The 288,358-nt window shown below is 47.5% G+C and overlaps 1 protein-coding gene across 1 annotated transcript; it reads right to left on the bottom strand.

Moving 5' to 3' along the window:
* Positions 1-108,362: 108,362 nt before the first annotated feature.
* Positions 108,363-244,880, bottom strand: SORL1 (sortilin related receptor 1). Its single transcript, XM_088481813.1, has 48 exons — positions 244,695-244,880; positions 224,443-224,559; positions 207,604-207,729; positions 207,193-207,354; positions 205,517-205,584; positions 204,061-204,241; positions 201,765-201,866; positions 199,086-199,252; positions 193,192-193,381; positions 192,910-193,024; positions 190,624-190,697; positions 189,860-189,948; positions 189,564-189,742; positions 189,227-189,413; positions 188,198-188,326; positions 187,625-187,710; positions 186,888-187,060; positions 186,411-186,542; positions 186,213-186,304; positions 184,416-184,662; positions 184,192-184,330; positions 183,231-183,404; positions 180,120-180,233; positions 177,659-177,781; positions 175,980-176,099; positions 174,778-174,903; positions 174,518-174,625; positions 172,353-172,484; positions 157,500-157,631; positions 156,239-156,373; positions 154,110-154,259; positions 149,778-149,924; positions 149,408-149,536; positions 143,866-143,992; positions 141,711-141,880; positions 141,358-141,470; positions 140,043-140,147; positions 139,865-139,937; positions 137,428-137,510; positions 136,944-137,040; positions 136,543-136,727; positions 129,166-129,285; positions 120,390-120,554; positions 120,081-120,255; positions 118,081-118,187; positions 116,159-116,351; positions 114,237-114,449; positions 108,363-114,000 (listed from the first exon to the last, which is right to left on the bottom strand). The coding sequence occupies exons 1-48, from the start codon at positions 244,878-244,880 to the stop codon at positions 113,930-113,932; spliced, it is 6,528 nt and encodes a 2,175-aa protein (XP_088337939.1). The 3' UTR covers positions 108,363-113,929.
* Positions 244,881-288,358: the final 43,478 nt, after the last annotated feature.

Here is a 288,358-nt window from a genome sequence, read left to right as displayed (position 1 = left end):
GACCAGTTACTATAACATTATATAGCTCTCTTACTATGACATTATACTGCCCTCTTACAGTAACATTATACAGCCCTCTTACTATAACATTATACTGCCCTCTTACTATAACATTATACAGCCCTCATACAGTAACATTATACAGCCCTCTTATTATAAGATTATACAGCTCACTCACTATAACATTACACTGCCCTCACACAGTAACATTATACTGCCCCCTTACTGTAACATTATACAGCCCTCTTACTATAACATTATACAGCCCCCTTACTGTAACATTATTCAGCCCTCTTACTATAACATTATACAGTCCTCTTACTATAACATAATACAGCCCTCTTATTATAACATTATACAGCCCTCTTATTATAACATTATACAGCCCTCATACAGTAACATTATACAGCCCTCTTACAGTAACATTATACAGCCCTCTTACTATAACATTATACAGCCCTCTTACTATAACATTATACAGCCCTCTTACAGTAACATTATACAGCCCTCTTACAGTAACATTATACAGCCCTCTTACTGTAACATTATACAGCCCTCTTACTGTATCATTATACAGCCCTCTTACTGTAACATTATACAGCCCTCTTACTATAACATTATACAGCCCTCTTACTGTAACATTATTCAGCCCTCTTACAGTAACATTATCGAGCCCTCTTACTATAACATTATACAGCCCTCTTACTATAATATTATACAGCCCTCTTACTATAATATTATACAGCCATCTTACAGTAACATTATACAGCCCTCTTACTGTAACATTATACAGCCCTCTTACTGTAACATTATACAGCCCTCTTACTGTAATATTATACAGCCCTCTTACAGTAACATTATACAGCCCTCTTACTATAACATTATACAGCCCTCTTACTATGACATTATACAGCCCTCTTACAGTAACATTATACAGCCCTCTTACTATAACATTATACTGCCCTCTTACTATAACATTATACAGCCCTCATACAGTAACATTATACAGCCCTCTTATTATAACATTATACAGCTCACTCACTATAACATTACACTGCCCTCACACAGTAACATTATACTGCCCCCTTACTGTAACATTATACAGCCCTCTTACTATAACATTATACAGCCCCCTTACTGTAACATTATTCAGCCCTCTTACTATAACATTATACAGTCCTCTTACTATAACATAATACAGCCCTCTTATTATAACATTATACAGCCCTCTTATTATAACATTATACAGCCCTCATACAGTAACATTATACAGCCCTCATACAGTAACATTATACAGCCCTCTTACTATAACATTATACAGCCCTCTTACTATAACATTATACAGCCCTCTTACAGTAACATTATACAGCCATCTTACAGTAACATTATACAGCCCTCTTACTGTAACATTATACAGCCCTCTTACTATAACATTATACAGCCCTCTTACTGTAACATTATTCAGCCCTCTTACAGTAACATTATCGAGCCCTCTTACTATAACATTATACAGCCCTCTTACTATAATATTATACAGCCCTCTTACTATAATATTATACAGCCATCTTACAGTAACATTATACAGCCATCTTACTGTAACATTATACAGCCCTCTTACTGTAACATTATACAGCCCTCTTACTATAATATTATACAGCCCTCTTACAGTAACATTATACAGCCCTCTTACTATAACATTATACAGCCCTCTTACTATGACATTATACAGCCCTCTTACAGTAACATTATACAGCCCTCTTACTATAACATTATACAGCCCTCTTATTATAACATTATACAGCCCTCTTACTACAACATTATACAGCTCTCTTACTATATCATTATACAGCCCTCTTACTATATCATTATACAGCCCTCTTACAGTAACATTATACAGCCCTCTTACTATAACATTATACAGCCCTCTTATTATAACATTATACAGCCCTCTTACTACAACATTATACAGCTCTCTTACTATATCATTATACAGCCCTCTTACTATATCATTATACAGCCCTCTTACAGTAACATTATACAGGCCTCATAAAGTAACATTATACAACCCTCTTAAAGTAACATTATACTGCCCTCTTACTATAACATTATACACCCCTCCTACTATAACATTATACAGCCGTCTTACCGTATCATTATACAGCCCTCTTACTATAACATTATACAGCCCTCATACTATAACATTATACAGCCCTCTTACTATAACATTATACAGCCCTCTTACAGTAACTTTATACAGCCCTCTTACTATAAGATTATACAGCCCTCTTACAGTAACTTTATACAGCCCTCTTACTATAACATTATACAGCCTTCCTACTACAAAATTATACAGCCCTCTTACTATATCATTATACAGCCCTCTTACTATATCATTATACAGCCCTCTTACAGTAACATTATACAGCCCTCATAAAGTAACATTATACAGCCCTCTTAAAGTAAAATTATACTGCCCTCTTACTATAACATTATACACTTCTCCTACTATAACATTATACAGCCGTCTTACAGTAACATTATACAGCCCTCTTACTATAACATTATACAGCCCTCTTACAGTAACATTATACAGCCCTCTTACAGTAACATTATACAGCCCTCTTACTGTAACATTATATAGGGCTCTATTTATTAACATTATTTTTACTAAAATAAAGTGAAAAAGGGTGTTTTCACACCCTTTTCACATTATTTTAGTTTCACCTGTAGTTACTATAGGGCAATTGGAGTAGAATTAGTAAAATTCTTCTCCAACCCCTAAGTATCACTTATTTTTAGTAAAGCAGATCGCATTTCCCATAATTGTAATCGGAAATGTGATCCGACCATAGTTACTAAAAATAAATTGCAAAAAAATACCGGGGGAAGCCCTGTGATAATAACGCCACCTGGATCCGGTACCAGTAATCAGCTATGTGGTCTAAATAGACTGCAAGCTGATTGCTGTAAAAAAAAGAAAAAAAAAAATGAAACATTTTTTTTTTACTTACCTGAATCCAGGGTCCGGTGATCGGGCCTCCGGTGATGGCTCCTCTCCGGTCAGCTGGTCTCCCACACTGCACTGCTGCCCGGTCATCAGGTGATCAGGTCCCAGTGCATTATGGGAGATCACCTGATCGGGAAGCCCGGAGAAGATCACCGGAGGTCAGGAGGATGCAGGTAAGTGTAATGAAGGGAGGGGGGGTCGAGGGGGGGAGGGGGGGTCGCAGGGGTCCGCGATCACGGGGGGCGGGGCTTATCATTGGGGCGGGGCTTAGCGCAGTGGGGGGGCAGCAGCGACGGTGGGTCGGCGCATGTGCGGGCTCTTAGTCGCGGTATTTTTTCAGAAAATACCGCGACTAGAGTGCGGATGGGATCCGCAGGGACAGAGCTTTATCGCAAGCTCTGTCCCTGCAAGGGATTTATAGTAAATCCCTGTGATATTGCCTGAATTCGCAATGCGAATTCACTCGGTAATATCACACTACAATCTGCATTCAATATGCGGATTGTAGTAAATAGAGCCCATAGTCCTCTTACTATAACATTATACAGCCCTCATACTATAACATTATACAGCCCTCTTTCTATAACATTATACAGCTCTCTTACAGTAACATTATACAGCCCTCTTACAGTAACATTATACAGACCTCTTACAGTAACATTGTACAGCCCTATTACCATAACATTATACAGCCCTCTTACTATAACATTATACAGCCCTCTTTCTATAACATTATACAGCCCTCTTACTATAACATTATACAGCCCTATTACCATAACATTATACAGCCCTCTTACTATAACATTATACAGCCCTCTTACTATAACATTATACAGCCCTATTACCATAACATTATACAGCCCTCTTACTATAAAATTATACAGCCCTCTTACTATAACATTATACAGCCCTCATACTATAACATTATACAGCCCTCTTTCTATAACATTATACAGCCCTCTTACAGTAACTTTATACAGCCCTCTTACAGTAACATTATACAGCCCTCTTTCTATAACATTATACAGCCCTCTTACTATAACATTATACAGCCCTCCTACTATAACATTATATAGCCCTCTTACAGTAACATTATACAGCCCTATTACCATAACATTGTACAGCCCTCTTACTATAAAATTATACAGCCCTCTTACTATAACATTATACAGCCCTCATACTATAACATTATACAGCCCTCTTTCTATAACATTATACAGCCCTCTTACAGTAACATTATACAGCCCTCTTTCTATAACATTATACAGCCCTCTTACTATAACATTATACAGCCCTCCTACTATAACATTATACAGCCCTCTTACAGTAACATTATACAGCCCTATTACCGTAACATTGTACAGCCCTCTTACTATAACATTATACAGCCCTCTTACTATAACATTATACAGCCCTCTTTCTATAACATTATACAGCCCTCTTACTATAACATTATACAGCTCTATTACCATAACATTATACAGCCCACTTACTATAACATTATACAGCCCTATTACTATATCATTATACAGCCCTCTTACTATAACATTATACAGCCCTATTACTATAACATTATACAGCCCTATTACTATAACATTATACAGCCCTCTTACTATAACATTATACAGCCCTATTACTATAACATTATACAGCCCTATTACCATAACATTATACAGCCCTCTTACTATAACATTATACAGCTCACTTACTCTAACATTATACAGCCCTATTACCATAACATTGTACAGCCCTCTTACTATAACATTATACAGCCCTATTACCATAACATTATACAGCCCACTTACTATAACATTATACAGCCCACTTACAATAACAATACATGCGTATATATAATATATATCGTAACAATGTCCAGCACTCTCTATAAATAACTGACATCAGCCCCGGTGCTCATCCTATGGTAATATAAGTAATGTATATGCAGAAAACAGCGGATGTCACTCAGGTGTTAAATCAACAATGTCCCAACACTTTTTTTCAAAAAGGGTTTGCGCCCTGAAATGTTGAACTCACCGCTAGTGTTGGGACATTGTTGATTTAACACCTGAGTGACATCCGCTGTTTTCTGTCTATATGTGTATATATATATATATATATATATATATATATATATATAATGCTCTGCTCCCAAACCTCCCAATTCATTTACTATTGCAGGTGAGTGATTAACATCTTTTCAGTGTAAACTCTGTGATAGCAGCTAGCAGGCTTCCATAAGTGTGACAGATAGTGTAGGACCTGCAGAGAAGTGGGGACCTGTGATTTGGGCTGCAGGCTTAGATGCATTCATCAATCCATGAACCAAAACCCCATTATTTATTTATATATTATTGTGAGTGATATAACAATGGTGAGAGCTGAGTTTTCTGGTTTCATTTATTTAAGCAATGTGGTCACAAGCCACTTGCACCCCAGGCCTGGGAATGGCGAGTGCAGGTTAGCACCCCAAATCTGGGAGTGGGGAATGCAGTGTATTTCTGACTTATATACAGTGTGTATATATATATATATATATATATATATATATAATGCTCTTCTCCCAAACCTCCCAATTCATTTACTATTGCAGGTGAGTGATTAAGCTCATATGAAAGGCAAAAAATAATTTATTTTTTTTAAAGTTTGAAACTGTTATTCCAGGTGGGGGGAGGGGGCGTCTGATATCCCCAATCTGTTAAAATTCCCTTAATAACTATATATTTATTCACTTTCAATAAACATCTAAGTTGTATGCGCGAAACACCTCCAAGGCCGGATAAATGCAACAAGGGGACTCTAATGCAGGCCATACGCGGTGCGATAAAGCAGCCATCCTGTATGGGCATGATGTCGCACCGAGTGCGCACCTGTGATATCGTACATCGCACCCCCTGATCTTACTGCAGGATCAGTCGATCAGGGAATGCGATGTGCGATCCCATGCAGCACTTTGCGATTGGGGGAGAGGGGAGCCGGCATATCGGGCGGTCGGCCAACCAATCGCACCGTGTGTGGGGACCGCCCGATATGTCGGCCGTCGAATCCCCCGTCGCGTATGGCTGGCTCAAGGCTGTGACATAATAATTAATTAAAGCAACATGAATTTATCAGACGTTTCCCTTTTAACTGCATTAATAATGCCCATGAGAGGGGCACACGCTCCCTGCTCGCTGCTGTTCCTGGTGCAGCTGCTGGACAGGGATTGTCTGGGTTTATTTTGTAGCTGCTGGTTTCATTTTTGGGAAGGAAAAATGTGCGGCACACTGCTCTGCTGTCTGGTCACCATGGAAACCCGTGGCCTATTATTCCACCTTCTCATTCATCAAGACAGGATCCCTCTTGACAGAGCAAACCGCCTCCGCTCTGCAGCGCTGTAATAAAAAAAAAAAAAAGAGCTTTCTCCGATTTATCCAGGGGCGTTAAAAACTCACTAATGATTTTTTTTTTCTCTCAACAAAATTTATTTCATATGACGACGATCACAGATGCTACTGAAATACGGGAGACTTTTATCTTTCGGAAAGTGGTGGTGTAACCTCACAGAGAAATAAAAATATCAGATGTTCCGTAGCATGTGTGTAATTATAAGTCACCTAAATAATATAAGGTGCATAGCTAGACTGCGCGAGACAGCCCGGGATGTGCGAGTGTGTAATAATAGGACGTAGATATATAGGTACAGGTCACAGTAACACCCATACTGATATACAACACTATATTCTGATAAAGGCAGGCAGTATGTGAGAATAAAATGCCAGTGTATCTATTGTTACACTTATGCACAAATTGGTGTTGTATGTACATGAATAGGGATGTAGTTGGCATCGCGGCGTAGTCGGCATCCCAGCGGATGCCGATGGTCTGAATACCGGCGCCGATGGTCTCAATACCGGCACCAGTATCCTGACAGCCGGCATCCCGAAGGTAAGTATTGGGGTGTTAGGGACGAGGTTAGGTAGCGGGGTTAGGCCCCGGGGAGGGAGTGTTAGGGTTAGGGTGAGGAACCAGGAGGGAGTGTTAGGATTAGGGTGCGGGGAGGGGGAGGGACAGGTTAGGTTTAGGCACTAGGGGGGAGGTTAGGGTTAGGCACTAGTGGGGGAGGTTAGGGTTAGGCACTAGGGAGGAGGTTAGGTTTAGACACTAGAGGGGAGGTTAGGTTTAGGCACTAGGGGGAGGTTAGATTTAGGCACTAGGGAGGAGGTTAGGTTTAGGCACTAGGGGGAGGTTAGGTTTAGGCACTAGGGAGGAGGTTAGGTTTAGGCACTAGGGGGAGGTTAGGTTTAGGCACTAGGGGGAGGTTAGGTTTAGGCACTAAGGAGGAGGTTAGGTTTAGGCACTAGGGGGAGGTTAGGTTTAGGCACTAGGGGGAGGTTAGGTTTAGGCATTATGGAGGAGGTTAGGTTTAGGCTCTAGAGGGAGGTTAGGTTTAGGCACTAGGGAGGAGGTTAGGTTTAGGCACTAGGGAGGAGGTTAGATTTAGGCACTAGGGGGAGGTTAGGGTTAGGCACTAGGGGGAGGTTAGGGTTAGGCACTAGGGGGAGGTTAGGGTTAGGCACTAGGAAGGAGGTTACGTTTAGGCACTAGGGGGGAGGTTAGGTTTAGGCACTTGGGGGAGGTTAGGTTTAGGCACTAGGGGGAGGTTAGGTTTAGGCACTAGGGGGGAGGTTAGGTTTAGCCACTAGGGGGAGGTTAGGTTTAGGCACTAGGGAGGAGGTTAGGTTTGGGCACTGGGGGGGGAGGTTAGGTTTAGGCACTAGGGAGGAGGTTAGGTTTAGGCACTAGTGGGAAGGTTAGGTTTAGGCACTAGTGAGGAGGTTAGGTTAAGGCACTAGGGGGGAGGTTAGGTTTAGGCACTAGTGGTGGAGGATAGGCTTAGGCACTAGGGGGGAGGTTAGGTTTAGGCACTAGGGGGAGGTTAGGTTTAGGCACTAGGGAGGAGGTTAGGTTTAGGCACTAGGGGCGGAGGATAGGCTTAGGCACTAGGGGGGAGGTTAGGTTTAGGCACTAGGGGGGAGGTTAGGTTTAGGCACTAGGGAGGAGGTTAGGCACTAGGGAGGTTAGGCACTAGGGAGGAGGTTAGGTTTAGGCACTAGGGAGGAGGTTAGGTTTAGGCACTAGTGGGGAGGTTAGGTTTAGGCACTAGGGGTGGAGGATAGGCTTAGGCACTAGGGGGGAGGTTAGGTTTAGGCACTAGGGGGGAGGTTAGGTTTAGGTACCAGGGAGGGAGTGTTAGGGTGCATGGGGGGGAGGTTAGAGTTAGGCACTAGGGAGGAGGTTAGGTTTAGGCACTAGGGGGAGGTTAGGTTTAGCCACTAGGGAGGAGGTTAGGTTTAGGCACTAGGGGGAGGTTAGGTTTAGGCACTAGGGGGAGGTTAGGGTTAGGCACTAGGGAGGAGGTTAGGTTTAGGCACTAGGGGGGAGGTTAGGTTTAGGCACTAGGGGGAGGTTAGGTTTAGGCACTAGGGGGAGGTTAGGTTTAGGCACTAGGGGGAGGTTAGGTTTAGGCACTAAGGGGAGGTTAGGTTTAGGCACTAAGGGGAAGGTTAGGTTTAGGCACTAGAGGTGAGGTTAGGTTTAGGCACTAGGGGTGAGGTTAGGTTTAGGCACTAGGGGTGGAGGATAGGCTTAGGCACTAGGGGGGAGGTTAGGTTTAGGCACTAGGGGGAGGTTAGGTTTAGACACTAGGGAGGAGGTTAGATTTAGGCACTAGGGGTGGAGGATAGGCTTAGGCACTAGGGGGGGAGTTAAGTTTAGGCACTAGGGGGGAGGTTAGGTTTAGGCACTAGGGAGGAGGTTAGGCACTAGGGAGGTTAGGCACTAGGGAGGAGGTTAGGTTTAGGCACTATGGGGGAGGTTAGGTTTAGGCACTAGGGAGGAGGTTAGGTTTAGGCACTAGGGAGAAGGTTAGGTTTAGGCACTAGGGGTGGAGGATAGGCTTAGGCACTAGGGGTGAGTTAGGTTTAGGCACTAGGGCGGAGGTTAGGTTTAGGCACTAGGGAGGAGGTTAGGCACTAGGGAGGTTAGGCACTAGGGAGGAGGTTAGGTTTAGGCACTAGGGGGGAGGTTAGGTTTAGGCACTAGGTAGGAGGTTAGTTTTAGGCACTAGGGGGGAGGTTAGGTTTAGGCACTAGTGGTGGAGGATAGGCTTAGGCACTAGGGGGGAGGTTAGGTTTAGGCACTAGGGGGAGGTTAGGTTTAGGCACTAGGGAGGAGGTTAGGTTTAGGCACTAGGGGTGAGGTTTAGGCACTAGGGAGGAGGTTAGGTTTAGGCACTAGGGGTGGAGGATAGTCTTAAGCACTAGGGGGGAGTTAAGTTTAGGCACTAGGGGGGAGGTTAGGTTTAGGCACTAGGGAAGGAGGTTAGGCACTAGGGAGGTTAGGCACTAGGGAGGAGGTTAGGTTTAGGCACTATGGGGGAGGTTAGGTTTAGGCACTAGGGAGGAGGTTAGGTTTAGGCACTAGGGAGAAGGTTAGGTTTAGGCACTAGGGGGGAGGTTAGGTTTAGGCACTAGGGGTGGAGGATAGGCTTAGGCACTAGGGGTGGAGGATTGGCTTAGGCACTAGGGGGTGAGTTAGGTTTAGGCACTAGGGGGGAGGTTAGGTTTAGGCACTAGGGAGGAGGTTAGGCACTAGGGAGGTTAGGCACTATGGAGGAGGTTAGGTTTAGGCACTAGGGGGGAGGTTAGGTTTAGGCACTAGGGGGGAGGTTAGGTTTAGGTACCAGGGAGGGAGTGTTAGGGTGCATGGGGGGGAGGTTAGAGTTAGGCACTAGGGGGAGGTTAGGATTTTTGTGCGGGGAGGGAGAGGTTAGGGTTAGGCACTAGGGGGGAGGTTAGGTTTAGGCACTAGGGGGAGTGTTATGATTAGGGTACGGGGAGGGGGAGGTTAGGGTTAGGTATCGGGGTGGGAGGGTTAGGATTATTGTGCGGGGAGGGGGAGGTTAGGGTTAGCAACTAGGGAGGAGGTTAGGTTTAGGCACTAGGGGGAGGTTAGATTTAGGCACTAGGGAGGAGGTTAGGTTTAGGCACTAGGGGTGAGGTTTAGGCACTATGGGAAGGTTAGGTTTAGGCACTAGGGGGAGGTTAGGTTAAGGCACTAGGGAGGAGGTTAGGTTAAGGCACTAGGGAGGAGGTTAGGTTTAGGCACTGGGGGGGAGGTTAGGTTTAAGCACTATGGAGGAGATTAGGGTTAGGCACTAGGGGGAGGTTAGGTTTTGGCACTAGGGAGGAGGTTAGGTTTAGGCACTAGGGGGGAGGTTAGGTTTAGCCACTAGGGAGGAGGTTAGGTTTAGGTACTAGGGGGAGGTTAGGTTTAGGCACTAGGGGGAGGTTAGGGTTAGGCACTAGGGAGGAGGTTAGGTTTAGGCACTAGGGGGGAGGTTAGGTTTAGGCACTAGGGGGAGGTTAGGTTTAGGCACTAGGGGGAGGTTAGGTTTAGGCACTAGGGGGAGGTTAGGTTTAGGCACTAGGGGGAGGTTAGGTTTAGGCACTAAGGGGAAGGTTAGGTTTAGGCACTAGGGAGGAGGTTAGGTTTAGGCACTAGAGGTGAGGTTAGGTTTAGGCACTAGGGGTGGAGGATAGGTTTAGGCACTAGGGAGGAGGTTAGGTTTAGGCACTAGGGGTGAGGTTTAGGCACTAGGGAGGAGGTTAGGTTTAGGCACTAGGGGTGGATGATAGGCTTAGGCACTAGAGGGGAGGTTAGGTTTAGGCACTAGGGAGGAGGTTAGGCACTAGGGAGGTTAGGCACTAGGGAGGAGGTTAGATTTAGGCACTATGGGGGAGGTTAGGTTTAGGCACTAGGGAGGAGGTTAGGTTTAGGCACTAGGGAAAAGGTTAGGTTTAGGCACTAGGGGGGAGGTTAGGTTTAGGCACTTGGGGTGGAGGATAGGCTTAGGCACTAGGGGTGGAGGATAGGCTTAGGCACTAGGGGGTGAGTTAGGTTTAGGCACTAGGGGGGAGGTTAGGTTTAGGCACTAGGGAGGAGGTTAGGCACTATGGAGGTTAGGCACTAGGGAGGAGGTTAGGTTTAGGCACTAGGGGGGAGGTTAGGTTTAGGCACTAGGTAGGAGGTTAGTTTTAGGCACTAGGGGGGAGGTTAGGTTTAGGCACTAGTGGTGGAGGATAGGCTTAGGCACTAGGGGGGAGGTTAGGTTTAGGCACTAGGGGGAGGTTAGGTTTAGGCACTAGGGAGGAGGTTAGGTTTAGGCACTAGAGGTGAGGTTTAGGCACTAGGGAGGAGGTTAGGTTTAGGCACTAGGGGGGAGTGTTAGGGTTAGAGTTAGGCACTACGGGGAGGTTAGGATTATTGTGCGGGGAGGGAGAGGTTAGGGTTAGGCACTAGGGGGGAGGTTAGGTTTAGGCACTAGGGGGGAGTGTTATGATTAGGGTGCGGGGAGGGGGAGGTTAGGGTTAGGTATCGGGGTGGGAGGGTTAGGATTAGGGTGCGGGGAGGGGGAGGGTTAGGTTTAGGCACTAGGGGTGAGGTTAGGTTTAGGCACTAGGGGTGAGGTTAGGTTTAGGCACTAGGGGGAGGTTAGGATTAGATACCAGGGAGGGAGTGTTAGAATCAGCAGTGATGTCAGTGGGGAGCTTCCTGCTCGATCAGAGCAGGAAGCTCCCTGGGAAGCTCCGTCTTCCGGCTCCCCCCACAGCTGGTGATGATGGGAGAGACGTCATGACGCTGACGTCTCTCCCATCTGTGCAACAGAAGAGCCGGGCTTGCGTCAGGGGCGGGGATTCAGGTATGTTTTTTTGCATTGGGGAGATTACTAATGAGGGCACTGTATAGGGGTGGACTACTACTGGGGGCAATGCATAGGGGGGAACTACTACTGAGGGCAATGCATAGGGGGGACAACTACTGGGTTCACTGTATAGGGGGGACCACTACTCTGAGCATTATATAAGGGGCACTGCATAGGGAAGACCAATACTGGGGGTACTGCATAAGGGGCACTGCATAGGGAGGACTACTACAGGGGGCACTGCATAGGGAGGACTACTACAGAGGGCACTGCATAGGGAGGACTACTACAGGGGGCACTGAATAAGGAGCACTGCATAGTGGGGACCATTACTGGGGACATTGCATAAGGGGCACTTCTACAGTGGGCATTGCAAGAGGGGCATTAAGGTGAATAGAAAGAAAAAAAAAATCCTAGGGTGACGAGAAACGGTGGTACGGTATATAGGGGCCCCCAAAAGTTTGTTGCCCAGGGGCCTCCACAGACCTTAATCCGGCCCTGAGCGTCTGTTTACACTTTCAAAATCCACACTCGTTTCTGGGACCCTGGAAGTGCCCGTGTAAAAGCAATCTGCTTTGCGGGTTCACAGTTCCACCTGGAAATATTTTTTGGTGGAAAGAGTGAAAGGAGACTACAAAGCCCAGCTCACCAGCGCTACATGATCAGAACTTTGCTCATATGAACACCTAAAATGCTTTTCAGCTCACCTTCATTTCTGTCTTCTATGGGCCATGGGTGCGGGGAAGAGAAGGCGTCTCCCTGCAGAAGGGTGCCTAACCCTAACCCTCCCTCTCCCTAGCCTAACCCTAACCCTCCCAGGGGGTGCCAAACCCTAAGTCCCCCCGGGTGCGCTAAACCTAACCCTCCCCCCTGCGGCTGTCCGCTCGCTGCGCCCTACATCCCTTCGATCGGGATGCCGGGTGCCTGTCTCCCGGCGTCGGGAAAATGACAGGCGTCTAGATATAGACGCCTGTCATTTAACCCACGCCGGGATAAAGCAGTCAGGTAGCCGGCTGTCGGGATCATGTCAGCCGGTTTCCCGATTGCATCCCGCACTATGGCCCAATAATGAAAGCCCTAGCAACCAATGACAGATAAAACCAAAGCCACGCAGCTTAAACTTTACAACTTAAAATAAACACAGACTGAGATGTGGCATTAAAAACTGGTCAGTTTTTTTTATTTAAAATAACCATAATACACCGTATATGGTGGTCGATCGAAAGAAACAGCAACTAATAGAGGTCAATGTCTACCTATACGTGAACAACCCACTTGCAGGACCAATTGGTCATTCAAAGCCAAGTACATACTGCAGCTCAAACAAATCCCCAATACCATCAAAAGTCCAGTTAGGCAAGACCGCTGATTCCAGTAGGGAAATTAGCCTACAGGTATATTATAGGGCAGTGACCTATTAAGCAGCTCACTTGCCCCTTTGCTTCTGGTCTTTCTTGCCTCCACCCCAAAGAAAAAAGTATATATCAAACTAGACCCCGCCTTTAAACCCACCCCTCAGTCTAAATATTGGCTGAAAACCATAAAACCTTAACCCTTGAACAACCTGCATTGTATGTGTTCTATCTGTCCCTAGTCTGGGGGTGTAAGGTCCGTCCTGCACACTTGGGTGCCCTCTGTCGTCAAAACCCGGGTGGAGTTTCTGCGAGTTGTTACGCCACAAATAAACCTTACAATACTGCTCATGTAGCGTTACGCAAACATTACAATTGAGAATTTCAAACACGTCTTTTATCTAGGGGTATGGTTGGAGCACAGAGGTCTACGTATAAGGTGTAATGCATTGCAGATGGATAAATTCAGGGGCTGGGTGGGGGAGCCATTTGTGTTGTTAGACAAATAAGAAATTAGACTTATTATTCTGGTGGAGTTTCCGAGCTCTGCAGACTGCGATTGCATGGTGGGGTTCTGCAGGTACACGTTCCTTGTCTAATGGTACGGCAGGGACGGTGTCGTACGACTGCACAGACTATCAGAATTTCTGCGGAATTCTGATTGGCTTTTAATATTCCATGCAGCTTTACCTCCTGATTTCATGCTGAAACATTAACAAGAGCTGACACTAGAGATTAGAAGCAGACAGCTGGAATGCCAGCTCTTTGTTACAGGATGGACCTCAGCCAACACTGATCAACTGCTGCCAACAGAGACCTGGGAAAGTCTTTGGAATAAAGGGGGGTGAATAAGGTAGTTTACTGAGAAGCCTATGAAAGAAGATAATTACTGGGTTCTTTCATCCTTCACATCCAAAATCTAATTAACCTTGAGTCATTAAGAGGATATGAGATTTAAAGGCAAATTGTTGCTTAAGCAAAATTTGTACAGAATTTGCCATTTTACTGTACTTTTAGTGTTAAAACCAAAGCACTTGCTGTCTTCCTTAGCAAGAACCATGAGCTCTCTCCTGGTGATACACCGGGGGGTATTGGAGACCTGCAGGAAAATATTTGCATGCATAATACATTTTCTGTCCAAATCAGGGTTATTATGTTTGCAGACCTCCTAAAATAACTCTCATTATTTAATATTGGAATAACTGGATGTATTAGGTCACTCCTTGCCTAAGCCACGCCCAGATCCCTCCATATCTTACCCATTGTCCTACATGGACACACCTCTTTTTCATGTAGACCTCTGAAATACTTCTCAACTTCCCCTATTGGAATAATGGGGTATTACATCTCTCCTCTCCCAAGCCACGAACAGATCCAGCCATGCCTCACCCATTGTCCTACATGGACACATCTCTTTTTTAAGTAGACGTCTGAAATACCTCACAACTTTCCCTATCGGAATAATGGGGTATTACATCTCTCCCCTCACAAGCCATGCCCAGATCCAGCCATGCCTCACCCATTGTCCTACATGGACACACCTCTTTTTCAAGTAGACGTCTGAAATACCTCACAACTTTCCCTATTGGAATAATGGGGTATTACATCTCTCCCCTCACAAGCCACGCCCATATCCAGCCATGCCTCACCCATTGTCCTACATGGACACACCTCTTTTTCAAGTAGACGTCTGAAATACCTCACAACTTTCCCTATTGGAATAATGGGGTATTACATCTCTCCCCTCCCAAGCCACGCCCAGATCCAGCCATGCCTCGGCCATGGACATGCCTCTATTCCCATAGGTCACCAGACTGTCCCATGGAAGTTGGGATTGTTTGGATTTATCCCATCAATTCAACAGGGTGGGCAATAAGTGGTCCTCCAGCTGTTGTTGAGCTACAAATTCCAGCATACCTTGCAACAGTTTTTCATGGCCAAATAGCAAAACTATGGCAAGGCATGCTGGGATGTGTAGTTCTACAACAGCAGGGGGGATTATTATTGGCCACCCATAATCTAAACCCACTGGGGCAGCCATTTTATGGACTGAACCAATAATGATAAGATTGCTGCCTATTTACTGTCTGGTAACTGGATACACCGCTGACTTGAGAACCATGAGGTCCGGCATGAGCATTTATGACTGGTCATATCAGATACGACCATGTCAGGTAAAGCCCAGTCTGGTATGGTCGTATCTGATACGACTGTGCCAGGCAAGTGGTTACGGTATACTGTTTCCAGCTTTGGATTTTTTTTTACCTGGTCGGATATAATTATCTTTTCAGTTTTTATGGGTTTTTTTCTGTAGTTTTGTTATGTCATTACCACAGCATTTTAAGAAAACATGTGCCAGGGAATTTTTTCATGGAAAACCAGGACAAAAATCTGGTAGAGACAAGGAAATCCGAGCATTTGAAAGTGGAAACATTGTCTAGCAGTGACAGTCAGTAACAAGCCTGGGGATTGTTATGAAGTAGGGAGTCTATGGGGGTATATTTACTAAAGTGCGAATTTTTAGAAGTGTATTGTTGCCCATCGAAGATTCTAGCTATTGTCTTCTAGAAGATGCTAGTTAAATGTTAAGTAGAATCTGATTGGTTGCTATGGGCAACATCTTAACTTCTAAAAACTCTCACTTTAGTAAATTACACCTAATAGTATTAGTCAGTAACATGTCCGGGGATTGTGATGAAGAGGGTGACTGGTCAGTAACATGTCCGGGGATTGTGATGAAGAGGGTGACTAGTCAATAACATGTCTGGGGATTGTGATGAAGAGGGTGACTGGTCAGTAACATGTCCGGGGATTGTGATGAAGAGGGTGACTAGTCAATAACATGTCCGGGTATTGTGATGAAGAGGGTGACTAGTCAGTAACAAGTCTGGGGATTGTGATGAAGAGGGTGACTAGTCAGTAACAAGTCTGGGGATTGTGATGAAGAGGGTGACTAGTCAATAACATGTCCGGGGATTGTGATGAAGAGGGTGACTAGTCAATAACATGTCCGGGTATTGTGATGAAGAGGGTGACTAGTCAGTAACAAGTCTGGGGATTGTGATGAAGAGGGTGACTAGTCAATAACATGTCTGGGGCCTGTGATAAAGAGGGTGACTAGTCAATAACATGTCCGGGTATTGTGATGAAGAGGGTGACTAGTCAGTAACAAGTCTGGGGATTGTGATGAAGAGGGTGACTAGTCAGTAACAAGTCTGGGGATTGTGATGAAGAGGGTGACTAGTCAATAACATGTCCGGGGATTGTGATGAAGAGGGTGACTAGTCAATAACATGTCTGGGGATTGTGATGAAGAGGGTGACTAGTCAATAACATGTCCGGGTATTGTTATGAAGAGGGTGACTAGTCAATAACATGTCCGGGGATTGTGATGAAGGGGGTGACTAGTCAATAACATGTCCGGGGATTGTGATGAAGGGGGTGACTAGTCAATAACATGTCCGGGTATTGTGATGAAGAGGGTGACTAGTCAATAACATGTCCGGGGATTGTGATGAAGGGGGTGACTAGTCAGTAACATGTCTGGGGATTGTGATGAAGAGGGTGACTAGTCAATAACATGTCCGGGGATTGTGATGAAGAGGGTGACTAGTCAGTAACATGTCCGGGGATTGTGATGAAGAGGGTGACTGGTCAGTAATATGTCCGGGTATTGTGATGAAGAGGGTGACTGGTCAATAACCTGTCTGGGGATTGTGATGAAGAGGGTGACTAGTCAATAACATGTCCGGGTATTGTGATGAAGAGGGTGACTAGTCAATAACATGTCCGGGAATTGTGATGAAGAGGGTGACTAGTCAATAACATGTCCGGGTATTGTGATGAAGAGGGTGACTAGTCAATAACATGTCCGGGTATTGTGATGAAGAGGGTGACTAGTCAATAACATGTCCGGGGATTGTGATGAAGAGGGTGACTAGTCAATAACATGTCCGGGGATTGTGATGAAGGGGGTGACTAGTCAGTAACATGTCTGGGGATTGTGATGAAGAGGGTGACTAGTCAATAACATGTCCGGGGATTGTGATGAAGAGGGTGACTAGTCAGTAACATGTCCGGGGATTGTGATGAAGAGGGTGACTAGTCAGTAACAAGTCTGGGGATTGTGATGAAGAGGGTGACTAGTCAGTAACAAGTCTGGGGATTGTGATGAAGAGGTTGACTAGTCAATAACATGTCCGGGTATTGTGATGAAGAGGGTGACTAGTCAATAACATGTCTGGGGATTGTGATGAAGAGGGTGACTAGTCAATAACATGTCTGGGGATTGTGATGAAGAGGGTGACTAGTCAATAACATGTCTGGGGATTGTGATGAAGAGGGTGACTAGTCAGTAACATGTCCGGGGATTATGATAAAGAGGGTGACTAGTCAATAACATGTCCGGGGATTGTGATGAAGAGGGTGACTGCTCAGTAACATGTCCGGGGATTGTGATGAAGAGGGTGACTAGTCAATAACATGTCCAGGGATTGTGATGAAGAGGGTGACTAGTCAATAACATGTCCGGGGATTGTGATGAAGAGGGTGACTAGTCAATAACATGTCCGGGGATTGTGATGAAGAGGGTGACTAGTCAATAACATGTCCGGGGATTGTGAGGAAGAGGGTGACTAGTCAGAAACATGTCCGGGGATTGTGATGAAGAGGGTGACTAGTCAGTAACATGTCCGGGTATTGTGATGAAGAGGGTGACTGGTCAGTAACATGTCCGGGGATTGTGATGAAGAGGGTGACTAGTCAATAACATGTCTGGCGATTGTGATGAAGAGGGTGACTGGTCAATAACATGTCCGGGTATTGTGATGAAGAGGGTGACTAGTCAATAACATGTCCGGGTATTGTGATGAAGAGGGTGACTAGTCAATAACATGTCCGGGGATTGTGATGAAGAGGGTGACTAGTCAATAACATGTCTGGGGATTGTGATGAAGAGGGTGACTGGTCAGTAACATGTCCGGGTATTGTGATGAAGAGGGTGACTAGTCAATAACATGTCTGGGGATTGTGATGAAGAGGGTGACTGGTCAATAACATGTCTGGGGATTGTGATGAAGAGGGTGACTGGTCAGTAACATGTCCGGGTATTGTGATGAAGAGGGTGACTAGTCAATAACATGTCTGGGGATTGTGTTGAAGAGGGTGACTAGTCAATAACATGTCTGGGGATTGTGATGAAGAGGGTCACTGGTCAGTAACATGACCGGGGATTGTGATGAAGAGGGTGACTAGTCAGTAACATGTCCAGGGATTGTGATGAAGAGGGTGACTAGTCAGTAACAAGTCTGGGGATTGTGATGAAGAGGGTGACTAGTCAATAACATGTCCGGGTATTGTGATGAAGAGGGTGACTAGTCAATAACATGTCCGGGGATTGTGATGAAGAGGGTGACTAGTCAATAACATGTTCGGGGATTGTGATGAAGAGGGTGACTGGTCAATAACCTGTCTGGGGATTGTGATGAAGAGGGTGACTAGTCAATAACATGTCCGGGTATTGTGATGAAGAGGGTGACTAGTCAATAACATGTCTGGGGATTGTGATGAAGAGGGTGACTGGTCAATAACATGTCTGGGGATTGTGATGAAGAGGGTGACTAGTCAGTAACATGTCCGGGTATTGTGATGAAGAGGGTGACTAGTCAGTAACAAGTCTGGGGATTGTGATGAAGAGGGTGACTAGTCAATAACATGTCCGGGTATTGTGATGAAGAGGGTGACTAGTCAATAACATGTCTGGGGATTGTGATGAAGATGGTGACTAGTCAGTTAGAAGTCTGGGGATTGTGATGAAAAGGGTGACTAGTCAGTAACAAGTCTGGGGATTGTGATGAAGAGGGTGACTAGTCAATAACATGTCCGGGTATTGTGATGAAGAGGGTGACTAGTCAATAACATGTCTGTGGATTGTGATGAAGAGGGTGACTAGTCAGTAACATTTCCAGGGATTGTGATGAAGAGGGTGACTAGTCATTAACATGTCTGGGGATTGTGATGAAGAGGGTGACTAGTCAATAACATATCTGGGGATTGTGATGAAGAGGGTGACTGGTCAGTAACATGTCCAGGGATTGTGATGAAGAGGGTGACTAGTCAGTAACATGTCCGGGGATTGAGATGAAGTAGGTGACTAGTCAGTAACAAGTCTGGGGATTGTGATGAAGAGGGTGACTAGTCAATAACATGTCTGGGAATTGTGATGAAGAGGGTGACTGGTCAGTAACATGTCCGGGGATTGTGATGAAGAGGGTGACTAGTCAGTAACATGTCCGGGGATTGTGATGAAGAGGGTGACTAGTCAGTAACATGTCCGGGGATTGTGATGAAGAGGGTGACTAGTCAACAACATGTCTGGGGATTGTGATGAAGAGGGAGACTAGTCAGTAACATGTCTGGGGATTGTGATGAAAAGGGTGACTGGTCAGTAACATGTCCGGGTATTGTGATGAAGAGGGTGACTAGTCAGTAACAAGTCTGTGGATTGTGATGAAGAGGGTGACTAGTCAATAACATGTCTGGGGATTGTGATAAAGAGGGTGACTTGTCAATAACATGTCTGGGAATTGTGATGATGAGGGTGACTAGTCAATAACATGTCTGGGGATTATGATAAAGAGGGTGACTAGTCAATAACATGTCCGGGTATTGTGATGAAGAGGGTGACTAGTCAGTAACATGTCCGGGGATTGTGATGAAGTAGGGAGTCTAGTAGTTCTAGTCAGTAACAACAACAAGGTTTGTAATGAAGTAGGGAGGTTGGGTTTGGTATATTTGTTAGACATTCATAATGTCGGCAATCATTATTTCGACATGAGAATGTCAACATGATAATAATGTTGATATTGACAATGTTAACATTCAGCATGTAGATTCTGATGTGAATGGTGACATATTTGCTGCATACCGGGAGGCTCATAGTACTAGTCAGTAACAAAACCAGGGTTTGTGATGAAGTAGGGTAGCTAGTAGAACTAATCAGTAACAAGACCATGATATGTGATAATGTAGGGTGGCTAGTAGTACTAGTCATTAACATGATCATGGTTTGTGATGATGTAGGGTAGCTAGTAGAACTAGTCATTAACAAGACCAGGGTTTGTGATGATGTAGGATGGCTAGTAGTACTAGTCATTAACATGATCATGGTTTGTGATGAAGTAGGGTAGCTAGTAGAACTAGTTATTAACAAGAGCATGGTATGTGATGATGTAGGATGGCTGGCTAGTAGTAGTAGTCATTAACATGATCATGGTTTGTGATGATGTAGGGTAGCTAGTAGAACTAGTCATTAACAAGGCCAGGGTTTGTGATGATTTAGGGAGGCTAGTAGTACTAGTCAGTAACAAGACATTCTGCGCTGGAGAGTGTATTTAACACATTATTTTATTAGTATAAACACATGCTAGCCTATACATATATTAAAAAGAATACAAAATAATACAAAATAAAAATAGGAATGCAGTTGGATAAAAACAAATGGCTTATTCAAAAGCTTGAAAAGTTCAAAGAAAGTGGAAACGGCCAATGTATGTATGTGTATGTATGTATGTGTATGTATGTGTATGTGTATGTGTGTATGTGTATGTATGTATGTGTATGTGTGTATGTGTATGTGTATGTATGTGTACGTATGTATGTATGTGTATGTATGTGTATGTGTGTATGTGTATGTATGTGTATGTATGTATGTGTATGTGTATGTATGTGTACGTATGTATGTATGTGTATGTGTATGTATGTATGTGTATGTATGTGTATGTGTATGTGTGTATGTGTATGTATGTGTATGTATGTATGTGTATGTGTGTATGTGTATGTGTATGTATGTGTACGTATGTATGTATGTGTATATGTGTATGTATGTGTATGTATGTATGTGTATGTGTATGTATGTGTACGTATGTATGTATGTGTATGTGTATGTATGTATGTGTATGTGTATGTGTATTTTTTGATCTCACTCGTGATTTGTAATGTTTCTTGAGTGCACATATGATAAACACTGGTCAATTTATAATCACTGCAATATTACCTCTGGTGAATGAGCTGATGAATGTAAGTCCCCCAGATCACAGGAACCGATAGTCCCGATACCGTTTCCAGCGTCTCAATCGGATTGAGGGGCGACCTGTCTCTGTGTTTGGCTTGGTGAGGAGAAGTGCTGGAGCAATGCACTTCGGTCACTCTTGTGACCTTTTTCAAGGTTTGTGGTGAGGGTTTATGGATTTCAAGTCTCTGAGTGTCGCCTGTTATTGTGGACTATTTGAAATAGGGGTATCTACCCCATAAGGAGGGCACCAGAGGCAGGTGGGCTGCATTCCCTATGCTAACAGTGCTGAAGGAGCACATGTTTTTTGTGTATATATATATATATATATATATAAATATTTATATATATATATATATCAATATGTAGTAGAAAACCGGCACTCAAATTGTGGCAGAGCGGCATGCACAGGTGCACTCCCAGAGAAAGACTCCAGTTATCGTAGGTATGAAAACGGGATGCACTCCGGGACTCAGCAACGAATAATAGACAACCAGTCAAATGGTCAAGGGTCAACGTTTCAGAGCCCTTAGCTCTTTTATCAAGACTTAATACAAAAATGACAAAACATACAACTATATATACATACCTGTGACACACACCATAGTGCTCATCCAGCGCCGTCCCATCGGAGTCCCGATGACATCATAGGCGTGCGCAACGCCGGCGGTCGGTGACTCACAAGGGGGCGTGGCAATAGTGAACCATCACCAGGAACAGACAACATGTGATGTAAACAAAACAAAACCTGAGGAAGAATACAGCATATGATAAACCTAAACTGATATAGAACAGAATATATGCATGAAAGGCCACTAATATCTGGCAACACATATTAACTAATAGAAAATACTGTAATGATCGCTGTATGTAAATATTACTGATGAAGCTGGAAAAATACCAAAACAGCGGCCACACTAGATATCAAAAAAACACTGCAAAGTATACAAAGTCCTAAATATATCTGAAGCTTAATGGGCCAAAAACTGTAAACCATAAATCATGCCCAAACTATAAGATATAATTAAATGGAGTAAAGGACATACTAAATAGCATTCACAAAAAACAAGACAAAGATAACATCTCATTAAGGCCCCACGGGTGGACCGTTTGCAGAGTATAAATCCAATACGCTTCTTTTTGCAAGAGAATGCGATCCCTGTCTCCACCTCTATGATTGGGAGGAACCCAATCAATCATTTTGTATCTTATCGTAGATAGACTGTGGTGGTTATCCCTAAAATGTTTAGCCACAGGATGATCCGAATTTTTTCCTTCAATGGCAGCCCTGATGTTCGATCGGTGTAACGCCATTCTTTCTGAAACGTTGACCCTTGACCATTTGACTGGTTGTCTATTATTCGTTGCTGAGTCCCGGAGTGCATCCCGTTTTCATACCTACGATATATATATATATATATATATATATATATATATATATAGTAAATGTGTGTGTATGTAAACCCCCCTGTAAAAATCCTGCATTTGCCTCTGTATAGTGACCTTACCTCCTGTAATTTGCAGTGTGTTCTTCTCCCCCTAAGACATAAATGATAAACAGACTTCAGTCCTTTTCAATCCCAACACTGGAGAAAAGTTGGTCTGGTGTATGGCCAGCAGTCTCCTCTGGGGCTTGGCAGGTCTGACCGGGAGTTCTCCTTGTTACATTCCATTATATTTGTTTCACCTTTCCTCCTCATCGCTCTTCTTACTCCTTTCACTTTTTATATCCGGCTGTACCGTAGCATCCATACATCATTATGATCTATGCTCTCTACTTGCTAATTGCCGGACACATTTACTGTCAATCCTCTTATTGCTTATATTTCACTATGTGTCCTATGTCAGCAACAATAACTTGTAATTGTTTGTATGTTGTTTGATTTTTTTCTTTCTTGTGAAAACTTTTAATAACAGTTACTTGATTTAAAAAACAAAAAGACCTAGGTTATGATGATAATATAATGACCACGGTTTGTGATGAAGTAAGGTAGCTAGTAGAACTAGTCACTAACAAGACCAGGGTTTGTAATGAAGTACAGTAGGGAGTTTAATAGTATTAGTCAGTAACAGGACCCAGGCTTCTGATAATGTAGGGAAACTAGTAGTATTAGTCAGTAACAAGACCAGGGTTTATGATGATGTAGGGAGGCTAGAACTAGTGAGTAACAAAACCAGGGCTTGTAATGAAGTAGGGAGGCTAGTACTAGTGAGTAACAAGACCAGGGTTTGTAATGAAGAAGGGAGGCTAGTACTAGTGAGTAACAAGACCAGGGTTTGTAATGAAGTAGGGAGGCTAGTACTAGTGAGTAACAAGACCAGGGTTTGTAATGAAGTAGGGAGGCTAGTACTAGTGAGTAACAAGACCAGGGTGTGTAATGAAGTAGGGAGGCTAGTACTAGTGAGTAACAAGACCAGGGTTTGTAATGAAGTAGGGAGGCTAGTACTAGTGAGTAACAAGACCAGGGTTTGTAATGCAGTAGGGAGGCTATTACTAGTGAGTAACAAGACCAGGGCTTGTAATGAAGTAGGGAGGCTAGTACTAGTGAGTAACAAGACCAGGGTTTGTAATGAAGTAGGGAGGCTAGTACTAGTGAGTAACAAGACCAGGGTTTGTAATGAAGTAGGGAGGCTAGTACTAGTGAGTAACAAGACCAGGGTTTGTAATGAAGTAGGGAGGCTAGTACTATTGAGTAACAAGACCAGGGATTGTAATGAAGTAGGTAGGCTAGTACTATTGAGTAACAAGACCAGGGATTCTAATGAAGTAGGTAGGCTAGTACTAGTAAGTAACAAGACCAGGGTTTGCAATGAAGTAGGGAGGCTACTACTATTGAGTAACAAGACCAGGGTTTGTAATGAAGTAGGGAGGCTAGTACTAGTGAGTAACAAGACCAGGGTTTATGATGATGTAGGGAGACTAGAACTAGTGAGTAACAAAACCAGGGCTTGTAATGAAGTAGGGAGGCTAGTACTAGTGAGTAACAAGACCAGGGTTTGTAATGAAGAAGGGAGGCTAGTACTAGTGAGTAACAAGACCAGGGTTTGTAATGAAGTAGGGAGGCTAGTACTAGTGAGTAACAAGACCAGGGTTTGTAATGAAGTAGGGAGGCTAGTACTAGTGAGTAACAAGACCAGGGTTTGTAATGAAGTAGGGAGGCTAGTACTAGTGAGTAACAAGACCAGGGTATGTAATGCAGTAGGGAGGCTAGTACTAGTGAGTAACAAGACCAGGGTTTGTAATGAAGAAGGGAGGCTAGTACTAGTGAGTAACAAGACCAGGGTTTGTAATGAAGTAGGGAGGCTAGTACTAGTGAGTAACAAGACCAGGGTTTGTAATGAAGTAGGGAGGCTAGTACTAGTGAGTAACAAGACCAGGGTTTGTAATGCAGTAGGGAGGCTAGTACTAGTGAGTTACAAGACCATGGTTTGTAATGAAGTAGGGAGGCTAGTACTAGTGAGTAACAAGACCAGGGTTTGTAATGAAGTAGGGAGGCTAGTACTAGTGAGTAACAAGACCAGGGATTGTAATGACGTATGTAGGCTCGTACTAGTACGTAACACGACCAGGGTTTGTAATGAAGTAGGGAGGCTAGTGCTAGTGGGTACCAATACCAGGGTTTGTAATGAAGTTGGGAGACTAGTACTATTTTGTAACAAAACCAGTTTTTGTAATGAAGTAGGGAGGCTGGTACTAATTAGTAACAAGACCAGGGTTTGTAATGAATTAGGGTGGCTAGTTCTAGTGAGTAACAAGACCAGGGTTTGTAATGAAGTAGGGAGGCTAGTACTAGTGAGTAACTGGACCAGGGTTTGTAATGAAGTAGGGAGGCTAGTACTAGTGAGTAACAAGACCAGGGTTTGTAATGAAGTAGGGAGGCTAGAACTAGTGAGTAACAAGACCAGGGTTTGTAATGAAGTAGGGAGGCTAGTGCTAGTTTGTAACAAGACCAGTGTTTGTATTGAAGTAGGGAGGCTAGTACTAGTGAGTAACAAGACCAGGGTTTGTAATGAAGTAGGGAGGCTAGTACTAGTGAGTAACAAGACCAGGGTTTGTAATGAAGTAGGGAGGCTAGTACTAGTGAGAAACAAGACCAGGGTTTGTCATGAAGTAGGGAGGCTAATACTAGTGAGTAACAAGACCAGGATTTCTAATGAAGTAGGGAGGCTAGTACTATTGAGTATCAAGACCAGGGATTGTAATGAAGTAGGGAGGCTAGTACTTCTGAGTATCAAGACCAGGGTTTGTAATGAATTAGGGAGGCTAGTACTAGTGAGTAACAAGACCAGGGTTTGTAATGAAGTAGGGAGGCTAGTACTAGTGAGTAACAAGACCAGGGTTTGTAATGAAGCAGTGAGGCTAGTACTAGCGAGTAACAGGACCAGGGTTTGTAGTGAAGTAGGGAGGCTAGTACTAATGAGTAACAAGACCAGGGTTTGTAATGAAGTAGGGAGGCTAGTACTAGTGAGAAACAAGACCAGGGTTTGTCATGAAGTAGGGAGGCTAATACTAGTGAGTAACAAGACCAGGATTTCTAATGAAGTAGGGCGGCTAGTACTATTGAGCATCAAGACCAGGGTTTGTAATGAAGTAGGGAGGCTAGTACTACTGAGTATCAAGACCAGGGTTTGTAATGAAGTAGGGAGGCTAGTACTAGTGAGTAACAAGACCAGGGTTTGTAATGAAGTAGGGAGGCTAGTACTAGTGAGTAACAAGATCAGGATTTGTAATGAAGTAGGGAGGCTAGTACTAGTGAGTAACAAGACCAGGGTTTGTAATGAAGTAGGGAGGCTAGTACTAGTGAGTAACAAGACCAGGATTTGTAATGAAGTAGGGAGGCTAGTACTAGTGAGTAACAAGACCAGGGTTTGTAATGAAGTAGGGAGGCTAGTATTAGTGAGTAACAAGACCAGGGTTTGTAATGAAGTAGGGAGGCTAGTACTAGTGAGTATCAAGACCAGGGTTTGTAATGAAGTAGTGAGGCTAGTACTAGTGAGTAACAGGACCAGGGTTTGTAATGAAGTAGGGAGGCTAGTACTAGTGAGTAACAAGACCAGGGTTTGTAATGAAGTAGGGAGGCTAGTACTAGTGAGAAAAAAGACCAGGGTTTGTCATGAAGTAGGGAGGCTAATGCTAGTGAGTAACAAGACCAGGATTTCTAATGAAGTAGGGAGGCTAGTACTACTGAGTATCAAGATCAGGGTTTGTAATGAAGTAGGGAGGCAAGTACTAGTGAGTAACAAGACCAGGGTTTGTAATGAAGTAGGGAGGCTAGTACTAGTGAGTAACAAGACCAGGGTTTGTAATGAAGTAGGGAGGCTAGTACTAGTGAGTAACAAGACCAGGGTTTGTAATGAAGTAGGGAGGCAAGTACTAGTGAGTAACAAGACCAGGGTTTGTAATGAAGTAGGGAGGCTAGTACTAGTGAGTAACAAGACCAGGGTTTGTAATGAAGTAGGGAGGCTAGTACTAGTGAGTAACAAGACCAGGGTTTGTAATGAAGTAAAGAGGCTAGTACTAGTGAGTCACAAGATCAGGATTTGTAATGAAGTAGGGAGGCTAGTACTAGTGAGTAACAAGACCAGGGTTTGTAATGAAGTAAGGAGGCTAGTACTAGTGAGTAACAAGACAAGGGTTTGTAATGAAGAAGGGAGGCTAGTACTAGTGAGTAACAAGACCAGGGATTGTAATGAAGTAGGGAGGCTAGTACTATTGAGTAACAAGACCAGGGATTGTATGAAGTAGGTAGGCTAGTACTATTGAGTAACAAGACCAGGGATTCTAATGAAGTAGGTAGGCTAGTACTAGTAAGTAGCAAGACCAGGGTTTGTAATGAAGTAGGGTGGCTACTACTTGTGAGAAAGAAACCAGGGCTTGTAATGAAGTAGGGAGGCTAGTACTAGTGAGTGACAAGACCAGGGTTTGTAATGAAGTAGGGAGGCTAGTACAAGTGAGTAACAAGACCAGGGTTTGTAACGAAGTAGGAAGGCAAGTACTAGTGAGTAACAAGACCAGGGTTTGTAATGAAGTAGGGAGGCTAGTACTAGTGAGTAACAAGACCAGGATTTGTAATGAAGTAGGGAGGCTAGTACTATTGAGTAACAAGACCAGGGATTGTAATGACATAAGTAGGCTCGTACTAGTAAGTAACATGACCAGGGTTTGTAATGAAGTAGGGAGTCTAGTGCTAGTGGGTAACAATACCAGGGTTTGTAATGAAGTAGGGAGACTAGTACTATTTAGTAACAAAACCAGTTTTTGTAATGAAGTAGGGAGGCTGGTCCTAATTAGTAACAAGACCAGGGTTTGTAATGAAGTAGGGTGGCTAGTACTAGTGAGTAACAAGACCAGGGTTTGTAATGAAGTAGGGAGGCTAGTACTAGTGAGTAACTGGACCAGGGTTTGTAGTGAAGTAGGGAGGCTAGTACTAGTGAGTAACAAGATCAGGGTTTGTAATGAAGTAGGGAGGCTAGTTCTAGTGAGAAACTGGACCAGGGTTTGTAATGAAGTAGGGAGGCTAGTACTAGTGAGTAACAAGACCAGGGTTTGTAATGAAGTAGGGAGGCTAGTACTAGTGAGTAACAAGACCAGGGTTTGTAATGAAGTAGGGTGGCTAGTACTAGTGAGTAACAAGACCAGGGTTTGAAATGAAGTAGGGAGGCTAGTACTAGCGAGAAACAAGACCAGGGTTTGGCATGAAGTAGGGAGGCTAATACTAGTGAGTAACAAGACCAGGATTTGTAATGAAGTAGGGAGGCTATTACTATTGCGTATCAAGACCAGGGTTTGTAATGAAGTAGGGAGGCTAGTACTACTGAGTATCAAGACCAGGGTTTGTAATGAAGTAGGGAGGCTAGTACTAGTGAGTAACAAGACCAGGGTTTGTAATGAAGTAGGGAGGCTAGTACTAGTGAGTAACAAGACCAGGGTTTGTAATGAAGTAGGGAGGCTAGTACTAGTGAGTAACAAGACCAGGGTTTGCAATGAAGTAGGGAGGCTAGTACTAGTGAGAAACAAGACCAGGGTTTTTCATGAAGTAGGGAGGCTAATACTAGTGAGTAACAGGACCAGGGTTTGTAATGAAGTAGGGAAGCTAGTACTAATGAGTAATAAGACCATGGTTTGTAATGAAGTAGGGAGTCTAGTACTAGTGAATAACAAGACCATTGTTTGTAATGAAGTAGGGAGGCTAGTACTAGTGAGTAACAAGACCAGGGTTTGTAATGACGTAGGGAGGCTAGTAATAGTGAGTAAAAAGACCAGGGTTTGTAATGAAGTAGGGAGGCTAGTACTAGTGAATAACAAGACCAGGGTTTGTAATGAAGTAGGGAGGCTAGTACTATTGAGTAACAAGACCAGGGTTTGTAATGAAGTAGGGAGGCTTTTACTAGTGAGTAACAAGACCAGGGTTTGTAATGAAGTAGTGAGGCTAGTACTAGTGAGTAACAAGACCAGGGTTTGTAATGAAGTAGGGAGGCTAGTACTAGTGAGTAACAAGACCAGGGTTTGTAATGAAGTAGGGAGGCTAGTACTAGTGAGTAACAAGACCAGGGTTTGCAATGAAGTAGGGAGGCTAGTACTAGTGAGTAACAAGACCAGGGTTTTTCATGAAGTAGGGAGGCTAATACTATTGAGTAACAAGACCAGGATTTGTAATGAAGTAGTGAGGCTAGTACTACTGAGTTTCAAGACCAGGGTTTGTAATGATGTAGGGAGGCTAGTTTTAGTGAGTAACAAGACCAGGGTTTGTAATGAAGTAGGGAGGCTAGTACTAGTGAGTATCAAGACCAGGGTTTGTAATGACGTAGTGAGGCTAGTACTAGTGAGTAACAGGACCAGGGTTTGTAATGAAGTAGGGAAGCTAGTACTAATGAGTAATAAGACCATGGTTTGTAATGAAGTAGGGAGTCTAGTACTAGTGAATAACAAGACCAGGGTTTGCAATGAAGTAGGGAGGCTAGTACTAGTGAGTAGCAAGACCAGGGTTTGTAATGAAGTAGGGAGGCTAGTACTAGTGAGTAACAAGATCAGGGTTTGTAATGAAGTAGGGAGGCTAGTAATAGTGAGTAAAAAGACCAGGGATTGTAATGAAGAAGGGAGGCTAGTACTAGTGAGTAATAAGACCAGGGTTTGTAATGAAGTAGGGAGGCTAGTACTAGTGAGTAATAAGACCAGGGTTTGTAATGAAGTAGGGAGACTAGTACTATTGAGTAACAAGACCAGGGTTTGTAATGAAGTAGGGAGGGTAGTACTAGTGAGTAACAAGACCAGGGTTTGTAATGAAGTAGGGAGGCTAGTACTAGTGGGTAACAAGACCAGGGTTTGTAATGAAGTAGGGAGACTAGTACTAATGAGTAACAAAACCAGTCTTTGTAATGAAGTAGAGAGGCTAGTACTAATTAGTAACAAGACCAGGGTTTGTAATGAAGTAGGGAGGCTAGTACTATTGAGTAAGAAGACCAGGGTTTGTAATGAAGTAGGCAGGCTAGTACTATTGAGTAACAAGACCAGGGTTTGTAATGAAGTAGGGAGGCTAGTACTATTGAGTAACAAGACCAGGGTTTGTAATGAAGTAGGGAGGCTAGTACTATTGAGTAACAAGACCAGGGTTTGTAATGAAGTAGGGAGGCTAGTACTAGTGAGTAACAAGACCAGGGTTTGTAATGAAGTAGGGAGGCTAGTACTATTGAGTAACAAGACAAGGGTTTGTAGTGAAGTAAGGAGGCTAGTACTATTGAGTAACAAGACAAGGGTTTGTAGTGAAGTAGGGAGGCTAGTACTATTGAGTAACAAGACAAGGGTTTGTAGTGAAGTAGGGAGGCTAGTACTATTGAGTAACAAGACCAGGGTTTGTAATGAAGTAGGGAGGCTAGTACTAGTGAGTATCAAGACCAGGGTTTGTAATGAAGTAGGGAGGCTAGTACTAGTGAGTAACAAGACCAGGGTTTGTAATGAAGTAGGGAGGCTAGTACTAGTGAGTAACAAGACCAGGGTTTGTAATGAAGTAGGGAGGCTAGTACTAGTGAGTAACAAGACCAGGGTTTGTAATGAAGTAGGTAATAGTCACTTAGTAGCTGCAGTAAGGAGCTGAAGTTGTGGAATCTGGGTCTGAGTTGGGAAGCAATCCTTGATATTCATACACACAGGAAGGAAGGTTTATGGAGGCCGAATTGCTAATCAGGAACAGGTGCCTGCTAGTTTAATAATATGCAGCCTTCAGCAAAGTCTATGCAAAGCTAAACAATGACAGCAGCTCCTGGTGAAGGAAAGGGGGGTGGAGACCTGAAACGTAGAGACCAGTGCTCAGCACCAGAAGAGACCGCTGTTGTCGGCAGTAAGTGACTCCGCAGATGGAGTTACTGCAGACAGAGGGTCTGATACACAGGTGGAGGCTTCTGCATTCTCTCTTGTGTCTGTTGCTGGAGTCACTGCTATGATAATATGCAAATGCCAGTATCAGCCTTCCCCTGGTGTACTACCCTGTGTCTTATTGCACAAGCCCTGATATGCCCACATTCTACATCTCATCCTCTGTAATACCGCCGGTGATTCTCGCCATCGGCACTTGCACCAGCCCTGGCAAGTGCAGCTTTTCCGTCTCACTATGGCCTCAGCGGCTGCAGCTGTGCGTCTGAGAACGCAGCCGTTATCACTGAGACACCCATAACACGCCCATGAGACTGACTCATTTTGCGTTCACTTCTAGCCACCTCCCAGTTACAGCCCAGGGACACCCATCACTTTGCCGCCCCCATTTCTGATACTGTCTGTCCCGTTCTCAGCAGAATCTTTGTGGGTACACTCTGTGTAACGCCTGGGCCGTAGCGGTTCTCAGAATTTTCTGCTTGATACACAGTTGCAAATTATCGCTCAACTACATCAACATCGGCATGAGATGCCCATCGCATGGGTCTATGAATCAGGCCCAATATGTGTATGCTTTGCCAACAGGGGCGTATTTATAATGGGTGCAGGGTGTGCGGGGCTCACGGGCCCCTGGGTCCAGGGGGGCCCGCACCGCACACCCTGCACCCATAAAACTTACCTCTCCGGGGTCCGATGTCGGCTCCGGTGTCTATGCCTGAAAAATGGCCGCCGCAGCCATTTTCCCGCTGTTTGCGCATGCACAGTACAGGGAAAATAGCCACCGTGGCCATGTTCCCGGTGACCTGTGCATGCTCTATAGGCTCTGGGCACACTATATACATATACAAATTCTGTTGTGCAGGCACTACCTATCTGATCGTATAGTTACCGTGGTGCGCACTCAATGGGGTGGAGTGCAGCTCCGCCCACACCATGCCCCCTTCTCTGAAAGCACTGATCTCACAATGTTTTAGGTTCAGCCTCAGTCCCCTAAGGCCCCGCCCATGCCGGCCCTTCTTCCGGCTATTAGGGTATGTGCTGACACATGTATGCGGTCAGCACATACCTCCGGAGGACCACCCCGTAGTTTGCCCGGTGCCTGTCTGTGTCTGCTGGCCCCTGCTCATTCTAGCTGCACTGCCGCAGCCTGACACTGGCAGCCGGGAGCTAGGCACATGAACCTCCCGGCTGTCACTAGTATATGCATGCAGCAGCGGCCCTAGTGCTGCACGATTGTACCGTCCCGGGGGGCAGATGGCACCCTGCCCCCCATCCCAGCCCGCCACTGTCTGCTGTTATGGATTGCCGTCTCTCTTTTCCCTTCAAAGTATTGCTCTAAATTATCGTTCTGGTTAATGTTTATGGGGCTGATTAGTAGATTATTTGGCGGTATAATAGGCAGTATACAATAATCTATTGATTATTGTATACTGCCCACTATACTACCATCTAATATACTGATTATTGTATACTGCCCTCTATAATACCATCTAATATACTGATTATTGTATACTGCCCTATATAATACCATCTAATATACTGATTATTGTATACTGCCCTCTATAGCACCATCTAATATACTGATTATTGTATACTACCCTCTATACTATCAACTAATATACTGATTATTGTATACTACCCTCTATACTACCATCTAATATACTAATTATTGTATACTGCCCACTATACTACCAACTAATATACTGATTATTGTATACTGCCCTATATACTACCATCTAACACACTGATTATTGTATACTGCCCTCTATAGTACCATCTAATATACTGATTATTGTATACTGCCCACTATACTACCATCTAATATACTGATTATTGTATACTGCCCTCTATACTACCAAGTAATATACTGATTATTGTATACTGCCCTCTATACTACCAAGTAATATACTGATTATTGTATACTGGGCCTGATTAAGACTCGGTCGCTCTGACAGAGCGCTCGCTCTGAATCAGGGCCGGGGTTTTTTTTGTTTTTTTTAGAACGGCCTCCTGGCCGATTGCATAGCTGTGGGTGACCACCCACAGCTACAGCGAGCGGCCATGATGATTTCGGCTCTAACAGAGGCGGAATCTCTCCACTGACATCACTCGTGATGTCAGTGGGGCTGCCCCTAAACGACAGGCATTCTCATGGGAGCGCCTCCGTTTGGGCAGCCACTCCCCCGGCCCGCCCATCAAAGGGGGCGAGCTGTCACTCAACATCGACAGCTCGCCCCCATTGTTGCAAGTCTCAGAGCGACGGATTGCCCGTCGCTAGCCGGGTCTCGCGCATGCGCACGACAGAGCCGGCTCTGTTGTACGCATGCGCTGTGGGCCACCATCGACCTGGTTGCGAGCGATCAGCGCTTGCGACCGGGTCTGAATCAGGCCCACTATACTACCAACTAATATACTGATTATTGTATACTGCCCTCTATACTACCAACTAATATACTGATTATTGTATACTGCCCTCTATACTACCAACTAATATACTGATTATTGTATACTACCCTCTATACTATCAACTACTATACTGATTATTATATACCACCCTCTATACTACCATCTAATATACTGATTATAGTATACTGCCCACTATACTACCATCTAATATACTATTTATTTTATACTGCCCACTATAGTATCATCTAATATACTGATTATTGTATACTGCCCACTATACTACCAACTAATATACTGATTATTGTATACTGCCCTCTATACTACCATCTAATATACTGATTAATGTATACTGCCCTCTATACTACCAACTAATATACTGATTAATGTATACTGCCCTCTATACTACAAACTAATATACTGATTAATGTATACTGCCCTCTATACTACCAACTAATATACTGATTATTGTATACTGCGCTCTATACTACCAACTAATATACTGATTAATGTATACTGCCCTCTATACTACCAACTAATATACTGATTAATGTATACTGCCCACTATACTACCAACTAATATATTGATTACTGTATACTGCCCACTATACTATCAACTAATATACTGATTAATGTATACTGCCCTCTATACTACAAACTAATATACTGATTAATGTATACTGCCCTCTATACTACCAACTAATATACTGATTATTGTATACTGCGCTCTATACTACCAACTAATATACTGATTAATGTATACTGCCCTCTATACTACAAACTAATATACTGATTAATGTATACTGCCCTCTATACTACCAACTAATATACTGATTATTGTATACTGCGCTCTATACTACCAACTAATATACTGATTAATGTATACTGCCCTCTATACTACCAACTAATATACTGATTAATGTATACTGCACTCTATACTACCATCTAATATACTGATTATTGTATACTGCCCTCTATACTACCAACTAATATACTGATTATTGTATACTGCCCTCTATACTACCAACTAATATACAGATTATTGTTTACTGCCCTCTATACTACCAACTAATATACTGATTATTGTATAATGCCCACTATACTACCAACTAATATACTGATTATTGTATACTGCCCACTATACTACCAACTAATATACTGATTAATGTATACTGCCCTCTATACTACAAACTAATATACTGATTATTGTATACTGCCCTCTATACTACCAACTAATATACTGATTATTGTATACTGCCCTCTATACTACCAACTAATATACTGATTAATGTATACTGCCCTCTATACTACCAACTAATATACTGATTAATGTATACTGCCCTCTATACTACCAACTAATATACTGATTATTGTATACTGCGCTCTATACTATCAACTAATATACTGATTATTGTATACTGCCCTCTATACTACCAACTAATATACTGATTATTGTATACTGCCCTCTATACTACCAACTAATATACTGATTATTGTATACTGCCCTCTATACTACCAACTAATATACTGATTATTGTATACTGCCCTCTATACTACCAACTAATATACTGATTATTGTATACTGCCCTCTATACTACCAACTAATATACTGATTATTGTATACTGCCCTCTATACAACCAACTAATATACTGATTATTGTATACTGCCCACTATACTACCATCTAATATACTGATCATTTTATACTGCCCTCTATAGTATCATCTAATATACTGATTAATGTATACTACCCTCTATACTACCAGCTAATATACTGATTATTGTATACTGCCCACTATACTACCATCTAATATACTGATTATTGTATACTGCCCACTATACTACCAGCTAATATATTGATTATTGTATACTGCCCTCTATATTACCATCTAATATACTAATTATTGTATACCGCACTCTATATACCATCTAATAGACTGATTATTTCATACTACGACCTAATATACTGATTATTGTATACTGCCAACTATACTACCATCTAATATACTGATTATTGTATACTGCCCACTACACTACCAACTAAAATAATGATTATTGTATACTACCCTCTATACTATCAACTAATATACTGATTATTGTATACTACCCTCTATACTACCATCTAATATACTAATTATTGTATACTGCCCACTATACTACCAACTAATATACTGATTATTGTATACTGCCCTATATACTACCATCTAACACACTGATTATTGTATACTGCCCTCTATAGTACCATCTAATACACTGATTATTGTATACTACCCTCTATACTACCAACTAAAATAATGATTATTGTATACTGCCCACTATACTACCATCTAATATACTGATTATTGTATACTGCCTACTATACTACCCACAGGGCCGTAGCTAGGGTAGTGCGGCCAGTGCCATCGCACAGGGCACCACAGGTCAGGGGGCGCTGTTTGGGCCTGTCAAATTTCTGTTTATTATCATTCTTGCGCGTAGCTTCCTCTTATTTCATCCCCAGCATCTCCTGGCCTCTCCTATCTCTTCCCTGGCCCTTCCCCATGAGGCCATGGCCCTTTTTTGGGTGCATTATGTCCCTTTTAAAATTGAGGGAGGTGCAAATGCTCTTTCTGGCACAGGGCACCAAAAAGTCTAGTTACGGCTCTGCCAACTAATATACTGATTATTGTATACTGCCCTCTATACTACCAAGTAATACCCCTTTTACACCTGAGCTAAAACCCGGGTTTTTGAAGGGTTAACCCGTGCAGCTCCCTGGTGTAAAAGTGCAGAGGGTTGGATCGCCGGGTCGAGTGACCCGGCAATCCAACCCAGGTAACCAGCAGGGTTTAACACGGGCGTACCCCGTGAAACCCTACTATGGGAACAGCGCACTCCGGGTCACGAAGACCTGGAGTGCGCTGCTAGCCGGCCGATTGGTCCGGCTTCAGTGGCGCTTGGAGATGACGTCATCTCCAAGCGTCCACTTTCACTCCGCAAAAGCCGGGTCTATGCAGACCCGACTGCGGTGTGAGCGGCGCTGACTCGGGAATATCCCGAGTCAGCGTCGGCAAAATTCCGGGTCTGATCCGGATAGGAACTTTGTTCCAACTCCGGGTCAGACCCGGAATTTAGGTGGAAAAGGGGTATGATATACTGATTATTGTATGCTGCCTTCTATACTACCAACAAATATACTGATTATTGAATACTGCCCACTGTATTACCAAGTAATATACTAATTATTGCATGCTACCAACAAATATATTAATGATTTTATACTACCAACTATAATGTCAAGTATTTGATGTATACTACCAACTAATATACTAATTATTATATACCACAAACTAATATACTAATTATTTTATGCTAGCAACTAATATATTAATAACTAGCTGATGTCCCCATTTTTACCCGGGTACACCATAGATATTTATTGTTAACATGTCCATCTCACCATTCCAATAACACATTAATCCATTACCTCTATAGTAATGCATCCCCTCCTTCAATGTTATAGTAAGACATCACTCTCCCTCACCTGTGTACTAACACATTCTGGCCCTCATTCAGAGCCGTACCCTCTGAGCAGAGCGCACGCTCTGAATGAGGGCCGGCCTCCATGAAAATAGAGCGTCCTTCTGGACGCTCGTATAGCTGTGGGTCACCACCCACAGGCTATACGAGCGTGCATTTTGATGGCCGCGATGGTCGAGACCATCGCGACCATCCAAATTGCGAGCCGGAGCCTGCGGTTGAGGTTTTCAACCGCAAGCTCCGGAGTGATTTTGGCTCTATCAGAGCCAAAATCACTCCCACTGACATCACTAGTGATGTCAGTGGGCCGGCTTCTGACGGGAGGCGTTCCCGTGGGAACGCCCCCGTCAGGGAGGCACGCCCCCGGCACGCCTACCAAAGGGGGCGTGCTGTCAATCAACATTGACAGCACGCCCCCTTTGATCGGACACAACGAGCGAAGGACTTTCCTTCGCTCGTCGCGTCTGGCGCATGCGCACGACGGAGCTCCCTCCGTCGTGCGCATGCTCAGTGCACACCATCGACCCACTTGCGAGCGGACAGCCGCTCGCGAGTGGGTCTGAATCTGGCCCTCTATTCCCTCACTTCTGTAGTAACACATTTCCCTCCTTTAATATACTGATTATTGTATACTACAAACTAATATACTAATTATTGTATACTAATTATTGTTTACTACAAACTAATATACTAATTATTGTATGCTACAAAATAATATAATAATGATTGTATGCTATCAACTACATTTCAAATAATTGCTATATAATATCAACTATTATACTAATTGTTGCATACTACCAATTATATAATCAACTGATTTCTGTAAAGTGCCAACTAATATACTAATTGTTCTAAGATAAGACTTCTAAGATAGTAATTAGTAATTATTGTATACTACAAACTAATATACTATTTGCTGTATTATTCCATCTATACTACTAATTTTATACTACTACTAGGTAATTATTGTATGCTTCAAACTAATATACTAATTGCTGTATTGTGATAATCTATGCTACTAATTGCTGAATACTACTAAGATAGTAATTATTGTATACTTCAAACTCATATACTAATTGCTGTATTATAATTATCTATACTACTACTAATTGCTGTATTCTACTAATACCCCTTTTCCACCAAAATTCCAAGTCTGACCCGGAGTTGGAACAGAGTTCCTATGCGGATCAGACCCGGAATTTAGCCGGCGCCGACTCAGGATATTCCCGAGTCGGCGCCGCTCACACCGGGTCTGCATAGACCCGGCTTTACCGGCGTAAAAGTGGACGCTTGGAGATGACGTCATCTCCAAGCGCCACTGAAACCCGTGTTAAGCCCTGCTAGTTACCTGGGTTGGATTCCTGGGTCACTCGACCCGGCGATCCAACTCTCTCCCCTTTTACACCAGGGAGCTGCCCGGGTTAACCCTGCAATAACCCGGGTTTTAGCTCCGGTGTAAAAGGGGTATTAGATTGTAATTATTGTACACCAGAAACTAACATAGTAATTGATGTAATATACCATCTATACTACTAAGATTAGTGTTCATTGTAACATCCTCTTTCTTGCCGGGGTGTAGATCTCTGCACTGGTGTTTCTAATACCACTTTTACACCTAAATTCAGGGTTCCAATCCGGATCAGACCCGGAATTTAGCCGGCGCCGACCCAGGATATTCCCGAGTCGAAGCAGTTCACACCGGAGTCGGGTCTGCAGAGATCCGTTTTTTTCGGCGTTGAAGTGGACGCTTGGAGATGACATTATCTCCAAGCGCCACTGAAGCCGGACCAATTGGCCAGCATGCGGCGCGCTCCAGGTCATCGTGACCCGGAGTGCGCTGTTCTCCCATATTGAACCCTGCTAGTTACCTGGGTTGGATTGCCGGGTCACGAAGACCTGGAGTGCGCTGCTAGCTGACCCATTGGTCCGGCTTCAGTGGCGCTTGGAGATGACGTCATCTCCAAGCGACCACTTTCACTCCGCAAAAGCCGGGTCTGTGCAGACCCGACTGCGGTGTGAGCGGCGCTGACTCGGGAATATCCCGAGTCGGCGCCGGCAAAATTCCGGGTCTGATCCGGATAGGAACTTTGTTCCAACTCCGGGTCAGACCCGGAATTTAGGTGGAAAAGGGGTATAATATACTAATTGTTGTATTATACCATCTATACTACTAATTGCTTTATACTACTCAATGAGTAAGTACAATCTAATATACTAATTGCTGTATTATACCATCTATACTACTAATTGCTTTATACTACTCAATGAGTAAGTACAATCTAATATACTAATTGCTGTATTATACCATCTATACTACTAATTGCTTTATACTACTCAATTAGTAAGTACAATCTAATATACTAATTGCTGTATTATACCATCTATACTACTAATTGCCTTATACTACTCAATTAGTAAGTACAAACTAATATACTAATTGCTGTATTACAGGGCCGTAGCTAGGGTAATGCGGCCGGTGCCATGGCACAGGGCACCACAGGTCAGGGGGTGCTGTTTGGGCCTGTCAAATTTCTGTTTATTATCATTCTTGCTTGCAGCTTCCTCTTATTTTATCCCCAGCATCTCCTGGCCTCTCCTATCTATTCCCTGGCCCTTCCCCATGAGGCCATGGCCCTTTTTTGGGTGCATTATGTCCCTGTTAAAAATGAGGGGGGGCACCAATGCTCTTTCTGGCACAGGGCACCAAAAAGTCTAGTTACGGCTCTGCTGTATTATACCATCTATACTACTAATTGCTTTATACTACTCAATTAGTAAGTACAAACTAATATACTAATTGCTGTATTATACCATCTATACTACTAATTGCTTTATACTACTCAATTAGTAAGTACAAACTAATATACTAATTGCTGTATTATACCATCTATACTACTAATTGCCTTATGCTACTCAATTAGTAAGTACAAACTAATATACTAATTGCTGTATTATACCATCTATACTACTAATTGTTATATTCGACCAACTGTACTACCAACTAATTACTGTATACTACAAAGATACTGTACTATATATTATATATTACAAATGAATATACTAATTGCTGAATATTAAAGAATTGGTGATGCGATCATGCCCCCCTATGCATGGTCGCAGCACTAGGTTGGTGCGTCGCCAGGTCTTTACTAGTGGCCACGTACCCCATTACCCAGGCCTGGCTGATGTCTCGGATGCCCTGTATAGTATTTGCTTATTAGCATGTTTTCAGTCCATATATTTGTTTGGTGCATAGTTGAGCGTAGCTGGTGGGATTGCCCATCCCCTCCCAACAAGATTGGGGTCCTATATCACTGCTCCCCATGCGGTTCAGCAGAACTTGCCGGGGGTTATGGGCAGGCGTGTGGGGGCATTAGATTTTTAATTTTCTGGCAACAAAAATGTTTTGGTTTCTTTGTTCGGGAATAAGTAATATAATTTCTAGAACTCTTTTTTTTTTGTATTTTTTTTATTGTGATATGTAAAGTAACATTGGATAGAAAGAGAATTACTTGTAGCCTCTTAATCGGCTAATCCTGTCTCCAGACAAGATGGTTCTTTTAAATCAACTTCCATTTTATCAGCCCAGTGGAGCAGAGATCCGGACTCCTTTCTATTCAACAAAAGATTCTTTTCATGAGAGACTGGTCGGACTAACATGACACCACAAAAGGGACCAAGGAATTCAAAACAGCAGCTCCCTGGATTAAACCTATAATAATCACATGGCGTTTTTGTTGGCGATTGATAGAATGATGTTTTCTTGTTTGAAGTTTTCAGATTCAACACATTGTTACTTTTCAGGCGTGGGTTTTATTCCCCACCTCCGTGGGGAGATCTCCATGAGGTCGCAGCAGCGCCAGTCGGGCAGAGATTCAGGAATGTGTGGGTTTCTTTTTTTCCTTTAGTTAAAGGTATAATAAATACTAATATAACAACATAACTGGGCTGGACTGGGAAACCCAGAAAGCAGATGATACATTATCGGAGATGAGATCGGAGGACTGGATAACTGAAATAACATTTGAATCTGATTCGCTGAAGCTCTGAGCTTGTAGTAAGGAAATATTTTGCAAAGATTTTATTTTTTATATTCTTACACAATGGAGCCCTATGATCAAGTTCATAGGAGTAAGGGCGTGATGCTACTGTAAGAATGCCCCACGCCTACTGAGAGTGCTGATTTCCAGGCACATTAGTGTGTCTAGCTTGCCCTTGCATGGAGACAACCTCCGTTAAGCTCAGGTCTTTTCATTGGATGCAGTTTATGGCACAGCAGAGCTGTTGTTGTAACTAAGGAGTATGAAAATCAATAGGTCTGTCCGCATTGGATCTTTGGTCATGTCTCTACTTTTGGTGGGCAATTTCCCATTCCCATTAAAAATGGGGCTGATACAGGGCGAGTACCAGTTTGCGTGAGTGCACTCAGGACATGCTCGGAAAGTGACCACAGACATACGCACAAATGCCAAACTCTTGGTGGTGCCTAACCCTAACCTCCCCCCAGGGGTGCCTAACCCCCCCTTCCCGCACCCTAAACCTATCCCTCCTCAGGGGGTGCCTAACCCTAACCCCCCCTCCCTGCAGCCTAACCCTAACCCTTCCCAGGTGAGTGCCTAAACCTAGCCCCCCCATACCCGGGCTAAGTGTGATACTTACCCGCATTCTTACATTCGGGATGCCAGCGGTCGGGATGCCGGACATCGGTATCGTGATATCTTCAACAAGGCTGCGTTTGCATTATGCCGGGTGTCGGGATTCCGACGTCGGTATATTGATGTCCCGTCCGCCTTCATCTTGAACGTATCCCTGCTTGCTGTCCATGTCTCTCTTTTCCTGTGTCCTCTGCCCCAACGTCTTTCATGGGACAACTTAATGCAGGGCAGAGGTTACCCCTGGGCATCTCGCTGAGTAACTGCCCATGCTGCCTCACAACTCAGAAAATATATTTGACTAATCTTTACAATTGAAACTAAAAGATTCGTATTAAATCAACTCATAGGATCATGCTCTGGCCATACAGCTTTGTGACGTCTTGCTTTTGTGACTTTGTACCTGTCTGCCAATGGAGGAGCGGCCGAGATGTGGACGTTAATCTCAGATGAAGACCTACAGGATTCCTAAGACTGTTCTATATAACATAGGTTTGATGGCCCCCATAGCAAAATGTTGAGGAAAGCCCGACTATCATGTTCCACCCTCCTGATGCCCACACTTTATCATTTTGAACATGCAATGCGCAGTTAGGTCATTCCAAGGTATTTGCCAGCCCCTGAGCAGGCTAAGAAAAAAAAAGAGTGAGGGTCTCGGAAGAGGGGACTGGGATTGCAAGGACTTCCTCCGGACCCCATAGCGGTCACATCGCTAACAACTGCCAACCTATACATTTTACTTATTCTTGTAATCCCAAACATCAGGTGAAGCTAGAGCTACACCATATTCTGAGGCGTGCGTTCGCTGAGGGGACGGCTATTCCAGCTGTACCTCTTGCACTTGGCCTGGAGTAGGTGTAAATCGCCAGTGAGAATGATATCGGCTGCACTTGCATATGGATAAAATGGGGGTGGAGCAATGCGTATGCATTAAGTTGTGTATTAGCATGCCGTTTGCAATACATTTGCATCCTGAGTGCGGCTGGATTTGGACCTTCTTGCGATTCTGCGTCAGGCCATTTATGTGTTCTCCCAATACAATATTTACACTGATTCTAATCATACTGCTAAGATGTCTCTGTCTTCCCCCATCTTACTGGAGTCATGGACTTTTCTAATGGTGCATTTTTATCATATAGGTTTTACCCAGTGGCATAGCAAGGAGGGTAACATGCCCTCCCCCAGGATAAGTCTTGGACAGCTTTGTGTATACTCAATGATTCAATTTTGGGCACTTTCCAAGTCGGACGCATCTGCGGATACTTTTCCGTTCGGCCGCCGCAGGCTGCTTGCTAGCCTTCTGACTTCATGTGAACGGCCACACCGCCCGCTGTTTTTCTGTCCGCAGCCATGCGCAGTCTGTGATTGCTTTCTACAGCGCATGCACGGCTTACTGATACACACGAGATCTGTCTGCATTCGGACTTGCGTCCCACAATACCGCTGGAAGCAGTTGGGCAAATCATTACTTCCATACGGCACGTACGTTTTGGCGAGGCCGCTAGTTTGTGTTCTTTTTGTTTATACGTCCTAACCATAGGGGAAAGTTCGTCCCATCCTATAATTGTTTTAATGCGTGGATCTTGTGAGAGCGCCACGATGACGTTTAGGTGGCGCTGTATGTTCTGTGCCAGTTTGGCTGCCAGTCACTGAGATGAAACTGAATATGGACTGCTGGTCGCACAGCAGAATCTGGCATGGCTCCCTCTCATGGTCACGGTGGGTGCCTGTAGTCGGACATTTAATTTCTGCCGCTTAGCAGAAATTACAAGTGGTGTACAAGTGGGATGCCTTTGTTGTTTGGCGTTAACCAATTGTTTGTCCGAAAGTAGGAAAGTCTTTTAAATAATTACTAATTTACTTTTCGCACAGGCTGTTAACTTAATTAAGAACCCTCTTACACCAGGTGTACAGACCACGATTGCTTTATAATGCTAACGTTCGTGCTCCGCTGAATATTTAATTTGAATTTCAGAGCCTAATCGTGAGTCATTCTGCGAACATTTGGTCTTAAAGTACCACTATCCCCAAATCCAGGGGTTTTACTGATCAGATCGCACATTACACAAAAAGAAAATAGATTGGAAAAGTATTAGCCTGTTACAATGAAAGCGTCTTATTCAGTGTATTTCTGAAGATTAGCTTTTTACTTTACACATCTTTCGTTTTATTTTGGGTATGGGGTTGGGTATGGGGTGCCTTCGCTTGGGATTCCATCGGTCAGAATCCCGACAGGGTTAGGATACAGACACCCGTTGGTCGGTATCCTAACCCTTCCCCCCTAGTGCCTAAACCTAACCTCCCCCTCCCCGCACCCTAAACCTAGCCTCTCCCCCTAGTGCCTAACCCTAACCACTAACCCTAACCCCACTACTTACCTCCAGGAAGCCTACGGTCGGGATTATGAACCGCATCCCTGAGTATAATATAGAAATACACCCATGTTTTTATGTAATTCCTGCTTTTATTTTTTTCCGCTAAACACTTTTATTTTACTGTATAGCGCCATTTGGTACTTCCTTGGTCACAGTTCACTGACAGTAGCTGCCTTTGCAGAAAATCTATATGTTCTTACCGTATATGCTTATTTATTTGCCTTTTCCTTTACTGCGCCTGCTGCCTAGTCCCATCTTTACTTTTCTTTTCTGCTAAGATCAACCCCATGAACTCTCGGGACAGTGTTGTTCATGTATTGTATACGCTCTTATGCCTTGTGGTCAGTCACACGTATCCTCATTCTGTACCTGCAGGGGGGCGAATCTTGCTGGAAGTAATTTGTCCTGTTTATAAACCTGATATAAAAATGATCTTAAAATCCTGGCAAACTCCACACATTGGAGTCGCAAAAAATAAATATTGTAGATAAGATAAAAAGCCACAAGTCCATTAAGTTAAATAATAATAATAATAATAATTTAATTTATTAACATTTATTTATTGCCAGCATACTCAGCAGTGCTTTACAATTAGAGATGCAGAGACCAATAAAACAAGACTGGGTACTGACAGCTGGAAAAAGCAGTAATAGGTCGCCGCATGTGAGCTTATAATCTGCTGGGCGCTAGGAGTTTGATACATGAAGTTAAGTGCAACTTGCTGCATATTGGTGACGTCACAGTGCAATTAAATAACGTACTTTGTGGGACTACATGACCCAGCCTGGGGCCAGAGGTTTTTTAAATACAAAAAAGAGAATCAAGTTCGACAGGTAAATAAATTCTAATTGATTTGATGCAGAAGAAAAGAAAAACCCCAAATTTAGCATCACAGGGGGAAATTTATTCCTTCTAGATGCAGTTAGATCAATTATAGCCCTATAATGTCCACTTCTTATTATAGATATATACAACATTTCTTGTGAAGCATTTTTTCATTCGCTGCTAAGACCCCTTTAGCTTGTTTTGCTGTAGTCTCGCTTGTGACTTTATACTAATACTAGCAAAAGCCCTTCCCCTTGGTAAACAAGCGCGCACCTGAGTGTGCAAGGACTGAGACTGCAACTTTAAACATCACAGACCCGTTTGGTGCATCTGTAGACGCAGCCACTGGTCACACCTTCAAAACTTGCACCAGCCCCATAGGTGCCGACTATATTTCAGAGTATGGCCTCCATTGTGATTTAGCGCCTAAGTTCGCAACCACTTTGTCTCATTACTGTAATCAGAGCTCGGCTGGATGAAATCTCCTTTCCGCACGGCTCCCTTAAAGTCCCTTCAAATAACTTACCCAGGAGAAAATTCGGGCTCACATTTACTAGTTACAGTTTTGTCCCCTCTTTACTGATTTTGCCAATCTCATAGAGCTGGCATCATATTTTTTGGATGGCCCTCTTCTGTCCAACATATAGAGGCAGCACAGTAGAGGCCGCTAGCATTCCTGAGGTGCCGAACCCTCCTCTCTCAGTGTTCTAGAGAAAACTGAAGTTGGTGGAGTTTTGTTACATACATATTCAGGTTGATCTGGTGCCAGTCTGCAATCCTCATGAGGAATGTGGAGTTCACCTACAAAATAATTCTCCAGGAAGTCTTGTCTGCTGAATAAAAGTTTAACTACTCTAATTTTTACCTAATTAAAATAATTTTGATGATTACCAAATGACACTTGAACCAGGATTTTTGACTGAAAGCCTCTGTCAAAACTCAGAAACACACTGTTACTGCCATTTAACAGAGCTTGGCAATCTCTGCAACCATCGAAACAATCCATGCAGACTCTACGGTTTGTAAGGTTACTAATGTTGCTAAGGAGAATCAGTCCTTGAGAATCTGTCTAATTTGTTGCATGGGAAGCTAGAATATGTTTCTGGGTTTTAAGCAGGCAATTTGAGGCAGAATTTTTTAATCCAAGTAGGTTGTAGTAAGCAACTAAGAATGAATTTAATCAGGGAGATTGTTCTTATGTTAAATTAATGATTCTGGAGTTTTGTGTAACTTCTTTGTTCTATTTACTTTCCTATAATTCTTTGTTAATTTAAAGTGTGGAAAAAGGGAATAAATGTAAAAAAATATGTATTTCTCAGCCCGTCACCTGCGCACACATACAAGGCTTACCTTAATACCGCATTTTTAATATTAAATTAACATCCCATTTAATGGGATGGATGGCTCAGGATGTGGCTGTTGTATAATAAGACATCAATGCATATCGTACAATGTGATAAGGTTTCGCAGTGAATAGAGATACAAACAAGGAAACTATTGAGACACACAAAAAGGCTTATTTAATTAAAGGCGATCTCCTGAAATTACAGACTTTCTCTTTTCTCCTTTTTAAAGAATGGAGAGTGAATACTACGCTCCTTGTTTCCTGCTGGGGTGCTGCCAGCGTCGGCTGTCCAATTTTCTCTTAATTAAAGAATTCAGCATACAATTTTCTCAAAGGTTATTTTACTACAGCCACTTATAAAAAAAAAAAAATTGTCAGATTGTATTTAATAGATACAACTGGTTTGTTTTGCAAGCTAAAATAAGACATTTCCCTACAATCACGGACATCAAATATTTCCGTTATGATAGGGTTAAAACATCTCCCTTAAGTCACACATCCTTATTTTATTTTTATAGACGGTTCAAAACAGGTTACACTTTTATGACTGTCTAAAGTGCATAAAACTGGCAATGTCTGCTGTATGGGGTCTCCAGTTAAAGCAGAGAAACGGGAGGCCCACCCACCATGAACAGAGGTCGACCTCTTTCTCAACATGCTTTTCTGGTTGAACTCTCATCAGGTGCTTTTTAACGAGAGGAAAGCGGTTTCTAGAATCATTCCAGCAAGAGGCGAGCTTGGACGTTTTAACCAAAAATTGTAGCTAAATACTTTTGTGCCTTTGACATTTATTTTGGGAGCTCAAAAAATTTAAAGAGGAAAAATAAAATAAAAAAGTTTCCAGCATGACCCATTTCACCCAGCACAAACGTGGTGTTCTGGATTTTCACAATAATGTTTCCAAGTTTTAACCTTGGCTGAATGAATTGTACATGAAGAAAAAAATATTTTACTGTTAATTTTTGGAATCATTCCAGCTAAGTGCAATAATACATTTAAGGATTGGGGAATTCCAAGTTGCATGTGTCTTTAGACATATGTTAATTATAAGTCTTTACTGGATTGACAAGAAGCAGTTTTGATCTTACTCACAATAGTGGATGTAGTATTTTCTTCTGATTCAGAAAATGTTTTGGATGATTTTCAAAATTTCCGCGTACACATGGATAAGTGTATGCATGTAGCCTACGTGTTTACATGTAATTTTACAGAGAAAAGTTCTGAAGTAGAGATGAGCAGTTGGGTTTGTCAAGGGGTTAAGGCATTAGGCCAAGTAATACTTCTTTTTTTCAGCTAATTACATCATGTTTCTTTTAAACCAACATGAAAAAAAACAGTTATTTAAAAGTTGTTTCAGGTGTTTACATTTTTTTAATCATGTAACTTATATATATATATATATATATTTATTTTTTTTTATTATTTTTTTTTCAATTAGTAATTTTGGAAATTTTTCTGAAATATTCATCAGAATTCCACGTTTTTCTTTCTCATTGTGACCTTCATAAATTTATCTAACGGTTTTGGATGCTGAAAATTTGTGGAAGCTGCAAAACGAGTCTGTGCGTCTCAGTGACTAGCAATGGCTAACTAAGGATAACTTCACAAGGCTGGTAGATTAGAAAAGCACAGGCTGAAAATATGATTTTATTGTCTTCAATTTAGGAACAAAAGCATGCAAAGTCCTAGCAAGAGGAGATAGCAGCATAAAAAGCAACAGCATAAAAATAAAATGTAGTTAAAAAAATGGAAGGAAAAATAAATAAATCAGACTGTGGAAATATGAAAAAACAACAATACAAATATGACTAAATAATTCAAAATGTGTCTCTTAAACATGATATTAGAAAACAATCAGATGAAAAATAATAATAAATATATTATTGTATCAGGGTAATGTGTGTGTGTATATATAATATATATATATATATATGTATGGGAGCAAATGACAGTCGATCATATGGTTTTAAACACTGGAAAAAAGGACAAAAAAAATTGTTCAAATTGGTTACATTTGTGTGTTTTAACCAATTTGTCTGAACGACCATTTTTGGCTATTTTCCAGTGTTTGTGCGCAAATGGTCGACTGTCATTGGCTCTCATACATTACCAGGTTTTCATTCCAACCAGCCAGAAATTTGTATAGTGGGTGCCCAGCTTAACCTTGACCAGTAACTGAAGAAATAAAATGTGTTGAGCATAAAATGACTCCATAGATGGCACTCGGATAAACTCCCTGGACCACACAAACCCATAATGAGCTATACTAATTGTAGCTACAAATACCTTTGCGTGTAAACGGACAACCAATCCCCAAATTATCAGCTACCAGGACCCAACTGGCATAAAATAACTAATTCTAATTCCTCGGCACAACTGGTCCCTCGTGTAACCGTGCTGACACTGTTTTGCCAATTTATATCCTACAATATATTTCTCTATAGCACAATGGCCCTGATTCAGAGCCGCTCGTAAGCGGCCGCTCGTTCGTTCTGACCGATGTTCGCACATCTGCGCATGCGTACGGATTTTAATACGCATGCGCGAACCAGTCAGTGCGGCCGAAAATCGTTTGTTCGCTATATAGCGAATGCCTGCTATTTTGAGTGACAGAAGGAGGCGTATGTGGGTGGTAACAGGGGAAGGTGCTTGAAAACGGGGGTGTGGAATTCGAACGCAGGCGTGCTTAAAAGTCAAAACGGGCGTTTTAAGGGAGTGCATAATTAATATAGCAGCGTCATTGACCACGTCACTTGTTTTTTTTTTACTCAGAACTGCTCGCAAAATAGCGGTTGAAAAAACCAGCCACAAGAATAGCGAGCAGTTCATACGTTGTTCGATGTACTCGATTAATCTAATAAATAGCGGACAAGACGTATGCTGCGAGCGGCAAGGGGGCGTATTTTTCAAAATTACAACCACAAGTTTTGCTCGCTCGTTCAGACTTAGAGGCGTGAACAGACCGTAATTAGCGAACGGTTCATTTGAATAGCCACCCCTTGTTTTAGAACGAACGACCGCAAATAGCGAGCGGCTCTGAATGAGGGCCAATGTCAGGATATACACAAGATCTGGTTGGATGAGATACAAGAATTTTTGGGTAACGGGAAAATGTATACCATGGGTTGGAGGTTAGCAATGAGGAACATACAGTATGTCAACCATATTTAAACTGTAATGAAACTGGTTCACTGTAGTCCTATTTGGTTTCAGATGAGACTATATTTATTTAATGACTGTGATATATTTATTCCAATATCTGAACACTGCTCTGTCACAGAATAAGTATTGTCCTGGGCCAGCTGGTGTGTAACAGAACCAGAAGGGTTGGGAAGCACTGGAATATTTTTTTTTTAGCTGAAGACATCAGGATACACAGGATTTCTTACTCTATGTCTCGTAATACAGTGCTCACCGGAGTTATTTCATATGTATACATTGTTAGCACATCAGACAGATGTAGCGAGCGCTAATATAACACCCTCTGCCATCACTGTAATGTGTTGTGGTGCATCATAAAAACCATTACCCAATTCTGAGCTCTCGCAGAGCATTTAAGTTTGAATTATTTAACATGCAGTACTCCTAGTCTACACCAGATGTCATACTGAAGCAATTGATGTGTGCATGCATTTAGGAATGGGATAACTACGTAAAAAAATAAACATTAAATAGTCAGCGTAGCACCACTGTACAGTCTATAACCATTGTAGAGGCTATTTTGGTAGATGTTTTCCCCCCTGAAGAATAAAAGATGATGAAGTCTTTACAATGAAATGCGTGGGTGACCTCCCATGGTGCATCAGACATCACTATTTTGTGAATCATTTACTTATCGGAACCCTGCCTGGGAATTCAGCCTTAATGTTATTATTATTATCAGTTATTTATATAGTGCATACATATTCCGCAGCGCTTTACAGAGAATATTTGGCCATTCACATAGGTCCCTGCCCCAGTGGAGCTTACACTCTATATTTCCTATCACATGCGCACACACATACACACTAGGGTTAATTTGTGTTTGGAGTCAATTAACCTATCAGTATATTTTTGGAGTGTGGGAGGAAATCGGAGTACCGGGAGGAAACCAACGCAAGCACAGGGTTTCCTCCCGGTACTCCGGGAATATACAAACTCCACACAGTGGGAATCGAACACACGACCTCAGTGCTGTGAGGCAGTAATGCTAACCATTACACCATCTGTGTTGCCCAATGTGGAAATAGTGGACTCTTGAGATTGTTCCAGGAGAACTAGGAAATTTGGGATAAGCTTGTCGTAGTTTTATCATTGTGAGTGTTTTTTGTTTTTTTTATTGTATATTGTTGCGTTGGTTAAAGATTTTACATTATGTTGCACCTGATTGGCCAGTTCTGTTGATGGGGTCTTTCAGAGCATTTGGATGAAATTTCCTTGGCTAATATAGGAGCCATTTCGTGCTTTGTACAGGCAGATAAGCCTATACAACCTTATAGTGAAGAATGCACACATTGATGTTATTATCATATTATATTATGACAAATCTTCTTTTTCTTCTTTTGTGTTTAGACGTCTATATAGGTCCGTGGCTGGGCTGGTATGTAGGAGCTGCTATCTGGACTCAGGGCCTGATTCAGAGCCGGACACTCTGACCAGAGCGCTCGCTCTGAATCAAGGCCCTCCTATCTAAAAATGGAGCGGCCTCTTGGACGCTCGCATAGCTGTGGGTTACCACCCACAGCTTATGCGAGCGTCCATGATGATGGACGCGATGGTCAAGATCATCGCGACCATCAGGCTTGCGACGAGACCCTGCGGTAGGGTCTCGTGGCCGCAAGCCCTGGAGTGATTTTGGCTCTATCAGAGCCAAAATGAATCCCACTGACATCACTAGTGATGTCAGTGGGGCCGGACCCAGACGGTAGGCAGTCCCATGGGAACACCTCCGTCTGGCAGCCACGCCCCCGGCACGCCCACCAAAGGGGGCGTGCTGTCAGTCACCATCGACAGCACGCCCCCTTTGGTGCGAGACCCGGAGCGACAGCTTGGCTGTCGCTATGCGGGTCTCGCGCATGCGCACGACGGAGCTCCCTCCGTCGTGCGCATGCGGGCACCTTCGACCCGCTTGCGAGCGTCCTACGCTCGCGAGCGGGTCTGAATTAGGCCCTCAGTCACCTGGAATTTTATTTGAATATCTTCTGTTTATTGTCCATATTTTTTATTTTACATGCTGGATGAGGGTTTACAAGTGGTTATTTATATGTGCATATATATGTGTGTGTTTTTATAGATAAATATATATGAACAATGTACTTAAAACTTCTTTTGTTTGATCAGGCCTAGGCACTCTGTTGCTTTTTTATTTTTGTGGAGCTACAAGTCCCAGCAAGCCTTGTTTTCAGGTATGTTGTACCTGGCAAATTGTAATATTCCAAAACATTGGCTTCTAGAGGCTGCAGCCGATTCAGTCCCTAGAAGTCGGGTTTTGCGCACATTCACGGTATTTCCTTACATTTCCTTCTAGATTGCTTTCACGTGGGCATTGGACCGACCCGACTGCCGAGAGCCTTAATAAGAGTTACAGCAGGCCAGCCCCTCTCTATTTAAAAGGTAGGAGCCACCACTGGTAGCAGACATTAAAAATTTTGACAACCATTGGGCTTGTGGTGGCTGGTATCTGGAGTTGAGCCCATTCTGGTGGGGGGCATATACAGAATCTCAGGGGAGGGGTATTTCACTTATAAGAAGAAAAATAAAATAGGAGCAAAGCTGTAATGGAATGACGATGGTTTCACCCTTACTTTGTGAGAGTGCCACATTATATCTCTGCCTACCATACAGTACATGCGATGTAATAGCAAGCATGCTATATTGGCTATATCTGTGGAACACAAGATGCCTTGCCTAGCATTTTGTTACATATGACATAATGCAATAATAAATGAGTAGAAGGGCTCTGTACTGCCACCTTGTGGCTGAAGAGTTTCTACAGTTATCTTTCATCTATTTGGCCTGAGCATCATTTTGGACATATCGAGGGAGAGATTTACTAAGATCTAAAACTACATTCAGTGTGTTACAGTTTACCTAGTGTTGGAGGCGTCAGGCTCTGCAATTTAGGTGTCAGCCGAAAACCTTATTGGGTCCCAGCACCAAGGGAGAACTGGTATCACTGGGATTACTGATACCCCAGGGCGGTGTGTACTAGGGTCAGACTGTAATAATATTGGACACTATAAATAAATCATTCAGCAAGTGGCACTATCAATTCATTTTATTACATACCGGAGGTGCCATCAATAAATAATTCATATCCCAGAGGCCCTATATATTATTTATTTAGCAAGCAGTCTGTATTGTATACTGGAGCAATGCTGATTATTTTGTTAACAAGGGGGCACTATGATTTGGGTTTAACACAGGGCTCCCTGCAGATGTGCATAAGCAGGAATAATACATATAGAAATATTAAAGTCACAAAACAATTACATTTATATAAAAAGATTCAACATTTAAGAACACCTGGTTTTTTTTTTGCAAGCATTTGGATAGTAGTAGTTACATTTTCCCTTTTCTTAATTACTCTGATTTGATATAGAAGAGCCTTCAGGTAATAATTGTGTGTGTTTGCGGACCCTCATTCAGCATTTCAGGTTGTTATCAGCTGTTCAAGCTTTTATTTTGCGCTAAACAAAAAAAAGACAAAAAGAGAACAAAAACAGATAAATCTGGCATAATGTGCCAAATTAACAGTGGGGTGAAATGGACTAAGGGCCTCATTCAGAGGCGGTCGGAGGATGCAAGCGGTCGCTCAGAAACTGGGCGGCCACTTGTATCCTGACCGCCCGCCTCTCTTGCGGTCGTTAGGCTGTGGGTTAACACCCACAGCTCTAACGACCGCTCGGGTGTTGGTCGCGATGGTCAGAGACCATCGCAACCATCGGGGCTTACGACGAGACCCTAGGGTAGGGTCTCACTTGTCGTAAGCCCCGGAGAGCTTCTGGCTCTGTCAGAGCCGGAAGCTCTCCACTGACATCACTAGTGATGTCAGTGGGGCCTCCCCCAAACGGCAGGCGTTCCCATGGCCTCCATTTGGGCTGCCACCCCCCCGGCTCGCCTTCCAAACGGGGCGAGCTGTCAATCAACATCAACAGCTCGCCCCCTTTGGAACGAGACCCGCTACGACCGGCGCTGTCAGTCGTAGCGGGTCTCACGCATGCGCACGAGGGAGCCGGCTCCCTCGTGCGCATGCGCACTGGCAAAACATCGAGGCGGCCATGCGGTCGTAGACCGTACGGCCGCCTCTGAATAAGGTCCTAAATCCCCAGGCCTCCACATAGAAATAAGCCCACCATCACGACAGCATAATGATGGTGACCTGCCGGCCATGATTCAGTAGTATTGTATTGAATTTCAATTTACCCCACAAAGATATGCCATATTGGCCACACCCACACATCATTGGCCACACCCACACATCACTGGACACACCCCCTTCACATCTCACAATAGGCCCTTGAACATTTTCAGCGCCAGTCCCATGTGGTCCTTAATCCGGTCCTCCTGGCATACATCTTATATGTAACTTAAACATTGTAAACTCTTGAAACCATGTCTACAAAAGAAACGCTTTCTCTCATTTTGTTTAAGACTTTATTTCTAAAGCGTAACAGTGATAAACAAAGCAGGCAAGACTGCAATACACATTAATTCTGTAGGACCCTGTATTAACAAATATATAGGGTACAGAAGATAAGAATTACATGTTAAAGAAACCGGAGTCAGTAAGAACAGTATTGATCCATCTTGGTGTATTGGAAAAGCGAGTGACGGTCCGCATGAGGAAGGATTGGTGGGAGTTCGGGCAGGGGGAAGAAATAGGGGGGTATTATAAGGTCGAGGATCCAAACATTTTGTCATAAATGCACAAATTAATGAAAATTGAGGGGGAAGGGGGAAAAACGGTGCATGAGGGTCCTCTGTATATTGGGTGAACGAGGGTGGGGGGGGGGGAAAATAGATGTATGATGTGTGGGGATCCCATGTGTTGAAAAGATGGTAGTAATGTGTTATAGAGGATGCAGGACATATACTCCTTTATAGACGTCCCAAATCCTGGGGGGAGGGAAGAGCTGCTTGCAATGATGGAGCGAGAAGCTTCCTCCAAACGGCAGCACATTCGGCAGCTTGGACTGACGACCAGAAGCCTCTGGGATCCCAACTGACAGACGGAAGAACTTTTGGGTCACAATGGGATTGGCGACACCGGCCAGGGGGAATGGGTATGAAATACCGCCGGCCGCATGGCCTGCGGTTCGATTCCCGTCAGCGGCAGCCCGATAGGAGCAGAGTGCGACGCAGCGGAAGCCCGACAGCGCTGGAAATCCCTAACCCTAACCCTCCTTAGGGGTGCCTAACCCTAACTTCCCCCCAAGTGCCTAACCCTAATCCTCCCTTCCCCGTACCTAACCCTAAATCCCCCCCGGGGGTGCCTAACCCTAACCCTCCCTCCCCCTAGCCTAACCCTAACCCTCCCGGGGGGTGCCTAGTCCTCCCCGGGAGCCCTAAACCTAACCCTCCCCCCCCCCGCGGCTGTCCGCTCGCGGCGCCCGGCATCACTACGATCGTGATGCCGGGCGCCGGTCTCCCGGCGTTGGGGAAATGCAGGCGTCTACATCTAGACGCCCGGCATTTCACCCTTGCCGGGATAAGACAGTCGGGAAGCCGATTGCTTCCCGGCCAGGGAGGTGATGAAATGCCTAATCTTTGTCCAAAAAGGGTGGACCTGAGGGCAATGCCACCATATGAGGCGGAAAGAGCCGTCTGATCCACTCCTGACGCCTCTCCGGCAGTCGTTGGATAAGTTTGGATTCTTTTTAGGGTTTTGCAAGTTTACGTACCAGACTCTAAGTTTTATGTTTGCATCTCAGCATCACAAATCTATAGATATTCAGAGAAGTTGCCTGATCTTCTATGCAGGCTTTCCGCCAATTGCAAACCCTGCCAACACCTTCAAAATGTACGCCTCCTGTGCATTACTTAAGCGAGCTGCGTTGTCCAATGCAGCATCGGATAATCTGCGTACCATCAGCCTGCTGCGGTGACCCATGGGGTCCCGCAACCAGCCACCACAGTTTAGAGGAAATGGCCAGGAAATCTCCGTCAGCCGACGGAGATCCTGGCTTATTCCCCCCCCCCCGCAACGGCGATGACACGCCTCAGCATCGCCGCCCCCAAACGGCAGCAGACTGTCAATCACTGGCAGTCTGCTGCCAGTCTCCATGCGGGCTCGCAGACCCGTTCAGCACCAGCTGGTGCACTGCTGAATTAGGCCCCGAGTGTCCTCCAGTCCTGTCGTAGCTCCTGCACAAGCTAAGGTTGCATTTATGATGAGCTGTACAGTTTTTGTAAGATAACAGTATTTGCTCTAAGGCAGGGGGGAGGAACCTTTTTTCAGCCGAGGGCTATTTTGATATACTGTATATATAACATTATTCGCGGGCCAGGTGCAGGCCACGCCCCCTCCACGTGACATCACACGGGGGCAGCTCCACAATTGCTGGTGATTACAGTGAGGCCTGGAGCATCCTGAGGATGCTCCGGGGATGTGTAAAGGCAGCTGTGTGACCGTATGTATGAAGCGTCCTAAGGACGCACCAGGCGGTGGTGTAGCATAGATTCTGGCTGCAGGGGGCCATTCTAGGCACCCTGCTAGCCAGATGAGGCTAGCAGGAAAAAGCTGAAAAGGTCAGACCAAATGATACTGCAGGCCTTATACAGCCCCCGGGCAGGAGGTTCCCCATCCCTGCTCTAAGGGCTGAAGCACACTAGGTAAACACGAAAGCATAAAACCGTAGTATGTTAGTTGCAGTCCCGTTGGAAGCCTCTACCACATGGCGGATGCAGCCAGCCAGAACTTCTGTTTCCTATGGTAGATGTACAGTTTCTTGTTGCATATTTACGGCGGTATATTTTTGTTTTACTAAGTGGAACTGAAGCCTAAATCTGTGCATTCGGCTTATGCACATGCCCATCTGCAGTCACTGGCCTGGCAACGTGGTGGGTTAACTCTTATTGCCCTGGTCCAGGATCACCGGGCAGCCAAGTGTCTGTTACCTCTGCGATATTTATTTGGTTAGTGGCAGGGAATTGGTATGAAATACCGTCGGCCACATGGCCAGCAGTTCGATTCCCGTCAGCGGCAGCCCGACAGAAGCAGAGTGCGACGCAGCGGAAGCCCGACAGCGTTGGAAATCCCGATCGTGGATAGGTATGTATCCACTAACCTAACCTAACCCCCCTAACCCTCCTTAGGGGTGCCTAACCCTAACTTCCCCCCCAAGTGCCTAATCCTAATCCCCCCTCTAAGTGCCTAACCCTAACCACCCCCTTCCCCGCTGCCTAAACCTAAATCCCCCCTGGGGGTGCCTAACCCTAACCCTCCCTCCCCCTAGCCTAACCCTAACCCTCCCGGGGGGGTGCCTAACCCTAAGTCCCCCCCGGGAGCCCTAAACCTAACCCTCCCCCCCCCGCGGCTGTCCGCTCGTGGCGCCCGGCATCACTACGATCGTGATGTCGGGCGCCGGTCTCCCGGCGTCGGGGAAATGCGGGCGTCTATATCTAGACGCCCGGCATTTCACCCATGCCGGGGATAAGACAGTCGGGAAGCCGGCTGCCGGTATTTAGGCAGTCGGCTTCCTGATTGCCTCCCAGTGGCAGTGATCATAGATTTTTATTGATGCCATTGGGATTGTGCCCCATTATCTGCACCTGTGTGCAGTCTCCCACTGACGTACTGCTGGGGCCCTTTTTGTGATTTGGTCATTAGATTAAACCAAATGGATCTGTAACACCCGTCCCACCCCGTGTGTGGCCGGGGTAAGCACAGATCCAGGTTTCTTCTGTCTTTGAGTTTTATTTCAGAAGCTTAAAGTGGCACCTTTGCAGTAAAACTACAAGCAGGCGATGCGACGACCGCTTTTTCGCGCTCTCTAAAGGTGCGTACACACTGGGCGATAAAGTGGACGACTGAACGATAAACGATATCGTTATCATTCACTATATCGGCCATTTTTTACACCAAAACGATGAACGATAACGATGATGCGCGTTCCCGTGGGTCGTTCGTCATCGTCGTTCATCGGGTAAACGATATCGTCAGGTTGCTGCATGTCCCATGGGGATGGGGGAGAGAGCCGGGCGCTGAATGATATCGTTAATAATATATCGTTCAGCGAGTGAATTACATTGCGCACTCCCTGCCGGGGACACACTAGACGATATCGCTCAGGGAGAATATAGTCTAGTGTGTACACTCCTTTACACTACACTGATTTTCGTCTTGGAGAATTGCTGGTAAATGAACCCTGCACACTGCATGGCCAGGAAGAGGAAACTCACACCAGATGCGATGTTCTGCAGTGAGGTTACTCAGCCAGCCAGCCTCCATCCTCTCATGCTTACAGTCTTATACATTGCTCTCATTTTGTTTAGTTTTTTTTTTTTTTAAAGCATCCACTGAATTTATCAGAGCGCTGAGGATTCCCCTGAGAACCTAGTGAGGAGATACTTGGGGAATAGGTGATTGCAGAGAGTGACAGCAACTGGTGCTGAACTGCCTGCTACATGTTGTCCTCACAGTCTCTCTCTCCTCTGTAAGGGAACCTCCTGCAGGCCTCTCAGTACGGCTTTAGTGTCCGACATTTTATTATTAACAGTTTTTTATATAGCGCAGCATATTCCGTTGCGCTTTACAAATGGAAATAACATTAATAGAACCAAACTGGGTAGTAACAGACAAAAGGTAAGAGGGCCCTGCTCGCAAGCTTACAATCTATAGGGAAATAGGTATTGATACACAAGGCTGGGCGCTACATATTACAAATTAGTCCAGCCAGATTGCAGAGGTTATTGGTGAGCTGTATGACCCAGTCACACAGGAAAGTTGGCCTAGGGTCAGGAGGATGTGAAATTGAAGAAAGAGAAAATATGTGAGGTTATGTGTAGACTGTAAGAAGGGATGTAATTAGATAGGGAATTTATGAAGGTTATGTGGGCTGTTCTGGAAGCTTGTCTGAAGAGGTGAGTTTTCAGGGGACGCTCGAAGGTTTGGAGACTAGTGGAAAGTCTTATTGTGCGTGGGAGGGCATTTCATAGAGTGGGTGCAGCCCGAAAAAAGTCCTGTAACAGTGAATGGAAAAAAGTAAGGCGCGGGGATGAGAGACGCAGATCTTCTGCAGAGCGGAGATGTCGGGTTGGAAGATATTTTGAGATAAGTGAAGAGATGTATGTTGGTGTGGTTTGGTTAATAGCCTTATGTGTGAGTGTAAGCATTTTATGTTGAATAGGGTAGAAGACTGGTAAACAATGGAGGGACTGACAGAGTGGATCAGCAGACAATGAACGTTTGGCGAGGGAGATCAGCCTCGCAGCTGCATTCATAATGGATTTTAGTGGCGAGAGCCTGTTCTTGGGAAGACCAGTAAGGAGACTATTGCAATAGTCAATGCGGGAAATAATGAGTGCATGGATTAGAGGGCCTGATTCAGAGCCGGACGCTATTTGCGCTCGCTCGTTCAGAAAAAGGGGCCGGCTATTTAAATTGAGCGCTCGCTCTTTGCGGTCTGTTGACGCCTCTATGTCTGACCGAGCGAACGAAACATGCGCTCGCTATTTTCTAAAGACGCCCCCTGGCTGCTCGCATACTACGTCATCTCCGCTATTTATTTGATTAATCGAGTACATCGAAAGGCATCTGAACTGCTCGCAGTGCTGGTGATAGGTTTATCCTACCGCAATCATGCGAACAGTTCAGGATAAGAAACAACCAAGTGACGTGGTCGATGACGCTGCTTTGTTAATTATGCACACCCTTAAAACGCCCGTTTTGACCATTTGGCACGCCTGCGTTCGGATCACCACTCCCCGTTTTCAAGCACCTTCCCCTGTTACCACCCACAAACGCCTCATCCTGTCACTCAAATTAGCAGGCACTCGCTATTTTGCGAGCGCTCGATTTTTGACCGCAATGACTGGTTGGCGCATGCGCATTATGACCCATACGCATGCGCAGATGTGCGAACATCGCTCGGAGCGAACGAGCGGCCGCTTACGAGCGGCTCTGAATCAGGCCCTAGAGTCTTTGCAGTGTCTTGTGTAAGGTATGGTCTAAGATATAGCAGAGGATGTACTGGCTTTATGGTGCCCGGGGAACACACGATGCAGTGCTGCACGCAGAACCTGGCTGAAGATTCTGGTTTGGGTCCCCATTATTGTGTGGCAGTAATACCACAGGGCACTAGCCTGGTGCTTAGGTTGCCTATTGGCTGATCCCGGCTCTGATAAGTGATGAGATGGGAACAGTATTTATCTGGAAAAATATTGGCCCTCATTCAGAGCCGCTCGTTAGCGGCAGTACGCTCGTTCCGAGCGATGTTTGCACATCTGCGCATGCGTACGGTTTTTAGTACGCATGCGCGAACCAGTCAGTGCGGCCGAAAATCGTTGGTACGCAATATAGCGAGGGCCTGCTATTTTGAGTGACAGAATGAGGCGTATGTGGGTGGTAACAGGGGAAGGTGCTTGAAAATGGGGAGTGGAGATCCGAACGCAGGCGTGCTTAAAGGTCAAAACGGGCGTTTTATGGGTGTGTATATTTAAAACAGCAGCGTCATTGACCACGTCACTGGGTTATTTTATAGCCAGAACTGCTCGCAAATTTGTGGTAGCAAACACCAACCACAAGAATAGCGAGCAGTTCATACGCTGGTCGATGTACTCGATTAATCTAATAAATAGCGGACATGACGTATGGTGCGAGCGGCCAGGGGGCGTTTTTAACAAATAAACGAGCGTATGTTTTGCTCGTTCGTTCAGACTTAGAGGTGTGAACAGACTACAATGTGCGTACGGATCATTTGAATAGCCACCCCTTGTTTTTAAACGAACGACCGCAAATAGCGAACGGCTCTGAATGAGGGCCATTGTCATTTCCTCAGATGAACTCATGGTAATATCTCATTTACTACACAAGATCTGTTGTAGTAATACGCAAGTGATTTTGTTACATTTAAGAATTTAAAGGCACTCTTTAATTTTAAAAGGTTTCAGTATCATTTGCTTAAAAAGGCGAATACTAATCCGGCAATAGTAGTAGTAAGAGGAGTTTTCATCTTTTATAAATCTGTTTTTGGTCAATTATTTCCAATATTAGACGTACTTCATGGGTAGGTCACAATTCTCCGTATACAGCAAGGACCTCTACCAAACACCTTCACCATAGCAGGAAATATCCTACAGAGCGGCTGCCAGGACCCTGATAAATACAGAGGCGAATGAGGGACCCCACCATAGTACGAAAGTTATTTAGTAGTATTTACTCTTAGGGATATATTTACTAAAGTGAGAGGTTTTAGACGTGGAGATGTTGCCCATAGCAACCAATCAGATTCTAGCTATTATCTTCTAGAAGGTGCTAGATAAATGTTAAGTAGAAGCTGATTGGTTGCTATGGGCAACATCTCCACTTCTAAAAACTCTCACTTTAGTAAATATAGGGGGTCATTCAGACCCACTCGCGAGCGGCAGTACGCTCGCAAGTGGGTCGATGGTCCCCACTGCGCATGCGCACGACAGAGGGAGCTCCGTCGTGCGCATGCGCGAGACCCGGCGAGCGAAGGACTTTCCATCGCTCCGGGTCTCGCACCAAAGGGGGCGTGCTGTCGATGTTGATTGACAGCACGCCCCCTTTGGTGGGCGTGCCGGGGGCGGGCCTGCCAGACGGAGGCGTTCCCATGGGAACGCCTACCGTCTGAAACCGGCCCCACTAACATCACTAGTGATGTCAGTGGGAGTGATTTTGGCTCTGATAGAGCCAAAATCACTCCTGGGCTTGTGGTTGAGAAACCCGACCACAAGGTTTCACTCGCAAGTCCGATGTTGGACGCTCGTATATGCTGTGGGTGGTGACCCACAGCTATACGAGCGTCCTGGAGGACGCTCCATATTAATGGAAGAGGGCCCTGATTCAGAGCGAGCGCTCTGGTCAGAGTGTCCGGCTCTGAATCAGGGCCATACTCCTTAGTGTAAAAATAAAATAATAATAGTGTAAAAAGAATAAAACTTAACTCCCTATTTATAAATGTCATTATTTCTTACTGCAGAGGTTCCCAAACTCGGCCTTCAAGGCACCTTAACAGGTTTTACCTTGCTTAGGCACAGTTGACTTAGGGCCTGATTCAGCAAGCAACACAAGTGAGAGAACGCACGGTCCAAGCCGATGTTTTGCGATATGCGCATGCATCGCATTGCATGTGCGCGAACAGGTCGCTGAGTACGGTAAGGGCTCTCTCAGAGTACGCAGGGAGCCCGCAGAGACCTTCCATGTTGATTGACAGGAAGTGCCGTTTGTGGGTGGTGACGGGGGTGGTCGGTCGAACGCAGGCGTGCCTGTGCTTTCGCACGCCGTTACAGGGGTGCGCATAAAATAATCTCAGCAGTGCCGCACGCAGCCGGGCGCCTCTCTGCGTGCAGGAATCTCTCAAGTCCCGCGGCTGGGTCAGGTCTACCCTTAGTTTACACGCAGCTTTGATGGCAGTCGGTGTTCCCGATGTTTACGCTGTCAATCACAACATAGGTGGGCGGGCTTTATGTTTTGCTGGGTGTCTGCTTCTTGTGGTGCAGTCACCGTGCGTATGCATTGATTAGCATATGCTCGCAGCGGCTGGGTGCGTGCGTCTTCTGGCGTGCGTTCCTTGCTGAATCAGGCCCTTAATTAGTACCTCAGTCAATTTGATTTAACCATCTGTGCTCAACCATGGATATCCTTAAAACCTGGCTTGTTAGGGTGCCTTGAGGAGAGAGTTTGGTAACCTCTGACTTATTGTAACTTGCTGTAAATTAGTGATTAAAACAACTCTGCTTGTATTGTCTTCCCATCTTCGTGTCCCTGATAGCCAGGAAAACAATGGACTGCGGTGCTTACAGATTACATTAGGGAGCTGATAGAAAGGTACAGTAGGAGGACAATCATGAGGGCAGTGTCAGAGGTGATCTACTGTTTTAAAACCAACTGATCGGTCAGTGAGGCCAAGAATGGCGATTGGTGACTTTGGTAAGGGCAGTTTTCATGTGGAGTGAAGATAAATAAAAGCTGTTTGAGTAAGGAGTGGGATGAAAGGATGGTGGACAGACGTTAGAAGACAAGTCATTCCAAGGGTTTAGAGCAGGGGTTCTCAACCACGGTCCTCAAGGCACACTAACAGCCCAGGTTTTATGGATAGCCATACTTGAGCACAAGTGTCTTAGGGGGTCATTCAGACCCGTTCGCGAGCAAAGGACGCTCGCAAACGGGTCGATGTTGCCCCACTGCGCATGCGCACGACGGAGGGAGCTCCGTCGTGCGCATGCGCGAGACCCGGACTGCGACAGCCAAGCTGTCGCTCCGGGTCTCGCACCAAAGGGGGTGTGCTGTCTATGTTGATTGACAGCACGCCCCCTTTGGTGGGCGTGCCGGGGCGTGGCGGCCAGACGGAGGCGTTCCCATGGGAACGCCTACCGTCTGAAGCCGGCCCCACTGACATCACTAGTGATGTCAGTGGGAGTGATTTTGGCTCTGATAGAGCCAAAATCACTCCAGGGCTTGCGGCAGCGAGACCCTACCGCAGGGTCTCCGTCGCAAGCCCGATGGTCGCAATGGTCTTGACCATCGCGACCATCATCATGGACGCTCGCTATAGCTGTGGGTGGTCACCTACAGCTATACGAGCGTCCAGGAGGACGCTCCATTTTCATAGAGGAGGGCCCTGATTCAGAGTGAGCGCTCTGGTCAGAGCGTCCGGCTCTGAATCAGGCCCTTAATTAGTACCTCAGTTATTTTGATTTAACCATCTGTGCTCAAGCATGGATATCACCAAAACCTGAACTGTTAGTGTGCCTTGAGGACCGAGGTTGGTAAAGACTGGTTTGGAGACAATGGAGAGGAGAAAGATGAGGCAGTAGTTAGAGGGTTTTATTTGAATGTGATAGATAATGGGGTGTTTAAAATAGGCAGAGACAATGCTATAGGCGAGAGGACTAGATGAAATATGTGAGAGATGGGAACAAGCATCAAGAGAGGAGGCGCAGAGGAGGTGAGAGAGCACGGAGTCGAGAGGCAGGTGGAGGATCACCAGGAGAGGACAGACTTCATTGACATTGGTGGGTGAGGAGGAATGGGTGGGTTATCCAGCATTAGGAGGTGGGGGTGCAGCAGGAGATACATTTTGGGTAAAATGTCCTGACAGACAGTAACAATTTTGGTGGAAAAGTAATAGCAAAATCAATGGTCATGAGGGAGGATTGGAGGGTAGGAAGGCGAGGGCAGAGGAAAGAGTTGAAGGTGGCCAAGAGGCAGTGGGAGTACTTGGATGAGGGATTTGAAATAAACTTTCTAATTGGAGAGAGAAAGAGTGGAGCTGTAAGAGGGGGACATGAAATTGTTATGATGTCAGAGAATGGGGGTGGGGGGGTAGGGTTCTCCAATGCCATACTTTGGTGCAGGAACAGTTTTGGAGGTAGCAGGACATTTTAGACTGGCAAGTTTTGGGAGTGGACTGTTGGAAGATTGATGGTAACCACTGGGGCAACAGTGAGGGCGGAAGTAAGGTGATGATATAGAAGCAGCCAGGAAATGGCGACGATGGAAAAGGAGGAAAATAAGTGAGGAAGGAGGAACATAAGTGAAGGTTAAGAGCATCACGGTTGCACAGAGTGAGGGAATTCTTGGGAGAGGAAGTGTTGGAATGAGGGGGAGATGAGGTGAGGACATAGAGAGGCAAGGGGAATTGGTGATATCAGAGATGTCACAGTGGTGGGAGAAGTCAAAGTCAAGAGTATGACCACTGGAGTGAGAAGAGGAGGAAGTCCATTGAGTTAAGCCAAGAGAAATAGGGGAGAGATGTTTAAAGACAGCTGTACCCATGAGATTATAAATTGGGGGCACTGAAGTCACCAGGTTCTGGGAGGTCAGAAGAGAGTAAATGTGTAAGCCAGCTGGAAAAATTGTCGAGGGAGGAGGAGGGACCAATGGACCATAGATGACTGCAACTTGGTGGATAACATGGTAGTAGAGCTTGCCACTCAAAGGAGAATAAATAAGAGGGATATCTTAGGGGGAATGACTGGATAGATGCCGTGGGGTTAGAGAAGACACCACGCTAGTGGAAATCAGAGTTGGAACTGTGGGTAAAGAAAAACCTTCTGAAAGAGCAAAGGGAGGAGTGGTGTCTTCTTATTGGGTGATCCAATTCTTAGGGACAGAAAGTAGGTGGGGTGAAGTGATCATGGACAGAGACCAGTTTGTTACACTGAGTTCTGGCAGTCTATGGGGCTCAAGAAAGATGAAAGACATGGGGGGAGGGGGTAATAGTGATGAGGTTGGTTGGGGGTGAGTCATATGAGGAGCAAAGGAACAGGAGGGGAGGAGATAAGGGATGGGTCACACAGAGGATGGGCCAAGGAGCTGGGAGCCAGGAGGGAATGAGGGGGGCTCCATAACATGGATATTCACTAAATATAACACTTAATCCTACAAAATGGAGTGATCAGACTTCACTTAGCTCTGCAAAAGAGTTTTCCAGAATATCTGCATAACAATACCGGAGGGAGACACCAGGCATGTCTATAGCCCCCTGGCCTCCGGCATTGTCAGACCCTAGTAAGGTGCATGAATTGTGTGTTTGCAGCCTGCTCTGAGCCCATCCCCTGCTGTCAGTCCATGCAGTTGACCCTAACCCAAAATCCACGTAGACCTCTATATAAAATACGAAATGTGACTGGTCATAAAAGTTCCTGTAAAATGTGAATGAATCTATCGTATAATCGAGTCTGAGGTCTGTGCAAGACACTAAGCATTTTGCAGTTTCTGGGGGATTTCAGCATTTGGGGTGGGGGTGATTACATGCTATCTGTGCCCCATACAAAGCCTGATGTGAAAGTGACTGTTCTACCAGCCTGGTAACAATGTGTTTGAGAAGGTTGAAGTGACATTTCAGTGTAATGGTCCCTATGGAGCGCGGCTGAAACTCTATCCTGCTGCCTTTTTCTCACTCAAAGTAAGAGAATGTTTTGATGTGCAGATACAAAGACAGCGGCTGTGTCCTGCCGTTCCCAGGCGGATGGTGCCAAGCTCATTCAATGCTGCCTTTATGTTCCCTATCTTGCAGGTGTCCACGGTGGATGGACGTAATCTCTAGGAAAAGGCAGGAATTATAGCTCGGCCCTGTCAGGGGGAACTCTGCTCCTCCACTGTGTTACTAACACCCCAGCTATCTCCAGGCTTAATAGCTGCCATGTCCTGTGCTTGTAAACAGGGCCGGAGTCCAGTATCCGTCTTCTGCTTTCTATTTCAAGCAAATGACGGAACGACACTGACACTTGTCATGTTCAGACATACAGATTTTTTTTTTTGCTCCAGATTTAGCGACGGTTCTGTAGTAACTGTTTAACATCCTTGCTGATGGAGGATTCAGTTTACACTGGCACACGCTGTGCTGGTTGCGTAAGGCTGCACAAACCGCTTTAGTAGCCATACCTTTTGTATTGTATTTATTAATAAATAAATATATACTGTATCTATGGTAGCATCATGGTGCAATAATCCCCTTATGTTCTCCAGCATGATAGACCTATCACAGCACATTATCTCTGTGGGGCATTGTCTGATGCAGAAGGTACTCAACCTATGACAGGTCCCCAAGTCCCCATGGTCAGTTAGACAATAGAGTCTATTGCAGGGTTGGCCAACCAGTAAAAGGCAAAGAGACAAAAAAATATCTGTGGTCAAGTTAAAGAGGTGATCGCATGTACCCCCGCCAAAGATGCACGCGCAGACATGGGGCGTGGCCTGGCTGTCACAAGGTCACGCCCCATTTTTGCACGCACGCCTTTGGTATGACATTCGCAAGAGCATGACCTTGTGTCACACCCCTGTTTTTAGTCGCGCTGGTGGTGAGCCCAGCACATTGAAAATACACAATTTACATCAACTTCCCAATATAAATTTTTCACTGTTGAAGTGAAAGAAAAAGCCAGAGAAACATAGAAAACATTGACATAGCCACGTTCACATATAATACACAGAAACAAGCCAGATCCACATATAATACACAGAAACAAGCCAGATCCATATATAATACACAGAAACAAGCCAGATCCACATAACATACACAGACACAAGCCAGATCCACATAACATATACACAGAAACAAGCCAGATCCACATAACATACACAGAAACAAGCCAGATCCACATAACATACACAGAAACAAGCCAGATCCACATAACATACACAGAAACAAGCCAGATCCACATAACATACACAGAAACAAGCCTGATCCACATAACATACACAGAAACAAGCCTGATCCACATAACACACACAGAAACAAGCCAGATCCACATAATATATACAGAAACAAGCCAGAGCCACATATAATACACAGAAACAAGCCAGAGCCGCATATAATACACAGAAACAAGCCAGATCCACATATAATACACAGAAACAAGCCAGATCCACATAACATACACAGAAACAAGCCAGATCCACATAACATACACAGAAACAAGCCAGATCCACATATCATACACAGAAACAAGCCAGATCCACATACAATACACAGAAACAAGCCAAATCCACATACAATACACAGAAACAAGCCAAATCCACATAACATACACAGACACAAGCCAGATCCACATAACATACACAGAAACAAGCCAGATCCACATAACATACACAGAAACAAGCCAGATCCACATAACATACACAGAAACAAGCCTGATCCACATAACACACACAGAAACAAGCCAGATCCACATATAATACACAGAAACAAGCCAGATCCACATATAATACACAGAAACAAGCCAGATCCACATAACATACACAGACACAAGCCAGATCCACATAACATACACAGAAACAAGCCAGATCCACATAACATACACAGAAACAAGCCAGATCCACATAACATACACAGAAACCAGCTAGATCCACATAACATACACAGAAACAAGCCAGATCCACATAACATACACAGAAACAAGCCTGATCCACATAACACACATAGAAACAAGCCAGATCCACATATAATACACAGAAACAAGCCAGATCCACATATAATACACAGAAACAAGCCAGATCCACATTAAACCTTCTATCGGATGAGGTGTTGTCATGTGTGCAAACCACTTATCATACTAACATAAAATAAAGACACTGAGACGTGGATTTGGCAGATAACTTGATGGCGATTTATTGGAGCAATAATAATTATTATTTATTTAAGGATGTATGGTGGCAAAGAAAGGACGGCCAGAAATCAGCCAGATCTGCTATGCCCACACACAAACAACAAAAGGCATAGCAGGCGTAGATCGCCCAGAGTGCATACACATAACCATGTAACTCATATCATCAACAAAAGGTAACGCTCACCCCCATCTTGACTTCCCACCCGTTTAGGTGGTGATACTGCCCCCCGTTAGGTTGGTACAGCCAACTACCAGTCAACGAAGGGAGCGCCCTTAAATCATAATTGCACCCGGACTGGCGACCTGCCGTTCTTTCCCGCCACCCAAAACCAAACCCACAACATACCAAAATTTATAGGGGAGGGAGGGTGGGGAATCTGGAACAAAGAGGCTTTGGCCCACACTTTTATCCCACTATATAATGTTCCTGTTACAAACCCGCCCCTGCTTGCCATAGGCTAACTCCCACAAGTAATTTGCATACATGCCTGCCCCCATCCTAGAGGTTTAAAACACCTCTTTTCTTATGCAATCTTTCGGTTTCTCTAAACCTTCTATCGGATGAGGTGTTGTCATGTGTGCAAACCACTTATCATACTAACATAAAATAAAGACACTGAGACGTGGATTTGGCAGATAACTTGATGGCGATTTATTGGAGCAATAATAATTATTATTTATTTAAGGATGTATGGTGGCAAAGAAAGGACGGCCAGAAATCAGCCAGATCTGCTATGCCCACACACAAACAACAAAAGGCATAGCAGGCGTAGATCGCCCAGAGTGCATACACATAACCATGTAACTCATATCATCAACAAAAGGTAACGCTCACCCCCATCTTGACTTCCCACCCGTTTAGGTGGTGATACTGCCCCCCGTTAGGTTGGTACAGCCAACTACCAGTCAACGAAGGGAGCGCCCTTAAATCATAATTGCACCCGGACTGGCGACCTGCCGTTCTTTCCCGCCACAGCAAGGTTCAGCTTATAGAACCGCCGCACCGCCACCATACCAAGTACTACCCCAATAACGCCAACTCCTCAAAAAGATCCCCAATAAACAATGACACACCCTCCTCTGTTAAATGAACTCCATCAGGTCTATACATATAACTAAATCGAAATTGAATGTTATTATGGTAAATGAAACGGCCATAATTGGCCATCACAAATTTGGCAACTGCGAAATTAAGTTTCTTCCTAGCTTCGTCATTAGCAGGAAAACGACTAACCCCACGCCAGACCTGTCGAGGTACAATGCAAGACCAAATTAATTTACACAAGGGCCAGGCCGATAGCACCCTCGCCAAATCGTTGACAATATCAACTCGTAATTCTACAGTGGACCTCTGCCCTAAGTCATTGCCTCCTAAATAAGCCACCAAAATACGTGGCCTACCAAAAAGCCTTGCATACTCTAACAGTTTAGGACAAAAGGAATGCCATCTCATACCTCTGGAACCTATCCAACGGACCCTAGCTGAATATTCAAAAATTGGAGCTTGATCTGAACTCAAACCTAGCAGCCCAGAAAATATATGAGTGGCCTATAACCCAAATGTCCTGCGTGTCAAAGAGCAATCCTAAAGGTGGAGGAAAGCAGTAAATAAAAAATTAGTAATTGTCATAAAACAATAAAATTTTATGGTGTATTAGTGGGATCTGATAGAACATAAGTGAGTATCTGCCAAAAAGAAAAATTTTCTATTGGTCGCCGACTTTACTATTTGAAGTGGCTGAGACAAACAGAAGACACAAAGGGGAAGAATGGGTGGGGGGGAATTGGGAAAAAACAGGTGAACTCGGCAAGAGGTAAAATAAAAACCTGCTGAGGGATGGACTATGGCCTAATTAAATGATTGAGAATAGCCGAATTGAATCCGTCAGTTCAGGTAAAAATTGTAAAATCCCTCAAGACTCCCATTGCCAGCAATGGCGAGTAGCTAATCCCGAGTAGGACGGACAGGGGTAACAGACAAGACAGGACAGTACATGAGACAAGACAAAAACCAGGCAAGCATAAAATATAAACGTAACCGGAACAGACTGTGAAATGACTTTAAACAAAGGGCCTTCATGCCTAGGTCGAATGTAACCTTTATAACTATCCGATTTCCAATGTCCTAGGGCCTTAATTTCTGATGCCGAGAAACCCGCAGCTGCCGCCGAAGTTGCGGCTCCGATCAGAAACGAGTGTGTACCAAAATCTTGAGGCGGGAGGCCTAAAACTGATACACACCTCTTCAAAAACCAACCAAACTGGTATTTGGTAAGCGGAGTCCTGTCCATATGCATGAGTCATGAACCAGGAACATCCGGCCGCAATAACTCATACCGCATAGCTAGTGCCACGGGGCAGATCTGTTCGTCCCTAGATGGACCCAACGAGATCCACCTACCCCTACCAGTCTGGTCGGTCTTCGACTGCCGAATCCTACAGAGAACAGACCTCTCACTGACCAGGATATCCGAGAGGAGCATGGCGGCATCAACCCATTTGGATGATGCCACCAGCTCCGATACCCTCAAGGTGCCGTGAAAAGCCTCCGAAAACACCACTTGAATCAGGACCGCCTCATACGCAGTAAGAGCCACTCCGAGAACCGCCCCTAATACTGCCGGAAGCAGATGAGCGTCCACAGGTCTCCTACGGTCAGCTACTGGCCGGGAGACCCGTGCCAAACCCTTTAAAGCCTTCACTATCAGAAAACTTTTAGTAAAGTCAGGTTGGCCCTTCAATTTACAATAAAATGCAATGCCCCCCAAAGAGCGCGCAACAGAAGCCCTGGATCTGCCAGCCAAACGGAGACTCCAAATAAAAGAAAGCATCGAACGATGCTGACTCTTACCTGCCTGTTTGCTGCTACGGGAATAATCTTCCCATTCATTCCATGCCTGCCGATATGCTCGCAACGTGGAGGGGGCTAAAGACTGTTCTGCTTAGCCCTCCATGGCGGCTCGATCACCTGCCAAACATAAGAGGGGCAAAGCACAACGTCAGCACCAGGGGCCACAGATCGGGACCTAGCCCACTGGAAACGTGATAACGCATCGTCTATCTCATTCTCCACCCCAGGAATGTGTCTTGCCTTAAACATGATGTTACAGCGCAAACATGTGAGCACAGCTGCGCTAGCAAGCGCAAAACCAGCAGGGAAGCCGCATGTTGCTGATTGTATCGCATGGACCATGCCCAGGTTGTCACACCTGATAATGATGCTGCGATTGCGTAACCATTCCCCCCAGATTTCCAAGGAAACCATTATGGGAAAGAGTTTGAGAAGGAGTAAGTCCTTAGTCAAACCCTTTCCCACCCATTCTTCCAGCCAACGGCCAACGCACCAGGAGCCATCAAGGTAACATCCGAACCCCGTGGTGCCTGCTGCGTCGGTGAACAGCTGCAGCTGCAAATTGTCAGCGGCTGGAGACATCCACAACCGAACGCCATTAAAATCCCGAAGAAACGAGACCCAGACAGAGAGGTCCTGCTTAATCTCTGAGGATAAACGTAGCAAATGTCTCGGTTAGTGACACCAGCCGTGGCAATTACTTTACAGGCCCAGGAGGGATTGCGCCTGCCGCAGGGTAATTCTACTGGAAGCCGTGCATTCCGCTATGGCATTACTTGACAGGCTTATCGAGAGGAATGCGACAAGAACCCACCGAGGTACAGATCTCGATACCCAGGAATGACAAGGGGAAGGGCCCTCCGTTTTGTCCACAGCAACGGGAACTCCAAATGAAAAAACAGCGCTCGTAAAGAAAACAAAAGATAACTGCATCTGCCTGAACCGGAAGGGCCGACACACAGAAAGTCATCGAGATAGTGGGCTATTCCATGACTACCGCAAAAATTAAATAAATAAATTCCGCGCACCAGTGTAGGAAGGTGCTAAAATGCTCGAAAAACGCACAGGACACAGAACACCCCATAGGCAAGCATTTGTCTATGCAATATCCGTTGTCCAAGCTAAAAACCCATAAACTGGAATGACTCTGGGTGCAAAGGAAGTAGACGAAAAGCTGACTCAACATCTATCTTAGCCATCAGTGCGCCCGGACCATAACACCTAATGACGTCCAAAGCATCGTCAAAAGACTGGTACACCACCGAGGAAACCTCAACTGGTATGGCATAATTTACTGACGAGCCTGGCGGATAAGACAGATGTTGCATGAGCCCTTATTTTCCTGGAATTTTCTTGGGAACCACTCCCACCGGGGAATTCACAAGATCCCTAATGGGGGTTCTGCAAAAGGCCCAGCAATGCGCCTGCGCTAACCTCGCCAGCCACTTTTTCCCTAAGAATGTGAGGCAATTCAAAGGCAGACTTCAAATTTCTAGGCGGATATGTGTCGACATCCCTGCAAATAGGTAAACGAAAACCAAAACTGAAGCCTTTTAACGAAAATTCTGCGTCCTGCAGAACCGGGTACCAACTCAACCATTTTGCTATCGCTGTGACACGGACGGGGGATGGAACTTTACTTAGCACTTGTGCCTTTTGCTGGCTGTGCAGGCTGCTGCTGGGCACCCCCCTTGAAACACTTGGCAACTGGGTGATTGCCACCACATCGCAAGCAGAGGTGACGAAAACGACATTTTAATGTGGAATTATTAAAGGCGAAGCATTTTCCCCAGACGCCTGCTGTTAGCCCTGACGAACTGAACTAGCTGCTTTGCACGCGTTGTACCCCTCATAGGCAGGACGCGAAGGCTGCGTGACCTCCAGCAATGTATATTTGTCGAAGTAGGAGCATAGCTGAGAATGGAGCTTCCCGGTGATAGCTGCTTGGGGCAGTGATTGCAATAATAAGCTGTGCACCCTGTAGAAATTCACTGTAGCACATGTATTCTGTCTATTTTGTAAGTTAAATGCTCAGAATACAGTATATAATACAATCTCCTCTATTGGCTGATAATAATGATTCAAAGGAGATAAAAGCTAGCTCTTAGGTGCTATAGATAAATAAAGCAGAGTCAAAGCCATTACCCCTTACTGTCATATAACGCATCACTAAAGCATTCTATTCCCCCAATGATACCTCAATGCCCAGCATAATACTGACACTGTTTGCTGCAACTGTTTTCTACCATTAAGAGCCATAATCAGCACTTAGACCATCTATAAAATACATCATACGAATGTACTGAATGATATAATTCTGGCATATACAGGACCAGCAAACACAGTAAGTAATTATATGTAGAAGTAGGGCCATCCTGTCTGAGCTGAATCTTTTTATTTCATGTGCCGGCTCCTTTACAGATCATATGAGCAAGTTGGGGAATCTGGGAGAGGGCAGAAAAAGAAACCATGCACTGTCCTGGACATAGATGCACAGATTGGTCCCCTTATGTACTGGATGGTGTATTATCCAGTATTAATAATTGATCCAATAGGTGATCCATATCAGTGCACCCCGTACAGTGCATGTTTTCCAGATCTAGTTGGTGCACAACAATATTCATTACTGGCTTTTTAACTTTTTCTACTGGCTGACACATTTAAAAGATCAACAGGGACTGTAGTGCTAGTTATTTCATTTGTGACACTGAGGGGATTTCTATTGTAGTCATCATGGTGTGGGCTAAGGGGGGGTTCAGGTAAGGCACTCATAAACCCCTCCTGCATTTGCCTATGGTGCTGGCCATTGCAGCCACAAAGATAATATTGACCAGGGGCATTAAGGACTAAAGGGAAGCACCCCTCCCCCGCACTGGCACACCTTCCACAAAGCTGCTGCAGCCTGAGGGGGGATAGAACTATCAATAGGGGAACCACACCTGCAGCTCCTAATAACATGGGGACACTGTGGAGCCAGGGACCAGGGTCTGGGGAGGCTCATTACTAGGCAGGACATAGCTACACCCACCCCCAGCAGAACAAGAAATCAGAAAAGACACTGATTGAGGACAGAAAGGAAAAGTAAAAGCAATGATATGAAGTAAATGAAAAGAGACTAAATACAATAAGGAAAAGGAGGAGAGAAGAAGAGAAGAAGGAGAAGCACTAAGAGAGTTTTATTAAGGAAAATGACAACTGACAAAATGCACTTCCCTGTCCTGGAGGAATCTGGAACAAAGAGGCTTTGGCCCACACTTTTATCCCACTATATAATGTTCCTGTTACAAACCCGCCCCTGCTTGCCATAGGCTAACTCCCACAAGTAATTTGCATACATGCCTGCCCCCATCCTAGAGGTTTAAAACACCTCTTTTCTTATGCAATCTTTCGGTTTCTCAACACACACAGAAACAAGCCAGATCCACATATCATACACAGAAACAAGCCAGATCCACATATAATACACAGAAACAAGCCAGATCCACATAACATACACAGAAACAAGCCAAATCCACATAACATACACAGAAACAAGCCAGATCCACATATAATACACAGAAACAAGCCAGATCCACATATCATACACAGAAACAAGCCAGATCCACATACAATACACAGAAACAAGCCAAATCCACATAACATACACAGAAACAAGCCAGATCCACATAACATACACAGACACAAGCCAGATCCACATAACATACACAGAAACCAGCCAGATTCACATAACATACACAGAAACCAGCCAGATCCACATAACATACACAGAAACAAGCCAGATGCACATAACATACACAGAAACAAGCCTGATCCACATAACACACACAGAAACAAGCCAGATCCACATATAATACACAGAAACAAGCCAGATCCACATATAATACACAGAAACAAGCCAGATCCACATAACACACACAGAAACAAGCCAGATCCACATATCATACACAGAAACAAGCCAGATCCACATATAATACACAGAAACAAGCCAGATCCACATAACATACACAGAAACAAGCCAGATCCACATAACATACACAGAAACAAGCCAGATCCACATATAATACACAGAAACAAGCCAGATCCACATAACATACACAGAAACAAGGCAGATCCACATAAAAGACACAGAAACAAGGCAGATCCACATAACATACACAGAAACAAGCCAGATCCACATAACATACACAGAAACAAGCCAGATCCACATACAATACACAGAAACAAGCCAAATCCACATAACATACACAGAAACAAGCCAGATCCACATAACATACACAGATACAAGCCAGATCCACATAACATACACAGAAACCAGCCAGATTCACATAACATACACAGAAACCAGCCAGATCCACATAACATACACAGAAACAAGCCAGATGCACATAACATACACAGAAACAAGCCTGATCCACATAACACACACAGAAACAAGCCAGATCCACATATAATACACAGAAACAAGCCAGATCCACATATAATACACAGAAACAAGCCAGATCCACATAACACACACAGAAACAAGCCAGATCCACATATCATACACAGAAACAAGCCAGATCCACATATAATACACAGAAACAAGCCAGATCCACATAACATACACAGAAACAAGCCAGATCCACATAACATACACAGAAACAAGCCAGATCCACATATAATACACAGAAACAAGCCAGATCCACATAACATACACAGAAACAAGGCAGATCCACATAACATACACAGAACCAAGCCAGATCCACATAACATACACAGAAACAAGCCAGATCCACATAACATACACAGAAACAAGCCAGATCCACATATAATACACAGAAACAAGCCAGATCCACATAACACACAGAAACAAGCCAGATCCACATAACACACACAGAAACAAGCCAGATCCACATAACATACATATTGCAATCCAGAACCACATAAAATACATTGAGAAAGCCTGTGCCCTTTATGTTGTGCCCCATATGCTGTGCCCCCCTGTAGTTGTGCCCCTTATGCAATGACCCCTATAGTTGTGCCCATTAAGCAATGCCCTCAGTAGTTGTGGCCCTTATGCAATTCCCCTTGTAGCTGTGCCCATTATGCAATGCCCTCAGTAGTTGTGCCCATTCTGCAATGCCCCCTGTAGCTGTGCCCATTATGCAATGCCCACTGTAGTTGTGCCCTTTCTGCAATGCTCCCTGTAACCGTGCCCCCTAAGGTAGTGCCCACAGTACTAGCTCCCCCTACCCACCCATGCCCCTATGAAGAAACACCTGTCTTCATGCTCCACGCCGTCAGGGCTCCTGAGTCCCGCTGTCGCCTGCTGGATCTAACTGGATCCAGCAGGCTCGCGGGCTCCTCACATCGCCGGTGACATCATGACATCACCCGTGCACTGCATTACTGGGAACCAGGGGCATATTTATAATGTGTGCAGGGTGTGTGGGGCACACGGGCCCCCGAGTCCAGTGGGGGCCTGCACTGCACACCCTGCACCTGTAAAACTTACCTCTCCGGAGTCTCACATTTGTCTGCATCTGTAAAAAACAGTCTGGAAAATGGCCACCGCAGCCATTTTCCCGGTGACCTGTGCATGTGCTATAGACTCAGGGCACACTCTCGTGTCTAGAGTGTATAAGTGCAATCGCTGGCTGCGCACTGCTCAGGCCACCGGCCTGAGAGGAGGGGGCCTGTGTCGGAGACTGCACATGGGCCCCCTCCTCTCTAGAAGCACCCCTGCTGGGAACGCTGGCCTCTGAAGCAATCAGAGGCTTCTTTAGTCTCTGATCACTTCAGAGATCAGCGTTCTCAGTACTATTGGGGGTCTGCCGAGCCGCATCGGAAACACAAAAGAGCCACAGGTTTGCCACCCCTGGTCTATTAGGACCATCTTATATGGGGGTCCAGAACACCCTGGCATCTAAAGAAAGTGTAAGTGCCCCTGGCATTATGACTGGGGTATTGTATTCAGCCAATGATAGGCTGTGCCATGCTCCAGAGAAGCCATTCACAATCCTGTATATAGAAGGGTCTAGCTTGCCTGCTTACCCCCCATCATAGACACAACTAAGCAATGAACATTTCGGAGAATACAATATCCTACAATAACCCATATCCTACTGATCATTTTTCCCAATAGGAAAGGAGAATACATTGTCTAATACACAGGTTCTCAAACTCGGTCCTCAGGACCCCAAACAGTGCATGTTTTCCAGGTCTTCTCATAGAACCACAAGTGAGATAATTAGTTCCACCTGTGGATCTTTTAAAATGTGTCAGTGAGTAATGAATACATCTGTGCACCTGCTGGGTGACCTGGAAAACGTGAACTGTGTGGGGTCCGAGTTTGAAAACCACTGGTCTAATATATGAGCCATATGTGGCGGCCATCCTTGGCGCAATTGCATCTGCGACTTCATGCTAATGGTGATACAAAGCCCTTCCCAGGTGTATATCCATGTATCCGAATGTGCGAAGGCTGAGACGCTGCATTACTGTCTGGCGCAACTCCACATCGGAACGCGCACCAACCTACTACGGTAGAGGCAGTGTCCCCATCTGAGTGTGGCACCCTGTGTAAGCCATTGTACATTGAATACGCAATGGCTTCCAACGACACTCCTATAGGACCAAAGCCGCCGATAGCCGCCAAGGTCCTGTATACCGGAGGTCGGGACGTGACCAATTACAGGAATGTAAAAAAAAATACTCTGCGCTGCGTCGCACGCTGCAAAAGGGGATGTTTGTCCCTCTCAGCAGCGTTTTAAGGGGGGACAGTGTTCCCCCCAGCTGCTGATCCGGACCCCGCCAACAAGCCCAGGTAATTAGTATCCTTCCCTCCACGTCTCGGCACCCCTGCTAAAGGAGCAACATCTCAGCGTGTGTCCTTTAACTCACCATCACTGTCCTGGAACGCCTCCTATATTTCCACTACCGTGTGTAACAACGGACAAAATTGTGACGCATGCGCAGTGTGACATCGCTCCACTACGTCCGGCATCGCTGCTGCGTCCTATTCAGAATCCGGTCATTAGATGCCAATTACAGTAGATAACCGCAGACACATAGGTGCTGATTGTACTGGAGCATCTTGTGACGCTACGTAATGTGTATTAATGTATATGTAATGTACGCAATGTTACTTCTTGCAAAGTGTGACTTCTATGCTTCTTTTTAAAGCTGTCGACTCCTGTTGATATAATCTGTATCCGATTTAAAAATAATTAGCTTATTGTCTCTCACAAAGTGTTTTCCTTCGCCTGCGATGATCCGCGCTAATCTCGTTAACTGGCTCTTTGTGATACGGTGTGTGGTGCTGGGTGGGTGCAATGTGGTCACCGAAACTGCTATTCTAATCTCCTAAAGACTTACTGCATGAATCGCCCCATAACCTTTACTGATTGCGTCGTCGTCTGAGTCTTAAACTGTGCGTTACTTGCAGAGGTTTCCTCCTTTACTTGCTGGGATTCGCTGGAATCCTTCATTCTCTCATCCCCAGCCTTTATGCGACGAATGTTGTGGGACCCAGGAGTGAGGCGCTCATTCACGAAAGGGCTTTGGAGAACGGTGACTGAAATCTGGCAACATGGCCTGATGATCTAGATAAAAGGCAATGATTGGTAACAGTGGGCCCCTGGTTCAGAGGTGGCCGCAGCGCTGTTTGCGCAGTTGTCCGATGTTTGTTTGTACTGCACGTGATTCGGAGTCGCACTCCGCATGTGTCCCAAAGTCTACCGGCGGGGGATGCAGTGAGAATTTGGTCACAGAGTAGTATTTGAATGAATGTTGTTTTTTTTTGGGTGGTTAGGGCTATTCAGACATGGGCGGGTGGCGGTCAGCGACTTTTCGTGTCCCCAGGGTTGTCAGCTGGGTTTTCAGGCCACAGGACCTTTGCTCAGCAGTCACTGGCAGTAAAAGTTCCCAAATGTCCGATCACGTACTCTCCTTCGGAGTCAATCATCCGACAGGAAATCAGGGTAACATTCCATTCCGGCTGTAATGTAGGGAAATGAAATTGTAACCGTAATACTATCAGATAATCGTGTTAGGGCACGTGTAGAAATACGCACGTGTGTGACAATACTGCCAACAACATGAACCTTTAATAGTGATAGAGCAGAACAAAATGAATTATATTATTCCTGACAGTGGTCCTGATTCACAGAGGGACGCTAATGGCGCCAATTCTGCGACTGTGTACGCAACTGCGATGCAGAAATACGCAATTGTCACAGCCACCGGGATATGTATTGATGCGCCCATCAAGCATCCTCGTAAAATGTTGCAGACTGTGACCCCCCCCCCACAAAAAAAAAAAAAAACCAGTGGTGACAAACCTGCGTTCTCTGTGGCCACTCCCCTGTTATCTCCCTCCAAATGCTCCCTGTCTTTCAATCACACTGCGAGTAAATAATCACAGTAATGCACCTTGACCCATGCGCAGTGCGACTTAGACACACGATCAATTTATCGATAATCTCTCAACTGTGAAAACAGATGCTGGCGTGGCTGACCCCTCAGGTGCAGTATGATATAGATTGGGACCCCCGAAAATCCCTATAGATTGAGACCCCCATTAGAAATGTAGGACCCCAGTCACGTTAAAGGTTATTTGCAATCAGAGTTTTGTGATGTTATTATTAAAGAAGAGGGGCTTTAAAAAAAAATCAACCTGACACAATTGCGCTGAACTAGAGGAAGGTAAAATAAGTACTCGTATATCCCCAACACCGATGGTTAGCACTCGTATATCCCCAACACTGATGGTTAGTACTCATATATCCCCAACACCGATGGTTAGTACTCATATATCCCCAACACCGATGGCTAGTACTCATATATCCCCAACACCGATGGCTAGTACTCATATATCCCCAACACTGACGGCTAGTACTCATATGTCCCCAACACTGATGGCTAGTACTCATATGTCCCCAACACTGACGGTCAGTACTGTAATATCCCCAACACTGACGGTCAGTACTCCTATATCCCCAACACTGACGGTCAGTACTCGTATATCCCCAAAACTGACGGCTAGTACTCGTATATCCCCAACACTGATGGTCAGTACTCGTATATCCCCAACACTGACGGTCAGTACTCGTATATCCCCAAAACTGATGGTTAGTACACATATATCCCCAACACTGATGGTTAGTACTCATATATCCCCAACCCAACACTGACGGTCAGTACTCATATATCCCCAACACTGATGATTAGTACTCGTATATCCCCAACACCGATGGTTAGTACTCGTATATCCCCAACACTGATGGTTAGTACTCGTATATCCGCAACACTGACGGCTAGTACTCATATATCCCCAACACTGACGGTTAGTACTCCTATATCCCCAACACTGATGGTTAGTACTCGTATATCCGCAACACTGACGGTTAGTACACACATATCCCCAACACGGATGGTTAGTACTCATATATCCCCAACCCAACACTGATGGTTAGTACGCATATATCCCCAACCCAACACTGATGGTTAGTACTCATATCCCCAACACTGATGGTTAGTACTCATATATCCCCAACCCAACACTGACGGTCAGTACTCATATATCCCCAACACTGACGGTCAGTACTCATATATCCCCAACACTGATGATTAGTACTCGTATATCCCCAACACTGATGGTTAGCACTCGTATATCCCCAACACTGATGGTTAGTACTCGTATATCCGCAACACTGATGGCTAGTACTCATATATCCCCAACACTGACGGTTAGTACTCCTATATCCCCAACACTGACGGTTAGTACTCATATATCCCCAACACAACATATATCCGTCCACCCTTCTCCCCCTTACCCTCCCTTCTTGTAGCCTATCCCTCCCCGCACCCTAACCCTCCCAGTTAGTGCCTAAACCTAAGTTTCCACCCTTCCTGCCTTAACCTAACCTGCCCTAACCCCCCAGTGATGCCTGACCCTAACCCTCCCTTCTAGGGGTGCCTAACCCTAACCACCCCCCTCAAAACCTAATGTTAACCCCGCTAACTTACCTAAACCTAACCCTTACCCCCCATGTCTAAGACCCGCAGCACAGCGGGTAACCTTCTTTCGGACGCGCGTCCTCCTGGATGCCGGCGTCGGGATGAAGATAGGCGGCGGTATTTCGACGCCTATCTCAAGTCCCTAGTCGGGGTTCCAGCGTCTATCTCATAATTACATCCCGTATAAATATATAACATACTGCGCTGAAATTACCTATTTAATATTCTGTACATAAGAATCCAATGTTAGGTACATAAATGAATTTAATAGTGTCCTTCTCTTGTTGGAAAAAAAATATGTGAACCATTAAGTGACCCCCAGTTTTCTTTACGACGATGACTGTAACCAAACATGGCCTGCCCGTGATGATATTTGGCTTAGCGACATTCTGGCCCATCATTTACACTTACTAACACTTTGGGGCTGACCTGCACCTCTCCCTCCCTCTCTCTCTCTCAGTTCGAGGTAACACATTTCCAGTTAAAGTCGGGATAACCAAAAAACTGCTTCTTCCCCTTTAGCCATTCTGTGGGTGATTTATTTCAGAGGGTCCCAAGGCCCTCATTTTCTATTTCTACCTAGTTCCTGCTGAATACATTACTCACCCCCAGTAATCACCAGTCCGTCCTGATGGTAACTCACACCATCAGCAAACCAGCCGCTGACTAATCTAGTCACCAAACTTGGCCGCCAACCGAGTGGGAAATATTTGTCAGTCAACAAATATAGAAAAGCTGGAAAGAAAATGTCAATATTTTGAGCAGAATGTGTAAGCTCTTGGCTGCAGCTCGCTCTGTCTACGGCGTATAGCCCACAGCCTGTTCCATGCAGTAACAGAAGAGCCAGCTGTACGCATCTAGGTGCTAGCATGGGAGGTTTATCTTGGGAGGAGACCTGCTTATAGGGAGCAGAGAAAACACAAGTGAGGAAGAACGGGCAAAGCAATGACCTTAGGGGTCTATTTACTAAGCAGTGTTAGAAGACAGAGTGAAAAGTGATAAGGTACCAGCCAATCAGCTCCCACATGTCATTTTTCAAACACAGCCTGTGAGATGACAGTTGGAAGCTGCTTGGCTGGCACCTTATCACTTTCTTATCACTTTTCACTCTGTCTCCTGACACTGCTTAGTAAATACAGCCCTTAGGGTGACAAAATGATGCTGCTGTGATATCCGCTCGCTAATGTGTCGGTTGCTGTTATATTAGGTATCACGTGCTCATCAGCTGCACATTGCAGGGACAATGGCATTGGGTGAACGCATGAAGGCGAAACAAGTTGCATTTAAAAAAAAAAATCTGTAAAAAAATAAAAGTTAGCACAAATTGTTGTGGCATGACCAAAGGCCAATCTCCTGCCCCATGGGAGGTTGTCCCAAGTCACTCATGTAAGCTCAGATGTCCCCTATAGCCACCAACTCCGAGGCCATCCCCTATTGCCTCCTGTATGCCTTCTCTTGCCAGCTTTCTGATTATTTGTTATGGAGGTAGTTATTACTGTAGATAGATGCAGAAGGAATACTTGTTGCCCGTGACGAGCAAATAACTTGTATCGCCACAGGTTAGAGCTCACGCTTTTGGACGACTTATTCTCTAGGTCGGTTCAGAACCCAAAAACTGCCCGAGTAGGTGGTGGGCCTTGCTCCAAGGTGAGTTAGAGTCCCGGCCTCCTCTTGTATGAAAGACGTTCCACTCTGCTTAGAAGAGTCCAAGTATGACCTTCTGTTGTTAACTAAGAATTTAGGATTATCCAACGTGAAGGGGAGATTTTTGCCCTCTGAATTGAGACCTTTGTCTTGGCAATTAGACCTCACTACCCAACTGGCTCACTAGTGATAGTGCTGGTGGTGGCTGGTACAGGCCCTGGTTCACCTTGTGACATATCAGACCAATTCATTTTTTAACCTACTCGTTATAATGAAAATATACTGGAGCTGTTCATTATCTAGATGTTGCCATATGTGTGGCCAAGTCTGTTACTTACAAACATCAACATGTATTAGCGCTGAAAATTCAATACAGTTTATTTGTCTAGCACAACAGTCCTCCATGGACAGCGGATATTTACACCAAGTATACACGTTATTACAGAGCCGTAAGTAGCCTTTTTGGTGAATTGCCCCCACCCCCATCATTTTTCAAATAAGGACATAAGGCGCGCCCCAGACAAAGGGGCGTGGTCTCATAGGGAAGGGCCATGACAAATCTGATTTGTCCCGTACGATGATGAAGGGGCACCAGTCCCGTTGCACCACTGTTATCCTGGTGTCACTTCCAAATACAGTGTGAATCCAATCAGGTGGCGCCCCCCAGCAAGAGAGGGCAAGTCTCCCGAGCAGCGCCCCCTGCCCTGCAATGCTGCGATGCCCAAGTTAGGGCTCTGCATTATTATATATATTTGGAGGCAGTTGAAAAGAATACCTATCCCCTTATGATACATATCTATAGAGAGATATAGAAGCGCTACGTGTATGTGTATATATTAGAAGATGAGATGATATATATATATATATCATCTGTTGGTGCTATTTGACAGTATATAATAAGCGTAGTGACCACAAATCCTCTGCACTGTGACTCTGTATTGTACGGTGCTGCCTGTGGGTAATAATCCAATTTTACAGCATATTTTTATGTTTCCTTCACTTCAGCTCGAAAAACGTCTTTACACATTTTCCTGAACATTTTTTTTTCCAGTTAAAAAATAAATATAAACTTAAAAAAAATAAAACAATAATATATACAGATTATTATAAATCCTTTACTACAGGGTTAAATCACCAGCTGGCTGGTATTGTTTTGTGAGTAACCTGGCTTATGAACCCATTTACATTGCTGTAGTGTAATCAGTCTATGGCTCCGGCTACCACTGAACAACGACTCCCACCATTCAGTGCCAGCCTGATGCACAGGCGTTATCGCTGGGAGACCAAATAAAATGGAACACTCTGCATACAGTGATGTCATATTTACAGCTGGTTATTAAACTTCCTAATTGAGGAAATCAATCTTAGTTTAGTGAACCGTAGTAACTGACTCCCCCATGTGGGACATACTGGTATTACACTTTAAACAATTAAACAATTTTATTTCTATGTCAAGTTAAATGAGACTCATTTAGGTTTCTGAATTATATGCATTTGTGACAAGGTGTGCAGAATTGTGAAAACATACAGGGGGAGATTAATCAAAGCTTGGAGAGAGATAAAGTCCCAACCATTCAGCTTCTAACGGCTATGTTTGAAAAATGACAGTCAGGAGCTGATTGGTTGGTTCTTTATCTTTCTCCAAGCTTTGATAAATCTCTCCCTAAATCTACTCTCCAAAGAAGGTCCAATGTTTTTAAGGTTAGTATCGAACCAGTGTTCAATTACTCTCTTATTCTGTATATTAATTCCAATACTCACTATCGGGTCTATTCATTATGTTAATTAACATACTAACTTGCCGTGAGCGCCTGAGTAATTCCCCATTGCTCCGGCGCGGAGACAGCTGATCTGATAATCAGCTTTCGCTGCTCCTTTCCTACACAGGGCCCCCACTAGCCTTAATCCGGCCCTGTTCCTACAGGTCCTTCCGGTGAAAGGAGCCAGACAGGGTTTGGGGGGATTCTAAAGGATTCCTTTTCGCGACCCGGGACTGAGTGGGTAGCGGAGGCACTCACCATCTGAAGATGGCGAATGCTCACGCAATCAAGCTCTGAAATATTGTATTTTCGGAGCTTGGTGAATTCTGTCCCCATACTAGTTGTCGAAGCCGGATGGTTGGCTGAGACTTAAATTGTAAAATCAAATTCTGCACGACGCCATTTTGCGAATGGATTCACGACCCCATTTTGCGAATGGCCACACAGCGCTATTTTGCGTTCCTCACACAGTATCAGTAATATACGGCGCTATGTTGTTGTTTAGCGTCGTGCGTTTCCCACGCAATAGAACACTGAAAAAAGTCCTGACAAAAATACGTACATTTATTAATACACATAATATGAACAACCGCGCACCACGGTGTACTCCACAAACACACAACGCATACTAGCATCTTTACTTAATATCCCCACACTGACACATTGCATACTCACACAAAAGGTTCCCTAGCATTAAGGTTAATATTAAAGGTTTTATTCATCATCAACTCTATTGTGAAATACATATATTTGGTATTTAAGGTTTAGTACATGATAAGCAGACCATGTTTGGTGTCATTCTAAACCACTGTTTATTTGCAGATTTCCGGTTCCATCGGGAAGGAGATTGCAACATGTGTCTGCAAGTTATGGATCATAGAGAGACAGGCATTGAAATATACTCTGTAATGTAATGTTTATTAACCAGTTTAGACTTGTTTTTCGGTGGGAATATACGAACAAAGAGCCGTTGGAGGGCTAAACTACTACAGTACAAACTGACCTATGGGCTGTCTCGTAATGGAAGATCCACAAGCAAGAACCAATGGGATTATGCCAACTCGTTCTATTGTATTGCCATTCTCTGTAAGGGTATATAGGCAAGCGCTCTATATCTGGTAGGCAGTCATCATTTTCTTTCTGTTGGCGGAGGGTTCACATTTGATGCTGGGAAATCTGGAACCAGAGCACATGCGTATGTATCAACTGTACCTTGTATATGTATAATCTTTTGCGCCAAATTGTGTTTAGATCAAGGCGTGTAACTGAATGCTTTTTATATAATAATACGTTTTTGTGCTTTGGAACCACACTCAAAGTCTGGAAAGCAATTATTTCATGTGCGACTTGCAATGCTAAATAGCGACTTTAGGGTATAAAGATTAATAGGAATTCATATAGTGTATGGGGACAGCGTTCAATTCTGGGAGAGAAAGGTAAGCAGGAGATATCTATGATACTAGTGTGTGGGGACAACAAAACCATTCCCGGGAGAGAAAGGTAAGCAGGAGATATCTGTGATACTAGTGTATGGGGACGATGGGCCATTCCGGGAGAGGAAAGTAAGTAGGAGATATCTGTGATACTAGTGTTTGGGGACAGCGGCCATTCCGGGAGAGGAAGGTAAGCAGGAGATATATATGTGATACTAGTGTATGGGGACGATGGGCCATTCCGGGAGATGAAAGTAAGTAGGAGATATCTGTGATACTAGTGTTTGGGGACAGCGGGTCATTCCGGGAGAGGAAGGTAAGTAGGAGGTATCTGTGATACTAGTGTATGGGGACAGCGGGACATTCTGCCAGAGGAAGGTAAGCAGGAGATATATATGTGATACTAGTGTATGGGGACAGCGGGCCATTCCGGGAGAGGAAGGTAAGCAGGAGATATCTGTGATACTAGTGTTTGGGGACAGCGGGCCAGTCAGGGAGAGGAAGGTAAGCAGGAGATATCTGTGATACTAGTGTATGGGGACAGAGGGCCATTCAGGGAGAGGAAGGTAAGCAGGAGATATCTGTGATACTAGTGTTTGGGGACAGCGGGCCATTCAGGGAGAGGAAGGTAAGCAGGAGATATCTGTAATACTAGTGTATGGGGACAGCGGGCCATTCCGGGAGAGGAAGGTAAGCAGGAGATATCTGTGATACTAGTGTATGGGGACAGAGGGCCATTCAGGGAGAGGAAGGTAAGCAGGAGATATCTGTGATACTAGTGTATGGGGACAACGGGCCATTCATGGAGAGGAAGGTAAGCAGGAGATATCTGTAATACTAGTGTATGGGGACAGCGGGCCATTCCGGGAGAGGAAGGTAAGCAGGAGATATCTGTGATACTAGTGTATGGGGACAACGGGCAATTCAGGGAGAGGAAGGTAAGCAGTATACAGTATATCTGTGATATCTCCTGCTTTACCTTCATGATGAATGGCCCGATAACTTAATTTCTGCAATTTCAGATGAATATGTGCCTTTTCACCTGCTTTTGTAGAAATTAAGTGATGATTTATAGACCCCTGTTTTCCTTAAATCAGGGCCAGCCAAGACGTTGATCGCGATCTACCGGTAGCTTGCTGCAGCAACTGGGAACGTTGGTCTCTGAAGTGATCAGAGACAAAAGAAGCCTCGGACCACTTCAGAGGCCAGCGTTCGCAGTGATGGAGTGCGCACACCTGCTGGTTATAGATCCAGTCAGCAGCAGGCAGCGGCTATGCGGGTGTGAAATCGGGAGCGCTGATGACGTGGAGCGGTTCCCAGTGTGAACAGAGGTAAGTACTACACACGGGAGTGTGACCTGTTCTACACTGGGAGGGGGCACCAGTACAGGGGTTGGGGGGGGACAGCATTAGGGGCACTACTAGGGGCATAAAGGGCCAACCGGAGGAATGCAGTGATAGGGGCCCATGCGTAAGGGGTGTGGTTAGCCACCACAGTAGCTTGACTAACCATTGGACAAATGTTGGTGTAGTTTTTATAGAAGCAAACCAAGAACCTATCAGTTGTCCTGCTCGACCTGGTAAGCAAGGCTGCCATCAGAAATTGTGGGGCCCGGGACTGACAAAATAGGCAGGGCAGGGCAAGGCCCCCCCCACCTCCCTACAGTACAGAAACTGTGAAGAGAGATCGGACTGCAGCCAATGGCAGGTATGGCTAGTACCACCCCCAGGCGATCCCGCCATATGCGACCGCAAACCCCTCCTTACGGCCCTGTATATCGATATGCAACTGCACATGCAGCATATGTGCCTGGTTTGCTGCTGCTAGGTGCCAATGATATGCCTCCAAACAGCTCACCCGCAGCCGAGAGAAGCAGCGGGCAGCCAAAAGGAGCAGGTAAGTTGCGACAGCGGCGTCTGTACTGGGGGAGGGGCAAAGTAGAGACAAACACAGATCATGGGGGGAATGGGGCTGATGCATTGGGGCTGGGGCACACGGGTTGAAAGAGGTGGTGGGGGGAATAAGGCTGACACACACTGGGGCTTAGACACAGATTGGAGCTAGGGGTATGGGTCTGAGGGAATGGGGCTGAGACACGATGGGGAAATGAGGCTGAGAGATATACCGGGGCTGGGAGAATGAGGCTGAGAGCTGCATTTGGGCCTGGGTAAGGAGAGACGCAGGGGGTCCTGAGAGAGACATGGAGGCCTGGAGATGGAGAGACACAGGGAGCCTGGAGAACCACAGGAGGGCCTGGGGATGGAGAGACGTAGGGTGGTCTGGAGTAACACGGGGCCTGTAAAGACACAGAACTTGTTAGATCAGGGAGATTCACATTTTGCCCGGCACAAACACTTCTGTTACTATACATTACCTGGCTATGATGAGGACATTGGTTGTGTTTATACGTAAACAGGCATCTTCCAGACAGTGTGATCTACATGAATAGTGACTACCGGCTGAAGACGCTGCCCAGTGAGGATTAAACTATTTAGAGGTTTCCCTGTTCCATTTCGGTAAGAAAAAAAGACTTCCAGATTGACTGGCCTGTACCTAGTGCAGAGGGATGGGGGTTTCCCAAAAAGAGTGCATCATTCACCAAGATTTCTGTTGCCGACCCTGCTCCCCTCAGTGGCTTGCAAAAGCCCCTCCAGGCCCTAAGAGGGAGTATCCTGCCCTACTCCACAAACCCTGACCCCTCCACAGACCCACCCCCATAAGGGCTGCTTCCAGAAATTTCCCGGGCTGGTTTTCCATCCCAATCCGCCCCTGTATGCACAGACACAAATACATACAAACAAAGCTAGCCCCCTCCTGCCTCTGCCAGGCAGCATATAAATCTTTTTACCTATTATTGTTCCAGGAGGCAAAGAGTACAAAAATATCTGTAGTCAAGTTAAAGAGTCGACAGCATGACCGCGCACAAAAATGGAGGGTGGCCTAGCTGTCACAAGACCACACCCCTTTTTTGTGTGCATGTTTTTGGTTTGACATTTGCAGGAGTCACCTTGTGTCATACCCCTATTTTTAGTCACGCTGGGGACCAGCCCACCACATGGAAAATACAAGCCAGATCCACATAACAGACACTGAAACAAGCCAGATCCACATAAAAGACACAGAAACAAGCCAGATCCACATAAAAGACACTGAAACAAGCCAGATCCACATAACAGACACTGAAACAAGCCAGATCCACATAACATACACAGAAACAAGCCAGATCCACATAACATACACAGAAACAAGCCAGATCCACATAACATACACAGAAACAAGCCAGATCCACATATAATACACAGAAACAAGCCAGATCCACATAACATACACAGAAACAAGCCAGATCCACATATAATACACAGAAACAAGCCAGATCCACATAACATACACAGAAACAAGCCAGATCCACATAACATACACAGAAACAAGCCAGATCCACATAACATACACAGAAACCAGCCAGATCCACATAACATACACTGAAACCAGCCAGATCCACATAACATACACAGAAACAAGCCAGATCCACATATAATACACAGAAACAAGCCAGATCCACATAACATACACAGAAACAAGCCAGATCCACATAACATACACTGAAACAAGCCAGATCCACATAACATACACGGAAACAAGCCAGATCCACATAACATACACTGAAACCAGCCAGATCCACATAACATACACAGAAACAAGCCAGATCCACATATAATACACAGAAACAAGCCAGATCCACATAACATACACAGAAACAAGCCAGATCCACATAACATACACTGAAACAAGGCAGATCCACATAACATACACTGAAACAAGCCAGATCCACATAACATACACTGAAACAAGCCAGATCCACATAACATACACAGAAACAAGCCAGATCCACATATAATACACAGAAACAAGCCAGATCCACATAACATACACAGAAACAAGCCAGATCCACATAACATACACAGAAACAAGTCAGATCCACATAACATACACAGAAACAAGCCAGATCCACATAACATACACAGAAACAAGCCAGATCCACATATAATACACAGAAACAAGCCAGATCCACATAACATACACAGAAACAAGCCAGATCCACATAACATACACAGAAACCAGCCAGATCCACATAACATACACAGAAACAAGCCAGATCCACATATAATACACAGAAACAAGCCAGATCCACATAACATACACAGAAACAAGCCAGATCCACATAACATACACAGAAACAAGCCAGATCCACATAACATACACAGAAACAAGCCAGATCCACATAACATACACAGAAACCAGCCAGATCCACATAACATACACTGAAACCAGCCAGATCCACATAACATACACAGAAACAAGCCAGATCCACATATAATACACAGAAACAAGCCAGATCCACATAACATACACAGAAACAAGCCAGATCCACATAACATACACTGAAACAAGCCAGATCCACATAACATACACTGAAACCAGCCAGATCCACATAACATACACTGAAACCAGCCAGATCCACATAACATACACTGAAACAAGCCAGATCCACATAACATACACTGAAACAAGCCAGATCCACATAACATACACTGAAACAAGCCAGATCCACATAACATACACAGAAACAAGCCAGATCCACATATAATACACAGAAACAAGCCAGATCCACATAACATACACAGAAACAAGCCAGATCCACATAACATACACAGAAACAAGCCAGATCCACATATAATACACAGAAACAAGCCAGATCCACATAACATACACAGAAACAAGTCAGATCCACATAACATACACAGAAACAAGCCAGATCCACATAACATACACAGAAACAAGCCAGATCCACATATAATACACAGAAACAAGCCAGATCCACATAACATACACAGAAACAAGCCAGATCCACATAACATACACAGAAACAAGCCAGATCCACATAACATACACAGAAACAAGCCAGATCCACATATAATACACAGAAACAAGCCAGATCCACATAACATACACAGAAACAAGCCAGATCCACATAACATATACACAGAAACAAGCCAGATCCACATAACATACACAGAAACAAGCCAGATCCACATAACATACACAGAAACAAGCCAGATCCACATAATATATTAAAAAAGCAGGAGACACATAAAATATGTTTTAAAAACCACATCCACATAAAATACATTTTTAAATCCCCTCGAGTTATCTCAACAGCTCCACTCTGCCCCCTAAGCATGAAAGCAGGCATCATCTCACCAGCTCTCAGGCTGCCCCCTCCCACTGTCTCTCAGGCAATAGTACCCATTATGCAGTGCCCCCTGCAGTTATGCCCCTTATGCAGTGCTACCTGTATTTGTGCCCCCTGTAGTTTTGCTCCATATGCAGTGCCCCCTAAAGTAGTGTCCCTTATGCAGTGCCCCCTGTAGTTTTACCCCGTATGCAGGGACCCCCCTAAAGTAGCGCCACTTATGCAGTGCCTCCTGTAGTTTTTGCCCCATATGCACTGCCCCCTAAAGTAGTGCCCCTTATGCAGTGCCTCCTGTAGTTTTGCCCCATATGCACTGCCCCCTAAAGTAGCGCCCCTTATGCAGTGCCTCCTGTACTTTAGCCCCATGTGCACTGCCCCCTAAAGTAGTGACCCTTATGCAGTGCCTCCTGTAGTTTTGCCCCATATGCACTGCCCCCTAAAGTAGTGCCCCTTATGCAGTGCCTCCTGTAGTTTTTGCCCCATCTTCACTGCCCCCTAAAGTAGCGCCCCTTATGCAGTGCCTCCTGTAGTTTTGCCCCATATGCACTGCCCCCTAAAGTAGCGCCCCTTATGCAGTGCCTCCTGTAGTTTTGCCCCATATGCACTGCCCCCTAAAGTAGCGCCCCTTATGCAGTGCCTCCTGTAGTTTTACCCCGTATGCAGGGACCCCCCTAAAGTAGCGCCCCTTATGCAGTGCCTCCTGTAGTTTTTGCCCCATATGCACTGCCCCCTAAAGTAGTGCCCCTTATGCAGTGCCTCCTGTAGTTTTTGCCCCATATGCACTGCCCCCTAAAGTAGTGCCCCTTATGCCGTGCCTCCTGTAGTTTTTGCCCCATATGCACTGCCCCCTAAAGTAGTGCCCCTTATGCATGCCTCCTGTAGTTTTGCCCCATATGCACTGCCCCCTAAAGTAGCGCCCCTTATGCAGTGCCTCCTGTAGTTTTGCCCCATATGCACTGCCCCCTAAAGTAGCGCCCCTTATGCATGCCTCCTGTAGTTTTTGTCCCATATGCACTGCCCCCTAAAGTAGCGCCCCTTATGCAGTGCCTCCTGTAGTTTTTGCCCCATATGCACTGCCCCCTAAAGTAGCGCCTCTTATGCAGTGCCTCCTGTAGTTTTTGCCCCATATGCACTGCCCCCTAAAGTAGTGCCCCTTATGCATGCCTCCTGTAGTTTTGCCCCATATGCACTGCCCCCTAAAGTAGCGCCCCATATGCAGTGCCTCCTGTAGTTTTGCCCCATATGCACTGCCCCCTAAAGTAGCGCCCCTTATGCATGCCTCCTGTAGTTTTTGTCCCATATGCACTGCCCCCTAAAGTAGCGCCCCTTATGCAGTGCCTCCTGTAGTTTTGCCCCATATGCACTGCCCCCTAAAGTAGCGCCCCTTATGCAGTGCCTCCTGTAGTTTTTGCCCCATATTCACTGCCCCCTAAAGTAGTGCCCCTTATGCAGTGCCTCCTGTAGTTTTTGCCCCATATTCACTGCCCCTTATGCAGTGCCTCCTGTAGTTTTGCCCCATATGCACTGCCCCCTAAAGTAGTGCCCCTTATGCAGTGCCTCCTGTAGTTTTGCCCCATATGCACTGCCCCCTAAAGTAGCGCCCCTTATGCAGTGCCTCCTGTAGTTTTTGCCCCATATTCACTGCCCCCTAAAGTAGTGCCCCTTATGCAGTGCCTCCTGTAGTTTTTGCCCCATATGCACTGCCCCCTAAAGTAGTGCCCCTTATGCAGTGCCTCCTGTAGTTTTGCCCCATATGCACTGCCCCCTAAAGTAGCGCCCCTTATGCAGTGCCTCCTGTAGTTTAGCCCCATGTGCACTGCCCCCTAAAGTAGCGCCCCATATGCAGTGCCTCCTGTAGTTTAGCCCCATATGCACTGCCCCCTAAAGTAGTGTCCCTTATGCAGTGCCTCCTGTAGTTTTTGCCCCATATTCACTGCCCCCTAAAGTAGCGACCCTTATGCAGTGCCTCCTGTAGTTTTTGCCCCATATGCACTGCCCCCTAAAGTAGCGACCCTTATGCAGTGCCCCCTAAAGTAGTGTCCCTTATGCAGAGCCCCCTGTAGTTTTGCCCCATATGCACTGCCCCCTAAAGTAGTGTCCCTTATCATTATGCAAGGCCCCTAGCCCAGTACTTACCTCACCAAGCTCCTGCACCGCCGCTGCCTCTGAGTCGCTCTGCCTCTGACTGGTCTGACGGCGCGCAGGGCAGGCTCGCTCCTCACACAGTTCCACGGAGCCGGGTGAAAAAGAAGAAGATGGAGGCGGAGCACCCAGTGACATGCAGGTGTCTTGGAACTGTCTGTGTACGCTGGGGTAAAGCAGTAGTGGCGAGTTGGGGGGCAAGCATACTTTAGGACAGGAAGCCCCCTTTGTCAATCTAGCAGTAGCGGCGGGCGGGTGGTCGGGCCCCCCTTCTGTCGGAGTGCTCGGGACCGGTACAGTAGTCCCGACAGTCCCCCCCTGTTGGTGGCCCTGCTGGTAACTGACCCTCTAATAGAGTAAGAATGTATAATTCAGTGCACAATCTGAAACGGGTCGGGCCCTCAGGCAGTGGGGGCCCACCGGGGATTTCCCCTGTACCCCTGTGGGCCAGTCCAACCCTGACTGGGGGCACAACATAAGGGGCTCTACTGGGGGCACTGCATAAAGGGCACAACTACAGGGGCATTGCATAAGGGGCTCTAATTAAGGGGGCAATGCATAATGGGCTCTAATACAGGGGGCATTGCATAAGGGGCTATAATACAGGGGGCATTGCATAAGGGGCTATAATACAGGGGGCATTGCATAAGGGGCTATAATACAGGGGGCATTGCATAAGGGGCACAACTACAGGGGACATTGCATATGGGGCTATAATACAGCGGACATTGCATAAGGGGCTATAATACAGGAGGCATTGCATAAGGGGCTATAATACAGGGGGCATTGCATAAGGGGCTATAATACAGGGGCATTGCATAAGGGGCTATAATACAGGGGGCATTGCATAAGGGGCTATAATACAGGAGGCATTGCATAAGGGGCTATAATACAGGGGGCATTGCATAAGGGGCTATAATACAGGAGGCATTGCATAAGGGGCTATAATACAGGGGACATTGCATAAGGGGCTATCATACAGGGGGCATTGCATAAGGGGCTATCATACAGGGGGCATTGCATAAGGGGCTATAATACAGGAGGCATTGCATAAGGGGCTATCATACAGGAGGCATTGCATAATGGGCTATAATACAGGGGGCATTGCATAATGGGCTATAATACAGGGGCATTGCATAAGGGGCTATAATACAGGAGGCATTGCATAATGGGCTATCATACAGGAGGCATTGCATAATGGGCTATCATACAGGAGGCATTGCATAAGGGGCTATCATACAGGGGCATTGCATAAGGGGCTCTAATTAAGGGGGCAATGCATAATGGGCTATAATACAGGGGCATTGCATAAGGGGCTATAATACAGGAGGCATTGCATAATGGGCTATCATACAGGAGGCATTGCATAATGGGCTATCATACAGGAGGCATTGCATAATGGGCTATAACACAGGAGGCATTGCATAAGGGGCTATCATACAGGGGCATTGCATAAGGGGCTCTAATTAAGGGGGCAATGCATAATGGGCTCTAATACAGGGGGCATTGCATAAGGGGCTATAATACAGGGGGCATTGCATAAGGGGCTATAATACAGGGGGCATTGCATAAGGGGCTATAATACAGGGGGCATTGCATAAGGGGCACAACTACAGGGGACATTGCATATGGGGCTATAATACAGCGGACATTGCATAAGGGGCTATAATACAGGAGGCATTGCATAAGGGGCTATAATACAGGGGGCATTGCATAAGGGGCTATAATACAGGGGCATTGCATAAGGGGCTATAATACAGGGGGCATTGCATAAGGGGCTATAATACAGGAGGCATTGCATAAGGGGCTATAATACAGGGGGCATTGCATAAGGGGCTATAATACAGGAGGCATTGCATAAGGGGCTATAATACAGGGGACATTGCATAAGGGGCTATCATACAGGGGGCATTGCATAAGGGGCTATCATACAGGGGGCATTGCATAAGGGGCTATAATACAGGAGGCATTGCATAAGGGGCTATCATACAGGAGGCATTGCATAATGGGCTATAATACAGGGGGCATTGCATAATGGGCTATAATACAGGGGCATTGCATAAGGGGCTATAATACAGGAGGCATTGCATAATGGGCTATAATACAGGAGGCATTGCATAATGGGCTATAACACAGGAGGCATTGCATAAGGGGCTATCATACAGGAGGCATTGCATAATGGGCTATCATACAGGGGGCATTGCATAATGGGCTATCATACAGGGGACATTGCATAAGGGGCTATAATACAGGGGGCATTGCATAATGGGCTATAATTCAGGAGACATTGCATAATGGGCTATAACACAGGGGGCATTGCATAAAGGGCTATAATACAGGGGCATTGCATAATGGGCTATCATACAGGAGGCATTGCATAATGGGCTATCATACAGGAGGCATTGCATAATGGGCTATCATACAGGAGGCATTGCATAAGGGGCTATCATACAGGGGGCATTGCATAAGGGGCTATCATACAGGGGGCATTGCATAAGGGGCTATCATACAGGGGGCATTGCATAAGGGGCTATCATACAGGGGGCATTGCAAAAGGGGCTATAATACAGGGGGCATTGCATAATGGGCTATAATACAGGAGGCATTGCATAAGGGGCTATAATACAGGAGGCATTGCATAAGGGGCTATAATACAGGGGGCATTGCATAAGGGGCACAACTACAGGGGGCATTGCATAAGGGGCTATAATACAGGGGCATTGCATAAGGGGCTATAATACAGAGGCATTGCATAAGGAGCTATAATACAGGAGGCATTGCATAAGGGGCTATCATACAGGGGGCATTGCATAAGGGGCTATCATACAGGGGGCATTGCATAAGGGGCTATAATACAGGAGGCATTGCATAAGGGGCTATCATACAGGAGGCATTGCATAATGGGCTATAATACAGGGGGCATTGCATAATGGGCTATAATACAGGGGCATTGCATAAGGGGCTATAATACAGGAGGCATTGCATAATGGGCTATCATACAGGAGGCATTGCATAATGGGCTATCATACAGGAGGCATTGCATAATGGGCTATAACACAGGAGGCATTGCATAAGGGGCTATCATACAGGGGCATTGCATAAGGGGCTCTAATTAAGGGGGCAATGCATAATGGGCTCTAATACAGGGGGCATTGCATAAGGGGCTATAATACAGGGGGCATTGCATAAGGGGCTATAATACAGGGGGCATTGCATAAGGGGCTATAATACAGGGGGCATTGCATAAGGGGCACAACTACAGGGGACATTGCATATGGGGCTATAATACAGCGGACATTGCATAAGGGGCTATAATACAGGAGGCATTGCATAAGGGGCTATAATACAGGGGGCATTGCATAAGGGGCTATAATACAGGAGGCATTGCATAAGGGGCTATAATACAGGGGGCATTGCATAAGGGGCTATAATACAGGAGGCATTGCATAAGGGGCTATAATACAGGGGACATTGCATAAGGGGCTATCATACAGGGGGCATTGCATAAGGGGCTATCATACAGGGGGCATTGCATAAGGGGCTATAATACAGGAGGCATTGCATAAGGGGCTATCATACAGGAGGCATTGCATAATGGGCTATAATACAGGGGGCATTGCATAATGGGCTATAATACAGGGGCATTGCATAAGGGGCTATAATACAGGAGGCATTGCATAATGGGCTATCATACAGGAGGCATTGCATAGGGGGCTATCATACAGGAGGCATTGCATAATGGGCTATCACACAGGAGGCATTGCATAAGGGGCTATCATACAGGAGGCATTGCATAATGGGCTATCATACAGGGGGCATTGCATAATGGGCTATCATACAGGGGACATTGCATAAGGGGCTATCATACAGGGGGCATTGCATAATGGGCTATAACTCAGGAGACATTGCATAATGGGCTATAACACAGGGGGCATTGCATAAAGGGCTATAATACAGGGGCATTGCATAATGGGCTATCATACAGGAGGCATTGCATAATGGGCTATCATACAGGAGGCATTGCATAATGGGCTATCATACAGGAGGCATTGCATAAGGGGCTATCATACAGGGGGCATTGCATAAGGGGCTATCATACAGGGGGCATTGCATAAGGGGCTATCATACAGGGGGCATTGCATAAGGGGCTATCATACAGGGGGCATTGCATAATGGGCTATAATACAGGAGGCATTGCATAAGGGGCTATAATACAGGAGGCATTGCATAAGGGGCTATAATACAGGGGGCATTGCATAAGGGGCACAACTACAGGGGGCATTGCATAAGGGGCTATAATACAGGGGCATTGCATAAGGGGCTATAATACAGAGGCATTGCATAAGGGGCTATAATACAGGGGGCATTGCATAAGGGGCTATAATACAGGGGGCATTGCATAAGGGGCTATAATACAGGAGGCATTGCATAATGGGCTATAATACAGGGGGCATTGCATAATGGGATATAATACAGGGGGCATTGCATAATGGGCTATAATACAGGGGACATTGCATAAGGGGCTATAATACAGGGGGCATTGCATAATGGGCTATAATACAGGGGACATTGCATAAGGGGCTATAATACAGGGGGCATTGCATAAGGGGCTATAATACAGGAGGCATTGCATAATGGGCTATAATAGAGGGGGCATTGCATAAGGGGCTATAATACAGGGGGCATTGCATAAGGGGCTATAATACAGGAGGCATTGCATAATGGCCTATAATAGAGGAGGCATTGCATAAGGGGCTATAATACAGGGGACATTGCATAAGGGGCTATAATACAGGGGACATTGCATAAGGGGCTATAATACAGGAGGCATTGCATAATGGGCTATAATACAGGAGGCATTGCATAAGGGGCTATAATGCAGTGGGTATTGCATAAGGGGCTATAATACAGGAGGCATTGCATAAGGGGCTATAATACAGGGGGCATTGCATAAGGGGCTATAATACAGGGGGCATTGCATAAGGGGCTATAATACAGGAGGCATTGCATAAGGGGCTATAATACAGGAGGCATTGCATAATGGGCTATAATACAGGGGGCATTGCATAAGGGGCTATAATACAGGGGGCATTGCATAAGGGGCTGTAATACAGGGGGCATTGCATAAGGGGCTATCATACAGGGGGCATTGCATAAGGGGCTATCATACAGGAGTCATTGCATAAGGGGCTATCATACAGGAGTCATTGCATAAGGGGCTATCATACAGGGGGCATTGCATAAGGGGCTATAATACAGGGGGCATTGCATAAGGGGCTATAATACAGGGGGCATTGCATAAGGGGCTATAATACAGGAGGCATTGCATAAGGGGCTATAATACAGGAGGCATTGCATAATGGGCTATAATACAGGGGGCATTGCATAAGGGGCCATAATACAGGAGGCGTTGCACAATGGGCCATAATACAGGAGGCATTGCACAAGGGGCTATAATACAGGGGGCATTGCATAAGGGGCTATAATACAGGAGGCATTGCATAATGGGCTACTCTCCCGGGACTGCCAGGAGCCTCCTGAAAATTGGGTGTCACTACCTGCACTGCGCAAGAGTAGGCAAGCCCCCTGGAATGGTGGCCGCCCCTGTGCCCAGCGCGAAAGTGGTCGGGCCGGGGTGCGATTTGCGCTGAACCGCGTCATCATAGCTCCGCCCCCTGCTTTATAATGTCGTAATATTGGCATTATAAAGCAGGGGGTGGGGCCGCAATAACATCGGCACGCCTCCGCTCTGCCTACTTAAACCGCCCCCACCCTCCTTTCTGCACCGACACGGAGGGGACTGCCAAAATGTCGCTTAGTATGCTATAATCTATGCTAAAGAGGAGACACCTCAGAACAGAAGAAAAAATAATAATAAATCAGAAATATACATTTATAAAAATTTTTTAATAAAAATCTAATAAACCACAGTTTTCTATTATTCCTTTTCTATAACTGATAACAGGATTTACTTAAAATTCCAACATACGGTAGCAACCTTATGATGGAATTTAAGTAGATTTATAAAGGTTGCTTTAAGTTGCCTACTGTTCTGAAGCTGGTGCCACACAAGCTGTTTTTTAAGGAAAAACTATCTTTTTTTTTTTTTTTTTTTACCTATCAGAAAAACGTCCCTGTAGATCGGTGTTTCCCATGCTCAGTCCTCAAGGCCCACTAACAGTCCAGGTTTTAGTGGTATTCATGTTTGAGCACAGATGGTTAAATCAGAATAACTGAGGTACTAATTAAGACATCTGCGCTTAAGTATGGCTATCCATAAAACCTGGACTGTTAGTGTGCCTTGAGGACCGTGGTTGGGAACCCCTGGTGTAGAAAATATAAGACATTTCTGAGGAGCAATTTCAGATATATATTACAAATACCAGACTTACAAATACCAGACCTGTGCCTGTCACACGAGCAATCAAGCTGCTCCTCTGACACAACCCAGTTTTTACAGCTTTTTAGGCAGCGTTTTTGAAAATCGATCTGAATTATTTTCAGGCTGCTGAGTTTTTCTTTTTTTTCCCCACAGGACGTTGGCCTACGGTACCCATGCATGAAATCTGCTCGTGTGATACCATGGAGGCAAAACCCGGTCATGTTAATAGGACAGAATCCATGAACACATTTATTCCCCCTTGGGGAGATTTTATTTTATTTTTTTAAATATATACCACCGGTCAAAAGTTTTAGAACACTATTTTTCCAGTTCTTGTTTAAACTTAAGCAACCACCAGAGAGAAGTTCTTATGAACCTATGAGTCAAAATTAGAGATGTGCGGTTTGGTTGTGACTTCGGATTTAGTTCGGATTTATCTTATTGGCTAGGGGAGAGCCGGGTAGCCAATATGATGCCAGACATAACCGAGTAAACCGCTCATCTGGAATAAAAATTTTAATCTTCGGTTCTTGCACGCCATTGAGTAGGCAAAAGGACGGTTCCTCAGTATGTGGGGTTTATTAACTAAGCCGCCGCTTCCTGTCATGTTTAATCCCAAACTTTTTAAAAGGATAATGTTTCTAATAGCATAATAATCCATTTTTTGTTATTAAACCCGCTGCCTTTTTTATATCTCGTGCTAAATAATTCCTGTGACCCCCAACTGTCAAACATGGAGGAGCAAGTGTGATGGTCTGACGCTCTTTAGCTGTATCCCAAGCCTATGACTTGCACAGAGTAACTGGCACTCTGGACCAGGGCCGGCTCCAGCGGCTGGTGGGGGGGGTTAGGTTTAGGAACCAGGATGGGAGGTTACGGTTAGGCACCCCTAAGGGAGGGTTAGGGTAGGGGAGGGGAGAGGGTTAGGAATAGTTAGAAACTTACCTTAGTCGGGATCCTGCTGTTCTGCTTTCCGGCGTCGGTATAACATCCGCCGGGCTAACATCCGGTGGTATTTCATACTGATCCCGGGTGAGAAGCCACACCATGTCATGTACATGGGGCCTTTCAGTGTAGCTCATACCTGCTTACTCTCTCGGCCACCCGAAAGAGCTTTAAAGTCTGCCAGAGGCTAACCCGCATCTGCCCAGTGCCGCCTGCTTCCCAAGTGAAGTGGTCTGTCTGGCCGATCATCATAGCCACCCCCACCCCCAGGGGAGGAGCCATGATGACGCAACTGTGCAGTAACATCTGCACCAGGGACGTGCCGTCAGGGTAGGCAGAGCCTCCCCTGTCATACTCCCTGTCAGCCTCACCTCTGCGTAAAAAGCGTAAAAGAGCTAATGGAGGCATGCCTCACTGTGAGGGGGCGTGCCTTGAGCTCTGATGGACACTTCTGATGATCAGGTGACCAGTCCAGAAAGTAGGCATCGGAGACCTAACCATCGGAGCTCAGCAGCAGCAGCAGCACAGAGGAGGGAAGGAAATTGGAATAAGCAGACAGAGGAAATACACAAAGAAGAAAAATGTATGAGGACACGTCAGTAGTAACATGCGCCGCGTTCACCAGCAAACAGTTGATTCAAAATAATGAAGTTGTAAAATTATATAATCAAGGTTAAGATAAAAAAAAACCCCCACAGATTGGTATCCATGTAATTGTTAGAGTATGACATGACTAACGGCCTGATACAGAGATGTACGCTAAACCGATGGTTAGCGCACATCTCTGATGGTTAGAGGACTGCGCATGTGCAGCCCTCCATCTGTGAGTTTTCTGCAGCGTGTGGAAGTCGGAGCCAGTGTGTTCCTGTGCAGCGTTCCCGGAAACGGGAGCGTGTTTCCCTGTTTTCCGGGAGGTATGAGGCCAGAAACGGGGGCGTCGCCCAGTTTTCCGGGAGGTATGAGGCCAGAAACGTGGGGCGTCGCCCAGTTTTCCGGGAGGTATGAGGCCAGAAACGGGGGCATCGCCCAGTTTTCCGGGAGGTATGAGGCCAGAAACGGGGGCGTCGCCCAGTTTTCCGGGAGGTATGAGGCCAGAGTCGGCATCGGTGGACACAGGTTTTCTGGCTTCTCAAGCTGCCAAGACCAGGTCAGACTGTGGCAAGCTTTAACTAGTGCAACCTGGCCAAAGTGGCAACTGATGGCCACAATGGTGATCCCAGGCTGCGACCGCCGCTGCAGCAAGGAGTCGTCTGTTTCCTGCATTTCAGATGGATGGGATTGCACAGACGCTTGTGTGCGGCTCTACACTTCCACTTATCTCTAAATCAGGCCCTAAGGACACATGTATGGCTGTAGCTTTACTGTCACATTGTAGTATATATGTACAATTCATTCTATTCTTGTCATTTATTCCCCCTTTAAATCTTATCGATTGATGGCTAAATATATAGTGGCACCTATACATCCTATCTGATAATTATATCCATTACATATGGTTTGCTTTGCAAATGTTGGGGAGTCCAGTAATAATACCAGCAATGGGCTGTCAGTCATCGTCTGGATAATGTCTACATAACTCAGCCAGGCTTTAATAATGGTATGTGTGGGTGTCATGTAAGAGCAGCTGGATGACTGGGCCGAGAGTGTCGGTGAAATCTCAGAGGGCTAAGCCTTAACCAGGACAGGAGAAGTTAATATACAAGACCCCCCCTCCCTTCTCTCTACCCCAAACACCGCTACCCATGGTCGTCCCCCACCAATATCCCTGCTGCTCGGACCATCAGCTTCAGAATCCATTACAATGCACAAATGATTTGATAACTTTGCTTCCTGGCTCCTAATCTTCAAATGGGGTCTCAAGACCCATTTCTTCCTCATAGCTTTCCAGCGCTCATCCGACCATGCTCCTTCCCTATTATCTACCCTGTCTGCGTCACCCGTTTGTCTGCCCCTCCCCCTTTAGAAAGTCACGAGCAGGGCCCTCTTCCTTCACGTGCTTCTTCTTCTTCCCTTACTTACACTACCATTTACTGCTGACTCCCCACAACGGCACCTATAGGCAGGTATCCACTACTACATATACAAACGAGAGCACGATTACGACATTGCAATCGTGCTTTCCTTTGTATATCTACGGATGTGCCTAGACTGAACGTTCACTCGTTAAGTCCAGGTACATCCATCATCCCCGCACATGCTGAACCTGATGGGATCGTCAGGTTGACCAGCATGTGCGGGCGATGTCGGAAGCGACCAGCGTGCACGCGTATCGCTGGTCGCTTTCGACCAAAACATGCCCGATTTGCAAGCGATTGCACGACGTCATTATCGTGCAATCACTTGCTAAAATCGCCTAATGGATACCCCCCCTTAACACTTGGATGCGGACACCCCGCTGCTTACTTTAGTGTTGTGCAGCAATGTGTATAATCCATGTCTTGGTCCTGCATTGTTTGTATGGTTTTTTCTTGTTCGCTTATTTATGTAGTGTGTTAGGCGCTGCAAAAGCCTTGTGGCACCATGTAAAGGATAATAATAAATTACCCAGACATGCATGCCTAGTCTCAGCTGAGCCGGTCACTTCCACTCTGATACCTTAGTTCTCTATGTTTCCTCCCCATTGCATAATGCAGCGTGCGGTCATAGTCACAGATTCCATGTCTCCTGTATCTACAGCCCCTGTAATTAGGGCGTCATTTGTCTTCTAACCTGCAAATCCCAGAGATGAGAATGATGCACCTGTGACCTGCCCCCATCACTGGGATTATTATTCCCACCAAGCACAAACGTGTTGCATTAAGAGGGTGATGATACTTTGTTTCACGTTATTTGCCTGTATCGGTGGCCTTGTGATCTGAGGGGTTCGGGGACAAGCCGGTACACGCATGTAAAGGATGTATGCGGATACTGGAGCACACGGGAGGGGCTGCTGTCACTTTCCAGGCGATCTGCCCCTTTAAGACTATAGACTGCGACACCTCAGATGAACTTCACTGCAGACAGCGAAAAAAAAAAAACCCACGAGCTGCTGGCTCTGCTGCTGCATTGCCATTATTCATGATGTCATTATCCAGGTGTCAGCTTGCAGGAGAGAGACTCCGGCTTGTTGCTAGGGCATGAAGGGAACACTCGTACGCCATTGGTTTTTCTATTTCTCCGCATGAACCAATGGCTTGCAATCAGCAGGGAACAGCAGAAAAGCAAATTCTTTTCCTCCTTTTACTGGGACAAAAAAAAACCGCATTGCCAGCATCCAGGGCTATGGGCGGTGGGGGCACTGCGCTCCTGTGCGGCTTCCACGGGGGGCCGACGCAAAGACCTGCCCGGCATAGTCCAACAAAAGAAAGCCCAGGGGCAGAGGAAGTAACCAGATCCACGTCCGACAAGTGCCATCAAGGGACAGTGCAAGATGAAACCAGGGAGGGACGAAAGTTTTAGCACTTAAAGGGAGAGCACGGGAAATGACATAACCAAAACTCGCACACCGTACAGGATAACCTGACTTCGGCATTATTCACGGACGCTGTTAGATGGCGCCTTTGGGGTGTACCCACTTCCATGCCAGGCCCTTAAAGCTCCCTTCCGCAGGCGTGACGCGCCAGCAGTACAGAGGCGGGGAGCGGCTCTACGGCTCAGAGACCGGGGACCTGTTTGGAAATAAAAATCTGTCGCCGTTTGATTACAATCACTGCGATAAAGAGATTTGTCGACAAAATGTAGGTTACAAAAATAAAATTTTTTTACCAATCCAGCTGGGAGAACAAGGGGTAATGTAGCGCATGGCTGGGGAATGGGCAGTCCTGGACTTCACTTCCATTCAGTAAAAAAACTAAAATGAATAAGGCCCAATTCTGAGCGGCACGCAGGCACGGCTTTATGTTAATGCCGCGGCCAATTTCTTCAAAACTGAGGCATCAAATGACTGCGCCTCGTGGCGGCGCAAATCTGTTTCGGTGCACCATCATCGGGCACATGATCGAAACTTGCCCCAGCTCTATGGCAGGTGAGGATTCTCCGTCTATTTTGTCCGGTGTGTCTCGGTGCGGCAACAGTTGGGGCGCAGGCGCAGTACTCAGAGCATCGGCCATCTTCGCTCATATTGGCATCGCGAATCAATCAGGCCCAGAGTGTTATGGAGCATACACACGGTCAGATTTGTCAGATGAACGACTGAACAATTTGATGAACGGTTTGAACTATGAACGATTTTTGACTGCATTAAAATGAATGGAATCGTCCAAATCTGACTGAGTATGAAACTATATAATGCCACACTATCAATCACACTATATATACACACGTATATATTAGTGTGTATGTGATATATGTATAAAAAAAAAAAAACAGAAAACTCAGCACTCACCATAATGTATAAATAAATAATGGGGTTTTGGTTCATGGATTGATCAATGCATTTAAGCCTGCAGCCCACATCACGGGTCCCCACTTCTCTGCAGGTCCTACACTATCTGTCACACTGGTGGAAACCTGGTAGTTGCTATCACAGAGTTTACACTGAAAACATGTTACCTGGTTTAGAGCTCACCTGCCAACTAACTTATGGCTTTTCAAGGCAAGGCAGTCACCAAACATAGCTTCTAACATACTACCAAAAAGGCAGCTGACACAGGTTATTATAAACGAGTTTGCACATGGGGTGCATGAGAAATATATACAGATATATTTATATATGTTTATATAGCAATATTGCTCAGCAGTCTCAAGGTTACAGATGCTGGGATGCTCCTGTAGAAGCTAGCGCAGGTTCACTTCCATCCACTGACAAATGTCCACATATATAGAGGACGACACTCGCCAGTCTTGTTGGGAGCAAAGAACATCTCTTTATTCGTCCTTATGTTCAAAATGCAGCATGTACAGCCGACATTTCGGTCCTAGCATGGACCTTAATCATGGCACACCTCAATCCATCGTCCGCCAGGTCCGGATGCTGTCTAAGCTGGACCCGTCTCTTGCAATGTACCAAGCATTCTGATAGCGCCACGTTTTTCAGCAGTAACCCAGTACGCTTGGACTTACCAGCTCATCCACCCACCAGGATACACTAAAGGCTATAATAAAAGCCATCATAAATAGTGCCACCTCTTCCTCGCTGCTATGTACTGCTGGCACTATGTAGACTATTTTCCTTAATCTTTCTATGGTCACGGGCTCTCTGGGACATGGCTTCCTGATCTCTGCCCTGGACCAACCTTACATTGTGACACTCATCACAAAAGCCTTTGGCTCGTTGCATGTGCAGTGCGGCTTCTTGCCCTCTGAGGCTCCTATCACTTTTTCCCAGGCCACCATGTAAGCTGTCCATGTCTTTCGCTCCAGAGACCTCTCCACCATCCATTTAGACCCAGCTTGACTACAGCTGCATCTTCATTCACGTAACGTTTTTTGCGTTGGCGTGATTTCGATTTAGTATTTTTGTTGGAGTACATGAAATGCCAGCGCATTCACCCATACAAAGTCTGCATGTACTTACTGTGTATGATCTTTCTAATCTGGTAGGAAGCTGGGGTTCCTTAGGCGATTATCTCCTACAAACGGAATTACACTATACCAGAGGTTCCCAAACGCGGTCCTGATTAAGTCACCTGTGGTCAAGCATGACTATCATTTAAACCTGGACTGTTAGGGTGCCTTGAGGACCTAGTTCGGGAACGTCTGCACTATAATGCTGTTTTCCCTTTCTTATGGCGCAAATGTTGTACAGATCCAATGTTAGGAACCATCTCATAGAGAAGCTTAAAGACCCACATTCCAAGTGACCCCCATTTGGGTTTTCTGTAAGCATGAAGTCATAAGGGGAGTTTTCCTGCTGGTAATTTTGGGACTATTCTATTTGGATTTACAAGGACAGTTACCATCATTTCCATTTTTATCTCCTCACTTGGGATATATTAAGTGTCAAAATTGTAATGGTCTATGTTGCTTTATCATCTTTTTTTATGTATGAAAAAACACGAGTATGAAGCGACAACAATCTTAAAATTTCAGTACCAAATTATTACCCGCAAACATCATTTTCTGTTATTCTTAACATTCTCTTAAAAACCTATTATTTTAATTTTATCCCCATAGTTTACAGAATTTTGGACAACTTGACAAATCTACTGTAAAATTATTATTTTTGGAACAAAACGGTCACGTTCCGGCAATGCTGACCCTCTGCCGAGGTATTGGAAGACGAGGACCCAGGTTGGGAAAGGAACAGGAGACAAGGGGCCTGGATAAATGACTTCCTCATCCACTAGTATCGGATGTTGGCTAGACCTGACCAAAAGTGCGGAATGTAACTTACTGTGAGGTGTCCACCAGTGACCCCTCCATGCAGGATTTGGGCTTAAGCTGCACCCAGCAAGCAGGTCGCCTGATACCTTTGGTCAGGTATCCGGAGCAAGTGGGAAATGGAAGAACACTTATCACAGGGAAAGCATACTGGAAGTGTGTACTGGGGTGATGTATTGAGTACACAGTCTGTTTATCCAGACGCAGGGCAGACACAGGAGAATGGCACTAGGAGATAGTACATCATCAAAGTACACATACTGTGGCTTCAGACGCAGAACTGGCACAAGAGAATGGTATGAAGAGATGGTACTTTGATAACGTACAGTGTGGCTTCAGCTGCGGAGATAGCACAGGCGAGGACTCTAGGAGATTGTACAGCCATGGCCAAAAGTTGTGAGAATGACACAAGTATTGGTTTTCACAAAGTTTGCGACCTCTGTGTTTTTAGACCTTTTTGTCAGATATTACTATGGTATACTGAGGTAACATTACAGCATGACATAAGTGTCAGATGTTACTATGGTATACTGAGGTAACATTACATAAGTGTCAGATGTTACTATGGTATACTGAGGTAACATTACATAAGTGTCAGATGTTACTATGGTATACTGAGGTAACATTACATAAGTGTCAGATGTTACTATGGTATACTGAGGTAACATTACATAAGTGTCAGATGTTACTATGGTATACTGAGGTAACATTACATAAGTGTCAGATGTTACTATGGTATACTGAGGTAACATTACAGCATTATATAAGTGTGATATGTTACTATGGTATACTGAGGTAACATTACAGCATTACATAAGTGTCAGATGTTACTATGGTATACTGAGGTAACATTACAGCATTACATAAGTGTCAGATGTTACTATGGTATACTGAGGTAACATTACAGCATTATATAAGTGTGATATGTTACTATGGTATACTGAGGTAACATTACAGCATTACATAAGTGTCAGATGTTACTATGGTATACTGAGGTAACATTACAGCATTACATACGTGTCAGATGTTACCAAGGTATACTGAGGTAACATTACAAGCATTACATAAGTGTCAGAGGCTTTTATTGACAATTACATTAAGTTTAGCAAAGAGTCAATATTTGCAGCGTTAACCCTTCTTTTTCAAGACCTCTGTAATTCGCCCTGGCATGCTGTCAATCAACTTCTGGGCCACATACTGACTGATGGCCGCCCATTCTTGCCTAATCAATGCTTGGAGTTTGTCAGAATTTGTGGGGTTTTGTTTGTACACCCGCCTCTTGAGGATTGATGACAAGTTCTCATTGGGATTAGGGTCTGGGGAGTTACCTGGCCATGGACCCAAAATTTTGATGTTTTGTTCCCCGAGCCACTTAGTTATCACTTTTGCCTTATGGCAAGGTGCTCCATCATGCTGGAAAAGGCATTTTTCCTCACCAAACTGTTCTTGGATGGTTGGGAGAAGTTGCTCTTGGAGGATGTTTTGGTACCATTCTTTATTCATGGCTGTGTTCTTAGGCAAAATTGTGAGTGATCCCACTCCCTTGGCTGAGAAGCAACCCCACACATCAATGGTCTCAGGATGCTTTACTGTTGGCATGACACAGGATGAAGACTTTTGGAGGATGGCCTGGTGTCAAGAAGGGCAGCAAAGAAGCCACTTCTCTCCAGGAAATACATCAGGGACAGACTGATTTTCTGCAATAAGTACAGGGATTGGACTGCTGAGGACTGGGGTGAAAGTTATTTTCTCTGATGAATCCCCTTTCAGATTGTTTGGGGCATCTGGAAAAACACTTGTCCGGAGAAGGAAAGGTGAGCGCTACCATCCGTCCTGTGTCATGCCAACAGTAAAGCATCCTGAGACCATTCATGTAAGGGGTTGCTTCTCAGCCAAGGGAGTGGGCTCACTCACAATTGTGCCTAAGAACACGGCAGCATGGCCCTCGCTAACTATAATCGCTTGTCAGACCTGAATGCAGGGCCGTCTGAGGATGTCACAGGGAGCACGCATCGTCCGTGACATAGCAGGTACACAGTAGACGATGTGCCCGATATGTCGCTCCAATCCGCCGGATCAGACGACACATTGTCTAGTGTAGGGGTGGGCAATATGCGGTCCCCAGCTGTTGTAGGACTACACATCCAAGCATGCCCTGCCACAGTTTTGCCATTTGACCATGCTAAAACTGTTGCAAGGCATGCTGGAACGTGTAGTTCAACAACTGGATTGTCCGCATACTGCCCACCCCTGGTCTAGTGTGTACCAGACATAACTCAACTGCTCATACCAACGTTTCGTTGCCTTGTTGGACCAAGAAGCCTTTAAAACCGGCCTGAGAGATGCCCCAGGTGTGACAAAATAAACTTAAAAGGATAGTGGTTGTCTTAGCAACACCAGCAATAGGGGCATCCACATGAGGCGAGTGCTCTCATTGATGAGCCTATTAAATGGCTGTTTCTCTGGTTCCTAATAGTTGTGTTAGCAGCAGCAGGCCCACTAAGATATGAAGACATCTGCACCTACAGATGTGTCCTCATACACTATTGCTGCCGTCGCGGCAAACAGCCCTTCTCGGCGCACAAGGCCCAATACGACCGCTTGCCCCACGCGTATTTTTCACCCGAAAACGAATCTTCGTCACCATCAGATGTACAGTCCCCCTCCTTTATATCACTCAAAGAACATGGAAATAAAAAAAATAAATATAAAAAAAGAGGCAGATTGAGTCAAATAAATTTTATTGCAGAGGAAAATAAAATGACAACGAAAAGATTTAATGCAAAATTGTGCAAACGGTACATATCTCTCACCACGTGTGTGGCGCTGAACACACGCACAATTCCATTTAAATGCAAAAATGTCCAGGCAAGATAATCCCCGTAGTGAGGACGGAACGGTGCGATGCAGATTATGGCGTGTGGGAAATACCTGTTATAGCTCGCTCTCACAGGCAATGTGTCATGTTCCCATACATTGAGAATAGTTTTACGCAAGTCTGTAAATGTAGTTTTTTCTGTATTTTTAAAAGATCAAAAGGTCTGATGTAAACACACACACATAGCGCTATCAGACAAATGTAGTAGGCTTCCCTTCACCATCCAAAAGCAGTATTTAAATTGGCAATCTACACAGGTCATTAATATTCATATCCAATATAAAGACAAAAGCAGGTTCTACAATACAGGGCGCGGGGGAGCCTCATTTATAAAAGGTGTGGAACGCGCAGGAAGCAGTTCTGAGACACAGAAGGCGTTTGTAGTGCTGCTTAGTTACATGGATATAAGAGGTGCAGACTCCCTTACTGGAATGTAATGTATACTGGGCGCCATAGGGCACAGACCAGCATTCAGTGTTATGGCACGAGGGGTCCCTATAATATTGCTGCAGTGCTGAAGATCATGAAGTGAGACATAACATCAGTCATTGTGCAAAAACAAAAAGTCACTGAAATATATCGTACATACACTGTGATCCCCCCCCAACCCCACGTCCAGAATATTATTCATTTATAAAGTGTGAGATTGTCCTTAGAATGCTCAACACGTTCACTCTAAAGAAATCTAGTGCATGAGGGGAGCAGGAGGATGTGCCGCCCTCCCGCACAGAGACCGGGGGATGTGGGCCGCCCTCCCGCACAGAGACCGGGGGATGTGGGCCGCCCTCCCGCACAGAGACCGGGGGGAGGCGCCACGCTCCCGCACAGAGACCGGGGGGAGGCGCCACGCTCCCGCACAGAGACCGGGGGATGTGGGCCGCCCTCCCGCACAGAGACCGGGGGATGTGCCGCGCCAAGGCAGGGGGATGTACCGGGCTCCTGCACAGTGACAGGGGGATGTACCGCGTCCTCTGCACCGAGGAGAGGGATCCCCACACCAAGGCAGGAGGATGTACCGGGCTCCTGCACAGTGACAGGGGGATGTACCGCGTCCTCTGCACCGAGGAGAGGGATCCCCACACCAAGGCAGGAGGATGTACCGGGCTCCTGCACAGTGACAGGGGGATGTACCGCGTCCTCTGCACCGAGGAGAGGGATCCCCACACCAAGGCAGGAGGATGTACCGGGCTCCTGCACAGTGACAGGGGGATGTACCGCGTTCTCTGCACCGAGGAGAGGGATCCCCACACCAAGGCAGGAGGATGTACCGGGCTCCTGCACAGTGACAGGGGGATGTACCGCGTTCTCTGCACCGAGGAGAGGGATCCCCACACCAAGGCAGGAGGATGTACCGGGCTCCTGCACAGTGACAGGGGGATGTACAGCGTCCCCTGCACAGAGGAGAGGGATCCCCACACCGAGGCAGGGGGATGTACCGGGCTCCTGCACAGTGACAGGGGGATGTACAGCGTCCCCTGCACAGAGGAGAGGGATCCCCACACCGAGGCAGGGGGATGTACCGGGCTCCTGCACAGTGACAGGGGGATGTACCGCGTTCCCTGCACCGAGGAGAGGGATCCCCACACCAAGGCAGGAGGATGTACCGGGCTCCTGCACAGTGACAGGGGGATGTACCGCGTCCTCTGCACCGAGGAGAGGGATCCCCACACCAAGGCAGGAGGATGTACCGGGCTCCTGCACAGTGACAGGGGGATGTACCGCGTCCTCTGCACCGAGGAGAGGGATCCCCACACCAAGGCAGGAGGATGTACCGGGCTCCTGCACAGTGACAGGGGGATGTACCGCGTCCTCTGCACCGAGGAGAGGGATCCCCACACCAAGGCAGGAGGATGTACCGGGCTCCTGCACAGTGACAGGGGGATGTACCGCGTCCTCTGCACCGAGGAGAGGGATCCCCACACCAAGGCAGGAGGATGTACCGGGCTCCTGCACAGTGACAGGGGGATGTACCGCGTTCTCTGCACCGAGGAGAGGGATCCCCACACCGAGGCAGGGGGATGTACCGGGCTCCTGCACAGTGACAGGGGGATGTACCGCGTTCCCTGCACCGAGGAGAGGGATCCCCACACCGAGGCAGGGGGATGTACCGGGCTCCTGCATAGTGACAGGGGGATGTACCGCGTTCTCTGCACCGAGGAGAGGGATCCCCACACCGAGGCAGGGGGATGTACCGGGCTCCTGCATAGTGACAGGGGGATGTACCGCGTTCCCTGCACCGAGGAGAGGGATCCCCACACCGAGGCAGGGGGATGTACCGGGCTCCTGCACAGTGGCAGGGGGATGTACCGCGTTCCCTGCACCGAGGAGAGGGATCCCCACACCGAGGTAGGGGGTTGCACCGCATGCCACTTCACACTTGCCCTCATGCCATGGCTCCATTACGGTACCGGAGGAGCACTTGGCCCTATTTAGACGCTGGTAATTTAGGGGTATATTATGATTTCCAGAAAAACAAAAGCAGCTGTGTCCATAGCACAGTGGGAAAGTAGTAACTTCTTACACTCGGCTATATTGCCCAACACCACATTTATACAGAAGTGGCGCATACACACACACAGACACACAACACAGATTCATCCAGGTAAATGACAAAGATGTATGAAAAGGTGAACAGATCCTCCGATCACACAATTACTCTTAAATTACCAACCACAACACTCAGAAAGCGCCCCGCTCCTGCATCACACGGGCTTGGCACAAACGCTACATTCCTGAGATTTACAGCCCTGATTCAAAGGATTCCTGTATGCCCAACATAGTCAGGACATTATAGGCTCACTTATCGAGAGTCCTATTATTTAGGTCACAAGCTCAGGGTTGTGGGGGGGACCCCCAACCCAACCTACATCAGTCATGTGACTATAATGGGGCAGCCTCCAGCAGTCATGTGACTAAGAACCGAAGGGGCAGCCTCCAGCAGTCATGTGACCATTTCATTTAAACATTATGAACATGTGAAACAAATTCTGAGGATTGCAAATTATATATATATTATATTACATATATTTATTTTGTGGTGTTCTACATTTCAGGGGGAGGACCAGCTTTTAGTACAAATACAAACCTTTACTTGTAAGCGGCCAATCGCAACCAGAAACTTACAGCCTACAGGTAAAAGTAAATACATTAACCCAGGGGCGTACCTCGTGTGGGTAAAGATATGGGAAAGGTTGGCAGGCAACAGAACACAAGCAATGACCGTGTTTCTGATGGAGGAGGAGGAGGAGGACACCAGCTAACTAGCAGGTCTTCCATAAGAGTCATATATACACATAATCGGGGGAAGGGGGGTTCACTGGCCATAACGTAGCTGGACAGGAGCAGACCCCCACGGGTCTTGCTCAGTAACATGCAACATTAACTCGTATAGTCCATAAAATCACAGTGAGGAAGAGGGTGAGAAGCACAAGGTGCAGAGACCACGTCACATATAGCACATTAAAAAAATAAAATCACAATAATATACATTCTTTATAAGCGACAATCCTGAATCCTCAGATTACATGGTGTCGTACAATGCCATAAAAATATACACAAGAGGCAACATTCTATTCTCAAACTAGTCTCTATAAAATGAGTGCAGCACGGGACATTTACAATGTCAGTCACTGAGTGAAGACTTCATGTGTACTCAACAAGCGGGAGGGGGGGGGAAGGTGTCACACGCAGCTGGGAGAGGAGACCATGGTCCTTCCCTAAATGCTGGTCGTACCTCACATTACAGAACTGTGTCATGCACATTTTTATATGGCATCGCGATTTGTTCCCCTATGGCCAACAGACATCACACAGCTGCTCTGGGACAGGCAAAGTGGGGAATGGTCACAGGCTGGCTTTGCACGTCAAAGACCTGTCCCATTGAGAAGCTATGCTCCGGGTGAGGTACTAGTTTAAGTTGTGTAAGGAGGACTTTAAAATCAGAGATCCCCTTAGTAATCTGGGGTTAATAGACTAAACCAATGAACAAATGAACTTCGTTAAGTCAGCAGTGGTTGAAAGTTATTATTTAAAGGGGTTCTCCACCCAAAGTGTATAGATTTACTATGTGGCGGGTAGGTATGTGAAAACAAGATTTGCATTATATGCTCTGGCACATTACCGACTCCTCTCCACCACGGCAAGCCGGTTATGGCACTGAGGTTGCCGGTACTGTGCATGACAAAGTAACCTGAATGCACTCTCTCATTTGTAGTATACCGCAACAAATTTTCATTTGTAATGGCTATAGCAAGAGCGGCAGCTGACAATACTTATAAAAAAAAAAAAAAAAAAAAAAAAAAGCTGCCAGAATGCCAGGTAGAGCTGCAGCTGCCAGAATGAGCCGCAGCGAAGAGGAACTGCAATGCTACCGGAGACCAGATTGTGAAAAATAAGTGCACATTAAATAGTGAAATGTTGAAATGTCGTGTGAGGGTGCTTTCTAAAAACAAATCCCACCCTCCAGCCACTTCATTGACACGTGTACTTCAGTGGTGTGAAAGCTCGTCAGTCGCTGTGGCCAAAGTGCAGGAGAAATTTAGCGCGCGATCTACCCAGAGTCTTGAATAACCAACCAGATTTAAGGAAAAGCTACATACACTAAGAGCGATTTGGCTGCTGGAAATGGCAGACTTTCTTTTTAAAGTGCTATCTCTCCATTTACATTGATATCACAAGGCCAGTATCTTATAGTGATGTCCAGAGAAAAGATTTGAAAAGTTGTTTTGCAGCTAAACACAGTCTAACATTTCCTAAATACCCGTCAGCCCAGACATAAGACGGCGACGCAGTGCGGGCTGTTTTTCCCCCCCCACATATATAAATAGAAAAGAAAAGCGATCTTCAGATTTGTAAATCTTACACACATGTATCCCACAGCCAGCAAATATAGTCCTAAAATGATCACGTTAACCTCTTCAGCTCTGCCACCCTGCAATCAAAAATCTATACAATGCTACGAGCCTCGAGTTCAACGAGACGGCCATTCCGATTATGCGAGTCGTACACTGCGCAGTCGCCTATACCCAGAGTCTTGCGAGCAGTCAGTAAGGCACCTCAGGGACAGCTGTAACGGGGGGTCTCGTAACCTAAAGATGGCCGCATTGTGAGAATAGGCTCTACACAAGGCAAACGGGCAGGTGGTGAGGGGTAGGGACTATCCTCTGGGCTGAAGGGGTTAAATGCCGATTAAAAGAACCTTTAGTATTTGGTTAAACATTATTTTGCATTTCACAGTTGAGTACTACAAAGTTTCTTTTTTTTTTTTCTTGGCCCATATAAAAATAACATTGCAACTCAAAGTGCATTTGAAAAAATAAAAACTGAAAATAAAAACAAGGAAACAAATTCAGTATTCCCTGGAAAATAAAATATATACATCATTTGGTTTTCACCCGGGAGAGAAAAACGAGCTTCAGGCTATCACCATAGGGACATCATCTGAAAAGCCGGTTATCATGGGAGCGTCGTCGTCATCGTCATCACCTGAGATCAAGCAGAGAGAATGCAACATTATAACCCGCAAGGGGAAAATCCCACAGACACTGCAACAAGCGCCATTTCCAGTGACCTGAGAATAACGTGTATGGGCCTGCACCAATTGCTCCCATACCGTTTAGCAGATCATCCTAACTCACCATCGAGGTTTATGTTGAAAATAAAAGTAATGTACAAGCTATATTTCATACAAGAGTGAGCAAGTGAGAACCGTTTAGCCTTACCTATGTCGTCCCCAGAGGAGAAGATGGCTGACCCAAGGCGCGAGCTGTAGTGGCTGTTTGCAAACGCTGTGAAACTGTTCTGAAGTCTCCGATGTCGCACGTACAATATGATGAAACCGCAGCCTGTGGCTACTAGTAGCAAGAACAAAACTGGGACGACTATAGCGGCCACATCAGTGGACTGGACACCTCTGGAGGGCAAGGCGTCCAATTCTGAAAAAGACGAACGTAAAATATATTCAACCATTTATCAACTTTAGGAAATAAAACGCATAGAAATGTGACACAAAATTAGGTTACGAATAAAACCACCTATTTAGAATCAAGAAACGGTAACACCACCGCCATGAGAAAGCCTTCTGGCTCACGGGCGTAGGTACATCTGGATCAAGCGTACCATTAATAGGATTACAACTGGATTTTTGTGCACTGGAAATAGTTTTCTTTGGCACAAACGATGGAGTGTAGAGGCACCAGGCAGGGGTTTGGCACTTCCAATTTACTTCGGTCTGAAACTCATTCCCGTCAACATCCCCTTTGAGAGAGCGTGAGTAGGAGGGTGGACATTCTTCAGGAGTGTCCTCAAATGGATCCAAAGTAGTAATCCACTGGGCAATGGTTTTCTTCAACACAAGTCAACCTCTCTTGTGGGCATCATGAGAACCAAGCTCTTCCGTTTTCCTACACCCAAGAGGCCCATTAGCATGAACCTTCAGAGTCCTAAACACAATGCCAAGATCACAATGCCCTAATGTAAATCAAACCTTGAAAAAACCTTAGGACACAGTGAAGCCATTTTTTCTCTCTAATGAGATGTGGACATCTGTAATACCATCAAGATGGAGTACAAGATGCCAAGCAGTTATATGGAGGGACGTGTGGTGGCGGCTGTACAGGCCTAACTCTCAGCAAGTGGTGTAGTGCCATACCCTTGAAAGACGACAGAGCTGAAATGAAGTCTTCTCCTGGATTTTCATACCCAAACAGATAGCTGCTCGAGAGCCAATAGAGACTTTTCTTTTTATTCTGTGCAACAAGCCAACAAGTCTATCTCGCCTCGATGCAAGAACACTCTCCACTGTTCAAACTGGATAACCCAAAAGAAACTAAATTGATAGTTGCTGATCCACCCATGAGATTCAGTACGGCAACTTTACCAAGAGATCATCTAAAAAAAAAAAAGAGAGAGATCACCCTTCACCGCCCTGGATCCTAGAAGGGCAACCATGACCGGCATGATCTTCAGTCACCAAAAATTAGGAAGTATGAGACTGAACTGCAAGTCTGAGAAGACACAGATTGTATTTCCCAGACCTGACACTGCAAATAAGCATCTTGTCCGCCATGGTTTGGACAGCTCTTGGAGATTCAGTCTTGGATCTGTCTAATCAAGCCCAGGTTATTGGTGTCCTGATGCACCAAATTAGGCCAAAAGGGATTCATCTGGCTTCTGGACTAAAGGGCGACATACATCAGCAATGTATTGGACCAATTCCCCGATCACCAGACGCCGAGGCATCGGTGAAATCAAACATGTTGGATTTTCCCGATTTGCCAAACACGATCAAAATATTATTGTGAAGAGGAAATCGGGGATTTTTAACACTGTACCTCCTCAGCTCACTCCTAGCATCCTGCAGTCAGGACACTGACCACATTGGCAGCAAAGAGGTTAAATTAAATAAAAAAAATCCTTGGTTAGTTCCCCGCAGGAAGATGGTATAGAAGGCATATATAAATAAGATGCGAGAGGTAAAAGAATAGCAATTATAATAATCCCGTCACGCTCCCTTTACAGCAAATACACGGCTGTAAGTCTAACACACAACTCGGCTGCTAATTCTCTAAATCAGTAGAAAGCCTTAAGGTCTCGGGCGCAGACCACCGATAAGTTACACAGCACAGAAGGACAGAGACATTACCGGTTCCGAGCTGGTCATAAAGGAGTTGGGCTGGTTCTCCACAGATCTGGCCGCTGTACAGACATCGGGCTTGCACAGTGAACGTATAGTTGTGACCCAATTTCAGGTTAGAAACTTTGAAGAAGGTCTCAGTTGTGTTTCCGACAACAGTTGAGATGTTACTGGAACTGTCAAAAATGTGTATTTCATAGCCCTGGAAATAAAAGACGACAACATGACAATGTTATATAAATAATACGTCATTCACTTGCATTACCCTTTATAAGGGGTCCTGATTTTAGAGATTTAAATAAAAACTCTTGTGTGGGAGACAAGAGCTACGTTTCCGCAACTCTGCAGGAATTGAAGCTCTAGCGATCTACAGTTGCCATCATGTGGTGACGCTGAGCATTCACTGGACATCTCAATGTGCGAGAGCGGTCTGCGTGCCCACCACATTACAAGCACATGCAGGATGACCGGCGCTCCCAATCTGCCAAACCCACTAAGGAGGCAGAGCTGCGATGTAATGATTACCTGCGGAGTAAAGTGAACGGGCAACAACACATTTCAATATCCACACAAACTTTGTATTAGACTAGAAATAAAGGATCCTGAGTGGGGAACAGTCTTTTACTCAATGAAGGATTTGGCTTTAGACATTTTCTACAACACATGAGTGTACTTATAGGTAAAATCACAGCAAATTGTGCGCTACAACACGATGTAAGTACTCGCCATTGTCCTCCTCTCACGTGCACTGGAGAACACCGGAACGACAAGGCGACTTCTACTGTACGCCATACCCGCCCAGGTCGTACCCTAGCTCCCTAGTTAACCATTTTGCACCAAAGCAGACTAAGGGGCGGGAAAGCCAACACATGTACAGAAGCCCTGTTTTCTCAGGTTACAATGGTAACACAGGATCGATGGGCTGACCCAATGCAGTGACCCACACGGCAGCCTGGATCACCTGCTTCTTGGTGGGAACCAAGTTACAATTTGAAAATGTACCAGATGTAAGGAAATGGCCATGGCATACTATAGAGGAAGATCTGATAAGGGATTCAATGGCCTAAACTAGAACACTAAAAAAGGACCAGGTTCAGGTCACTGGGTTATGCTGGAGACTGGTGGGAAGTGACCAGATGACCACACATGATAGAACGTTCAAGGTGAGGAACCCTCTGCGAGACCTGTAGCTAAGGCTCTGTGTTAGGTCACCGATGCAAGCACTCCAAATGGCACAGCAAGGAAAAGGCTCCAGATGGAAACGTCTCATTTGGATGATTAGACGGCCTCTTCTAGACTATTTGTCAAACATGGCCTGGTGACACGATGTGGACATCTGCTTTAATGACTCTTGATACTGGGCTACAAACTGTGGAACCTGAATTTTGGGGGTGGTCTCAGGGGAGGGACCCATAGCACATGGGAGAGAGCCATTAGAACACTCCCTCGTGGCTCCATCTACACTGCTGATCCTCAGGAATACCAACAGAAACAGGAGGGTGTATCATGTAACCCCTTTTGGCTATTTCCATAGTCATTAGACAGGGACACTTTAGTAACAGAGGTTCGTCAAAACTGTGCAGCGCCCTTTAGTGAAGCATGAGGGTAGATAGAGGGGAGAGGTCTCAGACCCTATCTGCACACAGCAGAATACAAACGAGGTGGACCAGTACGGAATGGCACCTCGAGGGCCTGAAACAAATACCTGGGCTTAAATCCACCCTCCTATGGACACTAAGCTAGCATCATGTCAGGGGGTTACAGGCCGATGGAAAAGCTCCAGCCCCGGGATGTAGCACAGTTTATGTACCCCCCATCAGATTATTATATGCCCCTGGTATCTTTCCTAAATCACATCACTGAAATTAGCTCCCTAAATTCCTCTACCAGTGCACACGATTATAGAGAAATAAACCCTCTATGATACTTACTCTGGATTCATTGAAGTATTTCTCTCTCAGCGACAAGCTTTTCCAGAGCAGCAGAATGTGGTCCTTTTCATTGATGAGTTTCAAGGCTTCCGGTGCCAGCAGAGGAACTGGAAATAATAGGGAAACGGAAGAAGCAGCTCATAGGTTTTGTCGGTGCAGACTTTCATCTCAATAGTTCTCTATAACTTCGCTGTAGCACAGTGTATAGCAGCGACAGGCTTCTAGCCATCAAGAGGGCCACACATTACTCACTCAATCTCATTCAATGAAAGATACTGATCATATTATATCAGCAGACAGTTTACACAAGTATTACAGGCTTTAACAAACAAACAAGGACAATAAAGCAGGCAGTTATGGAGGGGGGCATGTGCCCATCACTGGCATACGAGCTTGGCACCTTTTCACCAGGGGTAACAGTTTGCAGATTATAATCATACTTCAGCAGTGCCTTGGCTACTATATCATATTACACTGGTAGTACAGCCTCACCTGTGCTCATTACCATCGGGCCTCACATGACCTAGGCCAGGAGGTAGCCAACCCAGTCCTCGAGAGCTACCAACCGTTCATGTTTTCCAGATCACCTAGCTGGTGCACAGGTGTATGCATTACTCACTAACACATTTTAAAAAGATCCCTTGGTGGAAAGGATTTCACTTGTGATTCTGTGAGGAGACTTGGAAAACATGCACTGTAGGTAGCAATCGAGGAATAGGGTTGGCTACCGCTGACCAAGCCTGTACGATCTCACTTGTGCTTACTAACATCTGGCCTCACACGACCTGGGTGGTATGGTCTTACTTGTGCTCATTTACATCTGGCTTCTGGTATGGTCTTACGTGTGCTCATTTACCTCTGGCTTCACACGACCTGGGTGGTATGGTCTTACTTGTGCTCATTTACCTCTGGCTTCACACGACCTGGGTGGTATGGTCTTACTTGTGCTCATTTACCTCTGGCTTCACACGACCTGGGTGGTATGGTCTTACTTGTGCTCATTTACCTCTGGCTTCACACGACCTGGGTGGTATGGTCTTACTTGTGCTCATTTACCTCTGGCTTCACACGACCTGGGTGGTATGGTCTTACTTGTGCTCATTTACCTCTGGCTTCACACGACCTGGGTGGTATGGTCTTACTTGTGCTCATTTACATCTAGCTTCTGGTATGGTCTTACTTGTGCTCATTTACCTCTGGCTTCACACGACCTGGGTGGTATGGTCTTACTTGTGCTCATTTACCTCTGGCTTCACACGACCTGGGTGGTATGGTCTTACTTGTGCTCATTTACCTCTGGCTTCACACGACGTGGGTGGTATGGTCTTACTTGTGCTCATTTACCTCTGGCTTCACACGACCTGGGTGGTATGGTCTTACTTGTGCTCATTTACCTCTGGCTTCACACGACCTGGGTGGTATGGTCTTACTTGTGCTCATTTACCTCTGGCTTCACACGACCTGGGTGGTATGGTCTTACTTGTGCTCATTTACCTCTGGCTTCACACGACCTGGGTGGTATGGTCTTACTTGTGCTCATTTACCTCTGGCTTCACACGACCTGGGTGGTATGGTCTTACTTGTGCTCATTTACCTCTGGCTTCACACGACCTGGGTAGTATAGGCTCATTTTCATTTGACCTCACATGTCCTGGGTCGTACAATCTCACCTGTGCTCATTAACATCTGACCTCACATGACCTGGGTAGTATAGGCTCATTTACATTTGACCTCACATGTCCTGGGTCGTACAATCTCACCTGTGCTCATTAACATCTGACCTCACATGACCTGGGTAGTATAGGCTCATTTACATTTGACCTCACATGTCCTGGGTCGTACAATCTCACCTGTGCCCATTAACATCTGGCCTCACATGACCCGGGTGGTACGGGCTCACCTGTGCCCACTAAAATCTGGCCTCACATGACCTGGGTAGTATGGTCTCACCTGTGTTCACTAAAATCTGGCCTCACGTGACCTGGGTGGTACGGGCTCACCTGTGCTGACTTTGGTGCTAGACTCTTTGCTCATATTGCGAAGTTGGACGATAACACTGTATTTGGCTCCTGGTTCCAGGTTCCCAATCCGGTACTCTACTGTGCTATTCTGGGTGTTCACCTTGTAGCTTTTCTCAGTCTTCATGATTAAATCCTTCACAGAGATAATATAGGCCTAGAAAGAGATATACTATGATATAGTATTAAACATAGAGCAGTGAGCATTTTATCTAGGGGCCTAATTGAATACCGCCCTAAGGTTTAAATCACGTGATCCCTTTAATGAGGAAGCGCATTTGTGAAACTCACCAATACACTGTCCGGTGAATCGTACGGAGACTCCCACTTCAGGACAGCAAATGTTTTATCAACAAGTACGGCATGAAGGTGGCGAGGAGGTAACCGGCTATCGGGAATCATCCTGACCACGACGTAATCAGAAGGGGGACCTTGATAAGGCGATATTACTCGGACCTTTAAAAATGACAACACAAAAAAAGGATCATTTCGAGCATTGAGAAACCTGGCGGATGCGTCTTGTTGGTGTGCGGTATCACTGGTAGCGTAAATTAAAGAGTACTTAAATACTATACAATAGCACTACAGTTAAAAGGGACAGGCCACTTCAAATAACTCAGTAAAATATGAGATATGGTAAGAACTTACCCTTGTTATCTCTATTTCTACGAAGTCCATAGGGTTCCACAGGATACCTTGGGGTATAGGTGTGACGTCAGTCGCAGGGCACCAAAGAGTTAAGCTTTCAGCCTCCCAGGATGCACTAGGTCCCCCTCCTATACCCCGCCCCCGGGCCAAGGCACCTCAGTTAGTTACCAAGCCATAGGCCGGAGGAGGAGAAGGAAGAGAGAGAACAAAGATCTGGACACATACAAGAATCACATTCTCACCAGAGGGAGACGGAAAACCGGTGACCAGAGCAAAGCCCATCTGCAGCACAGGTGCGACAGGGCGGGAGTCCTGTGGAACCCTATGGACTTCGTAGAAATAGAGATAACAAGGGTAAGTTCTTACCATATCTCATATTTTCTACTTCAGGGTCCATAGGGTATCCACAGGATACCTTGGGGATGTCCCAAAGCAGTATCCTTTAAGGGTGGGGACGCTCCTGTGCAGAAAGGAGAATCCGCCGCCCGAAGGAAGCATCCTGAGAGGCGAAGGTGTCAAACCTGTAATACCTCACGAAGGTATGGACAGAAGACCACGTAGCAGCCTTGCAGATCTGAACTGCCGAGGCACCACGTCGAGCTGCCCACGAAGGACCCACAGACCTAGTGGAATGAGCCTTCAGAGAAGGAGGGACCGGTAGGCCTTCATGAAGATAAGCTTCAGAAATAGCCATACGGATCCAGGCTGCCAAAGTTTGCTTTGAAGCAGGCCAACCCTTTTTACGGAAGCCAAAGAGGACAAACAAAGCGTCCGACTTCCTAAACGAAGAAGTGCGGTCAACATAAGTCCTTAAGGCCCGCACAACATCCAAAGAGGCCTCACCCACGGAAAGACCCGGTGAGTTAAAGGCCGGAACAACTATTTCCTCGTTAATATGAAACTGGGAAACAACTTTGGGAAGAAACTCGGGCCGAGTGCGGAGCACTGCCCTGTTCCCATAAAAAACCAAGAAAGGGGGTCTACAAGAAAGAGCCCCTAACTCAGAAACACGTCTGGCCGAAGCAATGGCCAGAAGGAAAACAGTCTTAGCTGTTAGCCATTTAAGATCCACTGAGCCCAGTGGTTCAAACGGCGGTCCTTGGAGAGCCCTCAGGACCACAGCCAAATCCCAAGGCGCCACAGGTGGAACAAAGGGCGGCTGAATGCGGAGAACACCCTGCATAAAGGTGCGCACATCCGGGATTGTAGCAATCCTACGGTGAAACCAGACAGATAGGGCCGAAACCTGTACCTTCAAAGAAGCAAGGCGAAGCCCATGATCTAGTCCCGCTTGCAGGAAGGCGAGAATCCGAGACAGACGAAACTCCCGCGGTGCATAACCTCTCGGTCGACACCACTGGAAGAACGTATGCCACACGCGATGGTATATCCTCGCGGAAGACGGTTTCCGAGCTCGTAACATGGTACGCACCACAGAGCTGGAAAACCCCCGGGACCTCAGCATGGCCGTCTCAACAGCCACGCCGTCAAAGACAGCCGAGTCAGGTCCGGGTGAAGGCAAGGACCCTGAGACAGAAGGTCCGGTCGTAGCGGCAACCGCAGAGGAATGTCCACGGACAGACCCTGAAGGTCTGAGAACCAGTGCCGTCTGGGCCACGCGGGAGCTATCAACAGGAGCGTCCCTCCTTCCTGTTTGAATTTCCGGATTACCCGTGGAAGAAGGGAGACCGGAGGGAACAGGTATGCGAACCGGAACGTCCACCGGACGGACAGAGCATCCACCAGAGACGCCCCTTCGTCTCTTGTGCGAGACCCGTACACCGGCAACTTGTTGTTGTGCCGGGACGCCATGAGGTCGATTTCTGGAAGACCCCACCTGTCCACCAGTAGTTGAAAAACGTCCGGGTGCAGGGACCATTCCCCCGGATGAACGTCCTGGCGACTTAGAAAGTCCGCCTCCCAATTGAGCACTCCCGGGATGAAGACCGCTGATATGGCCGGAAGATTGCGCTCCGCCCAAACCAGGATCCGAGAGACCTCTACGAGAGCCGCCCGACTGCGAGTTCCTCCTTGCCTGTTTATGTAGGCCACGGTGGTAGCATTGTCCGACTGGACCTGCACCGGGCGACCCTGGAGAAACCGCTGTGCCTGCTGGAGAGCATTGAAGACCGCACGGAGTTCCAAGATATTTATTGGAAGCTCCGCTTCTGTCGGCGTCCACCTGCCCTGGAACAAGTGTGGACCCGAAACTGCTCCCCAGCCCCGAAGACTGGCGTCCGTTGTCAACAGGACCCAATTTGGAACCCAGAACGGACGTCCCTTGTTGAGGTGGGTCGTCTGTAACCACCACGTAAGGGACAGGCGAACCTCCTGGGTGAGCACAATCGTCTGGGACTTCAGAGACTGAGTCAGCCCGTTCCACTTGGACAGGATCAGGTGCTGCAGAGGTCTGGAGTGAAACTGGGCGTATTCCACCATGTCGAACACCGACACCATGGAGCCCAGTAACCTCATCGCCGAGTGTAAGGACACCCGGCGGCTGTGCAGACAACTGCGCACCCTTGACTGTAAAGCAGAGATCTTGTCCTCCGTCACGAAAATCCTTTGCTGTCCCGAGTCCAATAAGGCTCCAAGATGCAGAATCCTCCGAGACGGGATTAGAGTGGACTTCTGCCAGTTGATTAGCCAGCCGTGCCGTTGCAGCAGTGGAATGGTCAGGTCCAAGTGGCGTAACAGGAGCTCTGGAGATCCTGCCACCAATAACAGGTCGTCCAAATACGGCAACATGCGGACTCCCTGCAGCCGCAGAGAAGCCGCCATGACCGCCATCACCTTGGTGAAAACACGTGGTGCTGTTGCCAGGCCAAAAGGTAACGCCCGAAACTGGAAGTGGTCGCTGCTGATTGCAAACCTGAGGAACTGTTGATGGCGCCAAAGAATAGGGACATGCAGGTAAGCGTCCTGTATGTCCAATGACACCAAGTAGTCCCCAGGTTCCAGCGCCAGAATGATGGACCGTAGGGTCTCCATCCGAAACTTCGGGACCCGCAAAGACTTGTTGAGTGCTTTGAGGTTGAGAATCGGACGATATGACCCATTGGGTTTCTGTACCAAAAATAGATTTGAATAGAAACCCTGGCCCCTCTGGGAGAATGGAACCGCCACTATAACTCCAGCCTGGAGCATAGTGTGCAATACCTTCCGCAGCTCCGTAGCCTTGTTCCGGTCTGATGGGAGACCCGTGGTGAAGAAGCGAGCCGGGGGTCTGTGCCGGAAGGAGAGGGCGTATCCGTGGGAAACCACCTCCAGAACCCAAGTGTCTGTCGTAGTGGTCGACCAACACTGGGCGAACTGTAGCAGGCGGCCTCCCACCCTGGGATCCCCCAAAGGGAGGCCCGGACCGTCAGGCCGCAGGCTTGTCATCTGGCTTGGGGGCCGGACGTCTGGTACTCCATGCCTGCTTCCGGGGCTTGACCGATTTCTTAGGGCCAGCCTGTCGAGGAAACGACTGTGGTTTGGGCCTGCCCTGGGCCCTAGATGACCGAAAGGACGATGGTCCCGAACCAGAAGGAGCAGCGGCCGACGGGAGACAGGCAGATTTGGCTGCCGCCAGCGTGGCCACAATCTTATCCAGATCCGGACCGAAGAGAACTTCTCCGGTAAACGGCAACGCTTCCAGACCTTTCTTGGAATCTGCGTCCGCCTTCCAGGATCGCAGCCACAAGGTGCGACGAGCAGCTACCGCTGCTGAAGAAATTCTAGACACCAGAGTACTAATGTTTAGAGCCGCCTCGTTGATGTAGGTGGCCGAATCACGGAGATTGCCAATCAACTCCGCCTGATCGGCCGGACAGTCGGATTCAAAAGAAGCCTCTAATGAATCCGCCCAGCGCTCCATCGCTCTGGCAACCCAGCAAATGGCCATAGCCGGCCGTGCTGCCCCCCCTGCAAGGGAATAAGCGGACTTCAGGCAGATTTCTACCTTGCGGTCCGTAGCATCCTTAAGGGAGGACATGGATGGCATCGGCAATGTGGCACTACGGACAAGACGGGTCACGTGAGAATCCACCTGTGGAGTGGATTCCCACTTCGCAAAATAATTATCCGCGAACGGATAAGCCACCGCCAGACGTCTCTGCGGCTGGTATCTTTTGCCAGGTTGTTTCCACGCCTCCTCTAAATGGTCCACCAACTGACCCGAAAGAGGAAAGACTGTGGCATCGCCCTTCACATCTTTGAAAAAGGCATACTTACATTTAGCCGCTGGGGGAACTTCGTCCTCAATCACCAAGGCTGTGCGGACCGCCCGAATAAGTCCAGGAATATATACTTTGGACTTAGCATCAGCGTCCTTAGTATGGAGAGGTTCCTGATCGTAAGGATCTAGAATCTCCCCATCATCAGACGTCCCTTCGTCATCCTCATAAGGAGCGGACAGAGACGCCACCGGCCTTTTATGAGACCGCATCACAGACTCCCCTTGCAACACATCCGACAAGTGCTGTACAGAACTCGTCAGGGAGTTAACCCACGCTGGCTCCTGAGAACCCGGGAGCGGGGAAATAGGGAGACTGTGGGGTACCACCAATTGTCGTGGGAACCCCCGCATGGGTGACGACACCACAGACTGCTGGGACAAACCCATCGGAGTAAACGCGGGCTGCGGAGCTAACTGGCCCACTAAAGCTGTTAACGCCTGAGCGAAACAAGCCCAGGGCGGCTCCTGTACCGGTGCTGTAACCGTAATAGGCCGCGCCATGGACAAACACTGCCGGCAAAGGCCCTCCGCGCTACCCTCCCCCTCCGCTAACGGTACTTTGCACGTGGTACACTGTAGCCGGAGGGGAAAATCACTTTCAGACATGATGGCACCACGTATGTGACCTCTCTCACCAATTAAGTATTAAATAGGCGAGAGACCACCCTGCAGCACCGCACCGCAAGGGCTTTAGCAGAAAGAACAGGGACAGTAATAAAGCTGACAGTTTAGAGAAGAAAAGATTACAGGCAGCAGCGCTAGCACAGTCACATACAATGCAGAAAAATAACAATTCCTGCACTAACAGCGCTGATCACTCAACTACACAGACACAGGGCCTGGTAGGACACAGCGCTGCATACACAGACCTGACCACAGCGGAGGAGAGGTATGCGGGGGGACCCAGACCACGATGCTTCCGTCCAGCGCTTCCAGCAGCGTTCACCATGCGTTCTGGAGAAGATGGCCGCCGAGGAGCAGAGAGGAGGCTGGCCTGGGGGAGGAGCGCTGCCACAGGACCAGTCGGCAGCATGCAGAGAGGGCTGTGTGCAGTGGGGGAGGCGCCGGCTGTGAGACAGGGAAGGCGCGCTCCCCTGGCATGCATTTAACCCCTGGGACGCCGCAGCGCTACCGCTCTGCTGCGGTCCGCTGTCCCAGGGGGTAGTGGAAGCGCAGGTTGGTCGCCTGGCTCCACGCTGCAGCCAGTCCCCAGGGAGCCCCCTGCCTGGGGACTTAGGACCATGTGATCAGCGGGGACCCACCGCGGGACCCCGCTGCTTACCTCTGTCCCCCTTGAATCCGGCCATGGTCCGGAGCATCTGGGGTCACCGCTAGCTGTGACCCCAGACGCCCACCAGCATCCCCGGATCAGTACCGGCGTTCTGGTACCGGCGGGGTGTAGGGAAGACAGCATGGACGTCAGGACTGACTGTCCATGCTGTTCATCCAGTTGTGCAGCCACAGCTGCATGAAGAATAAGCTTCAGGGGCTCTTCTAGCCCCCACTCCAACAGGTGCACCCGACTCCGGCCGGGCACCAAACTAAACTGAGGTGCCTTGGCCCGGGGGCGGGGTATAGGAGGGGGACCTAGTGCATCCTGGGAGGCTGAAAGCTTAACTCTTTGGTGCCCTGCGACTGACGTCACACCTATACCCCAAGGTATCCTGTGGATACCCTATGGACCCTGAAGTAGAAATTAAAAATGGTGTCATAAAAAGGCAAGATCTTTAGTAAATTAATTAGACTCAGTGATCCATAAGAGCCTATGAAGAGAGGCCGTAAAAGTGTACTGAAAGAAAGATAAAAGCTTCTGCTACAACTTGGACTTAAATGTAAGTTAGATATTACATGGTCATAGCCCCTAATAACAGCAGTTTTTAAAATCCACGTGAAATAATGGAGATCCCCCTGTGGGCTTACAAAATACAGGTATTTTCTCTAACGGGCAGATTCAATCAGCTCTGACTGGAGGTATTCCACCAATGCTGCGACCCTGCGCGTTAAACCCAAATGGGTGCACTGAACACAGATTTCTTCTCGCAGCTAAGTGCACCCTCTGGAGCTTACCTCGCAGGGTAACCCATAGATACTTGGTGCTTAACCTGGAATCTATGGGTTAATGCACGTTAATCGTGGGATTATCGCGCAGGGATATTTGCTAATTAATGAATAGCTTTGGGGCACGCAGTAAGACCCACGCAACTATTTGAATCTGCCACTTATTTGTCATGGCAGATTGATGCGTTACACACCACAACTAGATGCGCATTCCTCCTGGATGGTGCAATTGGCCACTATGGGGCTTATTTACTAACTGATTGCTCATCATTTTACAGCGCAGTTTGGTTATCGCAAGCAAATGTCAGATTAGCAGGAGTGGATTACCACACCAGTTCCCACTGTTACATAATAAGCCACTATGTGGAAAACACATAGTCAGGTGCAAAAATATTGGGACATTGACAGAATTTTCATATTTTGGCCTCTATTCACCACCACAATGGCTTTGAAATGAAACAAACAAGATGTGCTTTAACTGCAGACTTTCAGATTCAATTTGAGGGTAATTACATCCAAATCAGGTGAACGGTGTAGGAATTACAACAGTTTCTATATGTGCCTCCCACTTTTTAAGGGGCCAAAAGTAATGGGACTATCAACTGAAAAGCTATTTCATGGACAGGTGTGGGCTATTCCCTTGTTATTTCATTATCAATTAAGCAGGTAAAAGGTTGATTCTAGGTGTGACATTTGCATTTGGAATCAGTTGCTGTCGACTCAATATGAGATCCAAAGAGCTGTCACTATCAGTGAAGCAAGCCATCATTAAGGCTGATAAATCAAAACAAACCCATCAGAGAGATAGCAAAAACATTAGGTGTGGCCAAATCAACTGTTTGGAACATTCTTAAAAAGAAAGAACGCACCGTAGAGCTCAGCAACACCAAAAGACCCGGAAGACCATGGAAAACAACTGTGGTGGATGACAGAAGAATTATTTCCCTGGTGAAGAAAAACCCCTTCACAACAGTTGGCCAAATCAAATACACCTACCTCCTGGAGAGTGTTCATGTGTCAAAGTCATCAAGAGAAGACTTCACAAGAGTGAATATAGAGGGTTCACCACAAGATGTAAACCATTGGTGAGCCTCAAAAACAGGAAGACCAGATTAGAGTTTGCCAAACAACATCTAGAAAAAGCCATTACAGTTCTGGAACAACATCCTATGGATAGATGAGACAAAGATCAACTTGTACCAGAGTGATGGGAAGAGAAGAGTATGGAGAAGGAAAGGAACTGCTCATGATCCAAAACATACCACCTCATCAGTGAAGCATGGTGGTGGTAGTGAAATATGCTCATATTCAGTCAAATGCTTCAGAACTCATTGGACGGCACGTCACAGTGCAGATGGACAATGACCCGAAGCATACTGCAAAAGCAACCAAAGAGTTTTTTTAAGGCTAAAAAGTGGAATGTTATGCAATGGCCAAGTCAATCCCTTGACCTGAATCTGATTGAGCATGCATTTCACTTGATGAAGACAAAACTGAAGGGAAAATGCCCCAAGAACAAGCAGGAACTGAAGACATTTGCAGTAGAGGCCTGGCCGAGCATCACCAGGGATGAAACCCAGCGTCTGGTGATGTCTATGCGTTCCAGACTTCAGGCTGTAATTGCCTGCAAAGGATTTGCAACAAAGTATTAAAAAGTGAAAGTTTGATTTAGGATTGTTTAGTTTGTCCCATTACTTTTGGCCCCTTAAAAAGTGGGAGGCACATATAGAAACCGTTGTAATTCCTACACCGTTCACCTGATTTGGATGTAATTACCCTCAAATTAAATCTGAAAGTCTGCAGCTAAATCACATCTTGTTTGTTTCATTTCAAAGCCATTGTGGTGGTGAATAGAGGCCAAAATATGAAAATTCTGTCACTGTCCCAATATTTATGCACCTGACTGTATAGGAGGCCAGGAAAAATTAAAAGTTGAATAATGAAAAGCTGGCGAAAAACATTTTAAGAAATCTATAATCATGGCCACAGAACGCGGTGACATTTCATTAAGTGCTTCAACGCCCTCTCATAAATGTCCCCAAAATTGAAGGGAAGAACGGCATTTAGTTTGTTTTTAGCTGAACTTAAAATTCTGCATTGTTCTTCGTTATATGAATATGACAACAAAATCACATGTCTTACCAAGAACAAGTACTGCTCGTCTCTGTTCACAATGACGGTCACGTTGTGGAGGGTCGTGGTGACGTTGAGTGGGTTCCTGTGCAGTTCTGAAAAGGACGTGGCATAGAACACCCCATACGTCTGGCCGCAAAAGATCAACCACATGTTACACAGCGGATACATGGAGACTTCTCTAATACTTTTTGGCTCTATAGTGTGCACTGTGCTTGTGTTATTGTAACAGGGAGCAAGAGGTTTGTGTTGCATGTGTAGCAGTTTATACTTTTATTTCCTATATCTGTGAAACAGAAGTGAGTTCATTGGTAAAATGCCTAACGATTAAGGTGTAACACCCTAATCACACTGCCAGCAATAACCCGGTTTATTTCAAAACGTGCAGTAACCCGAGTAACTGAATGGGCCCAGTTGAAATAATCCAGGTCAAGCGACGCGGTATTTCAACCCGGGTAACAAGCAGGGCTGAACACGGCTTCAACTCGGCTGGCGATGCAGTGTGAACGGGTTAACCCGGCGACCCGGGTCACGTTCACAGCGTAGGAAGAGGATATCTTCTCCAGGCCCCGGCTCAGCACGTGACAGCGATGATGTCATCGACCTGGCAATGAGACAGGTCGGGCCATCAGTCTGAAAGGGGGTCTCAGACGTGTACAAAATCCTGGGTGCGACCCGGCAATGCGGTGTGAAAGGGGTATGACAGAAGCTATATAAAGCCAAGTTGTAACACAAGTGTATCACTGCCTGTAGCGTAGACTTTAAAACAGTATGGCCATCCTATTATCAGAGATTATAAATACATCACTTAGGATACATATACAAGCTTACAATATACACTTAGAGTACTACTGCCATATACTGTCCAAATCTTGTATTGGTTTCTGAAACTTTAGTATGACAACAAGAGATATGGTAAGAACTTACCTTTGTTATCTCTGTTTCTACGAAGTCCATAGGGTCCACAGGGTTGACCTTGGGGTATAGGTTGGGAACCAAATCCGGGCACCACGCAGTTAAAGCTTTTAGCTCCCAGGATGCACTGGGTCCACTCTCCCTATAACCCCACCCCCAAGCCAGAGGCACCTCAGTTTGTAAGTAGCCAAAGGCCGGAGGAGGAGAGAAAAAGAGAGAGAAAACTGGAACACTCAATAACCATACTCACCGAAATGGGAGACGGAAAACCGGTGACCAGCCACACAGCCCATATGAAGCCAGGTGCGTCAGGGCGGGCGCCCTGTGGACCCTATGGACTTCGTAGAAACAGATAACAAAGGTAAGTTCTTACCATATCTCTTGTTTTCTACTTCAGGGTCCATAGGGGGTCCACAGGGTTGACCTTGGGGATGTCCCAAAGCAGTTCAACCAAGGGTGGGGACGCTCCTGTGCTGAGAGGAGAATCCGTCGCCAAAAAGGAAGCATCCTGAGAGGCAAAGGAAACCAATGCCTAGAACCTTAAAAAGGTGTGGACAGAAGACCACGTGGCCACCTAGTAAGGCAAAACAGCCGAGGCGCCACAGCGAGCCGCACACGAGGGTCACATGGCCCGAGAAAAAACAAGCATCAACAACAGGAAGGCCTACCCATGGGTAGGCCCCTGAGGAAGACCTACGAGGCCATCCAAGTCAACATTTGGTTATAGGCCGGCCATCCTTTCCTGTGAAAACCAGAAATCTCAGACCACCAATAAGGAGTCCGATTTCCGTAAGGAACCTGAACGGATCACATAAATCCAAAGAGGCCAGACCACAGTCAATGAGGCCACACCAGCCGAGAGGACTGGGGACAGAATGGCCGTACCATAAGTTCCAGAATAATATGGAACCTGAAAACCACTAAGAAGAAACACAGGGCGAGAGCAACTCCCACCCTGACATGATGCCCTCCAGAAGAGGGAGCTACATGAGAACGCTCCCAATTCAGACACTCTCCTGGTTGATATAAACACCCTGAGAGAAAGAGAGAGCCTAAGCAATAGACCATGTAATGGCTATCACAACCAGCGGTTCCATTGACTGTCCCCGGAGGTAACGAAGAACCACTACTTACTCCCAAGGAGTCCCTAGGGAGGACAAATGGAGGCATAATCAAGAAAACACTCCAAAGGATGAACTGGATACCAGAGTGAAGCAATTCCATATCTTAACCATACTGACAGTGTAGAGATCCGCACTGTCAGGAAGACCAGGCCAAGTGTGAAACCCAAGCCAGCCGGAAGGAGTGCCAGAATATCTGGAAATCCTGGACACCGGAGGATTGTATCGACAGGTACAATACCATAAGATTTATGGCTGCCACAGTTTGTGGTAGGTCCCAGCAAAAGCTGATCCATGTGCTCTAATCATTCCAACGATGACAAAGCCAGGGAAGCCGTAAGACCACTGTAAGGACACAGTCAAAGACAAACGACCCAGGTCCAAGGCAAAACCAAGGACCCTGAGACAACAGGTCCGGGCAGTGAAGCATCAGGGATGGAGTATCGATGTAGAGACTCCGAAGATCCAAGTACCCCTGACATCTGGGGCAATCAGGAGCCACCAGCAGGAAAGCATCTCCGTCTCGATTGAAAACACTTCCAAAGACCTCGAGGAAGAAGGGAGACCGGAGAACACAGGTACACAAAGTGGAAGGACCACTTCACCGACAAAGAGTCGCTGAAGTTTGCTTCAGAATCCCCAGAGCTGAACTGTAACACCCTAGTGTGATAAAGTCAGAAGGCCATGAGGGTCACCTCAGGGGGGCCCCCCCTGCTCACCAGGAGATGAAACCTCTCTTGGGGAAGAGACTAGTCCCCGGGATGCACGTCGTGACGGCTGAGGACTCCCGCTTCCCAATGGAGAGCTCCTGAAATGAACGCTGCCGAGATGGTCGGGAGGAGACCCTCGGACTATGTCCGAATATGTGACATACCTGTCATTGCCACCCAACGAACAGTGTTGCTAAAAAGGAAGCCACTGTCCTGACCCTGTCGGACTGAACCTTTTCAGGTTCACCGGGAAACAAGAGTTATGCCAGAGTAAGTTAATTGACAGGGTGGAATCGACAGACGTCCAACTGCACTGAAAAGGATTCGGTCCAGACACTGTCCCTAGCAAAGAAAACCCTGGACGAGATGGCCATAGCCACCCGGACAGGGACCGACTTGCCTCCGGAGAGAGCATCATCGTTTGAACAGTTATCCGACAGAAAAAACTCATTCCATCTGGAGATGAGCCAATTATGGAAAGGCCTGGAATGGAACTGAGCCCATTCCACCATGCATCCCAGAGTGTAAAGACATCTGTCGACTGCGCAGACAACCATGTACTCCTAATGGAAGAGAGGAGATTCCGTCTTACGCCAGAAGAATTCTCAGATTCTGAGAATCCAGCAGGGATCCTAGATGAAGAATACCCAGAGAGGGATGCAGGGAGGACTTTTTCCCCGTTGATTAAACGTCTGCACCCTGAAGAAGCCACAGTCATCCTGACCTGGCCGTAAAGTACCCCGGTGATCCCGCTAAGAGCAGGAGGCCGTCCAGGTACAGGAGCATTGGGATATACTGAACAGAAGAACTGTCAGAAAATCCAAAACGCTGGTAAACCCCTGTGGGGCTGAGGACAGTCCCAACAGGCAGAGCCCGAAAAATTGTAAGTGTTGCTGTGATACAGCAAACCTCAGCCCATGCTGAGGAAAGGTCTCTGTAAGTACCCGTAGGCACGCGTCCTGTATATCCAGTGATACCCTAAAGTCCCCAGGTTCCAAACATCGTATGATGGAGCATAGGGATTTCCTCCTGAGCACAGGTAGCTTTAGGAACTGGTTCAGGGAATTGAGACAGAGAACAGGCCAAAGAGGACCATTCAGCCACCGCACCAGAAAGAAAACAGAACAACCAGTCCCTCACTGAGATAGTGGGGATGGCCCAATTAGCTCCGCTTACCGCAACAACTGCATAGCTTTCTGGATCTGTAAGGCCCTTGTAAAGAGGGCGTACCCTCCTACCCACGTAGCCGCGGCAACTTGACACTAATACCGGGCGAACTGAGAAAATCGGTATCTCCCAGTTGTAGGCCTGTCCCGTCAGACTGAAGAGATATCCGTAGGTTCAGAAGCAGGATCGGCTGGCAGTCCAGGCCTGCTCGGTACTGGATATGTCGGCCCTTGTAGATGCCGACAGTCTACGAAGAAACAGACCTTTAGGCTGACCGAGAGGACAAAAAAGACTTAACAGACTTAGTCTGAGGCCTTGTAGTGTGCATAGCTGAAAGCGGTAAACTTGTCGTTAGTAATACTGCCAATGTTACTACAATCTTGTCAAGGTCAGGACCAAACCATATCAACCCTAAAGATGGTATCTGCACCTCTGCATTCTCAGAGCGCAGCCATAGGGTATTACGGAGGATACAGTCGCAGCCGGAACTCTGAAAGTTAGGAGACTGGTATCCAATATAGGCATGTCCACCTATGACAACTGCATATATTACATGAGCGACCAAATACATTTGAACCCCCGACGTGTTGGAGGGGAAAAAACGTTACAAATGCATCAACCCAATATGCAATAGTATTAACCAACCATGCTATAGCCATGGTAGGATGGGTAACAACTCCCGAAAGCAAGTATACTGATTTCAGGCAGAGTTACCACCTACGGATCCGAAGAATCCGACCACGCAGGAATGGGAGGCGTAGTAACGTCTGTAATCAGACGAGTAACACGCCCATCCCCCCCAGGAGGGGCTCGTGATGCCCTCAGGGAATTTGGGACAGGAGGCCAAACACTGTTGTAACACCTCCTATCTGGCAACAGCCAGAGTCCCGCTATGCGATCCACCCGCTAGTCAGCAACAGGTAACCCGAAGGCACGCAATACTGAGGGTGTATGATACAGGTGCAGGTCAACATTCACTCTAACCAGAATGGACCTGCTACCAGCCCTAAAGCAGGGATAATAATACCTGAAATAGGCTTCCCCCCGTGTAAGAGGGAAAGAGCCCCGAACAGTACCCAGTTCACGGCAGAGCCAACTGGGAAGTAACCACAGGGCGTCAACCACGCCAATTAGCGTTTCGTAGAAAACGACATCCACCCAGGGTGGCTGTTGTGGTAATCCCTGCAAGGGGAATGACAGACTATTGTGGCACCAGGGGGAATTCATATACTGCAAAAAACCCCTGCAGGGAGCGGTAGTCTGTGTCACAGGGGAAGAGTGCAAGAAGCTGCGAGATACCCTGAGATGAAAAGGGCAGTATGGTGAAGTAACCCCAAGTGAGGTACAACAATGGGGCCCGCCCGGCGATCCGCAATTGAGAGGATCCCGAGAAAACAAACCGCCCAAGGGGGTCGTGAAAGAGGCCGGCACCAGATGACGCCACATACAGAACCCTTTATGAGTCAAATCCTCCGCACTAACACCTGCAGCACATGACTTGCAGGATAGTAAAAATGGGTGCAGTATAACGCTCTATCTCCTGGTCAGACATATCTGACCCATCTTGGCGGAAATATTAAGCAGCACTATACTGGTCCTGACTGATGCCAAAAATAGCTGCAGGGACCCATTTTCAGCGTATGCAACACACAGTTCCATCTAAAATATGGCAACGTGCAGCACGCAACAGTATGTGACAAACCACACAAATATTAACAAGTATATAAATGTGAGGTCTCAGAACCACCCTAAGTACAGCTGTATTAGGGCAGATAAAGAAAAGGGATAGATATACACTGACAGGTGAGAGAATAAAGTACAGTCAGCACTAGCATAAGTCACATACAATGCAGATATATACATATATACATAAACATGTCATATAATATACTGCACTATTACACTGCATTCAACTGCCCAGATTCAGTGTCTGGGAAGGCTACAGCGCTGTGTACACTGACCTGATGGTGAGGTACGCAGGGGGACTGGACTCACTGCCATCCTGAGAGATTTCTGCTGCACCACAGAGATAAAATGGCCGCTGGAGACCTCAGAGGAAGCGTGGCCCGCGGAGGAAGCAGCTCAGCGACGCCAGACTATGGATACTGAAAGGCGCGCTGATCTGAGGGGAGGAGCCGCTGTAACAGGGAAGGCTGCCTCCCCTGGCCGGCTATTAACCCCCGGGACGCCGGCTCCCTGCACCGATCGTTAAGTCCCTGGTGGTCTAGTGGACACACGGGGTATGGGGGGCCCGCCGCCACTGCCGGCGCCTCCGGTCTGTCCCCTGAGACCGGAGGCACAGGACTGCATTTGAAATGCGCGGATCACCGCAAGCGGTGATCCGCGACCTTACCTGCTCCCCGTGGATCCGGCAGCAGTCCTGGGCGCCCGCAGAGTCCGGCTAGTACAGACTCTGGGGTCCCGCTGAGATCCCCAGATCTGTACTGGCGTCTCAGCGCCAGCGGGGTGACGGAGCGGCAGCTTAGACGTCCAATGGACAGTCCGACGCTGCCGCTCTGAAGAGTCCAAAGTCCATGGAAAAAACTTTGTCCCTAAAAAAATAAAATAAGCTTAGGGGCTGCTAATCAGCTCCCCCTGCGCTAACGGTGACCCGACTCCGGCCGGGCACCAACTTAAACTGAGGTGCCTCTGGCTTGGGGGTGGGGTTATAGGGAGAGTGGACCCAGTGCATCCTGGGAGCTAAAAGCTTTAACTGCGTGGTGCCCGGATTTGGTTCCCAACCTATACCCCAAGGTCAACCCTGTGGACCCCCTATGGACCCTGAAGTAGAAATGAATGATTTCAGTTTAGAATGCCACCACCTCCTACATGGAGGAGATTCTAGGATGCAAGATTCAATCTAAAAAGGGACGCATGCTAGGACGAGGTCCCTCATGTATATATCTGGGGAATCATTTGTTACAATCCTAGATTGTGAAGATCAGCAAGTCTAATTTTATGTCAAGTGGTCATTCTTTACGTTCGTATTTCTGGATTGTAATCTTGGTAACCTGTTACAGTAAGTATCACACAAGCGTTATGCTACTGAGTCAATGAGGGGTACACTGTAACAATGTAACTATAAAACATATAAAGCTGTAACTGTTGCAAGAGCCTTTCATTTGTAACCGCACATTGTCAGTACAACAAATTCTATTTTGTCCCAACATTTGATGACTGATGATGACTGGAAGTAATAGAGAAAAGTTTTTTTTTCCCCTTTAGTAGTTTGACAAGTTTGATAGTTTGTTTCAGTTTCTTGAAAACACAATGGGGGAGATATATCAAATCTTAGAGAAAGTATTAATCAGTTCTAACGGCTAATTTACAGGCTGTATTTGAAAAATAACAAGCTGAATTGTTCGTTCTTTATCTCTCTCCAAGGTTTGATACATCTCCCCCAATCTCCTTAGCTGAGAAATGGGGCAACAGAATTCATTAATTCACAGATACTGGGAAACAGTGCACCGTACCACATTCTTTACGCCGACCCAGATGCACTCCACCGCTGTCTGATTAGCAGCTTTTGCCTTTAGACTGGGGGCCACTGGTTTGGTGCCAGCGGTGGTAAAGTGCTGGAAGGCCACAGAACTCTCCCCGAAATCAGACTTGGCCCAGGCAGAAATCTCATATGCGGTTTGTGCCGTTAAATTACTCACTAAAGGAGAAATCATAAAATATGAAAACATACGAGAGAGATCTTATGTAAAGTTATGTTAGTAAATTATTTGTATTCAGGTGACCAAGTATTTAACATTGTACCCCTGCTTGGCGACACCAGGCAGGATATGCTATACTCATTAATACTCTCACATTATCAATACTTCTGCTCAGGTGAGGAACGACCCAGGGATTAAAGGGAACATTGTATCACCTTTATGAGAGCCAGTACTTCCGTCAAACTGTAACGTTCTTTTCTCTTGCACGTGTGCATCAAACTCCCATGATAAGGACACTGTGTAGCCAGTTATCTGCAAAATAACCAAACCCAGATGTGATAGGAGAGTTACGTCACAAGTCACTGAAATTCTCACAAAACGTATAGTAATTCTGTGCCCGGATATTCCCGCCACCATCCCAGGCGTCGTAGGCTTCTGGTGCTGGCAGTAGAAAGTATACCAGAGGTTCTCAAACGCGGTCCTCAAGGCACCCCAAAAATTGAAGTTTTACGGATACAGAAGATGTATTTTTGGAAACTTAATCTAAAGTGCTCAAGTGCATTCGATGGGTCTACAGAGGGTATGGCAAGTCCTGAGGAGGAGCAGCCGAGGGCAAATTAAAGGCACCCGACTAGAGGAGCACTACCCATGGCGCAACATAGAATAAACAAGTGACTAGAAGAAATCAGCGCAGCGTACCGGAATATTGGAGTCTACTTTCACCGAGAAATCCACCGAGTCCTCATTAGCGCTGTGAATCTTTATGGTAGGTGGCGGCACAACTGAAGGAGAGAACGTGACACACATAAGAGAAGACAGATGGAACGGCAGCCCACATGCTTTACTCTGGTAAAGTATCTCAACAGCTATTCATGTATTACCGTCTTATGTAGCCGCCAAACCCCCTCCAGTCTTATCTCTAATTTTATCTGTGCTATTAGATTCGTTTACACAAATGGCTCCTATAAGTTAGTTCTAGGGTTATTTAACGCATCCATGGGAAACCGCAAGGTGGACATGCCGAATCTGGCAACGTTGACATTTAGACCATGACCGGCTCTTGGGGTGTTCGACCACGGCGGTCGAACAGAGGCGCCACCCCAAAGAGGGCGCACCCCTCCCCAACATCCCGATTTCAGCGGGACAATACTGTCCTGCTGTTCTACCCGTGGGCCGAAATGGCCTGTGGGTGGTCCCCCACCGGACCCTGGAGTAGCTGAATGGATGCTGCGTGCATGCACACGGCATCCATTCAGTGCCGGGAAAGGGCTGGGGGAAGCCCAGCTAGTGACGGAGTGCGGGTCTTACCCCCAGCCTAACGTTATTTGCCATGTGGGCACGCCTCCAAATAACATCACTTAGGGGTGGGGGGTGGCCTGTAGTAATTAGGCCACGCCCCCATTTTGGGGGTTTCGGCTGTGCGACTATAGGGTGCTCCGCGCCCTGGAGCCGGCCCTGACCAGGACGATTTTCTGAACAAACTTTTTATGCCACGCCCATGTCAACGTGGTCTACAAACACAGCTACACTATCTGTATGGAGCCAAAACCAGCCTGCACCCCTGCCATAAATTCAAACAAACCTGTAAAGTAATACACTGCACCAATCCTAGTGGAGGTTTGAGCAAGGCGGCCAATCCGTGAGAGGGGTTAAGGTCCCCCCCATACATCAGCAACTGATTGTGTATAAATATCTTTCCCTTTTTGAATCGATTGCAAATTGTACGATTGCTGATGTATGGGGGCCTTTAGACTGCACTGGGTCAACCAATCAGTACTGGATTTTGCTGGGCCAATCAAAAGGGGAGTTATGCTCATGTGCAGTTATGCCATGACCTCAGACATCTCTCTGTGCCAACAGGAGAGCTCCCAGTTCAGTGATTTATTTATTTATTACCAGTTACTTATATAGCGCACACATTCCGCAGCGCTTTACAGAGGATATTCGGCCATTCACATCCGTCCCTGCCCCAGAGGAGCTGACCATCTATATTCCCTATCACACACATACGCACTAGGGGTAATTTTGTTGGGAGCCAATTACCCTACCAGTATATTTTTGGAGTGTGGGAGAAAACCGGAGTACCCGAAGGAAACCCACGCAAGCACGGGGAGAATATACAAACTCCACACAGTTAGGGCCGTAGTGGGTATCGAACCAACGACCACAGTGCTGTGAGGCAGTAATGCTAACCATTACGCCATCTGTGCTGCCCTATTATTCCATATATCATGTTGTGTGTCCGGGAATAGCTGTAGGCACAGTGACTTATGTAACAGCGAGTTCAAACATAAAATAAGGTAATACATAATTTAGCAATTAACTATCATTAGGGACTTTCCCCAATACAGGCACAGACACTCAGGGCAGAGTACAGAGGGACGATGACCACCTGCTGAGAAAAGACTGCAGTCAGCTGTCAATGTGATCTCTTCCCCCTGACCCTGGCATTAAACTAGATGCTGGTGTAACATGGGAATTCCAGTCTCCATAATACAGAATACTTTAGTGATAGACATTATTGTCAATGCAAAAAGTACCGATCAGGCTTGCTGTGCCAATAAATGTAATACATTGAAACAATACGCTAATTCTTCCAGCGGATCCAGCAGCAGCGCGTCGTCAGGTGCAGAAGAGTAGGTCTGGATCCGCATGTTCACCCAACACAAAAGCATCGAAGACCTGGTCTATGGGGAAAACAACTGGGTGATGGGAACGTGGATGCGGACCATGGGTCTTGCAGCTAAAAAATGTTCCTGTACCTGGGCTGCTGGGGCACCATGGTGGCCAATCAGACCTCCCTGGAACGAGAGTCATTCTGCAGGACAATGCTACCTTGCCCTAACCTCCTCACCATGAGTGGCCATGCTGACCACCACTGGAGCTGCAGCTGAGGCTGGTGACAGAGGGGTGATGAGTGACCTCCGTGCTATAAGCAGACACCAAGGGTTGCCGTGCCCCTGTCTGCACATTTCAGTCTACTACACACAACAAAAGGAACGTAAAACACATTCCCACAAGGTCATATCCAGTGTTACATTATAGTCACTATGGCAGTGCCAGAGGAGGTGTAACCGGGGAGTCTGGATGTGAATGCACACAACACAAACATACAACTAATAGATCTCAGAATTACCTTTCCCCTCATCGGTGCTTACAGATTTGGCGATGCTCCATTCACCGACTCCCCGACTGGTAATAGCAGCCACCTGTACAACAGGCAAAATTATTAGTTTCCAAGACCATGAGAACAAGTACTATGTAAAAGGACCTGGGAACGCACGTCGTCACGTGTAAAGAATCGCTGTACTCACCCGCACAGAATACATCACGCTGCTTTCTGAAAACTTAATATCAAAGCAATGATCCTGTGCACTATGAGACGACCAGCCCTTTGTAGTGTTTGTCGTATACTCTACCTGGAGAGAGAAGAACGCCATTATGTCTATGCAGAATAAAGGCTCAATAACATGGTTTAAAAAAAATACATAATCCATATAAACTGTATGTATACTCAGCATGGCGTATAGCTCCACGCCACAGCACCAATCTCACTCCTGATGGTCTCTGTCCAATAGCAGCTCAAGTGCACCAGACATACAAACGTGTCCTTTTACAGCCTTGCTGATTGCGCTACAAACATGCTCATGCATCGCGCCATGCGATTACCAGCAGCAGCTTTGTTTACGGTAAGCTATGGCGCGTGCACAGCGATCGCACCATGCAATCCTATGGCGTCGTAGGTGCGGATGCAGTGCGCGTATCCGCTCGCCTCACGCCATGCATGGTGCGATTTTCCGCGTACGCAAACATGTAGCAGGACACAGCTGTATGACCGTCTCCTCCCGCATTTGGGACCAGATGCCGGAGATTGTGCAGATATGCATATCCTTGTACAAAGTACTTCTAACAAAACAATACTACAGACGGAGACAGTTTGTATAATCGGAATTGTTGGGTAAATGTGAGTAAATGGCAGCTGTGACAGGCGGAGTAGGAATAACTCCTACACAAGCCTGGATTAGGATTACAGGGCCTGATTCAAACCCGCTCGCAATCGCTATGCGCGCACAAATGGGTCGATGGCCGGACAGTGCGCATGCCCCGGAGCGAGCGAAAAATCACTTGCTCCGGGGCTCGCAACAAAACGGGGCGGCTGTCGACGTTGATCGACAGCTCGCCCCGTTTTGTAGGCGGGGAGGGGGGTTGGCTGGCCAAATGGAGGAAGGAACGCCTGCCGTTTGTGGGCGGCCCTACTGACATCACTCGTGATGTCAGTAGTTGAGCTTCCTGCTGTATTAGAGCAGGAAGCTCACTGGGACTTGCGTGAACGAGACCCTTGTGGTACAAGGGTCTCGTCACAAGCCCGATGGTCGCGACCATCACCTGGCCGCTCGCAAAAACGGTGGGTGGTCACCCACAGCTATGCGAGTGGCCAGGAAGCCAGCTCCCCAAAAAAAAAAAAAAAACGCCCCGATTCAGAACGGGCACTCTGAAAGAGCGTCCGGCTCTGAATCAGGGCCACAGTTTTTTGATAACATGCTCCTTAGTAAATCTCACCCCTAGTGAAAGGTGACACTGTCAGGTACTCTAGAAAATGTGTTTTCCCTCAGTTTGTTGCACACTTACCACATACTCCCGGATTAACCCATTGGGGCGCGACGGGGGCGACCAGCAGCTGGTGATGGTGGACGGAAGCTCTTTACTTAGCGAGAGCTGCAGGTGCTGCGGTGCATCGGACACTGACAAATACAGGACATTTATAGGTTAGATCTGTTGGAAAGATGAAGAGCAAACGGCATCCAAACAGCCAGAAAGTAACAGTATGTTCCCTCAGTCCCGCTGTCCCCCCCAATGAGTAATACATCTGCCATTTCAGTTACACAGCAACAGAGAACCTTGAAAAAGACACAGAGAGAACAGGTATGCACCAGAGAAGCACAGTCATCACCTTACATGCTGCTCAGTGATCGGTTACTTACGCCCTTCCGGTGTCCTCAGGGTCAGGATGTCGTTACTGTTGTGAACTTTGCGCAGACACTGCACCTGCACTTTCACTTGGTAGGTTGTGTCAGGCTTGAGGATTTTTAACACACAGATGGTCTTGCTGCTCTGGGTGTCCAGCATCTTCCACGTGCTCTCCCCGATCACCCTGAGAGAGAGGGCGTCACTATTACTCGGTTACTACCCGAATGCTCATTTCATACAGTTATAACCATTTTCTCCAAGGCCGTTTGGGGTGCACGGCTGCCATGACACTGAGGGGGCAGGAGCCGGGCAAGTCTTTACGTGGAAGGCGCAGGTCCCCCCCCTCCTCACTACTCCCTCTCAAGTTTAAATTTACAAAGCCCCATAGGCTAGGGGTAATACAGATACACAAACACTCAAACATTAACTTCAACTGAGCCTAAAGCTGGTAACGTAGAACAGACTCTGAGAAATAGACTCTCCATCATACAATCTGGGGGGACACTGCTAGACTGGGGACATTCCAAAGATGCCCCCCTAGGGGAGGGTATGCTCAGACATGGCTGAATAATGTGCCCAAAGCTAGCATCTTTGAACGGGAAAATAATAAACTGGGTACATGTGAGGGCAGAGGACCAAGTGGCTGCCCAACAGGAAGCGCTAACGGACTATTAGAATGAGCAGCTGAAATGTGGTCTAGAACCGGATGCCTGGCCCCTGAGTAATGGTAATAGTGGAGATATCAATCTGGCTAATTGTCTGTTTGGAGAGAGGCCATCGTTATATCTGCACATCACAGAGAATGAGCACACAGTCTGCTCAGAGGAGGAAATTAACTCCTTCAAACAAGGGCTGACCATCTCGCAATGAAAAGGTGGCAATCGGGCACCACCTTAGGCTAATAAGGCGGAGACGTGCGCAACACCACACTATCACTATGAAAAGGAGATCTGCAGGACAGAGCTCAACTCAGAGACCAGTCTGGCATATGTGCAAGAGCAAACAGGAAACTCATCTTCTACATCTTCGCTTCAACTGTCTTCAGGAGGTTTCAACTACTGAGTTGAAGACAACTAATAACTAGGTGCCATGAGAGTAACATACATGTGCAAAATAGTTTGAATCCTGGGAATAACGACAAAACATTCTGAGGGGAAGGGGCATTGGGTTTGAGAGCCCGGCAAACCAGAAAATGGGCACCTTTCTTCTAGTGTCGGGAGGCCATCAAATCTCTGGCCAACCCCAATGTTCCACCAGCAGACTGAACACCTCAAATTGTAGAGATCATTCTCCTGGGGAAATTGAGTAATGAATCTGATAATTCTCCACCACGGGAATGAACTGGCACAAAGTGTTCCCAGAATCCAGAAAGAATATTTCCCGCCAGAGAACTCATCTCCCCCTGATTTATATATGCATCAGCTGTGGAAATGTGCAACTGGACACAAATCAGCCAGTCCTTTAACACAGACTGAGCCTCTCAACTGCAACCACAGCTCCAGGGACTTTGATGTGAAGCCGAGCCTTGGCCCTGGAAAAAGAGAACCTGTAAAGCGAAGATGGGTTACAGCACCCCCAACCTGTAAAGCGAAGATGGGTTACAGCACCCCCTCCTCCCCCCGATAAAACCCTAAAGACTTGATTCTGTCTAGCTAACTGGGGTTTGGTCTTGGATCATGTTTATCTGAAACGTCTGTGAGTGAAGCCCTTAAAGGTTGAAGAGTTAAATTCATTCCATGACCCCTATCACCCATGGGTCAGAACCTGGGTGGCAAGTGGGGGGGCAATCAGGGTCATAACTTTAGGAATCACACCTGCTCCAATGGATGGGAGGACGTGAAACACTGCAGCAGAGGCGCTAGTTGGACAAGTGATAGAGGGGGAGCTAATGGTTTTCCATGTTGGGAGCAGCCAGAGTGGTGCCAATCAGACCCCAGCCTTACCGCAGGAGCTAGCCGAGACTGCACCACAAAGGAATGGTACCAAGGCAACAAATAAACACTTAGGAAGAGCAGTAGACAGCTATAAGGGAAAGACGGCAGCAGCCTCCTACAGGGGGAACCCATCCCATCATCTGTATACTTCTAATGGTCCCCTCACATAAGTCCTGAGCTTAGATCTGATACCTGTCCACCTATGGAACCGACACCATTGTCCTATCTCCATTACCTGTAATAGACGTTGTAAACGCAGGAAGACAGCGGCATCTTCTTCGGCCTGACCCACGTCAGAGTTATATTGCCAGAGAAATCGGCCGACCACTGGAGAGACTGAACCTTGTACACAACGCTGTCATCTGGGGGAATAAACAGGGTCTGTCAGGGCTGCTCACAGGTCAGGCGTCTGAGCACTGCACCTTCTAATATATCACTACAGCACTGGGGTACGCTGCTGTTATAGGCACAGTCACCAACTACCGACCACCCCATTATGTTACATTAGATAGGTTATGTTTTAAAAAAAATAAAATAAAATGATTGACCAGCTGTGTCTAATCAGTATAACACTTAGGAGACAGAGTGAAAAGTGATAAGAAAGTGATAAGGTGCCAACCAATCAGCTCCCAACTGTCATCTCACAGGCTGTGTTTGTAAAATGACAGTTGGGAGCTGATTGGCTGGCACCTTATCACTTTCTTATCACTTTTCACTCTGTCTCCTAACACTGCTCACTTTTCACTCTGTCTCCTAACACTGCTTAGTAAATAGACCCCTTACTGTAAAACATGGCAAAGCATTCAAGGCAAGAAAGCCAGGGTTAGCATGCATGTAATAAATAATGTATAGTTACTATCAGTTACAAATACAATATTAAGATGAGTAATGTCGGCTTTAGCAAAGCAGAGTAGGACACAAAACAGGATTTTGGTACTTACCGATAAATCCCTTTCTCCGATTCCACAGGGGACACTGGAGTTCAAGACAGTGGGGTATAGACGGTGGTAGAGTAGAGCCTGGCACTTTGAATAATTCTGAAGTGTGACTGGCTCCTCCACCCCTATATGCCCCATGAGCCCCAGTTTAAGAACTGAGCCCGAGAGGAGACGGAGGACAACAGGAAAACAAGGAGAAGGAGAAGACCACAGAACGGAACAAGACCGACTGAAGGAAAACAGAGGAAACCACTGCAGGGAATTATGCAGTCACACAACCATAGAAGGAACCAAACAACTGGCAGGAACGCAGCGCTGGGCGGGCGTCCAGTGTCCCCTGTGGAATCGGAGAAAGGGATTTATCGGTAAGTACCAAAATCCTGTTTTCTCCTTCATCCACTAGGGGACACTGGAGTTCAAGACAGTGGGGACGTCCCAAAGCCAACCTCCTGGGTGGGAAGCGCGGAGAACATGCCGACCCTTTGGCCAACAGAAAGAGGGACCGCCAAGAACCAGAGGTTCAACGGAAGGCAAGAGCGGAGGATCAAGTGTAGTGAGCCAGGAGACAATCAGAACTCCAAGCGGAACAGACACAGAAATTCCACAACTTACAGCGTAAATAGAATGGAATAAGTGGCTAGCGAGAAAACACCCTCAGGTGAGAAGCATCAGAACACTGGAAACTCAGCTGAAAACAGACCAAGCCAGACTATTGGGAGCAGAGAGCTCCAACCAGAATCCATATGAGAAGGGCAGTAACCCGAGAACAAAATTTGAGAAAACCGTACCAGATTCGGAAACAGGAAACTGCAGCTGTCGCAGATAGTAGAAAACCAGCACTGTTGGACATAATCATATAGATACAAGTATAACGATACCAATCTACAGAAACAGTGCTGATCCTGTCCACAGACTCCTAACAAAGTTTGCAGGGAGGTAAAAGTCAAGGCCGAACAGTCACCATCAACCATTCTGGAGGTCCAACTACTACAAAGTTGTAAACCAGCAGAAGGAAAAGACCATAGAAGTCTCCCATGAGTGGAGATCACACTGGGGACGAAGAAGAGGCAGCATCTAGAGGATTGAGATTACAATACCTTCAGAGGGTCAGACAGCAGAACCCCACTCCGAAAACAGAGTAGAAAACAGCGACTGAACACCTGGAGCTGAAAAGAAAATCACAGCCACAAACTCCAAAACAACAGACAATTCCCAACATGATAGAAGTGCGTAGTCAGTACCAACTGCTGGCCTGAACATATTCTGAAACACACAGGATACCCTAGCAGTTAAAGAACACGTATGCAACAGCCACCCAGGGAGAGCTACCAATATAGGGAAGCATCCCATACAGCAAGGCTAGAGCACTAGGACAACCCTGAAAGTACCAGTCAACAGATTCTAGTAGAATAGTGTCACTAATCTCAATGTTAAAACTATGCACCAGGGAAGCTCTAAAATGTAGAGCCAACTGATTAACAGAGCAGATGGCTGTTAGGACTACCACTAGGGTGCATAAGGGAGAATAACGGCTATGCCATGTCAGGTTGGGCATTAGTGGGGTAAGCCCGCTTACCTATGAGCGTCCAAAAGCCCTCTGGACGCTATGTAGAATGTCACTGACCTTTTCCATCTCACAGCAACCTGCCCCATCAGGTATAGGGAGAAGCTTCAGTGGGCTAAGACCCTATGCTCTACAGCACGGACTTCAGCCTGGAGATGTTGAGGTAGAAAACACTGTATAAACTAGCAAAATGTTAGTGGAGACAAGAAGGTTGTACAACAGTACTCTGCACCTGAGCTGGTTATATTAGGGATGTGTATCCATATAGAAACTTTTCATAAAACAGAAAACGGTCTGCTCGTGTAAGTATCAGTACATTAACACTTATAATGGTGTGTATTAAGCCCACAAATCTAATACAATCCAGGCCTGACCCTGCCTATATCAGCGGGTGGCCCTAGGCCTTCATTTAATTTAACAAATGAAGCCCTGAGGATGGAATAGAACCTGGATGCTCTATGTACAGATAGAATGTACCTAGGGGCCCTTTAGACACTCATGTATTGAGATATGTGACAAGACAATAATATGGAGTACCGGAATCTATACGGAGAAGGGTACCTGTAAATAGACAGAGTGCGTTCGTTATCCCCAGAAAAGAAGGGATATATCTGTAGTGATAACCCCAATAGGGTTAAAAACCAGGTTTTTCCAATTATTAGAAAATATTCATACAAGGAATGGGAATATATCAGTATATATACACACATACACACAGACAACATAGTTGCATGAGAAGGCCATCTCTTTGAAAGGAAGAGTAGTGCCTACACAGCAAGTTTACTTGTCAGACTCCTGCACGGGGAGATCAGCATGCCATATCTATACATGTCCTGCCTCAGGAGATCAGCATGCTATATATATATATATATATATATATATATATATATATATATATACATACACACACACACACATACACACACACAAATATCCCGCCTTCTTAGTGTCTTATAAGTTTGCTATATATATATATATATATATATATATATATATGTATACACACACACATACACAAACATCCCGCCTTCTTAGTGTCTTATAAGTTTGCTACCAAGTGCAAAGTTGAAAATAATCATAGATCACCCTAAAGGGGGGCGTCATAGATAGGGACTGACAAGAACAGAACTATAACCCCAGGAGGATTAAAGTACATATGATATATATATATATATACATATATACATATATACACACACACACACACACACACACACACAGCACGCGCTGTCCCTAAGCCCAGCGTTTTGGCCCACCGCTCCAGCTAGTCAGGAGTGGTGGGATATACTTACAAACTGCTGCGGCCGGGTTGCTGGGCTGGGGGGCAAATGAGGAAACCCGGACACAAACCGGTTTCAGTTGTGTCGGGTCCTCATGGAGTCCGATGACTCTGTTTAAAGTCCCCCCGCAGGGTCACCGGACACAGGCTGCAGTAGCCGTGTGGTGCCCTCCCGGCGGCTCCCACGTAGCAGGCAGACTGCCACAGTAAACAGTCTGCCTGTCCTCAATGCTTTAAAATAAAAAGCTCTAAAAAAATAAAATAAAATAAATTATACTCAAAAAAGGCTGGAGACAGCCTGATGTGCTTCCGGCTCTCTCGGGCACATTCTAAAAACTGGGGCTTATGGGGCATAGAGGGGGAGGAGCCAGTCACACTTCTAGATTTTTTTTAAAGTGCCAGGCTCTACTCTACCACCGTCTATACCCCACTGTCTTGAACTCCAGTGTCCCCTAGTGGATGAAGGAGAAATAACCCTAGTTACATATAAGGGAGTATCCAGTAGGAGTAACATGGAATAAGGTGTAGATAGAAAGATTCCTATAACCTGGAGAGGAGAGCGCAGGGGATTTGCGACAATGCATGTAAAGGATGAACGTTACACGTCAGATGGAGCCGGTGACCTATTTGGGCCAGGGAGCAGACGGGAGAACAACAGGTGAAAGCCAACAGAGCACCCGATCTCCTTGCCAGGAACAGCGATTCATCATGGACGGAGCACAATGCTTGCCTATAACTTACTGTTCATTCTGTGCCAATTGTTACTTCTCTGCAGCCTAATTCGGCCAGTACCTGCGGCTGGCGTACATCAGACCAGAGTCGTCATCCTTAGTTTAGCCAATACGCGTTTCTACCCTCATCGCTCGGCCACAGATTAACTGTGCGGGTGAGAGGCATCCACCTCAACTTACTCTATTGTAACTGAGGCTGGTACAGTGCACAGACATAGGAGCCACTGGGCTGGGAACTTTGTCATACCAGTGCGACCCACTTCCAAACAGTCTTCTCAAAAGGCCCAGCCAGCCATAGTGTTCCACCTGCTGAAGCCCATCTGGCTTCCCTAGTGTACATTTACCCCCAGACGCCGTCATTGCTTGAGCTAGGTAGGGGTAGTCACAAAGAAGGCGTTCTGACAAAACAGACTTCACAGGGTCCCTTCGGGATTAGAAAGTCAGCTAATGCCAGACTGCTGCTCGTGAAGAACAAGTTGTGAACGAGCAAATCAGTCTATGTCCCCCTCCCACAGATGACTTGTCTACGTAACAGGTCCATTTTAATGAGAGAACCGATGCAAAGGAACAAAGGGCCTGATTCAGAGCCGCTCGCTAGATGTGATCGCTCGCACGATGTGTATGCAAATTGCGTAGGCAGTGCTGTCGCACAGCAATGCATTAGCACGCCCAGTATTTCTTAGACAGCGATCACAGACACCCACCAGCCTGTCTTAAGATGCCCAATTGTGCCCGTCATGTCCAGGAAGTGTAGGCAACCATCGGTACATCGGATGCTATCGCAGCGCTTGAGGTTGACCATACCCTGCCGCAAGCACTGTGAGCACTTCAGTGTAAAACCAGCCAGGTGACGTGTACTATGATGCTGTCTTATAATTATGCACGCCTCTGACACGCCGCTGAGATACTCAGGCACGCCTGTGTTTGCACCTCCACTCCCCCGTTATTAATGGCCAGCCCCTGTTACCACCTACAGACGGCTTCCCCTGTCACTCACTCTGCTGGGCCGTCTATGCGCAGCGAGCGAATGCATTGTGAACTTTCGCTAAGGTATACACACTACATACCATCGGCAGCAGCGAGAGTATGCATCTTAGCGAGCGGGTCTGAATGAGCTCCAAAGTTCAGGGGGCATAACCAAATTAGAACTCAATAAGAGACTATGGAGCCCACTGGTAAGCATACGGGCAACCACAAATATGTAAATGAGTTAGTAGTGACGCGACACAGACCAGTAAACAGTAACAAAGCAGGTGGCTGCCTACCAGTGCAATTATTTTCATCGCTGCCATCAGAACAATCCAGGAAGCCGTCACAGCGATCAGACAGCGCAATACAGGCCTCCCCGTCATCGCACTGAGTGCCGTTCGCGCAGGAGGAAGGCCTATGAGTGGCTGAAAAACACATCACAGATTATATAATGGCTGCACATTGCCAATAAGATTTACAGACATTGGGAAGATCAGCATTTGCTACACGTATGTTACGCCGTGTAGATACATCATTGAACACTATAGAACTTATTGTTACATTAAACCAACCAACCATTGCACATATATCAGAACGCATGTCCTCGATTCACTGATCACATAACGTTACGGAGCAAAATTCCAATGAACAGACTACGGGACTTACGACAATTGAGCTCATCCGCGCCATCCTGGCAGTGTCGGACCCCATCGCACAGCTTCCATTTTGATATACAGGTCTTCCCGTTGGGGCACTCAAACTCGAAGCGGCTGCATCGGTCATGCGAGGCGGTGGTGGGAGCCGTGGCGATGACTGCTCGCACGGTGCCATGCAGAGAGAAGCACAGAGAGAACTGGTATGTTACCGAGCACTGGGCGCGATTACAGACCCCCTCTGGCGCACAAGGCAATCCACTTGCACAGATCACATTAAACACCTCACAGGTGGCTAAATGGTTAAATCTCATATCCGGTTCCATACAACATACACAGCGGATTGTAAATGCGCGCTACCGACTATCGGGAATTTTGCCTAGTTAAATTTTAGCCCATGCAGGTTCCAACAGGTTGGCGCCTACCAGTTAGTGGTGAATACTCGGGCGGCTCTCATGTTGTAAACGATAGAAAATAAGATTGTGTAGAACTAAATCACAGACAGACCAACTACAGCAGTATTACAAGACATGCTCACAGTACAGCAGGATATAATATAACCTAGTACTGTGTATAACGTCCCGGAGGCTGGGAGATACAGAAGGGTCACCGCTGAGGCTTCCATTGTCCTGTCAGTGGGATTTCCTCAGAGAGAAAAGCCCACCAACAGGGAACGTGTGGACGTCATTGTTTCTCCTTAAGTGCCCGGAGCTTACACTCACACCTCTATACCCCAGTGTTCCCCTCCCCGTTAGAGGATTCAGATAAAGTAATAAAATGACCCTGCGCCCATTGGCGTAACTACAGAGGGTGCAGTTGCTATGGGGCCCGCGGCCTGGGGGGGGGGGCCCGAGTGCAAGCAATCTTATTTTTTTAAAAATGTAAAGTTTATTTAATCTGGTGTGGGCCCCCTGTACCCTCTGTAGGTATGCGGCAGCCACCGGAGGTTTAAACTGCCCGGCCAGGAGAAGGAGTCCAGCAATGAGAGGGGAGCCGCCTGCAGCCGCCCGCTAGAAGACTCTCAAGATAATGACAATGATGTCATCGTCTCGCAAGTGACGGTCCAGGAAGGAGAGGAGACTGTGCGCATAGGCAGGTAAGAGCACGGCAACCGCTCTCCCCACACCACCTGGGCCCTCCGGTCGTTACCGCTGCTGACCCGCAGACCTCAGCTGCATTCAGTGGCGGGCTGGGCCCCCCCGGTGCCATGTGCCCCCCGGGCCGCAGCGCCATGCGGGCAGTCTGTCACTGTGACACAGGCTGCACCGCGTGTGTAGCGCTGACCGGACGAAGTTCGGTCAGCGCTACACACTGCCAAACACACAGCCGCCGGCTCCGGCAGCTGTGTGTTTGTTTCAGCAGCTGATTAGAGTCTGTCAGACTCTCATCGGCTGCTGCTGCTCCCACTGCAGGAGCCATCTTCCGGCTCCCGCTGTGGGTAATGGCAGAGACGACATGATGTCATGACGTCTCTCCCATAATGCAAAGCGGCCCGGGAGGACGGATGGAGGAGCTGATAGCAGCGGCAGGACCAGGAGCGGGGTATCAGGTAACTTTTTTTTTTTTATTACGTGTCTCTACTGCGGGAGGGCTACGACTGGGGGCACTACAAGGGGGATTACTACTGGGGGTACTACTACTGGGGATACAAGGGGGGGCTACTACTGGGGGTACAAGGGGGGCTACTACTGGGGGCACTACAAGGGGGGGGGGGGACTACTACTGGGGGCACAACAAGGGGGGGACTACTACTGGGGGCACAACAAGGGGGGGGGGACTACTACTGGGGGCACAACAAGGGGGGGGGGACTACTACTGGGGGCACAACAAGGGGGGGGGACTACTACTGGGGGCACAACAAGGGGGGGGGGGACTACTACTGGGGGCACAACAAGGGGGGGGGCCTACTACTGGGGGCACAACAAGGGGGGGGGGGGGGGCCTACTACTGGGGGCACAACAAGGGGGGGCCACTACTGGGGGCACAACAAGGGGGGGCCACTACTGGGGGCACAACAAGGGGGGGCCACTACTGGGGGCACAACAAGGGGGGGCCACTACTGGGGGCACAACAAGGGGGGGCCACTACTGGGGGCACAACAAGGGGGGGCCACTACTGGGGGCACAACAAGGGGGGGCCACTACTGGGGGCACAACAAGGGGGGGCCACTACTGGGGGCACAACAAGGGGGGGCCACTACTGGGGGCACAACAAGGGGGGGCCACTACTGGGGGCACAACAAGGGGGGGCCACTACTGGGGGCACAACAAGGGGGGGCCACTACTGGGGGCACAACAAGGGGGGGCCACTACTGGGGGCACAACAAGGGGGGGCCACTACTGGGGGCACAACAAGGGGGGGCCACTACTGGGGGCACAACAAGGGGGGGCCACTACTGGGGGCACAACAAGGGGGGGCCACTACTGGGGGCACAACAAGGGGGGGGCCACTACTGGGGGCACAACAAGGGGGGGCCACTACTGGGGGCACAACAAGGGGGGGGCCACTACTGGGGGCACAACAAGGGGGGGGCCACTACTGGGGGCACTACAAGGGGGGACTACTGCTGGGGGCACTACAAGGGGGGACTACTGCTGGGGGCACTACAAGGGGGGACTACTACTGGGGGCACTACAAGGGGGGGGACTACTACTGGGGGCACTACAAGGGGGGGCTACTACTGGGGGCACTACAAGGGGGGGGACTACTACTGGGGGCACTACAAGGGGGGGGACTACTACTGGGGGCACTACAAGGGGGGGGGACTACTACTGGGGGCACTACAAGGGGGGGGACTACTACTGGGGGCACTACAAGGGGGGGAGACACTACTACTGGGGGCACTACAAGGGGGGGAGACACTACTACTGGGGGCACTACAAGCGGGGGGGACTACTACTGGGGGCACTACAAGGGGGGGGGACTACTACTGGGGGCACTACAAGGGGGGACTACTACTGGGGGCACTACAAGGGGCGGGGGGACTACTACTGGGGGCACTACAAGAGGGGGCTATTACTGGGGGCACTACAAGGGGGGGACTACTACTGGGGGCACTACAAGGGGGGGGACTACTACTGGGGGCACTACAAGGGGGGGGACTACTACTGGGGGCACTACAAGGGGGGGGACTACTACTGGGGGCACTACAAGGGGGGGGGACTACTACTGGGGGCACTACAAGGGGGGGGGACTACTACTGGGGGCATTACAAGGGGGGGGACTACTACTGGGGGCACTACAAGGGGGGGACTACTACTGGGGGCACTACAAGGGGGGGGCTACTACTGGGGGCACTACAAGGGGGGACTACTACTGGGGGCACTACAAGGGGGGGGGGGGGGGGGACTACTACTGGGGGAACTACAAGGGGGGGGGGGACTACTACTGGGGACACTGCACAGGGGGGACCACTACTGGGGGCACTATATAAGGGGCTTACTACTGGGGGCACTGCACAGGGGGGACCACTACTGGGGGCACTGCACAGGGGGGACCACTACTGGGGGCACTATAAGGGGCACTGCATAGGAAGATCACTACTAGGGGCACTACTGGTGGCCTGCATAAGGGGGTCCTCTACTAGGGCACTGCATAATGGCACCACTACAGGGGGCTGCCCCACATCTTTACTTTACATTAATTCCAAATGGAACTGCCTCCTCCCTGGAACACTTGAGGGGGGGGTGCCTAAGCACGCACGTGCTCCGGGCACCCTGGCTACACGCTACTCCTCTGCCAGGGCCACCTGCATGCATTTGCCCCCCAGGCTAAAAGTTGCCAGCCAGCCCCTGGCTGCATTAGTCCTTTATTGAGTCAAGGTAGACGCGGGTGGGTCCGGAAACTGCTCCCCACAACACCCGGCTATTACCGCTGCTGCCCCCGGGCCGGGACACTATCATCTGCAGCAAGAAATGAGTCTTTACTGCAGATGATGGTGTCCAGGCCCGCGGTCAGCAGCGGTAATAGCTGTTACCGTATGTAAAGCAGCACACAGTGTACAGGCATACCAGCGACATTGGTTGCCTTAATAGGCTTTGTGGAGGAGGTGGTTTGTACATTGCATAAAAATGATAGTCAACGGTAAACTCGCCTCTAGTGCAGCACTAGGCATTACCACTGTGGTGGATACCTGACTTGAGGGGGTCCATTAGAAATTTTGCTATGGGGCCCACAGAGTTCTAGTTACGCCCCTGCCTGCACCCGTTATAAAGTTGATTATTACCTCCCCACACCATTACAGACAGCTAAAGATCCTTAGGCACTTCCTCTGATAAAACGTAGATGAAATTCAAACTCTTCTGTATCGGCCAATTGGTAACACACACGCGTGTAGCTCTCATACCTCCAGTGGGGCATCCCTCCTCGTCAGAGCCATGTATACAATCCTTGTACCCGTCACAGACCCACGTGTTCATAATGCAGACCCCGTTGTCACATCGGAAGTGATTGGCCGGACAGGTGGACGGTCTCGTGGTGGTCTGGGGAATGGTCTCTAGAAAAGGCAGAAACAGTAACTTCAAGGGTTTGTGATTGTGGGTAATAAGTTCTACCTGATGGGGATGCGAGTTTTTTACAAGTCTTGGAAGCCGGGTTCTAATGGAATAGGAACGAGAGAGAGAAAATATTTAACTTAAACCTTGTAACAGTGGGGTAATTAAGATTTAGGAAGTTATTAGCATAAAATAAAATGCTGGCTAGAGAGGGGCAGGTACCTGCTGGCCAAGTGTACCATTGGGGGGGGGGGATCAGTAAGAAGGAGCTTTAATAAAACAAAGTAGTATAAGATGGCAGCAAAAGCCAAAACCAGTGACCTCTTCATGGACCAGTGACATCATACCATTAGCCCTGGCTGCCACTCTACATCTTATTTCCACCACAATGTCCCTCAAGTGAGTTGGAGAAACAAGTTCTACTGGTCCCCTAATAAGCCCTTTTGTGCCCCCCCCCAAAAAGCATAACATCTCCCCACGGTATGCACAAGTAATGATTGTCTACTGCAGAGATCGGCTCACCCCAGGGGGGTTTCCACTTAACGGCTCATCATCCCCCTGACTCAAGCACGAGTCCATCTCGTCAGCCAACATTCGGTATTTCCATACACAGCAAGGAGACATTCTATGCACCCCCCCCACCCCCCAGGCTGTGGGAACAGTACGGGTCTGGGGGCTAGAGTCATTATCCCGCACTTTGGTAATCCCGCTTTGAAGAATGGAATATAAGTGCTAAGCCAGGCCGTTTTATTTACTTTTGTTGTCGCTTTAAATCCATCGGTCAAAGTCACCCTTTCATCGTCATCTTTGACAAACGCAACATTCAGCAAGAGAGCTGAAACACATCAGTAAAGCGACTCAGCCAGAATTAAAAGTTTCACCCTGAGTACGAGACCTGGAACGAAACGGTTTTCACGCTGTGGAAGTGTTGCCCTGACTGTTCTCGTACAGACCTCAATTACATAACTCGCTAGCGTGATAGACGGACAGAAACCAATGATTTGCACGGCAGAGAGGAAGCATTAAATGGACAACGGAGACCCTCTCCCAGTCCTGCCACATCCACCTTCACAATATCTCCAGGATCAGACCCTCTCTCAACCTGGAGGCAATGAAGACCCTCATCCACTCAATGGTCTTCCTGACTCTCTCTCCTCCCTCCCTCTCCCCCCCTCCTGTCCATCCTCAATGCTGTTGTGTTGCTAAGCTTTTCCTCCATCCGTATTGGTTCTGCGTCCCCGCGCCATATACTGGCTCCCCTTCTCGTACAGGACCATCATACTCGCCTATAAAGCCATCAGCCATTCTCCCAATTATGAAATATTAAAAACAGCTAACCCCAAGAAAGAAGAAATCAAAATGGTATAGTATTTGTGCATCAGGGACTGACTTCTAATGTCATACCAACAGCATGTGGGGGTCATATACATCACATAGGTGTTTTTTTTCCCCTAAAACTTAATACACAAATATAAATTGTATGACCCGAACGTTACATTACCCAGATAATACAGAGATGCTGGTGTACGGATGTATCCGGTCACAGATGCATTACCTACACCTGACTGAGGAAGACTGTATACAGCTTACTCAGCGGGGGTTCCATACAGAGACGTCGGGTTTTCGTTCCTAAAACGGGTGGTCTGTTTATTGTGGAACTACAATAGCAGCATGCCAAGAGCCGCACTGTCTCACCATGCCCAATTGCCAAAGGGAAGTCCCCCTTGTACTGACCCATTAGGGTTCAGGACAAGCTGCCCGTTTTGTGTATTTATACAATTGTTCCAAAAAGCACCAATGGGGAATCAGCCCTAAGCCCTCTGCTGGCAGACGATGGAACCATAGGTAAAAAATAATGACAATACTTTGCAGAACACTGGCAATGTGATGCCATGTGTCGCCTAGTGCCACGGAGCCTTACCCTAAATGCCAGCTGACCCCAGGCTACACCTGTACTGACAGAACATTAGGACAGACTGACCTCCACAACCCTTCTCGTCAGACCAATCCCCACAGTCGTTCTCGAAGTCACATTTCCACCGTGTGGGTATGCAGTGCCCGTTCTCACACTGGAACTGGTAATTTTGGGCACAGGCAGGCGTGTCCGTAGGGTTCGCTGCAGTAGACATAAGAGTGAGAAGTGAGACAATACGGACATTCTTGTTTCCCACAGGTAAGGATACATTGAAATTCAATTACATAACCCCCCCCCCCCCCCCCCCCTCTGCTGGCAACAGTTTAGCTGGAAATAATACTCTACAGATTCACCTGCTTCCTGTAAGTTAGGCCCTGGCTGTACCAAGCTCGTACAGAACGCCGACGGAACTTACATGTCAATGAGTAGGATGGTAATGGGGGATCACTCAGCCCTATGAGTGCGTAGCAGTAATAGGTCCAGATAACCGCTGGATACTGCAGGCAGCAGAGGGGACTCTCGGGTCATATCAATTAGCCACAAGGAGAATTGCCGTAGTAACAGTGTGAAAACGCCAACACCACCCTCTCGGCCTGATCTTGCCCCAGACTAGTGCATTTTTGTGCATAGCCCTATTGAGGTACCATAAGTACGACATATAGTTGCATTTACTTAACGCAAGGGGACCCGCAATTGATTGAACTGACAGCGGTCACCAGCTAAGCAGCTAGTGCACTCAACTATGTGTGCGCACGTGGTGGAGCGCAATTGTGCACTTCATAGCTTGATTGGCTGCAGCCCTGTCCAATCAGCTACGCTGTATGAGACTAAGTTGTATGAGCTACGCTGTATGAGACTAAGTTGTATGAGCTACGTTGTATGAGACTAAGTTGTATGAGACTAAGTTGTATGAGCTATGTTGTATGAGCTATGTTGTATGAGCTATGTTGTATGAGACTATGTTGTATGAGACTATGTTGTATGAGACTATGTTGTATGAGACTAAGTTGTATGAGACTAAGTTGTATGAGCTATGCTGTATGAGACTTAAAGACCTGGGAGTTTAAATCTCCCAATCACGGTGCACAAAGGGCTATTGCTGAATATAGATGCTTATAAGTGAACAACTACTTGATATTCAGTATTATATGGTAAACTGATCATATATTAAGTATCGTTCTATACACAGTTATCACCCTGTGATCAGCGTTGGAGATAATAAAACAAAGGCGGCATGGACGTAAATCGCATCGTGGTCATCGCGCACTATAACGCTTGCTGGGTTATTCATCACGACACACATAACTGGATGAGCCATATACGTTACCACAGTTCGCCTCGTCTGAGTAGTCTCCGCAGTCATCCATGCCGTCGCACTTCCAAACCAAGCTGATGCAGATGCCGTTCAGGCAGGAGAAGCTCTGGGAATCGCAGTTCTGCTTAAATTCTGGATCTCGAGCTACAAAGCGCAGACGACACGAAGTTTAAGCAACCGGGAAACACGACATTTCCTCATAACATACTTAAGATAAAGTTGCCCAGCATTAGTAAATACGGCCGATTCATTCAGAAACAAATACACTGTGCAGACAAGCGAACCAGGACTTATTTACTGGTTCTATAGCATGTAAACCCTACATTTACATTGACTGCCGTCTCCCCACATCCCCTGCTAATGGCTTATACATAGTTCTATATATATATATTGATTCTATAGCATGTAAACCCTACATGTACATTGACTGCCATCGCCCCCCATCCCCTGCTAATGGCTCATACATAGTACTATATATATATTGGTTCTATAGCATGTAAACCCTACATGTACATTGACTGCCGTCTCCCCCCATCCCCTGCTAATGGCTTATACATAGTTCTATATATATATTGATTCTATAGCATGTAAACCCTACATGTACATTGACTGCCGTCTCCCCCCATCCCCTGCTAATGGCTTATACATAGTTCTATATATATATTGATTCTATAGCATGTAAACCCTACATGTACATTGACTGCCGTCTCCCCCCATCCCCTGCTAATGGCTTATACATAGTACTATATAACAAGAGATATGGTAAGAACTTACCTTTGTTATCTCTGTTTCTACGAAGTCCATAGGGTCCACAGGGTTGACCTTGGGGTATAGGTTGGGAACCAAATCCGGGCACCACGCAGTTAAAGCTTTTAGCTCCCAGGATGCACTTGGGTCCACTCTCCCTATAACCCCGCCCCCCAGCCAGAGGCACCTCAGATTGTAAGTAGCCAAAGGCCGGAGGAGGAGAGAAAAAGAGAGAGAAAACTGGAACACTCTAGAACCATACTCACAGAAAAGGAGACGGGAAGCCGGTGACCAGTAACACAGCCCATATGAAGCCAGGTGCGTCAGGGCGGGCGCCCTGTGGACCCTATGGACTTCGTAGAAACAGAGATAACAAAGGTAAGTTCTTACCATATCTCTTGTTTTCTACTTCAGGGTCCATAGGGGGTCCACAGGGTTGACCTTGGGGATGTCCCAAAGCAGTTCAACCAAGGGTGGGGACGCTCCTGTGCTGAGAGGAGAATCCGTCGCCAAAAAGGAAGCATCCTGAGAGGCAAAGGAAACCAATGCCTAGAACCTTAAAAAGGTATGGACAGAAGACCACGTGGACACCTAGTAAGGCAAAACAGCCGAGGCGCCACGACGAGCCGCCCACGAGGGTTACACGGCCCGAGAAAAAAACAAGCCTCAACGACAGAAATGCCCACCCATGGGTAGGCCCCTGAGGAAGACATACGAGGCCATCCAGTCAACATTTCATTATAGGCCGGCCATCGTTTCCTGTTAAAACCAGAAACCGCAGACCACCAATAAGGAGTCCGCTTACCATAAGGAACTTGAACGGATCACATAAAGCCAAAGAGGCCGGACCACAGTCCATGAGGCCACAACAGCCGAGAGGACTGGGAACTGAATGGCCATACCATAAGTTCCAGAATAATATGGAACCTAAAAACCACTTTAAGAAGAAACACAGGGCGAGAGCAACTCACACCCTGACATGATGCCCTCCAGAAGAGGGAGCCACATGAGAACGCTCCCCATTCAGACACTCTCCTGGTTGATTTAAACACCCTGAGAGAGAGAGAGAGAGAGAGCTTAAACAATAGACCATGTAATGGCTATCACAACCAGCGGTTCCATGGACTGTCCCCGGAGGGAACAAAGAACCACTACTAACTCCCCAGGAGTCCCTAGGGAGGATAAGTGGAGACATAATCCAGAAAACACTCCAAAGGATGAACTGGATACCAGAGCGGAGCAATTCCATATCTTAACCATACCGACAGTGTAGAGATCCGCACTGTCAGGAAGGCCAGGCCAAGGGTGAAACCCAAGCCAGCTGGAAGGAATGCCAGAATATCTGGAAATCCTGGACACCGGAGGATCGTATCGACAGGTACGATACCATAAGAATTATGTATGCCACAGTCCGTGGCAGATCCCAGCAAAGTCTGGCCTATCTGCTCTAAACATCTCAATGAAGACAGAGCCAGGGAAGCCCGAGGACCACAGTAGGGGCGCAGTTAAAGACAAGCGATCCAGATCCAGGGAAAAACAAGGACCCTGAGACAACAGGTCCAGATAGTGAAGCAGTAGGAACGGAGCATCGAGGAGGAGACTCCGAAAATCTTAGTACCAGTGATGTCTGGGACGACCTGGAGCCCCCAGAAGGAAAGCCCCTCCGTCTCGAATTAAACTTCCGAAGACCTCGAGGAAGAAGGGAGACCGGAGGACACAGGTACACAAAGTGGAAGGACCACTTCACTGACAAAGAGTCACTGAAGGTAGCTTCAGTACTCCTAGAGCTGGACTGTAACACCGGTAATGTGTGATCGAGTCAGAAGGCCATGGGGATCAATCCCCTCAGGGAGGCCCCCTCTGCTCACCAGGAGTTGAAACCTCTCTTGGAGAAGAGACTAGTCCCCGGGATGCACGCCGTGACGGCTGAGGAAGCCCGCTTCCCAATGGAGAGCTCCGGGAATAAACACCGCAGAGTTGGCCAGGAGAAGACCCTTGGACTATGTCAGAATGGGTGACATTCCTAACATTGCCACCCAACTACCAGTGTTGCCTAGATGGAAGCCACTGTTGTGACACTGTCGGACTGAACCTATTCAGGTTAACCGTGACAAATGGGTTAGGCCAGAGTGAAAGTCCAAGACAGCTTAAAGTATCAACAAGGTAAGTGGCAGGGCAGAAGCGACAGACGTCCAACTGCCCCGAAATGAATGCGGACCAGACACTGTCTTTAGCAAAGAACACCCTGGACGAGATGGCCATAGCCACCCGGACAGAGACCAACTCGCCTCCGTAGAAAGTATCATCGTTCGAACAGTGATCCGATGGAAAAAACTCGATCCATCTGGAGGGGAGTCAATTATGGCAAGGCCTGGAATGGAACTGAGCACATTCCACCCTACCAAAAGGTAGACACTCTGGTAGACCGCGCATCACAAAGAGTAATGACATATGTCGACTGCGTAGATATCCGCACCCTCGAAGTTGAAGAGTGGAGATCTTGTCTTACGCCAGAAAAATTCTCAGATTCTGAGAATCCAGCAGTGCTCCCAGATGAAGAAAACCCTGTGAGGGATGCAGGGAGGACTTTTCTGTGACGAGAAGAAGCCCCGGTTATCCTGACCTGGCGGTAAAGTACCTTGGTGATCCTGCTAAAAGTAGGAGACCGTCCAGAGAAAGGAGCATTCGGATACACTGAACAGGTGAACTGTCAGAAAATCCATAAAGCTGGTAAACCCCGGTGGAGTTGAGGACAGCCCCAAAAGGCAGAGCCCGAAACTTACAAGTGTTGCTGTGGCACAGCAAACCTGAACCCATGCTGATGAGAGGGCTCTGTATGTACCCGTAGGTACGTATCCTGAATACTCGGATATACCATAAAATCCCCAGGTTCCAAACATCGGATGATGGAGCATGGACGATTCCACCTGAGTCAAGGCACCGTTGGAATCTGATTCAGGGATTTGAGACAGAGTATAGGCAAAGGAGGACCAGTCGGTCACCGCCCCAAAAAGAAAGTAGAACAACCAGTCCCTCACTGAGATAGTGAGGTTGGCCGAAATAGCTCTGCTTACCACAAAGACTGTATAGCTTTCTGGGATTGTAAGGCCCTGATCAGTTCTGAAGAAGGGCCCGTGTACCAATGCCTGTGAGGAGGCTGCATGAGCAATGAGAGGCCGTTGAGAATCAGTACCTCACTCTGGAAATTCCCCAGATGTAGACCTGTCCCGTCAGGCTGAGGGTATATCCTCAGGTGTAGAAACAGGGTCGTCCGGAAGTCCAGGACTGCTCGGTACTGGATATGGTGGCCCCCGTGGAGGCCGACAGCCTAGGAAAAAACAGGCCTTTAGGCTGACCCTGAGGACAAAAAGACTTAACAGAGTTAGTCCGAATGTAGTGGGAGTAGCTAAAGACGGTATCTCCCCATTAGTGATACTGCCAATGATGCAACGATCTTGTCAAGGTCAGGACCAAACAAGAACTTCCCCCTGGAAGGAGTGTGCACCTCTGCTTTCCCATAACGCAGCCATAGGGTACTGCGGCGGATACAGATGCCGCCGAAACCCTGAAAGTTAGAAGACCGGCATCCCATGAGGTAATCCCACATATGACCACTGCATATTTTGTGAGCGGCAAAAAGATATTTGAACCTCAGACGTGTTGGAGGGGAAAAACGTCACAAAAGCATCACCATGCGATGGCCATGGTAGGACGGGCAACAGGCCCTGAAAACGAGTACATTGATTTCAGGCAAAGTTACCATCTACGGATCCGTAAAATCCGTCCAGGCCGGGATGGGAGGCGTATTAATGCCTGTAACCCGATGATTAACATACAAATCCATCCCAGAAGGGGATTTCCATTACTTGTGAGGACCCTCAGGGAATGGGAAACAGGAGGCCTTTGTGACTCCTCGTATCTGGGGACAGCCAGACTCCCGCTATGAGATCCACCCGCTGGGCAGAAAACGGGAGATGTATGATACAGGTGCAGGATCGACATTCTCTATATCCAGAATGAGCCTGGCTACCAGCCCCAAAGCAGGGATAATAATACTTGAGATCGGCTCCCCCCCATGTGAGAGGGAAAGAGCCGAATATACCATCCAGTTCACGGCAGAGCCACTGGTCAGTAACCACAGGGCGTATATCACGCCAATTAGTATTTCGTATAAAACGACATCCACCAGGGTGGCCGTTGTGGTAATCCCTGCAAGGGGAATGACAGACCGATGTGGTATCGGAGGTAATTCATGTACTGTGAAAAACCCCGGCAGGGAGCGATAGTCTGTGACACAGGGGTAAATTGCAAGAAATTGCGAGATACCCCGAGTTCAAAAGGGCAGTATGGTGAAGTAACTCCAAGCGAGTGACGACAATGGGGCCCGCCCGGCGATCCTCAAAGGAGAGGATCCTGAGAAACAACGCCCTTTAAGGGGGTCGTGCAAGGGGCCCGGCACCAGATGGTGCCGCATACGTAAACCTTTCTGAGTTAAAATCCTCCGCACTAATTCCTGCAGGCTATGACTTGCAGGATAGCAATAATGGGTGCAGTATCGTGTGCAATCTCCTGGTCAGATATATCTGACTATCTTGACGGAAATATTAAGCAGCGCCATACCGGTCCTGACTGACGCTAAGATTAGCTGCAGGAACCCATTATCAGCGTACGCAACTCACAGTTCCATCTAAAATATGGCAACGTGCAGCACGCAACAGTATGTGACAAACCTCACAGATATTAACAAATATATATATGTGAGGTCTCAGAACCACCCCAGGTACACCTGTATTAGGGCAGATAAAGAAAAGGGATAGATATACACTGACAGGTGAGAGAAAAAGCAGACAGTCAGCACTAGCATAAGTCACATACAATGCAGAAAAATATATATACATACATAAGCATGACATATAATATACTGCACAATGTCGCTACATTCAACTGCCCAGATTCAGTGTCTGGGAAGGCTATAGCGCTGTGTACACTCACCCAAAATGGCCAGGTACGCAGGGGGACTGGGCTCACTGACATCCTAAGAGTTCTGCAGCACCACAGAGAGAAAATGGCCGCTGGAGACCTCAGAAGAAGCAGCTCAGCGACGCCAGACTGTATTATTGAAAGGCGCGCTGAGCTGAGGGGAGGAGCCGCTAGACAGGGAAGGCTTCCTCCCCTGGCTAGCAATTAACCCCCCGGGATGCCGGCTCCCGCTGCCGCTATAATCCCTGGTGGGCTGTGGACACGCGGGGTATGCCTCCATGGAGGGGGAGCCCGCCGCCACCGCTAGCGCCTCCGGTCTGTCCCCAGAGACCGGAGGCATAAGGCATGTACACGCGGGTCACCGCAAGCGGTGACCACGCGACTTACCTGTCCCCGTCGATCCGGCAGCAGCCCAGGGATTCCTCCAGAGCCCGGCTAGTACAGACTCTGGGGTCCCGCTGCGATCCCCAGATCTGTACTGGCGTCGCAGCGCCGGCGGGGTGTAGGAGCGGCAGCTCAGACGTCCATTGGACAGTCTGATGCTGCCGCTCTGAAGAGTAGTAAAAAAATAATAAAACAAAACTCTTTTAAGCTTAGAGGCTGCTAAGCAGCCCCCCTGCAGTAACGGTGACCCGACTCCGGCCGGGCACCAACTTAAACTGAGGTGCCTCTGGCTGGGGGGCGGGGTTATAGGGAGAGTGGACCCAAGTGCATCCTGGGAGCTAAAAGCTTTAACTGCGTGGTGCCCGGATTTGGTTCCCAACCTATACCCCAAGGTCAACCCTGTGGACCCCCTATGGACCCTGAAGTAGAAATATATATATATATATATATATATATATATATATATTGATTCTATAGCATGTAAACCCTACCTGTACATTGACTGCCGTCTCCCCCCATCCCCTGCTAATGGCTTATACATAGTTCTATATAGATTTATTGTTGAAAACATAACATGTCAGCATATAGGGAACACTGCGGAATGCATACGCCATTTCAGTTTCCAGACTTCTCGCTACGGCAATCTTTAGCACTTGATTCACCGCAGTCCTAGGGGCTGCCATCAGCTGTGTGCCACTTCTATACCAGCCAGCTGTTATTTCTATACATCTATTCTCATACTGGGAGGACGGGTACAAATTGCAGGACCTCCGTCCACCGCGGCTGGTAACCGTAAAGTTTGCTATTGGTCACATGGCCGTTGGCTAGCCCTCTTTCCGGTCCAGCTCTCCGGGGGCACTGATAATTGGTCAACGGGACATGCCCCTAAATGGTACTCAGAGCTTGTTACTGGCTAATAGAGCAGTGATCCTCCATGCTCATAGCCAATCCGTGTCCAGAGCAGTGAACCTCCATGCTCATAGCCAGTGTTCAGAGCAGTGATCCTCCATGCTCATAGCCAATCCGTGTTCAGAGCAGTGATCCTCCATGCTCATAGCCAATCCGTGTTCAGAGCAGTGATCCTCCATGCTCATAGCTAATCCGTGTTCAGAGCAGTGATCCTCCATGCTCATAGCTAATCCGTGTTCAGAGCAGTGATCCTCCATGCTCATAGCTAATCAGTGTTCAGAGCAGTGATCCTCCATGCTCATAGCAGTGTTCAGAGCAGTGATCCTCCATGCTCATAGCCAATCCGTGTTCAGAGCAGTGATCCTCCATGCTCATAGCCAATCCGTGTTCAGAGCAGTGATCCTCCATGCTCATAGCCAATCCGTGTTCAGAGCAGTGATCCTCCATGCTCATAGCCAATCCGTGTTCAGAGCAGTGATCCTCCATGCTCATAGCCAATCCGTGTTCAGAGCAGTGATCCTCCATGCTCATAGCCAATCCGTGTTCAGAGCAGTGATCCTCCATGCTCATAGCCAATCCGTGTTCAGAGCAGTGATCCTCCATGCTCATAGCCAATCCGTGTTCAGAGCAGTGATCCTCCATGCTCATAGCCAATCCGTGTTCAGAGCAGTGATCCTCCATGCTCATAGCCAATCCGTGTTCAGAGCAGTGATCCTCCATGCTCATAGCCAATCAGTGTTCAGAGCAGTGATCCTCCATGCTCATAGCCAATCAGTGTTCAGAGCAGTGATCCTCCATGCTCATAGCCAATCCGTGTTCAGAGCAGTGAAGCCGCTAAACACTAAGAGCCTACTATGGCCACAGTAAGCGCGTCCTCACTGGAAGCAGAATACGTACTTCAATATTATGTCTTACTTGTTGGAATGTATATTATTGTGTTATATACTGGCCACCAGAATGGGTTCCGCTTTTATATTGGCTAAGTGATATCTGGCTGCATAATAGCGTATCGGTCATAAGGGGATCTGTACTGAATACACTGCATCCGGAAAGTATTCACAGCGCTTCACTTTCTCCGCATTTTCTTACGTTACAGCCTTATTCCAAATTGGAATAAATTCATTTTTGTCCTCAAAATTCTATACACAATACCCCATAATGACCACGTGTAAAAAAGTTTTTTTTTTTTTTTATTAAATTTGCAAAAATCTCAAACAAAGAAATCACATGTACATAAGTATTCACAGCCTCTGCCATGAAGCTCAAAATTGAGCTCAGGTGATCCTGTTTCCCCTGTTCATCCTTGAGATGTTCCTACAGCTAAAGGTCCCCATACATCAGCAATTGATTGCAGCAATCGTGCAATTTTCAATCGATTGAAAAAGGGAAAGATTTTTAGACAATCAATTGCAAATTGCACGATTGCTGCAATCAATTGCTGATGTATGGGGGCCTTTAATTGGAGTGGTAAAATCAGTTGTTTGGACATGAATTTGAAAGGCATACACCTGTCTATATAAAGGACCCACACTTGACAGTGCATGTCAGAGCACAAACCAAGCATGAAGTCCAAGGAAATGTCTGTAGACCTCCGAGACAGGATTGTCTCGAGGCACAAATCTGGGAAAGGGTACAGAAAAATATCTGCTGCTTTGAAGGTCCCAATGAGCACAGTGGCCTCCATCATCCGTAAATGGAAGAAGTTTGGAACCACCAGGACTCTTCCTAGAGTTGGCCAGCCGTTTAAACTGAGCGATCAAGGGAGAAGGGCCCTAAGGGTGTGGATCATTAGATCGGACACAACTTGTTCGACAATTAAATGGTCGACCACGTTGGTTCAACATGTAGTTTAGATAGACAAAGTATATATCGACAGTAACAATAGTCAGACAGTAAAATAGTCGAACGGGACATTAGATCGATATGTAATATATAGAATATGTAAGATCGAAAGGTATATAAGGGCAACACAACGTAGATCGACAACTAATAGACAATGTTCCAAGTTCGAAACCAAATAGGTAGACAAATAATAGATCGACAGATAATCGATCGACAGTTAAGATCTACAGATAAAAGATCAACTAGTCCAAAATCAATGCCAACTAGGTCGACACGTTACTTTTTAGACAATACAAAAAGGTATACATATCCTACACGCTGCCCGCCAATAGTGTATCTCCCGGCGTCACTTTCAATCGTAGAACTGCAGGTCCCAGCCAGCCCTTCATTCTTGCAGGTGCTCCTGGCCAAGCTAGCCCCCCTACAGTCACCCTGCAGCTTTTTTTTGGGGGGGGGGGGGATGGGGGTCTGCAAGTATGGGGAAGGTTCTTTTTTATTGCAGGTGCTTGCTGAAGGTGCATTTTTTGGTGCACGTTAAAGCTTGATTTTAGTGATTTTGAACTATGCTTGCACCCATTTTCATGTACCCCAAATTTGAGGAGAATACTTATTTTGCCCCCAAAAAGTTGCTAAATGCAACACTTTGTCCAAGACGCTAAATAGATCCTATTGTGACCAATTAACGACAAGGGCTGCAGGGAGCTAGCATGGCCAGGAGAACTTGCAGGGATGAAAGGGCTGGCTGGGACCTGTAGTCCCATGGTTGAAAGTAGCGTCGGGAGATGTGCTATTAGTGGGCAGCGTCTTAAGCAGGACGGATGCGCCCATGTCGAGGATAGCGGGGAGCACGGGGGGGGGGGGGGGGTGATGAAGGGGTGCACTACAGCACACAGGGGTGCCCTGCAATTAGGGACAAGGCCTGCAAGGTGTACGTTGGGGCTAGCATTGCCAGGAACGCTTGCATGGATGAAAGGGCTGGCTCCTGTAGCTCCAAGGTTGAAAGTAGCGTCGGGGGATGCGCTATTAGCGGGCAGCGTGTAGGATATGTATATACCTTTTTGTATTGTATAAAAGTAACGCGTCGATCTTTTATCTGTCCATCTATTAACTGACAACCTATTTAGTTTTGATCTTTTATCATGTCTATCATGTGTGGTCGATCTTCATATTGTCAGTATGTGCTGTTTTGATCATATGTAGTGACGATCTAATGTCTGTGTTGATCTCGTGTTTGTCGATATAGAGGTGCGGTCGATCTATAGTCTGTCAACCTATAGTACCCGTCGACCTTGATGGAGTCTATATACTATTGTCGATCTAACTGAGGTCTATCAAGACAACCGGATACCGGGCCCTAGTCAGGGAGGTGACCAAGAACCCGATGGTCACTATCAGAGCTACAACATTCCTCTGTGGAGAGAGGAGAACCTTCCAGAAGGACAACCATCTCTGCAGCAATCCACCAATCAGGCCTGTATGGTAGAGTGGCCAGACGGAAGCCACTCCTTAGTAAAAAGCACATGGCAGCCCGCCTGGAATTTGCCAAAATGCACCTGAAAGACTCTCTGGTCTGATGAGACAAAGATTGATCTCTTTGGCGTGAATGCCAGGCGTTATGTTTGGAAGAAACCAGGCACCGCTCATCACCAGGCCAATACCATCCCTACAGTGAAGCATGGTGGTGGCAGCATCATGCTGTGGGGATGTTTTTCAGTGGCAGAAACTGGGAGACTAGTCAGGATAGAGGGAAAGATAAATGCAGCAATGTACAGAGACATCCTGGATGAAAACCTGCTCCAGAGCGCTCGTGACCTCAGACTGGGGCGATGGTTCATCTTTCAGCAGGACAACGACCCTAAGCACACAGCCAAGATATCAAAGGAGTGGCTTCAGGACAACTCTGTGAATGTCCTTGAGTGGCCCAGCCTGAGCCCAGACTTGAATCCGATTGAACATCTCTGGAGAGATCTGAAAATGGTTGTGCACCGACGCTTCCCATCCAACCTGATGGAGCTTGAGAGGTGCTGCAAACAGGAATGGGCGAAACTGCCCAAAGATAGGTATGCCAAGCTTGTGGCATCATATTCAAAAAGACTTGAGGTTGTAATTGCTGCCAAAGGTGCATCAACAAAGTAATGAGCAAAGGCCGTGAATATTTATGTACATGTGATTTCTTAGTTTGTTTGGGTTTCTTTTATTAAATTTGCAAAAAAAACTTTTTTACACGTTGTCATTACGGGGTACTGTGTGTAGAATTTTGAGGACAAAAATGAATTTATTCCAATTTGGAATAAGGCTGCAACATAAAATGTGGAAAAAGTGAAGCGCTGTGAATACTTTCCGGATGCACTGTATAACAAGCAGAGACTCCTCCACTAGAAAACATACTAGATAAAGCCGCTCGCATGTCGTGGTGTGGTGCGCATAGCTGCTCGCCCTGGCTCCCCTGTCTGTGTGGTGCGCATAGCTGCTCGCCCTGGCTCCCCTGTCGGTGTGGTGCGCATAGCTGCTCGCCCTGGCTCCCCTGTCTGTGTGGTGCGCATAGCTGCTCGCCCTGGCTCCCCTGTCGGTGTGGTGCGCATAGCTGCTCGCCCTGGCTCCCCTGTCGGTGTGGTGCGCATAGCTGCTCGCCCTGGCTCCCCTGTCGGTGTGGTGCGCATAGCTGCTCGCCCTGGCTCCCCTGTCTGTGTGGTGCGCATAGCTACTTGCCCTGGCTCCCCTGTCGGTGTGGTGTGCATAGCTGCTTGCCCTGGCTCCCCTGTCGGTGTGGTGTGCATAGCTACTTGCCCTGGCTCCCGTCGGTGTGGTGTGCATAGCTGCTCGCCCTGGCTCCCCTGTCTGTGTGGTGCGCATAGCTGCTCGCCCTGGCTCCCCTGTCGGTGTGGTGCGCATAGCTGCTCGCCCTGGCTCCCATGTCTGTGTGGTGCGCATAGCTGCTCGCCCTGGCTCCCCTGTCGGTGTGGTGCGCATAGCTGCTCGCCCTGGCTCCCCTGTCGGTGTGGTGCGCATAGCTGCTCGCCCTGGCTCCCCTGTCGGTGTGGTGCACATAGCTGCTCGCCCTGGCTCCCTAGGTTGAGCCCTGAGCAGAAGCTGAAGCCACCTTACTCCACCGCAAAATGCAAAGTAGTAACTCAATGTATAAATATACAGGGTGGTCCATAAGTGTGGAAACACCCTTATAAAAAAGGAAATGAGTAGGGAAATATTACTCCAGTGTCTACACCAGGGGTTCCCACGATCTTCGAGGTACAGCAACAGTCCAAGTTTTAAGGATAGCCATACTTGAGCACAGCTGTCTTAATTAGTACTGCACTTATTTTGATTTAACCATCTGTGCACAAGCATGGATATCACTAAAACCTGAACTGTTAAGCTGGGCAGCCACTATACAATTATCTGTCAGATATCTGTCCAATCTGGCTGGTTGGAATGAAAACCTGGTAATGTGTGTGAGCAAATGACAATCGTCCATTTGCTCACACACACACTGGAAAATAGCCAAAAATGGCTGTTCGGACAAATTGGTTAAAACTAGGAATGTGCAGGCTCGGATAGGTTCGAAATTTCCCGCCAAGTTCGGATTTTTCCCGCCAATAATCGGGTCTAAGAGGCAAAACATCATCATTCCTGGACAAAAGTCCATGGAAGATTAGTTTTGTCTATGAAAGATGACGTTTTGCCTCTGAGACCAGATTTTTGGTGGGAAAATCCAAAAACTTGGCGGGAAAAATCGAACCTATCCGAGCCTGCACATCCCTAGTTAAAACACACAATTTTAACCAATTTGAACAATTTTTTTCGGCTTTTTCAGTGTTTAAAACCATATGATCGACTGTCATTTGCTCCCATACATTTACAGGTTTTAATTCCAGCCAGCCAGATTGGACAGATATCTGACAGAAAATTGTATAGTGTATGCCCAGCTTATGGGTCAACCCAATTAGGTGCGAAGTGTGTGATGTGTCGCTGCAACGGCGTTTAAACCGAGGTTGGGAAACATTGGTCTACACATATAATAAGGGAGTGGGGGGAAATTGGGGTATGTCACCAGTACGGCGATCATCTTGAAGTCGGCCATCTTGGATACAACTATTTTTTTATTTATTTTTTAATTGGGAAGGTAGTCCTGTGACATATTGAACAGATACAGACTTTCATAAGAAAAACAACGGTGCTCTTCGTTTTAATGCAACTTTATTCATTCTCGAATTTTAACTGAGTTTTCTTTCGCAGGAAGTGACATGAATGACAATGGCACTAACACTAACAGAACGTGTTGAGATGCTCCTGCTATCTGGAAAACTAAGCACACGTGTTAGTGCAAATGATTTCAACCAATGTCACCCATATAGGTCACCCGTTACTCACAGTGCAGATGCCAAACTCCTTGCCAAATGTAAGGAAACCGGATCAGTTGCAGATAAACCAAAAAGTGGATGAACAAAAACTGTTACAGATGAAGCAACAACAACAACTGCAGGCGTCATTTTCATAGACCCCAGAACGTAGCACTCGCCGTCTGTCTCCTGAATGTGGGGTTAGTGGTGCGGCCATTTTGAGAATTTGGTCTATACCTAAATGGCTCCCCTACAAGATTCAGATGTTACAACACCTGACTGAGGATGACCCAGAACGTCAGGTGGGGTTTGTACACTGGGTAACACACAGCACCTTCAGCTGAACCCTCATTTCCCACACCAGGTATTGTTTAATATGGAAACACATTTCTTCGCCAATGGTGAGGTAAACAAACAGAACCACCAGTACTGGTCAGGGACAAGCCCTCACTGGATGGGGCCTATAGGGTTGCAGCCTTGGCAGAACAGTTGGTATGGTGTGATGTGTGGGGTACCCGTATTGTGGGACCATTCTTCATTGATGGAACAGTAACAGCAGCACGTTACAAGAGGTTGTTGGATGAAGACATTGTTCCCTTATTATCAGATGATGGGTCATATCCTAATTTCTTCCAGCAAGATGGTGCCCCCCTCATTATGGACTCATTGTCAGGGAATATCCTGATGTGCAGTTTCCCCACAGGTAGATTGGCCATAGGGTCTAGTCCAGTGGCCACCAAGATCCCCAGATTTACCTGCGTTGGATGTGGGGTCACCTGAAGTAACGTGTTTATGCTGTGACGACAGAAGATCGTTATCATCTGAAAACAACAAATTGTTGATGCTTGTGCTCAGATTCAGCCAGACATGTTGGTCAAGGTCCATCAGGAATGGGAAATAAGAAAAGCCTCAACACTGCAACAGGGTGGACAGTACTTCCAACATATCCTATAAACTAGGTTAAAACTCGAGAATTAATATAGATACATTAAAACAAGGAACACCATTGTTTTTCTGCATCTGTCCTATTATGTCACATGACTACCTCCAACAAAAAAAAAATTAGAATTGAATCCAAGATGGACGACTTCAAGATGGCCGCCATACTGGTGACATACCCTAAAATGTTTTCCCCCACTCCCATATCATGTGTGTAGACACTGGATTAATATTTCCTCACTCATTTTCTTTTTATTATGGTGCTTCCACACTTGTGGACCACCCTATATTTCTATTCAAGGTGAAGTTCTTCTGTATAATATTGTAAATAAAGAGGTTGTATTAAGGATGTAACGTATCTCATGTAGAGCAAAACAGGATCGGTCATGTCAATTGTCTATCGGTGCCTGACACCGGGTATGTGTCCCAATTAATTTCCGTAACCTGTAGTGTAGTAGTTAATAACTGCACATTACTGACACGTAACAGGAACCTCTAAGAGAAATGTAGACCCACCAGCTGCAGACAGGGCGGCGACGTAAGCCCATCCTGGCTTGTGACTACGTATGTTGTTCTCTGAAGGCTCACATTGTGCGGCAGTGAGCACTGGGGTATAAGATGCACAGTTTTACCTTGCTTCCACAAACCATATTTGAAGGACCCAATGTTACTTTATGTAAAAGCAACAACATTTTGCTCAATGCAATTAAGAAAATGCAACACTTACAGCACCCAGCATACGTGGGGTCTTCATCCGAGCCATCGCGGCACTGCGCAACCCCATCACACACCATCGGATGGAATAAGCACTGGAGCCGGTTTTTACATACGAAATCCATGTAACGGGTGCAGAGGGGCTCTGGGTAAAATAAACGTTACACATTTAGCGTCACCTTGTTGCCTGTAGATTATATAGGAAGAAATGTCTGCACGTTATGGCCACATTATATCCTCATACAAAGCAGTAACTAGACTTTTTGGTGCCCTGATAGAGCATTTGCGCGCCCCTCCCCATTTTTTAAATAGGGACATAGGATAGTGAACCTGAAAAAAGGCCATGGCCTCATGGGGAAGAGACAGGGAAGAGATAGGGGAGGCCAGGAGATACTGGGGATAAATAGGGACATAATATAGTGCACCTGAGAGAGGGCCATGGCCTCATGGGGAAGGGCCAGGGAAGAGATAGGGGAGGCCAGGAGATGCTGGGGATAAATAGGGACATAATATAGTGCACCTGAGAGAGGGCCATGGCCTCATGGGGAAGGGCCAGGGAAGAGATAGGGGAGGCCAGGAGATGCCAGGGATAAATAGGGACATAATATAGCGCACCTGAGAGAGGGCCATGGCCTCATGGGGAAGGGCCAGGGAAGAGATAGGGGAGGCCAGGAGATGCCGGGGATAAATAGGGACATAATATAGTGCACCAGAGAGAGGGCCATGGCCTCATGGGGAAGGGCCAGGGAAGAGATAGGGGAGGCCAGGAGATGCTGGGGATAAATAGGGACATAATATAGTGCACCTGAGAGAGGGTCATGGCCTCATGGGGAAGGGCCACGGAAGAGATAGGGGGGGCCAGGAGATGCTGGGGATAAATAGGGACATAATATAGCGCACCTGAGAGAGGGCCATGGCCTCATGGGGAAGGGCCAGGGAAGAGATAGGGGAGGCCAGGAGATGCTGGGGATAAATAGGGACATAATATAGTGCACCTGAGAGAGGGCCATGGCCTCATGGGGAAGGGCCAGGGAAGAGATAGGGGAGGCTAGGAGATGCTGGGGATAAATAGGGACATAATATAGTGCACCTGAGAGAGGGCCATGGCCTCATGGGGAAGGGCCAGGGAAGATATAGGGGAGGCCAGAGATGCTGGGGATAAATAGGGACATAATATAGTGCACCTGAGAGAGGGCCATGGCCTCATGGGGAAGGGCCAGGGAAGAGATAGGGGAGGCCAGGAGATGCTGGGGATGAATAGGGACATAATATAGTGCACCTGAGAGAGGGCCATGGCCTCATGGGGAAGGGCCAGGGAAGAGATAGGAGAGGCCAGGAGATGCTGGGGATAAATAGGGACATAATATAGTGCACCTGAGAGAGCGCCATGGCCTCATGGGGAAGGGCCAGGGAAGAGATAGGGGGGGCCAGGAGATGCCGGGGATAAATAGGGACATAATATAGTGCACCTGAGAGAGGGCCATGGCCTCATGGGGAAGGGCCAGGGAAGAGATAGGGGAGGCCAGGAGATGCTGGGGATAAATAGGGACATAATATACTGCAACTGAGAGAGGGCCATGGCCTCATGGGGAAGGGCCAGGGAAGAGATAGGGGAGGCCAGGAGATGCTGGGGATAAATAGGGACATAATATAGTGCACCTGAGAGAGGGCCATGGCCTCATGGGGAAGGGCCAGGGAAGAGATAGGGGAGGCCAGGAGATGCTGGGGATAAATAGGGACATAATATAGTGCACCTGAGAGAGGGCCATGGCCTCATGGGGAAGGGCCAGGGAAGAGATGGGGGAGGCCAGGAGATGCTGGGGATAAATAGGGACATAATATAGTGCACCTGAGAGAGGGCCATGGCCTCATGGGGAAGGGCCAGGGAAGAGATAGGGGAGGCCAGGAGATGCTGGGGATAAAGGAAGAGGAAGCTACAAGTGAGAATGATAATAAACAGGGAAAGTACAGGCCCAAACAGCACCCCCTGCCCTGCGGTGCCCTGTGCCATGGCACTGGTCGAACCACCCTAGTTACGGCCCTGTCCTCATATGCCTCACTGGAGAAAAACTACAAATCAATATAAAAATATACAACGTTCTGCAGGGAGCGGGACAGTAGTTGGCTTAATCTGCAGCGCCAGGCAGGGATGTATGGGCCTGGCCGCCATGTACTGACCGCAATGCTGCTCATCTTCACCGTCTGCACAATCCTTCATCCCATTGCAGTGTTTGCCAGACGGGATGCAGGTGCCGTTTCTGCACTGGAAGCCGTTGCACTTCTTCTCTGGAATAAAGGAGATCAGTGTATAGACACACACACACACACACACACTGCTGCAGGGTACAGAAACGAGCCACGCAGGAGAGGACACTTGCTGCTAGTGAACCACAAATCATTCACTTTCTGCTACAAACCACACACAGGGGTTTACTTACCACAGATGCCGTGATCTTCATCGGAGCCGTCCTGGCAATCGGCGTCCCCGTCACACACCCATCTCTGGGGAATGCAGTGATTGTCCAGACACTGGAAGCTTGAGGGCTCACATGTATGCGAGATTGCTGGAGACACAAGACACAAGTGGCTCAGACTGGAGAGTGCCCACCACCCAGATACTACCCCTGTGCATTACATGGACTCGGTCAGGTATAGGAGATGATGGGGGACAGAGCAGAGATCGCACCGGTACAGCTGAGAGTTCCTTAGATTGTGCAGTCATCGCTCGTAAATGGCCTGGCAAACATCACAGGAAAATAGTGACGCTGCGCTCACACAACACCCCGACTGATAAAAGTAGGAGTGAAGTGCGCACATGAGTGGTGATGGGGCGCCGGGGGACCCAATATATCAGAGCAATCTCCCCTCCCCCCCTCACCATACATATTCCCAGAAAGACTCCCCCCTAAACACAGAGGACCTCATTCAGAGTCTCGCGCTAGCGCTGTGCGCTTGCAAGCGGGCCGATGGTTTGCGTACACGCATGCTTCATTCTGGGCGTGCTACTCTGTGCGATCGCAGGCCGCTCGCTCGCCCAGCAAAGACAGCCTAGTGAAATGAGTGACAGGAGAGGCCGTTTGTGGGTGGTAACAGGGGAAGGACACTAATAACGGGAGAGTGGAGGTGCGAACACAGGCGTGCATAATACGCAGTGTCATAGTACACGTCACATGCCTGTTTTTTACACTGAAGTCCTCGAGTGCTTGCGGTAGGGTAGAGGCAACCACAAGCGCTGCGATCGCTTCCGATGGTGCTCGATGTACCAATGTTTTAATACACTTCCTGGAGATGACGCGTGCTGGTGGGCGGCTCTGCCTGTGCGATTGGGCGTACGCTGGCCGCTCACTAATACATGGTGGGCATGCTTATGCCTTGGCAAGCGATCGCTTCCAGTGGCGTCACTTTGGCAATTTTGCATACGCTGGGGGCGAGCGATTGCATCTAGCGAGAGACTCTGAATGAGGCCCAGAGTGCGCCCCGGCATGAAGAGGGGAATACAATGCTCTATAGGAGACAGATCACTGCGTGTGGCGCACAAGGACCAGATGTCTCCGGACATGCGTCATGTTCTCGCGTATTGGGAGACAGAGGTAAGACTGAAGAGACATGTGGGGGAACAGGTGATAGTACTGGGCTGTACCTGTACAGTTGGTTTCATCAGACCAATCTCTGCAGTCATTGTCCCCGTCACACACCCACGACTGGCGGATGCACATTCCAGAGCTGCAGTTAAACTCGTCCTCTTTACACTGATGAGCCTCTGGGAAGAGAGTGTAAGCAGCACAGAGTATTAGCAGATGTAGTATAGGCAAGCATGGCATATGGCAGACAGTACATGCCGGTACAGCGTACGGGAGACTTATAAGCATCAGGGCGTAGTAGCAGCAGCGCGTTGTATGAAAGGCGTAGTAGCAGCAGCGCGGCGTACAACATATATAAGCGTGTCCTATATGGTATTACTGAGGTCTCAGAGTCGGTCTCAGGTGCAATGCAGAACTGCAACATGTAAAAAAACCCTGAGAGAGGGGAGACACTAGTGAAGGCTTTACAGTGTACTGCTCTCATACTTTCTGCATACCTCCTAATAACGGGACATTACTTCTGTGGCTATTAGTGGCATCCCGGAATTTGGAGAACTGCCTATCACCATCAGGGGCAGAGCTGCCCATTACCATCAGGGGCAGAGCTGCCCATTACCATCAGGGGCAGAGCCGCCCATTACCATCAGGGGCAGAGCCGCCCATTACCATCAGGGGCAGAGCCGTCTTTTTACCAGTGGAGAAGCGACACACCACATGGAGTGGCAGCATACCGCTATCCATTTTCTCCACCTATAACCAATCAGACTGCTCTCAGCCACTACACATGGCAGATTGGACATTGCTGTATTCACCTTTATTACCTGGCTGCGAGTCGCTGGAGCAACGCTAATCCAAGGACACGGTCACATTTTATTTCCCTGGCCTGGTCGGGAGCCGCCGGAGCGGTGCCACCATAAGGAGACGCCAGAACGTGGATCTATTGTGAGCAACTTAACACATAAGCTGGAGATCTGTGATCCAGAACGTGACGCAGGATTGTGCAATAGTCCGCTTGATTCCTGATTTTCTTATGATACGGAGGTAACGCATTGCGGTCATACAATATACGCATGAGCTTCTGCATTGGACAGGCGGCTCATTCCACAAATAATCTCGTATGGTGACTATACATCAATATATCGTTTCACATCTAAAGCCTCTTTTCCTTATTATATATGTGATCTATGCCATATAAGGTATATAGAGGGGAATGAATTTTACACAGGTCTCAAATATTCTATTGAAGCATCGCACAGACACATTGTGCAGTTCAATAATAGCAACATTGTGTTAGTTATTATTGCAACAGGCCATATTGATTGGAGGCACATTTATATGGTGTATTAATGCTTAATGTATGCATAGGTTTTTAGTTTGAACTGCAGTTCTCTTATACATGTTTAACCAATATATGTTTAATACATTTTTATAATTATAGTCTCTTGGGTTATTTTGTATTGGAACTAGCGCAGACACCTTTTTTACATTTTGTATTTTTTGTGAGGGTTTGTGCGAGATCCCCCCCATGTGTCAGCAGCTGGTTCCCATACTGGACAACATTTACCATCTTTTCTTTTCCCAATGTATAACTGGAATGCTGTATTATACAGGGCGACACTGACTGATCCCTACTTTCTCCACAGTGCCTCTATTCCTGCAGAGTGGAGCGACGTCCTGTAGTGGCCTCCGCCCTCAGCTGGTAGCCCTGGGAACACGATATATGAAGGGTGCCCCTTACCACAGTGACTCTCATCGCTGTTATCTCCGCAGTCATCCTCTAGATCACACTTATAAGACAGAGGGATGCAGGTCCCAGATTCCCGACACCTGAACATGGTGTCCGCATCGCATGACGTGGTCGCTGAGGAGAGAGAACACAGGATTACAAAGCCAGCAGGGAGGAGCTGCCATAGTGACGTGAATGGTGGGCGAATGGGAAGCTTAGAAAAACAGAGAAGGGATAGGAGGTGGTGGAATTACTTCTGTAATACTATGGAAGACACTGGGCCCTTTGAGCAGATAAAGTTCTCTTCAGGACAATGGCACTTTACATTTTTGTAACAGGTGGATAATCGCTACCTCCACACATTTCCATCCTTCAGGACACTCCTTTTGTTTCTGCTTTTTGTGTTGTAGTTTTTTTTTGTAAGCATGCCCATAGGACAGCCTAATGTTGTATGCATGATTGTGTCAATAGAGTGATCAGGGAAAGCTCCAAACCCAGAGCTAGGTCCTGCCGAGGAATTCTTCACCATTGACACTGGTGGTGACTAACCTCAAGCTAATGAGCATGGATTGCACACCTGGATGCGTGGCACACTGGCGGTGATTAACCTTCATCTGACGAGCATGGATTGCACACCTGGATGCGTGGCACACTGGAGAAGTCGGGGCAGGTGTGGGGGTGGGGTATCCTCAAACATAATTGCCCTGCACTGAAACTGCAGGCGCTGTCCTCCATGACAGTGCTGGATCCTGGGGGTGTAAGCTCTGGGAAGCTTGGCAGCGCCTCAACCGGTGTGAGCTTGTCGACAGAGATGCAGGCTCCAGAGATACTTCTAGCATCTCCTGCTCTTCCCAGTGTCCCCAGCTACAGGAAAGTACACTATAGCTGGTGTGGGACTGCCTGCAGGGTGGTGTAGTCATTCCGCATTTTACGTTGCTTGGTCCGATGTCTGTCCTTCTATTTTGATCACTTTCTTTGCACATATTGTGTAAAACGGCTTCCACTGCCCAGACCTAGGAGACTAATGGGCGCTCCTCCCAAGAAGAGGACACTTAGCCTATGAATCAGATGCAGAGGAATACTCATGTTTTCACGGTTTTAAATAGGGATGTAGTCTGCATTCCGGTGTGCGGGGTGCCGACTGGGAAAATGCCGGCTCTGAAATCTCAACAGCGTCTAGATCCTGGCACCAGAATCCCGACCGCCGGCATCCTGAAGGTAAGTATCCGGCATTAGGGGGAGGGTTAGATTTAGGGTGCGGAGAGAGGGAGGTTAGTGTTAGGCACCGGGGAGGGAGAGTGAGTGGCGTTAGTCTTACCTGCTTTCCCTCTGGGTGTTGGGATTCTGACCAGTGGCATGCCCGACTGCCCGTTACACGCCCCAACCCCCTACATAGCACTGAATGGGATCGTCAGCCACATCACCTGATCTTACCGCATAAACAAAAGATCAGGCTATCCCATGGGAGTGCGCACTACACGATGTACAGTATACACACTACACAATTTTAACGGTTTGTCGTGACGATGTGTCAGAATCGACCAAACCGTTAAAAATATCGTGTCGTGTGTAGGAGCCTTCAGGTTTGCAGTTCAGTCTCAAGATTTCCAGTTTTGAGCACAGCCCTATGGACAGGCAACCGTTCCAAAGGCATTCGCAAAGATCATGTCGGCTTTCCTCAGGTACAGAGGGGGGGTTCGTTATCCTTTATGGAGGCAGGCTCTGCGACTTCATAAGTGTTCCACGGCTAAATCATCAACTACCAGACATCCAAGCTAAACCATACGCAGAGGCTGCTTTTTCTGGGTCTGACGAATGACGCTCATTAACAGCAAGCGTTTCAGCCAGAGGAAGAGTCTCTTAAAATCTTGTACAGTGTTTGGTCGGCAGCAAATTTCTGCATGAGAATCCCGGGAAAGACGGTCTACGGCGGTGCAGTCCCAGGCCGAAGGCCTCTCAAAGTAGCATAATGTGTACCATCACAGGACCAGGACCAGTCATTTCTCTGACAGCTGAGAGACAACAGCCTCATTTTGAATGACAGAATTAATTGTCCGTTCCAGCTCTATGGTCCCCAGCAGAACTAAAGCTTCAAAAACGCTTTGAAGAATTAAAGCAGGGTAACAAATGCTCAAAGCCCCCCCCCTTGTTGTGGAGACATCCATTTCAGACGTCAGCTTGATGGGGGCGTAGTTACAACAAAAAATAAAAAAATAACTATGTGGAGTGTTTAGCAGGATGGGGACCCGGCAGGATGGGGGACCCGGCAGGATGGGGGACCCGGCAGGATGGGGGACCCGGCAGGATGGGGGACCCGGCAGGATGGGGGACCCGGCAGGATGGGGGACCCGGCAGGATGGGGGACCCGGCAGGATGGGGGACACGGAGGAGGTAACCATGGAATCCCCTTAGGCGGTGAAGTTGATGGAGAATTATAGTTCATCCCAGAGACAGACAACAAACGTGGACTTACGGCAGTCTCTCTCGTCGCTCATGTCTCCGCAGTCGTTGTCATTATCGCACTGCCAAATGCTGCTGATGCAATTTCCGTTTGAGCAGCGGTACTGGCTGAGCAGGCAGGCGCTCTCTGTGGGGAGTAAAACGGGCGTTAGGAACAGCGGAGCGCTGAGCTAAGGCTGCGCCAACAATTCCTGACATTCTACAATGTACAGGACGACCCAGGATGTCTAGGTCTTTATCATTACGCTGCGTTTGGCGAGTGTACATCATGTAACACATTTCCCACTAATGATACAGATTACATTTCCTTACAATACAATATAGGCCATTTACAATCCTGTACTTATACCTAGCAGGTCAGGGACTCACTGACTGATGCTTTTCAGCTACAAACCATGGTAACATAATACTGCACGTTAGGGGAATATTCCTGAAGGTCACAAAGGGGGTGGAATTCAATTCCCCAACATCTGTACGCTGTACCGTTCCAAAACGGCACATGGCGCCCGCCAGCATCACGTGTTTAGCAATGACAAAATCGTAAGTGCTCAATACGTGCGCGGCTGGCATATCGTTCTGAACTTAATGCCCCCTGCAAAGAACGCTACTAATAGAGCAAACCAGTGGTTCTCAAACTCGGTCCTTAGGACCCCACACAGGTCACATTTCCCAGGTCACCCAGCAGGTGTACAGGTGTATTCATTACTCACTGACATTTCCCAGGTCACCCAGCAGGTGCACAGGTGTATTCATTACTCACTGACACATTTCCCAGGTCACCCAGCAGGCGCACAGGTGTATTCATTACTCACTGACACATTTCCCAGGTCACCCAGCAGGTGCACAGGTGTATTCATTACTCACTGACACATTTCCCAGGTCATCCAGCAGGTGCACAGGTGTATTCATTACTCACTGACACATTTCCCAGGTCATCCAACAGGAGCACAGGTGTATTCATTACTCACTGACACATTTCCCAGGTCACCCAGCAGGTGCACAGGTGTATTCATTACGCACTGACACATTTCCCAGGTCACCCAGCAGGTACACAGGTGTATTCATTACTCACTGACACATTTCCCAGGTCACCCTGCAGGTGCACAGGTGTATTCATTACTCACTGACACATTTCCCAGGTCACCCAGCAGGAGCACAGGTGTACTCATTACTCACTGACATTTCCCAGGTCACCCAGCAGGTGCACAGGTGTATTCATTACGCACTGACACATTTCCCAGGTCACCCAGCAGGAGCACAGGTATATTCATTACTCACTGACATTTCCCAGGTCATCCAACAGGTGCACAGGTATAGTCATTACTCACTGACATTTCCCAGGTCACCCAGCAGGTGCACAGGTATAGTCATTACTCACTGACATTTCCCAGGTCACCCAGCAGGAGCACAGGTGTATTCATTACTCACTGACACATTTCCCAGGTCACCCAGCAGGTGCACAGGTGTATTCATTACGCACTGACACATTTCCCAGGTCACCCAGCAGGAGCACATGTGTAATCATTACTCACTGACACATTTCCCAGGTCACCCAGCAGGTACACAGGTGTATTCATTACTCACTGACATTTCCCAGGTCACCCAGCAGGTGCACAGGTGTACTCATTACTCACTGACACATTTCCCAGGTCACCCAGCAGGTGCACAGGTGTACTCATTACTCACTGACACATTTCCCAGGTCACCCAGCAGGTGCACAGGTGTATTCATTATGCACTGACACATTTCCCAGGTCACCCAGCAGGTACACAGGTGTATTCATTACTCACTGACACATTTCCCAGGTCACCCAGCAGGTACACAGGTGTATTCATTACTCACTGACACATTTCCCAGGTCACCCAGCAGGAGCACATGTGTAATCATTACTCACTGACACATTTCCCAGGTCACCCAGCAGGTGCACAGGTGTATTCATTACACACTGACACACAATAAAAGAACCACAGGTGGAGCTAACTATTTCACTTGTGATTCAGTGAGACCTGGAAAACATGCACTGTTTGGGGTCTTGAAGTCTGAATTTGAGAACCTGTGGTGTAAACTTTAAAAAGTGGGGAAAAAAAAAAAAGCAGAGAAAATGCAAAAAAGATTTGTCTACAAACCTGAACTGTGTGATACTAAATTTTACAGTCACTAATTTGAAGATATTGCTCCGTAAATATTTAGAAAAAAATAAATTATATATATTATATATGTGTGCATGCGCGCAGGAAAAACCTGGCTAGGAATAGCGGCTTAAAATAACATGCAAATTGGGTAACTGCAGCTTTTAGTCACTATTAGATACCCCCTCAGTACAGTTTGCCGAGTACGTAGAGGTTTGGGGGACATATCCCTTCTCACCACTCTGCCCAAACAATACAATTAGCGGGGGAACAGCAGAAATCACACACAGTACATTGGGCTGTGATGATGCCTATGGTCAGCAGATAAAGGTTACTAAATACCACAGCCAGCTCTCACTAAAGGCCCCCATACATCTGCAATGTGCTGGGGCAATTGCCCCGTCCCCAGACGCCGGAGCATCTGTGAAATCCAACATATTGGATTTCCCCGATTTTCCGATCTCTACCAAAATATGATCGGGATCAGCAAATCGGGAATATTTTAACATGAAGAAGAATTTCACAGATTACCAGACGGATCACCGATCATCGATGCCGCCGATTGGCAGATCAGCAGTTACAGTCCGATCGGGGGAAACAGTCGGCAAATGTATGGAGGCCGGAAGTCAAATCTTTGCCCCGCTAGTCTGAATGCAAAACAAGTGGCATGTCTTTTATGGCACAGAACTGATTTAATGTCAAACAGGGCAGAGTCTAGTGAAAACGTCTTGTGCGACTGAGAAAAAGGATTTTAAAAAAAAATGTAAAAATTTTAAGGTTCATTTTGTTTTTGTTTTTTTTGCATCTAGATCACAGTTGCCGAGATTTGCTTATAATAACCAAGATAAAAGGAATGTGCCAGAGACTGTCCCGGTGAGGCCCTGGGAGATCACGGAAAGGGCCTGTGAGCTCTAAGGGCCGGCAATTGATGGCAGTATGAAGATACACTGCAGAGACTTATAGAGTGGATGATTATACACTGACATTTTGCTCACCCTGCTTTACACAGGTCTTGTTGTTCAGCTGGTAACCATGCGGACAGTCGCACTGCTCGTCCCCGGAAGATAAGAGCTCCTCCTTCACTCCCTCCGGACACCGGCAGGCTCTGCTGTGGTTAGCTTTAGGCAGGCATAAGAGGCGGCAAGGATTTGATGTGCAAGCATTCTCTCCTGTGCGGGGAGGAACAGAAGCCTAGTACCAACGAATACAACGACAACGCTGGGACTGCAAATATCTAAGGGTCTGTCCAGGTGTGGGGGTCCGGTAGAATGCATGACAGCTCATGCTGAATAAATGTGATATACACACTAAAGCTGGCCACACATCTAAAGATTATCTGTCCAACCAGCCAACTAGTTGATTGTATACCTTACCAGATTTTCATTCCAACCAATCAGCAATTTGCTCCCAAACGCCGGAAAATGGACAAAAACTGTTTGAACAAATAGTTTAGATCAAACATTTAACAAACTTGTCTGACCGACCATTGTCATCTGTTTTCTGGCATTTAGGAGCAAATTGCTGATCATCATTTACTCCCATTCCTTACCAGATTTTCATTCCAACCAATCAGCTAGTTGGCTGGTTGGATGTAAGTTGGTCTAGTGTGTGGCCAGCTTTACGTAAAAAGGCAATGACGTAATGACAGCTGCTGCAGCCCCTACAGGAGTCCAGACCCCGTGTAGTCGCCACCCTGCTGAGCTGCTCCACAGCCAATCCCACGCTGTAATGTTTGCGGCCAGCAAGGAGCTTATCAAGCCCGCTACTATATGACTGCAGACACCTCAAGGCATTTCATGTCCCGGAAAGTCTGCTCAGAGTGGAAGGGGGGCGTGACTAGGCAGATAGCGCAGAGAGGCGCGGCAGTACACAGCCAGCCATGCGGAGGAGGGAAGAGTGTCCCATCCAAAAAATAATAGTTTCACCCCTGCTCGCTAGAATTAGGTCATTTATTACCTGTCCATTTTCCCTTGTAGAAAATCTTCATATCCATCACGCCGGATAATCGGCCAATCAGAACCTCGGCCTGGGCTCCGTTGTGTTTCGAGGCCCTGAAGATGCTGAGTTGGGACCAGTCATCCCAGTAGATCTGATTCTGTAACCAGGAGAAGCAGGGGAGTGTCTGAACTGCTCACCGGTGTATGCGGAACGCAATGCTCTAACTACATGCTCTCGCTTACCTTAAACACTGCAATGGCGTACGGATGGGGGAGATTGTCCAAGATCACCATCCTTTGCTGGCCATTGAAGTCGATCCTCTCTATGCGATCCATGTAAGCCTCAGTCCAGTAAATCCAGTTCTCATCGACTGAAATTCCATTGGGCCATTTAATGCCATCAGCCACTAGATGCCTCACTGCGGAACCGTCCATCTCGCTCTTGTAGATTCCATGCCGCTCGTCCCCCCAGTCAGTCCAGAACATCAACCTAACAAGAATACCATCAAAACATGGCTACTTTAGTACATGTTTGCGGAAACCAAACTCCCCCCCCCCCCCCCCCCCAATATCTCCACATTGACAAACCGTCGCAAAAAAAACCAAACCTCACTACTAGCAATTTCTACTATGTTACAGGGATAACCCCCTAACCCGTTTCATACCCTCCAACATGACACCTTCCACCAGGGTACACAATGCTCTGCTCCTGAACTTACCACATCATTTATTATTGCAGCCACCTGTGTTGAACTGACTAATTGAGGAGAAGAGACCTTTTAACACAGGTGAGGACAATCGTAAATAAAGTGGGAAGTCCAGGAGCAGATAATGTTGTACCTGATGGAAGGGGATCGTGTTAAAGGATCTGCTGTTCATTGGATAAACTGTTTGCCAAGGAGGATTCTCAGAGCCAATCCTATTCTGTGGTATGTGGTTACTAGGTAAGATGTAAAATTGCTCTTTTGGAGGCAAAAATAAAAAGCTATGTCCAACCCTGGCACAGCCCCCAATAAAGGTGAGAGTCCAGACAGCTATGTAAGTGCATTTCCAGTATATAACGTGCTTTAACCCCAAGGAAGGCCTCCGTCCTTTAATTTCTGCACTAGCTCCAGCCTGAAGAAGGCTCTCTCTGTAAGAGACAGCATAGACTGGATTCTATCAGGTTGAGGATCAGGGCTCCAGTCTGGCAGTATGAAGGCCTCCATGTAGGATATTAGAGGCCGGCTGCATTCCTGCCTATCGCATTCCCTCTAGGAAACACTCGTCCCCAGTAATTAACGCGCATGCCACATTAGTGTCTGCAAAAGGCGGCCATTTTGAGAGAGACACATATCTATCACATTTGCCGGCCCCGGTGCAGGCCACGCCCCCTCCATGTGACGTCACACTGTGGTGTGGTCACAATCGCCCGTGATTACAGCAATGCCCGGAGTATTCTGAGGATGCTCCGGGGAGCTGTAAGGGCAGCGGTGTGAACGTCTATAGTGTCCTAAGGATGCACCAGGCGGCACTGCTGCATAGATTCTGGCGTAGGGTGACATTCAAGGCACCCTGCTAGCCAGATGAGGCTAACAGAATTAAGCTCAGAGGGCCAGACCAACTGATTCCGCAGGCCTTATATGGCCCCCAGACCTGAGGTTCCCCATCCCTGGCTTAGAGGATAGGGACCTCATGTCTGAAGGGTCTCTGGCACGACAGCCTTCCTTACTTATGTAACTGGAGAAAATGCCCACAACCCCCGTCACCAAGCCATTCTCATAGTGGTAGCCACAACATGTTTAGACAGCAGAATTACCCAGCAGGCTGGCATTTATCTAGCAAGCACACCTCTTCCATAGTGTATTCCTTGTCATATATGGAATCCATTGATTATTTTTATTTTGTTGATATTCCCATTTCTTGATTTACAGTGTTACTCGTCTTCCTCGTGTCACCATCTACTATACACGACCTTACCGACATTCAGAACTTGTAATATCAAGCCATATCCAGGCCAGAATGACGACACACTACAGAGGGTGTATTATCTGTACTCACCCAGCCTTAGGCACTAAAGCCAGAGCCCTGGGCCGTTCCAGGACAGAGGAGTTGACGAGAGTCAGACGTAAGTCCCCGTCAGGGCTGGCAACCTGGCAATGGAAAGAGATTCCTTTTGATCTGAAGGCAATAACATGCACGTGATCGCCCGGACACTGTGTGGCGAGGGTGAGAACGCGTAACATTACGGAAACATACCTCTATTTTTTTAATCCCGGCATCGACCCAATAAAGTAATTGGCTGAGGGGATCGAACGCCAGGGATTCCACGGTCTCCAGGCCACTCCTGACCAGGACCTGCTGCCCAGAGCTCCCATTCAGACACAGCCGCTGTGAGAACATTACAGTATTAACATCGCTCCCAGGAGAAAAACCCATAAACAATCAGAGTAAGGAGCAATGCATGGCGGCAGCAGTAACAAACAGCCCTCAGTAAGCAGCAAGCGATTACAGGGGGCAGGGAAGGGTCTGCGTGGCGGCAGAGGCCACCATCCTACAACTGGGGGTAATGAAGGAACGCACAGGTGACGGCAACACAGAGGGCGAGCGCCTGACAGCCATCTATGCAAGTGGTCACTAGAGGCAACGGAGACCCTAAACAATCTGTAAAACCCCTAATAAGGCATCGGAGTGAGCCCACCCTGTGACAAGGGATACACATATGACAGACTGTACCTGAATGATGTCCAGTGTGACGTCCGCCCAATATAAACAGTTGCTCTCGTAGTCAAAGTCCAAAGCTACAGCCCCACGTAGGCCCTTCAGCGGAAGCTCCTCACTGACCCCGGACAAGAGGTCATGCCGGTAAATGGCGTTCCTCATGGCGTACAGGATAAACTCATTCTCCTCTTTAGAAAAACAGACAGGAAAATACTATGAGAGAGGCAAGGTTTACCACCTGTATTATCGGATTTGTGTGACTGATTAAAAAAAAAAAAAAAAAAAAGATCTCTGCTACAAATCAGGGTCCCCAGCAGGAGGCTTTACAGTGCAGGATTTCAGGATCTCCCAATGAGAGGATCAAGCTTAAAATAGCCGGTAGATCAAAGGCTTTCCAATACTGCAAGCCGCAGTAACAAAGGAGGATTATAAAGTACACAAATATATATGGAACATTTATTTAGCTGAAGCAGCGATGGTTATGTACTCAACATACAGAGTCAAGGCTGATCTCAGATTGTGAGCCCTGTAACCCGCTAACTAACGTGCCGTGTTATTTTATACATCCAGCAGTCCCAGTTCCCATACACATCTGTGTTATTTCGCAACCATCTCTTCTCGCTCACTGGTATCAAAATACACTGTAATGACTAAAATACAGGGGGGCCCTAAACTATTACTAACACGTTCTACATAAATCATATCATGGGAGGTATTCAACTGAGGAGACAGAAGTAAGGCTGGCGACTTACCCCCCACAGGACAGGGGACCTCTTCTCCATCCAGACGGGTCTCTACGTCTCCCCCAGAACATGTATCTCCGGAAATCCTGCGGTAACTAAACCGAGGACCTAACTGTTAAAATGTGCAGCGATGATGTAATATCTCCCTGGTAAGGTCTGTAATTCACATATATTACACAGATAACACTAACGTCTCCATCTGGACATCTAAGCATATAGAATCCCTACACCATTTATCGCCATCAGACATTGATCTGCAGCAGTCTGACTCACGCTCAGTAGAGGATACAGAAGAGAGAAGTAGCCAGGTTCTTCTAATCATGGTGATTAATGGCCAGAAAGGGGTGACATAACATACATACAATGGTAGTTTATACACGGCTTTTACAGGCTATGCTGTAGTGTCAGCCCATAAAACCACTGCCTCCTATGTGCGCAGGAACGTCCGCCCCAGTGACTCCAGGATTACAGCGATGGCTCTGCCCTCCATTGCACCGTTTGCAGAACGAGAGAACAGGACTAGAATACTAGAGGCAAAACAGGATCCTAACGCATCTCACATCAATACCTGGCACTACTCACCCTTTGGTCCTCTTGTACGTTGTACCCACCGGGCAAGGAGAGGGGATCGGGTACAATTTACCAGCAAATTCTGGGTCAGGAACGCAGACTTCAGATCTTAAGTCTTGATTTAGTTTAAAGCCGTAATCACTAAAGAAGCAAAAATTATGTCAGTTTCCACAAAATTCTTAAGGGGGGTAACAAAATAACAGCAATAAACCTGTAAGTGATAAACATGAAACTAAACGCTATCATTGTCATTTCGGGATATATGAAGCTCGCGTATTAATGGAGTCGTTACAGTGGGATGCAATCGGGAAACTGGCTGACGTGATCCCGACAGCCGGCTTCCCGATTGCTTTATCCTGGCGTGGGTTAAATGACAGGCGTCTATATCTAGACGTCGGTCATTTTCCCGGCGTCGGGAGACAGGCACCCGGCATCCCGATCAAAGGGAAGCCGGCCGCCGCGAGCAGACAGCCGCGGGGGGAGAGGGGGGGGGGGGTTGGTTAGGTTTAGCGCACCGGGGGGGGGGGGGGGGGAGGGGGACTTAGGGTTAGATACCCCCCCCCGGGAGGGTTAGGCTAGGGGGAGGGAGGGTTAGGCACCCCCAGGGGGGACTTAGGTTTAGGCAGTGGGGAAGGGGGGGGGTTTGGCACTTACAGGGGGGATTAGGGTTAGGCACTTTGGATGGAGAGGTTAGGGTTACGCACCCCTAAGGAGGTTTAGGTTAGGTTAGTATATACTTACCTGAGGACTCTGCCGGGAGTCGAACCGGCGATATTTCATACCGATTCCGTTACAGTATAAATCACATTTACAATTCAACATGCGACCCTCCAGCTGCTGTGGAAATACACAACCCAGCATGCACTAATAGCAAAACTGTGGCAGGGCATGCTAGGAAAAAGCTACAAAAATGCAGGCTTGTATCCTACACGTGCAAATATGCAACTAGTAGAAAACTAATACAGGTTGTGGCACTATGCGACAGTCACAGGGAGAATCGGGGGTTTCTGTGACATCCGACGCTATAGGAACACTCCGTACCACTCAAAGTCTTGTCTGCTACAGGAGCAGTTGGAGGTTGTAATAGGCCGGTCAAAGTCTTCTCCATTGAAACAGGTTGCATGGGGGGTCCTTCTCTTGAACACTGTTTTGCTCCCCAGTAAGCACTCGTTACCACGTTCGTCGGATGGGGACCACAGTTTATAGTCATTCTCTGTGCACAGAACTCCTGCAGGAAAGTACGGTAAACACCAAAAGTCACTAATACTGAAATAAAGCTCTGTCCAATGATACTATTTGGGGCGAATGTTGAGACTTGATCAGTGCTTTTTTTATTATTGTTATGTAGCGAGACCAAACGGAAGTGATGTGTTCCTACCGAGGACTTCACTGGTGTTGACCTGCAGTATAACCCAGCTGTGTCCCTTCCCAAAGTAGGAGCCGAAGATGGTGAAGACTGTGCTCTTCTCGCCCGGCTCGGTCAGTAACCCATACACGATCAGCACGCGTTCTGAAAAGTTAAATCTTTTCCACGTCTCTCCCTCGTTTGTGCTATACCTGGCAAGCAGAATGCAGGATGGCTGAATTAGAGCGGAAATAAACCACTATTTTTTTAGTAAAAAGAAAGTCTGAATTAAACTGACTAAAACAAGAGAGAAACTCTCCCATACATACTGTAACTGGTTGGTTTCTACTCCTTGAGGAATTGCCACCAAAATCCCACCGTGATCTCCCCAGGTGCAGAAATGGGGTCCAACGAGAGACTGCAGGAAAAAGGCCACAAACCCACAGTAAACAAGGCGGTTTTGTCTTAATTTTTCATAGAACAGCTTCATAGTTTTAATGATATTTAAGAAACGTATGTACAAGTGTGACCCACAGATCGCAGCACAAGTGAAATATAAGACAATAAAAGTTTCCGCTACGGATGTTCCCATGAGATGTTGATATTGCTGATGTACAGGAAGTTGTCTATACATTCCTGTATTGCAATCGCTTTATTCAATGCAGTTAACACAATAAATAAAAGCATTTTACTGGCAGTTAAATGTAAAACATCCAATAAGACACCCGGGATCATTCACAGATGTATATGTATAGCTGCATACACACACGATTTTTTTAACGATTATCGTTTCTGAGTCAAACGATGAACAATTATCGTTTACGTTTGTAGTTTAGTCAGACTTGTCAACTGAACAATTTTCATTAAGTTAATATGCAAAAATAGTTTGTAGTTCAAAAAAATCGTTCATTACACTTTAAAAAATCTGACAGATAATCGTTCATAAAATAGTTCATAAAATCGTTGGTAACAAAATCGTTGTGTGTGTATGCAGCTTTAGTCTGGCTAATGAGTATCTGTGATCCCTTTCTCCGTCCTGTGTGCAGGGATCCCTTCCCCACCCCAACAAATCCTCTGTATAACACAATATTACCTCTCTCCATCTGACACCGGCACTGCTGGAAATATACAGGTTTATTTTGCCAACCACATCTTTTCCTACTGAACCTATAGGAGAGGGAGAGAACCAGTTAGCATTGCAACAAGGAGCAAAGTATTCGTATATGTATGAAGTGGGGAAATAGAGAAAGGGATCTTTACTTTGCTTAACAGCCTTCTCAGAAGCCGGTAGGTTCCACAAACCCAACTAACGGTGCTGAGCTCCCCCCAATCGGAAGTAGCCGCTGGACATTGGTCCAATCACTCTGCTCTTGTGCAAAATGGCAGCACTGCAGAAAGTGCCGTCCTCTATGGAAACACCTGCTCCACCTCAGCCAGGTTAAGCCTTCCGGTTAAAGGAGGTGGATATCCCCTTTAAGCAAACTTCACCTACTCCTTAATCTTATATATACACAATTCATTGGTCTGTTTGTTCATCTGTCGGGTTATGCATTCGGACACCCCAGCACAGATTGGGATGAAATCAACGCAAGGTGGTCCAGTTGGATCCTGGCCAGGTTTTAGGGGGGGGTTAGGGTCCCAGTCGAACCTCCCGTTGGTGTACCCTGGGCAGAACTTTGACCCAGGGAGCCTGTTCTGGGCCTCCCACTGGATGGATTTGGACGACAACATAATAAAAACGTAATAACTTGAAGATGCATCCCCTGCACCGATTGGGATGAAACCAACGTGAGGTGGTCCAGTTGGATCCTGGCCAAGTTTTAGGGGGGTTAGGGTTCCGGTCGAGCCTCACGTTTCTGTATGCTGGGCAGAACTGTGACCCGGGGAGCCTGTTGCGAGACTTCCAGTGGATGGATTTGGATGAAAACTTCACAGAGGGGGTGGCAATTGGTCTGGGATGGCTAACTGAGTGGTTGGGGTCCGGCCGACCCTAACGCGGAGTGCACCAGGCAGAACTTGGAGCTCCAAGTGATAGAGAAAAAGGCTGGAAATCACTCAAAGGGAACTTTTGTACTTCTGTTAAATCCTGCTCTATTAGACCATTGAGGGAGAATGGAGGTAGTACCAGGGGGCATGAGCGGTGCAGTGCAAACAGCGCCGGCTTCTTCCCCTCTATATCTTGGTGGTGGCCAAGGAGGCGTAAAGGACAGACCAGGAGCACAGATAGAGGAAAAGAGGTGAATAGCATTACCCACCTGACAATGCTCCATTTCAAAGCTAGCCAGCCTCATGTAAAGGACCAAACTGCTGAAGACTACAGGGATGAAGGGATCATTCTTCCTGGTGAAGTGTTTGTCTTCTGAATAAATCTGTTTCCCTCTCAGTTTTCCACCCCATGAATGAAAACCGCTGTAATGGCTGAACATTGCTCCTGGCTCCGTTCCTCTCATGGCCAGCGGAGGTCTCGGCACCTTCTTGGTGGTTTATAGTCGTCGTAGTGTCGTTGGATTGTAGATCGATGTGTTGTCCTTGCAAGAACTGGCATCTGGTGACCAGAGATTTCAGAATCTGAGCTGCGACACTTTGATCGGCTGCTTTGACTCCTCTAGAGTACGAAAATACTGCAACCTGGACAGAGGAGAGACAGCCCCTCAATGACAGACGCCATCCTTTGGGGCTATCGTCCAGATGGATAATGACTGACCCTTGCTGAGATGTTCTCCCCTTAGTCATCCCTATGGACAGTCTGAAGAGCGGATTAGTCAAACTCCAGTGAGACTTTGCAAAATTGCTCTGCTTGGAGAAGTAGTCATCATTATCACCAGGACCTTCATACAAAGGGGAACAGACATCCGTCTGCCAACCTGTTGTCAGGTGACTAACAGAAAGCCCAGGAAGTTCATCAGCTGAGAAGGAGGCATGTTGGAACCTCCCGATTGGCTGCAGGTCGGCGAGCTGCGATTGGCCGATGCCAAATTTAAAATGCCGCCACTGTGTCCAGTCTTCATGGCTGCCGGTCTGCAAGCTGCAATCAGCTTGAGGCCCGGCGCCAAATCCATACGGCTGCAGCCTGCCCACACAATGCTCCCTGCTGACAGGCAGCTCCGGAACGCCGTTCCTGATGACGTCATTCTTCCAAAAAAGCTTCAGTAATGGCTTTCCGGTGCGTTCCGCCTGAAATTTAGTCCTGCTTCTGTTCAGGCTAAGCAGTCTCCTGCCACATATACACGATCAGACTCCCCTAGGAGTAAGGCTGCATAAAGCCACCACCAGATACAGTATCGCTCATTGGTACAATAGGTCACATCATGCTGGATAAAATACTCTGCATCACTTTTTGTACAACTGAAAGCACACAGAACAAAAAAAAGGACCCTACCCGTGGCTGCAATTATCCCTGGAGCGGAGTCCTTGGTTACAATGGGCATAACACGCCCCTGTGACGTCAGCTGGCTGAGCGGCTGGGCCAGATGGAGGTGACAGTCCTTGGAGATCTGTAAATGAACGCCATCAAAGCGTAGTACACATCATTAGACACAAATCTATACACAAAGTGGTTAAACATTACGGAACATGATTGCAAGGAAATTATCCAACGTCATTAGTAGGCAATGATTGGAAAGACTAGGTTATCAGTTCCAGAACACCGATCGGCACTCACCGGGCAACGAGCGGCTTCTCCATCGCTGTATCCTGGGGCCAAGAGAAACTCCCAAGTTCCTCCTTTGTCAAAGGTGATGACAGAGGCCACATTCTCTTTGGCAAAAGGACCATTTACTATATTAGCGATGTATACGCCTCTCACGCCTTTCACACGGTGAACATCAGCAAACGGCTCATTCTCAAGGTACCTAGACCCAAAATTAAAAAGCAGCCATTGAGACAAGAAAAATAAAAAAAAATAAAAAACGACTCATTTACAGGTTTGTATTCTATATATTCTGCCTCATACGCTACATGCATTTTGCAGGTGTGTACACATCTATTCACAAAGTGTAATATAACTAGGTTGACATCAGTAAATTATATTTCATAGAACACACAGTATTTAAATGGGATTTTTGTAGGTACGTTAAATGGTTTTCTCTGAATCCAACTGCATTGGTTTCACTGGAACCATCATGGGGTATAGATTGTGGCGCACAAGCTTGGGAACTCAACTCTGCAATGCTCAAACTCCTCTCATATAAAACACTGGCAGGACCACCGGCTGTTGAGCATTTTCCTAACAAAGCCAGAGGCCCGAACCAGGAATACTGAACAAGAGGGAGAGGAAAGACCAATGTTCCCCACAGGAACAAACAAAAACGTAAAGCGAGAAGGTCCAGTGCCCCCTTATTGGAATCAGAGAGAAGTACAGGTTGAGTCTCCCATATCCAAATATTCCGAAATACGGAATATTTTTAGCATGACTGTGAAAGTGAAACCTTTGCTTTCTGATGGTTCAATGTACACAAACTTTGTTTAACGCACAAATTAAAAAATATTGTATAAATAACCTTCAGGCTGTGTGTATAAGGTGTATATGAAACAAAGGAATTTCATGTATGTACACAAACTTTTTTGGATGCACAAAATTATTAAAAATATAGTATAAAATGACCTGCAGGCTGTGTGTATAAGGTGTATATAATACACAAATGCATTCTGTGTGTATATTGGGGTCCCATTCCCAAGATATTTCATGCACATATTCCAAAATACGGAATATTCCGATATCCAAAATACCCCATGTCCCAAGCATTTTGGATATGGGAGACTCAACCTGTACAAGAATCCTATCTTTCATCCAATGGGGGACACAGGAACTACAAGAATGCTCTCGCTAGGCTGTTTTAGTGGGGCGCCACATCCTACCAGATTTTAAAGAGAGACTAAATACGCCCTGCCAATTTATCAGCACCTCGCTAAAAACAAACAAACAAACATTCTGCCTTGTGCCTTCAAATCCCGTGGGCCGCGGTGTCCCAAGGGGGGTAAAAATTGCAGTGACCGATCTCCGCCGGGCGAATCGATGCCATGCGCATGGCATCTATTCACCGTGAGGTGAGAGCTTGGGGGAAGCCCAGGATCTCAGTCAGTGCTGGGCACACCCAAGTGTGACAAATTTCGGGTGTCACAAGGATACGCCCTCTACCGGGAGGCCCGCATTCTCAGCACCCTGCCCGCAGGCTAGCGGGAACACTGAACATCCCAAAGCCATCTCCATAAGGAGGTATGCTGATAAGGCAATAAAGGTGGAGAACGCTGCAACCATAACTGCCGTCCCCTGGGAACAAAATGTAGATCCTGGCTTACAATGTATTTGCAAATCCATGCAACAAATCTCTCTGAATTTCTAAACCATATAGTTTTCAAGTATTGTTTAAGTATTGTTGCAGGTACAATTTAGTGTGCTGGGGGACATCCCCCTTCCATGCACAAGCATTGCCAAATTGATTTGAGCAGCTTCCCTTTTGTTAACATCCTGTAGAAGCCTGTGAAAAGGCAAAATAAAGACAAGGTGACCACCCAACATAGCGAGCCAACATTGCGCCACCCAACTGATGGACGCAAAAGAACCAGCCACCCAGCCCCAACAACTGCCCATCAAATTACCAAAGTAATACTCCTGGCAAGGGTCTGCTAAGACTGAGGCCAAGCAATGTAGTGGGCCAAAGGGGTAGAGCCTTCATCCACTTGAACTTGTCCTGGAGAAAAACCCGGATGACATCAGAAGTCATCAGGAACAAGGTCGTCACATTGGTCTGCAAGGAAGAACCTGGACTAAGAGGAGGCCCCATCGACATGAAAGATGAGAAATAGATCTACGAGCTGTAGTCTCCAGACGAGAAGGTAACAAAATGCTTTGAGAGCTTCAATTTTCCCCAAACTTTTTTTTTTTGCCCTAGTCTTTATCCTAATCCTAACCCTCCCCCTTGGTGCCTAACCCTCTCTCCTGGTGTCTAACCATAACTGCCGGGGTTAGTGCCTAACCCGAACGGAATCGGTATGAATCCCAGCAGCGGCAGCCCGACATCAGCAGAGTTCCCGGCAGCGGAAGCCCGACAGCGCTGGAAATCCCGATCGTGGATAAGTATATACTAACCTAACCCCCCTAACCCTCCTTAGGGGTGCCTAACCCTAACCTCCCCCCCAAGTGCCTAACCCTAATCCCCCCTCTAAGTGCCTAACCCTAACCACCCCCTTCCCCGCTGCCTAAACCTAAGTCCCTCGGGGGGGTGCCTAACCCTAAGTCCCCCCCAAGGGTGCCCAACCCCAACCCTCCCTTCCCCTAGCCTAACCCTAACCCTCCCAGGGGGGTGCCTAGCCCCCCCCCGCAGCTGTCCGCTCGCGGCGCCCGGCATCACTACGATCGGGATGCCGGTCTCCCGGCGTCGGGAAAATGCCGATCGTCTATATCTAGCCGCCCGGCATTTCACCCTCGCCGGGATATGACAGTCAGGAAGCCGGCTGCCGGTATTAAGGCAGTCGGCTTCCTGATTGCATACCACCCTAACCATCGGTGTAAGTGCCTAACCCTAACAGTCGGGGTAAATGCCTAAACCCAACTCTCCGGTAAGTGACTAACCCTAAAAATTCAAAACAAACATGTCGACCATATGACGGTCGACCTAATGACCATGTCGAACTTCAGTACCGGTCGACCTTGTTACTAGACATTTAGTGTGTCGACCTTCAGTCCCGGTCGACCTATTGCCTGTCTATCTTCCATTGCCTACCTAAACATTGTCTAACTAGACCAGGGGTTCCCAACCACGGTCCTCAAGGCACACTAACAGTCCAGGTTTTAAGGATAGCCATAGTTGAGCACAGGTGACTTAATTAGTACCTTAGTTATTTTGATTTAGCCATCTGTGCTTAAGCATGGATATCACTAAAACCAGGACTGTTAGTGTGCCTTGAGGACCGAGTTTGGGAATCACTGAACTAGACAATGTAGACCTAATGACCGAATACCGACCCAACCTGCAGTAGCAGGTCCAGGAAAAAGGCAGGAAATCCCTATGCCTCACACAAGGAGGACTGGAAATACATGACAGACACAGGCTTCCCCAGTCACCCCCTGGAACAGAAATAAAGGCAGTCATTACTGTCCTGGTTATAGTATACACACAAGGTATGGCAGACCGCTGAAAAAGAACCTAGCTACCCGCTCTGTATACTTCAAAGAGATTTCAGGTTCAGAACAGGCAAAACAAGAAAAAAATAGTCCCATAGATTCTGTTCCAGGAGAGTTCTAAGACCCAGGACTAGCACAACTAGCCCCACTGAATGGCTCCCCTTACGTACTGTCGCGCCACCAGGAAGACTAGATATTATAAACTTTGGCGGAGACTTCGGGAGAACCATGAAGAATCACTGACTTGTGTTCTTCCCAAACCACATTCTGCGGTGGAATCAAACCACTGAACCTAGACAAGACGTAGATATATCTTCCACAGGATATATCAGGATTGGTGACCCCCACCCTTGTCCACTACCTACCTCTTGGAAGAATTTCTGAGTCCAACCTTCCAATACAGAGTGCAGCAAGAGTCCGTCACTTTCACTGCGTATTGCAGATGTTGTGTACACAATACCATAATTCAGGAAAGGAATGACTCCACCAGTTGTAGGCCAAAGTCTGTGCATAACAGCTCATCTCCCGAATGGTCTCGTGTGGCAATGAAGCAGACTGGCCCACATGCAGTATAGGTAGGGTACAATCGGTTCCTGATGCTCCTACGAAGAGGTAGAGAAGAAAAGGATCCCCCGCTCAGCCTCTGGGAAACAGTAGACAGCTACACCTGGTCCAACTCTGTAGGAGAGGGTGGTTGCTGTACCTACCATGAGAAGTCATCTGGAAGTGGTAAAATATATTACAGAAGTCCCATCCTAAGCCTGGACAGACCCCCTAAACTGCACCTTATAGGAACAAGAGGGGCGATTCAATTGAGCGCGATGTGAATAACACCGGGAAGAGGTACCCAGAGCTATTCAATTAACTGAGCTATTAGGTTAGACTAAAGGATTTTTGCTCGTGCCTTCCTGAGGCTGCAAGCAGAAATCTGACAAAAGTGCCGGCTGCAATTCTGTTTTTCAGCTTAGCGCAGAGATAACGGGGAAACAACTGAATAGCTCCGGGAACTCCTTCCCAGCGCTATTCGAATCGCGTTCAATTGAATTGCACCAATGTGAGACATGCAGGACAGAGCACAATGACTAATGATACACAGGTCAGAGTAACAGGTTGTGTGAAATCAGGCTGACAATACACTGAAAAACAGGCCCCACATTAAGAGAAGGCTGGAGTGCACAAGTCAGGTTGTTAGTGACTGTGAAACAGGACGGGTCTCAGTGAGAGAAACCTGCCATTGAAAAAGGTGCTGGACAGGGTTGGCAATCAATTCCAGGGCCTAGCAAGAAGATGTGAATCACCCATAAGGGACAGCAGCCCCAACACCAACCCATGCCTAGCAAGTAGATACCTATCGGACCATTCCACCAAGCACTGTGGCAATGCATCCTACTCCACCTGTGCAGGCCCTTGGCAACGGAGACTGCAACTAGGTTGAGAGGATCGCAATTAATTGAAAGTCATGCCACTAGTCATAGGTGCAGAAGGCACAGGGGTCCCGGTTACTTGTGGGGGCAGCAACCTGGCCCAAGCCTGGAGGCAATCTTACAATGGCAGCAGACAGGATGTGCCAAACCCAGTGCCACCAATGCCTACTACTGGTAGTCCGCAGAAGTAGAGGCGGATGAGTTTGACCTCTATGGGAGGTAAAACAGAAAGAGCCCAAGATCCTGCACCACACTATAACCCCCCATGACAGTTACAGTGTCTCCCATTGGATGAAACAGAAATCAGATACGCCAGACAAATGCAAAGTAAATAAAAGCACAATGATTGTTAGACCTGTAATAGCTATATAAAGAACAGTAAATAAAAGCACAATGATTGTTAGACCTGTAATAGCTATATAAAGAACTGGAGAGAGAAAGAGAGAAAGAGAGAAAGAGAGAAAGAGAGAAAGAGAGAAAGAGAGAAAGAGAGAAAGAGAGAAAGAGAGAAAGAGAGAAAGAGAGAAAGAGAGAAAGAGAGAAAGATTGTGACTCTTTTAGAATTATGTCCACGTATTAGTTTGACCTACAATGAAACTAATTCATATCTGTCCTAACCACAACACAGGAATATCGAACAAAACAAAAAATAAGACATTTATCCAGCAACCACTTTCACAGCTGCAATGAGTATGAATCACAGATCTCTTAAAGTTTAACTTAATTAAAGGCGGCAAATGAAGCCAGATACAGGTGGAAACATTTAATTTGCCACAAATTTTGATTTAATCAGCAGCGGAAGTGAATCCCAGCGCGATGAAAGGGGCTTCTGAGCTGGAGACAGTTATACAATTGTAAAAAGTTCTGGCTCTCAGTTTTCAGACCATTTAACCATTTGCAGCTGTGATGAATGGCAGATACAGGTCATATAATAACAGGAGGTTTGTAGGAGCCGGTTTGCTGTAGGCTGACCCAAGGCCCAGTACCATGTATTAATGAGCGATATACCTGACCAGCGTTTCCTTCCCTGCTCCGGGATTAACATACAGCACATTCTCCAGGGAGAGAGAGAAGCGCAGACCCTCTGCTTCCGAAATATACAGGTTGGTTACATTGTTGATGTGCTTGACGCATGCAAACACCTGATCCTCAGATACGTCGGTGATGTAGTATTCCTGGAAAGGACGGGAGATGCGGATTCTACATCATTGCCATAATGTAACAAAGCCGTTGGGTACATCTGCTCTCATCACATGACCGTCTATATACAAAAGCATCTAACGTCAGGTACAGGTAACGCGATGGGCAGAGCAGGGGAGTCTACTTCAGTGTATGAATCTCTAACTTTGGTCATTTATATTTATCCAGTTTGTAGCATGCATTGTGACTTCTTTAGCTGTACTATCCCTTACCCCCTCTGCTGGGAACACATCCCATGGGCCTATAACTATATCCGATTCCACAGGGGACACTGGAGCCTCAGTACAATGGGGTATAGGAGTGGGTTAACCGGGAGCTGGCACCTTTAAGTAAAATACTAATGGTAGCTAGCTCCTCCCCCTCTATACCCCCCCTCCCCCCCAGGTCAGTCTAAAAAGTGTGCCCTGGGAGCTGGACATATGCCTCCTTAGGGCTCTGTTTAACAAGAAAAGAATCTTCAAGCAGCAAGAAAACAGACAGGCAGCCCACTGCCCCTGCCTGTCTGTGCCGATGGAGCTGCCGGGGAGACCTCACCGCTGCTGCATGCGCTTTGCGCTGTCTCCTGCTACAGAGACCTCAGTCTCTGGGGTACCCAAAGACACGCTGCATGCAGTGCACGTCGCGGGCTCCCGTAGCACATGCCCGCCGCCGGCAGCACAGGCAGGGCTAAGGTTAGTGTTCCCTGGCTCTCTGGTTAGCAGAGGAGCCAGGACAAGCTTTTAGGCGGGCATCCACAGAGCGCTCCACTAGCGCTGAGAGCACCATAGCGGGGGGGGGGTCGGGGCCTAAGTATCCCTTCTGCTCCTGCCTCCCAGCAGCCTCAGCGCTTCCAGAAGAACGCTGGTGGCCATTTTGACAGCACTACAGGGTGGAGACTGTGCAGGCTGTGTCAGGAGTCAGGCTAGTACTCTGTGTATCAGCACTTGCCATTTATTGTAATCAGCACTATTCTGTTAGCGCAGCAGGGATCATAGTTTATCGCCCTCTATGTCCTTTCCAGCAAGGTCTCTGTTGGTGTGATTGTATAATCTGTTATTGCAATTTTACTATCCTTTTCACTGTAGGTGTGTGTGTATAAGGCTTTCTGCAAGTGCTTCACTATATTACTTTTCAGCCCCGCCAATGTTACTTTATGCCCTACTACAGTAGAACTCAGCGGCGGCCATTTTCTTGTAGCCTCCAGGACAGAAGACGTTCTATATTACACTGTATATTCACCAACATGCAAGCTATGGTGGAAAACGTGAACAAGGCAACGGCATGGGAAACATTAACAGGTCTTGACCTGATACTATCTAGGTTCATGCAAGTGCTGTACTGTATGTCGAAGCACTATGTAAGCACTCACGGGCAGGGCCCTCTTCCTTTATAGAGCTTTTCCTTAATTTGCTTCTACCACCATACCCTCCCCACTGCCCAATACAGCACCTAACCTTTGGGTTCCGCCATCCTGCTGCCTATTTGAGTATTATGCTTATACACAAAGTCCATGTTCTGCAATGTTCCGTATTGTATGTCACTTTCATCCTAATGTCTTCTGTTCATACGGTTTGTGTTATTGTACTTTGTAAGGCGCTGCGGACCTCTTGTGCCAGATAAAGGATAATTATACTGTATTATACTATCTCCTCTGATTTTTTTAGTCTATACAGCGTTTAAATAGAATTTCCTCCTGAACTCTCAATACCCTTTGTATAATTATTTCATATCACCTTTGCTTTATAATGATCACAGATCCTCACAGAATAGCACTCGGTCCTGCGGTGCCTTCTGAACCTCTCCCAAAGATTTTGGATTATATTACAAGCTCAGTGCCCAGGAACCACGTTATCTTCCGTTAAGTTCATACTTACAATACTGACATCAATAGGAAAACGGCTGCATCCCAAAACATTCTTATTATAACCCCCCACTGACCTTAAGTATTGACAGCGAGATAAAGTATCCACTGCTAAACTGTGAGAAACATATCCTGGTGTATCAGTTACCCAAACACACGCTCCAGAGGGAGGATATGGGGTCACACTAATATATTCAAGGCATATATTCATACAATGTGCACCCTTTGACCCCCCTACTAAAAGTTTGGCTCATTAAACAATCAGTAGGGGCAAGAAGAGTATTGAACAGACTAGAAGTGGGCATCGAACATGCGGCCCTCCAGCTGCTGTGGAACTACACATCCCAGCATGCCCTGCCATAGTTTTGCTATTAGGACATGATAAAACTGTCAGGGATGTGTAGTTCCACAGCAGAAGCCGGAGGGCTGTATATCCAATAACCCTGGACTAGAATTTTTGATCACAAGGGCAGGTCCCAATTCATCAACAACCCAGGCATAGTAAGGGACTACAGTAATACATGCAATCACAGCTGCTACCTATCATAGGTTTAGGGTCGTTCCTAGAGCAGCAGCACAGGAGTGTAAAGGGAGTACCACCCATGTATGGCTGAGGGCAGCATCATACACTATGAACCACTACTCACAGTTATTGGATGCCTGGTCACAAACTGGGCCGATTGCATCGGTTTGCGGCTGTATGAAACCCACAGCTGTACGGAGGTCTGGTCTTTACTGCCCAGGAGATGCTAGAACAAGAGAAAGCCAAATGCTAGAACCATGTCCATATACTGTAATATCAATGAGCACGCTTATTATTCTGATGCAATGTATCAATGTGGAGAGCAAACAAGTACAGCAAGGAGTGATGGTCAATTGTGCAAAGCTCAGCCTGCGGCCTGTAATATATGGTCCTAGCTCAGACACCACAGCCTGGAGGCGGATGTGCTCCACCGTCCACAAATTTTTGGCAAGGAGTTACCAATCCCAGTTTCTGTTTGTAGCATAATAATGCTTAAAATGTATTACCCCAACTTGGTGGGTGGGCAGAGAAGCTTGCAGCGTCGGCAGCACCGTAAGTGGGTGAATTGTGTGCAACCACTGCCCATCATATGGAATTTAATCCCCCCTTTAAAAGGTGTCGGGAACAGTCTGCTACGTAGTCGAAACGCGTTGGTGGGACAGTGTGTTCTTTAGGATATATCCAGCCGGTTAGTAACAGCCTGTGAAACAAGGCGAGAACAATAGGGGTCTTTATTTTTTCCCCCCACACCTATAGGTTTCTGAAACGCTGGTTTTTCTAATAGATCAGTACTGGCTGGTATGCACATTTAGTTTTTATTCATGTGATTTTTGTTCATTTGGTATTTGTTTTGTCTTATACATGTGCTTTTTTGAACAAATATCAACTCAATAAGGATTTTTTTTTTTGAGTGATTATACACGCATATGAATACTGAGCATTTGGAGGAGTATAACAGATACCTTTATGTGATCATACCACACCTAATACAAGTAAGCATACGTGTGAGGTGGCCAATAGTCCTATACAGAAGCACAGGAGATATAGTGTGTGTGTGTGCGTGTGCGTGTGCGTGTGCGCGTGTGCGCACAAACAATATTGATGAAGTTAAGGAGGATTTGGACTTTTTTATTTCTATTTTCAGATCCAAAACATGCATTTGAATTTATTACACTATAAAGAATAGAATTTGTTCATTTTATTTTTCATGTCTATGGAGAAATAATCTTGACTGAACGGGAGAATCAACATAGAGACATGTTTCAAAGTAAAGGAGGGTAACTGTGTAGTATACTCTTATAGATATCCTCTACCTATGGTATATCCCTGCAACAGAGCTCTGAAAATTGAATCGATTCATTTTCTAGAATATTTGTCGTGGCCAGTTCGTGACAACACTGGTATTAATTTTTAGCTGCTCCATTCCATCGCTGAATTGACTCATTTTGCATTTACAGTATCAATACGTGATCCTGAGTACAGCTGGTCAGTGCTGACACCAAGTGTAGCAATACATGACCCCGCGCACAGCCGGTCAGTGCTGACAGACAATGACACCAAATCATGACCCTGAGTACAGCCGGTCAGTGCTGACAGACAATGACACCAAATCATGACCCTGAGTACAGCCGGTCAGTGCCGACACCAAATGTAGCAATACATGACCCCGCGCACAGCCGGTCAGTGCTGACAGACAATGACACCAAACCATGACCCTGAGTACAGCCGGTCAGTGCTGACAATGACACCAAACCATGACCCTGAGTACAGCCGGTCAGTGCTGACAGACAATGACACCAAATGTAGCAATACATGACCCCGAGTACAGCCAGTCAGTGCTGACAGACAATGACACCAAATCATGACCCCGAGTACAGCCAGTCAGTGCTGACAATGACACCAAATCATGACCCCGAGTACAGCCAGTCAGTGCTGACAGACAATGACACCAAATCATGACCCCGAGTACAGCCGGTCAGTGCTGACAGACAATGACACCAAATCATGACCCCGAGTACAGCCGGTCAGTGCTGACAGACAATGACACCAAATCATGACCCTGAGTACAGCCAGTCAGTGCTGACAGACAATGACACCAAATCATGACCCCGAGTACAGCCGGTCAGTGCTGACAGACAATGACACCAAATCATGACCCCGAGTACAGCCGGTCAGTGCTGACAGACAATGACACCAAATCATGACCCTGAGTACAGCCAGTCAGTGCTGACAGACAATGACACCAAATCATGACCCCGAGTACAGCCAGTCAGTGCTGACAGACAATGACACCAAATCATGACCCCGAGTACAGCCAGTCAGTGCTGACAGACAATGACACCAAATCATGACCCTGAGTACAGCCAGTCAGTGCTGACAGACAATGACACCAAATGACTGTTTATTAATGACCTACTTACCATGGTTTTAGTGGCAAACATGTAGTTTTCCCGGAGCTGAAAACCGTCCACGTCCTCTATTACGATCTCCGTGTTGTCGCGAGACTGAAAGAAGTCCGTGCTCCGCAGAACGGTAGAGGTGTCCCGGGGCTCATGACGCTCAACATAAACAGTGTTTGGTTTGTCAAGAGGTGCGAAGCCCCTAAGAGAGACAAATACAGAATAACGCAAAGGTTCCCAAACTCAGTCCTCAAGGGACCCAAAAGGTCCTTTTCATACACAATGGTTTTGTCCGGACAGAAAAATACAGCCCGTTTTATCCCTGTGGATCAGCCCCTTTTAACACACAACGGTTATGTTGCGCGTGTAACGTTACTGCCGCGTGTAATGTTGCTGCCGCGTGGTAGAATTTTGTTTTCAATCTTTAAAACTGAGACCGTGGACGGCAGCCCTCCTAAGTCAGTGGTTATCACGGCTGTAACAGAGCGACCTTGCCGCGTTCGTGCAGTGTGGAAGCCCTAATGTTTTTATTAACTTCAACTTGAGTTAAACGGTAAAAGAAAACCCCCTTTTTTTGCTGGATGGACAAAACCGTTGTGTGTGAAATAGCCCTAACAGTCCAGGTCTTTTATTTATATATATATATATATATATATATATCTATATCTATATCTATATATCCATACTGAAGCACAGGTGATTTAATTAGTACTTCAGTCAGACTATACCACGTGTGCACAAACATGGATTATTCCTAAACCCTGGAAGGCGCCTTGAGGACAGAATTTAGGAAAGCCTGGAATAACCAATAAGAGCCGACAGAGAACACAAAATATATGAAAGCTTTTATTATGAGAACGCCCCTGAGTATTCCAGCCTGACGGTGCCGCATGGGGTCCCAAACTCTTGTATAGCCACCATTAAAGCTTAGAAAAACCTTTATCATTACTTACACAAAAATAATATGTAGAGCTCCCTGCCCAGGTGCCAAATTACTGCAGCATTGTGGCACTCGCAGGGACACAAGAGTGCACCCTGGTGGTGATTAAATAGAAGTCAGCAGTGCACGTGCTTACATTATGTGTGAGAGCAACGTCTGGGCAACACTGTATATACAGGAAGAGGGTGCAGGCCGTGTGCATAGCTAGAACTGGAGGACTATGACCCCTAAGCTCTCTATAGAACAGCTGTGGGTGGACAGAGTCCTCCATCACCGCGAGGCAATGAGAGCCACCTCTCAGGGTCAGGTCATTGGGAGAGCGGGCAGCCCACGTCCCAGGTTGGCTGAGTTTGGCGGAGGTGTTGGCAAGGGAGGACTGTATCAGGATACAGCCATATCTACTAACAAGGACACTGCTATGCGGCAGCAGTTCCGGGACCTGCCCTGCTTGGATAGTCGGGCACTGAATGATCCCTGCGACAGAGGCGTTTCTGGCAGTAAATGGCCTATTGTTATTACATGAAAACTCCCACATACCAGTAGAAGGACTTGACGTGCTCCTGAATCATTACCCACGTCTGACCAAAATCTTCAGACTTCCAGAGCTGGGGAGGAAAATAATTACTAGGCGACTAAACAATCATTTTTCATAATGACGCACGAGTCATATACTTATATCTGTAGTCATAATGCTTCTATCCGTAGGCCGGTCACCCGGAGTACGCTACACCTTCGCACAATTAGTCATTTGTGTTAGAGAGGTAACACAATAAAGCACGTGTGTGCAGGTATATACATGAACAGAACAAATGCAGTGAGAGGGGGAGATGAGTCAGGCCTTGGGGGTCTATTTATCAAGGAGTTTATCGTATGCAATGAGTTTTAAAACTTAGGCCCGTATTCAATTTGAGACGAGCCGCGATACTTTTTCGCCTTCCGGACTTTTCGCTTACATCACGTGTTTTGCAGGCGGAAAAGTATCGCGTCGGTGCCCGCGTATCCCTGTATTCAATTTGAAAGTAGGCGAAAACGGGACCCGGCGAAACTGAAACAAGCGGAAAGTCCTGTCAGATTTGGGGAAATCAGCCTGACACCCCCCAAAAGATGCTCTGACATGGGGGTTCTCTATGGTACCCCCCGATTTGGCTTGCTGAAGGTATTTGATGCTTTTAAACGGGCTCAATAGCTGCTAAATAGCGTTTTTGTGTAAATGGTGCAGAATAGTATTCTGGAGGGTTTTTTTGCAGAAAATAACTTATCCCAGCAAATTTGGGGTACTTGAAAATGGGGGCCAGCATATTTTTAAGTTGCTAAAATTAAGTTGAAAAAATCATGAAAAATCCACCTTCCACAAGCCCCTGCAATAAAAAGAACACCTGGGGCGTACTTGGGGACCGCCCCCAAAGTCAAGTTCGCTAGTTTTTAACTTTCTCCCCCAAATTAAAAGATTTTTTGGGGTGTCCTTGAGTGTTTTTTATTATTTTTTTGACATAGATTACCTTTGGGGGACTGTCTGAAGGCTGCACGGGGGTTCCCGCAACGTTGCACCCCAAAACCCCAATTCTGCACTTTTTTCCGCCTGCTATTCACAGGCGAAACTTTTTCGCCCATTACATCGCATTGACTTTCCGCCTAGGCGGAAAGTCTTTCGAATTGAATACGGAGTAAAATCAAAACAGGCGAAAATTACGTAATCGGCGAAACTTTTCCGCCAAAAACACGCGAAAATGGCTTTTCGCTTCAAATATTGAATACGGCCCTTAATGCGTATGTTATGGTGCTTCGGCCAATCAGCACTCAACTGTCATCTGCTTGAAAAATGACAGTTGGGAGCGGATTGGCCGGAGCACCATTTATCATACGCAATGAGTTTTATAACTCATTGCGTATGATAAAACTCATTGATAAATGGGCCCCTAGGTGGAGAGAGATAAAGTACCAGCCAGTCAGCTCCTGTTATTTTCCGAATACAGCCTGTAAGATGGCGGTTAGAGGCTCATTGATACATCTCCCCCAGATTCATAGCTGGACAAGTACCAAATCTTCCCACGTGTATGGCGGTGACCAGCGTTACATAACCACTTCCCATGAGTAGACCAGCGACTATTAATAAGTTGTTCTATTGCATATGTAATTGGCGTTATTGTCTGCACTGGGAACCTTGTATTAGAAGAGCAAATATATTAATGTGTATATACACACACACACCTTACCTGCTTGTTTGGGTGGGACTTATCATACGCCAGGACCAGGTTCGGGTCTGTGCTGTGTAGTAGAAGCTCCGTCGGCTTAAAGTGAACTGAAAACACCCTCACGGTGACACAGAAATCTGTAGTGATCCACAGGTAAGGGTTATCAGCGTCAACAAAGATGTACTGAAACAGAAGGAGGCGGAAGTGATCAGCAGCTCTCAGGTCACATGCGCTATTTAGATCGCTAGGAATAATTATGCAGGTGAGTTATTATATAACTAGGACCAAGCTCTACTGTGTCAGTATCACTGCTGCCCAGACAAAGGATACCCGATTCATTTACACTACACCAGGATCTGGAGCCGGTCACAGTGTTACCCCAATCAGATACCCCAGACACGGGCGCTGAAGTAGCGACAGTAACAGAATTACCCTCTTGTTGTCCGCAGGGCTGTGGAAAAACTGGGCCACGGCCGGAGAGCTCTTGCTGTCAGTCGGGTAAAGGAATTTCTGCGTTATTCGCGAGAAGCTTTTCCCATAATCATAGGACACGTAGACCTGGAAGGAAGGACAATCCGTTTTATTATACTACTTAAGAAGAAGCTCAGGGCCTCAGAGTTGTGCGCAAAATGTGGATCTGTGTCTGTATTCAGAGTCGGCCGATCTATGCCTCCGCACAGCGCCTATCCATCGGCTTGTGTAAGTAGTTGTATAATCGCTCTCAGACCACACTTGTTCCCGGCCCTATACCTGGTGCAAGGGATCAGCCTGAAATCAGACGGATCTCTGAGCACATTCAAAGCTGGAGAGTCCACAATTCCGAAACGCACAAAAGAATCAGGAGCGAATACGGTATTACATATGTAGAAAAAAACAACAAACAAAAAAAAACAATAAATCAATCACTTATTGGAGTTGATCATCACGTAGATGAATAACAGCGGCAAGAGCCTGTGTTAGCTCTTAAAAAGCCACTAGACAATACAACTAGGTGCGTGTTGCGTTAGTATGTTAATTGGTACACAGATAGGGGTATTCAATATGGAGCGAAAACGCAGTTTCTGCGAGGTTTTCGCTCGGATGACGTCATTTTCGCTTCTTTTACTTTTACACCGTATTCAATTTGAAAACTTTTCGCCGGTGCGAAAAGTATATTGCATTCGACCCTGCGAAAAAGTATCGCCAAGGAATGGGTGGCGAAAAAAAGTGCAGAATTGGGGTTTTGGGGTGCAACATTTCGTAAACCACCCTGCAACCTTCAGACAGTCCCCCAAAGGTAAACTGTCAAAAAAATTTTAAAATATACCTCAGAAGACCCCCCCAAAAAAAGCACTTTCATTTGGGGGCGAAAAAAAAAATTGGGGCATACAAAGCGCGAACTACAATCTAGGGGGGTCCCCAAGCATGCCCCAGGTGTTTTTTTCATTGCAGGTGTTTGCGGCAGGTGGATTTTTCACGTTTTTTTAAAACTTCACTTTAGCAAGTTTTAAATATACTCACCCCCATTTCCAAGTACCCAAAATTTGCTGGGACTACTTATTTTCTGCAAAAAAACAAAAAACTTCTAAATACTATTCTTCACCCCCTTCCCAAATCCCCAAAATAGCTATCGTGGCCGTTTAAAGACCCCAAAAACCTTCAGCAGGGCTAAACGGGGGGTATCCAGAGTGATCCCCCATGTCAGAGGATCTTGTTGGGGGTGTTAGGGTGATTTCCCCAAAAATCAGCAAAGTTTTCGCTGTTTTCACTTTCGCCGGGTGCCGTTTTCGCCGATTTCATATTGAATACGGGTATAAGTGGGGGCGCGCGATACTTTTTCGCCGGCAAAAGCGCTGATGTGCGGCGAAAACTTCGGCGAAGTTTACGTTTCATACTGAATACCCCTCAAAATCTACTAAAAAGAAAAAACAACTTGGTGCTTGTATGATGGATAATCTACAGACAGACAGCTGGAGGTGGGATTGTTTACCGGGACATTACCTGCATACCGCCATCATCCTTTTCAATCTGGCACGGGAAGCCAGTTAATCACTGCCTACGGCCACTACTAAATTGTTCACACGCCTACGAAGCGGTTAACACGGACAGCCAGGATACCGCTACAGGGCAGAAAGAGGCGGTAGCACCTACCACACTACCGTATCATTACGGATGACTCTGTACAGCTCCGGCAGGCGGGACGGTGCTCTGTGGCAGAAGACGGGTGAGCGGTAATTATACTATTACGGAGTGTGGATGAGGCACACGTGGCTAGAGGATATGGAGGATGAGGAGGAGGATCATGAGAATATTGACTGAAATTTCCGATATCAGCTATGGGCCTGATTCAGAGCCGCTCGTAAGCGGCCGCTCGTTCGCTCCGAGCGATGTTTGCCCAACTGCGCATGCATACGGATCGTAATACGCATGCACGAACCGGTCAGTGTGGCCAACATATGATTTGTTCGCTAAATAGCGAATGCCTGCTAATATGAGTGACAGGAGGAGGCGTATGTGGGTGGTAACAGGGGAAGGTGCTTGAAAACGGGGAGTGGAGATCAGAACGCAGGCGTGCTTAAAGGTCAAAATGGGCGTTTTATGGGTGTGCATAATTAATACAGCAGCGTCATTGACCACGTCACTGGGTTATTTTATAGCCAGAACTGCTCGCAAATTTGTGGTAGCAAAAACCAACCACAAGAATAGCGAGCAGTTCATACGCTGGTCGATGTACTCGATTAATCTAATAAATAGCGGACATGACGTAGGATGCAAAAGCCACAGCAACAATTTGGTCTGGCTTATTAGCACTTGGTGTGTTCCATTGACAATATTTATTTTTAACAACATATTTTGATATTTTATTACCAATGTAGTATACATGTTTGTATATTATTGGTGTTCAACATTTGTATGATGATCTATATATTATACTCCATTTTTAGATGCATAAAATGTTCTATATATGAAGGAAAGCGTCCTGTTATTTCTGATACACCAAGTTTTCTTTTTAGTAGATTTTTTTGTACCAATTAACATACTAGCGCAACACCCGCCTAGTTGTATTGAGCTCCCAATTTTACCTACATATCCACAACGCGCCCTCAGAACACCAATTCTGTGTGTAAGCGGCCAGTTACGCCTGTTCAACTGCAAGCCGGGACGCAGCTCGCAGCTGTGTGTGCACGGCTCAAACGCATAGTTAGAAAGAAAAAACCAGCAAAATTACGCAACTCCGAGCAAGTCCTGCAGGTTCTGTAAGGAAAACGTGCAACATTATTTCCAAATCAGATGCAGCAAAAGGCTTGAAAAGGAATATAGCAGCCTAATAAATATTACGCAATTCTGCAAAGGCTCAGTACAACGTACAGTAGAGTGTTATTTGCACAAATCATCATTATTTCATGGCATTCATTTTTATGCACCCCTTATCCCAGAGATATGCAGGACACATCTGACTCCTCACATAGGGGCATATTCAATTAGACGCGAAAAGTCGGAAAGGTTTTGCCTGCAGTATTTTTCGCCGACTTCGCGTGCTTTGGAGGCGAAAAATTTTTGTGCGCGGCTTCGTCGTTCGCCCTATTCAATTCAAAATGCCGTAAAAACGGAACCCGGCGAAAAGTGCTGTCAGATTTGGGGAAATCAGCCTGACACCCCCCAAAAGATGCACTAACATCGGGGTTCAATGTAGATGCCCCCGAATAGCCCTCTGGGGTACTTAAATGCTCTCAATTGCTGCTAATTAGCGTCTTGGCACATTTGGTGAAGAATAGCATTTAGCAGATTTTTTGGGAGAAAATAACTATTCCCAGCAAATTTGGGGTACATGAAAATGGGTGCAAGCATGGTTAAAAATCGCAAAAGTGAAGTTTTAAAAAACTTGAAAAACGCACCTTCAGCAAGCACCTGCAATCAAAAAACTCCTCCCCCATACTTACAGAACCCCCAAAAGCTTATTACTTCACTATTTTTTTACGTTCGTACCCCAACTTTGTACTTTCGTCCCCTTTATCAATGTCAATTTTTGGGGTGTTCTTCAATTTATTTTTTTTTACGATTTTTTTTGACGCAGGTAACCTTGGGGGACCAGTTCCAAGGGTGCAGGGTGGTTTCCCCACCTTTGCACCCCAAAACCACAATTCTACACTTTCTCCGCCTGCTTTCATAGGCAAATCTTTTTCGCCTGTACCAATGCATTGACTTTCCGCATAGGTGAAAAGTCTTTGGAATTGAATACGGGGTTAAGTTTTCGCCTGGCGAAATGACATTGGCAAAACTTTTGCTGAAAACAGCTTATCGCAGCTAATTGCATATGCCCCATAGGGGGAAATGCATCAAACCTTGGAGAGAGATACAGTACCAACCAACCAGCTCCTGTCACTTTACAGGTTGTGTTTGAAAAATGACAGTTAGGAGCTGATTGGTTGGTCTCTCCACGGCTTTAGTACATCTAACCCACAACAATAATAAATGCTTATTCCGCCTCAGCAGCGGTATTACAGCAAGAATCAATGTTTGCACAACTTACAGACTGTATCCTGTGATCTCAGCGCAACGCAGCTGGTGGCAAACATGTTTACCATGAATAACAAATAGTAACGCAGTCCGATATGCACACAGGAGTCACCCATAAAACCTTGGCCTAGAGAACGGCAAACAGAGGAAGAGTAACAACACCCATTTGGAGACAGAGGGATAAAAAATACACCTTTGAAAAGGTTTAAAAATATTATGTCTACCAGTGTGTCTATTTTCATTTGCATATGGGTTTCGAATATATTCTCCCCTAAAATACCCCCACCCCCCTAACTGTAATGGATTAGATCCATTGTAGGAGAGTATCAAACATTACCCAAAGAGAGACTAAAGGCCCATACACACTAGACAATGTGCGTGATGAGCGATATTTGATGCGGCGGGCATGCTGATACCAGCAAGCTTGCCGTCGCTAGTCTTGGCCGACATCAGCAAGTGTATACACATTTGCCGATGTCGGCCACGACGAGCGACGGCGGGGAAGGGAAGGGGAGAATGCTGCATTCGGCAGCATGACATCATTAACGATTAAGCTGCATGTTCAGCTGACTGGGGATCTCGTTAACGATCCGCGTTTATCGCTAAGTGCACACACACTGGACGATATCAACAAAATAGATCATTGAACGATATAGTTATCGTCCATAAATATCGTCTACGCGGCTTAAGTCACCTTGCTGGCCGTCTCAGGAGACAAACCATGGTAAGGGGATAATATAATCCCTGTGCAGTCATCAGACTAACATCAGTGGAAGGAAACCGTACAGCACACACCCAGAGCTGCGTCTGGGTCACTGAAGAGGACTGACCCATAATACTTGTCACATATTCTCCCCAACCACTAGCTTATCCTTCCTGCTCAGCCACAGACATCCCGACTAATGCTGGGTAAACACTACACAATGGGCTCCACTCAACTGAACACTAATTAAATAGCGCCGGGGGAGGGAGGGCCCGAAACTATTTAATACAGAGCGCTGTTAAGGTTTTTCTCTCGTACCCCTCCAGGGGTGCGAGTAGAAATCCGACAAAAGTACAGACGCAAAGCAGTTTTCTGCCCTTAGCACCACGCAAATCGCATCACGTCAGGGAGTTAAGTCGGAGAATGCCCGTTTAAGGCGCGAGGGGCGGGAACACGGGAATTCTTCGACCTAACAGCGCGCTGAATTGAATAGCGCCATATAATTTGCGTTCAATTTAATGGAGCCCAATGCGTACCCAGCACGGCATCGCTGGCGACGGGACCCTGCAGGCGGCAAGTGCATAGACACTTGCCAATGTCTGACCCGACGGAGGGAAGGTACGTGTCATGTCGGAAGTACCTGTAGCAGGGTCGACTGGCGATGTCGCCGGAGCACGCATATCATGGGTACACACTAGATAATGTACCAGATATGTCATCCGATATCACGGATCAGATTGACCTATCGTCTAGTGTGTACCCAGCTTAAGATGATGATCGCTAACAACTCCAATAGGCGAGTAAGTGCCACGTTACAACCACGTCTTATCACGTGAAAGGGGCTTGTCAAATGAGCAAAGAGCGTTTGAGGTAGAATTAGATGCGGTTACTAACAGAGAAAGAAATCAACAAGCACCACAACACCAGTGTTACAGGCTGCCATCCACACAAAAGCCTTCTCAGGTCAGTGGTTTGTAATAATGACTATAGAAATCCTGACACTACTGTATTATAAACTAAGGCAGCTCTCCCCTCTATACACAAGGTGTAAGTGATGGTAGATGGATATAGATTGAGGTAGAATGGGACAGTCCTTTTCATCACCACGGTGGAACCTTCAAGTGTGTTGAAGGGGAGATCAACGAAACGCGTAGTGAGAACACTGGACCTGTCTGACCTGATCCAAAATACTGCAGCGAAAATACCGCTACTGTCTGCTTGTTAACCCACAGGCTGTTTTTTGTTTTATCGCCAACAACAATTCATTTGGTCTACATGTGACCTTTTTCTTCTCTAGCGCTCTCCAACTAACCCACAATAGGCTTCAACAATGTGGAAGTGCCAAGTTTCATTATACTCCTATTTTTAAAATAGAAACGGGAGGTTTACCAGTGTCTGAAAAAAAAAGTCTAGTCACATGCTGCTCAGCTATTAACTATCAATCTAATTAAGAAACGCTTTTAGAGAAACAGCATACCAATATGCGCACGCAATTTGCAAGATGGCTCTTTGTAGTATTATAGGGCGCTCAGCTGACAGCCAAGTGTATTGTCCACATCAATGTCTGGATCGTACTTATACCATAAAGAGGAGCACCTGGCTCCAGGCTTCTGTTGCAATGAAACGCGTTAGTAATTTTACTCTGAAACACCGATATATACATTGCTTTCTACTCTACATCAGACTCTATATCCAAGTAATACATCTAGATTTTACCAATCAAATCATTTTCAGGTTTCTCACTATCAGAAGAGGAATATCCCTCAGCACCTTAAGAACAAGAAGTCCTCAAAGTGACCACCTCGTCCTCACTTCTGCTGTTACAAACCTCAGCCTCTTAACCCCTTGCTCAGTATTTATGTCTTTATCCTCCCTGGTAAACGCTTACCATAACCAGGCAATTACAGCTGTACATTGCTCAGGAAGCTGCAGCGTTTCCTTTAGGCCGTGATCTACACTTTGGCACGCAGCACACATCTGGTGAGAAAGCGCTCCCTTTCCCAAGTCTCCTATAACCGCACAGAGGAGTAAAAAAAAAAAAACATTCTATTCGTCAACTAACCTGTTCAAAAAGTCCAATAGCAACAACACACACCTAACGTTAGGGCTTACTAATAATAGCGGGAGATTTTCGGATGTACTGTCCCTCCAGACAGCATTTTAGTTCTGTTTTCAGATTAGGAAGCACAAGGTATGACCCCCAGCGCAGAAATTACCCCGAAATACGACGCATGTGTAGTAAGCCTTTCCAGCTTGAAAGTGGGAGACTGTAGCCCCGGTCCCTGGACCTACAGAATAACATTGATGTGTCCCTATTTCCATAGAGAGAAGGTAGGCTGCTGCACCGGCACAAAAACACCGCTCCCCGAGTGCCTAACCCAAAGACAGGAAGATATACAGGGGGCGTGTCTAATCAACCCATCTACAATGGACTGATACCCACTGTAACGGCTGCCACAGAGCATGGATGTGCAGTCAGGGGAGGCAGAGCCTCCCCTGTCATACTCTTGAGATTTGTACAAAGAAGATATTTATAACTTATAAACATCTTGTTTATTGTAATCATTTTTATAGTTAACCAAAAGTATAAGTTTGGCGCCTTGCTGTTGAGGTAACAATGTATAAAACACCTGACTGCAGCCCCAAACACCAAAGTGGGGTATACCGACCCACCAAAAACTACAAACAGGATGAGGAAGAAAGTGTTTCTGGGCGCTGTCAGGTTAACACACATTTTTTAATAAAAATTACTACAATATATATGCATACATGAATAAAACAGAAAAACAATAACCTAAGACCAAAAGAAAATTCCCCTCCTATTAGCTCTGAGTTTGAGACCCAATGTTAGAGATCTGGCAGTCCATATAGACAATAATATGAGATATAGTAAGAACTTACCTTTGTTATCTCTATTTCTACGAAGTCCATAGGGTTCCACAGGATACCTTCGGGTATAGGTGATGACGTCAGGCATCGGGCACCATAGAGTTAAGTTTTCAGCCTCCCAGGATGCACTAGGGTCCCCCTCCTATACCCCACCCCCGAGCCAAGGCATCTCAGTTAGTTACCAAGCCATAGGCCGGAGGAGGAGAAGGAAGAGAGAGAAAAAAGATCTGGACACATACAAGAATCACATTCTCACCAGAGGGAGACGGAAAAACCGGTGACCAGAGTAAAGCCCATCTGCAGCACAGGTGCGACAGGGCGGGAGTCCTGTGGAACCCTATGGACTTCGTAGAAATAGAGATAACAAAGGTAAGTTCTTACCATATCTCATATTTTCTACTTCAGGGTCCATAGGGTATACACAAGATACCTTGGGGATGTCCCAAAGCAGTATCCTTTAAGGATGGGGACACTCCTGTGCTGAAAGGATAATCCGCTGCCCGAAGGAAGCATCCTGAGAGGCAAAGGTGTCAAATGCATAATACCTCACAAAGGTATGGACAGAAGACCACGTAGCCGCCTTGCAGATCTGGACTGCAGAAGCACCACGTCGAGCTGCCCACGAAGGACCCACAGACCTAGTGGAATGAGCCCTCACAGAAGGTGGAACTGGCAGGCCTTCATGAAGATAAGTTTCTGAAATCGCCATACGGATCCAAGCTGCCAAAGTTTGCTTTGAAGCAGGCCAACCCTTTTTACGGAAGCCATAGAGGACAAACAAGGCGTCCAACTTCCTAAATGAAGAAGTGCGGTCAACATAAGTCCTTAAGGCCCGCACAACATCCAAAGAGGCCTCACCCACTGAAAGGCCAGGTGAGTTAAAAGCCGGCACAACGATTTCTTTGTTAATATGAAACCAGGAAACAACTTTGGGAAGAAATTCAGGACTAGTGCGCAGCACTGCCCTGTTCCCATGAAAAATCAAGAAAGGGGGTCTACAAGAGAGAGCCCCTAAATCAGAAACACGTCTGGCCGAAGCTATGGCCAGAAGGAAAACAGTCTTAGCTGTTAGCCATTTAAGATCCACTGAGCCCAGTGGTTCAAACGGCGGTCCCTGGAGAGCCCTCAGTACCACAGCCAAGTCCCAAGGCGCCACAGGTGGAACAAAAAGGCGGCTGAATTCGCAGAACACCTTGCATAAAGGTGCGCACATCAAGGATTGTAGCAATCCTACGATGGAACCAGACAGGTCAGAAACCTGCATCTTCAAAGAAGCAAGGCAAAGCCCATGGTCCAGTCCCGCTTGTAGGAAGGCTAGCACTCTAGACAGACGAAATTCCCGAGGTGCATAACCTCTCGGTCAACACCACTGGAAGAACGTATGCCACACACGATGGTATATTCTTGCAGAAGACTGTTTTCGAGCTCTTAGCATGGTTCGCACTACAGAGCTGGAAAACCCCCTGGAACTTAACATGGCCGTCTCAACAGCCACGCCGTCAAAGACAGCAGAGTCAGGTCCGGGTGAAGACAGGGACCCTGTGACAGAAGGTCCGGTCGTAGCGGCAACCGCAGAGGACTGTCCATGGACAGACCCTGAAGGTCTGAGAACCAGTGCCGTCTGGGCCATGCGGGAGCTATCAACAGAAGCGTCCCTCCTTCCTGTTTTAATTTCCGGATTACCCGCGGAAGGGAAAACGGAGGAAACAGATAAGCGAACCTGAACGTCCACCGGACGGACAGAGCATCCACCAGAGACGCCTTTTCGTCTCTTGTGCGAGACCCGTACACCGGCAACTTGTTGTGCCGGGACGCCATGAGGTCGATCTCTGGAAGACTCCACCTGTCCACCAGCAGTTGAAAAACGTCCGGGTGCAGGGACTATTCCCCCGGATGAACGTCCTGGCGACTGAGAAAGTCCGCCTCCCAGTTTAGCACTCCCGGGATGAATACTGCTGATATGGCCGGGAGACTGCGCTCTGCCCATACCAGGATTCGGGACACCTCTACGAGAGCCGCCCGACTTCGGGTTCCTCCATGCCGATTTATGTAGGCCACGGTGGTAGCGTTGTCCGACTGGACCTGCACTGGGTGACTTTGGAGAACCCGATTTGCCAGCTGGAGAGCATTGAACACCGCGCGGAGCTCCAAAATGTTTATTGGAAGCTCTGTTTCTGCCTGAGTCCACCTGCCCTGGAACAAGTGTGGACCAGAAACTGCTCCCCAGCCCCGAAGACTGGCGTCAGTTGTCAACAGGACCCAATTCACCACCCAGAACGGACGACCCTTGTTGAGATGGGTCGTCTGCAACCACCAGGCTAGGGACAGGCGAACCTCCAGAGTGAGCACCATCGTCTGGGACTTTAGACTCTGAGGCAGTCCATTCCATTTGGACAGGATCAGGTGCATATTCCACCATGTCGAATACCGACACCATGGAGCCCAGTAACCTCATCGCCGAGTGCAGAGACACCCGGCGGCTCTGCAGACAACTGCGCACCCTCAACTGCAAGGCAGAGATCTTTTCCCCTGTCACAAAGATCCTTTGCTGTCCGTAGTCCAATAAGGCTCCGAGGTGCAGAATCCGCTGAGACGGGATCAGGGCAGACTTCTGCCAGTTTATTAACCAGCCGTGCCGTTGCAGTACCGCAATGGTCAGGTCCAAGTGGCTTAGAAGGAGCTCTGGGGATCCTGCAACCAAGAGAAGGTCGTCCAAGTACGGTAACATGCGGACTCCCTGCAGCCGCAGGGAAGCTGCCATCACCTTGGTGAAAACACGTGGTGCTGTCGCCAGGCCAAAAGGTAACGCCCGGAACTGAAAGTGGTTGTTGTGGATTGCAAACCTGAGGAACTGTTGATGGCGTAAAAGAATAGGGACATGCAGGTAAGCGTCCTGTATGTCCAACGACACCATGTAGTCCCCAGGTTCCAGCGCCAGAATGATGGACCGTAGGGTCTCCATCCGAAACTTCAGCACCCGCAAAGACTTGTTGAGAGCTTTGAGGTTGAGTATCGGACGATACGACCCATTGGGTTTCTGCACCAAAAAGAGATTGGAATAGAAACCCTGGCCCCTCTGGGAGAATGGAACAGGCACTATAACTCCAGCCTGGAGCATAGCGTGCAAGACCTTCCGCAGTTCCAAGGCTTTGTTCCGGTCTGATGGCAGACCCGTGGTAAAGAAGAGACGGGGGTCTGTGCCGGAAGAAACCACCTCGAGAACCCAAGTGTCTGTCGTGGTGGCTGACCAACACCGGGCGAACTGCAGCAGGCGGCTTCCCACTTTGGGATCCCCCAAAGGGAGGCCCGGACCGTCAGGCCGCAGGCTTGTCATCTGGCTTAGGGGCGGACGTCTGGTACTCCAGGCCTGGTTCCGGGGCTTGGCCGATTTTTTGGGGCCAGCCTGTCGGGGAAAGGACTGTGCTTTAGGCCTACCCTGGGCCCTATAAGGCCGAAAGGACGACGTACCTGAACCGGAAGGAACTGCAGCAGACGGAAGACATGCCGATTTGGCTGCCGCCAGTGTGGCGACAATTTTGTCCAGGTCCGGATCAAATAGAACTTCTCCATTAAAAGGCAACGCTTCCAAGCCCGTTTGGAATCAGTGTCCGCCTTCCAAGATCGCAACCATAAGGTGCGATGAGCAGCTACAGCTGCCGAAGAAATCCGAGACGCCAGGGTACTGATATCCAAGGCCGCTTCGTTGATATAAGTGGCCGAATCCCGGAGATTGCCGGTCAACTCAGTCTGTTCAGCCGGAATCGAAGGACACCTCCAAAGTGTCAGCCCAGCGCTCCATAGCTCTGGCAACACAACAAATGGCCATAGCCGGCCTAGCTGCCCCCCCCCGCAAGGGAATAAACGGACTTTAGGCAGATCTCCACCTTGCCGTCCGTAGCATCCTTTAGTGAAGACATGGATGGCATGGGTAATGTGGCACTACGGACTAGGCGTGTCACATGAGAATCCACCTGTGGAGGGGATTCCCACTTAGAAAAATAATTATCCGCGAACGGATAAGCCACCGCCAAACGCCTCTGCGGTTTGTACCATTTGCCAGGCTGTTTCCACGCCTCCATTAAATGGTCCACCAATTGACCCGAAAGAGGAAACACTGTGGCGTCACCCTTAATATCCTTAAAAAAGGCATATTTAGATTTGAACACCGGAGGATCTTCGTCCTCAATCACCAAAGCTGTGCGGACTGCCCGAATAAGTCCAGGAATATACACCTTGGACCTAGCGTCCGCCTCCTTAGTACGGAGAGGTTCCTGGCCCGAAAGATCCAGAATCTCCCCATCAGACGTCAGGTCGTCATCCTCATAAGGAGCAGACAGAGACGCCACCGGCCGCAACACAGACTCCCCTTGTAACACATTCGACAAGTGCTGTACAGAACTAGTCAGGGAATTAACCCACGCAGGCTCCTGAGAGACCTGGGGAGGGGAAATAGGGAGACTGTGGGGTACCATCAATTGTCTCGGGAAAGCCTGCATGGGTGACGACATCACTGATTGCTGGGACAATCCCATCTGTGAGAACGCAGGCTGCGGAGCTAACTGGCCCACCAGGGTTGTAAGCGCTTTGGCGAAACAAGCCCAGGGCGGCTCCTGTACCAGTGCTGTGACAGTAATTGGCCGCACCAATAAATAACACTGCCGGCATAGCCCCTCCACGCTACCCTCCCCCTCTGCTATAGGTACTTTACACGTAGTACACTGAAGCTGGAGAGGAAAGTCACTCTCAGACATGGTAAGTATGTGACCCTTCTCACCAATACTTGTTAGTATAGCGAGAGACCACCCTGCAAGCACCGCAAGGGCTTTAGCAGAAAGAACAGGGACAGTGATAAAGCTGACAGTAAGAAATGGAAAGTACAGGCAGAAGCGCTAGCACAGTCACATACAATGCACAGAAAAATAAATCCTGCACTATCAGCGCTGATAATCAACTACACAGAGTCTGGTAGGACACAGCACAGCATACACAGACCTGACCACAGCGGAGGAGAGGTATGCGAGGGGACCCAGAGCCCCCTGCCTGGGGACTTTGGACCATGTACAGCAGGGTCCCACCGCGGGACCCCTGCTGCTTACCTGTTGTCCCCCTTAGATCCGGCCATGGCCCAAAACATCTGGGGTCACCGCTAGCTGTGACCCCAGATGCTTACCAGCATCCCCGGATCAGTACCGGCGTTCTGGTACCGGCGGGGGTGTAGGGAAGACAGCATGGACGTCAGTACTGACAGCCCATGCTGTACTTCCAGATGTGCAGCCACAGCTGCAATGAAGAAAACTTCAGGGGCTCTTCTAAGCCCCCACTCCAACAGGTGCATCCGACTCCGGACGGGCACCAAACTAAACTGAGATGCCTTGGCTCGGGGGCGGGGTATAGGAGGGGGACCCTAGTGCATCCGGGGAGGCTGTAAGCTTAACTCTATGGTGCCCGATGCCTGACGTCATCACCTATACCCCAAGGTATCCTGTGGATACCCTATGGACCCTGAAGTAGAAATCTATTTTGAAATGCTGATGCCAAGCACAGAAGTTTCATTGTATCCAATCGGGTATCTCTGTGATCCGGTTAGAAACATATAAATAAGAAAGATGCATTTCTTATGTCATTTGGACACAAATATATTTGATGCGGCTATTTTATGGGCTGTTAAAGCAGATTGTAACTTTAGACGGTGAGACTCTCTAAATAGTAGACCATTCACTCACCTGTTTTCCGACGGCGTGGTGCCGTGTGAGCGGCCGCAGTGAGAGTGGGCTGCTAGCCTGCTACACCTGTCACGCCAGACAGACGGTGGAGACAGAACACTTCGGCAAGGTGCTGAGAGCGCTATTGTGAGTTACTTCTGCATATTGTTACAAATACAAACAGCATAACGGTACATAAGCTAAAGTTACAATCAGCTTTAACAGATATCCCATAAAATAGCCGCATCAAATACTAATTGCGGAAGGATCAGTTGACGTTGTACATCATCATCTGAGCTCCACACATTTCTACAGTTAATATATATATTTTTCTTCTTTATGTCCAAATGACATAAGAACTGCATCTTTTTTATTTATATGTTGCTAACCGGATCACAGAGATACCCGATTGGATACAATTAAACTTTTGTCTATATGGACTGCCAGATATCTGACATTGGGACTCAGAGCTAATAGGAGGGGAATTTTCTTTTGGTCTTAGATTATTGTTTTTCTGTTTTATTCACGTATGTATATATATATATATATATATATATATACTGTAATAATTTTTATTAAAAAATATGTGTTAACCTGACAGCGCCCGGGAAACACTTTCTTCCTCATCCTATTTTTATAGTCAACACTCACCAGAGCTGTGTGGCGCTCCTTGGGGCTGTAGGGAAACCGTAGATGAGGCAGCAACAGCTCAGCCTCACTTCTGTATAGTCAGACACTGCTTGCAGAGCTGGGGGCGGGGCCACACCACAGGCAGTAAGCTGCACAGAAAGAGCCAATAAAGGCATGCCTAGAGCACTGATGGACACCAGGAAGTTAGAGATCGTAGCTCAGTCAGCAGCAAGAGAAGACACAGTGATACCGGTGGTAGTGAAGCTTAGTGGAGTGAGGGGAGAATTACAATGAGTAGGGGGTGAGACAGGCTCCCAGCACCGTATGTGCCTCCCCAGCCATTTATCTTACCGCACGTCACTGCCACAGAGTATAGAAGGAGATATTGGGGGGGGGGCTGTATCAAGCTTTTTAAAGAGTGGAGAAGTTGCAAATAGAAACCAGCTTACACCCATCATACAGAACGAACTTTATAAAACGCTAGCTCACAGCCGATTGGCTGCTATGGGTAACTTCTCTCCTTGCTCATGCTTTAAAAAAAAGCTTACTTCTACCGCTCTAAGGGAAGAATTGAATTAGTAGCGGGATTTGTGCTGTGACTTGTGCGTGTTCCGCGGACATCGCGTGATGTTTCACCAATCAGATCCAGACGCTCTCATGCAGTTCAGTGGCCAGGTTTGCAGTTTAGATCCTGCATGGTGTGAGCCGTGTGAAGAACATTTCTCATAGTAGCGCGAGTTGTAAAATGACCCCACCACAACCCAGCGATCGCCCCAGCAAGGGGCCACCAGACGAGTATAATGGGCAGTGCGGTGTGTGCGAGTGTGTGGTTTGCAGTAACTCCTGTTATTAGGGCTGTAGTACAGGAAAATAAATGGTTTTAGTATTTTTGTTTCTGAAATATGAATCACTTTTATGGTCTCCTTCGGTGTTTGGCGAGTCTGCAGTGTGGTGCGGAACCGCAGCATGTGCCAAACCATTCTCCTCTCTTTCATATACAAGATGTTTGAGGGCAGCGTACGAAGAAATGGCCAATGGCAGTAGTACAGAGCACGGCACTGTAGGGGCTGCTTGAAAGTGATGTATGATGTAGGGACACAGTCGTCATGTCAACATCTGAAATTCCGACATTCTCAGAATGCAGATGTTTAAGGTTTGCCTGCTGGCTGCAGTGTCGACATGAGTGTTGACATTACATCCATGTTGACACTTATGTCGGCAAAATATACCCAACCTGATTAGAATAAAAAAAATATATATATATATGTAAATAACCCCTAACACACAACAGGTACCTCCGTGTGACCACGCGAAGGTACCTGTTGCGTGTTAGGGGTTATTACACCCTGTATTTGATTTGCTGTACAAAGTCCCGTGAGTGCCACTACTTTGGATCGGCTTGTTTACAACCTATATTGGAGGCAACCAGGCTGGATGTACCGCCTTAAGCAATGAGGGCCAGCATTTGTCTTCAGAAATAGTTTTAATGCATCATAGTGGTACAATGAGGCTACAGCATCATATCAATGTTTCGGTCCCACACGTGGACCTTTATCAAGACACATATATACATACATACGTATATACACACACACTTACTATGCTTTCATAAAAAGGGTAACAGACTGGTACAGGGACTGAGCTCTCTATGAGTTACTCTCCTTAGGACTTGGATGCAGGCTTCTGTGCACTGAATTTATGACAAGGAGCTTACACACCTGCTCATCGTCGCAACACAGCCGATCAAATGAACGGGGAGACTAAACAGGAAACCGGCCATCCCGCAGTGCACAGACACACATGCAAGTCATCTATGTAATACTGGCAGACGTAGTGCTTTACATCCAAACTACAAACCACCTTCTAACCATATACCACCCACATTGCCACTCATCTGGATCTGCTGTAAAAAAGTGGAAGTGTCCTCTATAAAACAATTCAATCCAGGAGTGGATTACCTAATGTCCTGCACTGACGACATTTATATAGACTGCATTGTTAAGCCAAGATTTGTTTCACCGGTTTTGCAGATTAAAAGCTTTTTAATGGATCTGCTGTTTTTAAAGTTGGGAAAAAAGTCTCCCGGTGTGTGAACGCAAAACTTTGCTCCTAATTCAATTCCCCCCTAAATGAGACAGGAAAGATACATTTGATGGAGAACCCTTTAATTAGAATGGACTTCCAACTGAAAGCAATCCTGTGACAAGTGAAATAGTCTATAGGTGTTCAGTACTCACAGCAGACGCACCTCCTAACCCAGTGGTTCCCAAACTGGGGTGCCGCGGGGCACTTGCAGAGGTGCCAGGGAATGGTGGCCCAGGGACAAATCAAATTATTTATAGTCAAAATAAAATATAGTCAATGTTACAGGCAAAACCAGTACTGGTTGCTACCATTCATAAAATGAGGACAAACGACCCTGTCCTCCACCATATAACTAACCCTAACAGTGACATACAAACACAATTCACTTCATTTAATCACTTTTCTGAATTTCTCAATAAAGAGTCTTTTGGCCTAGGAATGCCATGAAAAAATTACTGATACCCTAAGGTACCGTGATACAAAACAGTTTGGCAACCACCCTAACCTGTGCAAGATGGGTAACAAGCCACACAAGGGTAACCCTTTCAAAACGAACCCCTACATTTGTCAGGCTATCGAGCCAAAACCACCATGGGATTTTTATAATCCAGGATATTTCACTAGAGATTTATAACAAGGCAGTTGTTATACTGCAGAAAGGATATATATATAGAACTAGAGATGTAGGGGCTTGTGCATGCAGGACAGGGGTAAGGAGGGCACTGAGATAACACTAGACGCACATATAATAACTGGTCTACTCACATTGCTGCTTTTAGCACTCAGAAATCCCAGGCTCTCCCTGGTTAACCCCACAATAACGTTGCTCCTTTCTCCGGCCCAGTGGACGACGATCTGATTGTGGGAGTCATTGAGGCTGACCTGAAACAGAAGAAATTAGACCACACTCATCATTATAGGGTTCTAGCGAGATCGTTACTAGAAAGCACATGTAATATTCACTTACCAATGATACCTCGTTTCTAAAAACATGAAAAAGCAGATGAGCCTTTACAGAATTATACGGGTCACGTACAAGCCGCACTTTACCAGGTCTCCCCTAATTGCTGCAATCTGCCATCACAGATGCCCCATTTCTCTATTCTCCAGGTTCTACCAGTCCATGAGGGTGGATCAGTAGTTGGGCGCTATATGTTAGTGTTTATGCATCACCTGCACATAGTCTATGGGCTGAAACAGCTCTCATGAGAACGCACTGATCAAATCCCTAGGAACTAATGGCTGCAGAGGCACGAGGCATGGATTATAAAACACAGCTAGCATTCAAAACATGGAAAAATACAATAAGGCCTTTATTTAGCACTAGCTGAAGTACCCGGCTCCACTCGAGGGTAAGTCAGTGATCCGTCTCTCCCTAGGTAGCCAGCTCCCTCCCTCCCTCTGGTGATCTCTGCCACTTGGGACACCAGCTCCCTTGCACTGAGGGACTTGTACAGAGCCGCACCTCCTGCACAGGAACCACCTATAGGGACTTGTACCGAGCCGCGCCTCCTGCACGGGAACCACCTCTAGGGACTTGTACTGAGCCGCACCTCCTGCACAGGAACCACCTCTAGGGACTTGTACTGAGCCGCGTCTCCTGCACAGGAACCACCTCTAGGGACTTGTACTGAGCCGCGCCTCCTGCACAGGAACCACCTCTAGGGACTTGTACTGAGCTGCACCTCCTGCACAGAAACCACCTCTAGGGACTTGTACTGAGCTGCACCTCCTGCACAGAAACCACCTCTAGGGACTTGTACTGAGCTGCACCTCCTGCACAGGAACCACCTCTAGGGACTTGTACTGAGCCGCGTCTCCTGCACAGGAACCACCTCTAGGGACTTGTACTGAGCCGCGCCTCCTGCACAGAAACCACCTCTAGGGACTTGTACCGAGCCGCACCTCCTGCACAGGAACCACCTCTAGGGACTTGTACCGAGCCGCACCTCCTGCACAGGAACCACCTCTAGGGACTTGTACCGAGCCGCACCTCCTGCACAGGAACCACCTCTAGGGACTTGTACCGAGCCGCGTCTCCTGCACAGGAACCACCTCTAGGGACTTGTACTGAGCCGCGTCTCCTGCACAGGAACCACCTCTAGGGACTTGTACTGAGCCGCGCCTCCTGCACAGGAACCACCTCTAGGGACTTGTACTGAGCTGCACCTCCTGCACAGAAACCACCTCTAGGGACTTGTACTGAGCTGCACCTCCTGCACAGAAACCACCTCTAGGGACTTGTACTGAGCTGCACCTCCTGCACAGGAACCACCTCTAGGGACTTGTACTGAGCCGCGTCTCCTGCACAGGAACCACCTCTAGGGACTTGTACTGAGCCGCGCCTCCTGCACAGAAACCACCTCTAGGGACTTGTACTGAGCCGCGCCTCCTGCACAGAAACCACCTCTAGGGACTTGTACCGAGCCGCACCTCCTGCACAGGAACCACCTCTAGGGACTTGTACTGAGCCGCACCTCCTGCACAGGAACCACCTCTAGGGACTTGTACCGAGCCGCACCTCCTGCACAGGAACCACCTCTAGGGACTTGTACCGAGCCGCACCTCCTGCACATGAACCACCTCTAGGGACTTGTACCGAGCCGCACCTCTGTTCTCTTCAGTGACTGCCCTCCGGTATTCTCGTCACTGAGGACAGTGCTACAGCCTGCCCAGATGCCCGGGAGCTCCACCGATCACCGCACATAACGGGTCCCTGTACAGCAGGCACACCAACGCTTGTGTAATGGGTCTCCTCAGTAAACAGCAGGCTCTGGACTCCTCCTCTCACAGTAAAAGCTCCTCTTCAGAGCATGGGGCTGAACATAATTTAGATTTGCCGAGAGCAGTGCAGGGGACCCTCCCCATGGAGCCCCGCCCACAGCCCCCTGACGACCGATCGGGATGATCCTTAGCCTAAAACCTTTCTGGGAAAATGACCTACACAGTGGTGAAAAACGCATCACAATCGGTTCAGTGGTCGCGGAGTTTATCGCTAACAGACGTTATCATTTATAAGATATATAGATTACAAACATAGAACAAATCAGTTTATAGGATGTCTGTCCAGCACCTACATTTCTTTTCTATTGTAGATTATGAAGGATTTAAAACAAGTCTCCGCTTGAGGTGTACACATCGGCCGCCCATCCTTTCTGTGCAATGGGTTATACAGCGCCAATATATTATAGAACAATTCCTGCCCCAGCGGAGCTTACAGTCCAAACTCTACCACGCAGACACACTAACATTACCCTAGCAAGAGGCTGTATGTCGCTGGTTCTTAATGAGTGGACCAGCTGGATAATGGGTCCGCCCATAACGCAGCCGCCACGGTGCGCGGTCCATGAATAAACATTTGGTACCAAATCTTCATAGTACGAAACAGTACAACGCCAATCATCCAATGATGTATGAGAGCCAAATAGATTAATTTGAGTGTATATATGATGGAATAAAATCTGCATTTTAAGTTTTTTTTTTGTAAAGAGTTTAATACAAGTCCAGTTATCCCAATAAACTAAACTACCCTTGGTCCCAACTAGTTTGGACAATCTGCGTTCTACTGTATTTAGTATATTGTTGGGTAAGAATAGTCTAATATAAAAGGCCATTAGCCCCACCGAAAATAAATAAATCATACACCCACCCCCAACAGCTCATGTTTTTAGGATTCCTGTAATCACTTAGCGAGTCGACTTGGCTTTGGTCAGTGATTATCCTACTGGGGTAACATGAGCACCATACTTATTCAGCGCGGTGGTCAAGGTGTAGCCCCTAATAAATAAATGATCAATTTGGAAACACTGCTGTAAAATGTAAACATTCCCTTGAACATGGCAGTAGGTTTGATCATTTAGGGGCGAGATGTATTATCAAGGTGAAGCTGGAAACAACAACGCCAAGATGTATTAACGTCTCAGCCACTGGAGTAGAGAAACGTGCAACCCGCCGCGCGTACAGTGCGAGTCCCGCAGCGCATCAGCCCAGCGCCCCCCCTGCACATGCACAATATCTCGCCAACAGACAGACCCCCCCTCCAATATGGATGCCATGCAATAGTATGGTGACGGAAAAATAATTAGATGTTTGCAGATACCGTAGAGAAAAGAAAGTTTCACCACGTTATCTGCTTTCATACCTGCAGATGCCAGTGTCAAATAGTGCTGGTTACAGTGCTGCGTTCACACTCTGTGGACATCCAGCCAGTGCCCATTGGGTGTGATGAGAATCGCCAACCACCACCCCCATAAGCATCTATCCCTCATCATAGCATTGCCGCCAGGTGCAGCTAGGCACTTTAGTATTGGAGTTTGCCCAAGTGACCGTATACGGAGCTGGAACTGCGCGGGCGTCTGTAGTCAGTGAGCATATATTGCAATGCAAGTTCTGAGGCAAGGAGGGAAACCGGAATCATAAGAATAAACCAATACAGAAACCTTCCAACCACCTCGTGTATTATACCCTACACACAGACCTTAGTACTCTCTATCGCCTCTCCAGTCTTGCTCGGGGCCGTATTCAATTAGAAGCGAAAAGCAGTTTTTCGGCAAAACTTTTTCGCCGACAGTGTCATTTTCACCGATTTTAATTTTCCCCGTATTCAATTTCAGCGTCTTTAACGCAATGTAATAGGCGAAAACTTTTGCCCAAGAACACCCAGAGGAAAAAAGTGCAGAATTGGGGGTTTTGGGGTGAAACGTTGCGGGAACCACCCAGCACCCTTTGGACATCCCTCCTGACGCTAACTGCGCTAAAAAAAAAATGCAAAAAAAAAAGTAAATAAATTCTATATATGTGCAAAGCACGCCCCAAAAAAGCCCTTTGAAAAAGTGGGCGAAAAAAAAAATCAAAGTGGGGGTACAAATTCAAAAACTAGAAAAATTTACTGGGGGGGGGGCCTGTGGGGGTCCACAAGTATACCCCAGGTTTATTTGTTTTTGTTTTAGCAGATTGCTGCATGTGCGTTTTCAGCGCTTAACACTTCATTTTAGACATGCTTGCACCCATTTTCATGTGCCCCAAATTTGATGGGACAACTTATTTTCAGCAAAAAAAACCCCTTCAAAATGCTATTCATCACCACTTAAGCAAATACGCTATTTAGCACCTATTGAGTCCGTTTAAAAACCCCAAATACCTTCAGCAGGGCAATTCGGGGGTACTCAGAGTGATACCCTCAAATGATGCTCTTGACATGGGGGGTCAGGCCGATTTCTCCAAAACAGACAGCACTTTTCTCCTGTTTGAGTTTCGCCGGGTCCCGTTTTCACTGATTTGGAATTGAATGCTGGGACGCGCGTGATACTTTTTCACGCAGAAAAGTGGCAAAGACCCATGAAAAGTCCGACCACGCACTTTTTGCTTCAAATTGAATACGGCCCTTACTTGGGCACAACTGCTAGCCAATAAAGATTACCCAATGGCTACACCTTTTTTTTGTACTGCCATTCAATGAACGGATAATGTTTGCTGGCACTATTCTATAGTGATGCCAATACTAGGAGAGAATAGAGCTCTGCTTATTAATATCCAAAATTGTGCTGGAAAAGTATAAAATGCACCAGCCAGCATGTAACTAGCAGCATCCAGCCATATCATCCATAACAGCTGCTGTAAAGTATATAGAACACTGCGACTGGTTATAAGTGGCTACACAGGCCCTATGCTATGCACCACTGCAGCCACACTACATACAGGTGAGACATATCCCCCTCCAGCCACATATTATATACAAATAGAGAAGGACGCAATTAGCTGGAAGTCTGTAACAATCAGTAACAATAGAAAGCGACTACTTAGGACACAAGATGGTGACATACTGTAGCAATAGCCCAGATTATGCACTTACAACTGTAGATGTTTTTGGAAACTAGTACTAAAGGGGGAAGGGGGGGGGGGAAAGATAGGCAACAAGGCACATAGTATAATTTAGGAAATAGTCAAGAAACCAAGGCATTAAACTCATTTTTAATGGTCACGACCCCTGGCACAGAGCCTGTAAGTCAGTCACATCTTACACAATGAGCCGGGCAAGGACTGCTCCTGGCAAAAGCACGTCATACAGTGAAAGTATGGCATAAACCATCAGAACGCATAACCATTGGGGCGCTTCGGAGTAAACGTATTGAATGATTAGTGCTAGAAAGGACTGTGCGAGTGTGTGTATTTGTGAGTGTACGTACAGGCAGTAAGCACGCGTCATGTTCAAGGTCAGCGGTAAATGTTTAGGAAGTCAGACAAGGTAATGAGGCTCGTCTCACTACACATAATTATCTAAGCCCTTGCAGTGTGCCATGTTACCCATCTATCTACTGGTGTGGATGCTCTGTGCTGTAAACCTTAAGAAGCTCAGATTGGCTATATGCACTGACCTTGCCAACTTTCCCATTCTCAGAGAACCCAGATATTGGCCTTTACTTACTACGCACAGACTATGCCCATGATAGACTGGTGACCGATTTCAGTCCTAAATGGAGATGAACCCAGCAGGATTCTAGGAAAGAGGTGGAGGCCGGATGGGGCGTGACCTTCTCACTCTCGCCACCCAGAGGCCAGACGTGGGATACCGGAGACACAGACCTCTTCTAAGAGCAATTTTTTTTTATATTTTATGTACCTATGGGAGACCAACCGATACATCAGCGCACAATGACGACCGATGACATTCCACACCTTCAGCAAATAACCTTTATGGATGACTAATCAGATTGCCAATTTATTTCTTTATATTTGTGTTGTGCAGTGAGGTTTGCGCCTGCTGAAGATACAGCTAAGCCAGCGATTCCCTATCATTTCCTTCAGGTCCAATAAAGTTATTCCAGCACTGGTCACCCATTAGACCACACTCCCTGCCACCAGCTTGACAATAAATTACTTGTATTTACATTTAATATGTGGCTAAAAGGGGTGAGATAGTAGATAGCGTCTGCTTACTCTTATTTGTGCTATGTACAAGGATATCCGTTTCCTGTGCTGCCAAATCACTTGTGACTATTCCAATACCATATAACAAGTGTTCCCAACTCGTGTCTCCAAATAGCACCAACAGGCCATGTTTTGTGGATGTCTTTAATCATTCACAGGTCAGTTAAATCTATTTGCTGGGTCAGTAAATTATCCCACCTGCTTCCACAGAAAGAAATGCTGAAAACATGACCTGCTGGGGATACCTGCGGGTTGAGGTTGAGAACCACTGCTGTACACCAATCCCACATAAACCAGAGAGACAAGTGGCGTCATGCTGGAGTAAGCGACAGGGCGTGCTAATGTTGATCATAGCACATATGTAATGTATAAAATAAATGGTCCAAAAAAAAAAAAATGTATACACCAAAATCTTTAAAGTATTGGCTTGAGACGCACTTTCACACAGCGCATATTTGATTCATTGAAACATTTGTTTCTAGGCTGGAAACTGGTGAACAGGAGAGAGGAGTAAAGATGCCAGCACCCATCTGCGAGTCCTGTGAGGAGACCTGGAAAACATGCACTGTTAGTGCTCCCTGAGGAATGAATTTGGGAAACACTGGTTTACAGTAGCTGATTAATTTAGGTTGTGGCTGTAGATTGGGATTAGTCAGAGTGAGGACTTCCTATGAGTGCCAAATGCAAAGCCCCTCCACCACCTCAGACCGCTCGCATGTTATGGACACTGATCCGCTAATGACATGTGATCATACTGCGGTCGCAAAAGGGCTTGGCTCTTTAGAAGCCTTCCGATTGGCTGCCTGCCTTTATAATCGGTGATCCCCATGCTGCACAACCCACAATAGGTGCAGATACTTTGTATTGTACGGATCTGCTGCAGTTGTTTCCTGGGCCTGGTTCTGCCCTTTCACCTCTACTGTGACTATTCCTGTAATTCTGCCCATAATTCCTTTCCCATCTTCTCCAGCACGCGTGCCCACCTGCGGCTTCTTGTCTGTATAGTGGTGACCCCAATAAATTTGTGGCAACGTTGTCCTGGTTTGAGCCTTTTATATTGTGTGTACCGATGAGCGCGTTCACATTGAAGAGAAAGAGGCTGCTATAGGCTAAGATCACGATTAGTGCAGCTCTGACTCCAGGAATTTGGCGCCTGGCATCACGGTCTGTTCTTGAACCAAATTTAGTGATTTTACTTTGGGGGGGGGATTCAATTCAGCGTGAATTAAATAGCACCGGGAGAGAGCTCCCAGAGCTATTCATTTCGGCGCGATGTTTACTAGGACAGGGAAGTAGTTAAGTCAGAGAATGCCGGTTCTCGCGACTTAACCTGGGTGTTCTCCGGCTAAAGTGCCGGCCGCGAGGCTGTTAGCACCGCGCGCTGGAAATCTGCCTTGTGGCCGGCCTTTTAGTCAGATTACTCCTCGCATCATCAGGAGGGTGCAAAAGAGAAATCACTAGTCCGGCTAAACAGCGCTCTGAATTAAAAAGCTCAGGGAGCTCCCTCTCAGCGCTAATAAATTCATGCTGAATTGAATCACCGCTATGAGTGTGTGGGATATTTTTTTCGGGGGAATTTTAATTATTTCACGGCCATATGCTCAAAAATAAAGTGCAATTTTATAATTCTTTTCATATGTTCTATTTTACACTAATTTAAATATAGATTTTCTATTAAATACTATATCGCTACTAAAAATATTTTCTTCCTTTTGTTAACCAGCTAGAATACTCCTGTTCTATAGACATGCATGATGATTTCTATAATTACTCACTGCTAAAATACTATGTATATAGGGTTGTAAGTACCTTAAAGCCATGTATGCTTCAATTAACATTCATTGTCAAATTTTCCCTATATAATTTTTTTTCTCTTAAGATTAGGTTATTTTATCTACAAGGTATACTCACTGCCGCCTTCTATTGGGATGCAATGTGGACACCAGAAACGTCAGGACTAGCATTTGTCACACCAAGCCTCCTACGTGATGAAGTCACAAGGTGTAAAGTTACTTGCTCCCACATCAGAATAAGTCCCCTTATGTGCATCTCAATTAGCAATGGAAGCCTAATTTATTGGATTTCTCCACTGTATACCCTGCAAACAGACAAGTGGGTCACGCTTTTAGATTCAGTATGTTACTCTGTAGCCACTGAATTCAGTAATACCCCTTTTATACCAAAGTCCCGGTTCTGACCCGGGATTTGGAACATGGGGTCCGATTCAGACCCGTTCGCAAAGCTGCGTTTGCACGCAGCCGTCCGCATTCGAAGTATGCAAATCCCACGATCGCAAGCAAGACATTCATACGCCCGCTATGTTTTGCCGTGCGATATGTATGGAGGTGCCCACTAGCTCTCAGTAACAAACATCATCTCCAGGAAGTGTATTAAACAAATCGGTAACATTGGACCCATACGCAGCTCGTGTGGTGGACCTTACCCTACTGCAAGCAGTGTGAAGTGTATGCGGACGATGAGTCTTAATTATGCACGTCGCTGAAACGTGTTTTGATGCTCAGTCACGACTGCGTTCGCAGCACCGCACCCTCATTACTATCGACCGCCCCATCGCCACGTATAAACGGCACGTCCTGTCATTCATGCTTACAGAGCGTCTGTGTGCTGGCTGCGATCGCTTCCCGATCGCAGCGACTGGTTCAGCACGCACACTTAAGTCTTACACGCACACTGCGAATATCGGCCGGCTGCGTGTGAACGGGTCGGAATCGGGCCCATGTTTCCAACCAGGGACAGACCCCTTTTACGTCGCGGCACAGACCCGGGCTATGCTTGGGTCTGCAGTGACCCGGCTCTTCCAGCGTGACCCGATTGGTCAGCTTCAGGGGCGCTTGGAGGGGACATCATCTCCAACTGCCACTGAAGCCGGTCAATCGGGTAGCATGCGGCACGACCCAGGTCATTGTGACCCGGCTTGGGCCATTTACACTGCAGGGTGACAGGGTGTCGACCCGTGGCCATCCCTGCGAGCTACCCAAGTTTGAACCCCAGGTCACTGGACCCAGGTGGATCAGTTTACACTGACAAAAATCCTGGGTTGATGCGCGTTCAACAAACCGGGATATTCATGTCGTGTAAAAGGGATAGGAGACACTTTGGCAAAACCATGCTGCTCTGCAAGTTGGGCAGATTGAAAGTGTGCAGAAAGATTTAAAGATGGGAAGGGGCTAGTTCTAGCTTAATCCTAGCGTTCCCTCTAGGCTGTTTTAGCGGGGCGCGGCGCCCTGCCCTCCTTCTGGAGGGCAAATAGCACCCTGCCCTCACAGCCTGCGGGTGCCGTTCTCACCCGCGGGACGCAGTGTCCCGCGGGTGGAGAAACATGCGGTGTCCCAGTCACCGCCGGAGAATAGACGCCGGTTGCATGCGCCCGGCATCTATTCTCCCTTTCTGCAGCGCTTGGGGGCTGCCCGGCATGTCCGTAAGCGCCGGGCACGCCCCCAAGTATGACGAAAAGGGGACGTGTCTTATAGACACGCCCCCTTTTCATGACCATGCCCCCTTTTCGGGCGCATATGGTTGCCCTCTCTAGCTCCGGCGCCCTGCCTGCCGCCGGAGCTAGAGTTAACACTATTAATCCTAAACGTCAGTGTAAATGTCACGCTGCTCAGTATTTGCTACATGCAAAAGCAGCCAGTGTTTTCCCTGCATGCAAAATAAATGCATATGCATCACTAATTCAGGCCCATGTTTAGTATTATTTTACAGATGACCAATGCCGCTTGGGACTTTACAGAGAAAAAAGTATTCAGATTCCTAAAATGACATTTAATGAAGACCACCTTTACCACACACAGGCCCGGACTCGCCTTGCTTTTTAATGTTTAGCAGTGCTCCTCAGAGTGACTGTAGGAAAATACGCTTTGTGTATACAGCGTCACAGACAAGCAGCAATTTCATCTGTTTCCCCCAGAAAATCGTTCCCATGCCTGTACATACACTGCTCATCCACATCCAAAATCCTGGCCGGGGATAAACCCCATCACTAGGGTTACAAGTGAGGTTTGGCACAGAGTTGATAGCATGTGCAGATGGCTCCTCACGTGCTCGGTTATCGTACAAAAGTGATTTTCTATAACAATCTGCAATAGTACTGGGCACATATAGGTCTCTGGTGTGTTGTCACCAGGAGACGGTGCCACCCCAGGGACTGGTAGAGGACATGGCAGGAGCCTTCCTGCTTGTTGACAGAGCTACAACCCTCATTTACTACGAGCTGATCCACCTGGCAGAGCAGAGGTCTAACTGGAGATAGCGAGACACGGCTTCAGGTTTCCCGTTTTTCTTACGCAGGAATCCAGGGGAAAAAAAAAAATGCTAATTAGTGTCACATTCATTGACTGCATTAACTGACTGCAATTCATTTGCATTAAAAAGGCACATTCGTTATTTCAGTTTAGGAATTAACAATAAACAAGCCGGACCACCCCCCAAGACACAGCTAGCCAATGTGAGCGACTTTAGGGAGCCATTGCTTTAAACTAGGGATGTGCAGGCTCGGATAGGTTCGAGCTTGCACGCCGAGTTCGGATTTTTCCCTCCAAAAAAACAGAACTCAGAAAGAGGCAAAACGTCAACTTGCATGGACAAACATCATCATTCCTGTCAGGAATGATGATGTTTGTCCATGCAAGATGACGTTTTGCATGGATATCCCACGAAAAACAAGGTCAGACAAAAGGTATAAAAAGATGTAAGGCACTAGTCAGTCATAAGGTGTCCTTAATTATATAACAAATAAAAATAATACTATAAAAGAAAAAAAAAATGAAAAAATGAAAAAAAATATATAAATAAATATCAAAGAAAGAGAGAAAAAGGAGAATTTCGTAAAAAAAAATAAAAAATCAATCAACATGTACCACATATATTGCATAAATGTTACATAGATATATAGCTACATCCTGTTCTACTTGGTAGAGGAAAATAGCAAAAAAAAAAATATATAAATATATATATATATATATATATATTATATATATATATATATTATATGAATAACAAATAGTTCAAATATTTGCAACATCACAGGGCGGAATTCAATTGTTTCCAGCCCTCTTCGCACCTGACGGAGATATTCAGTTGTTGCTCCTCTCGGGCACGATCAGCTGCCAGTGCTCCACTTCACCTCGCGGCCCCAAGGGGGTGCGAGCTGAAATGTGTGAAGAGTGACCTGTTTGGGCACTTTTTGCGATCAGCGTGAAAAGCAGGAACAATTGAATAGCGCCCCACGATCTCCCTTTACTTTAGACGAGAGATCCGGACCGCAAAAACAATTGAATACCGCCCAAAGTGTCCGAGTATAACTCCATTTGAAGATATTGTTATTTGTATCTTTTTTTGGTGGAAAAAAATAAAAGTGCATAGCGTTCCCGCTAGGCTGTTTTAGCGGGGCGCAGCGCCATGCCCTCCTTCTGGTCACCGCCGGAGAATAGACGACGGGCGCATGCGCCCGGCATCTATCCTCCCTGTCTGCAGCGCTTGGGCGCTGCCCGGCATGTCCGTAAGTGCCGGGCACGAGTCTTACAGACACGCCCCCTTTTCACGCGTACAAAGGTGCCTTCTGGCTCCGGCGCCCTGCCTGCCGCCAGAGCTAGAGTGAACACTAAGTGCATATAGCACTGTCTCAGTATATTTGTACCAAATGTCCTCGAAAAAAAGTTCAAACACGATATTGTTCATCCACACACCAACGATTTCATCAATGATGAACGACCAACGATCGTTCTCCCATATAGAAAATTAACGATATCGTCCAGATTGGATAGCATGCATGCCTGATGGACGATATTGTTATCGTTCAGCGGGAGTGCGCTGAATGTTGCTATATAGTAGCATTTATGCAATATATGTGGTAGATGCTGATTTTTTTTAAGAAATTCTCTTTTTCTTTGTTATTTGATATTCATTTATATCTTTTTTATTTTATCTTATTATATGGTATTATTTGTTATATAATTGAAGACTTTATGACTGACTAGCGCCTTACATCATTTTATACCTATGTGGAATAGGCAATTATCTATCTGTAAGCCATGTGGGGAAGTGGAGTTTGAAAACACACCTAGTGTAAAATTCTGTAGCTGAAAGCATGAAAATTTGCAGCTGCTATATCAAACATACCCTTTGTAATTGTTACATAACAGACCTGCAGGACGCATTGTGAGAAAACCACACCCCGATGTCAAGACAATTGCCTTAAGACATCTCAAGAGCCATACACGTATTTTCAAGAATAGCTTTGCCATCAGGTTTAGTTTCACACACACAGGCTCCTAAGATACTGTATATGCCATAAGACCTTACTGCTCCTGTATAAACGAGCCGAGCGGCTTTCTCACAGCACCGGATGATATATTATATCAGTTATGTCAGACAAGATGCTGATTATGAGCAGGGAGAACATTCACTTGCCCAGGGCGCTATTGCCAGGTACAGGGCACTGTTCCTCCAGACACATGGATTAAACACCAGTACGACGTGAAGCCTTCCAAATGAAGACTCGTCACAACAATACAGAAAGTTGCCGACAGACGTTCCACATTTCGACGTGACATTTCAGATTGCGCTCATCCCAGACAGCAAACTGCATGCAAATGTATGTAGCTGGAATTTTTACACGGGTTTGGAATGAACACGCTACAAAATGTTCTGATAGCCATGGAGACTTGTGACTTGCTTTCATTAATTACTTTAGTGCTAAGGATGAGGCTTACTCGTCCTCATCATGTACATCACAAGTGCTGAGGAGTTCCGCTCGTCCTCTGTACTGTAGTCATTACTACCAGTGAGGAGCGAAAGAGGGACTGTAATGATGTCACCATCCCCTCTTTAAAATTATGTGCTCCCTTAGTAGTTATTGACTGATGATCAGACACATACACGCTACACCACAGATAAGACTACAGAAAGGTGATGCTGGTGCACTGACTGCACTTTCTTGCACTATTAAGCAGACATTTTTCTTTTTGTCCATTTTGGGTAGATCTTGTCTGGAGATAAACGGTGCTTTCTGCAAATTCTTCTTAAAATAAAAACAAGGTGTAATTTGTGCGGGTACTGATGTTAGGATGTGACCAGCCCAAAAAGTGGCAAAACATTCAGTGAAGAGGTTTCTCACTGATACTGCACCAGTTCCATTGCCCTCAGATTAGCACATAATGAAGACTGCAAAAAATATCCAAGTGCAGGGGTGTACACCAAAGGCCTTATCTACCACATACCCACAAGACGACATATGTTCTAATCACCACAATGATAATTCAGTGGCCAGCAGCAGTAAGCAGAGACTCAAACTGAGTCAACACTGACATATATTGGCCAATCAATTGTTTGGCCAATATATCTGCTGCCCGTCGGCCAGTGTGTACCAGCGATATGTGTGAACGACGTTGTTCACAGACATATGGCATTGGCTGTGCTGCACAGCCGATGGACAGATGTCGGCAGACCGCCCGTACACATGTAGCGGCAGCCGCGGGGAGGGGGGGGCGGACAGCCCCCCAGCCAGCGGGACCCACCCCCTCCTACTCACTGAACACAGATGATGGTTGTTCAGTGTGTATGAACAACTGTCATCTGCATGTATATCTGCTTAGTGTGTACCCAGCATTCAGGTGAATGTGTGACCCACATAGTCAATAAAAAAGAAAAAAAAGAAGAAAAAAATGTAATTAAAATCAAATAGGCAGAATCCCTAAAACCTGCACGATTTAGTGCTAAATGCATTTGATAAATAGAGCAGATTGCAGCTCCAGCTTTCTGACTACAGCTGGGGACGCACTGTGCAATAATTGGGCCGATCAGTCGATTTTCAGCTGGCAGCAGGGTTGGCTGGTTTAAACCAAATATTGTTGTTGTTTATTTTTAAAAAACACTTATTATACCATGACTGGTATTATTCCACATTCTTGTGGCTTGTGGTCTTTATCTGAGTAAGCTGAACCAATGCAGTAAATCACACACACTACAAAAGATACAGGGAGGATGAACCAGATGAGAGGTGCTAAAGGTGCCTATCTACTAGACGATTTAATTGAGCGATTGAACGATAACGTTAATAAATCATTTGAAAATCGTTGTCAAAATCGTTCAGAAAAATGTCTAAAACGACCAGCGATGCGCGCGCCCGCTGGTCGTTTAGACATCTATCATCGGGCAAACATGCTGGATAACGTCAGGGTGAGCATATTTGCAGATGATTGATGAGCCTGAACTGAACGACTGCTCCTTCAGTGCAGGCTCATCACAGACTGAAAAACGACTGCACGATTACAATGTCGTGATAGTGCTCTCGTTTCTCCGTCTGCTAGTAGATGGGCACCTTTAATCTGCCTTGCATTATCATCATCATCTATTTATATAGTGCACACATATTCCACAGCGCTTTACAGAGAAGATCTGGCCATTCACATCAGTCCCTGCCCCAGTGGAGCTTACACTCTATATTCCCTACCACATGCTCACACACATACAGACTAGGGTTAATTTTTGTTGGGAGCCAATTAACTTACCAGTATATTTTTGGAGTGTGGGAGGGAAACCGGACTGCCCGGAGGAAACCCACGCAAGCACAGGGAGAATATACAAACTCCACACAGTTAGGGCCGTGTTGGGAATCGAACCCACGACCTGAGTGCTGTGAGGTAGTAACGCTAACCATTACACTGTCTGTGCTGCATCAAGTCAAGACTTCTCCCCCCATCAATCCCATAGGGCAGGAAAAAACACAGCTATCATTCTCAATCTTAAAGAGTAAACACCAACACATAAAACAGGCAATACACAGAGAAACTCCTCATGGTCTAATCTCCACGTTTACCTTTGTATTTCAATTCAAAACCTTAAGGCCCTATTGAGATGAGTGCTTGAAAGAAAGTCTTAGGGGTAAATTTACTAAAGTCAGAGTTTTTAGAAGTGAGTTTTAGAAGAGATGTTGCCCATAGCAACCAATCAGATTCTAGCCATTATCTTCTAGAAAGTGCTAGTTAAATGTTAAGTAGAATCTGATTGGTTGCCATGGGCAACATCTCTTCTAAAACTCCCTTCGGTAAATTTACCCCTTATGGTGCGTACACACTACACGATATGCTCCCTGAGCGATATCGTGTAGTGTGTCCCCGGCAGGCTGTGCTCAGTGTCGTTCATGACATTGAGCACAGCCGCTGAACGATATCATTAATGATATCGTTCAGCGCCGGGCTCTCTCCCCCATTCCCCAAAATGCAGCAACCTGACGAGATCGTCAGGTTGGCCTGCATGTCAGCCCGATGAACGATGATGATGAACGACCCGCGGGAACGAGCGTCGTCTTATCGTTCATCGTTTTGGGGTTAAAAATGGGCGATAAAGTGGACGATTGAACGACAACGATATCGTTCAGTCGTCCACTTTATCGCCCAGTGTGTACGCACCATTAGTCTCTGTGGTGTCACAAGTATCATCCTATGAATGGTGGACGAGCAAAAAAAAAAAAAAATAATGCAATTGAAAAAAAATAAAGTTAACCCAAATGTATTTCCCATTATTTAACAACTTCTGACTGCTCAACATCTTCGGCTAGTGTACAATTTCTTCTTCTTTTGGTTTAGTTCATTCGAAGCTTAAGGCAACCATACATCAGAGATTGATTGCAGCAACCGTGCAATTTGCAATCGATTGAAAAAGGGAAAGGATTTTTTATACACAATCGATTGCAAATTGCACGATTGCTGCAATCAATTGCTGATGTATGGGGGCCTTTAGAAACAGACTGGGAACTGACAGGCCTCTACTAGTGTTTTTATTCAAAATGTTTAATGCCAGTGACATTTCCAGTTCTAATGCTGATCTTTTATTGTGTTTGTGTGTTTCTCTGGAAAGTGCTTTTACATGTTTTAATTATGTTTAGTCCAAGATCGGTTTTATTGAAAGATGTCAGATAAATCATATCAAACCCTAATAACTTTGGCTTGTTAATGTTAGAAAGCATTAAAACGTGATTGATCAAGGTTTCTAATAAATAGCACATTTTATTTCCCCCCCCCCCCCTTTAAAACATTAATGCAAAAAATATAAAAAGTTTAAACAACAAAAAAAAAAAGTTTTTTTTTTCACTTTCTTTTTTTTTCCTACCCTGGCTGACAGGTCCGATTATTGTAGCTTATGCACAGCTCCCGGGACCGATTGTCATACCATAGGCTCCGGATATTAGTGCACCACATTCACCTGGCTGCAGTGAGCCAACGTTGAGCAGCAAATGCAGTGTGTACACAATCGGTCCGACACACTACAAGTAAAGTCGTTACCTCATCGATCTCTAGGGACAATTATCTTTCAGATAGGAACGATAATTGTGTAATGTACATGCAGGAAATTGCATTCTCTCTGGATCATTTCAGAGGTCAGGAAAAAATTGGTGGATTGTTCCTCTTATCTTACAGGTGTGTACCTCGCTTTAGTCAAACGTCACTAAGTACGAGATAAAGTCATTTTGCCCATTTGGCATCAGAGGCGAGCATGCATCACTCCGGATGAAGTGCACAACACGCAGACACTGCAGTGACATGTAGTGGATCAGACGCAGTGACAGGATCTTACCCACAGTTTCTGTAATACATAACTAGCCGCACAGAGACCAGCCAAGGAAACTAAATGTCAGCCAGCTACAGATACTTTGCTGTGGGCAGGGGGGTGCTCACGTTATAATAGGAGATGCCTCGCTCTAAGCAAAAGAGCTCACAATCCTTTCTCTCAGTAAGGGGCACACTCTAAAATCTCTACCTAAAGAAAGGATGATAGGACCCAATAGATCTAGGCTGAACTCAATGACACGTACAAACCATATAAGTCCATGAACGAAACGGGGGCGATTCAATTCTTTTAATCGGGCACCTTAACTAATGGGTGCCCGACCGAGCAATTCAATTGTTGCTCCGTTCGGGTGCCCATAACGTGCGCGCACCTGACAGCGACCGGGCTTAGCCACGCAAAGCAGCCAAGGTTTTGATTTTGTTTTGGGTGCCCAACGGGAGACTTTGCATACATTTCTGCTCACAACCTTAGAAGGCAGCGAGCACAAATGTGTCGACCCGCATCACAGGTGCCCAAACAGAGCAACAACTGAATTGCTCCATTGGGCGCCCATCAGTTGAGGCGCCCGATAAAAGGACTGAATCGCCCCTAACATGTCACGTGTCTATAGACAGTATCATCAGCATTAATGCAGGAAGGAGCATAAGGATCAAGTAACGTGTATGTGATAGGAGTGACTGACTCCCTGTATGAGATGAATAGGGAGAGTTGGGAGAAATATTAAGTGAAAAGGGATCTAAGGTGTGAAAACAACGAATAAAACATAAAGACGGCACCATGGTCCAAAATAAGGACTTGTAACACAAACTAACATAGTGCATACTGTAGATCACTCTTGGGGAACCCAGAAAATAAGAGTGGGTATAAGTAGGACAATATGGGCCACACAGTTAATGCATTAAGGACACAGTCAGGATGTACTGAGAGGTAAGACACCACGGTATGTAGATAGAAGACAGAATGATAGACTAGCAAAGCAACAAGCTGTAAACATACATACATACTGAAAATATTACAAATAGTCTGTATACATAGTAGCAGAAAACAATACAACTCCAAAGCAACAGTCACTATAAAACTATACAAAGCGACAGGGAGATACCAAGAATCTCAATATAACAAACATCTAAATGCGTGGCCTCGGCTCCTGGACAAAGTGCCCGGAGTTATTTAGCTAGAGGCCTGCGATCAAACCACCACTAGCTGAAACACTTAACACTGATTTTTGTTTGCACCTGGGGGGGCTTGTGGCTTACCTAAAGGCCCCCATACATCAGTAATGTATTGGGCCAATTCCCCAATCCTCAGAAGCCAGCATAAGCAATGTAAATATATGGATTAGAAAATCAAGTATATTTAACATGAAGAATATCATCAATTACCTGACTGATCAGCATATCTAACCAGCGGTTCTTGTCGGATTGGGGAAACCGGTCGGCAGATGTATGGTACCCTCTAGTCGACAGGTTCTCAAAACTCGGTCCTCAGGACCCCAAACAGTTTATTATTTCACTTGTGATTCTATGAGAACTAGAAAACGAACTATTTGGGGTCCTGAGGACAAAGTTTAAGAACCACTGCTCTAGTTCAATGTTTCTCTCAATCCTCATGGAACCCTACTAGTGCGTGTTTTCAAACTATCCTCAGGAAATAATTAGTGCCACCTGTAGTGCAATTGTATTAAGGCCCCCATAGACTATCCTACGGATTGCCGGATTCTACGATGGGATCGGAAGCACCGTCGGAAATGCTGACCGGAAGCCATCGATGTCCAGCAATCCGTCGTCGGATCGGTGAAATTCTCCATGTAAAATTTCACTGATTTGCAAATCACAATCATATTTTGATTGTGATCGGCAAATCAGTGAAATCCAACATGTTGCATTTCACATACCCTGCAACCCAGCATCTCTGTATCGCAGAAACGCGACAATCCGTCGCTAGTGTATGGGGGCCATTAGCCAATTACCATACCTATGCTCCAGCTAGATGATCTGGAAAACATGTACTGTGAGGGTGCCATGAGGACAGAGTTTGACAAACACTGCCTTAGTCTAGTGGCAAAACGCGTTAAAGGCTGGAGTGCTGCAACACGAAATCTTTCTGCCACGTTCTAGTGTCACACTGCTCTGCCAACAGGCTGACCGAGCATAACATTCACACTTGGGGCTTCCGCTCACAGATAACTGGACTTTGAGGGACACTCACTGGACTCCCATCTCCGCAGTGGTGAGGTCCCTTGTCTTGTTTTTATTAGCCGGCTAATATTGTATTCTCTGTGGAATTCCCTTTCAGGTGTGCTAATTATTCTGTATAGGTCAGAGGGCACATCGTCCCACATTATACGGAGGCTGCTGTGATCCTATCAGCAATACGTACTGGGTGATCATTCCTACTATTTCATCTATGCTGAACGGTGGCTTCAGATTATTCTACTATTGCTTCAGGCCTTATTGCTCTATGGGCGGAATTCAATTGTTTTCGCTGCCCGCATCTCCCGTCTAAAGTGACAGGAGTTTGCGAGCCAATATGCAATTGTTCCAGAACTTCGTGCTGATCTGCTTTACGCGGCTAAACCCGACCAAAGTGGTGGGCGCGATCGCGAAAAGTGTTGTTTGGGCGCCCAAACATGTCACTTTTCGCACATTTCAGCTCTCATCCCCCTGGGGCTGTGAGCTGAAATGTAGCGCTGGCAGCTGATCGTGCCCGACAGGAGCAAGAATTGAATAGCTCCGTCGGGTGCAATGGGGGCAGGAATCAATTGAATTCCGCCCTATGAGCATATATATGTTACTCCTACGAGTCATTTATTAATAAATATTATATATTTTCTTATTGTTTCTATTTGTGGACATGTATTTCTTTTGTTTCTGTTACTACATGTATAATCTGGCTATATCTGCCACATACTAAAGCTGGGTACACACACACACATTACGAAGGGGAGACGCAGCGAAGCAGCAAGCGATGTAAAGACACATCACGCGCACGGTCCACAAAGCCAGATCCACTGTCCGATGGCTCAATACATCGCTACATGCTGCATGTAACTGCACAGCGTCATTCATTGCACCGTCCCATCTGACGGGGAGATTCAATGAACGTCAGCCGGGAACGACAGATCGGGCATACGCGCTATATACGACTTGTACGATATATCATCCCGATCTGTGACAGGGCACAATATCACACGTTGTGTAACCAGCTCTACACAGGCAGCACCAAGTGCCCCCTGTATACCCTGCTATACATCTATACATACATATATATATATATATATACACACTGTATATACATACACTGCTGCTGGCTGAGAGAATGATAGGAGGTAGATCAGCACCTCCTCAAACACATATATACATATATATATACATACACACACACTGTATATGTCTGGACAGATAGACCAGGGAAAGGACAGGGACAGACAGCCCACCATCATCACCTGTACCAGCGCCCGCACCACCATCACCCCCCTCCGGCTGTGCCCGGCACCTCACCTGTCCGTACACCCGCACAGGGTGCTCGCCACCGGCCGGCGGGCTCCTCTCGCTCCGGTGCTCCCCGTGGTGTGGCGGGGGCTGGGCGCCAGGTGCGGTGCCTGCAGCAGTGACCGTCAGCAGCAGCCCGAGCCCGGCCAGGGAGAACAGCAGCAGCCGCCGCTCACCTCCCTCATACACCGCCATCTTCTGCTGCTGCTGCACACACGTGACCGGCCATTAACCCCCGGCACGCCGGCCGCCGGGGAGGGGCACGTGACCCGAGTCCCGACTATTAACCCCCATCCCGCCGCCGCCGCCTGTGGGAGACACATTTTCCGACTCCCGACTATTAACCCCCGGCACTCCTCTGCTGACTGCTCCCTTATTCCTCCATCTATTACCCCCTATAATCCATGAAGGAAGCAATCCAGGGTTTCACTTCATTTATTGATTAACCCTTTGTAATATCTCCCCAAATTACCCCTCTCCTGCCTATGGATCCTCTCTTCCACATTATCCCCTACCTCTCACGGATCCATCATTTATCCCTTCCCCAAATTACCTCTCTCCTCCCTATGGAGCCCCTCTTCCACATTATCCCCTACCTCTCACTGTTCCATCATTTACCCCTTCCCCAAATTACCTCTCTCCTCCCTATGTAGCCCCTCTTCCACATTATCCCCTACCTCTCACTGTTCCATCATTTACCCCTTCCCCAAATTACCCCTCTCCTCCCTGTGGATCCTCTCTTCCCAATTATACCCTACCCCTCACTGTTCTATTATTTATCCCTTCCCCAAATTACCCCTCTCCTCCCTGTGGATCCTCTCTTCCACATTATCCCCTACCCATCACTGTTCCATCATTTATCCCTTCCCCAAATTACCTCTCTCCTCCCTATGGAGCCCCTCTTCCACATTATCCCCTACCCCTCACTTATCTATCATTTATCCCTTCCCCAAATTACCCCTCTCCTCCCTATGGAGCTTCTCTTCCACATCATCCCTACCCCTCACTGCTCCATCATTTATCCCTTCCCCAAATTACCCCTCTTCTCCATATTTAGCCTCTCTTCCACATTATCCCCTACCTCTCACTGATCCATCATTTATCCCTTCCCCAAATTACCCCTCTCCTCCCTATGGAGCCTCTATTCCACATTATCCCCTACCCCTCACTGTTCTATCATTTATCCCTTCCCCAAATTACCGCTCTCCTCCCTATGGATCACCTCTTCCACATTATCTCTACTCCTCACTGATCTATCAATTATCCCTTCCCCAAATTACCCCTCTCCTCCCTATGGAGCTTCTCTTCTACATTTTCCAATACTCCTCACTGTTCCATAATTCATTAATTCCCCAAATTGCTCCCTTTCCCTTAATTATTTTCAAGTTACATATTTTGCTCCCATCATATCTCCAAATGACTGCACTACACAGATTATCCCCCATCATAACCTCTCCAAATTAACCCACCTACACAGGTTATCCTAACATAATAGCCTCTCCAAATTACCCCACATTACAGATTATCCCCCATCATAGCAAATCCAAATTACCCCACATTACAGATTATGCCACCATCATAGCCTCTCCAAATTACCCCACTACACAGATTATCCCCCATCAGCCTCTCCAAATTACCCCACATTACATATTATCCCCATCATAGACTCTCCAAACTACCCCACTACACAGATTATCCCCTATTATAGCCTCTCAAAATTACCCCACATTACAGATTGTCCCCATCATAGCCTCTCCAAATTACCCCACTACACAGATTATTCCCTATTATAGCCTCTCCAAATTACCCCACATTACAGATTATCCCCATCATAGCCTCCCCAAATTACCCCACTATACAGATTATTCCCTATTATAGCCTCTCCAAATTACCCCACATTACAGATTATCCCCATCATAGCCTCCCCAAATTACCCCACTATACAGATTATTCCCTATTATAGCCTCTCCAAATTACCCCACATTACAGATTGTCACCATCATAGCCTCTCCAAATTACCCCACTACACAGATTATCCCCTATTATAGCCTCTCCATATTACCCCACATTACAGATTATGCCCCATCACAGCCTCTCCAAATTACCACACATTACAGAATATCCCCCATCATAGCCTCCCCAAATTACCTCACATTACAGATTGTCACCATCACAGCCTCTCCAATTTACCCCACTACACAGATTATCCCCATCATAACCTCTCCAAATTACCCCTCTACACAGATTATCCCCATCATAGCCTCTCCAAATTACCCAACATTACAGATTATCCCCCCATCATAGCCTCTCCAAATTACCCCACATTACAGATTATCCACCCATCATAGACTCTCCAAATTACCCCACATAACAGATTATCCCCCATCATAGCCTCTCCAAATTACCCCACATTACAGATTATCCACCCATCATAGCCTCTCCAAATTACCCCACATTACAGATTATCCCCCATCATAGCCAATCCAAATTACCCCACTACACAGATTATCCCCATCATAGCCTCTCCAAATTACCCCACATTACATATTATGCCTCATCACAGCCTCTCCAAATTACCCCACATTACATATTATGTCTCATCACAGCATCTCCAAATTACCCCACATTACAGATTATCCACCCATCATAGCCTCCCCAAATTACCCCACTACACAGATTACCCCCATCATAGTCTCCCCAAAATACCCTACTACACATATTATCCCCCATCAGAGCCTCCCCAAATTACCCAATACACAGATTATCCCCCATTGTAGCCTCTTCAAATTACCCCACTACACATATCCCCCATCATAGCCTCCCCAAATTACACAATATACAGATTATCCCCCTATTTTAGTCTCTCCAAATTGCCCCAGTACACATATCACCCCATGATAGCCTCCCCAAATTACCCCACTACACAGATTATCCTCATCATAGCCTCCCCAAATTACCCCACTCTATGTAACGCCTGCGCCGTAGGGTTACTCTGAATTTTTGGCACATGCGCAGTTGCAAATAGTCGCTTAACTACAGGAACATCAACTTTGCCGGCGTCTCTGATTCAGGCTCCTGTATGAGTCATACTGATGTCTTTAATATATTATTTGTAATTACTTGATGGAAGCGATTTTCTATTTAATTCTTGACAGCCCAAGAGGGTTTAAGTTTTCATTCAATAAGCTATAATTAATTAAACATGAACTTTATATTATTTATTAAAAAAAAGTCACATTTATAAATGTAATAAAGAAAGTAAATAAAGACATCTTTAACAAATATTCCAGAATAAGGAATAATGACAAGTTTGCAGTTTCTTTATAGCGGCTCCAGGACCCCAGCAGCTCGGCACAGCTATAGTGATGGTCGGCTTGGTTCCATAGGTAAGGAGTTAGGCATTCAGCTCTGGGACAGGTTTATCATTGTGCTGTTATTGTATAGGAGCCTTTGGCCCTGATCCATAGGTAGACGTGGCTGTCTGTCTGCAATTTTATGCTAATGCCGCTACAAAGCGTTCCCTGGCGTTCATCCGTGTGTAGGAATGTGCAAGGACTGAGACTCCCACTGCCATCGTCTGTGCCTCCTTAGACGTCACCATTGATGACACCATGGATATTTGTACCAGCGCTATGACAGGGGCGGGTTCCATTCAAAAGGTCGACAATCATTCGGTCGACAGTACAAAAGGTCGACACATATATTGCCAACACGTGGTTTTGTACATTTTTTAGGGTTAGGCACTTACCAGAGGGTTAGGCTGCAGGAGGGACAATTAGATTTAGGGTTAGGCACTTACCGGAGGGTTAGGCTGCAGAAGGGATGGTTAGAATTAAGGTTAGGCACTTGCTGGAGGGTTAGGCTGCGGAAGAGATGGTTAGAATTAAGGTTAGGCACTTGCTGGAGGGTTAGGCTGCAGAAGGGATGGTTAGATTTAGGGTTAGGCACTTACCGGAGGGTTAGGCTGCAGAAGGGACGGTTAGATTTAGGGTTAGGCACTTACCGGAGGGTTAGGCTGCAGAAGGGACGGTTAGTTTTAGGGTTAGGCACTTACCAGAGGGTTAGGCTGCAGAAGGGACGGTTAGATTTAGGGTTAGGCACTTACAGGAGGGTTAGGCTGCAGAAGGGACGGTTAGATTTAGGGTTAGGCACTTACCGGAGGGTTAGGCTGCAGAAGGGACGGTTAGATTTAGGGTTAGGCACTTACCAGAGGGTTAGGCTGCAGAAGGGACGGTTAGATTTAGGGTTAGGCACTTACAGGAGGGTTAGGCTGCAGGAGGGACGGTTAGATTTAGGGTTAGGCTGCAGGAGGGATGGTTAGATTTAGGGATAGAATTAGGGTTAGGCACTTACCGAAGGGTTAGGCAGCAGAAGGGACAGTTAGGGTTAGGACTTTACAGGAGGGTTAGGCTGCAGGAGGGACGGTTAGAATTAGGGTTAGGCTTTTACAGGAGGGTTAGGCTGCAGGAGGGACGGTTAGAATTAGGGTTAGGCACTTACTGGAGGGTTATGTTTAGGCACTTACTGGTCTGTTAGGGTTAGGCTGCAGAAGGGATGGTTAGATTTAGGGTTAGGCTGCAGGAGGGACGGTTAGAATTAGGGTTAGGCACTTACCGGAGGGTTAGGTTTAGGCTGCAGAAGGGATGGTTAGATTTAGGGTTAGGCTGCAGAAGGGACAGTTACAATTAGGGTTAGGCACTTACTGGAGGGTTAGGTTTAGGCACTTACTGGACTGTTAGGGTTAGGCTGCAGAAGGGACGGTTAGATTTAGGGTTAGGCTGCAGAAGGGTCGGTTAGAATTAGGGTTAGGCACTTACCAGAGGGTTAGGCTGCAAGAGGGACGGTTAGGGTTAGGCACTTACTGGAGGGTTAGGCTGCAGGAGGGACGGTTAGATATAGGGTTAGGCTGCAGGAGGGACGGTTAGGGTTAGGCACTTACTGGAGGTTTAGGCTACAGAAGGAATGGTTAGGGTTATGCACTTACCTGAGGGTTAGACTGCAGAAGAGACTTAGGTTTGGGCACTTACTGGACGGTTAGGGTTAGGCTGCACATTCAGCGCTGCTGCATAGCACCTCCCTACTGAGCCCCTCATCGGCATCACCTAACACATTATGTCAGTGACGCTGATGAGGGGACTAGAGAGCAGCTCTGCTGGAATCGGGAGGTGACAGGTGAGTAATCAGGGGCAGGGATAAGGGCAGCAGAGCTCTGTGGCTTGGGGATTGAAGTGTGGGGGGTGTTGGTGGGCTCCCTGTGGCTGGGGGAGGGTGTGACTTGAAGGGGCCCCCACAATTTAGTTGCCCTGGGACCCCCACAAGATTTAATCTGGCCCTGCCAACCACTTTAGTGAAACGCCTACAACACGCCCATAACACGGACCACCTCCATGCAATGTGGGTGTGGGATTAAAATGCACAGCGCAGTGCAAATTTGCCATGAAAATGGACCCCACTCACGCCTAATTGAATTGACACCCAAGAGCGTTACCAGTCTCCATTATTAGGGGGTATTTTATTGGCGGCGATGACCAAGGGCATAGCAGATCTTTTCTTGTGCCCTACAAATCTGTGACTATAAATCTGCGATCTTATATTCTCTGATTCCGCTACAAGCACCATGACCGCGCTTTGCCACTAATTGAATACGGTCCATTCAGTTCTACGATTTCTGATTACAGAGTTCAGTAGCGTGAACTTTGCCACATAGTTTGGACATAAGGACAGATAGCATTTAAGCTCTCAGAGTTCATGGTCTTTAAACACGTAGATACTGTAATTAGTTGTGAACATCTAAAAACCAGGGATGTGCAGTCAGGGTAGGCGGGGGAGGAGGGGGGGGCAGAGCCTCCCCTGTCCTACTCCTGAGACTTGATATAAAAATGATTAGAATAATACAAAGAAAATATTTATAACGTGTAAACATCTTTGTTTATTGTAATAGTTTTTATAGTTAACACTCACCAGCTTTGTGGATCTCCATGGGACTGCAGGGAGATGAGGCAGCAATAGCTCAGCCTCGCTTCTGTATAGTCAGACACTGCTTGCAGAGCTGGGGGCGGAGCCACACCGTGGGCAGTAAGCTGCACAGAAAGAGAGCTAATAGAGCTCTGAGTATGGGAGGCGTGCCCTGAGCACTGATGGGCACCTTGGATGTATCATGTGACCAGGAAGTGCACTACAGTGTTTAGAGATCAGAGCTTAGTCAGCAGCAGCAGGAGAAGACAGTGATGCAGGTAGGAGAATCAATGGATACTGAAGCTTAGTGTAGTGAGAGTTACAGTGAGTAGGGGGTGTGACAGGCTCCCAGCACTCAGACCCATCTCCATGTGTGCCTCCCCAACCATCTGAGAGATTAACCACACAGGGATTAGTATTATACACGTACACAGTCGCAGACAAAGCAGAATGGACCTTATCACTTTCCAGAGCGCAATACATCTGGCCCCACAGGGACAAACCGTGTTACACTGCAATTTATGAGCTAGGATACGCCCAGCGGCGGCACCGGGGTCAGTAAATAGCCCCCTCACGGACGCCTGGCTCCATCGGAGGGCGTCTGAAAAAGGGGTGTGGCCTCGCGGGACGGGGGAAGGCCGTCTCTCTTGCAGGAAGGCTATATCTGCTTCAATTTGGAGGCGTGGCTTTGAGGGAAGCCCCCGTATATGTCACTCTGGGGGAGATGCTGGGCTGCCCCCGGAGATTGTGTTTGCCCTGCCGGCTCCTATCCAGTGACAGGAGCCAGATGCTGCATGATAATGACCCTGTCTCTGCAAAGGAGACAGCATTGTGGTGTCACCTCCTGAAAGGGTGACATCCGGGCCCGGTACACACCCTCCTTGTGATGCCTCTGGACATGCCCCTTCCCAAATCTAATGCTAGGCATTCACCTTCAGATAAAATGTCTGTCAGACCAACAGACCTTTTATCTGACAAGCTGAAACTCATCAGATATGGAATGGGTATGAAATGCCGACGGTTCGATTCCCGTCAGCGGCAGGCCGACACGCTGGAAATCCCGATCGTGGATAGGTGAGTATCTACTAACCTAACCCCCCTAACCCTAACCCTCCTTAGTGGTGCCTAACCCTAATCCCCCCTCTAAGTGCCTAACCACCCCCTTCCCCGCTGCCTAAACCTAAGTCCCCCGGGGGGTGCCTAACCCTAACCCTCCCTCCCCCTAGCCTAACCCTAACCCTCCTGGGGGGGTGCCTAACCCTAAGTCCCCCCCAGGAGCCCTAAACCTAACCCTCCCCCCCCCGCGGCTGTCTGCTCGCGGCGCCCGGCATCACTACGTTCGGTATGTCGGGAGCCGGTCTCCCGGCGTCGGGGAAACCGGGCGTCTACATCTAGACACGCGGCATTTCACCCTTGCCGGGATATGACAGTCGGGAAGCCGGCTGCCGGTATTTAGGCAGTCGGCTTCCCGATTGCTTCCCTCAGATATCGTGGCCATACACGGAGAGAGATGTCACACTGTATGGCCAGGATATCTGGATTCACCACCGTGGAGGAAACATTTATCCGTTTCTTAGCTGTGAAGGAATAGGGACAATTTCAAGCGGTCGGAAGTGGCAGCACATACACTGCCAGATGCAGCCGACCAATTAGTGGTCTTCAACCTTGGCCCTCCAGGCTCCAGCTGCTATGGAACTACAGATCCCAGGATGCCCAGCTACAGTTTTAGCATGCTGTTATAGCAAAGCGGTGGCAAGGCATGCTGGGATGTGTAGTTTCACAGCAGCTGGAGGGCCAAGGTTGAAGACCCATGAATTATCAGATCTAAACTAAGTGATGGACTTCTTCTAGCACAGCTATGCAGTATAGGCAGCCTCAGATACCCCTTGGTCCTATCACCCATAACGACCAAAAACTATATGAACAACAAAAGAAAGTGAGGGTACTGGAATGGCACCCACACTAAATTATGTATTTCAAATGTAGAATACTATGTATTCAATATGTGGAAATTTAGTGTATATTACAATTACCCTAAAAATAGAAATATTCTCAGCCAAATGTTTCATAAAATATGAACGTTTATTCCATTAAATACAGGAAACATACAATTAGATGCCTTGAGAAAGACGCTCTGTCAGGTGGAAACGCGTTGGCGGGGAAGGTGGTAAACAGGAAGATGGAGCACACCGTTAGGAGGTCCCCAAGGACTCTCAGTAAGAAAGATATTTTAGAGTTACACATAATATAAAATAAGGTGTTTTAGTTGTGTATGTGCCTTTGTGATCACCATACAATATACCCAAAGCACTACAGCAGAATAAATACATGTCATTGGTGCATGTACATTTGCATAGAAAAGACCTTTAACCTGCACACGCTCCCTGCCTGCACACACTCCCTGCCTGCACACACTCCCTTCCTGCACACGCTCCCTGCCTGCACACACTCCCTTCCTGCACACACTCCCTGCCTGCACAAACTCCCTTCCTGCACACGCTCCCTGCCTGCACACACTCCCTTCCTGCACACGCTCCCTGCCTGCACACACTCCCTTCCTGCACACACTCCCTGCCTGCACAAACTCCCTTCCTGCACACACTCCCTGTCTGCACACGCTCCCTTCCTGCACACACTCCCTATCTGCACAAGCTCCCTGCCTGCACAAGCTCTCTGCCTGCACACACTCCCTGCCTGCACAAGCTCCCTGCCTGCACACACTCCCTGCCTGCACACGCTCCCTGCCTGCACATGCCCCCTGCCTGCACACACTCCCTGCCTGCACACGCTCCCTGCCTGCACACACTCCCTGTCTGCACAAGCTCCCTGCCTACACACACTCCCTATCTGCACACACTCCCTATCTGCACAAGCTCCCTATCTGCACAAGCTCCCTATCTGCACACACTCCCTGCCTGCACAAGCTCCCTATCTGCACACACTCCCTATCTGCACACACTCCCTGCCTGCACACACTCCCTGCCTGCACACACTCCCTGCCTGCACATGCCCCCTGCCTGCACACGCTCCCTTCCTGCACAAGCTCCCTGCCTGCACAAGCTCTCTGCCTGCACACGCTCCCTGTCGGCACACGCTCCCTGCCTGCACACGCTCCCTGCCTGCACACGCTCCCTGCCTGCACACTCCCTATCTGCACACACTCCCTGCCTGCACAAGCTCTCTGCCTGCACACCCTCCCTGCCTGCACACGCTCCCTGCCTGCACACGCTTCCTGCCTGCACATGCTTCCTGCCTGCACACGCCCCCTGCCTGCACACGCTCCCTGTCTGCACACGCTCCCTGTCTGCACACGCTCCCTGTCTGCACAAGCTCCCTGCCTGCACACACTCCCTGTCTGCACAAGCTCCCTGCCTGCACAAGCTCCCTGTCTGCACAAGATCCCTACCTGCACACACTCCATATCTGCACAAGCTCCCTGCCTGCATACACTCCCTGTCTGCACAAGCTCCCTGCCTGCACACGCTCCCTGTCTGCACACAATCCCTGCCTGCACACGCTCCCTGTCTGCACACGCTCCCTGCCTGCACACGCTCCCTATCTGCACACACTCCCTGCCTGCACACGCTCCCTATCTGCACACACTCCCTGCTTGCACACACTCCCTTCCTGCACAAGCTCTCTGCCTGCACATGCCCCCTGCCTGCACACGCTCCCTGCCTGCACACGCTCCCTGCCTGCACACGCTCCCTGCCTGCACACGCTCCCTGCCTGTACACGCTCCCTGTCTGCACACGCTCCCTGTCTGCACAAGCTCCCTGCCTGAACACACTCCCTTCCTGCACAAGCTCTCTGCCTGCACACACTCCCTGTGTTATGTTCTGGGTTGTTTGTGGACCCGGGGTGGTAGCAGGAGCGATCACAGAAGCAGATTTGAAAATAAAACTAGGATCTTTAATAAGTGCTTGAGTAGACATATAATGTGGCAGTAAATAAAAGTCCAGGATTATATAAATGTGCACAAGAGTTCTGTGGTGGGAGCAAAAGGGTTAATGTCCAAATAGAAACAAACAATTAGAGCTGTCCAGGTGTGCAGGTAGTGAAACTGAAAATAATCAAGCCAGGTATGCAGATAGTGAACTGAAAATAAACAAGCCAGGTTTGCAGATAGTGAACTGAAAATAAACAAGCCAGGTTTGCAGATAGTGAACTGAAAATAAACAAGCCAGGTTTGCAGGTAGTGAACTGAAGCGCAGGATGTCAGCAGGCTCAGGCACTCATGTATGGGCAAGGGTGATGGAGGAAGCGGGGTAGTCCAGTGGGAGCTAGGAGCTAACAGGCAGACTGGCAGACAGCGAATTCACAGGAACAGGAAAGCACAGAGAACTCCCTCTCAGCTATGCTGAGATACACGTTGCACTGGCAAAGAAGGAAGGCACTGACCCTTCCTAAATACCCCATGCCGTGCTGTTACTGGCCGGAGGGAACATGTGACTCACCAGGATTGGCCAGCCGCATCACATGGCCAGAAGGCAAGATGGTGGCGCCCATGCCAAATGGAACGGAGACGCCGCCAGGCCTTACAAGCGCAGAGTGACAACAGGCCCGCACAACAACGCGTGCAGCCAAAGCCCCCCGCCAGACACCAGCTCCGTCACCAGACAGCCCGCGCCACAATGACCTCACAGGTAACACTCGCCTAGCACCATGCTGAAATACCCTGGCCGTGACAGTACCCCCCCCTTTTGGGGTGGCCTCAGGACACTCAACAGGCTTCTCCGGATGGGCAGAATGGAATCTCCTGATGAGCGTGGGAGCGTGCACATCACGAGCATCGGTCCAGCAACGTTCCTCTGGACCATAACCTTTCCAGTCCAGCAAATACTGTAGATGACCTCTGCGTAGACGAGAGTCCAAGATCTGGGCGACCTCAAACTCAACTCCTCTCTCCGTCTGGACTCGAGGAGAAGCAGGTAGAGCACTATGGAATTTATTCAGGACCAAGGGCTTCAATAAGGAAATATGGAAGGAATTAGGGATTTTTAGGTATGGGGGTAACTGTAGACGATAGGCCACTGGATTAATGACTTCTGTTATGGTGAAGGGACCGATGAAGCGTGGTGCAAATTTCATAGAAGGAACCCTCAGACGAAGATTCCGGGTGGATAACCAGACCTGGCTTCCAACTTGCATGCGTGGAACTATTCTACGCTTCTTATCGGCCTGGGTCTTATAGCGAGAGGATGCCTTCAACAAATCAGACCGTACTTGAGTCCAGATGGCAGCAAAATTCCGCACCGTGTCCTCCACGGCCGGAACATCGAAAACAGGCAGGATGAAGGCCATATACAACCTGAAATGGCGTTTGGTTAGTTGACGAGTGGTAGGAAGCATTATGTGCAAACTCAGCCCACGGCAGCAAGGCAGCCCAATTGTCCTGGGAAGATGACATAAAAATTCTTAAGAAAGTCTCTAGATCTTGATTAACTCTCTCGGTGGAGCCGTTGCTTTGTGGATGGTAGGCCGTGGAAAAGTTTAACTTCACTTGAAGAACAGAACACAAATCCCTCCAGAATTTTGCAGTAAACTGCACACCACGGTCAGAGACAATTTCAGCAGGAAGGCCATGTAGACGAAATATGTGTTGGACAAACAACTGTGCCAGGTCAGGGGCAGAAGGTAACTTCTTCAACGGTATATAGTGGATCATCTTAGAAAATCGGTCTATTACAACCCAGATAGTGTTGAAACCTTGAGAGACTGGCAGGTCTGTGATGAAATCCATGGAGAGATGCATCCATGGACGTGATGGAGTAGGTAATGGAAGCAATTCCCCAGCTGGAGCTTGTCGTGATGATTTATGCTGGGCACAGGAGGAGCAGGAAGAGATGAACTCCATTATATCTGCCTTCATAGAAGGCCACCAATAGTGTCTTTTCAGGAACTCCAAGGTCTTCCGAGTGCCTGAGTGCCCTGCGAAGCGAGAGGAATGTGCCCAAGTGAGAAACTGCTTCCTTAATTCCGGGGCCACAAATGATTTTCCCGTGGGAGGCTGAACTTGTAATGAGGCAAAAACTCTTGATTCCAAGACAGGGGTATTGCTTTGATTTTCAGATTGATCATCACAGAGGAGAGATCTCGATAGGGCATCAGCCTTCTGATTAAGTGCTCCAGACCGGAAGGTCAGGGTGAACTGAAATCTGGCAAAGAATATTGCCCAGCGGGCCAAACGAGGACTCACACATTGGAGGTTTTTGAGAAATAGGAGATTTCTATGGTCCGTAAATACAGTAAATGGAAACTTGGCGCCTTCTAGCAAATATCTCCATTCCTTCAACGCCAACTTTACAGCTAGTAGTTCTTGCTCACCTATGGCGTAGTTCCTTTCAGCAGGTGAGAATTTTTTAGAAAAGAACCCACACGGATGGACTCGGTTGTCCTCATAACGTTGAGACAAGACTGCTCCCACAGCTTCAGATGATGCGTCCACTTCCAACAAAAAAGGCCTGTCCAGATCTGGTTGTCGAAGAACTGGTGCTGAGATAAAGGCCTGTTTTAGAAGATGAAAGGCAGACTCTGCCTCAGGTGACCATTGGGCAGGATTAGCACCCTTGCGGGTCAAGGCTGTAATGGGAGCCAGCAGTGTAGAAAATCCCTTAATGAAGCGTCTATAATAATTGGCGAAGCCCAACAATCTCTGGATGGCCTTCAGTGTCTGAGGTCGGGTCCAATCCAGAATTGCTTGTACCTTCTTGGGGTCCATTTCTAAACTGGAGCCAGATATTACATAGCCGAGAAAAGGTACACTGGGCACTCCAAAGACGCACTTCTCCAGTTTGCAGTAAAGGTGGTTTTCTCTCAAACGGGTCAGAACTTCTTTAACATGTTCTTGATGTTTAGCCACAGAGGGTGAAAAAATCAGTATGTCATCCAGATAGACAACAACCGAAACATATAACAGATCCCGGAAAATCTCATTAACGAAACTTTGAAAGACAGCAGGGGCGTTACACAATCCAAAAGGCATTACTAAATACTCAAAATGTCCATCTCTGGTATTAAAAGCGGTCTTCCATTCATCGCCAGCTCGGATACGAATGAGGTTGTAAGCCCCTCTCAGATCTAATTTAGAAAAAATTACAGAGCCCTTGACCCTATCAAACAACTCAGTAATCAGGGGAAGAGGGTAACGATTCTTTACAGTAATGTCATTAAGGCCTCGATAATCGATACATGGTCTTAGACCACCGTCCTTCTTGCCAACGAAGAAAAACCCAGCTCCGGCAGGTGAAGTAGAGGGGCGAATGAACCCCTTTGCCAGGTTGTCCCGGATGTACTCGGTCATGGCTTGAGTCTCAGGCAAGGACAGCGGATAGGTACGACCACGAGGTGGTATCTTATCAGGTATCAATTCAATTGGACAGTCCCATTCCCTATGAGGGGGTAAGATATTTGCTTGTTGCTCAGAGAACACATCGGCGAACATCTGATATTCCTTGGGAATGGCAGAAGAAACTAATGGAACTGTTTTTCTCACAGGTCGAATTTTTGGAAGACAGGATTTCTGACAGTCCACACCCCATGACAGAATCTGCATAGAACTCCAATCAATCCTGGGATTATGTTGACGTAACCAGGGTAGACCAAGAACCACTTCTTGAGAGGCCTCTGATATCACCAGGAATTTTAAGGACTCAGAATGAAGTGCTCCAATTCGGACCAATACTGGTTGAGTCTCTTTGGTGACTATCCCGTTAGTTAGAGGATGTCCGTCTATAGAAGTCAGAGAGATGGCATGGTTGAGAGACAAACAAGGAATCTGAAATTTATCTATGAAACTAGACGTTATGAAATTTCCAGCTGCTCCCGAGTCAAGTAGAGCAGTAGCAAAGACAGGTTTGGGTTTAAGATCAAAGGCTAGGGTAATCGTGAAATCTTTAATTTTTGGAGACGGGTTCATAACTCCTAACTTGATGTCTCCAGGGTCAGTTAGGATTTGGCATTTCCCGGTTTACGGAGGCAGGAGATCAGCAGGTGACCGGACTCTCCGCAGTACAGACAGAGGTTCTTTTGCATTCTTCTCTGGCGTTGTTCTTTGGAGAGGTGTGTATGATTCACCTGCATAGGCTCCTCTTCAGTAGGAGAAGGAATGGGTCGGGTAGAAATGGAGGGGGTAAATGACCTTTGCCGGTCAGTTCTGTTTTTTTCAGCCTGACGTTCCCTGAAGCGTAGGTCAACTTTGATACACAACGAAATCATGTCGTTCAGATTAGTAGGAAGCTCTCGAGTGACTAGATCATCCTTTAGTCGGTCTGACAACCCATGCCAGAAGGCCGAGGTGAGGGCTTCCTCATTCCATTTGAGCTCTGATGCTAAAATTTGAAATTGCACGGCATATTGACTGACAGGACGGACCCCTTGTCTCAGTGTCATGATGTTTGATGATGCTGATACAGTACGCCCAGGTTAATCGAAAATCCTCCTGAAGGATGACACAAAGCCTGCGTAATTATCCAGCAGCGGATCTGAGCGCTCCCAGAGAGGGGAAGCCCATTCCAAGGCCTGGCCGGATAACAGAGAGACTATATAAGCCACTTTAGTTCTTGCAGTTAGAAAGTTGTCTGGCTGCAGGGTAAAATGTATGTCACACTGATTTAGGAATCCTCGGCAGAGTTTAGGATTGCCGTCAAATTTACTTGGTAAAGGAAGATGTAAGCGGGGAGATGATCTGCCTCCTGTATTCCCAGACGATGCGGATGTAGATGCTGGTACTTCAGGGGTAGAAAAGGAAGTTTGCAAACTATCCTGTCGCTTGGACATCTCTTGCAGAAATTTAGCCATCTGATGCTGCATGTTTTCCAGATTTTCTAAATGACCAGAAATGCACCTGAACAAATCCACTCCTGACTCCTGATCCGTGGCCGGCTCCATGGGCCAGTGCAAACTGTTATGTTCTGGGTTGTTTGTGGACCCGGGGTGGTAGCAGGAGCGATCACAGAAGCAGATTTGAAAATAAAACTAGGATTTTTAATAAGTGCTTGAGTAGACATATAATGTGGCAGTAAATAAAAGTCCAGGATTATATAAATGTGCACAAGAGTTCTGTGGTTTGAGCAAAAGGGTTAATGTCCAAATAGAAACAAACAATTAGAGCTGTCCAGGTGTGCAGGTAGTGAAACTGAATATAATCAAGCCAGGTTTGCAGATAGTGAACTGAAAATAAACAAGCCAGGTTTGCAGGTAGTGAACTGAAGCGCAGGATGTCAGCAGGCTCAGGCACTCAGGTATGGGCAAGGGTGATGGAGGAAGCGGGGTAGTCCAGTGGGAGCTAGGAGCTAACAGGCAGACTGGCAGACAGCGAATTCACAGGAACAGGAAAGCACAGAGAACTCCCTCTCAGCTATGCTGAGATACACGTTGCACTGGCAAAGAAGGAAGGCACTGACCCTTCCTAAATACCCCATGCCGTGCTGTTACTGGCCGGAGGGAACATGTGACTCACCAGGATTGGCCAGCCGTATCACATGGCCAGAAGGCAAGATGGCGGCGCTCATGCCAAATGGAACGGAGACGCCGCCAGGCCTTACAAGCGCAGAGTGACAACAGGCCCACACAACAACGCGCGCAGCCAAAGCCCCCCGCCAGACACCAGCTCCGCCACCAGACAGCCCGCGCCACAATGACCTCACTGGTAACACTCGCCTAGCAACATGCTGAAATACCCTGGCCGTGACACCCTGCCTGCACCAGCTCTCTGCCTGCACACACTCCCTGCCTGCACAAGCTCCCTGCCTGCACACACTCCCTGCCTGCGCATGCTCCCTGTCTGCACATGCTCCCTGCCTGCACACGCTCCCTGCCTGCACATGCTCACTGCCTGCACATCTGCACACGCTCCCTGCCTGCGCACGCTCCCTGCCTGCACACACTCCCTGCCTGCACATCTGCACACACTCCCTGCCTGCGCACACTCCCTGTCTGCACAAGCTCCCTGCCTGCACACACTCCCTGCCTGCACATCTGCACAAGCTCCCTGCCTACACACGCTCCCTACCTGCGCACGCTCCCTGTCTGCACAAGCTCCCTGCCTGCACACACTCCCTGCCTACACACGCTCCCTACCTGCGCACGCTCCCTGTCTGCACAAGCTCCCTGCCTGCACACGCTCCCTGCCTGCACACGCTCCCTGCCTGCACACGCTCCCTGTCTGCACACGCTCCCTGCCTGCACACACTCCCTATCTGCACAAGCTCCCTGCCTGCACACACTCCCTGCCTGCACACACTCCCTATCTGCACAAGCTCCCTGCCTCCACACACTCCCTGCCTGCACACACTCCCTATCTGCACAAGCTCTCTGCCTGCACACACTCCCTGCCTGCACACACTCCCTGCCTGCACATGCCCCCTGCCTGCACACACTCCCTGCCTGCACACACTCCCTGCCTGCACACGCTCCCTGCCTGCACACGCTCCCTGCCTGCACACGCTCCCTGCCTGCACACACTCCCTGCCTGCACACGTTCCCTGCCTGCACACACTCCCTGCCTGCACACGTTCCCTGCCTGCACACATTCCCTGCCTGCACATGTTCCCTGCCTGCACACACTCCCTATCTGCACACACTCCCTATCTGCACACACTCCCTGCCTGCACACGCTCCCTGCCTGCACATGCCCCCTGCCTGCACACACTCCCTGCCTGCACACACTCCCTGCCTGCACACGCCCCCTGCCTGCACACGCTCCCTGCCTGCACACGCTCCCTGTCTGCACACGCTCCCTGCCTGCACACACTCCCTGCCTGCGCACGTTCCCTGCCTGCGCACGTTCCCTGCCTGCACACGTTCCCTGCCTGCACACACTCCCTGCCTGCAGAAGCTGCCTGCCTGCACACGCTCCCTGCCTGCACACGCTCCCTGCCTGCACACACTCTCTGCCAGCACACACTCCCTGCCTACACACGCTCCCTGCCTGCGCATGCTCCCTGTCTGCACATGCTCCCTGCCTGCACACGCTCCCTGCCTGCACATGCTCACTGCCTGCACACGCTCCCTGTCTGCACAAGCTCCCTGCCTGCACATCTGCACAAGCTCCCTGCCTGCACACACTCCCTGCCTACACACGCTCCCTACCTGTGCACGCTCCCTCCCTGCACACGCTCCCTGTCTGCACAAGCTCCCTGCCTGCACACACTCCCTGCCTGCACACACTCCCTGCCTGCACACGCTCCCTGCCTGCACACGCTCCCTGTCTGCACACGCTCCCTGCCTGCACACACTCCCTGCCTGCACACACTCCCTGCCTGCACACACTCCCTGCCTGCACAAGCTCTCTGCCTGCACACACTCCCTGCCTGCACATCTGCACAAGCTCCCTATCTGAACACGCTCCCTGCCTGCACAAGCTCCCTGCTTGCACACACTCCCTGCCTGCACATGCTCCCTATCTGAACACGCTCCCTATCTGCACACACTCCCTGCCTGCACACGCTTCCTGCTTGCACACACTCCCTGCCTGCACATGCTCCATGTCTGCACACGCTCCCAGCCTGCACACGCTCCCTATCTGCACACGCTCCCTGCCTGCACAAGCTCCCTGCTTGCACACGCTCCCAGCCTGCACACGCTCCCTATCTGCACACGCTCCCTGCTTGCACACACTCCCTGCCTGCACATGCTCCCTATCTGAACACGCTCCCTATCTGCACACGCTCCCTGCCTGCACACGCTCCCTGCTTGCACACACTCGCTGCCTGCACATGCTCCATGTCTGCACACGCTCCCTGCCTGCAGATGCTCCCTGCCTGCACACGCTCCCTGTCTGCACACACTCCATGTCTGCACACGCTCCCTGTCTGCACACACTCCCTACCTGCACATGCTCCCTGCATTGCTGCCCTGTCGCAGAGTGGGCAGCCGAAAAGTTGGCAACTATGGTGTGGGTACTGCACAGAAAAACAAGTAACATTGGTGATGGAATATGACAAGACCAAAAATTCCAAAAATCGGGTGAAACAAAGCCCCAGCAGTGAAGGAGTTAATGAGGGGAATGTCAGGGACAGTGTGTGACAAGATGCTAGTCAAATATGTTTAAACATGATCATGATTCATCAATTAATTACATATAATAGCTCCCTATTTATTATAATATGTCTACTACATGGGAGAACACACAAACTCCACACACATAGGCTAGGAATTAAGCTCATGACCTCTGTGCTGTGAGGTAGTAATGCTGATATTCATGCTGCCCAGATCATTCTCTTTGATCTCCTCTGCAACAGACAGTGAATGGCTGACAGACATGCAGACATGCACGGTGGGACTAGTTGAAGTAACACACAGGAGGAGTGATGTCACAGCAGCTCATCAGACTGTGGTCTCAGCTGTCTGAACACTTCTCTTAAGATGTGGGAGCTGCTTCGCTGTCTATAATTGGGTAGAGGAAAGTAATACTCTATAGCAGAACCGCAATGGAGAACTAGGATAATAAACAATTTATTTTACCTTTGTGGCTCTGAATGGTTCAGTTTGCTGAGCTTAATGGTTATTTAATTAAACTTATGTAATCAACATCCAATAATTGTATTTACTTAGCAAAGGCATCCAGCCGCTGACTTCCAGTGTTGTTCAGTTTGCAAGGAGGTAATGGGTACATGATGTAATGCCAGATTTCCTATTATTTCCTTATTCTCAGGCACAGAGATGGGCTGCTACTGACCTTACCCTGCTTATTATTAATGTATTATGCTGAAACCTTTTATCGTATTATAGGGTGGATGTGTGATTCCAAAGTGTAGAAGTGAAAGGGGATTCACCCAGATATACACTACAGTATGTAGACAAAAGTAATTGTATTGGACACTGGGCCTGATTCAGAGCCGGACGCTTTTGAAGAGCGCTCGCTCTGAATCAGGGCATTTTTTATTTTATTTTGTTCCGGCCTCCTGGCCGCTCGCTAAGCTGTGGGTGACCACCCACAGCTTTTGCGAGCGGCCAGGTGATGGTCACGATGGTCGCGACCATCGGGGCTTGCACCAAGACCCTTGTGGTAGGGTCTCGTCCGTCGCAAGCCCCAGAGAGCCTCCTGCTCTAACAGAGCAGGAAGCTCTCCACTGACATCACTGGTGATGTCATTGGTGCCTCCAACAAACGGCAGGCGTTCCTTCGGGAACGCCTCCGTTTGTTTAGCCACCGCCCCTGCCAGCCTTCAAAACGGGGCGAGCTGTTAAATCAAAAGCCCCCTTTTGTTGCGAGACCTGTAGCGACGGAGCGCCCGTCGCTGTCCGGGTCTCGCGCATGCGCACGCCGGAGCCGACTCCGGCGTGCGCATGCGCAGTGAGGGACCATTGACCCGCTTGCGAACGCTGTGCGCTCGTGAGTGGGCCTGAATCAGGCCCACTGACAGCAAATAGATCAATGAGATGTTATTGACGTCAGTACTTTGTATGTACACCACGTGCAGTGATTACTGCAGACACCCTTACTACTGAGGAAGGTCGGGTCAGCCTAGAATGCACCCGTCGCTCCAATTCATCCCAGAGGTTCTCAATGGGGTTAATATCTGGACTCTGAGCTGGTCAGTCCACCTGGGTTACCGAATTTTCTGTATACCAGTCCTGCGTCGCCCTGGAAACATGACAGTTATCGAGATCATCTCCGTACTTCTCAATACCTTCACAAACATATGTCTGCTGGAGGAGCACACCATTTCGCTTGCACAGGGGTGTCCAGTCACTTTTGTCAACATAGAGGAGCTCATTCAGACCTGATCGCAAGATGCGGCCGCTTGCTGGCAAAAAGGGGCCGGATATTTAAATTAAGCGCTCGCACTGCGTGGCGTAAGGATGCCCTCTATGTCTTAGCGAGCTACGGCACTGAGCGCTCGCTAGTGTATGAATACGCCCCCTTTCCACTCGCTACACACGTCATCTCCGGGAATTGTAGGTTTAATCGGTGACATCGAGAGCCATCGGAGCTGCTCGCAGCCCATGAGGTAGCCTTACCCCGCCGCAAGCAGCGCGATTAGTGCTGGCTGAAATACATGCCGGTGACATGTACAATGGCGCTACTTTGCTAACTATGCATGCCCTTTAAACGGCATTTTGGCGGCCTGACACGTCTGCATCCGCAACACCAAACCCCCGTTTACAAGCACCTTCCCCTGTTACCACCCACAAACGGCGCTATCTGTCACTCAAAGTAGCGACCTGATGGTGGCATGCGAGCAACCAAAATCACATTGCAAACTCAGGCTTGCGCATGCGCACTGCGAATTATACGCATGCGCAGACGGGTGAAAATCGCTCAGAGCGAGCGAGCCCAACTTAGCGACCAGGTCTGAATCAGGTCCAGTGTAAGCAAGAAGGACATTTTGGATGGAAGAAGGCATAAAGGGGATAAAAAGACGTTTGGAAGGTTCCCCATTAGAGACACAAAAGATTTGAATTGGAGAACTGTTCTATGTTTAGCGAATTAAGGGCCTGATTCAGAGCCACTCGTAAGCGGCAGCTCGTTCGCTCCGAGCGATGTTTGGCCAACTGCGCATGCGTACGGATAGCTATACGCATGCGCGAACCAGTCAGTGCGGTCGAAATTCATGTGCTCGCTAAATAGCGAATGCCTGATAATTTGAGTGACAGGAGGAGGCGTATGTGGGTGGTAACGGGGGAAGGTGCTTGAAAACGGGGAGTGGAAATCAGAACGCAGGCGTGCTTAAAGGTCAAAACGGGCATTTTATGGGTGTGCATAATTAAAACAGCAGCGTCATTGACCACGTCACTGGGTTATTTTATAGTCAGAACTGCTCGCAAGATTGTGGTAGCAAAAACCAACCACAAGAATAGCGAGCAGCTCATACCCTGTTCGATGTACTCGATTAATCTAATAAATAGCGGACATAACGTAGGATGCGAGCGGCCAGGGGGCGTAGTTATCCAAAAAACGACCGCAAGTTTTGTTCGCACGTTCAGACCTAGAGGCGTGAACAGACCGCAAACAGCGAACGGTTCATTTGAATAGCCACCCCTATTTTCAGGCCGAGCGAGCGCTATTTGCGTCCGGCTCTGAATCAGGCCCTAACTCACTAATCTCTGGTCCAAACATTCAGCACAGTTGGTCAGTGTGTTATTTTACTCTTTAATCTTTTTAATTTAGATCCTTTATGGTATTGCTCCAAATAGCAGTTTGTTTGCTTTGCAATCCAATTACGGAACAGCGAGATTTAGAGAAACCTGAAGGCCCTGGTCCTGAGCCGGTCGCACTGCCGATGTCGGATGCGGTTGAGCGATTTTCTTTTCTTCTGCATTTTTGCATTTACAGTAAGTCGCACTGCGCCTACCTCCAGTGCCCGAGCGCACAGTCGCAGTTGAGATTCGTGGTCTCAGAAATGTCTTGAAAATATACTGGGCGTTCCAGAGTCAGGAAGGTGGCTAGGCGGACGCACGGAGACGGTCCGCCTTATGGGCGTGTTATGGGAGTACCGCAGCCGTGTCTCTGCAGTGGTTCCAACTCAGGCGCACAATTGCTCAGATTGGAGGCCAGACTCAGGCGGAGAAACGGCACCTAGCATAGCACTGGTGCAATGTTCCACAGTGCGACCGATGACGACTACGTCTAAAGACACACCAAGCGCTATTTGAGCATCTAAAGTTGCTCACACTGGGGGAGATGTACTAAGCTCTGAAAAGTGATAAACTGGAGAGTGATAACCGACCAGCCAATCAGCTCCCAACTGTCAAGTTACAGGCTGTGGGCCTGATTCAGAGACAGACAGCTATAGCGAGTGGCCAGGTTGATGGTCACGATGGTCAAGACCTTCGCGACCATTGGGCTTGCGATGAGACCCTTGTGGTAGGGTCTCGTGGCCGCAAGCCCCAGAGAGCTTCTGGCTCTAATAGAGCAGGAAGTTCACTACTGACATCACTGGTGATGTCAGTTGGGAACGCCTCTGTTTCTGAAGCCACACCCGGCCACGCCTACCAAACGGGGCGAGCTGTCACTCACCATCGACAGCTCGCCCCCTTTGGTGCGAGACCCGGAGCGATGGAGCACCCGTTGCTAGCCGGGTCTCGCGCATGCGCACGACGGAGGCGGCTCCGTCGTGCACATGCCCAGTGGGCAAACATCGACCCGGTTGCGAGCGCTCAACGCTTGCGACCGGGTCTGAATCAGGCCCTGTGTTTGAAAAATGACAGTTGGGAGCTGATTGGCTGATGGTTTATCACACTCCAGTTAATCACTTTTCAGAGCTTAGTACATCTGGCCCACTGGTTGTCTGCCTGATTCAGACCCGGACGCTATTTGTGTCCGCTCGCTGGCTAAAAGGGGGCGGCTATTTAAATCATGTGCTCGCACTGCGTCACGTAAAGCCGCCCACTAGGTAATAGCGAGCGGCCGCACTATGCGCTCGCACCTGTATAAAGACGCCCCTTTGACACTCGCAACACACGTCATCTCCGGCAGTTGTAGGATTAATCGGGAACATCCAGAGCCATCGGAGCTGCTTGCAGCGCTTGTGGTAGCCTTTTCCCACCACAACATTGCGAGCAGTTCAGGCTAAAATACAACCCAGTCACGTGTGTAATGACACTACATTGCTAATTATGCACACCCATTAAACGCCGTTCTGACGGTCGGGCACGCCTGCGTTCGCACATCCACAGCCCCGTTTTCAAGCACCTTCCCCTGTTACCACCCACAAACGGCACTCAAAATAGCAGCCCGACTGCAGGCTACAGACGAGCACTTTCCCATCGCAATGACTGGTTCGCGCATGCGCATTGCGACTTATACGCATGCATAGCGTCCGGGTCTGGATCAGGCCCTCAGTCCTTACCTATACAGTCGCAGGGAAAGGCTTGTAGCGGTGTTTGCATAAAGTCGCAGACGGGCGCCTGGCAGCAGACTCAGGGCCTGATTCAGAGCCGCTCGTAAGCGGCCGCTCGTTCGCTCCGAGCGATGTTCACACATCTGCGCATGCGTATGGGTCGTAATGCGCATGCGCCAACCAGTCATTGCGGTCGGAAATTGAGCGCTCGCAAAATAGCGAGTGCCTGCTAATTTGAGTGACAGGATGAGGCGTTTGTGGGTGGTAACAGGGGAAGGTGCTTGAAAACGGGGAGTGGTGTGTGGCGTGTCAAAAGGTCAAAACGGGCGTTTTAAGGGTGTGCATAATTAACAAAGCAGCGTCATCGACCACGTCACTTGGTTGTTTCTTAGCCTGAACTGTTCGCATGATTGCGGTAGGAAAATCCTACCACAAGAATAGCGAGCAGTTCATACGCCTTTCGATGTACTCGATTAATCAAATAAATAGCGGAGATGACGTAGGATGCGAGCGGCCAGGGGGCGTCTTTACAAAATAGCGAGCGCATGTTTCGTTCGCTCGCTCAGACATAGAGGTGTCAACAGACTGCAAAGAGCGAGCGCTCAATTTAAATAGCCGGCCCCTTTTTCTGACCGAGCGAGCGCAAATAGCGTCCGGCTCTGAATCAGACCCTCAGACTTGTGTACGACTAAGATTCAGGCTGTGGCTGCCATCTTTACTCTGTCATCATTGTGCTATTTACAGCTGTATGATTTTGTTGTCACCATTTCCTTCTGTTTCAGTAATTATCTGATTCCCCATCTAGTCTGCACTTCCTCATAACTACTACAGCACATGTAATAGGTTTCTGCCATTCTGTTTCTTCTCCTTATCAAGGAGCCCCCAATTTATACATTTATATCATAGAAATATATATATATATATATATAATATATATATCCTATAATGCAACATTTTGGGGACCATTTACTAATGATCACATTTGCAATGCAATCTGGGAATGGGGGTGTAGTAATGAGAGCGGCGGCCGCGATTCCGCCAGTCTCAAGACCGCCAGGGAAATCCCGACAAGGCACTTAAGATAGGCATCAAAATACCGGCACCTAAAGGAACGCCGAAGGATGCCAGCCCGAATGAGGTAAGTCCGGGGCGCCCTTAGCGTTAGTCGTATGGGGGGGGAGGGTTAGGTTTTAGGGGTCAGATTAGGGTTAGGCACCTCTGGGGGGAGGGTAAGGTTTAGGCACTAACGGGGAGGGTTAAGTTTAGAGTGTGGGGTGGGGAGAGTTAGGCTACAAGAAGGGAGGGTAAATATACTTGCCCGACCCCTGTCGGGATGCCAACCATCGAGATGCCTCTGTCAGGAGGCATCCCTTCAGCCGGCATTACTTACCCCTTCCCTAGGCATGACATTAGCGCCCATGACATACTTGCCGACAATCAGCTCCAGCCTTCCGGGAGGGAGCTGATTGTCGGCTAATAGCAGGGGGCGGGGCCGGCCATTGGGGGCGGGGCGGCCATTTTGGGTCACACTGGGGGCGGAGCCGCACGATTGCGTCATCGTGACTCCGCACCCTCTTCATAATGCCGTGATTTTCGGCATTGTGAAGCAGGGGGCGGGGCCACGATGACGCGAATCTGCGCGAATCGCGTCACCGGGCCCCCCGCTGCGGGGATTTCTGTTTTTTTCTGGGGGGAGGTGGGGAGGGTGTGAGACTTCCGGGAGGCTTGCCTGCCTTTCCGGGGGGCCGGGAGCTGCACCCGAAAATCGGGAGGGTAGGCAAAATGCGATCACAGCACTGGAATGTATTGTATCATTCGGCACCCGCAGGGACAGGGGCTCCGAAAGTATCCTGTCCCTGCGATGTGCCGGAGTATTGCTGGGGCTGCTGCACACGTGTAGTCCCGCTGACTGCATATGCACGGCCGCCATTGCTGGGGGAGGGTTCCAGGGGAACCCTTTCCCGGCTAATTATGTGAAGTGTAGCCCATAGGTTACAGCGGCTGATGCCATCTTCAGATGGCGTTAGCTGCGGGGGCCGATCTCCCGATTTCCATTGCATTCCGGAAGTTGGTAAATTTGGCAGTATCCAGGGCCGGACTGCCCATCTGGCATTCCTGGCAAATGCCAGAAGGGCAGATGGCCTGATGGGCCAGTGCACTGATTTGGTGCCGGCAGACAGGACTTGCATGCAGCCGCGGCAGCGCCGATGTCATTTTTAATCAGGTGCTGGTCGCAAGCCAATAGGAACTCGCTGACCTGCAGCCGCTGCTGATGTGTCGTCCTCTGTGTCCAGATGCTGAGACGGAAGGCAATCGGGAAGCCGACTGCCTAAATACCGGCAGCCCGACTGTCTTATCCCGGCAAGGGTGAAATGCTGGGCGTCTAGATGTAGACGCCCGCATTTCCCCGACGCCGGGAGACCGGCGCCCGGCATCACAATCGTAGTGATGCCGGGCTCCGCGAGCGGACAGCCGCGGGGGGGAGGGTTAGGCTTAGGGCTCCCGGGGGGGACTTAGGGTTAGGCACCCCCCCGGGAGGGTTAGGCTAGGGGGAGGGAGGGTTAGGGTTAGGCACCCCCGGGGGGACTTAGGGTTAGGCACCCCCCCGGGGGACTTAGGTTTAGACAGCGGGGAAAGGGGTGGTTAGGGTTAGGCACTTAGAGGGGGGATTAGGGTTAGGCACTTGGGGGGGAAGTTAGGGATAGGCACCCCTAAGGAGGGTTAGGGTTAGGGGGGTTGGGTTAGGTTAGTGGATACTTACCTATCCACGATCGGATCCTATGCTCCTGTCGGGCTGCCGCTGAAGGGAATCGAACCATGCGGCCGGCGGTATTTCATACCAATTCCGCTGAGACGAGGTAGTCCCAGTCCGGCCCTGGCAGCATCGCATCCCCCATAGAAACCATACGGGGGAAGCGGCTGCCTGCGGGTATGGAGGGATCGCAGCAGGTATCGGAGATGTCTGCTGCGGCCCGTCCTTCATACATCTGGGGGAAACTTAATTTTTGTGGTTAACTCCCGAAAACCGGTGTTTTCGAGGATTAAACTGCGAATATACAATGATAAATGGGCCCCTTTCTCACCGCCTCGCTGCAGAGAGGAATGTACACTTTCCTTGCGTTGTGCCAGCTGTAGTTGGAATAATGGATCATAATGAAGTAAGAATGTGCGTTTGATACGCATTCAAGAAGGCTCATCGGATTGGAACAGCATGTTTTGGTTCCAAGCCAGGCGCACAAACCACACACGCAGATGGTTGTAATAATTGCTGAAGTCTAATATGAAACTCCAGCACAATATTGTCTCAATACATGCACTCTTAGATCAGAACTTGGCTCGGTTATGTCACGATGCTTTCGCAGAATTTTGCTGGAGACGTTTCTGAATGTTTGTGTTGATGTCTGAGTGTTATACATATTGGAGAACGTTCTCCATCTCAACTTCACACACAAATTGTAATTTTCCAATCCCTGGTTATTTGCTGTTTTCCAGTATTTGGTGAGTGATTATGGATCCAAGTATGTGACACCATAGTAACAGAGAGGGGCACAGCTGGGGAAGGGGGGGGGGGTTAGGGCGCCATGGCTGGTACATTGGGTCTTTTCCAAACCTTTCTATGGGGCCCATAGATGTCTGGGGTATGTAGTCAGGAAGCCGACGGTCGAAATGCCGACCGCCGGCTTCACGACTGTCAAATCCCGCCAGGGGTCTAATGATAGGCTTCAAAATCCTGACGCCTATCATTAACCCTACGCCGGGAGCCCGATGCCCGACACACCGAACGAAGTTAAGCCGGGCGACGGTCGCGGACAACCGTGAAGGGGGAGGGTTAGGTGAGGGGGGAGGTTAAGTTTAGGCACCCCCCTGGGAGGGTTAGGTTCAGGCTGTGAGGAGGGGGGGTTAGGTTTAGGCACTTACAGGGGGGAGGTTAGGGTTAGGCACTAGGGGGTAGGTTAGTGTTAGGCACACTTAAAGGAGGGTTAGAGGGGGAGAGGGTTAGGGTTACTTAATTTACTTACCCTGTCGGGATCTTCACTTCCAGTCTTCCGGCGTCGGGATTTGAACCGCCGGACTTAAGTAAATCATACTGATTCCGTTGTCTGGGACTTTTATCAAGAAGAGGCCAGATTAACAATGTCTCACAAGTGTGAATGTAAGTAACATCGGGGTTTATCAAAGAGAAAATCCATCTTCGCAGGATTTACGGACACTTGCCGTTCCTTGCCGCCTGCAATGGCCATCGCCAGGAATCACTGCCGGCGTTCTGGAGAGAAATATAGTTATAAAAGAAAGACATAAACTACCAGCCAATCAGCTCCTAGCTGTCATGTTACAAGCTGTGTTTGAAAACTGACAGTTAGGAGCTGATTAGGTGGTAGTTTATCTCCATCCACTTTGTCGCTCTCCAGAGCTTAGTACATCTGGCCTAGATTCTCTTGTGATAGCTTCTGCAAGCAAAGCATTGCGAAGATACTTCCCACAAATTTATCACTCCCCCATACTCTCCTCCTACCCCCTAATTCTCCAGAACCATATACCCCCTCTCCCTGCACCCACATGCACAGTGCAGTGGAGCCTTTGTCATAGGGATGGCCATCGGTGGGTTAACCATCTATGTTAACCATCGATGGCACCATCTGTGGTTAACATCGATAGTTTTAAACAATCATGATGAAATCATTGATGGTTTCACCATCGATGGCCATACCTACTTTGTCTGGGGAGACTGATGATCAGTCCCCCCCAGCTAAGGCAGGCTTCCCTGGCGGTTCGGCTTGGGGTAGGGGGATGTGCTGGGGGGAGGCGCTAGCTGCCCCGGCGGCTGCTGCTCTGTGAGGCCGCCAGGGTATATACAGGGGAGACGTGGGCTTCCCTGGCGGCTGCTCTTCTTTGCAGCCACCGGGAGGAGGGGTGCCGCCAGGCTGGCCACAGTGATCAGGACACACTGGAGGCAAAGCAGCAGGTGCAGAGGGGACCAGGAGGTCCCTCTGAGATGGGCGGCTGCAGGAAAATTATCTTCGCACAGTCGCCCAGTGGGTGTTTCTGACTGGTTGCATCAGATGCGACCAGGTCAGGGAAAGCCCAGTCTGGTATGGTCTTATCTGATGCCACCATGCCAGGCAAGTGGTTAATATTTATGATTTTTGTTTGCTCTGCACCTGGCAACCTGTGACCGGGATCCATGCTATGTACATATGTGTCCCATGCATGCTCAGAAGGGACCCCCAGCTGACCGTCGATGCGCTAAGTTACTTCTTACTGCTGCTGGCCACTATCGACGTGGCGCTGAGCATTGCAATTACTGTATATTTAAATAATTAGCCCCCCAAATAATTTATATCGCTCCCATAAGCAGCAATAGGAAACATTAATAAATTGACACCATGATGTTAATGTCAGCATTACATACACAATTTGGAGTACAAGATTTCTGCCCACTTAAGGGAGTTGGATGGACATAGAATAGGTAGAATGCTGGAAACAATGATAAAGATATATATATAATGGAGGATGCAATTGTATTTATTCTGTAATATTATATGACAAGAAAAACATTAATTGTATGAAGGCATTATGTTTTGTACTTGACCTGTAGACTGCACCCCTCATGCCGGCACAAGTGGGGTGGTAGAAGGGCACATACCGGACATGGGGTGGTAGAAGGGCACATGCCGGACATGGGGTGGTAGAAGGGCACATACCGGACATGGGGTGGTAGAAGGGCACATACCGGACATGGGGTGGTAGAAGGACACATACCGGAAATGGGGTGGTAGAAGGACACATACCGGACATGGGGTGGTAGAAGGACACATACCGGACATGGGTGGTAGAAGGACACATACCGGACATGGGGTGGTAGAAGGACACATACCGGACATGGGGCCTGATTCAGACCCACTCGCGAGCGGCTGTCCGCTCGCAAGTGGGTCGATGTTATGCACTGAGCATGCGCACGACGGAGGGAGCTCCGTCGTGCGCATGCGCCAGACGCGACGAGCGAAGGAAAGTCCTACGCTCGTTGTGTCCGATCAAAGGGGGCGTGCTGTCAATGTTGATTGACAGCACGCCCCCTTTGGTGGGCGTGCCGGGGGCGTGCCTCCCTGACGGGGGCATTCCCACGGGAACGCCTCCCATCAGAAGCCGGCCCACTGACATCACTAGTGATGTCAGTGGGAGTGATTTTGGTTCTGATAGAGCCAAAATCACTCCGGAGCTTGCGGTTGAAAACCTCAACCGCAGGCTCCGGCTCGCAATTTCGATGGTCGCGATGGTCTCGACCATCGCGGCCATCAAAAAGCACGCTCGTATAGCCTGTGGGTGGTGACCCACAGCTATACGAGCGTCCAGGAGGACGCTCCATGAAAATGGAGCCCGGCCCTCATTCAGAGCGTGCGCTCTGCTCAGAGCGTACGGCTCTGAATGAGGGCCATGGGGTGGTAGAAGGACACATACCGGACATGGGGTGGTAGAAGGACACATACCGGACATGGGGTGGTAGAAGGACACATACCGGACATGGGGTGGTAGAAGGACACATACCGGACATGGGGTGGTAGAAGGGCACATACCGGACATGGGGTGGTAGAAGGACACATACCGGACATGGGGTGGTAGAAGGACACATACCGGACATGGGATGGTAGAAGGACACATACCGGACATGGGGTGGTAGAAGGACACATACCGGACATGGGGTGGTAGAAGGACACAGAAGACAGAAGGAAATGCCCACAAATTTAAAATGATTTATTAACAGTTATTTATATAGAGCACAAATATCCCACAGCTCTGTCCATTCACATCAGTGCCTGCCCCAGTGGCGCTTACAATCTATATTTCCTACCACATGGCCACACAGATACTATAATTATCCTTTATTTTTAATGCGCCACAAGAGGTCCGCAGCGCCTTACAAAGTACATAAACAAACAGTATGAACAAAACAAGAAAAAAGTGACTGTCACACTCTGGGGTATCTGCGGCAAGAGTTCCGTACGGGGTGATTTTGGTTGGTGAGATCTTGGTGGAACAATTCCTTATTTTCAGAAGCTGGATCCCAGTTCTGTATATGACAGGAAGCCTGGGATGACTTTCTCCTCAGGGCTTATGGGGCAGATTCCCCACTGGAAAGAGACCTTGGGTCTCATTCAGACCCGCTTGCAAGCGGGTCGATGTTTGGTTGTGCGCACGTGCGCAAGCCCCGGAGCAAAGAAAGAAATTATCTCGCTCCGAGGCTCATTACAAAAGGGGCGGCTGTCGATGTTGATCGACAGCTTGCCCCGTTTTGTGGGCGTGGCGGGGGGGAGTTTCACAAATGGAGGCGTTCCCAAGCGAACGCTTGCCATTTGTGGGAGGCCCCACTGACATCACCAGTGATGTCAGTGGGAGAGTTTCCGGCTCTATTAGAGCCGAAAGCTCTCTGGGGCTTGCGGCAGACGAGACCCTACCTCAAGGGTCTCGTCGCAAGCCCCGATAGTCGCGATGGTCTTGACCATCACGACCATCATCCTGGCCGCTCGTTAAGGCTGTGGGTGGTAACAGCCTAGCGAGCAGCCAGGAGGCCGCATCATTTTTTACATGCGGCTGCCCTCATTCAGAGCGAACGCATTTTGCAAGCGGCTCTGAATGAGGTCCCTTGTGTATTATGGAGGTCTGGATTTGGGAGTATATACTGTATGTAGTAAGTGAAGGTTTAGTTGATGGCGTCAGAGTTATATATAACTAGTTTGTATTGAGGATATTCTGTTTCTGCTAGTTATGCTCTGAATTTGGTGGCTCAGTTCGTTGGTCCACCATGAATCAGGCTGTGTTCTCCTCTTACTGTATCCAGCTCTGGATGGTGAGCCAGATGTCTTCTGTCAGGACAATATTCTTACTGAGCCCAAACTATGGGCCTGATTCAGAGCCGAACGCTCTGACCAGAGCCCTCGCTCTGAACCAGAGCCCTCGCTCTGAACCAGAGCCCTCGCTCTGAACCAGAGCCCTCGCTCTGAACCAGAGCCCTCCTCCAGGAAAATGGAGCGGCCTCCTCGATGTTGATTGACAGCACGCCCCCTTTGGTGGGCGTGCCGGGGGCGTGCCTACCAGACGGAGGCGTTCCCATGGGAACACCTACCGTCTGAAGCCATCACTAGTGATGTCAGTGGGAGTGGTTTTGGCTCTGACAGAGCCAAAATCACTCCAGGGCTTGCGGCAGCGAGACCCTACCGCAGGGTCTCCTTCGCAAACCCGATGGTCGCGATGGTCAAGACCATCGCGACCATCATGATGGACGCTCGTATATCTGTGGGTGACCACCCACAGCATATGCGAGCGTCCATCATGATGGTCGCGATGGTCTTGACCATCGCGTCCATCATGATGGTCGCGATGGTCTTGACCATCGCGACCATCATGATGGTCGCGATGGTCTTGACCATCGCGACCATCGGGTTTGCGAAGGAGACCCTGCGGTAGGGACTCGCTGCCGCAAGCCCTGGAGTGATTTTGGCTCTATCAGAGCCAAAACCACTCCCACTGACATCACTAGTGATGGCTTCAGACGGTAGGTGTTCCCATGGGAACGCCTCCGTCTGGTAGGCACGCCCCCGGCACGCCCACCAAAGGGGGGGTGCTGTCAATCAACATCAACAGCACGCCCCCTTTGGTGCGAGACCCGGAGCGATGGAGAGCCCGTCGCTCGCCGGGTCTCGCACATGCGCACGACGGAGCTCCCGGACTGGCTGCATTGTGATGTCACAGTGCTGATCTCAGCTACAGCCGTCTCTAGCTGCTGCCTGCATGTATTGTGATGTCACAGTGCTGATCTCAGCTACAGCCATTTCCAGCTGCAATGCATGCTGCCTGCATGCATTGTGATGTCACAGTGCTGATCTCAGCTACAGCCGTCTCTAGCTGCTGCCTGCATGCATTGTGATGTCACAGTGCTGATCTCAGCTACAGCCGTCTCTAGCTGCTGCCTGCATGCATTGTGATGTCACAGTGCTGATCTCAGCTACAGCCGTCTCTAGCTGCTGCCTGCATGCATTGTGATGTCACAGTGCTGATCTCAGCTACAGCCGTCTCTAGCTGCTGCCTGCATGCATTGTGATGTCACAGTGCTGATCTCAGCTACAGCCTTCTCTAGCTGCTGCCTGCATACATTGTGAAGTCACAGTGCTGATCTCAGCTACAGCCGTCTCTAGCTGCTGCCTGCATGTAATGTGATGTCACAGTGCTGATCTCAGCTTCAGCCGTCTCTAGCTGCTGCCTGCATGTATTGTGATGTCACAGTGCTGATCTCAGCTACAGCCATTTCCATCTGCTGCCTGCATGTATTGTGATGTCACAGTGCTGATCTCAGCTACAGCCGTCTCTAGCTGCTGCCTGCATGTAATGTGATGTGATGTGATGTCACAGTGCTGATCTCAGCTACAGCCATTTCCATCTGCTGCCTGCATGTAATGTGATGTCACAGTGCTGATCTCAGCTACCGCCGTCTCTAGCTGCTGCCTGCATGTAATGTGATGTCACAGTGCTGATCTCAGCTACCGCCGTCTCTAGCTGCTGCCTGCATGTAATGTGATGTCACAGTGCTGATCTCAGCTACAGCCATCTCTAGCTGCTGCCTGCATGTAATTGTGATGTCACAGTGCTGATCTCAGCTACAGCCATCTCTAGCTACAGCCGTCTCTAGCTGCTGCCTGCATGTAATGTGATGTGATGTGATGTCACAGTGCTGATCTCAGCTACAGCCATTTCCATCTGCTGCCTGCATGTAATGTGATGTCACAGTGCTGATCTCAGCTACCGCCGTCTCTAGCTGCTGCCTGCATGTAATGTGATGTGATGTGATGTCACAGTGCTGATCTCAGCTACAGCCATTTCCATCTGCTGCCTGCATGTAATGTGATGTCACAGTGCTGATCTCAGCTACCGCCGTCTCTAGCTGCTGCCTGCATGTAATGTGATGTCACAGTGCTGATCTCAGCTACCGCCGTCTCTAGCTGCTGCCTGCATGTAATGTGATGTCACAGTGCTGATCTCAGCTACAGCCATCTCTAGCTGCTGCCTGCATGTAATGTGATGTCACAGTGCTGATCTCAGCTACAGCTGATCTCAGCTACAGCCGTCTCTAGCTGCTGCCTGCATGTAATGTGATGTGATGTGATGTCACAGTGCTGATCTCAGCTACAGCCATTTCCATCTGCTGCCTGCATGTAATGTGATGTCACAGTGCTGATCTCAGCTACCGCCGTCTCTAGCTGCTGCCTGCATGTAATGTGATGTCACAGTGCTGATCTCAGCTACCGCCGTCTCTAGCTGCTGCCTGCATGTAATGTGATGTCACAGTGCTGATCTCAGCTACAGCCATCTCTAGCTGCTGCCTGCATGTAATGTGATGTCACAGTGCTGATCTCAGCTACAGCCATCTCTAGCTGCTGCCTGCATGTAATGTGATGTCACAGTGCTGATCTCAGCTACAGCCATCTCTAGCTGCTGCCTGCATGTACTGTGATGTCACAGTGCTGATCTCAGCTACAGCCATCTCTAGCTGCTGCCTGCATGCAATGTGATGTCACAGTGCTGATCTCAGCTACCGCCATCTCTAGCTGCTGCCTGCATGCAATGTGATGTCACAGTGCTGATCTCAGCTACCGCCGTCTCTAGCTGCTGCCTGCATGCATTGTGATGTCACAGTGCTGATCTCAGCTACCGCCGTCTCTAGCTGCTGCCTGCATGCATTGTGATGTCACAATGCTGATCTCAGCTACCGCCATCTCTAGCTGCTGCCTGCATGCATTGTGATGTCACAGTGCTGATCTCAGCTACCGCCATCTCTAGCTGCTGCCTGCATGCATTGTGATGTCACAGTGCTGATCTCAGCTACAGCCTTCTCTAGCTGCTGCCTGCATACATTGTGAAGTCACAGTGCTGATCTCAGCTACAGTCATCTCTAGCTATTGCCTGCATGTATTGTGACGTCAAATGCTGATCTCAGCTACAGCCGTCTCTAGCTGCTGCCTGCATGCATTGTGACGTCACAGTGCTGATCTCAGCTACAGCCGTCTCTAGCTGTTGCCTGCATGTATTGTGATGTCACAAATGTTGATCTCAGCTACAGCCATCTCTAGCTGCTGCCTGCATGTATTGTGACATCAAATGCTGATCTCAGCTACAGCCGTCTCTAGCTGCTGCCTGCATGTATTGTGATGTCACAGTGCTGATCTCAGCTACAGCCTTCTCTAGCTGCTGCCTGCATGTATTGTGATGTCACAGTGCTGATCTCAGCTACAGCCATCTCTAGCTGCTGTCTGCATGTATTGTGATGTCACAGTGCTGATCTCAGCTACAGCCGTCTCTAGCTGCTGCCTGCATGTATTGTGACATCAAATGCTGATCTCAGCTACAGCCATCTCTAGCTGCTGTCTGCATGTAATGTGATGTCACAGTGCTGATCTCAGCTACAGCCGTCTCTAGCTGCTGCCTGCATGTAATGTGATGTCACAGTGCTGATCTCAGCTACCGCCGTCTCTAGCTGCTGCCTGCATGTAATGTGATGTCACAGTGCTGATCTCAGCTACCGCCGTCTCTAGCTGCTGCCTGCATGTAATGTGATGTCACAGTGCTGATCTCAGCTACCGCCGTCTCTAGCTGCTGCCTGCATGTAATGTGATGTCACAGTGCTGATCTCAGCTACAGCCGTCTCTAGCTGCTGCCTGCATGTAATGTGATGTCACAGTGCTGATCTCAGCTACAGCCGTCTCTAGCTGCTGCCTGCATGTAATGTGATGTCACAGTGCTGATCTCAGCTACAGCCGTCTCTAGCTGCTGCCTGCATGTACTGTGATGTCACAGTGCTGATCTCAGCTACAGCCGTCTCTAGCTGCTGCCTGCATGCAATGTGATGTCACAGTGCTGATCTCAGCTACCGCCATCTCTAGCTGCTGCCTGCATGCAATGTGATGTCACAGTGCTGATCTCAGCTACCGCCGTCTCTAGCTGCTGCCTGCATGCATTGTGATGTCACAGTGCTGATCTCAGCTACCGCCATCTCTAGCTGCTGCCTGCATGCATTGTGATGTCACAATGCTGATCTCAGCTACCGCCATCTCTAGCTGCTGCCTGCATGCATTGTGATGTCACAGTGCTGATCTCAGCTACCGCCATCTCTAGCTGCTGCCTGCATGCATTGTGATGTCACAGTGCTGATCTCAGCTACAGCCTTCTCTAGCTGCTGCCTGCATACATTGTGAAGTCACAGTGCTGATCTCAGCTACAGTCATCTCTAGCTATTGCCTGCATGTATTGTGACGTCAAATGCTGATCTCAGCTACAGCCGTCTCTAGCTGCTGCCTGCATGCATTGTGACGTCACAGTGCTGATCTCAGCTACAGCCGTCTCTAGCTGTTGCCTGCATGTATTGTGATGTCACAAATGTTGATCTCAGCTACAGCCATCTCTAGCTGCTGCCTGCATGTATTGTGACATCAAATGCTGATCTCAGCTACAGCCGTCTCTAGCTGCTGCCTGCATGTATTGTGATGTCACAGTGCTGATCTCAGCTACAGCCTTCTCTAGCTGCTGCCTGCATGTATTGTGATGTCACAGTGCTGATCTCAGCTACAGCCATCTCTAGCTGCTGTCTGCATGTATTGTGATGTCACAGTGCTGATCTCAGCTACAGCCGTCTCTAGCTGCTGCCTGCATGTATTGTGACATCAAATGCTGATCTCAGCTACAGCCATCTCTAGCTGCTGCCTGCATGTAATGTGATGTCACAGTGCTGATCTCAGCTACAGCCATCTCTAGCTGCTGCCTGCATGTACTGTGATGTCACAATGCTGATCTCAGGTACAGCCATCTCTAGCTGCTGCCTGCATGTACTGTGATGTCACAATGCTGATCTCAGCTACCGCCGTCTCTAGCTGCTGCCTGCATGTACTGTGATGTCACAGTGCTGATCTCAGCTACCTCCGTCTCTAGCTGCTGCCTGCATGCAATGTGATGTCACAGTGCTGATCTCAGCTACAGCCGTCTCTAGCTGCTGCCTGCATGCATTGTGATGTCACAGTGCTGATCTCAGCTACAGCCATCTCTAGCTGCTGCCTGCATGCATTGTGATGTCACAGTGCTGATCTCAGCTACAGCCGTCTCTAGCTGCTGCCTGCATGTATTGTGATGTCACAAATGCTGATCTCAGCTACAGCCATCTCTAGCTGCTGCCTGCATGTATTGTGACATCAAATGCTGATCTCAGCTACAGCCATCTCTAGCTGCTGCCTGCATGCATTGTGATGTCACAGTGCTGATCTCAGCTACAGCCATCTCTAGCTGCTGCCTGCTTGCATTGTGATGTCACAGTGCTGATCTCAGCTACAGCTTTCTCTAGCTGCTGCCTGCATGCATTGTGATGTCACAGTGCTGATCTCAGCTACAGCCTTCTCTAGCTGCTGCCTGCATACATTGTGAAGTCACAGTGCTGATCTCAGCTACAGTCATCTCTAGCTGTTGCCTGCATGTATTGTGACGTCAAATGCTGATCTCAGCTACAGCCATCTCTAGCTGCTGCCTGCATGCATTGTGACGTCACAGTGCTGATCTCAGCTACAGCCGTCTCTAGCTGCTGCCTGCATGTATTGTGATGTCACAAATGCTGATCTCAGCTACAGCCATCTCTAGCTGCTGCCTGCATGTATTGTGACATCAAATGCTGATCTCAGCTACAGCCGTCTCTAGCTGCTGCCTGCATGTATTGTGATGTCACAGTGCTGATCTCAGCTACAGCCATCTCTAGCTGCTGCCTGCATGTATTGTGATGTCACAGTGCTGATCTCAGCTACAGCCATCTCTAGCTGCTGTCTGCATGTATTGTGATGTCACAGTGCTGATCTCAGCTACAGCCGTCTCTAGCTGCTGCCTGCATGTACTGTGATGTCACAAATGCTGATCTCAGCTACAGCCATCTCTAGCTGCTGCCTGCATGTATTGTGACGTCACAGTGCTGATCTCAGCTACAGCCATCTCTAGCTGCTGCCTGCATGTATTGTGACGTCACAGTGCTGATCTCAGCTACAGCCGTCTCTAGCTGCTGCCTGCATGTATTGTGACGTCACAGTGCTGATCTCAGCTACAGCCGTCTCTAGCTGCTGCCTGCATGCATTGTGACGTCACAGTGCTGATCTCAGCTACAGCCGTCTCTAGCTGCTGCCTGCATGTATTGTGATGTCACAGTGCTGATCTCAGCTACAGCCGTCTCTAGCTGCTGCCTGCATGCATTGTGATGTCACAGTGCTGATCTCAGCTACAGCCATCTCTAGCTGCTGTCTGCATACATTGTGATGTCACAGTGCTGATCTCAGCTACAGCCATGTGTAGCTGCTGCCTGCATGTAATGTGATGTCACAATGCTGATCTCAGCTACAGCCATCTCTAGCTGCTGCCTGCATGTATTGTGATGTCACAGTGCTGATCTCAGCTACCGCCATCTCTAGCTGCTGCCTGCATATATTGTGATATCACAGTGCAGGTCATAAGGGATACCCAGCTACTGACAGCCATATTGTGGTGACATTTTGTCCTACATTGATACTCTATGAGTAATTCCTGCTTTATTTGAGCGACATTGGATAACAACTACTGATATAGATTAGCAGCTCAGGGACTTGTGCTGTGTACTTACAGTTCCATGTTGGTCTGCGCACACGTTTTTAGGTGACACGGAACGTGCGTATCGTCTGACAGATGGCGGATGTATGACATTGCATCTGTCTCTTATGCTAATGCTGCGATCGATTTCTTTACAACTGAGACGCCCAATTGAAGCGCTTTGTACCTGTTAGGCTAATAGTCTGTACTACCTGTAGTGTATCAGTCAGTAACGACGTAGTAGGTATGTCTGGAAAAATCATGCATGCCGACATTTAGCCTCCTCCTTCCGGGAGGGAGCTGTCGGACTTACAGGGCTGGGGGTGTGACGCGGCCAAAGGGGGCGGGGCCCGGCACATTACGCGGCGTTGGGGGCGGAGCATGGGGGCGTGACCGCGTGAACACGTCATCATGGCTCCGCCCCCTCTTCACAATGCCGTGATTAATGGTAATGTGCAGCCGGGGGCGGAGCCACGATGACGCGATTCAGCGCAAATCGCGTCACCGGCCCCCCTGCTGCCGGGGTTTCTACTTAAAAGCGTGGGGGGGGGTCCGGACACATCGCCGGGGCCGGGAGGATTGCCTGCCTTCCCGGGAGGTCGGGAGCGGCACCCAATTTTCGGGAGGCTCCCGACCAAATCGGGAGGGTAGGCAAGTATGGGAAAAATACTCCGGAAATAATTTGGGCGCTTTAACATAACGCGCCATGTAGATATAATTATGCGTTTTTTCACCTCTCTTAAGCTGGGTACTCACTGACAGATACATTGGCCGATCAATTGATCGGCCACTGTATCTGATGCCCGTCGGGCAGTGTGTACCCGCGATATGTCGGTGAACGTTGGCATTCACCGACATATCGCTTTGGCTGTGCAACACAGCCGATGGACAGATATGTCTGCAGACATATCTGTCCATTGGCTGTGTTGCACAGCCGATGGACAGATATGTCTGCAGACATATCTGTCCATCGGCTGTGTTGCACAGCCGATGGACAGATATGTCTGCAGACATATCTGTCCATCGGCAGGTGTGTACGGGCAGTCCGTAGACTTGAGGAGGGGGGGTGGGACACGCCACCGACACGCCCCCTGGCCGCTGGGACCTGCAGGCAGACACAGATGATGGTTGTTCAATGTGTACGAACAACCATCATCTGCAGATATATCTGTACAGTGTGTACCCACCATTAGCCAAAAATTAATGTATTAATCCCAAGTGCAGTGGGGTATACCACAGGTGGGCAGCGTATCACCCTGCTGTCAGACAAGGGGACAGGTGTATCACACCTTGGAGAGAGATAAAGGGGAGGTGTATAAATAAAGGTATAATGGCTGTTGTCAGCACATGGCGGTTATCTTTGTAGCTGACCTCGAGGTTACACAGGAGCCCATATCTGATGCCAGTGGTAATGCTAGTCTCTAAAGCTGGGTACACACTGGCAGATATATTGGCCGATCATTTGATCGGCTAATATACCGGGTGCCCGTCAGCCTGTGTGTACCAGTGATATGTCTGTGAATGACGTTTGCAGACATATTGGGGCATCGTGCTGTGTGTGCGAGCGGTCAGCGCGGGGAGGGGGGCGCGACATGCCCCCCGCCAGCGGGACCCGCCCCCCCTACAACACATACAACAAAGATGATGGTTGGTCAGTGTGTATGAACGACCGTCATCTGCAGATATATCTGTTTAGTGTGTACCCAGCGTAACACACAGCAGAGTGTATATTATTCTTGCTGGGACGCATAATTCGCCTTGTTATTTTCTGAGCAACAGCTGCAATTCTTGGAAACATCCTCTTTAATTGGAAATTGACTTCTCAGTGACTGTTATTAATCACTTACAGAGAAAAAGTTGCATTGCGTGTTTGTGGCTCTGAGGGCTTGGAGTGTGGGCCGCCCTCGCTGGGAACACGACCACAATGGTGATACGTTGGGGTGTGTTGGTGGCTGCACTTCACTTATATTCTTTCAGTTTGTCCTCAGTGGTTTATTGTTACATTGGCTTAGTGTAGGGTAAGGTTTGCACACAGATAATAAGAAAGCACAGGGAGATTGCATGGCACCGTTAACCTGTTCTGTGCTGTAGTGCCATCTGACGCTCCTTAGCAATGTCAGTAACCTTGGAAACAGTCCTAGCAGCCCATGGTTCGTTTCCATGGTTACAGATGTTGCTTAGGAGTGTCAGATACTTACATGTCTGCCAAGTGGCAGCACCAGACATATCTGAGACTTTAAGTGCTGATTTCAGGTACGGGTCCTATTCCCGGTCCCAGGAGTCATCTCGATAAGTGGTGGTACCAGGCAAATTGATTTTAAGTAGGAAAAACATTTATTTGCATTTTTTGTGCATGGTTCGGACATGCAAAAAATTTAGCAGCTGAAATGGGGCCAGTGCGAGATTTCTCTGCACCCTAGGCAATATTCGGCCCAACCGCCCCTCCTACCCACAATACCCACTTCCCAGCCCCTCACACTCTTCACTTTCATAAATTATAATTACTCTTACCTTCTCCAGGCAACAACAAGGTAGATCTCAGCAGCTCACTACAGCGAAGCAGGAACTATCAACGTCACGGTTAACACACCACTAAGCTTTCCGTTAATACACCAAATCAATTTATTTTTTTGGGTGGCGATAATTTATGGGCTCCTGACGGAGCAATTCAATTCTTTTGGGCACCCAATAATTATCTGGCTTGTTGTGGGGTGGCACTGGTCGCACACCCTTGTTACAGCCCTGATAATAATAATTTGTGATATATTTATATATTTCTCTAGGCCCCGGTTTAGGGGTCGGCCCATTCGTTTGGGCTAATCTCTTAAACCAATGGACGGATTTTGATGGAGTTTTCACTATTCTATACAGCATAGGTTGAGAAAGGTTTATGTGTATGAACAATTTATCTGTGACAAAAGGGAGCCAAGCAGTGACGATTTTAGTGAAGCAAGTCGCAGAAAAAAAATCTTGCACCAAGCTGCTGTATAGGAGCTGGTCAGGGTGCTGAAACAGCAAAACAGCATTTGAAACTGAGGCTTGGAATGAAGCAAGTCACAGAAAAAAACTGTTTTGCTGTGTGAGTGATTGACTGCTGCTGCAGCATCGAGGGCTGTGCTCTGATTGGTTCTCTGGGACAGTGAGAGCCGATCAGACATAGCAGTTTTCCCTAATGCTTAGCAGCAGCCTAGAGAGGGAAGGTCGTCAGGGACTGAGCAAGGACAGAGGCAGACAGAGAGTGAGAGACAAACCAATGAAGATGCCCTGATGCAGACACAGTAGCCATAAAGGAGCCAGGGGAGGCATAGCTACCAGAAATGAAAAACAAACAAACAACCATCAGAACACCATTGAATGATTTCCTTTTGATGGTGGCAAACATCGGATCATCACCATAAAATAGTAAACAACACTACCATCGGAACAAAAAAATTGATTGTTAGTAACCATCAGATTCCGATGTCTATCCATATGCAGGGACGGATTAAGCCTTGTGGGGGCCCCGGGGCAATTAAGTTGTGGGGGCCCTATCAATAAAATTGCCATGGCCTCACGCAGCAACTGTGCCCCTTACCTTGTCTCTGGACCCTCCACTGTCATTATCAGCGCTGCTATTTACAAGATATATAAGAAATATATAGACTGAGATATATATACAGTAGAGCAGAGAGAGGGGGGAGAGGGAGACAGACATGGAGGGAGGGAGAAGAGGACAGAAGGGGGGGACAGGAGAGGAGAGAAAGAGCGTGCACACATTACCTGTTTCAGCTGCAGCATCAGCTTTCTGATAGGGATGGGCATCGACCATCGATGATTCATAATCATCGATGGTTTATGGCCAATGTTGAATGTTTTTCCCATCGATGGGGGAGAACCAGATGGTCTCCCTCCATCGATGGAAGAACATAACAGAATATATATATTTTTTTTCAAGGTGTCGGGACAAGGAGCATAGCTCCGCCCCCGACATCCGCAAAGCCACGCTCCCCCACCGACGGCCACTTTCTATTTTGCCATTGATGGTAACCATTGATGGTAACCATACCGACGGCCATCCCTACTTTCTGATGTATTGGGGTGGGCACTCCACGCCGGCATTAGGCCCCGCCCCGTACCCATGCACCCCCGAATCCCGGCATTATGACAGCGAGGGGGCGGGGCTTCCAGTGAAGAACGTTAGTGTCAGTGAGTGTGTGCTCACTGTGCCGTGTTTTCATGCTGCCGGGAACTGGCCAGGGACAGTCCAGAGTGGCCAGGTTCTGGACGGTATTTGCGGCAGTATGGGGGCCCCCAAGGTGTGAGGGCCCCTGGACGACCGCCCCATTCACCCCTCCTATAACCGGCCCTGTCCCTATGCTATCTGTAAAGCTGCCACCACTCCTCCACCATGAAGTGCTCCCTCTCCAGCATGATGTTCCTGCTCAGCCATACCCAGGGGCACCACGGCGAGGAAGCTCAACAGGAAGACCAGAAAATACAGGGTACATTGTGCAAAGAGGACATTGCTCATCGCCATGTTCAGAAGCTGGGGAGGGGTCCAGGGCTGCTAAGAGCTGGCCTGAGTGAATGGGGCATGGCCTAATTGCGGGAGGCGTGAAAAAAAAAAGAAAAACTAGTTGCAGCGCCACAAAGCAGCACTGTGTGCTGGGGAGGGGGGTGTTGTGAGCCCCTCAGCCCAGTGCAAATCCAGTGTGGGGATGCGATCAGGATGATTACTCCCCCCCACAGACAGAGGAGACTGGGGGGGGGGCGCATCAGATCCTGGCCCCCTCCCGGCCCCTCCAGCAAGCCATGGCCCGGGTAATTAGTACCCGCTCCCCCACCCCCTCTCGGCACACTTGGAGGGGTGCGCATGTAGGCTACAAAACTATGCACAGGTGCCCCAGCCCCGGGAGCGTACTGCTGATAATACTTATGGAAGCTGCAATACAAATCTCTCATCCATGATCAACCTGCCCTTCCCAGCACAACCAAGCAGTGAGAAGTAGGGGGTTGTCGTGATATGGTGTAGGTTGTGGTGAGATGCAGGGGGCTGTGGTAACATGGCGTAGGTTGTGGTGAGATGCAAGGGGCTGTGGTGACATGGCATAGGTTGTTATGAGATGCAGGGGGCTTTGGTGAGATTAAATTGCTGCCGTGTGAAGCCGGGGCGGGTCACTAGTATGCGATAAGAATACCAATGCTACATTTACCCTGAGACTGCTGAGTTGATGAGCCAGTTCCAATAAATGATAATAAGGAAGTGTATGAAATGTACTTCCTCCTAAAACACAAAGTCGTACACAGTGTGAGTGCTCGGGACAGGCACAGTAGACCTGTTTCAGGGCAGGGCACCATACAGCCTATGTATGTGGTCCATTATGCAGATAAATCACCCCACCTAGTTATTTGGGAGCAGATGTCAAAGTTCCCACCTTTGGAAGGACAATATTGCTTTCAGACCCCAAAGGTCGGCTGGTCTTACTCTCTATGGCTGAGTTTGAGTGGATCAGGAAAAGAACTTTAGGGAATTGCAGAAGGACAGGGATTCAAATTGAATGCAGCAAAGATGCAATGTGGGCTAGAAGGTCTGTAGTGGGCAGCGCATTGCGGGAGGACATTTGCGGGTAACGGGTCTGTTTGGTGCACCAAGGTAGAGGTTTGGATCTTCGGAGGCTATATCAGGTAGTGGGATCTGACTTGTCTAGGGCAAAGTTTTGTTGTAGCAAGCCGCAGTCAGATAAGGGCAAAACAAGGTAGTCGGGTGAAGAGTATTTATATGGTTCTGGGTGAATTTGGGTGTAAGGAGGGAGACTGAAGCAAAGGAGGTTGTGGTCGGAGTGTGGGGAGGCCAAGTTATGAAAACTATAGATGGAGATGAAGGTGGAGAAGACAAGACAGGGGAGTGTCCTTCACAGTTACTGGGAAAGACCAAAGCAGGAAGTGAGAGTTATACCCCTTTTACACCAAACAAATAACCCGGGTTATTGCCAGGTCGATCCGGGTTGAGGCTCTGTGTGAACGGCTCCCAAAAAAATAACCCAGGTTGATTTACCGGGAAATCTTACTCGGGTTGAGAGCAGGGTTGAAAATGGGTTGTTCCCGTGTCATGCGGCAGTGTGAACGGTGCTACCCGGATTATTTGACCCGGCTATATTCTGCTATTAGCTGATTGGAGCTTCTGGGGCGCTGGCAGATGATGTCATTTGTCAGGGCCCTGCAGAGAGACGCACGCGCAGCCATTACTTGCGTGCCAAACCTGCACAGAGCCTGCACCACAGCCTGACCAACTCCCACAAAACGCAGGCTGATACACAGGCTG

Source organism: Taudactylus pleione, unplaced genomic scaffold (assembly GCF_031769625.1).
Source record: "Taudactylus pleione unplaced genomic scaffold, aTauple2 ptg000278l, whole genome shotgun sequence".
Taxonomy (NCBI): domain Eukaryota; kingdom Metazoa; phylum Chordata; class Amphibia; order Anura; family Myobatrachidae; genus Taudactylus; species Taudactylus pleione.
The sequence above is the reverse complement of the archived record's forward strand: the minus strand, read 5'-3'. Positions and strand labels throughout refer to the sequence as shown.

Bases quoted from the DNA above. Each gene is read 5' to 3' on its own strand.
- SORL1 (XM_088481813.1), bottom strand. From the start codon at position 244,880: ATGGCGGTGTATGAGGGAGGTGAGCGGCGGCTGCTGCTGTTCTCCCTG. The intron at 154,260-156,238 runs GTCAGTCTGTCC...TGCCTTTTCTAG, and splicing joins TGACGAGAAGGGTTGTGGAG to AGACCATTCCCCAGACCACC. The intron at 141,881-143,865 runs GTAATGGAGATA...CCTCTCTCTCAG, and splicing joins GTTTACAACGTCTATTACAG to GGTGATCGGGGAGAGCACGT.